Below are 288,358 nucleotides of genomic sequence, written 5' to 3'. Positions count from 1 at the left end.
GCCGCGTGTGTACGGAGCGGAGCCGCGCGTGTACGAGGTGTACGGAGCGGAGCCGCGTGTGTACGGAGCGGAGCCGCGAGTGTACGAGGTGTACGGAGCGGAGCCGCGCGTGTACGAGGTGTACGGAGTGGAGCCGCGCGTGTACGAGGTGTACGGAGCAGAGCCGCGCGTGTACGAGGTGTACGGAGCAGAGCCGCGCGTGTACGAGGCGTACAGAGCGGAGCCGCACATGTACGAGGTGTACGGAGCGGAGCCACACGTGTACGAGGCGTACGGAGCGGAGCCACACGTGTACGAGGCGTACGGAGCGGAGCCGCACGTGTACGAGGTGTACGGAGCGGAGCCGCACGTGTACGAGGTGTACGGAGCGGAGCCGCACGTGTACGAGGTGTACGGAGCGGAGCCGCGTGTGTACGAGGTGTACGGAGCGGAGCCGCGTGTGTACGAGGCGTACGGAGCGGAGCCGTGTGTGTACGAGGTGTACGGAGCGGAGCCGCACGTGTACGAGGTGTACGGAGCGGAGCCGCACGTGTACGAGGCGTACGGAGCGGAGCCGCGTGTGTACGAGACGTACGGAGCGGAGCCGCGTGTGTACGAGACGTACGGAGCGGAGCCGCGTGTGTACGAGACGTACGGAGCGGAGCCGTGTGTGTACGAGGCGTACGGAGCGGAGCCGCCTGTGTACGAGGCGTACGGAGCGGAGCCGCGTGTGTACGAGGCGTACGGAGCGAAGCCGCGTGTGTACGAGGTGTACGGAGCGGAGCCACGTGTGTACGAGGCGTACGGAACAGAGCCGCGCGTGTACGAGGCGTACGGAGCGGAGCCACGTGTGTACGAGGTGTACGGAGCGGAGCCGCGCGTGTACGGAGCAGAGCCGTGTGTACGAGGTGTACGGAGCGGAGCCGCGCGTGTACGAGGTGTACGGAGCAGAGCCGCGTGTGTACGAGGTGTACGGAGCGGAGCCGCGTGTGTACGAGGTGTACGGAGCAGAGCCGTGTGTGCGAGGTGTACGGAGCAGAGCCGCGTGTGTACGGAGCGGAGCCGCGCGTTTACGAGGTGTACGGAGCGGAGCCGCGTGTGTACGAGGTGTACGGAGCGGAGCCGCGTGTGTACGAGGTGTACGGAGCGGAGCCGCGCGTGTACGGAGCAGAGCCGTGTGTACGAGGTGTACGGAGCAGAGCCGTGTATGTACGAGGTGTAAGGAGCAGAGCCGCGCGTGTACGAGGTGTACGGAGCAGAGCCGCGTGTGTACGAGGTGTACGGAGCGGAGCCGTGTGTGTACGAGGTGTACGGAGCGGAGCCGCGCGTGTACGAGGTGTACGGAGCAGAGCCATGTGTACGAGCTGTACGGAGAGGAGCCGCGTGTGTACGAGGTGTACGGAGCGGAGCCGCGCGTGTACGGAGCAGAGCCATGTGTACGAGGTGTACGGAGCAGAGCCGCGTGTGTACGAGGTGTACGGAGCAGAGCCGCGCGTGTACGAGGTGTACGGAGCAGAGCCGCGTGTGTACGAGGTGTACGGAGCGGAGCCGCGTGTGTACGAGGTGTACGGAGCGGAGCCGCGCGTGTACGAGGTGTACGGAGCAGAGCCATGTGTACGAGGTGTACGGAGAGGAGCCGCGCGTGTACGAGGTGTACGGAGCGGAGCCGCGCGTGTACGAGGTGTACGGAGCGGAGCCGCGCGTGTGCGAGGTGTACGGAGCGGAGCCGCGCGTGTACGAGGTGTACGGAGCGGAGCCGCGTGTGTACGAGGTGTACGGAGCGGAGCCGCGCGTGTACGGAGCAGAGCCGTGTGTACGAGGTGTACGGAGCAGAACCGCGCGTGTACGAGGTGTACGGAGCGGAGCCGCGCGTGTACGAGGTGTACGGAGCGGAGCCGCGTGTGTACGAGGTGTACGGAGCGGAGCCGCGTGTGTACGAGGTGTACGGAGCAGAGCCGCGTGTGTACGAGGTGTACGGAGAGGAGCCGCGTGTGTACGAGGTGTACGGAGCGGAGCCGCGTGTGTACGAGGTGTACGGAGCGGAGCCGCGTGTGTACGGGGTGTACGGAGCGGAACCGCGCGTGTACGAGGTGTACGGAGCAGAGCCGTGTGTACGAAGTGTACGGAGCGGAGCCGCGTGTGTACGAGGTGTACGGAGCGGAGCCGCGCGTGTACGGAGCAGAGCCGTGTGTACGAGGTGTACGGAGCAGAGCCGCGCGTGTACGAGGCGTGCGGAGCCGCGCGTGTACGAGGCGTACGGAGCGGAACCGCGTGTGTACGAGGTGTACGGAGCGGAGCCGCGTGTGTACGAGGCGTACGGAGCGGAGCCGCGCGTGTACGAGGCGTACGGAGCGGAGCCGCGTGTGTACGAGGCGTGCGGAGCCGCATGTGTACGAGGTGTACGGAGCAGAGCCGCGTGTGTACGAGGTGTACGGAGCGGAGCCGCGCGTGTACGAGGTGTACGGAGCAGAGCCGTGTGTACGAAGTGTACGGAGCGGAGCCGCGTGTGTACGAGGTGTACGGAGCGGAGCCGCGTGTGTACGAGGTGTACGGAGCGGAGCCGCGCGTGTACGGAGCAGAGCCGTGTGTACGAGGTGTACGGAGCAGAGCCGCGCGTGTACGAGGCGTGCGGAGCCGCGCGTGTACGAGGCGTACGGAGCGGAACCGCGTGTGTACGAGGCGTACGGAGCGGAGCCGCGTGTGTACGAGGTGTACGGAGCGGAGCCGCGTGTGTACGAGGCGTACGGAGCGGAGCCGCGCGTGTACGAGGCGTACGGAGCGGAGCCGCGCGTGTACGAGGCGTACGGAGCGGAGCCGCGTGTGTACGAGGCGTGCGGAGCCGCATGTGTACGAGGTGTACGGAGCAGAGCCGCGTGTGTACGAGGTGTACGGAGCGGAGCCGCGCGTGTACCAGGTGTACGGAGCAGAGCCGCATGTGTAGGAGGTGTACGGAGCGGAGCCGCGTGTGTGCGAGGTGTACGGAGCGGAGCCGCGTGTGTACGAGGTGTACGGAGCGGAGCCGCGTGTGTACGAGGTGTACGGAGCGGAGCCGCGTGTGTACGAGGTGTACGGAGCGGAGCCGCGTGTGTACGAGGTGTACGGAGCGGAGCCGCGTGTGTACGAGGTGTACGGAGCGGAGCCGCGTGTGTACGAAGCGGAGCCGCATGTTTAGGAGGGGTACGGAGCGGAGCCATGTGTACGAGGGGTACGGAGCGGAGCCGCGTGTGTACGAGTTGTACGGAGCGGAGCCGCGTGTTTACCAAGCGGAGCCGCATGTGTAGGAGGGGTACGGAGCGGAGCCATGTGTGTACGAGGGGTACGGAGCGGAGCCGTGTGTGTACGAGGTGTACGAAGCAGAGCCGCGTGTGTACAAGGTGTACGGAGCGGAGCCGCGTGTGTACGAAGCAGAGCCGCGCGTATATGAGGTGTGCGGAGCCGCGTGTGTTCGAAGCGGAGCCGCATGTGTAGGAGGTGTACGGAGTGGATCCATGTGGGTTCGAGGGGTACGGAGCGGAGCCCTGTGTCTACGAGGTGTACGGAGCGGAGCCGCGTGTGTACGAGGTGTGCGGAGCCACATGTGTACGAAGCAGAGCCGCATGTGTAGGAGGTGTACGGAGCGGAGCCGCGTGCGTACGAGGTGTACGGAGCGGAGCCGCCTGCGTACGAGGTCTACGAAGCGGAGCCGCGTGCGTACGAGGTGTACGGAGCGGAGCCGCCTGCGTACGAGGTCTACGAAGCGGAGCCGCGTGCGTACAAGGTGTACGGGGCGGAGCCATGTATGTGCGAGGTGTACGGAGCGGAGCCATGTGTGTACGAGGTCTACGGAGCGCACCTGCGCGTGTACGAGGTGTACGGAGCGGAGCCGCGCGTGTACGAGGTGTACGGAGCAGAGCCGCGTGTGTACGAGGTGTACGAAGGGGAGCCCCGTGTGTACGAAGCAGAGCCGTGTGTGTATGACGTGTTAGATCCTTGATTCCTCCCTCCTGATACTGAAGGACTGTGCCATCTCTCCTGGACATGATGATGTGTTATACAGAGCCTTCTCTGCAATATGCACTGACAGCTTATTGTACCACGCTGTTGTTTTCCACGTGGCATCGTGAGGCCTGATCAAAGATATTATACCCTTTCCCTTCCCCCCCATGTTCTCATTGTACCCAGGATGCAATCTGGTTTGGAAGTCTGTGTAGTAGGCGCTCATTTCTTTCACTATTTCCCTGCACTTGGAATTTTTCCCATTTTATGGTAATATTAGTGATGTCGTTCCGAACTACAAGTTTTCCTGCATAAAACAAGACTTTGTACGGCTGTCTTGACGGAAAATTCCTTTTTCAGTCACACTTCATAGGAAATCTGCCTGAAAAAATTGCTGCAAAAGCGCCTTATAACATGGACATAATGCCCAGGAATGTCAAAATGATGTTGCTGTGCACATGTTCCACCTTATGCAACGTGGTGGGAGGAGATGGGATTTATCCTGCGCTGCCTATTCAGGCAAAAGATGATGGATGGAGCCAACGAAGGATTGGATAAAATGCAGTTTATTTGTCGGCGTGTTTCGAAGTATATACACCTTCCTCAGGACAAAACTACAAGTCTATGTCATTTCTGGTGAAGAGAATGGACAGCACCTCCAAAAACATACATTGATCTAATGCCTCTCGGCAAAAATATATAAAACTGAACATGAGGTTCTTAGTTTAACATTCTGATCTGACTGTATGAAGCTCACTGCCACGTCACAGCAAACCTCTTAGTGGGTCCTAACATTTCCTGCCTGAATGGGAGCGAAGCCGTGCACCTACCACCGCCTCAGCACTCCTCTCATTTGGCACAGGCGTGGTTGGCGCACGGCTCCTCTCCCGTTCAGGCAGGAAATGTTAGGACCCATTAGGAGGTTTGCCGTGATGTGGCAGTGAGCTTTATACAGTCTGATCAGAATGTTAAACTAAGAACCTCATGTTCAGTTCTATATATTTTTGCCGAGAGGCATTAGATCAAATGTATGATTTTTTGGAGGTGCGGTCCATGCTCCTTTTTTTGCTATGTCATTTCTGGGTTACCAAACCCTGAAGCCGTTAATAAGGCAATGCCTAGTAGTGGACAACTCATTACATGAGCAGTAGCCAGTGCACAGTGATAACTGCTATTTTTCTACAGGAAAACCCAGTGCCCAATGTTCTGTCCCACCCAGGCACCTACCATGGGCTGTGCTCTGGTGGATTGACAGGAAAGAGAAGTAGTAGCATTTGGAGCACAGATTTGGCTGATATATTTTTCAGCTGCTATGTTGCTTTAGCAAAGCCCATGAGGTAGCTGTATAGTGGAAACCCCTCAGATGTGACCTCATTTTCCCAATACCAGGACAGTTCACTTAGTGGATATAGTAGCAGGCAGCTGTCATGCTAGGTATGAGAAGGACCCAGCGTACTACTGGGAAAAGTGGGGAAGCCCAGCAACTAGGGAGAGTGAAGACCCCTAGGCAGATCTAACAACACCCTGACTTTCTATCGTCCCTAAATAGGTTCCGAACCTATCGCCCAGCAGGATACCCATGTATGCTGGACCTAGAGCTAGGCCCTAGGTAGGGAGGGGTAAGCACTAGTCAGCCCTACTGCAACTAAAGACAAACAAGGAAAACAGACAAGGGGATACACTTAGCTTTGAGAAGACACCAGAGAGATAATGACTACAATCCACAAAGGAACTCCAAGAATAATCTAGCTGACTGATAGAACGTCAGACCTGAAAAAAGGAATTTACTCTATCACCAGAGATTCTCTGGAGAAACTGAGTGTATTAAAAAAAAAACAGTAAGGGTGTGCTAATTAGCAGCAGAAGGTGGAGATCACTGCTGGGTCCTAGAGCGGGAGGGATGATGAAAGGATCAAAAAGGTGTCTGCAAGGCCAAGCACATTGACCTTCTACAGCCGGATCCAGAATGACTGTTAAACTTGACACACCCGTGACAGTACCCCCCTTCTACGAGTGGCCTCTGGACACTCAGGACCAGGATTTTCTGGATGAGAGGCATGGAAAGAATGAACCAACTTAGGGGCATTCACCTCCAATGCTGAAACCCCCCTGCACACAGAAGAGAGTGACAAAGCAAAATGTTCCTCCTCAGGAACTCCTGAAGCCCCTCCCCCACTAAGGGTACCAAACTGTGGATGAAAACCGTATGCACCAAAGAAAGGTGACCTGCCAGTAGACTCTTGGTGATGATTATTAATAGCAAACTCAGCCAACGGTAAGTAAGATGCCCAATCCTCCAGGTTCTCGGAGACAAAGCACTTGAGGTAAGTGTCCAAATTCTGATTAATGCGCTCGGTCTGTCCATTCGACTGAAGATGGAAGGCACAAGAAAAAGACAACTGCACCTCCAGTCGAGTACAGAAAGCTTTCCAGAATTTAGAAACAAACTGGGTCCCCCGATCTAACACTACATCTCATTAATGAATGCCTGAACAAGAGTCTTGGCATTCGGAAGTGCTGGTAACACAATAAAATGAACCATCTTACTGAACCTATCTACAACCACCAGAACCACAGTCCTCCCTGCAGATACCGGTAGGTTAGTAATAAAATCCATTTTTATTGGCCTATCCGTGGCCTGCTAGGAATAGGCAGTGGCAGAAGAGGACCAGATGGACGGGTGTGCGATACTTTAGAATGTGCCAAGTACTGCAAGCAGACATTTTCAACCACATCCTGATGCTATAAAAAATGACGAGAAAGGAGGTCCGCAGTTGCCTTACCACCTGGGTGACCAGCAAGCACAGAGTTGTGATGTTGCCTAATTATTGTACGGCGCAGATTAAATCGTACAAATAACTTCCCTGAAGTGCAGGAGGCAGGGGCATCCCTCTGAGCCTACAACACCTCTCCCTCCAGGTCAGGGTACAAAGCCGAAATGACTACCCCCTCCTGCAAAATAGGGGCAGAGTTCTCATGGTCACCACCACCAGGGAAGCTCCGGGATAAAGCTTCAGCCTTGATGTTTATAACCCCTGGATGAAAAGTGACAACAAAATTGAACCTAGTAAAAACAAAGACCATCTAGCCTGCCTAGGGTTTAGACGTTTAGCAGACTGAAGATATGACAGGTTCTTATGGTCCATGATAACAGTAATAGGATGGACTCCCTTTTCAAACCAATGTCGCCATTCTTCGAAAGCCAATTTAATCGCCATAAGCGCCCTATTACCCACGTCATAATTTCTCTCAGCCGAAGATAATTTTTTGGAAAAGAAAGCGCATGGATGCCATTTACCAGGGGACAAACCCTGAGACAACGTAGCCCCAGCCCCCACCTCCGACGCATCAACTTCTATGATGAAAGATTGAGAAACATTGAGTTGACTGAGTATAGGTGCTGTGGCAAAACATCTCTTTAAGGAGGAAAAAGCCTGCTGGGCGGCATTCGACCATTTAGAAAGATCAGACCCCTTTCTTGTCATGTCAGTGAGGGGTTTCATAATTACCGGATAATTCTGGATAAATTTCCAGTAAAAATTAGTAAACCCAGAAAGCCCTGTAATGCCTTCAGGTTCTCGGGACGGGCCCAATCAAGTACAGCACAGATCTTCTCCGGATCCATCCGAAAACCTGATGATGACAACAGGTACCTCAAAAACTGCAACACCAGGATGGAAAAACATATTTCTCTACTTTGGCATGTAGTTTGTAATCTCTTAATATCTGTAGTATCTGTTTAACATGACCCTTATGCGTCTCAAAATCAGGTGAGTAAACCAAAATATCATCCAGATAGATCACCACAAACCTGCCCACTAAATAATGGAAAATATCGTTTAGGAAATGCTGAAACACCGCAGGTGCATTGGTCAGACCAAAAGGCATAACCAGACTCTTGAAATGCCCCTCAAGGGTATTAAACTCCATTTTCCATTCATCCCCTTCTCTGATTCTAACCAGATAGTAGGCTGCCCTTATATACAACTTGGAGAACACTTTAGCTCCCACAACCTGGTTGAATAAATCTGGAATCAGAGAAAGAGGATATGGATCTCGGACGGTAATTTGATTCAATTCCCTGAAATCTAAACAGGGAGTGAGACTCCCATCTTTTTTTTAACGAAGAAGAATCCTGCCGCCACAGGAGAAGATGAGGGTCTGATATTTCCCTTCTTCAGATTCTCAGCAATGAAATCCTTAATGGCTTGTCTTTCAGGGCCAGAAAGATAATACAGTCTAGACTTGGGTAGTTTAACTCCGGAAGTCAGGTTAATAGGATAGTCATATGCACGATGAGGAGGCAAATCCTGACACACCTCAGAAAATATGTCCTCAAAACCAGACAAAAACAAAGGTAAGGTCTCCGTAGAGACTGCAGAAAGGGAAATGTTTAAGCAATTCTCATGACAGTAATATCCCCATTCAACAATTTCCCTGGATTGCCAATCCACTATCGGATTATGTTTCACCAACCAGGGTAGACCCAGTACAATCGGAGTGGGAAGGCCCTCCAGGTCATAACAAGGAATTACCTCATGATGAAAAGACACCACCCTCAGTCTTATATTACGTACAATCTGAGTCAGAGATCTCTGTGCAAGTGGGGCTGAGTCGATGGCATACAAACGTGGTCAAGATTGTTGGTACCCCTCGTTTAATGAAAGAAAAACCCACAATGGTCACAGAAATAACTTGAATCTGACAAAAGTAATAATAAATTAAAAATCTATGAAAATGAACAAATGAAAGTCAGATATTGCTTTTCAACCCTGCTTCCACAGAATTTATTAAAAAATGAAACTCATGTAATAGGCTTGGACAGAAATGATGGTACCCCTGAAAATAATGTGACAAAAGGGACATGTTTAATCAAGTTGTGTCCACTAATTAGCATCACAGGTGTCTACAATGTTGTAATCAGTCAGTGGGCCTGTATATAGGGCTACAGATACTCACTGTGCTGTTTGGTGACATGGTGTGTACCACACTCAACATGTACCAGAGGTAGCAAAGGAAAGAGTTTTCTCAGGAGATTAGAAAGAAAATGATAGACAAGCATGTTAAAGATAAAGGTTATAAGACCATCTCCAAGCAGCTTTATGTTCCTGTGACTACAGTTCCCATATTATTCAGAAATTTAAGATCCATGGGACTGTAGCCAACCTCCCTGGACATGGCCACAGGAGGAAAATTGATGGCAAATCAAAGAAGCGGATAATACGAATGGTAACAAAAGAGTCCAGGATAACTTCTAAAGAGATTAAAGGTGAACTTCAAGCTCAAGGAACATCAGCGTCAGATCGCACCATCTGTCGTTGTTTGATCCAAAGTGGACTTCATGGGAGACGACCAAGGGGAACACAATTGTTTAAAAAAATCATAAAAAAGCCAGACTGGAATTTGCCAAACTACATGTTGACAAGCCACAAAGCTTCTGGGAGAATGTCCTGTGGACAGATGAGACAAAAATGGAAGTTTTTGGCAAGGCACATCAGCTCTATATTCACAGATGGAAAAATGAAGCATATCAAGAAAAGAACACTGTCCCTACTGTGAAACATGGAAAAGGCTCTGTTATGTTCTGGGGCTGATTTGCTGCATCTGGCACAGCGTGTCTTGAATCTGTGCAGGGTTCAATGAAATCTCAAAACTATCAAGGGATTCTAGAGAGAAATGTGCTGCCCAGTGTCAGAAAGCTTGGTCTCAGTCACAGGTCATGGGTCTTGCAACAGGATAATGACCCAAAACACACAGCTAAAAACACCCAAGAATGGCTAAGAGGAAAACATTGGACTATTCTGAAGTGGCTTTCTATGAGCCCTGACCTAAATCCTATTGAGCATCTTTGGAAAAAGCTGAAACATGCCGTCTAGAAAAGGCAACCTTCAAACACGAGACAACTGGAGCAGTTTGCTCATGAGGAGTGGGCCAAAATATCTGTCGAGAGGTGCAGAAGTCTTATTGACAGTTACAGGAATCATTTGATTGCAGTGATTGCCTCAAAAGGTTGTTCAACAAATTATTAAGTTAAGAAGAACCATCATTTCTGTCCAGGCCTATTTCATGAGTTTAATTTTTTTTTAAATTCTGTGGAAGCAGGGTCGAAAAGCAATGACTGACTTTCATTTATTAATTTTCATAGATTTTTAATTTATTATTACTTTTGTCAGATTCAAGTTATTTCTGTGACCATTGTGGGTTTTTCTTTCATTAAACGAGGGGTACCAACAATTTTGACCACGTGTGTAAATAGGGATGGGCTTAGTTAATGTGCAGCAAGTAAGCCCAAGAGTTCTCACAAACTCAGTATCAACCATGCTGACTCCAGCTCCACTGTCCACAAACAGACATTTTCTCAGCCCTGCGCTCTAGCACCACCTATGCCGTCAGGACAATCCGAGAACTGCATGTTGAAGATAAACACACTACCAAGGGTTAATCGAGTTTCTTTTTGCTTAGGAATCGAGGGATAGACCCCAATAAAATGTCCCTTTTTACCACAAAAAAACACCCCCTTTCTCTTGCGATTTCAGGGGAAATATTTGACGCAGTAGCTCCACCTAACTGCATGGGTTCCTCCAACTCCATAAGTACAGGCTCACTCCCAGACTGCCACCCACCTCCCCCGGGCAAAGGGGCGTTTCCCCGAAAAGAGGACTCAGGAGAAGGTGGTCTCACCCACCTATCCTGAAGGCGTCTATCCACATGTATAGCCAATGACATGGTAGCCTACAAGTACCCCGAGGTTTCGTAAACTGCCAAGGCATCCTTCAACCTTTCTGAAAGGCCGTGATAAAATTTTTGTTGCAGATAATCAACAGGGTCTCAAAAAAAGGTGTTGAGAAAAAAAGTAACAGACACAAATCTCCACTTCAACTTAGGAGTCAGGAAGATAGATAGGAGATAGGGTACAGCTAAGGGCTGGTGTTATTAAAGATGAGCTAGTTTGACCTTTTCGAGTTGAAAATAGGCTCAAAATCAACTCCTAAACCAATTGCTAGTGTTACGCACGTGTCCTAGATCCGTGCTTTGCTTCCCTCACCCCAGTCTGCTAGACTCTGTTGTGCACCACATCGGGCTTTGCAGATAGCCTGACATGATCCCATGTGATCATCTGCCGTGGGCCTATATAAGGTATTAAGACTTCAGTGTTCCGAAGACTTTGAGTTTCTCTGTGCACCTTGACTTGTTCTCATGCCTGCCAGCGGTTCCAGTATCCCAGCTGTCTGTCTGAGGTATTTAGTATGTCTTTTGTCTACCTGAAGTCTCTAGTCCCTCAGCTTTCCATATCCTGCGTGTCTCTCCAGTTTGCCGTACTGATGCCTTAGGCCTGTGTGTCCACCCGGACCTTGGGCTTGGAGGATCCCCCTCACCTAGAGAGCCTATCAGCCAGTATTTAGAAGCCACTTTACTCAGCTGTGGTGCAAGAAAAAGTCTGCATCTTTCAAGAAAACTATGATTTTTATGCAGGCCAATCCTTCATCAAATTCTCCACTGGTCAGCTGCCACTAAAGGTGTAACATACCTGGCGGCGTCCTTGCATAGTGGTCCATCTCCCACTGTGCAAGAGCGCGCACTTGATCTCCAATCCAGAATGTCTCTCTGGCTTCCCTCCATGCTGTCTGTTTGCTTCTGTTTCTGCTGCTTAAGGGCGGCGCCCGATCACTTCCTGCTTTTTGTACCTGCTGCAGGCACACCCCTTGTGCGTCCTCAGCCTATTGCTGTCTGTCACCTGGTATTTAAACCAGCTGCTCCAATTAACCCATGCCTGAGCATTGTGTTCTGTCAGTTGGCTTCTGTCACTGATATGCCAGGTCCCGTTTATGTTTCCTGCCTTCGGTATCAGTTCCCGTGTCTGAACTGTGTACTGTCTGTATTATCTTCTAGCCTGTTGTCTTCTGCCTATCCTGGAGGCTGTATTTCCAGGCCTGTGTGAACACGCTCCTGCCTGTTCGTTCCGCCTTCTAGGGGCCACATACCTAGACCCGCTCCTGTATCTTGCTGCTGTGTCTGTTCTTGTCTGTATACTCTCCTAGCCTGTTTTGTTTTTCTCTATGTCCGTACCTTCCCTTTTTCTGCAGAGTCTGAACTCGTACCTAACTCCTGCTCGTTGTCACTGTACTTCCGTTTGTGAGTTTGTGGTCCACTCGCTACTTCTCTGCAAGTACCCTGTGGGTATCTGGTTCTGCCTTTCCCTTCCTGTCTGTTCCGTGTGAACTGAGCCCTGTCCCCTCCGCTCTGCCTTGCTTGCCGCTTCGGCGGTTCTTGCTTGCTCAGCCCTGTCCACCGCGTCTGCGGTTTCGCTTTGCTCAGCCCTGTCCACCGCGTCTGCGGTTTCGCTTTGCTCAGCCCTGTCCACCGCGTCTGCGGTTTCGCTTTGCTCAGCCCTGTCCACCGAGTCTGTGGTTTCGCTTTGCTCAGCCCTGTCCACCACGTCTGCTGTTTCCCTTTGCTCAGCCCTGTCCACCGCGTCTGCGGTTTCCCTTTGCTCAGCCCTGTCCACCGCGTCTGCGGTTTCGCTTTGCTCAGCCCTGTCCACCGCGTCTGCGGTTTCGCTTTGCTCAGCCCTGTCCACCGCGTCTGCGGTTTCGCTTTGCTCAGCCCTGTCCACCGCGTCTGCGGTTTCGCTTTGCTCAGCCCTGTCCACCGCGTCTGCGGTTTCGCTTTGCTCAGTCCTGTCCACCGCGTATGCGGTTTCGCTTTGCTCAGCTTTGTCTACCGCGTATGCGGTTTTGCTCTGCTCAGCCTTGTCTACCGCGTCTGCGGTTTTGCTCTGCTCGGCCTTGACTACCGCACCTGCGGTTTCGCTTTACTCTGTTTGTTTACCGCATCTGCGGCTCCGAATTTTTCTCCCAGTCTGTACTGGACCCTACCCAGCCTGCGCTCTAGTCTGCCTGTTCCTGTATTCCCCGGTGTGGGTCAACAGCCGTGTCCGGAGTCTGACCTGGAGTAGACCCTGGTCCCTCTGCTCGGTTCCTCCCTGGTGCACTGGCGTCGTATGCCGTCGTGCGACCTTGGTCGGATCGGGCAGATACTTAGTTACGCCCCTCCAGACACTCTCCGGTTCATGGCACAGTGGAACCACTAAACACGCACACGCCAGTCAGTCCGGGCGTGTGCATTACAAAAGGCCATAAAGATGATGGAATATTGACATGGCCACTTTCTCACAAGACTTAAACCCGATTAAGAACGTCCTTATAGTGAAGGAAAACCGTCACCCCTCTGAACATTGTCTGATAGACTGTGGTTGGTGAGGCCCAAAAAGTTGATCTTCAACACATGAAGAAACTGACAGACTCCATGGATGGAGCTTATGGCTGTTACTGAGAAGAAGGGAGGCTATATTAGTATATTGGTCACTGATATATATATATATATATATTTTTTTTTTTAAATGTCAGAAATATGTATTTGTAAATTGTGAGTTGTTTTGTTCTTATTCTCATTGCATCAGATTAAAACAAACAATTGAGATGGAAAATTTTATGCTTTTCATTTAGTTGCCCAATAATTCTGCACACATAGATATTCTCCTAAGAAAGACAAAGTTTCAGGTTTATTAACTTTTTGCATTGACCGACAACACTGTAGTTGTTCATTATTAAAACTAATAATCAAAACTATAAATTGCCTAATAATTGTGTACATAGTGTATGCACTTAATCAAAATTGCAAAATGGATTTGTACACATTATGGGCAACATGAAAGTTGGAAAAAGTTCTGAAATGATTTGTCTTGATACGATTTTTTGTTACATGACAAAAACCTGGGATTTTAACAGATGTGTAGACTGTGTATAATATAGACTGCATGACATACAGTTAGGTCCAGAAATATTTGGCCAGTGATGAATCTTTGTGATTTCAGCTCTGCAGGCCACTATTTTTGAAATAAAAACAACTGAGATGCGATTGAAGTGGAAACTTTCAATTAAAGTGGTTGAACAAGAATATCATGTGAAACGTTTACCATTTTTCTTCAAAGCCTCTTCATTTCTGGGGCTCAAAAGTAATTGGACAAAAAATAACTTTACCATAAATAAAATGTTAATTTTTAATTTTTTGTAGAGAATCCTTTGCAGCAATGAGTGACTGAAGTCTGGGAGCTATGGATGTCACCAAACACTGGGTTTCCTCCTTTGTGATGCTTTGCCAGGCCTTTACTGCAGCTGACTTCAGTTGTTGCTTATTTTTGGGTCTTTCTGTCTTAAGTTTTGTTTTAAGCCTGTGAAATGCTAGTCGATGGGGTGAGATCTGGTGATGACCCAGCCATTGCAGAATATTCCATTTCTTTGCCTTAAAAAACTCCTGGGTTCCTTTCTGTTTCTCTTCCATTGAGAGCTCCTCTGACCGCATGTTATGGGTTCACAGAAACAGATTCCAAATGCAAATTCCACGCCTGGAATCAGTTCCAGACCTTTTACCTGCTTCAATGATGATGGATTAATGAGGGAATGGCCCATGTAGCCCATTAAAGAGCTTTTGAGATAATTGTTTAATTACTTTTGGTCCCTTGAAAAAGAGGCCGCTCCATATTAAAGAGCTGTAATTCCTAAACCCTTACTGCACTTAGGATGTGAATACCCTCAAATTAGACCTGAGAGTTATCACTTTAATCCCATATTGATTATATAACTGTATCTTGAATATGTTTTGGTAAACAGATCGACACAAGTTTTGGCATTCTCTCTCCATATATTTCTAGACTTAACTGTAGATGTGAGAATAAACTTAAACAGAGACCCTCCAGTATAATAATTCCCTTCACATTCCATTCTTTAAAATTAATGTTTGGAACCAAGTAGTGAAGTCCCTGTAATGGCAATAGATGCCATCTCGTTGGGTGGATGCCTGAAAGGAAGAGAACCTGTAAAGATCTGAGGTTGTGGGTTGTAAGTAATCACCTAGGCAGGTTAACAATGCAACAATATTTTATTGATCACAGCCATGGTAATAAAGCAATTCCAGGTAAATGGCCAAAATACAGATCTCTCAGTCCTCAAATTCCCAATCTGGGTTCAGTAGTTCCACTGGCTTTGTATAAGGCCATACTCACTGTCTCCCAACTTTTGGTTGGCCCACAAATTTCGGATCTCCAGCCAGTATAGTCTGTAGCCACAGTCCATGATCCTCTAGATGGCAGATAAAACCATGAAAGCACAGGTATCCAGTAGCAGCAGTCCTTTTAAGAAAGTGTAAATCCAAGCGACATAATCCATAATGGTAACATTTTCATCCATTCATCCTTCTAAATCCACAGTCTCCATCCTCTTCCTTCAATCCTTCCACACCACTCTCACTAAAACATAACTCTCCTTTCTTTCCCTGGGATCAGTCCCCTCCCAGGTCAGAAGTGATCACCCTCCCCCTCAAGCATTCACTGTAAGCCAAAAAGCAATGAAGAATTTTCTAGAAGCCTTCATCTGAGACTGCCTGTAAGACCCCCTGTGGTGACGGCTCCACTGTGTCTCAATCCACACTCACCTAATGAGACCATTGGCTGTTGAAACAATGGACTCCTGAGATAAAGACGAGATTAGTGTGACGCGCCCCCTGGGCCATGTTGTTAGGGATACCCGGAGCCGGATCAGATGGGGGTTGTAGTCTCCGAGTGGCTGTGACCCGGTCCGTGCCCAGGGTGTCAAACTCAGTGTGTGGCAGTCCTACAGATGTTATTAGAGTTCTTTGTGTCGACTACGCCACCCGTTGATTTGCGGTCAAAAGGCCGCCGCTGCAGCAGGGTCCGCTGAGGCTGTTGGTATGTGTGCAGCTTTGGTAGTATAACCCCCAACGGGAGGGGTATAGCCTCAGGGGGTCAGATGTAGAGGATGGTGGTTGTGAAGGTGCAGGATGAATCAGCAAGAAGACTCAGAGTCGGGCTGTGCAGTTCAGGGGTTTTTACTTACGGGTGTTCTTATGGTCACTCTGGCCTGAAGCGACCACCCGAGCCGTGCTGCGTCCACCAGGTCCTGGACTCGGCTAACCCCCAGGCAGTTCTGGAGCGTGGTCCTGAGCTCCTGTCTGACTTTCCCTCTCTTCTGGCCGTTCTCACCAGGGATCCACCTATGTCCGGCTCCCTCGGGTCTCTTGGTGGGTACACCTCCTCTGGGTTCCCTGACCCTATACTTGGTCTGCCTTCCTGGTGGATTTGGTGAGGGTCGTGGCAGATCCTGCCCACGACCTCCGGTCTCTGGCTAAGGTGTGCTTTTCTCTCTGCCAGCTTGGGATCCGGTACCCTAGGTGCCAACTCTTCACCCTCTGATCTAATTTTGGGTTCTTGGAGTTCCCTCTTGTTTTCTCTGGGTCCTTCAGACTCCTCTCTCTCTCTTGGCCTTGGAGCTGGGCCCAGCCGGAACCACAACTCCCTGTCAGCCCTTCTGGCTGAGCTTCTCTGCTCTGCTCCTCAGGTTACACTTTGACAGACTGACCCTGATCTAAGATGGTTCCCACCTTATATACTCCCTCTATGTGTGAGCTCAGGTGACCAGCACCCAATGAGCTCCTAGCATTACCCAGACTTCTCCCCCTATCTGCCCCTACACTACTGGGATGTTCCACCCCCCTCCCACTCCAGCCAGGAACAGACACTGTCGTACCTGCACATTTCTCTAGTGGGAGTACCATCGGTCTGTCCCTCGGAAATGGGATGTGTGTAGTGCATGCAGCTAACTGAGCTCAGTTCCACACTCCATCCTTACCCGGGAGTGGAATATCACACCTCTGGCTTGAGGTGCAATACCCCTGTAGCAGCCGAATCCTCAGGGTGCTACATTCCCCCCTGGTAAATCACAGCACGTCCCCGGGCTGCAAGATATAAAAAACATCCAAAACATACAATTTTTTTTTTTTTTCATAAACATCAACATATAAAACATCATATATATTATCAGCTATCAAACTTTTCATATAAAACTTTTCATAAATAACATTCTTGTTCCTCCGGCCACGGTGCAACTTGTGACCGGGTAAGGTGCGACAGTCTCTTGAAGAAAAATGGTTTTCCCATAAAACCAGTAGGGGGCGCTTTAGGAAGCGCAACTATATACAAAGGAAATATGGCCGCTCTCAGTCCTCGGCCAGGTATTAGGGAGGAATGACCACTCTCAGTCCTCGGTCAGTGGGAATAGGGACACACGGGATTCAGTTCAATCGGCTGGTCCCAACGGGGACTATATTTCAACTAGAACAGTTCTTATACCCTGACGGGTAACTATGTACAGTCTCTCTCTACCGTACTTCAACGACGGCGTCCTCCTGCTCCTTCTTTAGATTCTTCAGACCCGTCCGGGTCCTCTTGCTCCTCCTCATACCGCAGCTCCTCCTCCGTCAGGCGATGCACATGGAGGGCGTAGGGTCCTTTGGCACACTTGTGCCGGGTGAAGGTGACCTCGTCCCCTACGTACAGGTCACGACCTCTGTGTCCCTCCGGCAGATGGCTTTCTACGTCTCTGCGGGTCACAAAGACGTCGCCGGGGGTATGATGGTCTCTAATGAAGCCCCACCCATGCTGCATGTTGAATTTTATCACAGTCCCGGTGGCACGGGGACCATGAGCTGCACGGGGTTTCCTCCTGGTCCGGCTCTTCTGCTCCGCGCTCCTTATCTGCATTTGCTGTTCCCGGACCCGCCTCTCTCTCCGCTCCCTCTCGAAGACCTCGAGCTGCTGGCGGCAGCACTCTGCACGCTCCGCTGCGGCCGCCCGAGTCTCCTGAGTGAACCCCATGAGGTCTTCTCCAGTGGGGTCCCACTCGAACTGTGCCTCCTCCAGCGGTGGCGAGGTCCTCTTTACGGGCTTCGGAGCCGGAATCAGGGGCTCGCACATGGGCCTTGCTCTTTGGAGTTCCAGCTGAATGTACTCCTGGGGCCATATGAAGGGCTGCCCATCCGGGCACGTATGCTGGGCAAATAGATCTTCACCCAGGTGCGGCACTCTAGATGTTGAGGGCGCGTTGATGGTGGCGGCGCCCGGATTAACCAGGCCTTGCGACCAGGCCTGGGGCACCTTAAAGGCAAAGGGCACCGTAAGAACGGCGGCGCCCTGGGTTATTCGGCCCTGCGACCAGGCCGGTGGCTCCGCGGAGGTAGGGGGCGCTGTTGGAATCGCGGCGCCCGGGTGTACTAGGCCTTGCGACCAGGCCGGTGGTATTTCCTGCTTTGCCGCGCTCAGGGTCGAAGCGCGTGACGTCACAGGGGTCGCGGCCGCGGTTTCCGGTTGAGGCCTAGTCTGCGGCGGTGACGATGCAGCGACGGGCACGGCAGGGGGAATTTCGGGCTCTGCGACGGGGAGCTGGGGCAGGCACGCGGTTTCTCGGCTCGGGGTAGAGACGTCCCCTTTACCTGCCTCCGTCCGTTCAGCTCCCTTCTCGGCGCCGTCTCCTGCCTTCATTCCTCCTGCGCCATCCTCAGAGGCGGTCTGTCTCCTCGTCTCGGGTGGCATGCTCCGCTGACGGGTTTTGGTCTGCTGGGCCATCTCTCGGCTCCACTCCGCCAACGTCTCTCGCTGCACCCGGGCCATCCTCCGTGCGAGGCCCTCCAGCGCGGTCTGTGCACACTCCCGGTCTCGGGGGAGCTGTGCCAGGATCTCCACTAAGCCTAGTGGGGTCGTTGCTTGCAGCAGGCTCCTGACCACTGGGTCGGTGCTGCCTGTCTCTCCCTCCATCTCCGGGTACGCTCTCTCTGGACTCTCCTCCAGACGTCTTGTCTCCGGGTGCGCTCTCTCCAGACTGCTCCAGGCTGCACCCATCTTCGTTCTTTTCTTCTGTCCCCGCCCACATTGAGGGTGGTCCCGGGGCAACTTTGTGATTGTCAGTTCCAGGGGCAGTTCTCTCACGCTGATGGACACTTCCAGCATCACAGTCTCGGTTGGTGGGCGCGGTTTCCGCTTTTGGCGCCATTCTTCGACCTGGCCCACGATGGGAGGTGGCCTCTTGCCACCCTCTGGCACGCCCATAATGGCGTCCGCTCTTCCAAGGCGGGAAATCTTTGGAAATGGCGGGAATCGTCTCCCAGTGGCTGGAAACTCCATGGATGGCGGGAAAAAGCTGCAAATGGCGGACAACCGGTGGGAAACGACCTGTGATGGGGTCCGTTGGCGGGGACCCTCCGGAACCGGCGGGAGACTTCTTTTTGAGGTAACGGTGAACTTTTCTTCAGGCACGCAGTACCCGGTTGTTGCGGGCACGTTATCCTGCCGACTACGCCAAAGTTGACGCGCCCCCTGGGCCATGTTGTTAGGGATACCCGGAGCCGGATCAGATGGGGGTTGTAGTCTCCGAGTGGCTGTGACCCGGTCCGTGCCCAGGGTGTCAAACTCAGTGTGTGGCAGTCCTACAGATGTTATTAGAGTTCTTTGTGTCGACTACGCCACCCGTTGATTTGCGGTCAAAAGGCCGCCGCTGCAGCAGGGTCCGCTGAGGCTGTTGGTATGTGTGCAGCTTTGGTAGTATAACCCCCAACGGGAGGGGTATAGCCTCAGGGGGTCAGATGTAGAGGATGGTGGTTGTGAAGGTGCAGGATGAATCAGCAAGAAGACTCAGAGTCGGGCTGTGCAGTTCAGGGGTTTTTACTTACGGATGTTCTTATGGTCACTCTGGCCTGAAGCAACCACCCGAGCCGTGCTGCGTCCACCAGGTCCTGGACTCGGCTAACCCCCAGGCAGTTCTGGAGCGTGGTCCTGAGCTCCTGTCTGACTTTCCCTCTCTTCTGGCCGTTCTCACCAGGGATCCACCTATGTCCGGCTCCCTCGGGTCTCTTGGTGGGTACACCTCCTCTGGGTTCCCTGACCCTATACTTGGTCTGCCTTCCTGGTGGATTTGGTGAGGGTCGTGGCAGATCCTGCCCACGACCTCCGGTCTCTGGCTAAGGTGTGCTTTTCTCTCTGCCAGCTTGGGATCCGGTACCCTAGGTGCCAACTCTTCACCCTCTGATCTAATTTTGGGTTCTTGGAGTTCCCTCTTGTTTTCTCTGGGTCCTTCAGACTCCTCTCTCTCTCTTGGCCTTGGAGCTGGGCCCAGCCGGAACCACCACTCCCTGTCAGCCCTTCTGGCTGAGCTTCTCTGCTCTGCTCCTCAGGTTACACTCTGACAGACTGACCCTGATCTAAGATGGTTCCCACCTTATATACTCCCTCTATGTGTGAGCTCAGGTGACCAGCACCCAATGAGCTCCTAGCATTACCCAGACTGCTCCCCCTATCTGCCCCTACACTACTGGGATGTTCCACCCCCCTCCCACTCCAGCCAGGAACAGACACTGTCGTACCTGCACATTTCTCTAGTGGGAGTACCATCGGTCTGTCCCTCGGAAATGGGATGTGTGTAGTGCATGCAGCTAACTGAGCTCAGTTCCACACTCCATCCTTACCCGGGAGTGGAATATCACACCTCTGGCTTGAGGTGCAATACCCCTGTAGCAGCCGAATCCTCAGGGTCCTACAAGTGGAATGCTGGACATTTTACAAGTGAATCTTCCATACTGACAAGTAAGCAGTACTATATAAAACATAACTAGTAAATCACTAATAATACACAATAATAATATTGACAAAAATGGTGGTCCGTTGCTGGAAAAGTATCATAGTCTTTAGTAAGTGGGCAGCTCCTCACATACCTCCACCACTTTTTCAGCATGGACACAAATGTAAGAGGTCTCGCCTTTATGAGAACGAAACTTTGTATCATCCAGTTTCCTCAAAGCATATTCCATGTCGTCCTTGCGAATATACTGCACAGTCCCCATTCCACCCTGGTGTACGTCAGTGTAATAGACATCTCCCGCTTCTCTCATATGGTCTTTCAGATCCTGCCAACTTCCCGATGGGGGAAGCCCTGAGACGAGGACTCTGTATTTAGTTAGCTGGATTAGGGGTCTGTTCCTTCCGCGGGGTTTTCCATATCCCCCCCCTGATCCCCGGGTTATCCTGGGAAACTCCCCACGTGCCCAATGAGAACCAAAATTGTGTCCATTGCGACCAACCCCAGAGTGCTGACACCCAGTTAGGGGGATGGTCACTTGGCGGCCTGGTAAAGGGAGCTCTGAGGGGACAGTATCTGGGCTGACCAGGGTGATGGTAGATCCAGTATCCCGAAGTCCCTGGGCCTCCTCCCTGATGTAATTTACCTCCCCCAGATTACATTCCTTCATTGTGACAGTCATTGCATTTTGTGTATCACTCACCGCTGACATGTTGATATTGCTCCTTTCCCTATCGGCTGATGCAGTGTGAACCGGTCCTTGGCTTCTGGTTACGACATTGGCCCAGTGGCACACCAATCCTGCTCCTAGATTGTTTCCCAGCAACACATCTACTGGTAGGTGCCGCACTACTCCTACATCCACCATTCCATGACTGTGACCCCAGTCTAAATGTAGTCGGGCCCTTCGAATGTTCACAGATTCTCCTCCGGCTACATTGACTAACATACGGCTGTGGGGGACAATACATTGGTCAGGTACTAAATGGTCTTTTATTAATCTGAGCCCCACAGCCTCCAGACCCTCTACCCAGACTGGCTGCAGATGCTGGTTAATAGACTCTGAGGTGTCCCATCTAGTCCAAGACACTTTTCTTTGTACAACATATGCCTCTTCTTCTTCCGGTCGGGGTAGTGGAATCCTCTCTCCCACAGCATTCCAGCCCCATTGCAGCACAATGTTCACAGGCTGGGGATGCGGATGATGTGGACTAAAACGTTCCCGGCATTCCCTGGCAAAGTGTCCCATTCGTCCACAGTTATGGCAGTTAAGCCTTCCTCGCCCCAACACGGGCCGTACTTGGGGGGCTTGGGCAACCTTCCCCTCTTTGTGAAGTCCGAACTCCCTGCCGTTCCTCCTCTGGCCAGTCCATGGGTTTCAATGGCCTCCCAGTAAGCTCCTGTTCCCGACTCACTGGGGCTGTACTTCCACGTTGCCCTGGTCGATTAGCAGACCAATCATCAGCCAATCTTGCAGCCTCATCCAGGCTGAGTGGTTTTCTCTCTGCCACCCATTCTTTTAAATTACCTGGGAGCTTTGACATAAATTGTTCCAGCATGACTATATCCATTACATGTTCTGCTTCCCGAGCCCTCAGTCCTTCTATCCACCGAGTGCATGCCGTACTTAGTGTGTTGGCAAACTCCTGATGTATGTGTTGAGCGGGCTTGTCAGTCTCTTGAAACTTCCTCCAGTAGGTTTCCGGCGTGGCGGCATACCTCTCTAGCAATGCACTGCGAATGGTAGAGTAACATCTCTGATCCACCGAAGACAAGTTATTAAAAGCTTCTCTTGCTTTTCCGGTCAGGCCAACACTCAAAAATCTGGGCCAGTCACTGACTGATACCTCATGCAGCAGACAGAGGTTCTCAAATAACCGGAGATGTTCATCAATATCTGAGTTGTCCTCATTGAACTGTTGTATATCCCGGTACCTTAAAGATGCGGGCCCCTCTCTCCTGTTATCCACTGTCCTCTGCAATGGGGTGGGTTGGGGTAGTGCTACATGCACACCCAGATATAAAACACAATAATAATATTGACAAAAATGGTGGTCCGTTGCTGGAAAAGAATCATAGTCTTTAGTAAGTGGGCAGCTCCACACAGAACCTATTTTCTTTCAAAACAAAATCCAATCATTAATAGTTGGTAATTGAGTCTTAGACTATGTGCCCACGTAGCAGATTTGATGCAGAGCATTTTTGCCTCTCTCTGGCAGAAAAAACGCATGCAGCTTTACATGCCTTTTTTTCTGCCAGAGAGAAGCGTTTTTACATGCGTTTTTGCATGCGTTTTTTCAAGCACTTTTCCAAGCGATTTTGACAAGTTGATCACACAATATAAATCCATGCAACCGGCATGGATTTATAATGTGTGAATAACTTAGATGCATTAAATGCAGCATCTATATTAAAAAAAAAGAATTAAAACATTAAAAATAAAAAAAACCGTGTATATTCACCTCTCCGGAGGCCCCCAGTCTGCTCTCCAGTCTCCTCCGGTCTGCTCCCAGCCGCGTCTTCTCTCTTAAGCGTCCCGCAGTGTACTGTCAGGACCTGCGGTGACGACATTTAGTCAGCTGATGGTCACGCGACCATCACCTGACCGCCGAAGTCAGCGGTCGCGTGACCATCAGGTGACTAAATGACGTCACTGCAGTTCCTGACAGTACACTACGGGACGCTTAAGAGAGAAGACGCGGCCGGGAGCAGACCGGGGGCCGCCGGAGAGGTGAGTATACAGGTTTTGTTTATTTTTAACTTTTTTATTTCTTTTTTTCATCGCGTGGTAGCCGGGATGAAGAGGAGTTGTAGTCTCCTCTTCATCCCAGGTACCACACGCACCGCGATTACGCTGCAGCGTAATCTCGGTAGAAGTGGTCATGCTGCATTTTGCAAAGGAATGCGAATTCGGCGCGCAAATTAGCGCATCATGTGCACAGCACATCCGAATTCACATTGCTTTGCATGGCAGACTGTTTTACATGTGTTTTCGCGGCCGTAAATACGCTGCAAAAACACTACAAAAACGCTACGTGGGTACATAGCCTTAAGATTTAGTTAGAAAGATTTAATAACCACAGCAAGGATGACATGTACAGTTGTGCTTTTTCCTTTCTTGGCGTTGTTTCAGAGAATATGAATGATAACAAAAAAACTTTTTCTCCACTCATGGTTATTGGTTGGGTGAAGCCATTTATTGTCAAACTACTATGTTTTCCCTTTTTAAATCTTAAAGGGGTTGTCCAGTACTTTTAAAAATATGCCAATGTGTTTTAATGATAAATAGAAGCTTCTTTCTACTTACCTTCCTCTGCTGTTTCTGCCTGTGAGCGGCACGATTGGTGGCCGCTCACAGGCAGCACGTGACCCCCGGCTGCAGCAGGCTCTGACATCCGATGACGTCACGACAAGTCCAAGCTGCAGCCGAGGGTCCCTCTTCTGTGTTCCACCGGTGGCTGCTGGGTGGTGGGCGGGGTTACCCCGCTCGTCACTCCCGGCATCCACCGCGCGCTCTCCCTGTCCCCATTCATTGGGAAAGTGCGCAGTGGATGCTGGGTGAGACGCGGGGGTCACGTGCTGCCTGTGAGCGGACAACCCTTTAAATGACAACCAAAAACATCCAAATGACCTTGATCAAAAGTTCAAATACCCTGCTGATTTTGGCCTGATAACATGCACAGAATTTGACACAAAAGGGTTTGAATGGCTACTAAAGGTAACATCCTCACCTGTGACCTGTTTGCTTGTAATCAGTGTGTGTGCATAAAAGCTGGGTGAGTTTCTGGGATCCAGACAGACTCTTGCATCTTTCATCCAGCCACTGACGTTTCTGGATTGTGAGTCATGGGGAAAAGAAATTGTCAATGGATCTACGGGAAAAGGTAGTTGAACTGTATAACACAGGAAAGGGATACAAAAAGATATCCAAGGAATTGTTAATGCCAGTCAGCAGCATTCAAACTGTGATTAACAAATGGAAAATCAGGGGCTCTGTTAAAATCATACCATAGTCAGGTAGACCAACAAAAATTTCAGCCACAACTACCAGGAAACTTGTTCGGGATGCAAAGAAAAACCCACAAATAACATCAGCTGAAAGTCAGGACTTTCTGAAAACTAGCAGTGTGGCTGTTTCAAGATGCACAATAAGGAGGCACTTGAAGAATAATGGGCTGCATGGTCGAGTCGCCAGAAGAAAGCCATTACTGCGCAAATGCCACAAAGTATCTCGCCTACAATACACCAAACAGCACAGAGACAAGCCTCAAAACTTTTGGAACAAGGTAATTTGGAGTGGTGAGACCAAAATTGAACTTTTTGGCCACAACCATAAACGTTACATTTGGAGAGAGGTCAACAAGTCCTATGATGAAAGGAACACCATTCCTACTGTAAAGCACGGAGGTGGATCACTGATGTTTTGAGGATGTGTGAGCTACAAAGGCACAGGAAACTTGGTAAAAGTTGAACAAAAGATGAATGCAGCACGTTTATCAGCAAATACTGGAGCCAAATTTGCACTCATCAGCCCGGAAGCTGGGCATGAGACGTACTTGGACGTTCCAACATGACAACGATCTAAAACACAAGGCCAAGTCGACCTGTCATTGGCTACAGCAGAACAAAGTGAAGGTTCTGGAGTGGCCATCTCAGTCTCCTGACTTCAATATCATTGAGCCACTATGGGGAGATCTCAAGCGCGCAGTTCATGCTAGACAGCCCAGGAACTTACAGGAACTGGAGGCTTTTTGCCAAGAAGAATGGGCAGCTTTACCATCTGAGAAAATAAAGAACCTCATCCACAACTACCACAAAAGACTTAAAGCTGTCATTGATGTTAAAGGGGGCAATACACGGTATTAAGAACTGGGGTATGTGAACGTCTGATCAGGGTCATTTGGAAGTTTTGGTTGTCATTAAGATTTAAAAAGAGAAAACACAGTAGTTTGACAATAAATGGCTTCACCCAACCAATAACCATGAGTGGAGAAAAAGTATTTTTGTTATCATTCATATTCTCTGAAACAAGGCCAAGAAAGTAAAAATTCTGCCGGGGTATGTAAACTTTTGAGCACAACTGTATTTGCAATCTGAAAGTGAAGGCTCTATCATTTTATCAACCTTGTTTCACCCCTGACAGACACATCAAGTACACTTAAGCCATATGGCAGCTCAATGACTTTAATGAGAGCTGCAAGCTGAGTATGCATCTTTCCCAGCAGATGATGGCTATGCTATTCAGCCATCATCTGCCTCTAACAGCCACGTGTGGATCGAAGCTCTGTTCGCAGTTGTTATTCTTTTAAATGCCACTGTCAGACTTTGACAGTGGCATTGACAGCACGCCGGCAGGGGAGAGCAGTTCTAACTGTCCATTGGAGATCCCACGATGCGATTGCGGGACTCAAATGGGCTGCCATAAAAGCCTTGTGTCTGCTGAAGTCCTCTGTGCCTGTTATGATAGTACACCTGTGAAAGCCAGCTCATTCTAACTATCTATCGCTGCTCCCACAACGTGATTGCAGGGTTCTAATGGTTCGCAATGACAGCCAGAGGTCTGCTGAAGATCCACGTACCTGTCATGATTGTACTCTTGTGAAAGCCAGTCAGCCAGAAAAATAAAAAAGTTATGGGTCCTGGAAGATGGCAACACAGATCAAATTTATTTATTTATTTATTTTTTTTACAAGCTTTAGATTTTTTTTAATTCTTTAACATAGTAATAAAAAAAAAACTATTGATGTTTGGTATCACCATAATTGTACTGACCCGAACAATCATATTTCCAGTTCATTTTTACAGCACAATTGACGCCGTAAAAACAAAACCCCCAAATAATGGTTGAACTGTGCTTTTTTTTTTCACCTCAGTTGGATTTTTTCCCCCATTTTTCTATATATTATATGGTAAAGTGAATTATGTATTTCAAAACTGAAACGGGTCACCCAAAAACAAGCCACATCATACGTCTATGCTGACGATAAAGTTATGGCTATTTGAAAAGGGGAGGAAAAAGGAAAAAAAAGCAAAAAACTAAAATGTCTGTGTCTTTAAGGGGTTAACACCATTTTTGTCAGAGTCTATTAGTATGGTAATAACCTTAAAGAGCCTAGCTGCCAGAATTTTGGCGAATAATTTCATATCAATGTTCAAGAGTGATAGGCAAATAGGGCTCACTTATACTAGCAAATTATACTTCTGTGTGGTTTCGGTTTGCAAAATGGATAGCATACATGCAGTGCACAGACCAATACAATTCAATAGTTTAGTTCACATGAACGTTTTTATATGCGGAACTACGGACCAAGTGTAAAAATAGCAGTATGCACAAATTTTATCAATTTTTTCTAGATCAGACTCCCTGAATGGGTGTTTAAAAAAAAATTGATGATATACAGACGCTGTAATTTTGTAGGACTGGGAAAGGGTCAATGTAAAAAAAAAAAAATCTGGCCACTTCTCGGATGTCACAGAGTGCAGCGCAACATTTGAAGCCAAGTCCGTGCTGAAAGTCCGATTGCAGAGTGAAAAAGGCCAAAGAGCATATCGGAAAGAAGAGAAAGGCCGAGAGAAAAGGGTGAACTGCGCGGAGCCACAGATGGTGGATGGAACGGTTGAGTGATGAGGTGTTTTTTTTTTTGCTTTGTTTTTTTCTTTTTACAGCATACGGTTGTTAAGCTCAGTAAGGTACATTCAATTTACATCAAACCATTTAATGCAAATTGAATTTGCATGGCAAATTAGAGCAATCTGACAAATACAAATTTTGGCAGATTCACTCATGTCTATTTAATATAAGAAATTCAATTTTGCCAAGGAATTCTTGTAAGTAGTGTACTTTGGGCAAGATCTCAAAGACAAGAGACTGGAATAAAATTTTAAAATAATCTGTCTTATTTCTTTGCTATATGAGCGAAGTGAGCACTCTTCTGTTTTATTAGCCGGTATTTATCTTGGGCTAAATTTAACTAACTAGCCGCTTATTAACTTCACTGGTTTGCAAAATTTTTTTGACCAGCCAGTTGATTAGATGAGACAAACTGGGCCACCGATGTAATCCAGCAAAGCATCATCTCTCCGTGACTGATTGACATTGTCCTTAAGATGAAGTTATAATTGTGGGTACCTTCTGGTAAAGTAAGAGAAACCCACAATGGTAACTGAAATAACTTGAAACTGAGAAAAAAAGTTATTTTCAGTATAAATTTACTGGATATGACCCAATGAAAATCAAACATTGCTTTTGAATTGTGGGTAAAGAAATTGGCCTGGACAAAATGATGGTATTCTAGAAACAAGTGAAAATAATTTGACCATATGGATATTTTAAACTATGGTGTGTTCTGTAATTTGCATCATAGGTGTTTTCAAACTTATAATTAGTCGGTCTGCCTATTTAAAGGGTGAAAAGTAGTCACTGTGCTGTTTGTTATCATGGTGTTTACCACATTGGATATGGCCCAAAAATAGCAAGAGTTGTCAGAGGAGAAAATTATAGACAAACACGTTAAAGGTAAATGCTATAAGACAATCTCCAAAGAGTTGGATGTTCCTCTTACCACAATTGCACATATTTAGAAGTGTAAGATTTATGGGACTGTAGCGAACCTCCCTGGACGTGGCCTCAAGAGGAAACTGAATGACAATTCGAATAGACAGATTATACGAATGTTAACTAAAAAGCCCAGAATAACTTCCAAAGAGATTACAAGTGAACTCCAAGGTCTAGGAGCATCAGTGTCAGATCGCACCATCCGTCACTATCTTGGCCAAAGTGGACTTCATGGAAGACAATCGAGGCGGAAATCACTACAGAAAGAAAATCATATAAAAGCAAGACTGGAGTTTGCCAAAATCAATATTGACAAGCCACAAAGCTTCTGGGAAAATGTCATTTGGATAAATGATACAAAGTGGAGCTTTTTGGCAAGTCACATCAGCTCTATGTTCATAAATGCAAAAATGAAGCCTACAAAGAAGAGAACATTGTACCAACTTTGAAACATGGAGGCTTGATTATGTTTTGGGGCTGTTTTGCTGCATCTGGCACAGAGGGTCATGAATCTGTGCAAGGTACAATGAAATCTTGAGACTATCTAGGCATTCTGGAATGAAATGTGCTCCAGTGTCAGAAAGCTCGGTCTAAGCCACAGGTCCTCCAACAGGGTAATGATCCAAAACACACAGCTAAAAACACCCAGGGAATGGCTAAGAGCAAAGTATCAGACTCATCTGAAGTGGCTTCTATGAGCCCTGATCTAAATCCTATTGAACATCTGTGGATGAAGCTGAAACCTGCAGTCTAGAGAAGGCGCCTCCACACCTGAGACACAAGGAGTAGTCGCTCACGAGAAGTTGGACATAATACTTGTGGACAAAGGGAGAAGTCACAAATCAAAATTCAAAAGCAATGTCTGATTCTCATTAGTTGATATGCAGTAAATTTAAATTGTAAATTACTTTTGTCAGTTTCAATTAATTTCACTGACCATTGTGGGTTTTTTCTTCTTTTAACAGAAGGGTAATTGTCCACGTGTGTAGATGTGAAATATTTTATGACATGATTGATACATACGTTTATTATTTGAATTTTATTTGCTTTTCAATAACTTATCTTTATTGGTAAATTGTATACATTTCCAAATACTCTTATAGTGATTTTAATTGTTCTTTCTTTCTACTGTAGACCTGTGACTTTACCGTGGTTGGAACTTTTGGATTTTTTTTCTTTTTACATTTTGTCAATAAATTAAGTAAAAAAAGTTAATGGCTTGTCCCCTGTGTGATTTCCTTGATGTTTAAGAAGATGTGATTTCTGGGTAAAACATTTTCCACATTCTGGACACGAAAATGGCTTCTCCCCTGTGTGAGTTCTGTGATGTGTAACAAGATGTGATTTCTCTATAAAACCTTTCCCACATTCTGAACATGAAAATGGCTTCTCCCCAGTATGACTTCTCTGATGTCGAACAAGATGAGATTTCTCAATAAAACATTTCCCACATTTGAAGCAAGAATATTGCTTCTCCCCTGTGTGAATTCTCTGATGTTTCAGAAAATATGATTTGTAGGTAAAACACTTCCCACAATCTGAACATGAATATGGCTTCTCCCCTGTATGAGTTACCTGATGGGCAACTAAAACTGATTTCTGGTTGAAACATTTCCCACATTCTGAACATGAATATGGCCTCTCCCCTGTGTGAATTCTCTGATGTATAGCAAGATGTGATTTGTCTATAAAACATTTTCCACATTCTGAACATGAAAATGGCTTCTCCCCTGTGTGACTTCTCTGATGTCTAACAAGATGTGATTTCTCTATAAAACATTTCCCACATATGCCACATGAAAATTGCTTATCCCCTGTGTGAATTCTCTCATGTTTGAGTAAATGTGATTTGTAGGTAAAACTTTTCCCACATTCTGAACATGAATATGGCTTCTCCCCTGTGTGAGAAAATTTTTGTTCAACATTCTTTCTATTATTTTTCTTTTGCTTAACAGTCTGTGATGAATCAGATGGATCCTTTTCAACAGGATCGGATGATAGATGTTCGCTGTAAAGTTCTGGAGATATAGCTGGGATAATGGTATGCTCTTCATATGTATCTTCTGTGATACCATAATCATTTGCTTTAAAATCTGAAGATATTAGATATCCATCTGAGCTCCAGGTGCAGTCATCTGTTAATAATAAAAGTGATTTTATTACTTTTCAATATCAGTGTGTTGAATTTATATGAATAATTAAATTTTAGATTTCATAAAATTTCTATAATACTATTTTTCAGAAAAAACACATTCATTTATATGATAACTTTACATACCAGGTGAATAGAATTGAGAGGGCTCACATTGGCTAAAAACTTTGCTTTCTTTATAGTAAAAACAATAGAAAATGGCATCGCAAAGGATGGAGGCTAGAAGCAACAGCCATTTTGCTTCATATAAGCTTCAACTGGTGTGCACATATGCACATGAAGCAACATCACATACTCAAGTAGGTAAAGCAAACGAGCAGCCTCTGCCTCCATCTACTCCTCATTTTCATTCTAGTGGCCAGACTGCATTACGAGTAGTACCTGGTCATTGTCATCATCAATACTGTCAACATCATCATCATGCCTGTCGTATGCTCAATATTACCTATCTATAACTGAATGTGTGGACAGGAAAAAATAATATGTGCTCAGTCATCCGCTTGTATGCCAAATGAACCCTCGTCTGGCCAAGTATCGTAATTGTGGTTTAGTTGCTGCCTTGTATTTTCACATTTCGAAGAAGGCGGTCTGTTACTTGGCTGTAAGGTGCACTCCACCATCGAACCATAGAGCATTCAGGTGCAGTATATGTTTTTCACAGGCCACTAGGTAAATATTCTGCTTGGCAGCAATGAAAAATGTTAACTGCAACAAGGCTAGATGAGGGGCTAGTAACACCTCTACAGTTGGGCAGGTCAATGCGCGCTCAACCATCTCTTCCTCAATGGACATCTTTCTGTCCCCAACAACAAAGCAGAATGCTGCTTCCAAGCCTCCTTTACTCCTTTCATATGTGTACCTTGAAGCTCTGCATTGCTGTCACAATTGATTAACCAAGGCGATAGAAGTGACAGAGTGGAAGAGTTGCTGATCTGCATCGAGTAGCAGATTTCCTGCTGGATGTCTCCCCACCAACTAATTGATTCAACAAAGGATAGAGGAAGAATGGCTTCCACATATTGATCATTGCCATGGGCTGTTGGGGACTTGCAAAGAGATGGTCACCTGCAAGAGGATGTGGAGGAGGATGAGGAACTAGGAGAAAGAGGAGCTGGACATAGAGGGGGACATAAAGTTTTACCAGTCAGGCAGGGGTGAGACTGATACCATAGTGATGATGACAATGGCGGTGGCTATGACAAACTATGGTGGTGTGCGGTGGAGTATGAAATAAGTGGGTTCTTGGTCGCAAGCTGAATTAAATCAATGCTAGTTATGACCAATGATCGCTGTAAGGGTAGTGAACAAAATACCACAGTTCTTGGTCACACTGACAAGGAAAGTAAGTTATATGCTTTGTTGCCTACTTGCTGACAGGTGTATCATTATAGCATGAAGCATAGGGATTAGTGATGAGCAAGCGTGCTCGTTTAACACTTCAAACGAACATGCTCGGGTACTCACCGAGTAGTGTTGCGTGCTCGGTGTTTCATTCATTGTCGCCGCGCCGGCAAGTGTCACGGCTGTTAGACAGCTGTGACACATGCAGAGATAGCCTGGCGAACAGGGTTAATGAGGCATACTTGATCATCAATAATAGGGATGTCTATTGAATAGACCCTTACTATAAAAGCAAAATGAAGGAAATTTTAGAAATGGTTCTAAAAGGGAGTGAAAATTGCTGTATTACCAAGTTAGCTCTGTACCCAACTTTTCACTAGTTTTGCTGAGTAGATGCAAACTGGTACCAGGTCTAACTGGAAAGCTCCTCTTTGCTCCCCACTGAGTCAGAACACTACCACCTCTGACAGCATCACCGCTACAACAAGTAGCTGAAGCAGTAGTAGTTTATTGCTTTTATTGCTGCACCAACCTGATGCACATAAGCTAACAGAGACACAAAGCCTGAGCAACCAGATTTAGCAGTGTCTGATCTGTACCTCTTCTCCGGAAGAAACCCTTAACTCTTACTCAGTGGACCTCTGGGTCAGCAGACTGGGCCAGTGGAGAGAACTGTCTTAGCTTGCCAGTGGTGCACTGTCTTGTCCAATCTCAAGTTTAATGTCAGAGGGTATACAGATCAGCAGATGGCATTGTCACACCCAAGAAGACAAGACTGTCCTCCACAAGGATGGAAAACATTTGTGAAAATAAGTCAAGCATGGATCCATGAGGATTTTCACATCATAGCTCCCAATTGTCCCCCTTTCCGCGGGACTGTCCTGCTTTGAGGGCTCAGTACCGCGTCCCATCACGGCTCAGCTGTTCTCCCGGCTGTGGAGGGGTGGTTGGGCGGGTTGCGGCGGTGCAGCAGCAGGCACAAGTAGTAGCTGGCAGCTGCAGCTACAACATGGGCCCGCTGCTAAAGAAAATGAATATTCCCTCCTCTCCATGCCCATGGGAGTGGAGAGGGGTGAATATTCATTCTCCTTAATAGCGCACAGTGTCAGTCGCAGCCGCCGGCTTCCTGCTGCGGCTCTGCTATCCTGTTTGCCAGCTGCTAGAGAGAATGAATATTCACTCTTCTCCACTCCCATAGGCGTGGAGAGGAGTGAATATTCATTCCCTTTAGTAGCAGGCACAGAGGATCGTTGAGCTGCAATAGGAGCTGCAGCCGTGATGACAGTGCGCGTTATTAAGGAGAATGACTATTCACTCCTCTCCACTCTCATAGTTCTGGCGTAGAGAGGAGTGAATATCTCTGCAGCTCACCTCGGCATCTGAGGGCACATGGCAGTGACATCATGCGCTGCTCAGATGCTGAGATCAGCTACTGACAGACAGGACGCAGCACTGGAGCAGAGGGGAGGAATGAAGGTGTAGGTGTTTATTTTTTATGTGTGCAGTGATGGGGGGCCATGTATACCAGGATAGGGGGGCCATGCATATCAAGATAGGGGATGAAGGGGCCATGCATAACAGGATTGGGGATGAGAGGGCCATGCATACCAGGATTGGGGATGAGGGGGCCATGCATAACAGGATTGGGGATGAGGGAGCCATGCATACCAGAATTGGGTCTTATGAGGCCATACATACCAGGATTGTGGATAAGGGGTGCCATACATACCAGGATTGGGGATGAGGGGGCCATGCATAACAGGATTGGGGATGAGGGGTCCATGCATACCAGGATTGGGGATGAGGGAGCCATGCATGCCAAGATTGGGTCTGAGGGGGCCATGCATACCAGGATTTGGTCTGAGGGGGCCATGCATACCAGGATTGGGTCTGAGGGGGCCATGCATACCAGGACTGGGGATGAGGGGGCCATGCATACCAGGATTGGGGATGAGGGGGCCATGCATACCAGGAATGGGGATGAGGGCCATCTGCTGAATGCCCCTCATTACCAGCACCCCTCTGACAACTCCTCCTGCCAGGGGAGAAAGAAATGTTAAATTGGCGTGGATTGGGGTGTGGCCAAAATTTGCCGCAGCACGCTATGCCAGTTACTATCCAATTATCCATAGCCATATGTGTTTATGTGACTGACATTACTAAGTCTATGTCTTTGTGTTAAAGGGCTTGAAAGAGATTGGACACAGTCATTGGAGACCTCAGAGGGCAATCCATGTCTTTTCATCCACACCTTTTCAAGGCAAGTAGAGTCTTTGGAGCACTTTTGATTTGTACAGAATCAGGTTTTTCAAAAACACATTTTTTGGTTGACTCAGACTCAAAATGTATCTCTCTAGTTGATACATCGTCTGCTCTGACTCTGCACAGTGTTGCCTAATGGCTCCTGAAGATACCTGAATAGGCGAAACTCGTCAGGACGACATGGCTTTCTGATTTCAAGTGAACTTTTATATACCAACTGACTGCAGCTTCCTCTTTAAACAGTGATGCTGTCACAACAGTCAGAAGCCACAGGCTCCAAAAGGCTACATGGGACAGACTTGGCACAAGGCACTCCGTCTACCAGATTCCAAAGGAACCCCAACTTTCGCCCTTTAACCCCAAAACAGGGATCTGGTCTTACAACGAGGTCCACTGGATTGCTTCTACGGAAGGGCTGATTTGCCAGAGGAGCGAGCCAATGGCAGGGGTCGCCACGCAGATCAATGCCAAGAGGACACGTCAAGGTCAAGAATCATAAAACAAGCTGATCAGAATTCAAGCTGAGGTCAGAAAACGGGACCAATCAGGAAGACAACACAAGAGCAAAGACAAGCGCTGCAAAGCCAGGTAAGCAGGATGTTGCTAAATGATACGCGAGTAATGCACATGTTCAACTAGTTCCTCTGTGCATGCGTCCAATTGTCCAATCTGCTGTGGATGATTGCAGGTGAACTAAGATTTCGTTCTGGCCTATGACCCTCAGTCCAACTTCCATGTTAATCAAGCTCTGGCAGGTGACTGGCTGAAGTGGTCACGTCTGTACGGCCAGAACAGAATTTATGAAGATAGGATCTGACAATGTTACCCACTGAAATTTAGCATTAAAACTGTTTTAATAATAAATCTTGTTTTTCTGACATTGATTACAAAACAGATTTTTTTTTATCAAATACTCTGTAAAATACCATTAAAAATATAACATACTAGATGGAGGCCCGATGCTATCGTATCGGGAGTGCGGTAATGTCACAATGGGGCAGGCTTTGCAGCATTGAGAATCTCTCCCCCCCCATGTGCTCACCCACCTATCCACTCTGTCTTTCCCCCATGTGCTGACTTCTCCCGTCTGTGCTCTCTTCTTTGACCTGTGTACCCCATGTGCTCTCCCCCTTGTCTGCTCTCTCCACCCCTGTGCTGTCTTCTTCCTTCAAGTGTTCTCACGTTTGAGTTGTCTCCCTCCCTGTACGTCGCGCATCTCCAGCCAGGATCAGCCGAATGATTCACTGCGCCTGCGCGGAATTCGCGTAGGCGCAGTAAACCAGACCGCCGCCATCTTTGTGCAGGCAGATAGCGGCGGTCACATTAAAACTGGGCATGCGCTCCTCCTGTACAAAGATGACGGAGGTCAGTGAATCATTCGGCTGATCCCGGCAGCGGCGTGTTCGCGACGGTGTTCCGCTTGTGGTACCGCACAAGAGGCTGGTACCACCAGCGGTCTCCATATTGAGACACCCATCGCTTGGGTGTCCCAATATGGCGGTCGACGAACTTCCGCTGCTTGGAATTCTGGGATTCGGACACATCTTGGCGGAACCGGATGTGAAGACATTACAAGGTAAGTATATATTAGATAATAGCAACAGCCAGTGAATGTATACAACCTAGAGGATATTACTCACCTGGGCGGTTATCTGTTGGAATCTCCTCTTTACACCAATCATCACCTATCACATATGTAACAATATTGTCCAGATCTTCATCCTGAAATAAATATTGTAAGTGACAGAACGCTTAATAATTAGCATGATGTATGACAACCAAAATGCTATGACAGAAATAGCTATTGGAGTCAAATTACAGCAGCTTTTTGGTATAATCCAATTTGTTAGTCCCTTATTCCAACCAGCGGGGTATGTAACCAGACACTTGTGAAATGCTCTAAACATCTAATGTTTGTGATCAGCTGTAACCCTGGCATATCCACCACTCTCATTATACAAGTATAAAACATATAATACTGGTGGATAAAACAAGACTGAGCACAAGACCTTCACAGCAGTCTACACATCATAGGGGAGATCTCATGACACCTTCTCTCCATCTACCTGATGATCCTGAGGAACATCAGGATTTTCTTGTTTACAGTCCTGTGGAAGAAGAGGACGGGGACATCTCTCTGGTGTTGTCCTCTTACTGGATAGAACTAGAGGAAACACATACAAGGACTGAATTCATTCTTTACATACAGATAATTCTAGGCCGTGTGTATTTAGTCCTGTCTATTACCTGGTGATGTGAGGGGCTGGGGGTCCTCCATCATGATGTCCTTGTACAGATCTTTGTGTCCTTCTAAATACTCCCACTCCTCCATGGAGAAATAGATGGTGACATCCTGACACCTTATAGGAACCTAACACATATAACGATAACATCATCTCCTGATCCCTTCATAGCATTACTGTATCATGTCCCAGCATTCCCAGCAGTGTCACCTCTCCAGTCAGCAGCTCAATCATCTTGTAGGTGAGTTCTAGGATCTTCTGGTCATTGATGTCCTCATGCATCAGGGGGTGAGGTGGAGGCCCTGTGATTGGGCTCAGGGGTCTTCCCCATCCCTCAGACACAGGGTCCTGACAGCGCTCACTAGAGGTCTTCTTCACTACTGTGTAATCCTGGTTATGGAGAGACACATTAATAAATCACACTACAGACATTTCCAGAGTCCTCACCTCTCCAGTTCTGTCCATCTGTTATTCCCATAGATAAGAATGATGTAATGTGACGTCATCAGAATCTCTCACCTCTCCAGTAAGCCGGAAGAGGATCTCTAGGGTGAGGTGCAATATCCTCTCTGCCATCTTGTCCCTGTCCTTATCCATCTTTGATGGGTAAATCAGACAATTTTTCTTATATAGAAGCTCTTCACTGAGAAGATCCAAAATTGTAGGAATCTGAATGGGAAGAAGATGAGCGGATGTAACATCATAAAGAATCCTGTGTAATAATAAGTGGAAACATATGAAGAGATAGTAAAGACGTCCCATCTTGGACATTATTGGCATTTTAATACATTGTGCCATAAATAGTTACGATCCACACCTACCATATAGTTTACAGTCCTAATGTTAAAGGAAGGTACGAGTCCATTGGTTTCAACCTATAGCCTAACATTGATCCAGAGGAAGGCAATAATGTCATGAGACAGATGCTAATTGCCCCATATTAGGGGAAAAATTCCTTCCTGACTCCACATATGATCATTAATGGGTTTATCCAGTCTCAGATGCAAAGTCTGCAGTCACTTTATATGACTTCAGGTTTCTGAATCATGACAGTATGTGATGCGCCCACTATTATGATTCCCCATGCAAGTGGTGGACAGTCATGCGATTTTTTTGACTTGAGACCAAGTGTTGACTGGACCCCTGAACTTCTCTCGTTTGTCTTCTCTTGAGAGAACTGAGTGAGACTACTCGGCACTTAACTGCAAGTATGCAAAATGCATACGTGAGGTCACATGAGCACTCATTACTATAGTGTGCACATACTGTCACGATTCAGAATTATTCAGTCATACAGAGTGACTGCAGACCTTTTTCTGAGATTAGTCAACCTCTTTAAACCTTATTTCCTATATACATAGAGGATGCCCCCTTGTCCCCATCGCAGGTGTAAAATGATCATTATACAGATTGTACTGTCCCCTCATATATTTGGACACTGTAAGAAGATCGCCCCTAAGCCTTAGATTTTCTAAACTGAATTACCTCAAGTTTACAAACCTATCTTGGTATTACGGTCCACCCATTCCCTTAATAACCTTGGTTGCTCTTCTTTGCACCTGATCTAGTTCAGCTATGTCCTTCTTATACACCAGACACCAAAACTGTACTCAGTATCTACAGTGGGGAAAATAAGTATTTCATACACTGCCGATATTGCAGGTTTTCCCAACTACAAAGAATGGAGAGGTCTGTAATTTTTATCGTGGGCACACTTCACCTGTGAGAGACAGAACCTAAAAATAATAAACAGAAAATAACATTGAATGATTTTTAAATAATTAAATTGCATTTTATTTCATGAAATAGGCGCTTGATCATCTAGGAACCAGCAAGAATTCTGACTCTCACAGACCTGTTAGTTTTTCTTTAAAAAGCCCTCCTACTCTGCACCCAATACCTGTATGAATTGCACCCATTTGAACTCTTTACCTGTACAAAAGATACCTGTCCACACAATCAAACACACTCCAACCTCTCCACCATGGCCAAGACCAAAGAGCTGTCTAAGGACACCAGGGACAAAATTGTAGACCTGCACAAGGCTGGGATAGGCTACAGGCCAATGGGCAAGCAGCTTGGTGAGAAGGCAACAACTGTTGGCGCAATTATTAGAAAATGGAAGAAACACAAGATGACTGTCAATCTTCCCCGGTCTGGGGCTCAATGCAAGATCTCATTTTGTGGGGTAAGGATGATAACGAGAATGGTCAGGAATCAGCCCAGAACTGCATGGGAGAACATGGTCAATGACCTGAAGTGAGCTGGGACCACAGTCTGAAACATTACCATTAGTAACACACTATGCCGTCATGGATTAAAATCCTGCAGGGCACGCAATGTCTCCCTGCTTACGGCAGCACATGTCCAGGCCTGTTTGAAGTTCACCAATGACCATCTGAATAATTCAGAGGAGGCATGGGAGAAAGTCATGTGGTCAGATGAGGCCAAAATAGAACTTTTTGGTATCAACTCCACTCGCAGTGTTTGGAGGAAGAAGAAGGATGAGGACAAGCCCAAGAACACCATCCCAACTGTGAAGCATGGTGGGGGAATCATACTTTGGGGGTGCTTTTCTGCAAAGGGGACAGGACAACTGCACCATATTGAAGGGAGGATGGATGGAGTCATGCATTGTGAGATTTTGGCCAACAACCTCCTTCCCTCATTAAAAGCATTGAAGATGGATCGTGGCTGGATCTTCCAACATGACAATGACCCGAAACACACAGCCAGGGCAAGGAATGGCTCTGTAAGAAGCATTTCAAGGTCCTGGAGTAAAAAACCAAGCAATGTGAACTGAGGTCTAAGATGGTAGACATGCAAGAAATAGGAGCATGTTCACACTAGCAAAAAGAAGCAAAACCTACAAAAGACAAAAGACAAAAATATATCTCATACCCTACCATCATTATATATAAATGTAAAGCAAAGTTGCATAATAAATATAGGGTACTTAGTGAACTATTTTTGATCAAAAAAAGTATACAAGCCGTCCCACCAGCGGCAAGGTGACCCTAAATTGGGACGGTACCTATACTGCCCATATTAAAAACCTTACTGTATATCAAAGTTGAAGTAATGCATATAAAAGGGTAGACAAATAGGACCGGGTCCCAACTCCAGACCACCCAGGCCCGTGGTAAGCTACATATATACCAGTCAGCTCAACAAAGGGGATGCCACACCCTTAAATTGCACAGAATGCAAACGAGACAAAAAACCAAGCAATGTGAACTGAGGTCTAAGATGGTAGACATGCAAGAAATAGGAGCATGTTCACACTAGCAAAAAGAAGCAAAACCTACAAAAGACAAAAGACAAAAATATATCTCATACCCTACCATCATTATATATAAATGTAAAGCAAAGTTGCATAATAAATATAGGGTACTTATATTAGGGTATGAGATATATTTTTGTCTTTTGTCTTTTGTAGGTTTTGCTTCTTTTTGCTAGTGTGAACATGCTCCTATTTCTTGCATGTCTACCATCTTAGACCTCAGTTCACATTGCTTGGTTTTTTGTCTCGTTTGCATTCTGTGCAATTTAAGGGTGTGGCATCCCCTTTGTTGAGCTGACTGGTATATATGTAGCTTACCACGGGCCTGGGTGGTCTGGAGTTGGGACCCGGTCCTATTTGTCTACCCTTTTATATGCATTACTTCAACTTTGATATACAGTAAGGTTTTTAATATGGGCAGTATAGGTACCGTCCCAATTTAGGGTCACCTTGCCGCTGGTGGGACGGCTTGTATACTTTTTTTGATCAAAAATAGTTCACTAAGTACCCTATATTTATTATGCAACTTTGCTTTACATTTATATATAATGATGGTAGGGTATGAGATATATTTTTGTCTTTTGTAGGTTTTAAGGTCCTGGAGTAGCCTAGCCTAATAACAAAGGTTTCTGTAGCAAATATTAAGTTCTGTTTTTCTATTGTAGCAAATACTTATTTCATGCAAATAAATACAAATGAATTATGCAAAAATCATACAATGCGATTTATGGATTTTTTTTAGATTCCGTCTCTCAAAGTTGAAGTGTACCTACGATAAAGATGACAGACCTCTCCATTCTTTGTAGGTGGGAAAACTTGCAAAATCAGCAGTGTATCAAATACTTATTTTCTCCACTGTTAGTGTGGCCGTACTAGTGACTTGTATAGAGGGAAAACTATATACTTGTCATGAGCATCTATGCCTCTCTAAATGCATCCCATTATTTTATTTGCCTTGGCAGCAGCTGCCTGGCACTGGTCACTAAAGTTGAGTAAAGTTGAAGGAGTATATATGGGAGGGTCAGGCTGGGGCCTGACATATTGTAATGTAGAGCTTACCACTTCCCGTACTTTCATGTAAAATGTACATCATTGTGCTGAGAGTTTACATATAGTGACTAATATTAATCACACTGAACTCACTTAAATATGCAATTAAAGTTTTATTGATAAGTCAGAATATGGAAATAGAAAGGACAGTCAACGCTTTGGTCTGTCTCAGACCATGATCATGACCTATGTTGATGGACACAGGCTGGAATCAAGGCCTGGGATAGACCAAAATGCTGACCATCCTGTCTATTTTCCCATTCTATCTAATTAATAAAACTGTAATTGTTAAAGGGAACCAGAAAGCTGCCGATCCATGGGCAGCATGTATCAAACACTGGCTGTATGTTTTCAGCCATGTATGTTTGCAGCATTTCAGAGAAAAACATACTTTAACAGTATGGGAGAATAGTCAGACAGACTTTTCCCTGCCTGCTCCCCTTGAATTACAGTTCTCTCCCTGCATGCATGTATAGGGAGAGACATGTCAGTCACTAGAAGCTGCTGGGGACCAACCTTTCCGAATAATCTCTTGTGCAACTTTTCAAGTATGTTTTTATCTGAAATCCCACTGTGATTCAGAGTCAAACATATATGGCTGTGACCGTACAACCAATTGTACATACCTTCTACCTGATCCATGGATTGGGCAGAAGGTATTAGTTTTCAGGTTCCCTATAAAGTAGGTGACGTGGTATTTTCCACTATTAGGGTATGCGCACACGACCAGTGTTTGCTGCGGATTGGATGCAGCGCACTTGCGTCTCCGTACACCCGCGAAAACGGACATGCGGCACGTCTTTCCAGATCGCAGCATGTCAATGTCTCCGGCGGGTCCGCATGCGGACTTTCCCCATAGACCTAACCTCTATGAGGAAAGTCCGCATGTGGAAAAAAAAAATGGTGCCGCTCATTAGCATATTGAGCAGAGGCCGCCGGCGGCTTCTCCGCAGCGTCGAGACCGCAGGTGGCTCCGGATGGTGTGCACATACCCTTATTTGTCCCCATACGACAAACCATTCCTATCTTTCTGGCTATATATGCCTAGCAGAGATTTAAATATCGGGAGTACGGAGGTAATTCTGCGCTTTCTGGAGTCACGACAATCCAATAGTAAAAGTGAAATGTAGGTTTATTGTCAACGAGTAACACGGACTCCTTCTTCAGGACACCCATACATATAAGTTCTTATGTATGGTTCTTATTTCATTTTTACTATTGGATTGTCGTGACTCCAAAAAGCGCAGAATTACTTCCATAGTCCAGACATTTCATTATGACATTTGGTGGAAGCTGCAGCATCTGATTTATAGACTTTTTAGGTGTTGTGTCTCACAGAACCATATAAGATGAGTGGTATTACCTTTTCCTTATAATCTATATCCTTCCATAAGACCCTATTGCGCTTTTGCATTTTTATCTAAAGAGATTTGATTGATATTAGTCACACCCAGGTCCAGTTTCTAAGCCTCTATGATTACTTTAATAGTATGTGAAAGTGAGCACCTGGAAATACTATTGATTGACCACTGGGATCAAGTTAAAACAGCCATGATTAGAGGTAACCCCAATCTCAGCTCTTCGACCTCTTAGTGGTGATAAAGCTGCTTCTGTGACCCTATTAAGACCCTACAACGTATTAATAACATGCCATAGCAGCCGAGGTCTAACAAAGTCAGCCATGAATGGTTCTATTAACAAATATGACTCATAAAGCAAAAAAATAAGATAAAGTACAGATAAAGTGACAAAAAATAATGTAATAAGTTGTATATTTTGGACTTATGTGTCCCCAAAATGCTTCTATTACACAGTACAGCTCAGAACACAGATACCGGCCCTTCACACATCTACATCACAGGGAAAGGAAGAAGCTCTGTCTCCCGGAACAGGACGACACAAAATCACGGTGCTGAATGGGTTAATAATATGGATGACAAGCGCCGAGTAATGGGGAATCTCCACATACCTCCACCTGCAGAGCCGCCACCACATATATGGCTGCTCTGTGCGCACAGGACCTGTGATGAGGTCACAGGAGGGGAGGAGTCAGGGGTCACATGATCAGGGGCCTCAGTGGATGCAGGACTCTGCTGTGCTGGTTGTCATGGTGCTGGATGAGGGGAAGCGTTTGGGTTCAGGAGGGATTTACTTCTCGGCATTTTGGCTAAGATCAAGTGTAATATCTTTCAAAAAGGCGGATTTATCGGAGGGCCGCTCCAGTAGATTGATACAATATGAACATGTGGTACTGTGCACTAGTTAGTACGATGGGTGGCTTATATAGTCATATGGTGGAAACCCTGGCCCTCCAGGATCGAGGCTATTAGGTCGGGTAAGTTTGAAAGCCTGAGGTGTGAAGATCTCCTGGAGTGGTTACCCAGGGGTGCCTTAACTCAGGCCTGGGAAACCCACTTGAGTTTTGTCACTTCAAATGTTCACACTTATTTGGACACACACTCTTTTCCGGGTCTTTTGCCAAAGAGGAGGAATTTTTATATTGTAGGTTGAAGGTCCGGATAGTATTACACCAGAACACCTTCATTATGTATTTTAACTGTTTTTCACCATGTGTCACCCTTTCACTATGTGTTTGTGACTCGCCCCCTGGGCCGAGGGGTACCCGGAACCAGGCTTCTGGGGGTTGTAGTCTCCGTGGCGGTGACCCGGTCCCGTGGCTCAGGGTGGTCAGGCTAATGGCGGTATTTTGTGGGGGTTTTAGGTTAATTGTCCAACTACGCCACCCGTGGATTGCGGTCAGTGCGGACCGCCGCTGCAAGGCAGACCGCTGGGGCTGATGGTGTATGCACCTGAGGTAGTCTGACTCCCCATGGGAAGAGTGCAGCCCCAGGGCAGTGTAGTTGATGGTGAGGGTGATAGTGCACGGGAGTCCCAGTACTAGTAGTGCTGGTGCGGCGCTGAAGCAGGAACGACTCAGAGTCTTTGCAGTGCAGTTCAGGGTCTTTACTGGTGATATTAAGGCAGACCCTCCCGGGAGTACTGGCTAGCATAAGGGGCATGGTCAGTCTGCAAGCAAACAGGAGTTCCCCTGGCCAGGTGGAGTTGTAGGCCTCCCCGTCTATCTGCACTCTTTCTGGCTACCTTGCTGTAAGCGGGTAGAAGTAGCCCACGTCCCTGAGTATACCGTGTGGTGCTCACCGGTATGGCTGGTGACTTGGGGCCTTCTGATAGCCTCCGCTCCTCGATGGCGGTGCTGGTCCCTTGCTTGTGACTGAGCCTCCGGGCTTCTATGGCCAGATGACCTGGAATCCCCTGCCGGCTGGTTTCTGCTGCTGGGTGAATATCCGTCCCCACAGCCTCGGACTCCGGTGTCCGGTTATTAGGTTCTTCTGCCAGGGCGAGCTCTGCTCAGCTCCAGCCCCTGGTCTTCAGCTACTGCTCCTACAGAGCTCCTGCTGTAACTTTCCCTCTCCAGGCTCTGACTCTGACTAATCCCGCCCCAGACCCAGTTTATAAGGGCAGATTCCTCCCCTTCCAGGTCTGGGCGGGTGGTGTTGCATGCTTAGGGCTCCTGACCAGAGAAACCTCCCACTTGCTCTCAGACGTAATATTCCTATTACTGTGGCAACCAGACCCCTGGGGTGCCACATTCCCCCCTAGTGAATATTAGTACTCCGGGACTAAACACATTTTTAAGAAAACACAAATACAGGGTATAAACAATAATACAACAACATATATACAAGAAGCTTTAGTCTTTAGAGGTCACGGCGTGTCCGTAACCGGGTGTCCATATCACCCAACAAGGTGAAGTCTTGGCACAGAGTAGGGGACCTGTCCAAAGCAAACCCCAAGCGTTGGCCCTGGGCGTGGCTGCAAGGCTGAGACTAGCTACTTTGGGCCACAAGGAGGCCACGCCAGACAGGTTTTCTCTTCTGCGGCCATCTTCGCAAGAGGCACCAAGGTGCAACTATCTACAATGTAGTTCCGGTTATTCAGCGTCCATAACCTGTCAGTCCAAATAAACCTGAAGGGTAACTAGAGAAACATAATTAGTAACCAGGTAACAAAAACATAAACCTTTTTCAGCATTTACGTATGTACAGGTAGATATATACTTGGCATTAGACTCTCCAGCGAGCGGGCATTTGTCCTCTAGTACTCCTTGTGGACCTACGTAACCCACTATCTGGTTCTGCACTACAGGGTGTAGGAGGTGTTGCGGGTAGGTCTGGCAGCTTTCTGCGTACTCTTTGGCTTACTAGGGGCACGGCAGGCTCACTACTAGCAGAGGGTTGATTCTCCTGGGCTGCTGGTATGGGTTCTTCTGCCTCCTGGGCCGGCTGCTCTTCTGACACTACCTGTTCTTCTGTAGGCTCTTGAGGGGCTGGCTGGAGAAAGGTGAGGACGGGTACCACGACTGCGTTGTTGATCTGAGTCCAGGACCGGGGAAATTCTCCGAGTACGGTATTGATCATTTCTTCCCTCTCCTCTGCGGGTTGAGGGTTTTCTTCATCTTCTTCAGGGCTTTGCAGCTGCTCGGGACACTTCTTCAGGCGGTCTCTGGAGACAATGGCTGTGGTCTCTCCTCCGTCCTTACTGATGATACATACTTTTGGGTTCTCATGACTTGAGGGCAGTACGGTGTACGGGTCCTTCTCCCACTGGTCGTCCAACTTGTGGAGAAGCCTCTTTCTCTTCAAGACCTGCTCTCCAGGCACCAGGGGAACAGCGGGAGCATACTGGTTATAAGCCTTCTCTTGCCTTTCTCTTGCTTGAGACAGACTCCGCTCGACGCTCTCCTGTACTTTCCGATACTGCTGCTGCCGTTCTGTATCCCAGTCTGCCTCTGGCGAGGTGTCCTCAGGTGTCAGGACTCCCATATCCAGGTCAATAGGCAGCTTACCAGGTCTTGCTTTCATTAGGTAAGCCGGGGTACAGTTAGTGGAGCCTACGGGGATGTGATTGTACAAGTCCACCAAATCAGGCAGTTTTTCAGGCCACAGACTGCGTTCTTCCAGGGGCAATGTTTTTAGAAAGTCTATCACCACCTGGTTCATTTTATCACATAGTCCGTTGGTGTGAGGGTGATAGGGCGTTGTTCTTATCTTCTTGCAGCCATACAGGTTGCAGAACTCCTGGAAGACCTCCGCTTCGAAGGCTGGTCCTTGGTCCGTCAACACTTGCTCCGGATACCCGTGTGGACGGCAGAAGTGCTGCTGGAAGGCTCTAGCTGCTGTTTTAGCCGTTAAGTCCTTGACAGGGACCACCACCAGGAACCGGGAGTAGTGATCTACGATGGTGAGGGCGTAGACGTACCCAAATCTGCTTGGAGCCAGTTTCACATGGTCCAGGGCTACCAGTTCCAGTGACTGCCTGGTGATGATGGACTGCAGGGGAGTCTTCTGGCTGGCACCGTCCTTTCTTCTTAGGTTGCACGGGCCACAATCTCTGCACCACCTCTCGATGGCTCCTCTCATGCCTATCCAGTAGAACTGTTCACGCAACAAGAACTCCAGCTTTTTCCATCCGAAGTGTCCTGCTCCGTTGTGGTATGCCTCCAGGACCATAGCCGCGTCTCGTCTTGGGACCACTACCTGCCAGGTTAGCTCATGTGTTCGAGAGTTGACCATTCTCCGGCACAGCTTCTCCCTGTAGAGAAACAGCTTACTTTTCTCCTTCCACAGTTGCTTGGTCTCCTCCGGAGCGTCTGGGTCAAGACGGGCATCAGTCTGTGTCAGCATTTCCTTCACCAGACGGACTGCGGGATCACTGTCTTGTGTCTCCGCCCAGCTGTAGTGGGGTAAGGGATTGAACGTAGCAGAGCGCCTGTCCTTCACACGGTGGGAATACAGGGTAATCCCATGACGGTGGAACGCAGGGAGTTCGACTTCTTCCAGATCTTCTGGATCTTCTCCTACGTCCGGTAAGTTTGGCATTCTGGACAGGGCATCCGCGTTGGCATTTGAGCGTCCCGCCCGGTATTTGATGGTGAATTCGTAGTTGGACAGGCGGGCCATCCATCTCTGCTCCAGGGCACCAAGTCTTGCAGTGTCCAGGTGTGTCAACGGGTTGCTATCCGTGTACACGGTGAACTTGGAAGAGGCAAGGTAATGCTTGAAACGTTCGGTCACTGCCCACACCACTGCCAGGAACTCTAGCTTGAATGAGCTATAATTCTCAGGGTTTCTCTCTGTGGGCCGTAGTTTTCGGCTGGCGTAAGCAATTACCCGTTCTTTCCCCTGCTGGATCTGGGACAGTACGGCTCCTAGCCCGATGTTGCTCGCGTCCGTGTGGAGGATAAAGGGCTGGCTGTAGTCGGGGTACGCCAGGATTTCATCCCCCGTGAGGGCCATCTTCAGCCGGCAGAAGGACTCCTCTTCCAGCTTCTCCCACCTGAAGGGCGGCTTCTGGTTTTTGGCCTTCCTGGATTGACCTATCAGGAGGTCCTGCATAGGGGCTGCCATTTTTGTGAAACCGGGAATGAATCTTCGGTAGTAGCCTACCAACCCGAGGAACTGCCGCACTTCCTTTATGCTGGAGGGTCTTGACCAGTCCTTAATCACGGTGATCTTATCGGGGTCGGGAGCCACTCCGTCAGCACTCACCACGTGTCCCAGGTACTGCACCTTTGGTTTCAGGAGGTGACACTTGGAGGGTTTCACCTTTAGGCCGTACCTTGCCAGGGCGTCAAACACTTCTGCCAGGTGTTTCAGATGGTCCTCGTAGGTTTTGGAATAAACGATGACATCGTCCAGGTATAACAGGACCGTCTCGAAATTCCGGTGTCCCAGACAGCATTCCATCAACCACTGGAAGGTTCCTGGTGCGTTGCAGAGCCCGAATGGCATACAGTTGAATTCGCTGAGGCCCATCGGGGTGGTGAATGCAGTCTTCTCCTTGTCTGCCTCTGCTACAGGAACCTGCCAGTACCCGCTAGTAAGATCCAAAGTGGAGAAGAAGTTAGCAGATTTTAATGCAGGTAAAGATTCTTCTATTCTTGGTAACGGGTACGCATCTTTGTGTGTGACACGGTTGACCTTTCTGTAGTCTACACACATTCTCATTGTGTTGTCCTTCTTTTTCACTAGAACTAGTGGATCTGCCCAGGGGCTACAGCTGTCCCTGATTACCCCAGCCTCCTTCATGTCCCGCAACATCCCCTTTGCATGCTGATAGTGTGCAGGGGGTACAGGTCAGTATCTTTCCTTTATGGGCGGATGGTCTCCTGTGGGGATGTGATGTTCTACCCCCTTTACTCGCCCGAAGTCTAGCGGGTGTTTACTAAAGACTCTCTCATACTCCTGAACCACCCAGTAGACTCCCTGTTTTTGGTGTGAGGGAGTGGAGTCAGTACCCAAATGCAGTTGCTGACACCAGTCCTCCATTTGTTTCTTAGAGCCGTTACCTTCCTCTGGTTGAGATGGAGGCAAGGGTTCTACGGCCTTTACAGAATTTTGGTTTATGGTGAACAATTTGGCTAGCGTGGCATACCGGGGCAGGTATACTTCTCTCTCCCCGATATTTATGATGCGGACGGGCACCCTCCCATGGCGTACATCGACCACCCCCCGTGCTGTCAAAATGGTGGGCCTACTGTCTGAGTAGACAGGTTCTACCATTGCTTGGTAGTCTCTACCTCTCAGACCAATAGCTGCCCGGCACCAGATCATCATCTCACTTTTTGGGGGCATGGCAATAGGGAACGGGTCACACATTCTCACGCTAACTATCTCACCACCAGATAGTTCCACTTGTTGTCGTTTCATCAGTGCCCGGATCTCTTTTTGGAGGACACGCTGCTGGCTGAAACTGGCGTTCTTGGCAACCTGCTGTAAAATGAGAATCACCTCTGCAAGACAATTTTCAATCACGTTAGTTCCCAAGGTTATTCTAGGGTGGCTCTCATGACGGTCAATGTCCACAATAATCAGTCCTTGTGCCGCCAGTTCGACTTTACCGATCTTAATGGTCACCTCCTTGAATCCCACCTGCGGCACGGGCTGACCATTACTGGCGATGATACTCAGGTCGTCATCTGGGTAGCGGGTTATGTCCGAGTCATTCCAGTACCGTTTGAAGAGCACGTACGGGATGGTAGTCACCTGTGACCCAGTGTCTAGTAGGGCACTCATAGGAATGCCATCCAGTACCACAGACAAGACCGGACGTCCCCCTACGTATTTATCACGCCAGTTTGATGGGCCTGTTGATTTTATACCTGGGGGTTGGCCCTCTACCCCAGGTTGTGCCCGTTTAAATGACAGTACCTTGCCATGTGTCCGGGTTGATTGCAGCGGCGGCAGATGGGTCGTCCGTCCTCGTTGTATCTGTCGCTGGGTCTTCCTCTGGACGTTTGGATCCTCCTCTGTCGGTGCCACGGGACGTCCTCCGGTCCGGATGCCAGCTGGATCTTTCCTGGAGGAGAGACCTGTAAAGACTGCACAGTTCTGGTTAGCGCGGCTACGCTTTTGGTTAGCTCTTGGACCTGATGGTGCAGGTCTGTAGCCGGGTTGTTATCCAAAGCCTGCGCATCAGCTCCCACAGGCCCTGCAGACAAGGGCGCCGCCTCCTGGTGATAGGTAATAGTAGGGCGCCGGTGGGTTACAGCGCTACTCGGTGCCGGTTCTTGGAGCACCCGGATGGCCCTGTCTTTGAACTTTGCAAAGTCTAAACCAGGGTTCTGCAAGGCCATTGCACGTAATTGGGTTCGGTGGGCGTTGGACAGCAGACCCTCTATGAATTGCTCAGTCAACAGTTCATCTGCATTCCGCACACTGTCAAGGTCTGCCTGTTTAATAGCTCCGAGGGCCTCTTGCAAATTCAAAGCATAGTCTCTTATACTGTCTTGGGCCCGCTGCTTGCACCCATAAAATTTAATTTTGATCTCTGCTGAGGTGCGGGTGTCAAAGGTGTCCCTCAGACGGGCTAAGATCTCCTTCACGGTCTCCTTGTCTCTGACTGACCAGGACTTCACTTCACGTTGGGCTGCCCTGGTTAGCTGGCCTACCAATATGCTGACTTTTTGTCCCTCTGTCAGGGGGTATACCTTAAACAGGCTGTACAGTCTCTCTTTAAAGTCGCTTAGGGTATGCGACTCCCCTGAGTACTGGGGCAGCCAGGCCGCTCCGGGGATATAGGGCATTGTAAATGGCATTACTGCGGCAGCGGCCGCGCTGGTGGTAGAGGGTCCCTCCGTGTCCGTCATCTTCCTCCCCCCTAGTTAAGTGTGGCTTACCTTCCGTTGCTTTTTCTCTGTAGGCTGCGGCTCCGCAGACGATCGTCAGGGTGGAGGACCTTGCGTCGTGCTCCGATGACGTCAGCGTCGCTCGCTCTCCCTTCCAGGACCTTGCGCAGCATCGGTGCGTAGGGCGGAGCTTCAGATCTCGCGCGCTTTCGGGGTCCACGCCCCTCTTCTCCCCGCGCGGCGTCCTGAAGATGGCGTCCGATGGCGGGAAACTGACTGAAGACAGCGGGAAAACGGCTGAAGATGGCAGGAAACGGCTCCAGATGGCGGGGACCTTCACCACAACAGGTAGGACAGTCTTTTGAAGGCGCGCAGTACCCGGTGGTTGTGGGCACGAAATCCTGCCGACTACGCCAAAGCTGACTCGCCCCCTGGGCCGAGGGGTACTCGGAACCGGGCTTCTGGGGGTTGTAGTTTCCGTGGCGGTGACCCGGTCCCGTGGCTCAGGGTGGTCAGGCCAATGGCGGTATTTTGTGGGGGTTTTAGGTTAATTGTCCGACTACGCCACCCGTGGATTGCGGTCAGTGCGGACCGCAGCTGCAAGGCAGACCGCTGGGGCTGATGGTGTATGCAGCTGAGGTAGTGTGACTCCCCACGGGAAGAGTGCAGCCCCAGGGCAGTGTAGTTGATGGTGAGGGTGATAGTGCACGGGAGTCCCAGTACTAGTAGTGCTGGTGCGGCGCTGAAGCAGGAACGACTCAGAGTCTTTGCAGTGCAGTTCAGGGTCTTTACTGGTGATATTAAGGCAGACCCTCCCGGGAGTACTGGCTAGCATAAGGGGCCTGGTCAGTCTGCAAGCAAACAGGAGTTCCCCTGGCCAGGTGGAGTTGTAGGCCTCCCCGTCTATCTACACTCTTTCTGGCTACCTTGCTGTAAGCGGGTAGAAGTAGCCCACGTCCCTGAGTATACCGTGTGGTGCTCACCCTTATGGCTGGTGACTTGGGGCCTTCTGTTAGCCTCCGCTCCTGGATGGCGGTGCTGGTCCCTTCCTTGTGACTGAGCCTCCGGGCTTCTATGGCCAGAGGACCTGGAATCCCCTGCCGGCTGGTTTCTGCTGCTGGGTGAATATCCGTCCCCACAGCCTCGGACTCCGGTGTCCGGTTATTAGGTTCTTCTGCCAGGGCGAGCTCTGCTCAGCTCCAGCCCCTGGTCTTCAGCTACTGCTCCTACAGAGCTCCTGCTGTAACTTTCCCTCTCCAGGCTCTGACTCTGACTAATCCCGCCCCAGACCCAGTTTATAAGGGCAGATTCCTCCCCTCCCAGGTCTGGGCGGGCGGTCTTGCATGCTTAGGGCTCCTGACCAGAGAAACCTCCCACTTGCTCTCAGACGTAATATTCCTATTACTGTGGCAACCAGACCCCTGGGGTGCCACATTTGTCACTAGGACTTTTCAGGCTGCGGCCCCCTTACAGGTTCTCTCCCAATTAGTCTAGGGACGGAGTGTGTAGCTATCAGGTTCCACTCCCCCCTGACTCTCCTCTCCCGTGAGCGGAGCCGACCATCTATGGCTCCCAGTTCTCTCTTGGGTTGGAGTCCAGGCAGATACTAGGACAGGGATGTTAAACTCAAAACACACAGAGGGCCAAAATGAAAAACTTGGACAAAGCCTCGGCCAACCAGTATACAGTATAATGGGCCCCACACAGCCCTCCATACAAAATAACGGGCCCCACATAGTCCTCCAAACAGTATAATGGCCCCACATAGCTTTCCATAAAGTATAATGGGCCCCACATAGTCCTCTATACAGTATAATGTGCCCCACAAAGTCCTCCATACTGAATAATGGCCCCACATAGGGGTGGTGGTTCTGGTGTCACGGGCCAAATATAATCACCCTGCGGGCCAGATTTGGCCCACAGGCCAGAGTTTGACACGTGTGTGCTAGGAGAAATATTGCTTCTCTCCTGGCTTTGGCAAGAGAAGGCTACTCATTCCTGACCTTCTATTTAGCCTTCAAGCTCAGGGGTATGGGTAACAGATATTGGGGGCCTTTCTCCTGTTGGAGAGGACTACGACTGACCGCATCCTAGCGCATTTTTTGTGGAACCATTTAGTCACTTATTTAGTGCACTCTGATGGAGAACACGATCTTGGGCTTTCAAAAGAAAAAAAATCAGGAGAGATTTACAGAATGCTGAAGAATTGCAGCTCAAGATGAGCACATTTCTCAAAATTAATTTGGGTAATTGGAGAAAAAAATTGGATTTTGACTGAATCGATGAGTTATGAATCAAAAGTTCTCCAAAAGCCCCCAATTGGCCTACCAAGACATGTATGTCACTCTGAGGTCTCCTAGGAATGTATCCAACCCCTTTTGAGCTCTTTAACACAAACACAGCCTTATTAATGTCAATGTGTCTGCAACACAGATGGCTATGGGTAAACAGATGGTAATCAACAGATTGTTTAAAAACACACTGCCCGGATTTTTAGGCTTTTTAAAATAATAAAAAAAAAATGGTTTAAAAATTATCCCTTTTCTATTGCAGCTACATGCGTGATGGTGCTTATACACATGTGGTGTGTACGAAAGAAGCTTTTTAAAGGGACTCTGTCAGCGCTCGGTACACACTTGGCGAGGCCAAACAGTTCAGTGAACCTTCCCATCTAGTTGTTTTCTCTCTATCTCCACCCTTCTCTGGCTTTATAAAAGCCAGAGTTGTCAGTCAAAATAGAGGAAGGGGTTGCGGAGACAGAGGAAAAAAAATAGGTGCGAATGTGCACTGAAATGTTTGGCTATACCAAGGGTACATCTGGGGTCTGCACTTGCTTTGAACAGTCATTCTGTCCCGACAGAGTCCTTCTAATAAGCTGCAATTTAAAAATTATCCTTTTTTTTGGGAGTAGCAGAAGATTTGGTGTTTGTAAACAGAAAACATCACAGAAACAGAAATAGCCTTACCAATACCAGATTAGATTACCAAAACTAGGTTAGATTACCAATGCATTAGCAGGATGCAGTAGACCCACATGATAAAGGCGGGAGCAGCACAGGTGGAGCAACTACTCATAAACTTACAAGTTCATAGAGGGGATGGTTGCCTAATATTAAAAATGCACACAGGTGAGGCTTGTATAGGGCGCTAGTCACACAGATATGTGTGATGCACAATGTCTGGCTTACAACCTATTGGCAAGCTGCCGAGCACTATATACAGTCATGGCCAAAAGTGTTGGCACTAGTGATGAGCGAGCATGCTCATTTAACCCTTTAAACGAGCATGCTCATGTGCGTGCCAAGTATTCGCGGCGTGCTCAGTATCTAGGTTTGATCCGCAGCGGCTGCATGTGTCACAGCTGTCAGACAGCTGTGACACATGCAGGAATTTCCTGATGTGCCTAAACAGTGGAGACCCCTCTCAAGTGAAACCATTTTGGAAACTAGACCCCTCAGGCACCTTGAACCCCCAGGTGCTTGACAGAAGTTTACAATTTTGAGCTATGAAAATAGAAATTTCACATATTTCCCACAAAAATGTTTTTTAGCTACAAAGTTTGGATTTTCATAAGTGTAACAGGAGAAATTGCACCACACAATTTGTTGTGAAATTTCTACTGAGTACGCCGATATCCAATATGTGGAGGAAAACTACTGTTGGGGCGCACAGCAGGGCTCGGAAGGGAAAGAGCGCCATTTGACTTTTTGAATGCAAAATTTGCTGGAATAATTAGCGGACACCATGTTGCGTTTGGAGAGCCCCTGATGTGCCTAAACAGTGGAGACCCCCCACAGGTGACACCATTTTGGAAACTAGACCCCCCCTCAGTGAACTTATCTAGATGCGTGGTGAATCCCCAGGTGCTTGACAGAAGTTTATAACATTTCAGTCATGAAAATAAAAATTTTATATTTTTTTACCCAAAAATTTTCTTTTAGCACCAATTTTTTATTTTCACAAGGGTAACAGGAGAAAATGGACAACAGAATTTGTTGTGCAATTTCTCCTGAGTATGCAGATACCCCATATGTGGGGGTAAACTACTGTTTTGGCACACTTCAGAGCTCAGAAAAGAAGGAGTGGGGATTTGGAACGCAGACTTTGATGGAAAGGTCTGCGTGTGTCATGTCACGTTTGGAGAGCCCATGATGTGTCTAAACAATGGAATCCCCCCATAAGTGACACCAGTTTGGAAACTACACCCCTCAGGGAACTTATTTAGATGTGTTGTCAGCACCTTGACCCCACAGGTGTTTTACAGAATTTTACAACGTTGATCTGTGAAAATGAAAAAATATATATTTTTCCCACAGGTATGTTGTTTTAGCCCCCAATTTTTTCATATTCTCAAGGATAGCAGGAGAAAATGGACCCCAATATTTGTTGTGCAATTTCTCCTAAGTACACAATACCTCATATGTGGTCGGACACATGGGAAAGTTCAGAAGGGAAGGAGCGCCATATTGGAGTTCATCTTTTGATGGACTGGTTTGATGGTGCAATGTCACATTGGCAGAGCCCCTAAGGTGCCAGAACAGCAGAATCCCTCCCACCCATAAGAGCCTCCATCTTACAAACTACACCTCTCAATGAAGTCATCTAGGGGTGCAGTGAGCATGTTGACACCACATGTGTCTCAGAGAATTTTACATCATTGGGCAGTGAAGAAAGAATAACTCAACTTTTAACAAAGTTTTGTTTTAGCCCCAGATTTTACATTTTCAAACTGGGAAATGGGTAAAAATGGCACCAAAATTTGTCACACAATTTCTGCTGAATGTAGAAATACCCCATATGTGGCTGTGCAGTACTGCTTAGCTACACGGTGAGACTCTGGAGGGAATGAGCTCTATTTGCCTCCTGGAGCGCAGATTTTCCTAGAATAGTTTGCGGACTCCGTATACAGAGACCCTAAGTACTAGAAGAGCAGAATCCCCCCCTCAAGTGACCCCACTTTGGAAATCATACCCATTTGGGAATTTATCTACAGGTGTGGTGAGGATTTTTAACTACATGGGTATTTTCCAGAAACAAGCAGCAATGGATGTTGCTGAGTGACAATTGAAACTGCCGTAGTGACCAGTACGTTGTAATGACCAGTACGTTATGCCCAGCTCATGGTTCTGGAGACATGCACCAATAAATTAGGCAGGCTCTCATCGTTACAGAAATGCCAAAGATGTGGACACTAACTGCGGTGTAGGTACACTGTGGGGCTCAGAAGGGAGGGTGAATTTGGATGTGGGAGCACAGAATTTGCTAAAATTCTTTTGGGGGAAAGGGCCATTTTGCTTTTCCAGAACCTTTGTGCTACCAGTAACGTGGAAGCCCCCTATATTTCCATTAATAGATGACGGACCTGAGTGTGGTCTTTTTTTGTGGATTGAGTCAAAGCTTTTATTGTGATCCATATCTAGGAGTAATATTTCTCCTTGCGGAGAGTGACGTGTTAAGCATGTCAGGTGAGGAGAATTTAAAAGCCGCAATGCTCCTCTGGGAAATATGCAAATTGTCTCTTCAGAGAGGAAGAGGACTAGAACTCTAGTGCCACCTATAGGAAGTAGCAAGCCTAAAAGTCAATAGTGACCCTTTAACGAGCCTTATCACATGACTTAGGCTATGTGCCCACGATGCAGAAATGAAGCAGAAAATTTCTGCAGCATTTCTGCATCTCCCTGGCAGAAAAAACGCATGCAGATTGTGCATGCATTTTTCCTGCAGAATACACGCGTATTCACATGCGTTTATGCATGAGTTTATGCATGCGGACTACAAGCACTTTCCAAGCGATAGCATCACTTGGAAAGTGCTTGACAACTAGGTCACACTATATAAATCCATGCAACCGGTATGGATTTATACAGTGTGACCGTAAAAATAAAAAAATAAAGCTATACTTACCCCCGATCCCCCGCCGCGTGTGCTGTCGCGCCCGTCCTGGCTTCTTCCGGGTTGCCGGCATCTCGCGAGACAGCCTGCGGTCACATGACCGCGACGTCATCTCAGGTCCAGGAAGGAGAAGCGCTGCAGCGGCCGCCGGACAGGTGAATATAAACTTTATTTATTATTTTATTCTTTTTTTCACAGGTACAATGGTACCCAGGTCTGGATGAGAGTCTTCTCTCCTCCAGAACTGGGTACCATCCGCACATTGAAACGCATATAATCCGCTTGTACAAATGTACAGACATGGATTCTATGCATCTCAATGCAAGTCAATGGCGGCGCTTCCGCTGCGCTTCCGCAAAATTAATGAACATGATTTATTTGCGCTGCAGAAACGCTACGGAAAAATCCGCAGCATGTGCATTGACATTGCGGAATTGCATTGGGGACCATGGGATGCGGATTACCATGCGTTTTTGATGCGTTTCCGCTACGGAAATTCCGCAGCATAAACGCATGAAAAACGCATCGTGTGCACGCAGCCTTAGGGTAAAAGCCAAGATCAGAAACTCAATTTGCAGACACTGTGTTTCAGGGTACTGCCCCTCATCAGTGCAAAGTGTGAGTTCTGGTTTGGCTGGATGAGAGGCGTCAGACCGGTATGTAGGGGTAATATTTCTCCTAGCGGAGAGTGATGTGTTAAGCACGTCAGGTGAGGAGACTTTTAAAGCCGCAATGCTCCTCTGGGAAATATGCAAATTGTCTCTTCAAAGAGGAAGAGGACTAGAACTCTAGTGCCACCTACAGGAAGTAGCAATCCTAAAAGTCAATAGTGACCCTTTAACGAGCCTTATCACATGACTTAAGATAAAAGCCAAGACCAGAAAATCAATTTGCAGATACTGTGTTTCAATGTAAGAAATGTCTATTTCTTACACATTCCTCACATGTAATAAAGCTGTCAAACAGTTGCAAATCATGCACACGGGAGCGATTCAAACATATCACCGAGCAGCTGTAAATACTCGGAGCTCGGCCGAGCATACTCGAAACAGAACATACTCGCTCAACACTACAGTCATGGCCAAAAGTTTTGAGAATGACACCAAAATTATATTTTCACATGATCTGTTGGCCTCTGGTTTTTATTAGTGTTTGTCTGATGTTTATATCACATACAGAAATATAATTGCAATCATATTATGAGTACCAATAGGTTATATTGACAGTTAGAATGAGTTAATGCAGCAAGTCAATATTTGCAGTGTTGCCCCTTCTTCTTCAAGACCTCTGTAATTCTCCCTGGCATGCTCTCAATCAACTTTTGGACCAAATCCTGACTGATAGCAGTCCATTCTTGCATAATCAATGCTTGCATTTTGCCAGAATTTGTTGGTTTTTGGTTGTCCACCCGTCTCTTGATGATTGACCACAAGTTCTCAATGGGATTAAGATCTGGGGAGTTTCCAGGCCATGGACCCAAAATCTCTATGTTTTGTTCCATGAGCCATTTAGTTATCACCTTTGCTTTATGGCTAGGTGCTCCATCATGCTGGAAAAGGCATTGTTGGGCGCCAAACTGCTCTTGGACGGTTGGGAGAAGTTGCTCTTGGAGGATATTCTGGTACCATTCTTTATTCATGGCTGTGTTTTTAAGCAAGACTGTGAGTGAGCCGATTCCCTTGGCTGAGAAGCAACCTCACACATGAATGGTTTCAGGATGCTTTACAGTTGGCATGAGACAAGACTGGTGGTAGCGCTCACCTCTTCTTCTCTGAATAAGCTGTTTTCCAGATGTCCCAAACAATCGAAAAGGGGATTCATCAGAGAAAATGACTTTGCCCCAGTCCTCAGCAGTCCACTCCCTGTACCTTTTGCAGAATATCAGTCGGTCCCTGATGTTTTTTTCTGGAGAGAAGTGGCTTATTTGCTGCCCTCCTTGAAACCAGCCCTTGCTCAAAGAGTCTCCGCCTCACAGTGCGTGCAGAAGCACTCACACCAGCCTGCTGCCATTCCTGAGCAAGCTCGGCACTGCTGGTAGTCCGATCCCGCAGCTGAAACAGTTTTAAGATACAGTCCTGGCGCTTGCTGGTCTTTCTTGGGCGCCCTGGAGCCTTTTTGACAACAATGGAAGCTCTCTCCTTGAAGTTCTTGATGATGATTGTTGACTGAGGTGCAATCTTTGTAGCTGCGATACTCTTCCCTGTTAGGCCATTTTTGTGCAGTGCAATGATGGCTGCACATGTTTCTTTAGAGATAACCATGGTTAACTGAAGAGAAACAATGATACCAAGAACCAGCCTCCTTTTAAAGTGTCCAGTGATGTCATTCTTACTTAATCATGACTGATTGATCGCCAGCCCTGTCCTCATCAACACCCACACCTGTGTTAATGGATCAATCACTAAAACGATGTTAGCTGCTCCTTTTAAGGCAGTACTGCAATGATGTTGAAATGTGTTTTGGGGGTTAAAGTTCATTTTCTGGGCAAATATTGACTTTGCAAGTACAGTAATTGCTGTTAAGCTGATCACTCTTTGACATTCAGGAGTATATGCAAATTGCCATTACAAAAAATGAAGCAGTAAACTTTGGAAAAATTACTATTTGTCTCATTCTCAATACTTTTGGCCATGACTGTAGTTAAGATCTCTCCACAGGTGTTCTGGGATTTAGATCCAGGCTCACTGCTGGCCACTTCAGAACTCTCCAGCGCTTTTTTTTTCCATCCATTTCTTGGTGCTTTTTGAAGTATGTTTGGGGTCATTGTTCTACTGGAAAACCCATGACCTAGGATGAAAACCCAGCTTTCTGATGGCTGAGCACTACATTGTGACCCAAAATCCTTCATATTTCATGATGCCTTGCACACAGTCAAAACACCCAGTGTCAGAGCCAGAAAAATGGCCCCAAAACATCTTTGAACCTCCATCATATTTGACTGTAGGTAATGTGTTCTTTTCTTTGTAGGCCTCTTTCCATTTTCGGTAAACAAAAGAATAATGTGCTTTACCAAAAAGCTCCATCTTGGTCTCATGTGTCCATAAGATGCTTTCCCACGAGGATTTTGGCTTACTTACGTAGATTTTGGCAAATTGCAGCCTAGCTTCTTTATGTCTCTGTGTCATCAGTGGGGTCTTCCTGGGTCTCCTGCCTTAGCGTGTAATTTCATTCAAATGTCAATGGATAGTTTTCGCTGACACTGATGCACTCTGAACTTGCAGGACTCCTTGAATTTCTTTGCAACTTGATTAGGGCAGCATATGCACCATCCAGACTATCCTGCATTGCAACCTTTCATCAATTTTTCTCTGCCGTTCAGGGAATTTAGCTACAGTGCCATGGGTTGTAAACTTCTTGATTATGTTGCGCACCGTGGACAAAGGAACATCAAGATCTCTGGAGATGGACTTGAAACTGAGATTTTTTATATTTTTCACAATTTGGTTCTCTTCTCTTTCTGTTCTCCATGCTTAGTATGGCACACATAGACACAATACAAAGATTGAGTCAACTTCTCCCCTTTTTATCTGGTTTCAGGTGTGATTTTCATATTGCACACACTTGTTACTTGCCATGGGTGAGTTTGAACGAATATCACATGCTTGAAACAAAGTTGTTTACCCACAATTCTGGAAAGGTGCCAACAAATTTTTCCAGCCCATTTTTGGGGTTTTTGTGTGCAATTATGTCCATTTTGTCTTTATTCTCTGTTTCTGTGTGTGTTGTTCTAATACACACAAAAGAAATAAGCATGTGTATAACAAAACATGTGTAATTGCAAACATTTTCTGTGAGAAATACTTCATTTTCTGGAACAATTTCAAGGGTAACAACACTTTTTAGCCATGACTGTAAGTGCACCGCAGAAGGACAAATACCTCAATTCACTCAACCAACAATAAAGGGCCTGGCTGCATCATGCATAAAAATTACAAAGTGTGCAACAAAAAAAAAAAGAATTAAAAATGATGTATAAAATATATTAGGTATTCCTCAATATTTTGGCCAATATATGCAAGTTATAGTGCTGGGCAGCCTGCCTGATTTAATAGTATGGGTGTCAGCAACAGGCTATAGACAGACACTGTGCATCACACGTACCGGTGTGATTGGCGTCCTATACAAACTTTGCATTTTTAATACTAGGCAACCACCACCTCCATGAATTGGTAAGTTTTTGAGTGGTTGCTCCATCAGTATTTTGCACCTGTGCTGCCACTACCTTTATCATGGGGGTCCACTGCATCCTGCTAATGCATTGGTAATTTGACCTGGTATTGGTAAGGCTGTTTTTTTGTGATGTTTTATCAATTTTTGTCCTTTTGGGAGCCATTTTTGTAAACAGAAATGACATGCACCAGAGAAACTGAGGCTTGGGTTACTTTGAAATCTGCCATTAGCAGCTGATGAGGTATGACTGTGCCTGCTGAAGTCAGTTGAAGAAGCTACTAAATTTTTCAGTAGCGGCAAATGAGGCATAAACTAAGCCATCCCCCTTATATTTATACTAGCTATTGAGCCCGTTCTACACCCGGGTGGCGAGCATTTTTATTGGTATATGGTCTCCCACGCTGGTATGTGCTGCCCCCATCCTGGTATCTGAGCTCCCCAATCCTGTTCCCCCATCCTGTTATGTGCTGCCCTCATCCCTATCCTGGTATGCATGGCACGCCTCATCCCTATCCTGGTATGCATAGCACCCCTCACCGACAATCCTGGTACGCATGGCACCCCTCACCCTCAATCCTGGTATGCATGGCACTCCTCACCCTCAATCCCGGTACGCATGGCACCCCTCACCACTAATGCTGGTACGCATGGCACCCCTCATCCCTATCGTGGTATGCATGGCGCGCCTCATCCCTATCCAGGTATGCATGGCACCCCTCACCTCCAATCCTGGTATGCTTGGCACCCCTCACCCCAAATCCTGTATGCATGGCACCCCTCACCCACAATCCTGGTATGCATGGCACCCCTTATCCCCAAACGTGGTATGCATGGCACCCTTCATCCCCAATCCTGGCATGCATGGCACCCCTCATCCCCAATCCTGGCATGCATGGCGCTCCTCATCCTGGTATGCATGGCTCCCTCATCCCTCATCCTGGTATGCATGGTAGCCCTCATCCAAATCCTGGTATGCATGGCCCCCCCCGATCCCTATCCTGGTATACATGGTACCCCTCAACCGAATCCTGGTATGCATGACCCCCCCAGATCCCTATCCTGGTATGCATGGTACCCCTCATCCCACAATCCTGATATGCATGGTACCCCTCACCCTTCAATCCTGGTATGCATGGTACCCCTCACCCCTCAATCCTGGTATGCATGGTACCCCTCATCCCCCAATCCTGGTATGCATGGCCCCTCATCCCTCAATCCTGGTATGCATAGTCCCCTCATCCCCAATCCTGGTATGCATGGTCCCCTCATCCCCCCAATCCTGGTATGCATGGTCCCCTCATCCCCCAATCCTGGTATGTATGGTCCCCTCATCCCCCAAATCCTGGTATGTGTGGCCCCTTCACCCCTCAATCCTGATATGAATGGTAGCCCTCATCCCCCAATCCTTGTATGTGTGGCCCCCTCATCCTCCAATCCTGGTATGTGTGGCCCCCTCACCCCCCAATCCTGGTATGCATTGTACCCCTCATCCCCCAATCCTGGTATGCATGGTACTCCTCTGCACACATTAAAAAAAAACAAAACACTTATACTCACCTTTCTTCCCTGTGCTCCAGCGCTGCCGTTCTGTTCTGCCGGAGGCCGGGCAAATGTGTCTTCAGTAAAATGGCACCAGATAGCGCTATGCTCATGCGCCGATTCCGATGCCTTCACTCCGTCCCGGTCTCCGGCCAGAAGAGAGGCGCCGCGGCAACGCTCCTCCCGGTCAGGTAAGTATGGTGCCGGAGATCGTGGTATGCGTTCAGTGTCTACGCATACCGTAATCTCCAGCGCCATACACTCCTCTTACCTGTAACGGCTCCATGCGTTCTTCTGTCTGGAGCCAGACTGCGCATCACGCATGCGGAATCTATAGATGCTTCAGCCAGAGGGATGCTTGCCCGGTTATATTATAGATATTGGAAAAAATACTCAAAAGGATACAGTCTGATGGAGGAAAAGAACCAACTTCTACTTTGAGCTATTAGGGACCCTGAGGAACAATGTCACATGCAGCAGAATGTGGAGGAGGAACTGCAGCAGGTGGATGTGAAGGGGCCCACTAAGTTATCACAGGCTATGAGATTGACAGTCAGTGTGAAATTAACAATGGCTTTGATGACCAACTGTTGCAGGATAGAAAGTGAACCAACAGAGACCTTGGTCGTGCTGGTGGGCAAGGCAAGCTGTATTCTGGATGGCTTGTGGGCAGACAGGCATATTGTTAGTTATAATTTTGCTTAATACTTTAATACTATGCGATTGCCGTGATTTTAAACCCTCGCTTTAAAAGCAACATGGATTTTTTTCTGGCTTCCGAAAGAGTAAAAATTGGCAAATTTCCAGGATAAGGTGGGATTCTTGCTCATTAAAAGTTTCGACCTAGTAGACGACTGTCAACTGCATGTCTGACCAGAAGACCCCTAACTAACTAGTCAGCTCTCCACCATTTGTGCCAGTACAACAAGCAGCAGTAATTACTGTATAAGATGCATGATGCGCCACCCTACAAATCGGCAAACTGTGATGCTCCACCTTAACAACCAGGTCGACTATGGACTGTGTTTTTTCTCTGGCTGGTAGCCATGAGCAATTTTTCTTGCCCAACCTCCAAAGTACTGTCAGAGGGGATATTCATTGCGGCAGGTAGCTTTGTCACATTTAAGCTAAACAGATTGTAAGGAAGGAAAACCTTATACAGTATTTGTAAAAATGAATCCTGTATGGAACAGTGAGTATTTTCATTCTCCTATGACTGATGCCAATGATAGGATCAGTTATAATGTTATGTTCTGCTGCTGACAGTATTGATGCCCTTACACAGCAAGGGGTGCCATGAATACCAGGATGGGGGATCAAGGCGTGCCATGCATACCAGGATGAGGGATTAAGGGGTGTCATGCATACCAGGATGAGGGATCAAGGGGTGCCATGCATACCAGGATGGGCATGGGGGCCACGTATACCAGGAAGGAGGAGCCATACATACCAGGATGGAGGATATTAACAGAATTGGGGGACATTACCCCAATACCAGTGTCAGCAGCAGATCCCCTGCCCCATAACAGGGCATCATTTCATTTTTCTTTCCGATTTTCCTCCTCTAAAACCTAGGTGCGCCTTATGGTCTGGTGCGTCTTATAGTCCGAAAAATATGGTAATAGCTATTCTGGTTTGTTGTCAAGCCTGAAATGGCTTTTCTTGTATCCACTGATATTCTTTCATTATTTTTAGTGAAAAAACTTACTGCTGCCAAAAAAAAAGAATATTCAAAATTTTAAAACAGGCCAGCTAAAATCAGCTTTTGCTTCTTTCTGGCTCACACTATCCCCAAAAAATGTTACATTTTTCCTAACAAAAATGTATTGCTCTGCTACACAAACATTTCTCAATGCCGTTATCAAAAGACACTGAAATTACCATTTTTTCACATCTTTTTTTTTTGCCATCATCATTTTTGGTGAAGACAAGAACAAAAAATGTAACAACCCTTTTACAATGCAAAAAAAATAAAATAAAATTAGCCATTGATTTTTCTTGGACTATGCTGTCTAGACCCCGCACTGGAGCTCCCCATTGATTTTCCATTGGCCATCCTGTCTAGGCCCTTGTCCTTCCAATTGCTTATTAACTTTATGAACAAATACACAAGCAACAAACTTTTTGCTACTGTTCAAAAAGGGATATTTTTTGGTTCACCACTTGTTTAAAAGCTAGAGGACGATTGATTAAGCTGTTTACGCCAGAAATCTGACATAAATAGCTTAATAAGTCGCAATATTTTTGTGTAACTTGGCAGTCCGACTAGCTATGCCAATATGGGTGTGGCGTGGGTGGAACGGAGCATGGTCATGCCAGCCCGTCAAATTCATCATGTTATGCCACTAACTTACTCTAGAAGCGTACGCCAGTGCTATGCCAGTCTACGATACGATACTGTAATTTCCCTCGGGATCAATAAAGTGTATCACAGCAGCAGTACATAGACACGAATTACAACATAACAGAAGAATTTTGCAGGTATAATCTCATACATTCCTATTCATGACCGGTCAGTAAGATATACAATTAGAACACCAATAATACACCAGCAAAATAAAAACCGTTTTGGAATCCCACACCTCTTCAGCCCACCAAAACATGTCAGCTTCCATTTTTTGCCCTTATACCACTGGAAGAACCTTTTCCTCCAGCCACGGGGCAGCAGCGGCTTTCCATGCCTTTATAGTAACATAGTTTGTAAAGCCGAATAAAGACTTGCGTCCATCAAGTTCGTCCTGTTAGTTCTGTAATTGCTAAAGTTGATCCAGAGGAGGGCAAAAACCCCAAATGATTTGGCCAATCTTCACCTGAGGAAAAATTCCCTCCCGACTCTGAAACCAGCAGTCAGAATAAATCCCTGTATCAACCTACTATTTTATTCTATTTTTAAGTATACGCTGAAATCTGCCTGGTATCTAGAAATGCATCCAGTCCCCGCTTGAACTGGTGTAGTGAATCTGACATTACCGTCTCCTCACTCAGTGAATTCCATATTCTCACTGCTCTTACCGTAAAGAACCCCTTCCTATGCTGGTGCTGAAACCTTTTCTCTTCCAGTCTTAGTGAGTGCCCTCTTGTTACCGTAATATCCCTCCTTTTGAACAAATCCCGGGCAAGATCTCTATACTGTCCCCTAACATATTTGTACACATTTATTATGTCCCCCCTCAACCTTCTCTTTTCCAGGCTGAATAGTCCTAGTTTTGCCAGCCTCTCTGGGTATTGCAGTCCCTCCATTCCCTTTATTAATTTTGTTGCCCTCCTTTGTACCTTTTCAAGCTCATTTATATCCTTTCTATATATTGGGGCCCATAACTGAGCACAGTATTCCAAGTGTGGTCTGACCAGTGCTTTGTACAGTGGAAGAACAATGTTCTCATCCTTTGCAGCTATACCTCTTCTGATACATCCCATTACCCTGTTTGCCCTTACAGCAGCGGCCTGACTTTGGGCACTCCAATTTAGTTTGCTATCAATCAAGATGCCCAAGTCCTTCTCCATCTCTGAATTCCCCAATGATTTCCCATTCAGTGAGTACTGGTGACTTCCATTTTTCCTTCCCATATGTATGACCTTACATTTCTCCTTGAAATGGTGCCTGCACACAACACCCTTAGGTGAGTGCTGCCATCGATTATACCTATCCTTTACCAAATGGTATTGTGGTCTACAACCACCCAAATCACAGTTTCACTCTCTGAAGTTAGTAAGTCAGCTATGGAGTCATTGAGAGAGGTGTCCAAGGACCCTTAGGGACACATTTTTGGGTAATGAGACCAGCAGGATGGGTATTGGGCATTTTAGCTTATGTACAGACATCACATGTAGGAACATATGCTGTGAGGCAGTGACCAGGATCGTATACGAGGGACGTTATATATATCCCAGAATGTGTACAGAGACCTATTAAATCCATTGGAGTACATTGCAGTCACAGACACAGCTGCGGCTGTAATGCAGGAATGAAGGTGAGCAATGACCTGGTCAGACTACCTGGCTAAGGCAGCTAAAGTAAAACCTGGCAGGCCTTCATTTCTTGGAGGAGGTCACAGGAGGCAGTGGGGCGGCCTCCTCCCTCCAACCCAGGTTTTCCAGTGGCTCTTGCCACGGGTCCTTTAAAATCCCTGCACTAAGGATTAGTGTTGTTCTATGTTGGAACCTGCTAGGAACATAGCAGGAAAGCTCAGCAGGATTGACTGTAGCTGAACCCACTCCTGGGAAGGCTCTGCACCTGTCAGGCTCTGAGCGGCCCGGCGTGGCCGTTGTCCCCGGCAACTGTTGTTTATGGACTCATGTTAACCTGGCTGCGAACCGGAGGACTTTCTGTTTACCCGTGAGTTGCTGAATAAAAGCTGTTTATGTTGGACTTGCTTGGGTCACTGCCTCAGTTACTGCACGGTGTGAACACCGCCGCCTTACAGTTTGGTGGAGAATGTGGGCATAGTGACTGAGCAATACCCCCACGGGCAGCTGCATGACCACAATCTGACCTGCCACCTTTCAGTTCCACCCCATGGACAAAATGGACGAGCTGTTAAAGCAGCTGGTACTTACCCAGCAGCAGCAGCTGCAGTCTCAGCAGCAACAGCAGGAGCAGTACCAGAGTCTCCAACGGCAACAGCAGGAGCGGGAACGGCAACAGCAGGAACGGGAACAGCAGCATAATCAACAGCAGCAGCTACTTTACCAGCAGCAGCAAAAAACAAACGAGCTGTTGCTGCAACAGGTTGCTGCCCTATGGGAGACGCCGACGGCACCAGCCCCTGAACGTCGCGAGGCCCGGGACAAGGTTCGCTCAGCGTTGAGGAAGATGGGACCGGAGGACGATGTGGAAGCTTTCCCGACCGTTTATGAGCGCACAGCGGAGCGGGAAAACCTACCAGCTGGCCAGTGGACAGAAGTGGTGGCTCCGTTTCTGGTCGGCGATGCCTAAAAGGCCTACTTCGACCTCAGTCGGGAGGACGCCCAGGACTACCAGAGGCTCAAAGGTGAGATCCTTGCCCGACTAGGGGTCAATACATGCGTGAGGGCTCAGCGTATATTTTCATGGGCCTATGTGGAGACCCGACCCGCCCGGTCTCAGGCTTATGACCTCTTGCAGCTGGTAAAGAAGTGGCTCCAGCCTGAGACTTTGTCTCCAGCCCAGATGATGGAGAGGGTGGTGGTTGACCGGCTGGTAAGGACTCTGCCGGCCGCTATCCAACGTTGGGTGGGACAAGGGGACCCCGGCACCCTCGACCAGGTGGTCAGTCTGATCGAGCGCTACTTGGCCACTCAGGACTTCATTCGAGACTCTGCCCCCTCTCGGCTGTCACGCCGATCCCTGCTAACCCAGGTGTCGGGAAAGGGGTCGCGTCTCTCTGCTGGGGACAGTCAGTACCGTACCCGTGCTGAATGGGAACCTCGGAGTGAGAGTGGCAGGAGACCGATTCCCTCCCAAACTGTCATAAGGCCTAACAGTACCTCCACCCTTAGGTGCTGGCGGTGTCAGGGGCCGGGACATGTGGTTGCTAATTGTCGTCTGACTACGGAACCCATGGACTGCGGGCATAGCCGCCAGGTCTCAATGTATGCCCAGACCGTCTGCACAGCGAGTGCCGACCCCCGGGACGGTGAACTCCAACTATGCCAGGTACTGGTTAATGGGTACCCCACGGAGGCCCTCCTGGACTCAGGGAGCCTCGTGACTCTGGTACATGTGTCACTGGTGGCAGGATACAACCCCAGTGGACGGCCAGTCGGGGTTGTGTGTATCCATGGGTACCTCCGAGAGTACCCAACTGCGGAGGTAGTTTTTTCCACGCCATGTGGAGATATAAAACATGTGGTGGGGGTGGTAAAAACTCTTCCCTATGGGACTGTGTTGGGAAGAGACTTGCCCCTGTTCCGGTAAAATGTATTACAGGTGCTGTACTCGACGAACCTGCCGTAGGGGTGTCCAACCTAGGGACAGAGTGTGACCCCGATAGGTGCTGGCAGGAGAGGTCGAGGAGACCCCATCGATCCCCGAGCAGGAAGTGTCCCGGGACACGTTTGGGACGGCTCAGCTACAGGATCCCACCCTGACTCAGGTGCGGGAAAGAGTGGTAGAGGTAAACGGCGTAGCCCAACAGCCCGGTGCAGATACTGAATTTCCCCGCATGGTAGTCAACGGTAAGTTGCTCTATAGGATAGATAAGATCAGGGACGAGGTCGTGGAGCAGTTGGTGGTACCTCAGTCGTACCGTCGGGTGGTTCTAGATTTGGCACACACACACTTGCTGGGTGGACACTTAGGGGTAAAAAAGACCCAAGAACGTATCTTGCAGCGGTTCTTTTGGCCTGGGGTTTACGCGGAGGTCAAAAGGTACTGCGAATCCTGCCCCGAATATTAGCTGACCACACCCACCACAAGTTTCCGTAGCCCATTGGTACCCCTGTCAGTGATAGAGGTACCTTTTGAATGGATTGCAATGGACTTGGTAGGACCCATTGTAAAATCTGCCCGTGGCCACCAACATATACTGGTGGTCTTCGACTATGCCACCCGGTACCCGGAGGCTATACCACTACGCCACACCTCGGCAAAAGTGATAGCACGGGAGCTGTTTGCCATGTTCTGTCGCCTTGGACTACCTAAGCAGATCCTGACGGATCAGGGAACCCCTTTTATGTCCAAAGTGACAAGGGAACTGTGCAAAATGCTAAAAATTAAACAATTGCGCACCTCGGTGTACCACCCTCAAACCGACGGGCTAGTAGAACGGTTCAATAAAACCCTCAAGTCCATGTTAAAAAAGGTGGTTTCTAAGGACTGAAGGGATTGGGACATGTTGCTACCCTATTTGATGTTCGCCGTCTGGGAGGTACCCCAGGCTTCCACAGGGTTCTCTCCCTTTTAGTTATTGTACGGCAGACACCCTAGGGGTCTGTTGGACGTAGTCAAAGAGACATGGGAACAAGAGCCAACTCCACATAGGGTTATAATTGAACACGTGGCTAGTATGCAGGACCCGATCGCGGCGGTCATGCCCTACGTGAAAGAACATCTGTTAGATGCTCAGGCAGCCCAGAGGCGCACATATAATAAAAGAGCCAGAGTCAGGTCTTTCAACAAGGGCGATCGGGTGTTAGTACTGGTATCCACAGCCGAGAGTAAGCTCATGGCCAAGTGTCAAGGGCCATATGAGGTTCGAGAAAAAGTGGGGGAGGTAAATTACCGGGTGTATCAGCCCGGAAGGAGGAAACCTGAGTAGCTTTACCATGTAAACCTGATAAAAGCCTTGGAAAGATCGAGAGTGTTTAGTTACAGACGTCACCCCGGGCATATCGCCAGAGAGTTCTCTGCCTTCAGCCAGGGAAGCGTCCGAGGGGGAGGTCAGGATAAGTGATGCCCTCACTAAACAGCAGCGACGGGAGGCTCGCTCGCCGGTGCAGCACAATACCGACGTGTTCTCAGAGATACCGGGTAGGACTACGGTTATCCAACATGACATTGTCACCGAACTTGGGGTAAGGGTGCGAATAAGACCGTACCAGGTACCCGAAGCCCGGAGGCAAGCCATCACGACTGAGGTAAAACAAATGCTTCAGTTAGGCGTCATAGAGGCATCACGGAGTGAGTGGGCTAGCACCATCGTACTGATTCCAAAACCAGACGGATCATTACGCTTCTGTAATGATTTCCGGAAATTGAATGAAATGTCAAAGTTTGACCTCTATCCAATGCCCAGGGTGGACGAGCTGATTGAGAGACTGGGGCAGGCCCAGTACTTTACCACGCTCGATCTCACCAAGGGTTACTGGCAGGTACCTCTCACAGATTCGGCGAAGGAAAAGACCGCCTTCGTAACTCCGAAGGGTCTATACCACTATGTGGTCTTACCTTTTGGGTTACATGGGGCCCCGGCTACATTCCAGAGGTTGATGGACATAGTGCTCAAGCCTCATCAGGAGTACGCGTCCGCTTATCTAGATGATATTATCATCTTTAGCACCGACTGGCATACGCACCTATCACAGGTACAAGCGGTGCTGGATTTTCTCAGAGCCGCGGGGTTAACGGCAAACCTCAAAAAATGTGCGATAGGGCTAGAGGAAGCCCGATATTTGGGGTCTGTGATAGCCCGAGGAGCTATCAAGCCCCAGATCAATAAAGTTGAGGCCATAAAAAACTGGCCTAAACCGTCAAGTACAAAACAGGTGAGGGCGTTCCTTGGCATCCTGGGGTATTACCGCTGGTTTATACCTAATTTTGCTGGGTGAACGGCGGCCCTGACCGATCTCTTGAAAGGGAAAAAAATGGGTAATGGTTCGTTGGAACCCTCAGGCAGAAGAAGCTTTTCAGTCCATGAAGTTGGCTCTTTGTGGACACCCGGTCCTCATCAGCCCCAACTTCAAGGAAACCTTCATTGTACAGACAGATGCCTCGGAGGTAGGCCTAGGGGCGGTATTGTCACAAAAAGTGAATGGTGAAGAGCACCCGGTCACCTACTTGAGTAGAAAACTTGTCCCGGCAGAGAAAAACTATAGCGTGGTAGAGAAAGAGTGTTTGGCTATTAAGTGGGCCTTGGAATCACTACGTTATTATTTACTAGGGCGTCAGTTCCGCTTGGTGACGGACCACTCACCCTTGGTATGGATGTGGAACGCCGAGGAGAGGAATGCGCGAGTCACCAGGTGGTTCCTGTCACTGCAAAATTTCAGTTTCTCTGTAGAACATCGCCCTGGGAAGTTGAAAGCAAACGCGGATGCCCTGTCCCAGGCACCCTGTATGGTGGCAAATGTTCAACCCCACAAGTTTAAACAGAGGGGGGGATATGTGAGGCAGTGACCGGGATCATATACGAGGGACGTGATATATCTCCCAGAATTTGTACAGAGACCTATTAAATCCATTGGAGTGCATTGCAGTCACAGACACAGCTGCGGCTGCAATGCAGGAATGAAGGTGAGCAATGACCTGGTCAGACTACCTGGCTAAGGCAGATTAAGTAAAACACGGCAGGGCCTTCATTTCTTGGAGGAGGTCACAGGAGGCAGTGGGGCGGCTTCCTCCCTCCAACCCGGGCTTTCCAGTGGCTCTTGCCACAGGTCCTTTAAAATCCCTGCACTAAGGATTAGTGTTGTTCTATGTTGGAACCTGCTAAGAGCATAGCAGGAAAGTTCAGCAGGATTGAGTGTGGCTGAACCCACGCCTGGGAAGGCTCTGCACCTGTCAGGCTCTGAGCGGCCCGGCGTGGCCGTTGTCCCCGGCAACCGTTGTTTATGGACTCATGTTAACCTGGCTGCGAACCGGAGGACTTTCTGTTTACCCGTGAGTTGCTGAATAAAAGCTGTTTATGTTGGGCTTGCTTAGGTCACTGCCTCAGTTACTGCACGGTGTAAACACCGCCGCCTTACAGTGCTTACAATCCTACAGGCCAGGAAAGCGAGAGAAGGTGTGGCTTACATTTACCACTGTACTCCCCATGCCATGGATGCAACCATCTTGGAAGCAGGAGCAACCAAACTCCAATCTGAGTGGTGAAGGCACTGTTTATGTTCTGCTGCGACCAGCATTCTGGTAATCCTACATTCAAAATGGCCACCACAGTAGTGGTCTGAACTCCTCCGCTCTGCAGGCATGGTTCAAACTTATCTCTGCGGTGGCAATATTTGATGCAGGTAGACTGGAATGCCAGTTGCAGCATGAGGCAAAAAGAGGGCACCAGGACAGGTGATCATATAATGAGAAATGCACATTCACATTTCAGTGCTGGGGTGCAGGATTGCTGTAAACAAAATGGCATACAGGTGCATCTCACTTAATTAGAATATCATCAAAAAGTTAATTTATTTCAGTTCTTCAATACAAAAAGTGAAACTCCTATATTATATAGAGTCATTACAGAGTGATCTATTTCAAGTGTTTATTTCTGTTAATGTTGATGATTATGGCTTACAGCCAATGAAAACACAAAAGTCATTATCTCAGTAAATTAGAATACTTTATAACAACAGCTTGAAAAATGTTTTTAAAAACCGAAATGTTGGCCTATTGAAATGTACAGTGGGTACGGAAAGTATTCAGACCCCTTTCAATTTTTCACTCTTTGTTTCATTGCAGCCATTTGGTAAATTCTAAAAAGTTCATTTTTTTCTCATTAAAGTACACTCTGCACCCCATATTGACTGAAAAAAACCAGAAATGTAGAAATTTTTGCAAATTTATTAGAAAAGAAAAACTGAAATATCACATGGTCGTAAGTATTCAGACCATTTGCTCAGTATTGAGAAGAAGCACCCTTTTGAACTAGTACAGCTATGAGTCTTCTTGGGAATGATGCAACAATGTTTTCACACCTGGATTTGGGGATCTTCTGCCATTCTTCCTTGCAGATCCTCTCCAGTTCCGTCAAGTTGGATGGTGAACGTTGGTGGACAGCCATTTTCAGGTCTCTCCAGAGATGCTCAATTGGGTTTAGGTAAGGGCTCTGGCTGGGCCAGTCAACAATGGTCACAGAGTTGTTCTGAAGCCACTCTTTTGTTATTTTAGCTGTGTGGGGCCATTGTCTTGTTGGAAGGTGAACCAAGTCTGAGGTCCAGAGCACTCTGGAAGAGGATTTCATCCAGGATATCTCTGTACTTGGCCGTATTCATGTTCCCTTCAATTGCAACCAGTCGTCCTGTCCCTGCAGCTGAAAAACACCCCCATAGCATGATGCTGCCACCACGTTTCACTGTTCGGATTCCTTTTCTTTTCAAAATTCTGTTTATTATTAATATCAAAGAATAAATTCCACATACAAGTTTGAGACTTACTCATGGAAAAAGATTAAGTACAGAATAATAAACGATTATTAAGCAATAAGGAACAAGTAAGGAGAAAATAGAGCTCGCACTATAACATTATTTCAATTCTCGGAAAACCAGACGAGCCAGTTGTAGAGCGGAGTGTAAGTCTAATACAAGGGTAGAGTAGAACATATAAAGTCCACTTATGCGTTCTAAACTTGCCTGAAAAATAAGGTGTTTAGAAACTGCAGAAAGCATAAATTTAAATAGATATTAATAGAGAGTAAGATAAAGGAGAGAAAAGAGATGGAGGGTAGATACAGTAAGGGGGGGGATAGATAGAAAAGGGGAAGAGAGGGATATGGGAAGGAGGTGGTAGGGAAGGGGGGGAGGCAAAATGTGTCATGGAATGTGACAAGATAAAATTAAGTTAATTTATTGGGGGAGGGATCTATAGGTAATCCACGGTTGCCAAATATCTAGGAAGGTAGCCTGAGTGTGGTTCACCAGAGATATTGTTTCCGCAACGTGATAAAGCAAATGAACTTTGTCCTGAAGGTGCAGTAAAGTGGGAAGGGTAGTGGTTTTCCAGTGAATCGGTATTAACAGTTTGGCCGCGGCAATAATATGTTGGGCCAAAATCGATGCCTTTCTATGATCAGGCCAGATCAAAAAATTCAGCAAAACTGTCTCTGGTTTCAGATGCAAGGTTTTCTTTACCACAATGTGGATAAGGTTCTCTACTTGTTGCCAGAAATTGAGGATGATGGGGCATTGCCACCAAATATGAAAATAGCTACCAGAACCAGTTCCGCATCTCCAGCACGAAGCTGATGTGTTTGCACTCCAGCCAGAACTCCGAAGAGGTGTATGAAACCATCTCGTGACTATTTTGAAAGAATTCTCTTGTGCATGTACACACTGGATCGGGCCATGGGAATGCTTATAGATATAGAGAGTTTGGGCCGGTGTGAAATGATAACCTAAGTCTCGTTCCCAATGAAAAATATAGCTCTCTTTGGGCAGGTGTCAGTGGTTAGCAGGGTCTGGTAGATTGTAGAGAATACTTTTTTGGGTCTAGTGGTCCTAGTGCAAAGTATTTCATAGTTGGTTAGAGCTCTGGAAAGATTGGAATGCTTAATATGTTGTTTAATAAATTCTTTAATGGAACCGTATTGGATAAAGTTTAGCGATGCTAGGGAAGGATTAAGCTGTAAATCCAATAGTGGGGCTAGCGAACCATCCTGTAGTAAATGAGAGATAGAGATGTTAGAGTATTTTAGATGGCCTCTAGTTTGCCCTGAGCGTGGCATTGAATGGGTTAGAATGTCTGAGAGTCTAAGTATGGGGGAGAGAGACGGGGTTAAAATGTCACTGGAATCTTGCCAAACCTTGAGCATGACCCTAGTATGAGGGTTTGGTATAGAGTTGCTAGGTCGGATGTGAGATTGTGTTAGAAAAAGGGATCTAAGAGGGAGAGGGGCGAGTGCTTCCTCCACCTCAACCCATTGCTTATCTTCAGAGCCTCTAACGATGTCCACCGTTCTAGTCAGAATTGCGGCTCTATAATAGCGCCTGATGTCTGGTGCACCCATTCCCCCACATGTCCTTGGTAGGGCCAACAAGCGGTAAGAGATGCGGGCCTTTTTACTCCTCCAAATGTATGAAGAGAAAAGAGAATTTACCCTCTGAAGATAAGACAGAGGTATTTTTATGGGCAACGTCTGAAATAAGTAGGTAAATTTAGGCAGAATCAAACTTTTCAATATATTTTTTCTCCCCATCCATGATAGGTGGGTGTCTCTCCATTGCTTAATGAGATTTACTGTGGAGTCTAACAAGGGGGGAAAGTTCAATTTAAATAAATCTCCGTCCGTTCTGCCTACCTTCACCCCAAGGTATGTGATATGGGTCTTAGGCCAAGTGAATGGGCATAAGTTTTTCAATTTTGCTAGGGAGTGTGTGGGGACATGAAAGTCCAGAGCTTCCGATTTGGAGAGATTTATTTTGAAATTAGAGAGACTGCCATATCGCTCCATCAGCGCCATCAAGGCAGGGAGACCCTTTAGAGGATTGGTTAAGAGGACCAGAAGGTCATCAGCAAAAGCTGCCGTTTTAAAATTTGAGTTGTGTATTCTGATGCCTTCTATCCTCTGATTTTCTTGTATTGAGATTAATAAAGGAATCGTTGATTTTGATACGTGCAGTTGGGTTATGGTACATAGCCATGATGGCAGTAACCATTGCAGATGGTAAGCCAAAGCGTAGAAGTGTCTCCTTTAAGAAGATCCAGTCCACCCTGTCGAAGGCTTTCTCAGCATCCGTACCCAGTAGTACCAAAGGGGTCTTGTGGGCTTTGGCATATTGAAGGAGGTGCAAAATTTTGTGAGTATTGTCCTTTCCCTCTCTCTTGCCCACAAATCCAGTTTGATTCAAAGAGATAAGATTTGGCAAGAACTCGGCAATCCTACTTGCAAGCATACTGGCCAGCAGTTTCAGGTCAACATTCAATAGGGATATAGGTCTGTAGCTGCCACAAAGGGTCGGGTCCTTACCTTCTTTATGTATTAATGATATTTTGGCTTCGAGCATTTGTTGTGGAAGAGGTTGACCCTCTAATGTTTCATTACAAATCTTCAGAAGATGGGGCAAGAGGAGAGGGACGAAGGTTTTGTAGTATTGCGCAGGGAATCCATCTGGACCAGGGGCTTTGCCTTTCGGGCACCTCGACAGGGTGGACTGAAGTTCTCCTAGTGTGAAGGGTTTAGATAGTTTGTTTTGTTGAGATGTTGTTAATACCGGGAGATTCAATGTACCCAAAAAGTGAGCAGTATCTGATTTTCTCTGTATAGCATGAGCTTCTGTGTCATTTGGGTGAAGATTATATAACTGAGAATAGTATTCCAGAAAGGCCTTCTCAATATGGGTAGGGTTCTGTGCTGTAACACCTCTGGAGTTCATAATGGAGTGGATGTTGGTGCGGGATTGCCTTTTGCGGAGCCGGGATAAAAGAAATTTGGAGGCCTTATCTCCGTGTACAAACATCCTATTTTTCCACGACGCATACAATTAAGAATATCTTTCAATTTTTGTCTCTTACTAGTGATGGTGGCCAAAGTTATATTGTCATTGGTTTTTTTGTGGTTCAGCTCCAGCTCTGCTATATCGTCGTATAAGTTTTGAACTTCCTGATGTCTCTTTTTATTATAATAAGATGCAATGAAAATAAGTTCGCCTCTTAGCACAGTTTTATGTGCTTCCCAGAGGGTTTGGGGGGAGGTCCCCTCTAATTCATTTTGTTGGAAGTATTGGAGAAGTTTATTACTCAGACGCGATCGGATAACAGGTAAGCCCAGTAGTGCTTCATTTATCTGCCAAGATCTGGGACCCGAGCGCATTCCGGGTGTAAATAATGAAAAATAATACAGTGGCGTGGTCAGAGTAAACGTTCGGGGTTATATTTGCAGTAGAAAGTCTAGTCAGGAGCGACCTTGGTACAAAAATGTAATCTATACGGTAGTAGGATTTATGAGGATTGGAATAGAAGGCGTCATCACGTACGGAGGGATTTAAGTATCTCCATGAGTCAATTAGTTGCATAGAATTAAGAGTGGAGCGCAGTCTCACTAGATCTCTAGAAGAGATAGCGCTTTTTTGTTTGGAAGTGTCCAGCTTAGGTTCCAAAGCAATGTTGAGATCTCCTCCAATCAAGAGAGTACCCTCTCTAAAGCTCTCTATCTTCTTTAGAATCGATATTAACCATTTAACCAATTTTTTGTTGGGTGCGTACAGACTACATAGGGTTACTAATGATCCATTAAGTATCCCCTTAACACATATATAGCGCCCTTGAGGATCTACGAGGGATTCTCTAAACTGGAATGGGACTCCCCGCAGCATAGCAATGGAGACTCCTCTCGAGCCAGATTGAGTTGAGGTGGCATGGTACCATGTATCATAGAGTGAACGTTCAAAATTTGGCAATCTATTGGGTTTAAAATGGGTCTCTTGGATGAATAGCACATCTGCCTTTTGTTTTTTAAGTCTATGTAGTGTGGGGTATCTGGAGCTCGGCGAGTTTAAACCGTGGGCGTTTAGGGATGCAAAAGTAATTATGTTATCGGCGTCTGTCATAGTGGAATAGGATTATCCCAGGTGGTGCTTCTGGTGGAAAGAAGCTAATTGTGCCAATAGGGGTTAGGAGATGGAAGGGAACAGGAAGAAGGGAAGAAGGGAAGGAAAGACTAGAGATCAGAGAGAAATGGAAAAAGAAGAGTATTAGTTTAGATGATTGAAAACAATATGAAACAATTCCAGATTCAAATTCAAACCATAGATATGATGCCTGGCGTTGATAGCCAGTTTAGGGGAGCATGACCAACATACAAATTTATATTCAACGACAACATCTTTAGAGCATTGCATAACAAGAGTTACGTGGGGTAACAAATAGCGAGGCCAAAACCTAAAGGGGGGAATGGTATGATGAGACCAACAATATACTTAGGGATTCAAAAAAGGGAAGAAGTTGAGGCCCGTTTCCGAATTCCTTGTCCGAGACCAACAGAGTCCAGGAGAAAGAATCAAAACAGTTTACCCTTTCACGATTGTCCCGAAAAGGACCAACGAAGAGATAGGACAGCGAAGAGTGTCAAAACCACTCAGGTGATATCATCAGGCCTTTTAGATGTCGGAGACTTAGCTGACTTTCTCCTCGCACGTTATGCTTTCGGGGTAGCTTGTTGCCAAGGGACTGGACTCGGAAAGGGTTGAATCAGCGTCGCAGAATGAAATGTCTCCAAGTCAGGGTAGGATGCAAGAGATATGTCGAGGGTTTTACAGGCAGCTTTAACATCTGCAGATGATCTAGCGATGATCTTCATGTCTCCTGCTGTAACATGGACTTCGAAGGGGAATAACCAACGGAAACGGTGACCTCTCTGCAGTATAGCATCTGTGAAAGGTTTCAACAACCTTCGTTTTTTCAAAGTGATAGCTGACAGATCTTGAAAGAGCTGGATCCGTGTGTCTTCATAAGAGATCTCCTGTTGCTCCCTTGCTCTACGGAGGATCAGATCTTTAACTCGGTAATCCAAAAAGCGGCATAGTACGTTTCGGGGTGCCTCTCCTTGGGGCGGAGGGCCCTATGGACCCGGATTAGTTCAATTTCTCGGGGGTCATCATCAGTAAGTATGCCCCTGAAGATCTCTACTGCAGCTATGCCCAAAGCTTCAAAAGCCACAGATTCGGTAAGGCCTTTAATTCTAATATTGTTGCGACGCTCCCGATTTTCGTGGTCTTCCAGGGTATTATGGATCAGATGTAGTTGTTGTTCATGAGCGTTCAAGTTATCAAGCAGCGCATTGGCTTGGTGTGAGAATGCAGTTTGGGATTGTTCAAGCGACTCCATCCTATGACCCTGTTGAGTAAGATCATTTTTAATGCCAATTCTTGACCAATTGGTTCGAGGGTTTTAGCCAATATTCGCTTTATAAAGGAGCGAGTAACCGTGGAATCCTTAGTTTGGCATTCACCATCTGAGTCACTTTCCACCTCAGAGTCAGAATCGCCTATGTTTGTCATATCTAAGCGTTTGGCGGTCTTTGTTGATTCAGTTGCAGTGCCTTGTTTCCTTAAGAATTGGTCAACATCAGCTTGGGTGACGGATTTCACAGCTTTAGATGTATTTTTAGGGGGTTTAACACTGGACTTCCCCATAGTGTTACTGGAAAGCTTTGTAGAGGAGAATATAGTCAAGTTATGGTGCAATGGCTCCCCCTGCTGGCTTAGGGGTGTTTAATACGACATGTCAGGCAGTGCTATATGGTCAGAATCCGAATATATTACTGGTAGATCCTACTGGTGGGAGTTGTGGTACACCAGAAAAGAGAATTAACTGCTGTATAAGAGAGCTTAGAATAAAAAAATTAGAATTAACTGCTGGATGAGAGCTTAGAATAAAGTGCAAAAAAAGCTCTATGCACAGCTTCTCTATCGCCTCTAAGATGCTCAAGACGTCAGTCCCAGGACAAAGCTTGCAAACTCAATTGGGGCTAGAACAGTGAGCTGGTGATATAATGTCAGAGGGTGTCCAGGTAATGCTGGGACCTGCTGCACCGCTTTATATGTAAAAGCAGCAGCCTCAGCCTCTGTGACCTTAATTATTCTTCAGCCCTGCTCAGATTAGGCCAGAGTCTGTGGTACAAATCTTAATAAAAGAGCAATAGCCACAGATTCAGGAGTCTCCACTTCTCCCCAGCACTGCTTAAGTCCCGCGCACCTAGTCTGGTCTCCCCCGTTCTGGCGATGGGGCTGAAGGGAATCCCAGGCCTCCGTGATCTCCGGAGCTCTCACCGCTCTTCAATGGCGTCGCCCCTCTTGTCTCTCCGTCTCTCTCATGGAGCAAGCTGCGCGGTCAGCCGGGTGAAGGAACCAAAGGCAGATGCGGCTGTGCCGTCCAAGCCGCGCTCCTCTCAGGAAGCAGGACCGCGTGCACGCCGGATCAAAATGGCGATGGGCGGTAGTGGGACAGAGCGCAAACACACCTGGGTCGAGCGGTAGGGCCTCTGCAGCTTTCTTTGTCGGGCTCCTCGGTCCCAGAAACTGTAGGCGACAGGCACCAAAAGCCTAGGGGGTGGATGGCGTCTTTTGCGAGGCCAGATGGCTCGGATGCTGCTGATCTGGAGAGGAGCTCTGTTTCGTCGGCTCTTCCTTAATGTGTACCGGTTACTTGTTTAAAAATGTAAAAAAAAAATGCATAATCCAATGTATCATGTGTTATCTGTGCTATTCTGACATTTTATGCTCCCGCCAGTTGCTTGATCCTCTCACCACTCTTCTTCAAGTTCTCCCAAGAAAAATACTATGCTAGCTGAGCTTGCAAGCAGTGTGTGCATCAACTTATTTTCCCTTACTTCCCACAAAGCACTTGGCAGATGTGTATTGCTGAAGTATTTTGAGGAACAAAAAGGCAAGCGGACTACAGGTGGGAAGAAAGATAGACAAGGCTGGGATGAAGCGAGAAAGGTAGAATAGAAGTGCTAATGTTCTATGAAAATCAAGGAGGCAAGTGGAATACATGCGGAGAGTGAGGCAGCAGTCACAGCAAATGTGTGCGGGAGGTATTTTGAGGAACAAAGAGGCAAGCGGAATACAGGTGGGAAGAGAGATAGACAAGGCTGGGATGAAGAGAGAAAGGTAGAATAGAAGTGCTAATGTTCTATGAAAATCAAGGAGGCAAGTAGAATACATGCAACGAATGAGGCGGCAGTCACAGCAAAAGTATCCAGGAGGACAGCTGGAAGTATAAAAGTATTGATGTTATTTTCATTAGCCTGCTAGTCTGTAAAATCCTAAAACAATCGCTGCTTAAAGGCAAAAACAGGTTTGATAAAAAATCCAGTAGGTCACTACTGTGTTCTACGCTTTGTGCAGCAAGGATATTGTTGCACACTCTATAAGATCTGACAGCGACAGCAGGCACAGAATGACATGCCCCCACTTCCTGTAACTTGTCCTGCTTGTCTGTATCAATAGATGAATCAGTCTTGACAACAAGCAGTGAACAGATATAATTGCAGGAGACATTTAGTACCCATAACTAAAGAACAATTTTACACCCCAAAAAACAACATTGCCCAAAAATTACAGAACGCCTTACACTTGATGTTTAATATTAAACATAATATTTATTAAGTTTTGATCCAGGTATATTTGTTAGTGTGAAATATTCAGTGCACGCATTATGTATTTTATGTTATTTGCTGTTCAGAGAACAGACGTCTATTAGTAATTGCGTACATTTCTTAATTCTAATTTAAGTACTCCATTTCTTAAAGTCATGTTTTCATAAAAACACATGTTCCCATGTGACTTTACTTGTTTTCTGTGCAATGTCTGTGGTAATTTTCATTTACGAGTTTTTCAAAGTTTTAGTCACCTTCTGAGAATGTAAATGAATTCTCCCCTGTGTGAGTTCTTAGATGTTTAATAAGAGTTTTTTTGTGAAAGTAACATTTCCCGCACTCTGGACATGAAAATGGCTTCTCCCCTGTGTGACTTCTCTGATGTGTAACAAGACTTGATTTATGCCTAAAATCTTTCCCACAAACTGAACATGAAAAAGGCTTCTCACCTGTATGAGTTATTTGATGTCTAACATGATCTATTTTCCGATTAAAACATTTTCCACATTCTAGACATGAAAATGGCTTCTCTCCTGTGTGAATTCTCAGATGCGCAAGCAAACAAGCTTTCTGGTTAAAATATTTCCCACATTCAGAACAAGAATATGGCTTCTCCCCTGTGTGAATTCTTTGATGTCTAATAGCAACTGATTTCTGGCTAAAGCATTTCCCACATTCTGAACAAGAATATGGTTTCTCCCCAGTGTGAGTTCTCTGATGTGTAACAAGATATGATTCCTGCTTAAAACATTTCCCACATTCTGAACATGAAAATGGCTTCTCCCCTGTGTGACTTCTTTGATGTCTAATATGTTCTGATATCTGGTTAAAACATTTCCCACATTCTGAACATGAAAATGGCATCTCTCCTGTGTGACTTCTTTGATGTTTAATGTAATCTGATTTTTGGTTATAACACTTCCCACAATATGAACATGAATATGGCTTCTTTCCAGTGTGAATTCTCTCATGTATAACAAGACTTGATTTCTGCTGAAAATATTTCCCGCACTCTGAGCATGAATATGGCTTCTCCCCTGTGTGACTTCTTTGATGTCTAACAAGATCTGATTTCTGTTTAAAACATTTCCCACATTCTGAACATGAATATGGCTTCTCTCCTGTGTGAATTCTCTCATGAATAACAAGACTTGATTTATGCTTAAAATATTTCCCACATTCTGAACAATTAAATGGTTTTTCCCCTGTGTGTGTTCTTTGATGTCGAACAAAAATTGACTTTATGAAAAAATACTTCCCACATTCTGAACATGAATATGCCTTCTTTACTTTGGAATCTCTTTGATTTTTAACACCCCTTCTGTGACTTTCATTTTTCTTAAGTATTTGTGATGAATCAGAAGATAGCACTTGTTTATAAGGGTCAGTTGTTAGATCCTTATTGTGCAGAGCAGAGGGTGGATCTGGTATAGTGGAATGCTCTTCATAAGTATCTTGTGTTATACCAAGATCATCTGTTTTAAAATCTGAAGATGTCAGATGTTCCTCTGATCTCAAGGGATAATCATCTGTCAAGAATGAAACATAATTATTTCTGAACAACATCACCTTGAAAATAATTAATTATTTATATAATTTCTAAAAATCTTCATATAGAAATTGCCGCAAAAATCAATTGTCATTGACCGAGGCAGTCTATGTTAGGCCATTGAGTTATTTTCTAATAATTTTATAATTCTGTGTTGAAGTCAGCATATCCATAGGTCATTCCAGTAATGACTATCTGGTTCTCTCCTCCAGTTTTTGAGTAATTGGCTGCAGTGAAGACTTTCCATATATAACATGTGACCGCTGGATTTTGTGCTGTATACTTTAAGGCCAGTGATGGACTGCAGTGCTCGCAATATGCAAAGACGGTTGGAGAGCTGAAACATCGGACAAATGTGAGATTTGAATAATGTTTCTTTTCTTTTTTTATTATATCACATAAAACCCTCTGCCCCAGGAGGGTATGAGAAGACTGGACAAAGGGAACTCTGAAAACTGTAAGCCCCCCACATTTGCAAAAAAAAAGTCAGACATGTCAGTGAATCCTCTAGATACTGCTAAATAAAGGATCACAGAAGGTAAATAATAGGTGACATTTTGAAGAAATACAGAAAAAAATTGATTCTGTATTCTTTCTTGCAAACTGAAAATGCTGTAAACTTCAGAGAAAGGAAAGGAATTAAGGACATCACAAGTTATTTTTCTCCAATTTCAGGGTCACAAAACACCAAAAAAACAATGAAAAGGAAACTGTCAACTTTCCCAGGCCACCCAACCACCACCATGTGTTTATTGATCCCTTTATACCCTTCCTAACAAGCCCTTTTTAATGTCTTATTGATTTCTGCAATGAATTTTATAACCGCGGTGGCAAGATGTTAATTGGTGGGTGACCAGTCGTGGGGGCATACTAATCGTATAATAACTTTTTTTTCCAGTAATAAACCTGTAAGGTTTTTTTTTTGTGTGTGTCAATCCGTCGCTTTTATTGACACCATGTTTGGATATAAATAACATTTTGATTACTTTTTGTAACCTTTTTCAGAGAGAAGTATAGCTGCCAAACAAACAGCAAGTCTGGCGGTTTTTAGGTTTATTTCTTTATGGTATTTACCATATAGGTTACTTACGTTTACATTTTTATAGATCAGACTTTAATGGGTGCTGTGATGCCAAATATGCTTTTTTAATAAGTTTTGAATTGGGAAAAGGATGGTAATTTAACATATTACATACTGTAATACTACATGCAGGGGCTTCAGTAGCCCTTAAATAAACCAACAGGCAAATGCTTTCAGTATCTGGTATGACCTCCTTGTGCAGTATTAACAGCATCTAAACAATTTGGGAAATTGTTGCTTAGTTCTGCACAGTTGGCTTGGGGGAATTTTATCCCAGTCCTCCCTATAAAACAGCTTCACCTCTTTTATATTGGTGGGATTTCTCACATGACCTACTTGCTGCAGGTCCTTCCACAATATTTCTATAGGATTAAAATCAGAACTTGTTCATTCCAAAAGTTTATTCTTCTTTAACCTTTCTTTTGTAGAATGACTTGTGTGCTTTGGTGTGATTGTGTCTCTTGGGGTTATATTTGACACAGGACTTTCCTTCATTCCCTATATACAATTACTCACTAACGTTACCTGCATCTTAAAAACATCTCCAGAATCCAACCTTTTCCCCCATTTGAAACTGCAAATACTCTTACTGTCGCCCTTATTCATTCTCGTCTGGACTACTGCAACACTCTACTGACAGGTCTCCCTCTAACCAAACTTTCTCCTCTCCAATCCTTTTTGAATGCAGCATCCAGGGTCCAGCCATTTCAACGATGCCTCCACCATCTGCCAGTCAGTGCACTGGTTACCCATATGCTACAGAGTACCTCACAAACATATCTCTCTCGCCCACAAAACTCCCCATAGTTCAGCACTACAATAAAACCTCCACCCTCATTTCTGTCTATCACCCTCCGCAACTGAACTCAGACCAAAATCCTACATAATCTGAACTTCCCTATTCTCCAAGACTTCTCTTCTGCTGCACCAGTTTTCTGGAATGCACTAGCACAGACAATCTGACTTATACCTAGCCCCCACGTTTTTAAACGTGCTTTAAAAACACATCTCATTAGACAAGTCTATCACCTCACTTCACTAACGTAACTCTCCAGTTCCGTCTTTCTAAATTTTCCTCAGAATCTGGTCCCTCCTACTCATCTGTCTCCACATCTTCCATGAGCCCAATAGCACTCGGTAACTGCACTTACACAGATACCGGCTTATGACCGGATCATGCGGCTTTATATCACCTCTATTTATTATACTGATGGTCAGACCGTACATGACAGCACGTTCTACCTATTGTGTCCCCCCATTTCCTTATAGATTACAGATTGTGAGCAGGAACCTCACTTCTCTTGTAACCTTGAACTGTGTTACTTTGTATTGTCCTTATTGTCTGTACATGTCCCTGCTTATTGTACAGTGCTGCGGAATATGTTGGCGCTATAGAAATACAATTATTGTTATTATTGTGTTGCTACATTCTCTTAATATTCAGCTCCTAATTTTTCTTTAGCATTTGCCATTATAACTCAAAATTCATTGTTCCATCAATAATGGCAGGCTGTCCTGGCCCATTTGCAGAAAAACAGGTCGAAACCTTATTACCACAGTGTTTCACAGATGCTATGAGGATTTTATCCTGTAATGCAGTTTTTTTTCCCCAATCATAGCTATTCTCATTTAAAGGGAAGGTGCCGAGATTTTTAATTTTGTAATAATAATTATTGATTACATAATAAATTATTTTTAATACAAAATTAAATGTGCGACTTCATTAGTTTTTTATTTATTCATTTTTACATTAGCTTCTGGGGGCTGCCATTTTCATTTGAGGGGTGTGTAAGAGTCTAAGCAGGACTCTTACACACCTCACTTAATGCAGCCCTGGGCATAAGAGACTGCGGTCGGAGGATGACCACATCTCTAACATTAGAGGCCGCTCCTCCTGCCTTTAGCAGCGACCTGGGCATGCCGCCTGAGCTTGTCCAAGTTGCAACAGTGGGAGGAGATCACGGCCATCTTTGTTGGGCCCACAGTATAAGCTGCAAGCTGCACTTTCCCTCTGTCATCGCACGTAGTGCTCAGTGAGTGCCATGACTGGAGTTGCTGGTGATGAAGTGCCTGGGAGCGGAGGTCCGGGGTGAGTATCTGTGGGGGGAGCCGTGTTCTCAGCCTGTCAGCTGTAGTCACCGCTCACCGCCGACATCTTCAGAGCACACAGAAGACCCAGCGCTGAGTGGGAGCGTGGAAGGTGAGTAGAAGCGTTTATTGTTTTTTTTCTTTGCGATGAATATATAGGGGCCATATACCAGGATGGGGGCCATATACCGTATTTTTCAGATTATAAGACGCACTTTTTTCCCCCAAATTTGGGGGAAAAATGGGGGTGCATCTCCTAATCCTAACTGTATAATCCGAATGCGCCTACTGGGTCGCTGCTGCTGGGAGCTTCTGCCTTCTGGCAGAGGCAGGAGTTGGAAGATGGCTGTGGGCCCCATGCTTGTAGTAGGTGTTCGGGGGCTCCGCCGACATTTTGTCAAAGACGGAGCCCCGCACCTTCCATACTTTCCTATGCGCGGTCTCCGAGAAAATGGCCCCCAGAGGCGGCGCATGCGCAATTGAGATCTCGATGCTGAGATCTCAATCTGAGCATGCGCCACATCCGACGGCCATTTTCCCAGAGAACACCACATGGGAAAGTATGGAAGGTGTGGGGCACCGGCGTTTACAAAATGTCGGCAGAGCCCCTGTACCACCGAACACCTACTACAAGGATGGGGCCCGCAGCCATCTTCCGACTCCTGCCTCTGGAGGAAGGCCGAAGGTCCCGGGACAGCAGTGATCTACCGGTAGGCAGAAGCTCCCAGCAGCAGCGATATCCCGGCAGCAGTGATCTCCCGACCCCTGCCTCCGAACACCCTGTCCTGCCTCGACCCTGCCACCTGGGACCCCGCTCCACCAACGCCTCGGCCCCCCAAGGTAAGCTGATTATAACATGCACTGGTTTATAAAAAAAAACATTTTTTTCCTATTCTCCCCAAAATTTGAGGTGCGTCTTATAAACCGATGCGTTTTATAATCCCAAAATACAGTACCCAGGATGAGGGCCGTATACCCAGGATGAGGGCCATATACCCAGGATGAAGGGCCATATACCCAGAATGGAGGGCCATATACCCAGCATGGGGTGGCCATATACCCAGGATGGCGGGCCACAAACCCAGGATGGCGGGCCATAAACCCAGGATGGAGGGCCATATACCAAAATGGGGGGGCCATATACCAGGATGGGGGGGGGGAGCATATACCAAGATTATATAGGTCTATTATACTGTGGGGCACTATATGGGGCCATTATACTGTGGGGCACTATATGGGGCCATTATACTGTGGGGCACTATATGAGGCCATTATACTGTGGGGCACTATATGTGGCCATTATACAGGGTGGTCCAAAAGTAGGTGGACAGAAAGTGTAATAAGGTTATGAAGGGGGAGATTTATCAAACACTAAATTGCAGCCGCCTGTCTGGATCATCCTCCAATAAACCATGAATTAGATGTGGATGATAAGCTTTCCACCCAATAGATTTCAGGATTCGCATGATAGAAGGTCGTGAAATTCCCAATTCCAAAGAGGCTCTTCTGGTGGACTTTTTTGGACTCTGAACAAATGTTTCAGCAACAAGTTATTATCTTCTGTACAGACTGTTTTGGATCGACCAGTTTTTGGAGCATTATGGATTGAGCCAGTGGCACTGAATTTGTCACGAATGCGGTAAATGGTTTGTCTCTTTGGGGCTTGAGTACCAAATGTTTCAAACCAATTTGCTCTAACGGTTTCATCATTTTGAGATTTCCAATACTCTGTTAAAATCCATTTTCTTTGATCTGTATTTAAATTATTTGCCATTATGTGTTATCTGAATTATCTGAAAAGAAAACAGATTTGGGGGAGATCTATCTGTGAAAACTAGATCTGTGAAACTGGCTCAGTTGCCCTTAGCAACCAATCAGATTCCACCTTTCATTTTCCAAAGAGTCTGTGAGGAATGAAAAGTGGAATCTGATTGGTTGCTAAGGGCAACTGAGCCAGTTTCACTTTACACCATGTTTGATAAATCTCCCCCTTCATAACCTTATTACACTTTCTGTCCACCTACTTTTGGACCACCCTGTACTGTGGGGCACTATATGGGGCCATTATACTATGGTGCATTATGTGGGGCCATTATACTGTGGGGCACTGTGTGTGCCTATTATACTGTGGGGCACTGTGTATGCCCATTACACTGTGGGGCACTATATGGGGCCATTATACAGAGGACTCGACTACTCTGAAGAGAGGTGTAGTTACTGATGTCACTGCTCATCACAGCCACCAGGTCTTGCGGAGCGCAACGGGACCCAGAGTGGCTGCTACAGCCTTTGGAGGGTTGTTCTCTGAACAAGGCTCCAAAGCCTTTGGACGTCAGATTCGGGGAGCGCCATGGACTACGGCGGACATGCATGGGATTTTTTTTTTTTTTCAAAAATAAACTGGTGAACCAGGGACAGTGTCGGGGAGTCTTTATTCAAATAAAATTTATTTTTCTGTGTATTTTTTTTTTCATTATTGGGTTAGTAATGGGGGTGTCTGATAGTTGCCTCTCCACTACTAACCACAGGGCTTGATGCCAGATGGGATTTTTGAAAATTCACAGTTGTCATCAATCCCAACTATCCCCGATTGTCACCACACCAGGGCAATTGCCGTATCTAATGTGATGCGCCAATTCTGGGGCGGTTGTGAGCTGATATTTTTAGGCTAGGAAGGGCCCAATAACCAGAGACCTTTCCAGCCTGATAATATAAGCCTACAGCTGTCTGCTTTACCTTGGCTGGTTACCAAAAATAATGGGGAACCCACATCATTTTTTTTTATTTATTAGGGTAAACACCCTTAAGTGGCACATGAAAGGCACTATAGGGTGCAGGTTTATTGTATGTAGGGGGGCTTGTGAAATTATATATCTACAGGACGTTTATTCTATAGCACCACTTCTCCCATAGAAGTGGACAGAGCAGGGTTACACAGTGGTTTAATGTGTAACTTTGCTCTGTCGACTTCTATGGGAGCAGTGGTGTAATGTGTTACCTCACTCTGTCTACTTCTATGGGAGCAGTGAAATGTGTGACCTCCGCTCCGTTCACTTCTATGGGAGCAGTGGTGTAATAATAATAATAATAATAATAATCTTTATTTTTATATAGCGCTAACATATTCCACAGCGCTTTACATACATTATCATGCTGTCCCCATTGGGGCTCACAATCTAGATTCCCTATCAGTCACAATCTAGATTCCCTATATGTCTTTGGAGTGTGGGAGGAAATCGGAGAACCCGGAGGAAACCCACGCAAACAGGGGAGAACATACAAACTCCTTGCAGATGTTGTCTTTGGTGGGATTTGAACCCAGGACCCCAGCGCTGCAAGGCTGCAGTGCTGACCACTGCGCCACCGTGCCGCCCAGTGTAATATGTTACCTTGCTCTGTCTACTTCTATGGGAGTAGTAATATAGTGGACAGAGCAGGATCACACATTACATACTGCGTATCTAATCCCATCCTGTGTGATACACTCCACTGAGCCCAATATCTAATCCCATCATGTAATACACTACACTTAGCCCTGTATCTAATCTCAGTGTGTTAAGCCCCCGTCTCACATAGCGAGATCGCTAGCGAGATCGCTGCTGTGTCACGGTTTTGGTGACGCAACAGCGACCTCACCAGCGATGTCGCTATGTGTGACACTTTGCAACGATCAGGCCCCAACTGTGAGGTCGCTGATCGCTGCAAAGTGTCCTGGACCATTTTTTAATCGTTGCTCTCCCGCTGGTCAGCACACATCGCTGTGTGTGACCAGTGGGAGCAGCGATCAGGCTGGTAACTATGGTAAACATCGGGATACTAGGGGCACACGCGCACCTAGTAACCCGCTGTTTATCATGGTTACGAGCCTGCTACGGTGAGCGGTAACCTCCCGCTCACTGTAGCAGAGTGGTAACCATGATAAACAACGGGCTACTAGGAGCGCGTGTGCCCCTAGTAACCCAATGTTTACCATAGTTACCAGCCTGCTCCTGCTTCAGCAGGCTCGTAACCAGGAGCAGAACATCGTGGAAAGATTCTTTCCACGATGTCGCTGCTCCCCTGATCGTTGGTGAGCCTGCCTGTTTGACAGCTCACCAGCGACCACATAGCGACACAGCAACGATCCCTGACAGGTCGTATTGTTGTCGGGATCGTTGCAGCGTCGCTAAGTGTGACGGGGCCTTTACTCTAAGCGTATCTAATCGTGAACATGATACACTCCACGTATCTAACCCCAGCTTATGATACAGCGAGCAACACAATCTAACAGAATCGGTGCTTCCGGCCGTCCTCGATGACACTCTACTTGTCAGTATTACTGGCAGTCACCAACAAAATAGCTCCGCACTGTGATCCTAAACTTCATCCTCCTTTATCCTGTTACAAACACCCAGAAGGGGAGGAGGGGAGGACATCACACACGTGTTCAGACCCCACCCACATTTACTGCAGTTGTAATGTGAGCTAGTTGTACACTAGGTTTTCAGGGCAAATTTCAGCAGTTGCTCCTCCTAGTGTTTAAAAATGACAATAACAAACCTTTTAAAATTATTTTTCATATTTTACTTCATTAAAAGTAAATCATAATATTTAAAAAAAAAAAAATTAAAACATTAATACTTTACATTTTTTCAATTGTTGTGAATTTTTTTTGATGGCACCTTCCCTTTAAATCAAAAACATAAGTTAAATCAAAACATTGTTCTAATAGCCTTCTGTCTTGTCCAGGCAAGATTCTTTTGTTGAGCAGTGGCTTTCTACTGGCAACACTTCCATACTAATATTATTGTTCAGCGTCCTCCTAATGGTGAACCATTAGCTAATGTGACATAGGCCTTTAGTTGCTCAGAGGACATCTTGAGTTCCTTTGTGATCTTGCCAACTATTATATGCCTTGCGTAATATGTGTTGGTCAACCATTCCTGGGGACAGTAATAATAGTCTTCAATTCCCATCATTTGTACACAATCTGTCTGACTAAGGGTTGGTGGAGGCGAAACTCTTTAAAGATATTTTTTTAACCTTTTCCAGCCTGATAAGCATCAACAACTTTTCTTCCAAGGTCCTCAGAAATAGTCTTTGTTCATGCCATGATATATACTACCGTTCAAAAGTTTGGGGTCATTTAGAAATTTCATTATTTTTGAAAGAAAAGCACATTTTTTTCAATGAAGCTAACATTAAATGAATCAGAAATACACTCTATACATTGTTAATGTGGTAAATGACTATACTAGCTGCAAACGTCTTGTTTTTATTGAAACATCTACATAGGTGTATAGAGGCCCATTTCCAACAACCACCACTCCAGTGTTTTAATGGTACATAGTGTTTGCTAAATGGGTAAGAAGGCTAATGGATGTTTAGAAAACCCTAGAAAACCCTTGCACAAGTATGTTAGCCCAGCTGAAAACGGTTTGGCTGATTTGAGAAGCTATAAAATTGACCTTCCTTTGAGCTAGTTGAGAATCTGGAGCATTACATTTATTTGTTCTATGAAACTCTCAAAATGGCCAGAAAAAGAGAACTGTCATGTCAAACTCGACAGTCTATTCTTGTTCTTAGAAATTAAGGCTATTCCATGGGAGAAGTTGCCAAGAAACTGCAGATTTCCTACAATGGTGTGTACTAATCCCTTCAGAGGAGAGCACAAACAGGCTCTAACCAGAGTAGAAAGAGAATTGGGAGGCCCCGCTGCACAACTGAGCAACAAGACAAGTACATTAGAGTCTCTAGTTTGAGAAATAGACGCCTCACAGCTCCTCAACTGGCAGCTTCATTAAACAGTACACGCAAAATGCCAGTGTCAACGTCTAGAGTGAAGAGGCGACTCCGGGATGCTGGCCTTCAGGGCAAAGAAAAAGCCATATCTGAGACTGGCTAATAAAAGGAAAAGATTAATATGGGCAAAAGAACACAGACATTGGACAGAGGAAGATTGGAAAAAAGTTTTATGGACAGACGAATCAAAGTTTGAGGTGTTTGGATCACACAGAAGAACATTTGTGAAAAGCAGAACAACTGAAAAGCTGCTGGAAGAGTGCCTGACACCATCTGTCAAGCATGGTGGAGGTAATGTGATGGTCTGGGGTTGCTTTGGTGCTGGTAAAGTGGGAGATTTGTACAAGGTAAATGGGATTTTGAATAAGGAAGGCTATCACTCCATTTTGCAACGCCATGCCATACTCTGTGGACAGCGCTTGATTGGAGCCAATTTCATCCTACAACAGGACAATGACCCAAAGCACACCTCCAAATTATGCATGAACTATTTAGGGAAGAAGCAGGCAGCTGGTATTCTATCGGTAATGGAGTGGCCAGCGCAGTCACCAGATCTCAACCCCATTGAGCTGTTGTGGGAGCAGCTTGACCGTACGGTATGCAAAAAGTGGCCATCAAGCCAATCCAACTTGTGGGAGGGGCTTCAGGAAGCATGGGGTGAAATTTCTCAAGATTACCTCAGCAAATTAACAGCTAGAATGCCAAAGGTCTGCAATGCTGGAATTGCTGCAAAGGGAGCATTCTTTGACGAAAGCAAAAATTGATGGAGAAAATTATTCTTTCAAATAAAAATCATTATTTCTAACCTTGTCAATATCTGGACTATATTTTCTATTCATTTTGCAACTCATTTGATAAATAAAAGTATAAGTTTTCATGGAAAACACAAAATTGTCTGGGTGACCCCAAACTTTTGAATGGTAATGTACATCCATGTGTTGTGAAAATCAGACTTTTATAGTTCCCTGTTATTTATATAAAATATCTTGATTTTGACTGATTTTCACGGCCAAATACAGACCTGTTTCCAATCTTCCCTTTATCTTTAAATTCCTGGAACGCCTGGTCCATTCCCGTCTAATCCGCTATCTCTCAGACAACTCTCTTCTTGACCCTTTACAGTCTGGTTTCCACTCTTTACATTCTACTGAAACTGCCTTCACTAAAGTCTCTAATGATTTACTATCAGCTACAGTACAGACCAAAAGTTAGGACACACCTTCTCATTTAAAGATTTTTCTGTATTTTCATGACTATGAAAATTGTACATTCACACTGAAGGCATCAAAACTATGAATTAACACATGAGGAATTATATACTTAACAAAAAAGTGTAAAACAACTGAAAATATGTCTTATATTCTAGGTTCTTCAAAGTAGCCACCTTTTGCTTTGATGACGGCTTTGCACACTGTTGGCATTCTCTTGATGAGCTTCAAGAGGTAGTCACCGGAAATGGTCTTCCAACAATCTTGAAGGAGTTCCCAGAGATGCTTAGCACTTGTTGGACCTTTTGCCTTCACTCTGGGGTCCAGCTCACCCCAAACCATCTCGATTGGGTTCAGGTCTGGTGACTGTGGAGGCCAGGTCATCTGGCGTAGCACTCCATCACTCTCCCTCTTGGTCAAATAGCCCTTACACAGCCTGGAGGTGTGTTTGGGGTCACTGCCCTGTTGAAAAATAAATGATGGTCCAACTAAACGCAAACCGAATGGAATAGCATGCCGCTGGAAGATGCTGTGGTAGCCATGCTGGTTCAGTATGCCTTCAATTTTGAATAAATCCCCAACAGTGTCACCAGCAAAGCACCCCCACACCATCACACCTCCTCCATGCTTCACGGTGGGAACCAGGCATGTAGAGTCCATCCGTTCACCTTTTCTGCGTCGCACAAAGACACGGTGGTTGGAACCAAAGATCTCAAATTTGGACTCATCAGACCAAAGCACAGATTTCCACTGATCTAATGTCCATTCCTTGTGTTCTTTAGCCCAAACAAGTCTCTACTGCTTGTTGCCTGTCCTTAGCAGCGGTTTCCTAGCAGCTATTTTACCATGAAGGCCTGCTGCACAAAGTCTCCTCTTAACAGTTGTTGTAGAGATGTGTCTGCTGCTAGAACTCTGTGTGGCATTGACCTGGTCTCTAATCTGAGCTGCTATTAACCTGTGATTTCTGAGGCTGGTGACTCGGATAAACTTATCCTCAGAAGCAGAGGTGACTCTTGGTCTTCCTTTCCTGGGGCGGTCCTCATGTGAGCCAGTTTCTTTGTAGCGCTTGATGGTTTTTGCAACTGCACTTGGGGACATTTTCAAAGTTTGCCCAATTTTTCGGACTGACTGACCTTCATTTCTTAAAGTAATGATGGCCACTCTTTTTTCTTTACTTAGAATTTGTATTATGGCAAGAAAAAAAGCAGCTAACAGTCTATTCAGTAGGACTATCAGCTGTGTATCCACCTGACTTCTGCACAACACAACTGATGGTCCCAACCCCATTTATAAGGCAAGAAATCCCACTTATTAGACCTGACAGGGCACACCTGTGAAGTGAAAACCAATTCCGGTGACTACCTCTTGAAGCTCATCAAGAGAATGCCTAGAGTGTGCAAAGCAGTCATCAAAGCAAAAGGTGGCTATTTTGAAGAACCTAGAATATAAGACATATTTTCAGTTGTTTTACACTTTTTTGCTAAGTATGTAATTCCACGTGTTAATTCATAGTTTTGATGCCTTCAGTGTAAATGTACAATTTTCATAGTCATGAAAACACAGAAAAATCTTTAAATGAGAAGGTGTGTCCAAACTTTTGGTCTGTACTGTATACTGTCGGGGTTCCTCAAGGATCAGTCCTAGGCCCCCTTCTTTTCTCCTTATACATTGCTCCCATTGGACAAACAATCAGCAGATTCGGTTTTCAGTACCATCTCTATGCTGATGACACCCAATTATACACCTCTGCTCCAGACATCACCCCTGCATTACTACAAAAGACCAGTGATTGTCTTTCTGCTGTGTCTAACATTATGTCCTCCCTCTGTCTAAAACTGAATCTGTCAAAAGCTGAACTATTCGTATTTCCTCCCTTCACTAACCTACCTGTGCCCGATATTGCCATTTCCGTTTGTGGCTCAACCATTACTCCCCAGCAACAAGCCCGCTGTCTTGGGGTCATTTTTGATTCAGATCTTTCCTTCACTCCTCAAATCAAATCACTCGCTCGTTCAGGTCATCTACACCTCAAAAACATCTCAAGAATCAGGACTTTTCTCACCTTTGACTCGGCAAAAACTCTTACTGTAGCTCTTATTCACTCTCGTCTGGACTACTGCAACTCTCTACTTATCGGGCTCCCTCTTACTAAACTCTCCCCTCTCCAATCCGTCCTTAACGCAGCAGCCAGGATCATATTCCTCACCAACCGCTACACCGATGCCTCTTCCCTGTGCCAGTCATTGCATTGGTTGCTCATCCAATATAGAATTCAATTTAAACTTATCACGCTTACGCACAAAGCGCTCCATGCTTCAGTACCCCCCTACATCTCCTCCCTTGTCTCAGTCTACCACCCTACACGTGCCCCCCGTTCTGCCAATGACTTAAAATTAAAATCCTCCATAATCCGAACTTTCCACTCCCGTCTCCAAGATTTCTCGCGTGCTGCGCCAATTCTTTGGAATGCACTACCCAGGACAGTTCGATTAATTCCCAATACCCACAGTTTCAAGCGGACCCTAAAAACCCATTTCTTTAGACTGGCGTATCGCCTCCAGACACTATCTGTCCGTCCCAGTTTTCCCCCATATTAAAATCTTCTCCAATTTCAGGTTCATACCAACCATGCACTTAATAGCCTCGGTCAGGACTGTACACATACTGGCAGGTGACCAGTCCATGTATTATTATTTATCCTATTTAGTATATCAAGGCTGCATTATACAATATATGTACATTCTACCTTTTGTGTCTCCCCCATTTCCTCAGACTGTAAGCTTGCGAGCAGGGCCCTCACTCCTTTCGATATGAGATATGCTTATTCTGTATTGTCTGTATAAGTCCCCCCTAAAATTTGTAAAGTGCTGCGGAATATGTTGGCGCTATAAAAATAAAAATTATTATTATTATTTTCATCCCATTGATTGAGAACACCAGACCCTAATTTCATCTTCAAATCATATACTTTTGAAAAACTCACAGCCATCTGATATTTGATCATTTTCCACATTTGGCTCTGTTTATATACTTTTAGGGTTTGGCCACAGCCCCACTATCAGTATTCGGTCAGTATTTTTTCTCAGGTGTGGGAGCTAAAACCAGGAGTGGGTGATAAATGCAGAATAGGTGACTTGTTTCTATTATACCTTTTCTCTGATTGTTCCTCACCTGGTTTTGGCTCCCACTCCTGAGAAAAAATACTGACCGAATACTGACCAAATACTGATAGTGGGGCCGTACCCTTTGTGTGAAAATATTAAATAGTTTTAAGTAAAATTTTTGCAGAAATATGGACAATTCTGAAGGGTTCACAAGCACCACTGTGGTGGAAGAAAATACAACTGAAAACCTGACAGACAACAGAACATAAAAAAAAAATGTAGCAGCCAGTGACTAATGAATATCTGTGCATCTAGTGGTTACTACTCACCTGGGCAGTTATCTGTAGGAATCTCCTCTTTACACCGCTCATGGGTCAGATCTTTACCCTGAAACAAATATTGTAAAAGTCACAGACAGATGGAGAAGTCACATCTATGATCAGCTCTAATCCTGCCATCTCCACCGTTCTCATTACACAAGTATAAAACATATATAGGTGAGTCACACAAAGTTAGAATATCCTCTAAAAGTTAATTTATTTCAGTTCTTCAATACAAAAAGTGAAACTCATATATTATATCGAGTCATTACACACAGAGTGATCTATTTCAAGTGTTTAGTTCTGTTAATGTTGATGATTATGGCTTACAGCCAACGAAAACACAAAAGTCATCTCAGTAAATTAGAATACTTAATAACAACAGCTTGAAAAATGTTTTTAAAATCCGAAATGTTGGCCTACTGAAATGTATGTTCAGTAAATGCACTCAATACTTGGTCGGGGCTCCTTTTGCATCAATTACTGCATCAATGCGGCGTGGCATGGTGGCGATCAGCCTGTGGCACTGCTAAGGTGTTATGGAAGCCCAGGTTGCTTTGATAGCAGCCTTCAGCTCATCTGCATTGTTGGGTCTGGTGTCTCATCTTCCTCTTGACAATACCCCAGAGATTCTCTATGGGGTTAAGGTCAGGCGAGTTTGCTGGCCAATCAAGCACAGTGATAGTGTTGTTTTTAAACCAGGTATTGGTACTTTTGGCAGTGTGGACAGGTGCCAAGTCCAGCTGGAGAATGAAATTTCCATCTCCAAAAAGCTTGTCGGCAGAGGGAAGCATGAAGTGCTCTAAAATTTCCTGATAGACGGCTGCGCTGATTTTGGTCTTGATAAAACACAGTGGACCTACACCAGAAGATGACATGGCTCCCCAAACCATCACTGATTGTGGAAACTTCACACTAGACCTCAAGCACCTTGGATTGTGGCCTCTCCACTCTTCCTCCAGACTCTTGGACCTTGATTTCCAAATGAAATGCAAAATTTACGTTAATCTGAAAACAACACCTTGGACCACTGAGCAACAGTCCGGGTCTTTTTCTCCTTGACCCAGGTAAGACGCTTCTGGCGTTGTCTATTGGTCATGAGTGGCGTGACACAAGGAATGTGACACTCGTAGCCCATGTCCTGGATACGTCTGTGTGTGGTGGCTCTTGAAGCAATGACTGCACCAGCAGTCCACTCCTTGTGAATCTCCCCCAAATTTTTGAATGGCCTTTTCTTAACAATCCTTTCAAGGCTGCGGTTATCCCGGTTGCTTGTGCACCTTTTTCTATCACACTTTTTCCTTCCACTCAACTTTCCATTAATAAGCTTGGATACAGCACTCTGTAAACAGCCAGCTTCTTTAGCAATGACCTTTTGTGGCTTACCCTCCTTGTGGAGTGTGTCAATGACTGCCTTCTGGACATCTGTCAAGTCAGCAGTCTTCCCCATGATTGTGGAGCCTACTGAAAACAGACTAAGGGACCTTTTTAAATTCTTAGGAAGCCTTTGCAGGTGTTTTTTTTGTTAATTATTCTAATTTACTGAGATAATAACTTTTATGTTTTCATTGGCTCTAATCCATAATAATCATCAACATTAACTGAAATAAACACTTGAAATAGATCACTCTGTTTGTAATGACTGTATATAATATATGAGTTTCACTTTTTGTATTGAAGAACTGAAATGAATTAAGTTTTTGATGATATTCTAATTTTGTGAGAAGCATCTGTAATACTGGTGGATAACACAAGACTTTCACAGCCGTCTACACATCATAGGGGAGATCTCATGACACCTTCTTTCCATCTACCTGATGATCCTGAGGAATATTGGGACTTTCTTGTTTACAGTCCTGTGGAAGAAGAGGATGGGGACATCTCTCTGGTGTTGTCCTGTTACTGGATAGAACTGGAGGAAACACATACAGGGACTGAATTCATTCTTTACATACAGATAATTATAGGCCATGTGTATTTAGTCCTGTCTATTACCTGGTGATGTGAGGGGCTGGGGATCCTCCACCATAACCACCTTGTACAGATCTTTGTGTTTTTCTAAATACTCCCACTCCTCCATGGAGAAATATATTGTAACCTTCTCTTCTGCAACAAAATACATTGATTCTTTACTTTTTTCACACAAATAATCAAGCAATGAGCGAATCTTTTGAAATTTAAATTTGCCAGCTTTGCCGAATTGCCAAAAGTCAGAGCATCAAAATAAACAGGGCATTGGAACAATGACAATACTGGAGCCAAAATTAATACTTACACATACATAGATAACCAAAAGGGTAACAATGTTTTGAACTTTGAATTTCAGGCTCCATATCTAACCATCCACTACTTCTTCAAGCGTGAGACTACCATAATTTTATAGACAATCATCTTGGCTATCTCACACATAAATTTGACTTGCATATGATTAGTTATGCAGATTCTTGTCATGTTACTTCATTGTTACCGTTTTGCTCCGGGTGGTGGAAAAATCTTTTTCTTCCTGTATACCACAAAATACAACCTGTTCTCACATTCTCTAATAGCTCAATGTGTTATTAGGATGATTCCCAAGTGAAAGGTCACTGGTTCAAATCGAGGAGCGACCATGAAGAAGATTTCCCAAGAAAAGAGAAACAGCATCATCCAGCTCACCGATGGCAATCTTTCGGCCAAGAAAATTGCCAAACTGCATCATGTGAGTGCCATGACAGTTGGAAGAAGTATACGAAATGAAGTCCGTCCATCCTTTCAAAAGCCAAGAGGTGGACATCCAGGCACAATACCAGGAGCAAAACAGTAATAATGCAGTGAGATGACAAGAATCTGCATAAGTAATATGCTAAAGAGTTGCAGGTCAAACTTATGTATGAGATAGCCAAGATGATTATCAAGAAAATGATGGTAGTCTCATGTTTGAAGCCGTAGTGAATGGTGAGATATGGAGCCTGAAAGTCAAAAGTTCAAAACATTGTTACCCTTTTGCTCATCAGTGTACATTTGATGTTCGAAAAAAAAAAAATTGAACAATCGTGAAACCACTTATGATAATGGCATCCTGCTCACTTATACACGGACATTTACTGGGTGACGGGCTTAGCTCTGATCGCTGCTGTTAGAGGCGGATGTCGGCTTTATAGAACATAAGGTCAGGGTTCATACACCCGCACCCTAAATAGACCGTACCAGTACATCCGAGGTCGGGAAGGGGTCAAGATAACATCCAAACCACTGAATTCCAGCACACAGTGATTCTGTACGCACAGAGGGGCGGCCCCTCGGCCTTCTCACCGCTCGTTTCCTCTATCCCCACCGGTATTCCAACTTCTCTGTGGCACGAACCTTCCGCCGTCTTCTCACCGTCCCTTCTCCAGTCACGCGCTCTCCTCAAGACAACAGATCACAGCGGAGCAGCCAACTGCAGCAACCTACAATATATAGCTTTAATGTATTGTTCCCTACTTACAGGACCTGTGATGAGGTCACAGGAGGGGAGGAGTCAGGGGTCACATGATCAGGGGCCTCAGTGGATGCAGGACTCTGCTGTGCTGGTTGTCATGGTGCTGGATGAGGGGAAGTTTGTGTGTGGGGTCAGGAGGGGTTTACAGTGTGAATGTAGCAGAGCCGCGTGTGTACGAGGTGTACGGAGCGGAGCCGCGTGTGTACGAGGTGTACGGAGCGGAGCCGCGCGTCTACGAGGTGTACGGAGCGGAGCCGCGCGTGTACGAGGCGTACGGAGCGGAGCCGCGCGTGTACGAGGCGTACGGAGCAGAGCCCCGCGTGTACGAGGCGTACGGAGCGGAGCCCAGCGTGTACGAGGCGTACGGAGCGGAGCCCAGCGTGTACGAGGCGTACGGAGCCGCGCGTGTACGAGGCGTACGGAGCGGAGCCGCGCGTGTACGAGGCGTACGGAGCGGAGCCGCGCGTGTACGAGGCGTACGGAGCGGAGCCGCGCGTGTATGAGGCGTACGGAGCGGAGCCGCGTGTGTACGAGGTGTACGGAGCGGAGCCGAGCGTGTACGAGGCGTACTGAGCGGAGCCGCGTGTGTACGAGGTGTACGGAGCAGAGCCGCGTGTGTACGAGGTGTACGGAGCGGAGCCGAGCGTGTACGAGGCGTACTGAGCGGAGCCGCGCGTGTACGAGGTGTACAGAGCGGAGCCGCGTGGGTACGAGGTGTACAGAGCGGAGCCGCGTGGGTACGAGGTGTACGGAGCGGAGCCACGTGTGTATGTACAGTGGGTGAAATAAGTATTGAATATGGCCCCATTTTTTTTAAATCTATTTCTAAAGGTGCTATTGACAGGAAATTCTCACCAGATGCTGGTAACAACCCATCCAATCTATACAAGCAAAGAAATCAAACCATAGATGGCTATAAATAAAGTTATGTGTAATACTATGACAGAGGGAAAAAGTATTGAACACGCTTTCTGAAATTTATTTAAACATTTTCTACAATAGCCTTTGTTGGTGATGAAGCTTCAAGACGCTTCCTGAATGGAGAAACTAGTCACATGCATTGCTCAGATGTGATTTTGGCCTATTCTTCCACACTGATGTTACATGATATACTAGTTTCCGTTAGCGACTACATCCATCTTATGTGTAGGAACATTTCCTGTAACATACGTTTCATATTTCAGACCTGAGCTATGATTTGTTTTTTTCATGCAGTAATTGTCGGCGCAGCCTGTGTGAATTGTTATGTGGAACGGCCATTCATCAGACATGATATATTCCAATGGCCGCGTACCCTACAGTAGCCACGTACGCTATGCCGCATGCTCCTATTAACCCTTGCTCTGCTGACACTCCTTTACCTCAGGTGCCATAATTTCAGTGCACGGAGACATGTTCTGCTGACGTGACCTGCTGGGATCATTTTTAGGTCAAAGAAGTATACTACGTAGTACTGGAAAGGAGTGGGCTGGAAATTGCCCAACAGAACAGTAGTGCTTTTCTGTGAATGATCCTGTGTGTAAATCGCCTCATCTAAAATTCCATGTTGGTCACACACAACACTACTGCTCTCTGCAGTGGACCACCCAACCGGCAGGAAGGAGACAATACACCTTAGTTATTTCTTACACTGCTGAGGTAAAATGAAAGCTGAGCTTTGTTTGGCTGCTAAAGGCAACAAAGACATTTACAGTAGGACCATTCTGACAAACATCATCCTGTACAAAACACAGCAGGGGGACAGCGGGCTTGTTATCGATGTTCACCCTGTATCACTTGATACTGTTTATTGCACAGCAGAAATGTTGGATTTTGGCCCTTTTGCCTTTCTTCCAAGATCCAAGTATTTTTTTCTCGTACATGAAATGTGGATAGTTTTTCATTGGTGTGCCAGATGTGCTTTTCTTCCCTTTTGGTCCTTATTTTATCAGGTTTCATTCAATTAAAAAATAAATTGTGGAGGTTTCTCAAGCTTCTCCTATCAACTGATCAGTGTAAAACATCTCACTAAATTAGAATATCATCATTTATTTCAATTCTTCAATACAAAAAGTGAAACTCATATATAGAGTCATTACAAACAGAGTGATCTATTTCAAGTGTTTATTTCTGTTAATGTTGATGATTATGGCTTACAACCAATGAAAACACAAAAGTCATTATCTCAGTAAATTAAAATAATTAACAAAAAACACCTGCAAAGGCTTCCTAAGCATTTAAAAAGGTCCCTTATTCTGTTTCAGTAGGCTCCACAATCATGGGGAAGACTGCTGACTTGACAGATGTCCAGAAGGCAGTCATTGACACACTCCACAAGGTCCCAGAGTTCCAATTTTCATTTGGAAATCAAGGTCCCAGAGTCTGGAGGAAGAGTGGAGAGGCCACAATCCAAGCTGCTTGAGGTCTAGTGTGAAGTTTCCACAATCAGTGATGGTTTGGGGAGCCATGTCATCTGCTAGTGTAGGTCCACTGTGTTTTATCAAGACCAAAGTCAGCGCAGCCATCTACCAGGATGTTTTAGAGCACTTCATGCTTCCCTCTACCAACAAGCTTTTTGGAGATGGAAATCTCATTCTCCAGCAGGACTTGGCACCTGTCCACACTGCCAAAAGTACCAATACCTGGTTTAAAAACAACAGTATCACTGTGCTTGATTGGCCAGCAAACTCGCCTGACCTTAACCCCACAGAGAATCTATGGTGTATTGTCAAGAGACACCAGACCCAACAATGCAGACGAGCTGAAGGCTGCTATCAAAGCAACCTGGGCTTCCATAACACCTCAGCAGTGCCACAGGCTGATCGCCTCCATACCACGCCACAATGATGCAGTAATTGATGCAAAAGGAGCCCTGACCAAGTATTCAGTGTATTTACTGAACATACATTTTAGTAGGCCAACATTTTGGATTTTAAAAACATTTTCAAGCTGTTGTTATAAAGTATTCTAATTTACTGAGATAATGACTTTTGTGTTTTCATTGGCTGTAAGCCATAATCATCAACATTAACAGACATAAACACTTGAAATAGATCCCTGTTTGTAATGACTATATAATATAAGAGTTTCACTTTTTGTATTGAAGAACTGAAATAAATTAACTTTTTGATGATATTCTAATTTAGTGAGATGCACCGGTAGCTATCATTGTTGGTATAACCATTTGGACCAGCAGATCTGTCCCTGTATGCCCCTACTGGCACATAGGTGTTAAATACTGTGGTGTTGATGCTTTCACTTGATGTAGTGGTTCTGTCTGTACTGCATAGACAGGACAAGGTAAAACAGTATTTTAATGTTTTCTTTGCTAATTATAATTCTAGTTAATCTATGCCTATTCGCATCTGTGGGTAAAATTGCTAAAGTTTTGTTAGCTAGAAACCCACAGGAGAACAATATCTCCCTGAATTATGGATATATCATATTCATGTGTGGTATAGATGCATGAAGGATGTTCAGTAAGATGATTACTATATTGTTACTCTAGGAAGTTTCTGGGGAAAATATGACCCAGAGGATAAATGAGGGATAAAATTAGATTAGGATTGAATCTAATCACCTGTCCTCCTCTGACCTCAGTGGAGGGAGAAGTGAGGGGTCTGGTGACACCCTTTATAACTTGTCATCTGGGGAATATCTGTGTCAGACCCCAGAAGAAGCAACAAGTATTACAGATCTGTCCATATTTCACGTGACATTCTCCATCAGAAGCTCTTAGATCCAATTCGTAAGACTTACAGTGGTGGCCAAAAGTATTGGCACCCCTGCAATTCTGTCAGATAATACTCAGTTTCGTCCTGAAAATGATTGCAATCACAAATTCTTTGGTATTATTATCTTCATTTAATTTGCTTGCAAGGAAAAAACACAAAAGAGAATGAAGCAAAAATCAAATCATTGATCATTTCACACAAAATTCCAAAAATGGGCCAGACAAAAGTATTGGCACCCTCAGCCTAATACTTGGTTGCACAACCTTTAGCCAAAATAACTGCGAACAACCGCTTCCGGTAACCATCAATGAGTTTCTTACAATGCTCTGCTGGAATTGTAGACCATTCTTCTTTGGCAAACTGCTCCAGGTCCCTGATATTTGAAGGGTGCCTTCTCCAAACTGCCATTTTGAGATCTCTCCACAGGTGTTCTATGGGATTCAGGTATGGACTCATTGCTGGCCACCTTAGAAGTCTCCAGTGCTTTCTCTCAAACCATTTTATAGTGCTTTTGGAAGTGTGTTTTGGGTCATTGTCCAGCTGGAAGACCCATGACCTCTGAGGGAGACCCAGCTTTCTCACACTGGGCCCTACATTATGCTGCAAAATGTGTTGGTAGTCTTCAGACTTCATAATGCCATGCACACGGTCAAGCAGTCCAGTGCCAGAGGCAGCAAAGCAACCCCAAAACATCAGGGAACCTCCGCCATGTTTGACTGTAGGGACCGTGTTCTTTTCTTTGAATGCCTCTTTTTTTTCCTGTACACTCTATGTTGATACTTTTTCCCAAAAAGCTCTACTTTTGTCTCATCTGACCAGAGAACATTCTTCCAAAACGTTTTAGGCTCTCTCAGGTAAGTTTTGGCAAACTCCAGCCTGGCTTTTTTATGTCTCGGGGTAAGAAGTGGGGTCTTCCCGGGTATCCTACAATACAGTCCCTTTTCATTCAGATGCCGACGGGTTGACACTGTTGTACCCTCGGACTGCAGGGCAGCTTGAACTTGTTTGGATGTTAGTCGAGGTTCTTTATCCACCATCCGCACAATCTTGTGTTGAAATCTCTCGTCAATTTTTCTTTTCCGTCCACATCTAGGGAGGTTAGCCACAGTGCCATGGGCTTTAAACTTCTTGATGGCACTGCGCACGGAAGACACAGGAACATTCAGGTCTTTGGAGATGGACTTGTAGCCTTGAGATTGCTCATGCTTCCTCACAATTTGGTTTCTCAAGTCCTCAGGCAGTTCTTTGGTCTTCTTTCTTTTCTCCATGCTCAATGTGGTACACATAAGGACACAGGACAGAGGTTGAGTCAACTTTAATCCATGTTAACTGGCTGCAAGTGTGATTTAGTTATTGCCAACACCTGTTAGGTGCCACAGGTAAGTTACAGGTGCTGTTAATTACACGAATTAGAGAAGCATCACATGATTTTTCAAACAGTGCCAATACTTTTGTCCACCCCTTTTTTTAGGTTTGGTGTGGAATTGTATCCAATTTGGCTTTAGGACAATTCTTTTTGTGTTTTTTCATTGAAGACAAATTAAATGATACCAAAGAATTTGTGATTGCAATCATTTTCAGGAAGAAACGGAGTATTATCTGACAGAATTTCAGGGGTGCCAATACTTTTGGCCACCACTGTATCTGTATTCCATCTCTTTTGTTTCATACCGTTTTTTTTTCCCTGTATGTCTTTCATTATTCCATCTTTTATAAACTTTAGTTTAGCACTGTACTGTTTTTGTATATTACATCTAAAATTTAATAAGTTTGTCCCTCATTGCTCTAACATACCTAAGATCTCCATAGAGAAAATAGCTTGGTTGTGTTACCCTGTAGCCAGAGTGCAAGTTGTGTACTGTTCAGGAACTTGTGAAAGCTTGGTGTGCATGGCTACCGGCCTGGTAAAACACCAAGTGGTGGCAGCGAAAAGTGTGGTATGGGTGTATGAACTGGCTGTGAGGTGCGATTGTCTCATTGTCAGCCTATTGCGGTAGGTGAGTGGACGAGCGATTGTTGGAAGTGGTGTTCCTCTTTACAGTAGCATCTGAGGAAGGTGTGTCGTGAGCGAGTTATGTTCGGGACAAATTGGTGGCAGCGGTAGTGGTATTCATGACAGCATCCATTAATCCAAATGTATGAATTTGCACATCACCTATCTCTTGCATAACTTATGTGTCATACAAGTAAAATAAAGCAGCTGTGCTTACCAAAACCAGGTCACAATAATGCACCACAGAATGCAGCTGGCATCCATGATAAAAACCTGAGGTAGCACAGGTGCACAATACTGATAAAACAAACATCCTGCAGTGAATTAGTATTGTGACCAGGTATTGGTAAGTACGTGCTTTTTTTCTGTGAGGTGCTTTGGATTTGATGTCCTTTCAGTGAATTTTAGCGCAGGGACTCGCAAGACAATGAGGACCCTTGACGCGGGTTGCAAGCTTCTTTATTTTGGCCAAAACATCAAACAATACCTCATGTATTTTTTCATTTTTTGAAGGGTGCAGCCAAGCCCTGTAGTGGTGGTGTATCTGTCCCTGTGGGGTGCACTCATAAGCTAATAGTATGGGCGTGACCAATAGGCTATAAGCCGAAATCTCCCTTTTCTAAACTTATGAGTCTGCATTTCGATTACTATGCAACCTTCCTATGATTTCAGCCCCCTAAATTATTTATATCCACATGTAGCTCTTAAATATAAAATACAAAGCCCGCAATACCTTTACCTAGACAGTCTGCTCCTCCATTAATGAGAAATCAGTATTGGAATTGATATGCAAAGAAGTCTCAAGTACTTTTTGTTTGTGAAATCTCTTTTCAAGCCTCTGCTCTTGCCAGCTTAATTCCCATCCCAGCGCCACCTGTGTGACTTCAAGCGAAAGAGCTGGCAATCAAGCAAGAGGATTTGCCGCTGGGCAGGAAATAGAGTCGGAGTGACAGGCTTGAGAAGAGCTTCCACATGCCAAAAGCACTTCAGCCTCATTTGCATATCCATTCAAATGCCGATTTCTCAGGAATTGACTGTCTAGGTAAAGTTACGGCTGGTATTGCTAGATTTGTCTTTAAAAGAACTACATGTGCATATAAATAGTTGGAGGGCAGGGGTAAAATCCTGCTGACAGATTCCCTTTAACAGATATTAACAGAAATAATAATATTTTTTATTTATATAGAATAAACATAATCAGAAGCACTTTACAATTCAGAAGGGACAAGTACAAACAATAGCAAGCATTCCAGGGTAACAGATAGTTAATCAATTCATACAAGAGACGTGAGGGCCCCCAAACAGTCTTGGACAACTGAAAAGGTAACAACAAGGGTCCAAATAGCAACAGTCTGAGTTTTTATGAAGATGGTGAACACATTTTTCATCCTTTTTGATTGATCTACTCTGTTTCAGTCACCAATGTCTCTAAGCTTTGTATTCTTGGTTGGAAGGGTGGAGTGTGCATCTATAGTTAAGAGAACTTACTCCTTCAACACAAAGAACATTTTTGTTTTGGTGGCTCCAAGAATCGAACTAATTTATTCGAGTGGAATTGAATTCCACTCTTAATTTTACAAAAATCTGTATTCTTCAGCATATAGATTTTTTATAATTTGCTTCCCACAAATTCAGCTAAATGTGGCTGCAATTTTTCTTAAACGTAGTGAGCCAGGCAAACCGTTAAAAAATAAATCATACACACATCACCTCTCACCTGTCCTGCCGTTTGGTCTTCTGAGACTCCTTTTCCCATTCAGCTGTCATACGCCTTCTTTCCAGTATCTTCACTCCAGGATGTCCTCAAAGTCATCAAACTCTTGGAGGTCACTATGCACCAAGACAGTGCAGCACACGTTGTGATGTAATGATGCTCATTGTCCGGGTGACAGCACAGCGCACTATGACCTCCAAGGCTTAGTTGAACATGACAGCTGAATGGGAAAAACAAGAGGAGCGGAGGATCGAATAGAGGGGATGCAAGGACATCGGAACAAGTGAGTTATTTATTTTTATATCCTAAACTTACTATGCTCTGGGGCCTGGAAAGGAGCATTCAATAAACGGAGAATACATTTTCTGTGAATCAAATTTCCTTGTAAAATCCATGTGATTTGGAGAATTCAAAATTTGTCATCTCTAGTTGCTCCTATTTTCAGAACTTTTTAATATTTTCTTTTTTACTTGATTGTGCTGTTTGATTGAGATAGCACTTGCTGTAGTATGCTCATACCGCTCCGTGAACTTGCCCGTTCACTGTACAAGTCAATTGCACACTGATTTTTTTTAATCAAATTCTTCAAAATGACGCACATAGGTTATTATTTATTATTATAGCGCCATTTATTCCGTGGCGCTTTACATGTGAAAGGGGTATACAAAGCACAAGCAATTACAATAATTTTGAACAATACAAGTCAGCGACTGGTACAGGAGGAGAGAGAAATGTGCCCGCAAGGGCTCACAATCTACTTTTGCGCAAAATCAATGATTCTCTTTTTCTCGTCTTTTAACCTTTTAGAGCAAAAAGTCACATGAGCCAAGTGCCACTACAGGGTAGTCCCCGGACCTGCAGCAGCTGACCTGTGGTTCAAAGCAGAAATATGAGGCACCGAGGGCGAAGACAGAGACATGGTCAGACAGGCCGATGACTGGGCAGGCAGCACAGATTCAAAATAAAAAGCCGAGGATAGAATCGGAGAGCTCAGACAAAATGAGTAAACAAGCCGGGTCAGTAATACGAGTCAAAACAAGAATGCACCTAGACAGGTAAGTAGAGACGTACTGCAACTAGAACCTACATTGAAGCAAGATGTGGAATGAGGAGCTGTCTAATATACCCACTGCTGGCAGGGGATAGACCAGGGAAGCAAATCTCTTCAGGACACAGTGGTTTTAAATTCCTGCACAGTCTGGCCGCGCCTCACTATAGCAGGGTGAAGAGTTTTCAGCAATAGGAAGATGTAGCAGTGCTGGAAGTGCTGCACAAGGCAGCTCAGCGAGATGGTTTGACATAGAGGAGCGGAGCGGTGCACGCATTGAGCAGGACGGCTCTTACAAACCAAGAGAGTCACCGGCTTGACAGGCCACTGTACTGAAAGTGCGACACCTGAATTTTTTTTTCTGTTTCCACTAATTTAGCTGTTCTCTTTATTATATACCATTGCTTATTTATCTATTTTGACCATGACACCTTCTTTGCTATGGCCTATTAAGTTATATAAAGGATGATAATACACCCATTGTGTTTTTGACAACGAAAAGATAAATAAGTTACCTCTATTTGAAAAAACAAACAAAACGAAAAGTGGCTGTGTCCCTAAAGGGAACCAGTTATATAAAGAAAAAAAAAAACACTATTAACCTGCAGATATGTGGTTAATTTGTAGGTTAATGGTTATCTGAGGAAGGTTCTGCCACATTGAAAACACATGATCACGCAAAACCATCAAGATCCACTATGGATATCTCTCTTTGCAACTGCCAAACAATGACGTCACAGATGTGTTTGATGGTAGCATGTTTTGCCACGCAGGCTGCTCACAGTAGCACTAGCAACATGCGGTTTGGCGTCGTTATGAAAAATGTCTTCTGAGATACTTTGGAAAAATGGCAATACAACTGGTTCCACAACCAAATTAATGTAAATCCAAGTTGTTAGTGCACCCTCGATGAAGACTAGATGGGTCCAGCTACTATACATTATGCCACCCCAGTCCATAATTCCAGGAGGACTGTGTGACATTCCTTCTTGAAGGCCTCTTCATGGAGTTGCTCACGTGGTCTCCAGACTAATCACCAACTATCACTGTATTGAAGACAAAAGCGGAACTCATCACTGAAGAGGATAGACCTCCATTCCAGCCTCAATTGCGGATTTGCTCTGAACCATGATAGCCTTTGAGAGTGCTTGTGAGAGGTCACAAAGGTCCTACTTCCGGGATTATGGTGTGGGGTGACATAATTTATGGTAGCTGGACTCCTCTAGTCTTCATTCCAGGTACAAGAACATCTATTTCTCCAAAGTGTCCCAGGAACTGTTTTACAACACAACTCCAGACCGCTGGTTGCTCATGCTACTGTGAGCAGCCTGTGTGGGCTAAATGCACTACCATGTCCTACAGTGTCTCCATCCAGAGCAACTGAGTTCAGTGACCGGCCGCCGCACCGCAGATTATAACAAATGATTGGAGCAGGGGTGGAGACTCAGAACTGAACCAGGGGAGGGCGAGTAAAGAAGTTTCTTTTTATGAAACAAAATAAGCCTGGTGTCAGAGGTTTTCAGAACAAGGAAAAATGTAGGAGTTCCGACATTACAAGGTCATAGATGCCAATAAAAGGATGCAGAGTCTATGCAACTAATATTGTCCTGCCCAAGTATTCATACCTTAACGACTCAAATAACGGACCTTTCTGAAGTGGTCCAATCACCAGTACTAGTTCCTATTATTGGGTCTTAATAATAATAATCTTTTTATTTATATAGTGGCAACATATTCTGCAGCGCTTTACAATTCAGACAATTTACAGACATTATCGGCACTGTCCCCTTTGGGGCTCACAATCTACATTACCTATAAGTATTTCTTTGGAGTGTGGGAGGAAACCAGAGAACCCGGAGGAAACCCACGCAAACAAGGGGAGAACATACAAACTCCTTGCAGATGTCGTCCTTGGTGGGATTTGAACCCAGAACCCCAGCGCTGTAAGGCTGCAGTGCTAACCACTGAGCCACCGTGGTCTTACCAATGATGAGCGGTGGCAACTTTTTCTAACGTGGATGGTTGGATAGAGGATTCTATAACCAGTGGTATAATATGGTTAATATGATTATCCCTATATAAGGATGATTTAAAAAGAACGGAATGTGTGTTGTCAAACCTGAAATCCAGAGTGTAATTCTCATTTCACTATTTACATATGAAACGCCTATCAGCTCTACCTGAACTCCAAAAGTTCTAAGGCAATATCTTATCATATACAAAATAAAAAAAAAAATCTAGATTCAGAAAGATATTACTATTCAAAGCAGATGTTTATTCATCTTTGGTAATGTAATCCCCTAACACTCCATTATGTTCGAGTATGTCATTGGTCATGTCAGGGTGTTTAGGGTGGACACAGAAGCTTTAAGCTAAGCCTGCTCCAAGCAGTGCAGATGCCGCCTGTATTACATTGCTGGCATCTGCCTTTAACAGCAGCGATCAACACTACTGCCGATTTCAGCTATTAACTGTTTAATTGCTGCTATCAATCACTGACAGCTACATTTAAAAGGGTTGTCCAATACTTTAAAAAATATGCCAATGTGTTTTAATGCTAAATAGAAGCTTCTTTCTAATTACCTCCTGGTGCTGTTTCTGCCTGTGAGCGGCGCTATCGGGGCAGCTCACAGGCAGCACGTGACCCCCCGCTGACATCACGTCAAGTGAGGCGTGACTCAGCGCTGAGGTCCCCATGGTGGCTGCTGGGTTGTGGGTGGGGTTATTCCCAGCATCACACCCAGCATCCACTGCAGGCTTTCCCAATGAAAGGGGAGAGAGAGAGCGCGTGGTGGATGCCGGAGGTGACGTGCAGGGTAACCCAGCAGCCACCGGCGGAAAGCGGAAGAGGGACCCTCGGCTGCAGCCTGGACTTGTCGTGACGTCAGCGGATATCAGAGCCGGCTGCAGCCGGGGGTCACGCGCTGCCTGTGAGCAGCCACCGATAACGCAGCTCACAGGCAGAAACAGCACCAGGAGGTAATTAGAAAGAAACTTCTATTTATCATTAAAACACATTGGCATATTTTTAAAAGTACTGGACAACCCCTTTAAAGTTCCGCGACCGAGCAGCCTGGGGATTCCTCCAGCCTGCAAATGACAGCCGATCGCAGGGCGCTGATGGGCTGCTATGACAGCTGTGGGGCAACCCCAGTACCTGTTATGTATTTTCTCCTGAGGCATCCAGCTTGTGGCTAGGCGTCAAAGGAGACTGTCATTTTTACAATTTACTGCAATACTCTGATATTGCTATATATAGTACAAATGATCGCAGTTTCAAGTCCCCTATGGAGACTGAAAAATATAAGTGAAATGTAAAAACAAGCATTATAAATATATTAAAAAATATTAAAATCATCCCCCTTTGCCCCAGATAAATGAAAAGGAAAAAAAAAAGATATACATGGTATCACAGTGTCCATAAAAGTTCGTTCTATCATCATAATGAACCTGATTGGTAAATACTGTAAAGAGGTAAAAAGTAATCGAAATGCCAGAATTATGTTTTTTTGGTCACCACAACATTGCAAAAAAGTGATCAAAGAGTTTTATCTACATGAAAAACAAACCTTCACACAGCTCCGTTGACTGAAAAATAAAAAAAGTTATGGCCATTAAAAAATTGTGACACAAAGAACATATTTATCTAAAATAGTTAAAAAAAAAAAAAAGCTATATGTTTGATATCATCTGAATCGTACTGACATGGAATTGTCAGATCTGACATGTTATACTCACAGAGCAAATGACGCCCAAAAAATAAGACCCAAAAACCAATGGCGGAAATGCTGGGTTCTTTTTTCAACGCACTTGAATTTTTTTGCCATTTAACCTATTGTAAAATGAATGGAGTCATTCAAAACTACAACTTGTCCTGCCAAAAACAAGCCCTCATGTGTTTATCAGCGAAAAAATATAACAAGTTACCTCTATTTAAAAAAGAAGGGGAAAGAACGAGAAAAAAAAAAGTGTCTGTGTGGTTAAAGGCAACACTATTAACCTGCAGATATGGGGTTAATTTGCAGGTTAATAGTGTTCTGAAGTTGTGCATCCACTGCACTGAGATCCCGGCTGCCGGGAAGAAATTAACTTTATTCCTCTCGGCAGCCTCGTACTTTATTAAATGTGACAAGCTTTGTATAGGATGGTTGCTTCAGCTGTCTTGATCGTGGATACCAGTGGTTCTCTGTGAAGAATGTCTGATGCGGTAGAAGAAAGGGTTGTTGGACAACCCCTTTAAGATATAGTTATACTATATGTATGAAGGTAAAATTTTCTATATACATAGCGAAATGAAGGTGTAATATTTAGATTACATTTGCTTATCAATACAGGATTTATATTGCTAAATGACTACTGTCCTGTGTGAGATAACTGATGTCTATCAAAATGTGATTTGTATATAAAACATTTCCCACATTCCAAACATGAATATGGCTTCTCCCCTGTGTGAGCTTTCTGGTGTCTGAAAAAATTTGATCTCTCTCTAAAACATTTCCCACATTCTGAGCAAGAAAATGGCTTCTCCCCTGTGTGAATTCTGTAATGTCTAACAAGATGTGATTTTCCTATAAAACATTTCCCACATTCTGGACATGAAAAAGGCTTCTCCCCTGCGTGATTTCTCTTATGTAGAATAAGATTTGATTTCTCTGTAAAACATTTCCCACATTCAGAACACGAGTATCGCTTTTCCCCTGTGTGAGTCCTCTCATGTGTAACAAGATTTGATTTCTGCTGAAAACATTTCCCACATTCTGAACATGAGAATGGCTTCTCCCCTGTGTGACTTCTCTCATGTCTAACAAAACTGGATTTTTGGTTAAAACACGCTCCACATATTGAGCAGGAAAATGGCTTTTCACTTGCACCAGTTCTTTGATGTTTAATATCACTTCTGGTGCTTAAATTTTGCTCAAGAGTCTGTGATGAATCACAAGATGGGACATGTTGAAAAGTACCAGATGATAATTCTCTGCTATGAAAAGCAGGTGACGTATCTGAGATAATGTCATACTCTTTGTAAGTATCTGCTGTGATACCACGATCATCTGAGCTAAAATCTGAAATTACCATATATCCCTCTGACCTTCTGGTATATTCATCTGCCAAAAGAAAAAAGAAAATATTAAGTTTCTATAGAAATCGTAGTAAAATTCAAATCGTCAACTGAGTGAGACAGTGGTGGCAATAGTGGTTTGAGAAGCAGGTAATAATTGATTGTGAGGTTAGGCCACCAGGTAGTGCTCTTATACAGTGTCCATTTTAGGACATGATCAGATATCAAAATCAAACATCAGAATGATGTTAGTTTCAGGCTAAATACCCTGTCTGAGAACTGATTTTGACAAGTGACTGACATCTGGCTTTTTTTAAAGGGACTTTTAGAATATCACGTATGGAGAGCATCAGGAGCTCTCAATACGTGACATGGCGTCTGCTCTCAAGTCCAGCCAATTTTGCGTTCAAAAAGTCACACTTCCCTTCTGAACCCTGCCGTGCGCCCAAACAGTGTATTTTCCCAACATGTGGGGTATCGATGTACTTAGGAGAAATTGCACAAAAGTTTTTGGGGTCCATTTTCTCCTCTTACCGTTGTGGGGAAAAAAAATTTGGGGCCAATACATCATTTTGTGGAAAAAGTTTGATTTTTTTTATTTTCACGGCTCCATGTTATAAACTTCTTTGAAGCACCTGGGGGTTCAGGGTGCTCACCAAACATCTACATGAGTTCCCTGAGTGGTCTAGTTTCCAAAATGGTGTCACTTGTGGGGGGTTTCCACTATTTAGGCACATCAGGGGCTCTCCAAAGGCAACATGGCGTCCGTTAATTATTCAAGCAAATTTTAAATTCAAGAAGTCAAATGGCGCTCCTTCCCTTCCGAACCCTGCCATGCGCCCAAACAGTGGTTTGCCTCCACATATGGGGTATCGGCTTACTCAGGAGGAATTGCACAACAAATTTTGGGGTCCATTTTTTCCAGATACCCTTGCGAAAATAAAAAAATTGGGGTCTAAAGTAACATTTTTGTGAAAAAAGTTAAATGTTCATTTTTTTTCCCACATTCCAAAAATTCCTATGAAGCACCTGAAGGGTAAATAAACTTCTTGAATGTGGTTTTGAGCATCTTGAGGGTGTCACTTTTGGATATTTTCTGTCATGTAGATCACTCAAAGTCACTTCAAATGTGATGTGGTTCCTAAAAAATGGTTTAGTAAATTTTGTTGGAAAAATGAGAAATCGCTGATCAAAGTTTAACATTTATAACTTCCTAACAAAAAAAAAATTTTGGTTCCAAAATTGTGCTGATGTAAAGTAGACATGTGGGAAATGTTATTTATTAACTATTTTGTGTGACATATCTCTCTGATTTAAGGGCATAAAAATTCAAATTTTGAAAATTGAGAAATTTTCCAAATTTTCACCAAATTTCCGATTTTTTCACAAATAAAAGCAAGTCATATCAAAGAAATTTTACCACTATCATGAAGTACAATATGTCACGAAAAAACAATCTCAGAATCAGGGGGATCCGTTAAAGAGTTCCAGAGTAATTACCTCATAAAGTGACAGTGGTCAGAATTGTAAAAATTTGCCCGGCCATTATCGTGCAAACCACCCTCGGGGGTAAAGGGGTTAATTTTCAGCTTGGACACAAAGGCTCAACTCAAGACACATCAAAGAGATCAATTCAGCCTTTCAGCATCTTTGCGGATTCATACAGTATTAAATACAACACATAATTGTACCAGCCAATGACTGAGTAGAATTTATTGGGTTACTACTCACCTGTGCGGTTATCTGTAGGAATCTCCACTTCACACCGCTCATAACCCCTCACATATGTCTCTGTAGTATTATTATGGGTCAGACCTTCACCCTGAAACAAATATTGTAAAAGTCACAGACAGATGGAGAAGTCACAGCTATGATCTGCTCTAATCCTGCCAGCTCCACCGTTCTCATTACACAAGTATAAAACATATAATACTGGTGGAGGAAACAAGACTGAGCACAAGACCTTCACAGCCATCTACACATCATAGGGGAGATCTCATGACACCTTCTCTCCATCTACCTGATCATCCTGAGGAACACTGGGATTTTCTTGTTTACAGTCCGGTGGAAGAAGAGGACGGTGACATCCCTCTGGTGTTGTCCTGTTACTGGATAGATCTGGAGGAAACACATACAGTGACTGAATTCATTCTTTACATACAGATAATTATAGGCCGTGTGTATTACCTGGTGATGTGAGGGGTTGGGGAACCTCCATCATGACGTCCTTGTACAGATCCTGGTGTCCTTCTAAAAACTCCCACTCCTCCATGGAGAAATAGACGGTGACGTCCTGACACCTTATAGGAACCTGACACATACAATGATACAGTCAACCCCCCGATCCCTTCATAGAAATACTGTATAATGTCCCAGCATTCCCAGCAGTGTCACCTCTCCAGTCAGCAGCTCAATCATCTTGTAGGCGAGTTCTAGGATCTTCTGGTTATTGATGTCCTCATGCATCAGGGGGCGAGGTGTAGGCCCCGTGATTGGGCTCAGAGGTCTTCCCCATCCCTCAGACACAGGCGCCTGACAGCGCTCTCTAGAGGACTTCTTCACTATTGTATAATCCTGATTATGGAGAGACCCATTAATAAATCTCACTACAGACAATTCCAGAGTCCTCACCTCTCCAGTTCTGTCCATCTGTTATTCCCATAGATAAGAATGATGTAATGTGACGTCATCAGAATCTCTCACCTCTCCAGTAAGCCGGAGGAGGATCTCTAGGGTGAGGTGTAATATCCTCTCCATCTTGTCCCTTTCCCTGCTCATCTTTGATGGGTCAAATCAGGAAAATTCTCTAATATAGAAGATTTCCACTGAGGGGATCCAATATTGTAGGGACCTGAATGGGGATGTAACATCATAAAGAATAAAGTACAAAGGATGTCATCTATATGTGGACATCATCTACATACCAGCATGGACACTGTAACCAATGTTGTAGTAGTGGTAATGTAAGTATGCACTGAATGGGAGTCTTAGAAATGAAGAATACTGTTCATTAGATTGGGACTTTCCACATTACTTGCCGATTGTGCACATGTGCCTGAAGGTATCAGAAAATGTGACATCACCTGCCCTGCTCACCTTCGGATATGGAACTCAGCAGAGCAGGATTAACCCTTTAATGAGTTCACAATCCTAGCCCCATGCCATGCTGCACTTCTTTTACCCACCCAACAAGCTTAACATCACATGGAACCATCGAGACTTCTGCATAATGCACCAGAAGATACAACATATATCTGGGTCATATTGTATCTTCATCCTTTACCCTATTTGTACTACACCACATACAGTAACAAGCAGTTTCTTCCTCCTTCCCTTAGAGCCTGCGGTCTGAGTACATGTTCCATAGAATAATCTTTTCCATAAAGCTCATTCATCGACATTGAAATTGGCATTTTAAGCTTCAGACATGGTATAACTACAAATAAATGCTCAGAGCGATAAATCACATACAACTCCCAAATGAATGAATCGGCAGCTATACATATGCAGCTACCTCTAAATTGCAGGCAGTATGTGATGAACTTCCATACTAGAGATAGATGCATGTCCTAGTTATGGGACTAACATATGTCAGACAGTTATAGCATGTCCATTGGATGTGCTATTATTGTTCCAAATGGGACAACCCCTTTAAAGGCAAACATTTGCTACCTTAACAGGCTTGGGTTAGGGCAAGTTAAGAAAGTGATCAGTTTATGGTCATTGGTGACCTTAACCTGGAAAGATGTTTAGTGGGGAGGTCTCACCTATGAAGGGGGTGTGATGATGAGAAAAAGACTGATGTCATGGGAAGGTAGAGCGATAGTGATGAGTATATGAGGGAAGACTGTGCTGGGGTCAGATAGATTGTAACAAAGATTACCACTAGATATGAGCGAGCACTAAAATGCTTGGGTGCTCGTTTTGAGTAACGAGTATAATGGGAGTCAATGGGAAATTCAAGCATTTTTCCGGCAGATCCTACAAGGAGGTCTGGGGGCAGTGAAAATGTTCAAATGAATGGAAAAACTGCTGAATGGAAGGAGAACAGCATGGGGAAGACCCCTGGAAGCATCTCAGACTCCCTGATCACTGCTGCAGACAATGCTGTCACACTTTTACTCCACTTTAAGGACTGACAATAAAACGTTCCAAATCAATGAGAAATTGCAGTGTACAGAAAAAAAAAAGTTAGGAAACATTTTTTCCTGTATAAGAATTTGTATACAAGGTAAAATTCTTAAACTTATAATTTAAGTAAATCAAAATTTATTTTTTATGAAAAAAATAGGAAATTTCAGTGTAATTTATGAAGGAAAAAAGAACTGACAATACTTAGAGACTCAGAAACAACCTGTATTAGACATAAAGGAGAGACTCATACACACTGTTCAAATTGTCATGTAATGGTACTCCTAGACTCATAAAGGCTATGCACTAATTGCAAATCCTGCCAAAAATTACCAACAGGGTCATCCATACACCCTTGAATGCACCAAATGTAGTGCCTCATTCAAATATTATGAACAAAGTGTAGTTCTGGTACTCCTACACTCATAAAGGCTTTGCACAAAGCACAAAGCCAGTAAAAAATTCTTAGGAGGGTAATACAGTAATCCTCTTCACGTATCCGCTTCTTCTTCTCCTTCTTCGTCAGGCTGGGGGGAGTGCCTCCACCTGCTTCCTGGACCCCGATTCCCAGGTGTCTGGGCTGTAAGTGACCCGGCTTCGGGTAGTGCTGAAGCCTCCGACATGTAGAAATGGATGACAGCTCCCTGTGTCACCTGCACCATCGCCTGCTCCAGCATATGAGGTCGGGAACCCCAAGGATAGTACTATATCTCCGGGGTGGTAGTGTCGATTCTCAATTCGCCTGATTCGCCTTGAAGAATCTCTCCCAGGCCCGTTCATTTCTCAAGAAGGGTTCATCCTGCTCCCTTCCTTCTGGCATCACACACCACATACCAGCTATGTTAACCCTCCATTTTGAGGAACGTGACCCTGGTTTCAGCCGTCAGCTATTGCTCCCTTCGTTGAACGAGATGTGATGATGGGTCCCAAACTCTTCAATGCACCACCTTCTCTGCTGCTAGTCATACATTATGACCTTCCCCCAGGATGCAAACTGTTGGTACCTTGTAGCTAGCGTGCCTGCTAGCATTTCTCCAGCCCTGCCTGGTTCTGGCTCGCCTACTTATCGCTTCCGACCAACCTTGGCCTCACAGTCCGCTCACTAGTTGATTGTTCCTTGCTCTCCTGTCTGCAGTCCAAAGCAGTGAAGGCTGCAGCCTGGGTTTATAGGAAAAGAAAATCCCGGCACTCACGTGTTGATAATTAGTTGGTTTATTCCACAACTCACAAAAGACGTTTCAGCCTGTCCAAGGCTTTTTTCAATTGAAAAAAGCCTTGGACAGGCTGAAACGTCTTTTGTGAGTTGTGGAATAAACCAACTAATTATCAACACGTGAGTGCCGGGATTTTCTTTTCCTATAGACATTGTTTTCCACGTGCACCACCCTAGCTATACGGAGTGCCGACTATTCCTTCTTTATGCAGCCTGGGTTTAGGCCTTGGCAGTTGTGGTAAAGCGGCCGCTTCCGGACCACAGGCTCCCGCTGTCGCGCCAGCTTAGTCTGGCTCTGATATTCCTCCAGTTGCTCCCTTGGGAATCTCACGGGATTTAGCCAATTTTGTTGCCATGGATCCCAATAAGTACGTTACACTGTATGGCTTACTAATTCGATGCCGAAAAATTTTGGAATGTTATATACCAATGAAACGTACCACAGAACACGTTATTGTTACAGGTCCAGATGGTGGAACCACTGGTACAAGGAGGGACCAGAGGGGCGTAACTAAGTGCCACTCTGGGACCGACCTCGTGTGAGAGCAGGTGACTGATAGCTGATAGCTGAAGCGGACTGGCAAAACAGATGGGCAGACAGATGTGCACGGCTGGTAGGCAGGCGGACGGAGCTGACGGATGGACAGGCTCGGCTGGCAGATAGGCAGGCTGGTGGACAGCACTGGGACCTGAGGGCTGGAGAGAGTGTTAACACACAAACTACAACACTGCACAGGCATCTCCATTTTGGAGGAGGTGCCTAAAATATCAGCTGTCCTCTGGCCATTGGCCAGGGACATATTAGGACAGCGCATGCGGCCCCCTTAAGAAGCAAGGAGCGCGTGAGCCCTAAGCACAGTGCCCGGGGATCTGTGCGCGGTGCGCGCACCCCAGGCACACACAGACAGGTGAGCAGAGGATGCCGGAACAGAGCCGCGGAAGTAGCTCCGGCCCTGCAGAGACGCCGGCGCTCCAGTTATACTGTATGGATGAGCAATATAATACCGAAAAAATTTTGATCAATTTTTTTGAGGGTTATAGATCACAAAAATGTACCCCAAAACACGGAATAGTGTAAGGGTGAGCAATAGAATAGTGATAAAGTTTTTGAACAAGGTTTTTAGAGGGTTATATATCAACAAAATATACTCCAGACTATGAAGTAGTCTATGAATGAGCAATATATTAATGTTAACATTTTAAACAATTTTTTTGAGGGTTAGATACAGTTATATGAAAAAGTTTGGGCACCCCTATTAATCTTAAGCTTAATGTTTTATAAAAATTGGTGTTTTTGCAACAGCTATTTCAGTTTGATATATGTAATAACTGTTGGACACAGTAATGTTTCTGCCTTGAAATGAGGTTTATTGTACTAACAGAAAATGTTCAATCTGCATTCAAACAAAATTTGACAGGTGCATAAGTATGGGCACCTCACCAGAAAAGTGACATTAATATTTAGTAGATCCTCCTTTTGCAAAAATAACAGCCTCTAGTCGCTTCCTGTAGCTTTTAATGAGTTCCTGGATCCTGGATGAAGGTATTTTTGACCATTCCTCTTTACAAAACAATTCCAGTTCAGTTGAGTTTGATGGTCGCCGAGCATGGACAGCCCTCTTCAAATGATCCCACAGATGTTCAATGATATTCAGGTCTGGGGACTGGGATGGCCATTCCAGAACATTGTAATTGTTCCTCTGCATGAATGCCTGAGTAGATTTGGAGCGGTGTTTTGGATCATTGTCTTGCTGAAAGATCCATCCCCTGCGTAACTTCAACTTTATCACTGATTCTTGAACATTATTGTCAAGAATCTGCTGATACTGAGTGGAATCCATGCATCCCTCAACTTTAACAAGATTCCTGGTGCCGGCATTGGCCACACAGCCCCAAAGCATGATGGAACCTCCACCAAATTTTACTGTGGGTAGCAAGTGTTTTTCTTGGAATGCTGTGTTTTTTTGCCGCCATGCACAACGCCTTTTTGTATGACCAAACAACTCAATCTTGGTTTCATCAGTCCACAGGACCTTCTTCCAAAAAGAAATTGGCTTCTCCAAATGTGCTTTTGCATACCTCAGCCGACTCTGTTTGTGGCGTGCTTGCAGAAATGGCTTCTTTCGCATCACTCTCCCATACAGCTTCTCCTTGTGCAAAGTGCGTTGTATAGTTGACCGATGCACAGTGACACCATCTGCAGCAAGTTGATGCTGCAGCTCTCTGGAGGTGGTCTGAGGATTGTCCTTGACTGATCTCACCATTCTTCTTCTCTGCCTTTCAGATGTTTTTCTTGGCCTGCCACTTCTGGCCTTAACAAGAACTGTCCCTGTGTTCTTCCATTTCCTTACTATGTTCCTCACAGTGGAAACTGACAGGTTAAATCTCTGAGACAGCTTTTTGTATCCTTCCCCTGAACAACTATGTTGAATAATCTTTGTTTTCAGATCATTTGACAGTTGTTTTGAGGAGCCCATGATGCCACTCTTCAGAGGAGATTCAAACAGGAGAACAACTTGCAAGTGGCCACTTTAAGTAGCTTTTCTCATGACTGCATACACCTGGCTATGAAGTTCAAAGCTCAATGAGGTTACAAAACAAAAAAAAGTGCTTTAGTAAGTCAGTAAAAAGTAGGTAGGAGTATTTAAAACAAGAAAATGATAAGGGTGCCCATACTTATGCACCTGTCAAATTTTGTTTGAATGCAGATTGCACATTTTCTGTTAGTACATTAAACATCATTTCAAGGCAGAAACATTACTGTGTCCAAGAGTTATTACATATATCAAACTGAAATAGCTGTTGCAAAAACACCAATTTTAAGAAAACATTAAGCTTAAGATTAATAGGGGTGCCCAAACTTTTTCATATAACTGTACCAGCGAAATGTACTCCAGACCACAGAATAGTCTATAGGTGACCAATATAATAACGATAAAGTTTTGAACACGTTTTTTGTTGGGACATACATACACATACATACACACACACACACACACACACACACACACACACACACACACACACAGACAGACAGACAGACAGACAGACCAAAAGTTTGGACACACCTTCTCATTTAAAGATTTTTCTGTATTTTCCTGACAATGAAAATTGTACATTCACACTGAAGGCATCAAAACTATGAATTAACATATGTCGAATTATATACTTAACAAAAAAGTGTGAAACAACTGAAAATATGTCTTATATTCTAGGTTCTTCAAAGTAGCCACCTTTTGCTTTGATGACTGCTTTGCACACTCTTGGCATTCTCTTGATGAGCTTCAAGAGGCAGTCGCTAGCGTTGTCTGATGGGAATTTTTTCAACACAATTTCAACATTGGCCTTCTGGTATAGTACCATTTTAGAAGACCTCTCCACCTCAGGAAGAAGAGATGCAAAGTTCTCTTTGTAGGGTGTATCTAGCAGGGTGAACAACCAGTACTCTTTTTTGACCAAAATCAATGTAATGCGAGAGTCATCAGAAAAGCAGCGGTACATAAAGTCTGTCATATGTACCTAGGTCCCTACAGACAACATTTCCCTGTTTCCACAATGATGACGACTCTCCATCTCCTCCTCAATGAAGTTTGTGTGAGTAATAGCCTCTGTTGCGATAGCCACCAGCTATTGTTGTTCCTCCTCCTCCACACTGTTACCAAATCCACTCTGTGCAGATGAGATGAGGCTGGGCTGGGTATAATCTCTCTGTCTTATGTCTTCCTCCATCTCCACATGGTCCGCATGCATAGCTTCATGTTTAATTGTGAGCAGTGACTGTCTAAGTAGGCACAGAAGCGGGATTGTTGCGCTGTCTATGGCATCATCGCTGCTCACGATCTTTGTACAGTCCTCAAAGTCTTGGAGAACTACACAAATGTCAGACATCCATCCCCACTCTTCAGTTGTTATGTGCGGAGGCTGACCAGAATACCGACAGGTGTATTGGAGCTCAACAACTGGCCTCTGCTGCTCACAAAGCCTTGCCAGCATGTGCAGTGCAGAGTTCCAGAGCATGGGCATGTCGCATTTTGGCCTGTGCGTAGGTGACTGGGAACTTTCTCTTTTGTTCCAATGCCTGGAATAGGGACAGCTGAACACTGTGCTGGGACAAGGATTTGGAGGTGCCTGATGATGGTGCCTCAGAATATGCAAGGACAGGTGCAGGGCGTGAGGCATCTGTGCCAGTGTCATGGACAGGGGATCGGGAAGCACCTAGCACAGGGGAAGAGGCAGTGGTGTCACCCGCTGGCACCAATCGTGGACCCAGGCGTTCGGCCTTGTCGGGTGCTTAGATAACATGTGCCTGATTCATGCTGGTGGTGGTTAGGCTCTTAGTGGTCAGGCCCTTGCTGAACTTGGCAAGGCACAGGTTTCAAATGGCCATTTTGTTAGTCTCAGAACTCTCTTTAAAAAAGTCCCAGACTGGGGAACACCTTACTCTTTGACAGAGAAATTCACGAGTATCGGTGCTCTGCGTAACAGTTTTCCGACTTCTCCCTCTGGTCACCTCACTGCCTCTTCCTGTCTGTTTTGGTGCTACCGATCTCTCGCCCTCAGCGCTGCTGTCCTCGCTTTGCATGCCAGCTTCCCACGTTGGGTCAGTGACTTGGTCATCTACCACCGCACCCTGATCCTCCTGACTTCATGACTTAACAACAACAAGACTTAGCTGCAGCTGTGTTTCATGACTTATGAGGGCTTGGATTTTGAGGGACCAGTTGTACTTTTGAATGACACCATTCATTTTACCACGTAATGTACTGGAAACCGGGAAAAAAAATTCCAAATGGGGATAAATTGTGAAAAAACGCAATTCTGACATGGTATTTTGGGAATTGCTTTTACGGTGTACATTTTGTGGTAAAAATATCCTTGAAATATGATTCTGTTCATCAGTACTATTACGGCGATACCAAACATGTCCAGTTTTTTATTATTATTTCAGCGGTGAAAAAACTAAATTAGAAGCTTGCAAATAAATTTTTTTTGGCATTGTGTCGTCATTTTCCAACACCCACAATGTTTTCATTTTTTTGTAGATGGAATTGTGTGATGAGTTGTTTTTTCTGGGGCGAGACAACTTTTTATACCATTTTGGGATAGATACGACATTTTGATCGCTTGATACAGCAATTTTGCAGTGGCCAAAAAAAAAGTAATTTTGGAGATCTTGAATTTTTTTTTTTTTTTACAGTGTTTACAGATCGGGTTAATTGTTTTTACATTTTGAGAAATCGGATTTCTCTGAAAGCAGCAATACCACATACAGTGAAGGAAATTATTATTTGATCCCTTGCTGTTTTTGTCAGTTTGCCCACTATATAAATTAGATACATTTATTTGCATTTTGCAATGAGAAATAGGTATTTGATCCCCTACAAACCATTATGCGTTCTGGCTCCTACAGACCAGTTAGACGCTCCTAATCATCTCGTTACCTGCATTAAAGACAGCTGTCTTACATAGTCACCTGTATAAAAGACTCCTGTCCACAGACTCAATTAATCAGTCAGACTCTAACCTCTACAACATGGGCAAGACCAAAGAGTTTTCTAAGGGCGTGTGCAGACGATACAGAGCCGCTGCGGGTTTGAAGCTGCAGACTTATTCAGCGTCAAACCTGCAGCGGCCAGCTGTTACAGCATAGTGGATGGGATTTGTACAAATTCCATGTCCACTATGCGCCTCTGTGCAGACGCGGAAACTGACATGCGCCGCGTCTTTCCAGACCGCAGCATGTCAATTTCTCCTGTTGGTCCGCATGCAGACTTTCCACATAGACCTAATCGCTATGGGGAAAGTCCGTAGGTTTAAAAAAAGAAAGAAAAAACAGCGGAGTTCATTTGCATATCCACGCGCGGCTCCCCCGCAGCGTCGGGGCCGCAGGCTGGTTGACACGTCTGCACATACCCTAAGGTTGTCAGGGACAAAATCATAGACCTGCTCAAAGCTGGAATGGGCTACAAAACCATAAGTAAGACACTGGGTGAGAAGGAGACAACTGTTGGTGCAATAGTAAGAAAATGGAAGAAATACAAAATGACTGTCAATCGACATCGATCTGGGGCACCATGCAAAATCTCACCTTGTGGGGTATCCTTGATCATGAGAAAGGTGAGAGACCAGTCTAAAACTACACGGGGGGAACTTGTTAATGAGCTCAAGGCAGTTGGGACCACAGTCACCAAGAAAATCATTGGTAACACATTATGCAGCAAAGGTTTCAAATCCTGCAGAGCCCGCAAGGTCCCCCTGCTCAAGAAGGCACGTGTGCAGGCCCCTCAGAAGTTTGCCAATGAATACCTGGATGATTCTGTGTTATTGGGAGAAGGTGCTGAGGTCAGATGAGACAAAAATTGAGCTCTTTGGCATTAACTCAACTCGCCGTATTTGGAGGAAGAGAAATGCTGCCTACGAGCCAAAGAACACCGTCCCCACTGTCAAGCATGGAGGCGGAAATATTATGTTTTGGGGGTGTTTCTCTGCTAAGGGCACAGAACTACTTCACCGCATCAATGGGAGAATGGATGGAGCCATGTACCGTAAAATCCTGAGTGACAACCTCCTTTCCTCCGCCAGGACATTGAAAATGGGTCGTGGCTGGGTCTTCCAGCATGACAATGACCCAAAACATACAGCTAATGCAACAAAGGAGTGGCACAAAAAGAAGTGCATTAAGGTCATGGAGTGGCCTAGCCAGTCTCCAGACCTTAAGGCCCCGTCACACTAAGCGAGATCGTTGCAGAGTCACAAGTTCTGTAACAAAACAGCGACCTCAGTAGCAATCTCGCTATGTGTAACACGTAGCAGCAACCAGGCCCCTGCTGTGAGATCGCTGGTTGTGTCGGAATGGCCTGGACCTTTTTTTGATCGTTGAGGTCCCACTGGGTAGCATGCATCAGTGCGTTTGACACCTTACCAATGACACATAGGCGTGCATTTGCGTTGCATCGTTATACAGGTCGCCGTATCGTTGCTGTGTCGTTGGGAACATCTGACTGTTTGACATCTTACCAGCGACCACACAGCGACGCAGCAACGATCCCTGCCAGGTCGTATCGTTGACGGGATCGCTGTAGCGTCGCTTAGTGTGACGGTACCTTTAATCCTATAGAAAACTTATGGAGGAAGTTGAAGCTCCGAGTTGCCAAGCGACAGCCTCAAAATCTTAATGATTTAGAGATGATCTGCAAAAGAGGAGTGGACCAAATACCTCATCATCAACTACAAAAAACGTCTGACTGCTGTGTTTGCCAACAAGGGTTTTGCCAACAAGTTTTAAGTGTTATTTGCCAGAGGGTTCAAATACTTATTTCTCACTGCAAAATGCAAATAAATTTATCTAATTTATACAATGTGATTTTCTTAATTTTTTGGGGGATATTCTATCTCTCAATGTTAAAATTAACCTACCCTTAAAATTATAGACTGCTCATGTCTTTGTCAGTGGGCAAACTTACAAAATCAGCAAGGGATCAAATAATTATTTCCTTCACTGTATGTGTATTTTTTTTAATATCTTTATTTTGTACTTGTTAGTCCCTTAGGGGACTTGAAGCTAAAATCATGTGATCTCTTGTGTTATATACAGCAATGCCACAGTGTTGCAGTATATAGCAAAAATCATGCTCTCCTTTTTAAGCCTCGCCACAGGTAGGGCTTCAAAGGAGCTCTGTAATGACAGGCGGGGAGGTGGCTCCTCAGCAGACCCCCGGCTGCCATAGCAAGTGCACATGGAATGACGCACCCCTCTGTGCCAGCGTGTGTTAAATGTCACTGTCAGAGATTGACAGAGGCCCTTAACCGGTTAATAATCATGGGCGGAGCTCAGCTCCACCAGCTTCTGGCTGTAACACACAGCCATCAGCTGCCAGGTATGGGTTGAGCTCATCCCGTGAACCCGCGCCATACATCCGCTTCTGACTTGCGCCGTACATGTATGGCAGATGTCGTGAAGGAGTTAAATAGTATTAATTGACCACTAGGAGCCCAATGTAACAGCCGGGATCAGAGATAAATCCAATCTCAGCTGATTAACCTCTTAGGAGGCGACACAGAAGGAGGAGCTGCTTCTACCGCCCCATCCGGCAACAACATGGAAGAACGAGAAGACGAGGGCCGAACAAAGCTACGATAGTACAATTCTATTGAAAATATCAGTCATACAGCAAATGACAACATAAAATACAAAAAAACATGATATAATAAGCTCCGTCTCCTGGAATTATTTCACCAAAATGCTTCTATTACATCATACAGCTCACACCACAGATACCGCCGCTCACACATCTCCATCACAGGGAAAGGAAGAGATCTGCCTCCTGGTGTGACAACTCAAAGAAAACCATTCTGAAAGGGTTAATAATACAGATGACATGTCCCAGCTATGGGGTCTCTCCACATACCTCCACCTGCAGAGCCGCCACCACATATATGGCTGCTCTGTGCGCACAGGACCTGTGATGAGGTCACAGGAGGGGAGGAGTCAGGGGTCACATGATCAGGGGCCTCAGTGGATGCAGGACTCTGCTGTGCTGGTTGTCATGGTGCTGGATGAGGGGAAGTTTATGTGTGGGGTCAGGAGGGGTTTACAGTGTGGATGTAGCAGAGCCGCGTGTGTACGGAGCAGAGCCGCGTGTGTACGAGGTGTACGGAGCGGAGCCGCGCGTGTACGAGGTGTACGGAGCGGAGCCGCGTGTGTACGAGGTGTACGGAGCGGAGCCGCGTGTGTACGAGGTGTACGGAGCAGAGCTGTGTGTGTACGAGGTGTACGGAGCAGAGCCGTGTGTGTACGAGGTGTACGGAGCAGAGCCGCGTGTACGAGGTGTACGGAGCAGAGCCGCGTGTGTACGAGGTGTACGGAGCTGAGCCGCGTGTGTACGAGGTGTACGGAGCGGAGCCGTGTGTGTACGAGGTGTACGGAGCGGAGCCGGGTGTGTACGAGGTGTACGGAGCGGAGTCGCGTGTGTACGAGGTGTACGGAGCAGAGCCGCGTGTGTACGAGGTGTACGGAGCGGAGCCGCGTGTGTACGAGGTGTACGGAGCGGAGCCGCGTGTGTACGAGGTGTACGGAGCGGAGCCGCGTGTGTACGAGGCGTACGGAGCGGAGCCGCGCGTGTACGAGGCGTACGGAGCAGAGCCGCGCGTGTACGAGGTGTACGGAGCGGAGCCGGGGGTGTACGAGGCGTGCGGAGCCGCGCGTGTACGAGGCGTACGGAGCCGCGCGTGTACGAGGCGTACGGAGCGGAGCCGCGCGTGTACGAGGTGTACGGAGAGGAGCCGCGCGTGTACGAGGCGTACGGAGCGGAGCCGCGCGTGTACGAGGCGTACGGAGCGGAGCCGCGCGCGTACGGAGCGGAGCCGCTCGTGTACGAGACGTGTGGAGCGGAGCCGCGCGTGTACGAGGCGTGCGGAGCGGAGCCGCGCGTGTACGAGGCGTACGGAGCAGAGCCGCGCGTGTACGAGGCGTACGGAGCAGAGCCGCATGTGTACGAGGTGTACGGAGCAGAGCCGCGCGTGTACGAGGTGTACGGAGCGGAGCCGCTCGTGTACGAGACGTGCGGAGCGGAGCCGTGTGTGTACGAGGTGTACGGAGCGGAGCCGCGCGTGTACGAGGCGTACGGAGCGGAGCCACGTGTGTACGAGGTGTGCGGAGCCGTGGATGTATGACATGTACGGTGGAGTTGTGTGTTTATGAGGTGTACGGAGCGGAGCCGCGTGTGTACGACATGTATGGTGGAGTCATGTGTGAACGAGGTGTATGGAGCGGAGCCGCGTGTGTATGAGGTGTGCGGAGCCGTGTATGTATGACATATATGGTTGAGTCGTGTGTGTATGATGTGTACGGAGCGGAGCTGCATGTGTACGAGGTGTACAGAGCAGAGCCGTGTGTACGAGGTGTACGGTGGAGTCGTGTGTGTATGAGGTGTACGGAGCGGAGCCGCATGTGTACGAGGTGTAAGGAGCCGTGTATGTATGACATGTATGGTGGAGTCGTGTGTGAACGAGGTGTATGGAGCGTAGCCGAGGGTGTATGAGGTGTGCGGAGCCGTGTATGTATGACATGTACGGTGAAGTCGTGTGTGTATGAGGTGTACGGAGCTTAGCCGCGTGTGTACGACATGTATGGAGCAGTCGTGTGTGAACGAGGTGTATGGAGTGGAGCCGTGTATGTATGACATGTACGGTGGAGTCGTGTGTGTATGAGGTGTACGGAGCGGAGCCGCATGTGTACGACCTTTAATTGTATTTTTTTATGAACTCATATAACCTTAGTTCACGCCTGCTCTTCCAGTATGAATCCACCTTTTTTTTTTTCAAAATAGTCACTATTTTTTTCAGCCATAACAAAATCTTTTCCACTAAATAATTTGATCAATTTGCCCTTTTTTTTTCAAAAAAATGTTTTATGGCTTCATAAACATCTTCCTTTGGTTTAATCAGGTTTTGGCTGTAGAAAGAAGCACCACAAAAAAGCAACACGTTAACATAGCCTTACTCTGTTTCCATTACATCTCTGCTCCATTACTTTGTCCTCATTACAGCTCTGCCCAATCACAGCTTTGTCCCATTACTCTGTCCCCATCACAGCTCCGCTCCATTACTGTCCCCATGAGAGGTCTGCTCCAATACTCTGTCCCCATAACAGCTCTGCTCCATTACTCTGTCCCCTTCACAACTCTTCCCCATTCCTCCGTCTTCATCACAGTTCTGCCCCATTCTGTCCTAATATCAGCTCCGCTTCCCATCGAGCTCTGCCCTATTACTCTGATCCCATCACAGCTCTACCTCATGAAAGCTATCATAACTTTGCACCTCGTGTAATTGCTCCCTCAGTCTCATACACCTAAAATAATCACTAAGGCTGCTTGCACACTATGCGTTTTTCAAGCGTTTTTGCAGCGGAATTTCCGCAGCGAAAACGCTTGGTAATACGTGCCCCATGGTCCCCAATGATAATCCGCATGTGCTCTACACATGCTGCGGAGATTTCCACTGTGGATTATCATTGCGGAAAAATACGCACCATGTCCATTAATTTTGCGGAACGCAGCATAATTGCCGCCATTGACTTGCATTGAAACGCATATTATCCGTGTCAGCACATTTGCACATACGGATATTATGTGATTCAATGTGCGGATGGTACCCAGGTTTGGAGAAGAGGAAACTCTCATCCAGACCCAGGTACCGTGGTACCTGTAAAAAAAATAAAATAATAAAAAATAAAGATTATACTTACCTTCCCATGGCCCCCAGTGTTTTCTCCGCTACATCTAGTCTGTTGTATCGGTTGCGGTGGTGTGAGGACCTGCCATAACGTCATTTAGTCATGTGACAGGTCACGCGACCACTGACGTCGGCGGTCACGTGACCTGTCACATGACTCAATGACGTCATCGCAGATCCTTTCACACCACCGCGACCCATACAACAGACCAGACGGAGCGGAGAAAACACCGGGGGCCATCGGAAGGTGAGTATAATCTTTATTTTTTACCATTCTTATTCTTTTTTTTAACTATTACTTGGTCACACTATATAAACCCATGCCGGTTGCATGGATTTATATAGTGTGACCAAGTTGTCAAGCACTTTCCAAGTGATGCTAAAATCGCTTGGAAAAGAGCTTGATAACCCGCATGCGGAAATGCATGCAAAAATGCTTGACAAATGCTTCTACCTGGCAGGGAAAACGCATGTAAAATCTGCATGCGTTTTTCCTGCCAGGGAGAAGCGGAAAAAATATGCAGCATTTCTGCATGGTGGGCACTTAGCCTAACAATTTACATGAGAAACTGAATAAGACTTCTCCACTGGTGGCGCTCCTCCCACTTCTCTGACTGCCTACACTGCTCTGTGATATAGTCCCTCAGAGAGGCATGGCAACAGTTTTAAAGTGAGGAAGACACAGAGGGGTGGGATGGAATATAGGCATGGCTATTTATTATGCATTGCTTATATAATGCCATCATATTCCACAGCGCTTTACAGATATCATCACTGTCCCCATTGGGGCTCACAATCTAAATTCCTTATCAGTATGTCTTTGGAGTGTGGGAGGAAACCGGAGAGCCCAGAGGAAACTCACGCAAACACCGGGAGAACATACAAACTCCTTGCAGATGTTGTACTTGGTGGGATTTGACCTCAGGACCCCATTGCTGTAAGGCTGCTGTGCTAACCACTGAGCCACCGTGCTGCTCATAGGGATCCATGATCACTCTTCATTTACATCTGCAGGACTAGCCAGCACGTGACTGTAATTGACCAGACTAGGTGACGCTGCAGCAAGGAACGCTTATAGCAAGAGAATGAAAAAAGGTACAGTAATAAAATTTATAAAATTTGCATATTCTGAAGCGTTCCTTCAAAGGCCCCATAGTGCAGCCAACATATTGTATGTTACAGGAGACACAGATGATAAGGTATCCTCTGGCCTATTCCCAAGCAGCAGGGGGTTTATTCAGCAGCTCCTTCTAGCACTCCTGGCCTGATCTAGTTCAGTTCTTGTCTAATTTCCTGAAATGTGCTTTCTCTTATTGTCACTCTTGTGTTCTGACCGGGCTTGCTTACCCGTTCATCCAGTTTTCTCCGCTCTTGACCTCTTCTACTTATATTGAACCCGAGCCGCCTGTCCTGACCTCATATTTGTCTTTGTCCACCTGTACCTCGTACCTGTGTCTCTGACCCTCCGGTCAGCTGCTGTAGATCCAGGGACTGCCCTGGAATGGTACCTGGTGCCTACCGGTGGCCAAGCCTATTCTCACCTCAGAGGCTCTAGTGAATAGCCGGTAGTCGCTTAGTTACGTTCCTCCAGGGTAAGCCCGGCCTGTGGCAAAGTGGGTTCACACCCACCAGCGTTACAAGATGTGACAAAATGGGAATAAAACAGTACAGTATATACACTTAGATAAAATAAAAAGAATAAACAGAAGAAATGTACTAAACCTGATGTGATGGAATGGATCTGACTCTTATGAAGGTGAGCTCTTTGTTTTTGGAAATGGTACAGAACTACAGCGAACTGTATCTCCCAGGACTGACAATGATTATAATTATAAAAGAAAGATGAAAGGTGTCAGTAGTTCCGCACTCCTCCACTGCACTGTTCCAGGGGCAGCAGGGTGTGTCTGCTCTGACATTATAGCTAATTTGGTGTCTTCAGCAGCCCTCTCTCACGCTCAATATATGAGTTGTGCATGATACAACCCCGCAAGGTAAGCATATTTCACTTAATTTATTTTGTTTACCTGGATAACAGCACTATTACGCCCCCATTCTCATCTCTCTGTAGAATGATTATAATTAGGCATTTGTTTTTATTAATACAAGTAAAGCTCCCATACCTCCTCTTTGGTAACCTATAACAGGGCTTTTCATGGGATGTGGCTAGGTCTCTAGAAAAGTATGGGATCCCCAACTTTCAGGATATCTTTACCCTTGGAGACGCAGCTCAGCGAGACAGTCTGCGACTGGGGAGAGGAGAGCAGTAACCGCAGTAAGTAGGGTGGCGCTTACCAACTGTGCAAGTCATCAACATGATACGCCCCCTCCTTTTTTGACCAGACCTTCGGAGGAAACTTTAGAGAATGGCAGGAGCGTGAATGTTCCCAGAGGGCTCCCAAGACCTCTCCTCGGGGCCAAAACACCCAGTCAACCAAATAGAAGGTTTTTCCCCTGGACCTTCTTGGAGTGCAAAATGTCCTTAACCTTGTCCAAAGTAACGGATGTAGGCGAAGGAGTATGGGCCTTGGAGGACTGATTTAGGATTACCGATTTCAAGAGCGAGGCATGAAATGCATTTGGGATCCGAAGATTGGGCGCCAGCTGAAGCTTATAGGTCACTGGGTTGGCCGAGGAAAGGCAGGGAGGGATTTTCGAAGACACATTTGGGCAGCTTGTCAAACAAATTGTTCTCCCGTAGACTCTGCAGAACCTGACGGATGTTCCTTCGATGGGTAGGTCAGGAGACAAAATCAGAATGTCGTCCAAATACACAGACACATAGAGGAGATCCTGGAAGATGTTGTTAATGAATTCCTGAAACAAGGCATGTGCGTTGCACCAGGGCTGTGGAGTCGCTAAGCCAAACCTCCGACTCCTCAATTTCCATGACAACGATTCCGACTCCCTCATACATGGCTCATGTTTAAGTGATACATTTACTATAGCACAGATTTATCTCAGCTAAAAGTCTAGACCCTTAGATCAGGAATAGGACAGACATTTATAGGACATTTCATAACTCTCAAATTCTTATGAAAAAAAATATTCGCCATAACCTGCATTGAACTACTGTACCGAATTTATTATATATTTTAGGAGTCAGTCCATATTCTACCGACTCCACCAAAATGGGCTCCGACTCAGACTCCACAGCCCTGCCTTGCACAGATCGAAGGGCATGACCATATACTCGCAGTGCCCATCACAGGTTTTAAAGATTGTTTTCCATTCGTCACACAAATCAAGTTGTAAGCCCCTCCAGATTCAATTTGGTGAAGATCTTAGCTCCACGGATTCTGTCACATAACCCCCTACCTTTGATTTCTGGGTTATTTGTTTTTTATATTGATTTTGTTAAGACCATGATAGTCTATACAGGGGCGTAAGGAACCATCCTTCTTAGTCACGATTTAGACTATGGCATCCGCAGGAGAAGAGGACTTACAAATGAATCCATTGGCTAAGTTCTCTTGGATGTACTCTGACATGGCCCAAGTCTCAGATACAGATAGAGGATACACCTGGCCCCGATATGGTGATTTACCAGGTAAAAGGTCAACGGGACAGTCATAAGATTTGTGGAGTAGTAATAAGGTAACACCAGCTCACCTGAGCAATGACGTCCTGAAGCAAGGTGCGATGAACCATTCGCAGTAGTTCCACAGCATAAAGAGAAAGGATTACCAGCTTCATGAATAGTTCAAAAAATAGGTTTCTTTATTGTGAAAAAAGCTCTTTAAAAACAGATTCCATAGTCACATAGTGTAGCCAGGGCAACGCGTTTCGAACTCTAAAGATGCGTTATTTGTCAAGACTGGCTTGCAAATGGCATACCCATGGTATATAAACCATTGTTCACCAATCACATACAAAATGGAAGTCACATGATGCATAAATTAGCATACAGAAATATAAAACCAATTTACAGAGTATATGCATAGTAAAAACAATCACATGACAAAGAAGAAATCACATATACATAGAAAAGTTACTCGCAGTAATGGAACAGTAGTTCCCTCCGTAAATTTAGTCTATTTGATTGGCCAGTGTTCAGATGATACATCCAAAAACGCTTCTCGATCAAGCAGGCGTCTCCTATTATCCCCGCCCCGAGGATCAAAGGTAAGTTTTTCAATGCCAAAGACCTGAAATGAGGATGTCTCTCTATTATGCTGCTCAATAAAATGTCTGGAGGCACAATAAATGTTGTGATTAGTGACATTAAAAATATCAGAAAGATGTTCTGCCACTCGCTGTTTTAGTTTTCTTATAGTGCATCCCACATATAACTGATCACAACTGGCACATCTTATGATGTAAACCACATAATTACTGTTGCAATTCAGATAGCTTTTTATATTGTGTGTTTCACTAGAATCAGCATTAGTGACGTTTTTAGTGATTTTTACATAGCGACAGATGCCGCATCTGGTGTAACCACACTTGTAAAACCCTTTACAATTAAGCCAGGTATGCCGTTTTTGTCAGTTATTTGGGCGACTAGATGCCAGTAGCCCCCCTATTGTTTGCGCTTTTTTTGCCACCACCAAAACTCCAGAATCAAGAATTTTAGATAATACAGTATCCTCATATAAAATAGGAAGATGTTTCAGTATTATATTTTTAATCAGTTGAAATTGTGAACTATATCTAAAGGAAATAACATTTCGATTTTTATGTGCTGTAATATCATTGCGATTAGTCCTTGCCCTAGACAGATCAATCAGATCCAGTCTATTTTTACTGTCCACAATTTTTTCTGCTCTCTTTAAAGACCAATCCTAGATTTCAATTTATTTTTACACCTGATGAATTCTTCATCCAATTTATTTGCATTGTTACAATTACGTTTGATTCTTGTCAGTTCCCCCACAGGTATAGCTTTTATGGTATGGCGCGGATGTCCGCTTTTGGCATGTAGAATGGTATTCCCAGATATGGGTTTGGAAAATGTGGAAGTAGTGATGGAACCATCAAGAATCTCCAAATTTAGATCAAGAAATGATATACACTTAGAATCAGAGGTGTAAGTGAAAGAAAGATTGAATTCATTGTTATTTAAATACTTGATGAATTCTGGTATGGCAGACACATCCCCACACCAAATAAAGATCAAATCATCGATGTATCTGCCATACCAGAAAACATCACGAGCCCATGGATTAGCGAAGGTGTACAATGCAACATATTCCCAATGGGACATTACCATATTTGCCAACGATGGGGAATAGCTAGATCCCATGGATACTCCTCTACATTGGAGATTAAATTCCTGATTGTACATAAAAAAATTATTAGTCATAAGATATTGTGTACAAGACAAAAGATAATTAAGTCCAAAGTATAATTACTATATTTATTAAGATGGAAATCCAATGCTTGCAGAGCAACATCATATGGTATACTTGTGTACAAAGACACTACATCACAACCCAACCATGTATACCCCTCCAACCATGTGATATTTGTTAATTGATCCAGAACGTCTCTTGAATCTTTGAGAAATCCTGCAGATCTCTGCACTAACGGTTGAAATAATGTATCCATCCAGTTACCAAGATGCTCTGTAACAGAATTAATGTTAGAAATGATTGGCCTCATTGGGGGGGGATTGATGCCCTTGTGTGTCTTGGGTAGACCAAATAAAAGTGGTAGCATGGGATGCTCAACAATGAGAAAGTCTTTTTGTTTAGCTGTAATAACCCCCAAAACAAAACCTTCGTTTATTATAGCATGGGTTGTTATTTTGTAATCTGTGGAGGGATTTGATGGAATTTTTGTGTAAGTAGATGTATAAGACAAAAGCTCCAGCATTTGGTTGTGATACATGTCTGCATCCATAACTACTACTAGTCCGCCTTTATCTGACATCTTAATAATGACATCCTCCATCCGTTTTAATTTCTGTAATGCCTTCATTTGTTTTTTGTTCAAATTACTTTTTGAGCTGTTATTTTCCACCTGCATATGGAGATTTTTTAATTCACGTTGAATAGTTTCCTGAAATTTATTCATTGCTCCCGTTTTCGATTGTATAGGATAAAAAAAAGGATTCCGTCCTGAAAAAAACTCTGCTGAATTGATGCTAGGTTGTGAAGAGCAGTTTTCCTTTTCCAAATCTTGAAGGTGTAGTAATGCTGATTGTTCCTGAAAATTTAAAGTCCGAAATTCATTGGTTATTTTGTCATGATCTATTTTGTTAGATGCAGATTCAGTCTCATCAAAAAAGTGTCTTTTTACCGTCAGGTTTCTTACAAATTTATTGACATCTTTCAAGGTCCCAAAGAGATCAAATTTTTTATCAGGTGCAAAATTCAGTCCATAGGATAAGACTTGTATTTGTTCACTTGTGAGCTGGTGTTTGGATAAATTCAGGACATTCTTTTTAGGGGATAAATCACGTTACTTTTGTAGTGAGTTGTCATTCTTGAGGTGCTTGGAATGTTTCCGTCCACCTCGTTTGCGTTTCTTCTGCGTTTTTTTATATTCTGGTAATAGGAAAAATCCTTAGTTAAGTGACTGAGTCATTGGTGTTATTATCCGATATATCTGGATCAGATGAACTGAAACTGACATGTGATTTCTGTGGAGTTTTTTTATGGAAAGGTGTACGTTTAAGTATTGATCTGGGTGTGTGGACTTTTTCCCACCTTCCCCATTCATACACCTGATCCAGCTGGTAGTCATTATTATCTCTGATGAATTTAGATTTTTTTCTCAAAGTAATAACTTCTTCTAACTTCGAGACATTGACATATATGTTTTGCATTTTGTTCTCAAAAAAAGTTTTATCAAAACGCTCTTTGAGTGAATTTTTAAGGGATTCAATATCAGTATTTAATTTTGACAGTTTTAATTCTTCCTCTGCAATAATCAGTTTAATCAGCATCATAGAACAATCTGAAAGTGCTTGATTCCACTTGTTGACAAAAGCAGTGGAATAAACTGTAGTTGGTACTTTTTTTAAACGAAGTCCTCTAGGTATCATGTTTTTAGAAACATAATTTTCGAGAGTTTTGTGATCCCACCATATTTTTGTTTCACTCATAATTAATTTTTCTATGTCATGAAATTCATCAGATGATTTTGTTGGTAAACTACTGCTGGAATTTGTGTCCAATGAAAATACTTCCACTGCTTTGCGAGCTCTATTTTTATTTATATCAATCATATTTGGACTATTACAAGACGTCTTTGTGAAGAAAAAAAACAAAAAACAAAAAAACTTTCCTTTGAAGTGTCCAAAAAGTAAGCTTAAATAAGCACAATTTCTTCCAACTTAGAATTAGTTATCAGGAGGCCTTTGGCATTGAAAAACTTACCTTTGATCCTCGGGGCGGGGATAATAGGAGACGCCTGCTTGATCGAGAAGCATTTTGGATGTATCATCTGAACACTTACCAACCAAATGGACTAAATTTACGGAGGGAACTACTGTTCCATTACAACGAGTAACTTTTCTATGTATATGTGATTTCTTCGTTGTCATGTGATTGTTTTTACTATGCATATACTCTGTAAATTGGATTTATATTTCTGTATGCTAATTTATGCATCATGTGACTTCCATTTTGTATGTGATTGGTGAACAATGGTTTATATACCATGGGTATGCCATTTTTTCACAATAAAGAAACCTATTTTTTGAACTATTCATGAGGCTGATAAGATTTGTGGGGTGGTAAGACCTCTGCTGTCCTCTGACAGAATATGTCGGCGAAAGCATGATAATGGTCAGGCAAAGAAGCAAGGTTCAAATGCACAAATGCACAAAAGGCGGAGTCTTGGGTGTGACCTTGGCCAGGCAATTGGAAGCACATTATGGTTCACGATTAAGCACCTGACCAGTCAATAACCGGGCCATGTAGATGCAGGAGAACAGAATTCACAGCTCAGGGTAGCACATAGAAGGAATTCTATTCAGCATGCAGGACTCCAATCTGCAGTATGACTGGCAGTGTGATTAATCAAATGGGCTCTGCCAGAAGTTGTCAGTCAATGGATGCAATAGTCAGGGGGTGATCCAGCGGTTGTGAGAGACCTAGATCTTGAGGATTGAAGCTGCCCGCAGAGCCGGAATCCACAGTCGCAGAGAGGGATCTCTTTTGCTAGGCCGGGGTAACTTTGGTCAGTAGCTTTCGGGAACAATTACTCTCACCTAGGGTTGTCTCTCTGGCCAACCCTAGGTGATGGGAGTTTCCTAGTCGCACAGGGCACTGGTGAACTGTCCCTTGTCTCCACAGTACAGGAAAACATTTTCTCTGTACCTCTGCTGTCGTTCCTGCACAGAAACTTTGGCCCACATAACCTGCATCGGCTCAGTGGCTGGTGGTGCAACATGTGGTAGCAAAGGAAACTGGAGGTTTGGAGTCAGTCTGGATGGTCTTCTGGCACAAGTAGCCACCGCAGCTTGTTCCAAAGCTCGTTCATAGAAGCAGAGATCTATCCTAGTGGCCAGATGTATCGGGGCATCCAGTGAGGATGGTAGATCTCTGCCTGCCAACTCATCTTTGATACAACCGAACAAACCCTGCCAGAAGGTTGCCACCAGAACTTCTTTATTCTAAACTGACAAGTACAAAGGCATAAAGCATACTGGTCCAAGGGGTCTGTGCTCTGCCTTTAAGACAAATGGGATGAGCTAGCTGAGGAGGTGCGGCCTGGAACCTTGAATACCGCATGGAACTTCTCCAGGAACCTCCCAACATCTCCGGACGACCAAGCTCCCAAAAGGTGTTTGCACAAGTCAGGGCTTGCCAAAACGCTATCTTGGTCTGGTCCGAAGGAAAGAGGTGACATGGAGTGTGAAGTGGATATGACACAAATTAATGAAGCCACAGCTCTCCTTGGGGTCACTGTCATTTTGAGACAGAAGTGGACGCTGAAGCTCCGCAGTTCCATTAGAAATGAAGCCTCTGGGGTTCCCTTGGGGAGGCTGACAGCCCTGAGAAGGGTTGGCCAGACGTTGTAGAGGGAGAAGGCAGGGTGGACATAGCAAAAAGCAGACCCTGCAGCTGGGTTGCCTCCATATTGATAGCCTGCATTATCTGGCCTTGATACCCAGATTGAGAGCATACCATTTCATACAGTACTTGCACATTTGACCTGGGATGTCTAGGTCCTGATTTGTCATCAGGGTCCAAGGCCTGATCTAACTGTAAGTCTGGTGGGCGTGGATCCACTGCACCACAGGCCCGGCTTACCCTGGAAGGGCGTAACTAAGTGACTACCAGGTATTCACTAGAGCCTATGACGGTGAGGGCTAAAACCTCGTCTATACAGTACAGACCAAAAGTTTGGACACACCTCATTTAAAGATTTTTCTGTATCTTCATGACTATGAAAATTGTACATTCACACTGAAGGCATCAAAACTATGAATTAACACATGTGGAATTATATACTTAACAAAAAAGTGTGAAACAACTGAAAATATGTTATATTCTAGGTTCTTCAAAGTAGCCACCTTTTGCTTTGATGACTGCTTTGCACACTCTTGGCATTCTCTTGATGAACTTCAAGAGGTAGTCACCGGAAATGGTTTTCACTTCACAGGTGTGCCCTGTCAGGTTTAATAAGTGGGATTTCTTGCCTTATAAATGGGGTTGGGACCATCAGTTGTGCTGTGCAGAAATCTGGTGGATACACAGCTGATAGTCCTACTGAATAGACTGTTAGAATTTGTATTATGGCAAGAAAAAAGCAGCTAAGTAAACAAAAACGAGTGGCCATCATTACTTTAAGAAATGAAGGTTTGTCAGTGAGAAAAATTGGGAAAACTTTGAATGTGTCCCCAAGTGCAGTTGCAAAAACCATCAAGCGCTACAAAGAAACTGGCTCACATGAGGACCGCCCCAGGAAAGGAAGACCAAGAGTCACCTCTGCTTCTGAGGATAAGTTTATCCGAGTCACCAGCCTCAGAAATCGCAGGTTAACAGCAGCTCAGATTAGAGACCAGGTCAATGCCACACAGAGTTCTAGCAGCAGACACATCTCTACAACAACTATTAAGAGGAGACTTTGTGCAGCAGGCCTTCATGGTAAAATAGCTGCTAGGAAACCACTGCTAAGGACAGGCAACGAGCAGAAGAGACTTGTTTGGGCCAAAGAACACAAGGAATGGACATTAGACCAGTGGAAATCTGTGCTTTGGTCTGATAAGTCCAAATTTGAGATCTTTGGTTCCAACCACCGTGTCTTTGTACGCAGAAAAGGTGAACGGATGGACTCTACATGCCTGGTACCCACCGTGAAGCATGGAGGAGGAGGTGTGATGGTGTGGAGGTGCTTTGCTGGTGACACAGTTGGGGATTTATTCAATATTGAAGGCATACTGAACCAGCATGGCAGTGGCATGCTATTCCATCCGGTTTGCGTTTAGTTGGACCATCATTTATTTTTCAACAGGACAATGACCCCAAACACACCTCCAGGCTGTGTAAGGGCTATTTGACCAAGAGGGAGAGTGATGGGGTGCTATGCCAGATGACCTGGCCTCCACAGTCACCAGACCTGAACCCAATCAAGATGGTTTGGGGTGAGCTGGACCGCAGAGTGAAGGCAAAAGGACCAACAAGTGCTAAGCATCTCTGGGAAGATGGTGCACAACTCCATAAGGTTAGTAGCCATTCCCACACCCCTCTACAAATTGCATTACTGAGTCACCCATTGCACCCCGTTCTCTCCTTTTTTACATAAGCATCTCTGGGAACTCCTTCAAGATTGTTGGAAGACCATTTCCGGTGACTACCTCTTGAAGCTGATCAAGAGAATGCCAAGAGTGTGCAAAGCAGTCATCAAAGCAAAAAGGTGGCTACTTTGAAGAACCTAGAATATCTAATATATATAATTGTCTTATGCCGTCTGTCTGTCTGTCCAGGAAATCCCGCGTCGCTGATTGGTCCGGCCGCGGCAATCAGCGACGCGGCATTTCAGAAAAAGATGGCGGCCGTTAGCGGCTCATCTGCCACACGGAGGTCAGCGGCGATGCAGCCGGCTGCTCGCAGCATAAGTCCCTCGACCGGAGGCGCCGCTGACCTCCATGCGGCTACCGTCGGGAGATCAGCGGCTACGGCCGCTTATCTCCCGACGGCAAGTGTGACGCCCCTCCTCTCTCCTCCCCCCGCTTGCTCAGGGCCCCGGCACCCGGTGCCATACTTACCCCTCCCCGTGCCTCCGCAGCAGCTCCTGTGTCTTCCGCTGCTGCTCTGTGACATCTCAGGTCAGAGAGCGCTGTGACGTCTTTACACTGCGCTCTCTCCAGAGTGGTCACAGCGCAGAGTGGGAAGATGCCGGCTACGCTGGAGTCCGGAGCAGCAGCTGAGAAATGAGGTGAGTATTGAATTTTTTCTTTTTTATTGTATGGGGGCATAGGGCATTAAATGGTGGGGAGGGGGCTGTGTGACATCGTGGAGGGGCCATTATAAGCGAGGGGGTGTGTGACATCCTGCATGGGGCACTATGGGGGGGGATGTGACATCCTGCATGGGGTATTACAGTTATATGAAAAAGTTTGGGCACCCCTATTAATCTTAAGCTTAATGTTTTATAAAAATTGGTGTTTTTGCAACAGCTATTTCAGTTTGATATATGTAATAACTGTTGGATACAGTAATGTTTCTGCCTTGAAATGAGGTTTATTGTACTAACAGAAAATGTGCAATCTGCATTCAAACAAAATTTGACAGGTGCATAAGTATGGGCACCTCACCAGAAAAGTGACATTAATATTTAGTAGATCCTCCTTTTGCAAAAATAACAGCCTCTAGTCGCTTCCAGTAGCTTTTAGTGAGTTCCTGAATCCTGGATGAAGGTATTTTTGACCATTCCTCTTTACAAAACAATTCCAGTTCAGTTAAGTTTGATGGTCGCCGAGCATGGACAGCCCTCTTCAAATGATCCCACAGATGTTCAATGATATTCAGGTCTGGGGACTGGGATGGCCATTCCAGAACATTGTAATTGTTCCTCTGCATGAATGCCTGAGTAGATTTGGAGCGGTGTTTTGGATCATTGTCTTGCTGAAAGATCCATCCCCTGCGTAACTTCAACTTTATCACTGATTCTTGAACATTATTGTCAAGAATCTGCTGATACTGAGTGGAATTCTCGCGTCCCTCAACTTTAACAAGATTCCCGGTGCCGGCGTTGGCCACACAGCCCCAAAGCATGATGGATCCTCCACCAAATTTTACTGTGGGTAGAGAGTGTTTTTCTTGGAATGCTGTGTTTTTTTGCCGCCATGCATAACGCCTTTTTGTATGACCAAACAACTCAATCTTGGTTTCATCAGTCCACAGGACCTTCTTCCAAAAAGAAATTGACTTCTCCAAATGTGCTTTTGCATACCTCAGCCGACTCTGTTTGTGGCGTGCTTGCAGAAACGGCTTCTTTCGCATCACTCTCCCATACAGCTTCTCCTTGTGCAAAGTGTGTTGTATAGTTGACCGATGCACAGTGACACCATCTGCAGCAAGTTGATGCTGCTGCTCTCTGGAGGTGGTCTGAGGATTGTCCTTGACTGATCTCACCATTCTTCTTCTCTGCCTTTCTGATGTTTTTCTTGGCCTGCCACTTCTGGCCTTAACAAGAACTGTCCCTGTGTTCTTCCATTTCCTTACTATGTTCCTGACAGTGGAAACTGACAGGTTAAATCTCTGAGACAGCTTTTTGTATCCTTCCCCTGAACAACTATGTTGAATAATCTTTGTTTTCAGATCATTTGACAGTTGTTTTGAGGAGCCCATGATGCCACTCTTCAGAGGAGATTCAAACAGGAGAACAACTTGCAAGTGGCCACTTTAAGTAGCTTTTCTCAAGATTGCATACACCTGGCTACCAAGTTCAAAGCTCAAGGAGGTTACAAAACCAAAAAAAGTGCTTTAGTACGTCCGTAAAAAGTAGGTAGGAGTATTTAAAACAAGAAAATGATAAGGGTGCCCATACTTATGCACCTGTCAAATTTTGTTTGAATGCAGATTGCACATTTTCTGTTAGTACAATAAACCTCATTTCAAGGTAGAAACATTACTGTGTCCAACAGTTATTACATATATCAAACTGAAATAGCTGTTGCAAAAACACCAATTTTTATAAAACATTAAGCTTAAGATTAATAGGGGTGCCCAAACTTTTTCATATAACTGTATATAGGGGGGATGTGACTTCCTGCATGGGGCATTATAAGGGAGGGGGGGATGTGACATCCTGCATGGGGCATTATAAGGGAGGGGGGGATGTGACATCCTGCATGGGCCACTATGGGGGGATGTGACATCCTGCATGGGGTATTATATATGGGGGATGTTACTTCCTGCATGGGGCATTATAAGGGAGGGGGGGATGTGACATCCTGCATGGGCCACTATGGGGGGGATGTAACTTCCTGCATTGGGTATTATATAGGGGGGATGTGACTTCCTGCATGGGACATTATAAGGGAGGGGGGATGTGAAATCCTGCATGGGGCATTATAAGGGAGGGGGGGATGTGACATCCTGCATGGGCCACTATGGGGGGATGTAATATCCTGCATGGGGTATTATATAGGGGGGATGTGACTTCCTGCATGGGGCATTATAAGGAAGGGGGGATGTGACATCCTGCATGGGGCATTATAAGGGAGGGGGGATGTGACTTCCTGCATGGGGCATTATAAGGGAGGGGGGGATGTGACATCCTGCATGGAGCATTATATGGTGGGGGGGGGAGAGACATCCTGCATGGGGCATTATAAAGGAAGGGAGGATGTGACATCCTGCATGGGGCACTATGGGGGGGATGTGACTTCCTCCATGGGGCATTATAAGGGAGGGGGGGGATGTGACATCCTGCATGGGGCATTATAACGGAGGGGGGGATGTGACATCCTGCATGAAGCATTATATGGTGGGGGGGAGTGACATCCTGCATGGGGCATTATAAGGGAGGGGGGGATGTGACATCCTGCATGGGGCACTATGGGGGGGGATGTGACTTCCTCCATGGGGAATTATATAGGGGGGGGTGTCACTTACTGCATGGGGTATTATATAGGGGGGATGTGACTTCCTGCATGGGGCATTATAAGGGAGGGGGGATGTGACATCCTGCATGGGGCATTATAAGCGAGGGGGGGATGTGACATCCTGCATGGGCCACTATGGGGGGATGTAAGATCCAGCATGGGGTATTATATAGGGGGGATGTGACTTCCTGCATGGGGCATTATAAGGAAGGGGGGGATGTGACATCCTGCATGGGGCATTATAAGGGAGGGGGGGGGGGAGTGTCATCCTGCATGGGGCATTATAAGGGAGGTGGGGGATGTGACATCCTGCATGGGGCATTATAAGGGAGGGGGGATGTGACATCCTGCATGGAGCATTATATGGTGGGGGGGAGTGACATCCTGCATGGGGCATTATAAAGGAAGGGAGGATGTGACATCCTGCATGGGGCACTATGGGGGAGATGTGACTTCCTCCATGGGGCATTATATAGGGGGGATGTGACTTCCTGCATGGGGCATTATAAGGGAGGGGGGATGTGACATCCTGCATGGGGCATTATAACGTAGGGGGGGATGTGACATCCTGCATGGAGCATTATATGGTGGGGGGGGAGTGACATCCTGCATGGGGCATTATAAGGGAGGGGGGGGTGTGACATCCTGCATGGGGCACTATGGGAGGGATGTGACTTCCTCCATGTGGAATTATATAGGGGGGTATGTCACTTCCTGCATGGGGTATTATATAGGGGGGATGTGACTTCCTGCATGGGGCATTATAAGGGAGGGGGGATGTGACATCCTGCATGGGGCATTATATGGGGGGGGTGACATCCTTCATGGGGCATTATAAGGGAGGGGGGGGATGTGACATCCTGCATGAGGCATTATAAGGGAGGGGGGGATGTGACATCCTGCATGGGGCATTATATGGGGGGGGAGTGACATCCTGCATGGGGCATTATAACGGAGGGGGGATGTGACATACTGCATGGGGCATTATAAGGCAGGTGGATGCTCCCTGGTCCTCACTAACACGGTTTGCTGATTGGTCGCAGCCGCCGGCCGCGACCAATCAGCGATATCGACGCCAAATTTAAACACCGCTCTGCTGATTGCTCGCGGCCGCCCGCCGCGACCAATCTGCGATTGTGGCGCCAAATTTAAACACGGTCTCCGGCCAATTGGCGGCAGATTTAAAATAAGTACGCCACCGTCGGGAGACATATTCTAGAATACCCGATGCGTTAGAATCGGGCCACCATCTAGTAAGACATATTTTCAGTTGTTTCACACTTTTTTGTTAAGTATATAATTCCACATGTGTTAATTCATAGTTTTGATGCCTTCAGTGTGAATGCACAATTTTCAAAGTCACGAAAATACCGAAAAATCTTTAAATGAGAAGGTGTGTCCAAACTTTTGGTCTGTACTGTATGTAGTCGTGTCTTGGACTGTCTCATTTATTCCCAGTTAGCTCAAAAGTATAATAGTGTACAGAATCAGGGTCCGTTGCTTAGAGAATTAATGAGCGTCGAAAGATTGTGTACAAACCTATCTACTAACTCATACTATCTGCAGTGTATGCGATGTTGAGGGATGCACTAAGAGCAGAAGAAACCTGGGGTTATATGAGAAAATGGGAGACAGATTTGGGAAGCACATTTTCAGAAGCGTAGAGATCTAGGATATTCCAAGTGATAAACTATCAACATTAGAAGAATTTTAAAAATTATCTCATGATTGTTTAGATGCCTGAAAAGGTTGCACAGAATTTTTCTTTGAGTCTCTGATATGTGCTGGAGATGCAGAGCTGAAAAATGCCCTTATCTACATATCTAGGTTTGTACTTTGATTCATGACTTCGGGATACCAGCTTTTGTTTTCCACAACCGTGTCGGATCCAATTCTGTGCAGCCTTATCAAGAGATTGCTCTTCTCTCACTAATGCTTTTCTAAAGCGAGCCAATAAACTGACTTCAGAGCCATTTCATTACCGCAGCTCGCTGCCTCCTCTCTTGTCATTAGAAATCCTCTGTGATTCCTTCTAAACTTGAGTTTACCATGGCACCAATTAAGCCCTCGCAATGACGCTGCCTTCTAAATACAGCAATAGATATTGATCGCAGCATTGGGGAGGTTAAACAACTGGGTCAGTTCGAGTACCGCTCCTGGCAGTGAGAGCTGGTTGTCAGCTTAACATCCAGGGGCGATCGAGTGCGCACAGATCCTGTGTGCAAAATTGTCAGGACATATCCCATATGTCCTAGGTCAGGAACTCATTCCCTTCCATGACGTATGGGATAAGTACAAGGTCGTGGAGGGGTTAACTGAAATCTGAGTTTTATTTTCTCATACAATTTGTCAATAAAATTACCTAGTATGAAAAAGAAAAATGGCTACTCCCCTGTATGAGTTCTTTGATGTCTAAGTAAATTTAATTTGACGTGAAAACATTTCCCACTTTCTGGACACGGATATGGTTTCCTCATTTCATGAAAGCTCTGTCTTACAAGTTTATATTTAGCTGTAAAATCTTTCCCACAATCTGGACATAAAAATGGCTTCTCCCCAGTATGCTTTCTCTCATGTATAATAAGAACTGATTTCGATGCATAACATTTCCCACATTCTGGACATGGAAATAGCTTCTTCACTGTGTGAATTCTTTTTTTTTTTTAAATCAGATATTTTTTATTAAAATATTTTTCAACATTACAAATAAACAACAGTGAGACATCACCAAACTGGTAGTGCCTCTCAAAACCCACCCATTCCCCTTCCCCCTACCCATTATAACCCCAAGAACCATATGACAAGAGCAAATTTTGTTATTACAGACCGTGTACTATCATATAGCTTATTTGACCGTTAAGGCATTGCTAAATTGATCCAAGGATATATAGCATAGCATCCGACAATCAGCAATTAGTTATACAGAATATGGGAGACCACAACATTTCAATCTCAAGTGATATTTAAATTAGACATGACATAATGACCATGAAACATGCTCCATTTACCCCAGATTTTGTCAAATTTACGTATAGCCTTCCGTTTTTTGTACACTCCCTCTTCTAATCTTAATAAAAGACGCATTCTATCCAGGAATTCTTGGAACCTGAGAGGGGAGGGATCCAGCCAATGTGCGGCTATAAGCTTTCTGACCTGGTATAGAGTCCTCTTAATGGCTATTATTTCATCCTCTTCACATCCTATTATTTCCACATGGCCTAATACACATACTTTAGGATGTAGGGGTAAATTACACTCAAACACAATATTAATATATTGCACACACTCATTCCAGAATACAGTGACCCTCCTACACATCCACATCATATGCATAAGATCTGCTCCTTCCTCTCCACATTTCGGACACATACTGTCATTCCTTACCCCAATGCGCTGTAGAAATTTGGGGGTTCTATATACTCTATGTAATAAATACAACTGTGAGAGTCTATGTGCTTCACATGTAGATAATGTCGGAACACTCTCCACCACATCTTCCCACTCCTCTGAGGTTATAGTACCAATATCACATTCCCATCTCTCCTTGACATTTAAGGGTCTGTCCCACTGAAATTGCTGCATAAGTATCCCGTAAATTCTGGATATCATTCCCTTCCCACCTCTATGGCATAGTAGCGTATTAAACAGTATATGATGTTGGATTTTACTTTGCATATGTCGTGGCTGTACAAACCATGCGTGCCTCAATTGGAGATAAAAGTAGAAACTGGTTTGTGGGACACAATATTCGTCTTTTATCTGTTGGAACGATTTAAGTATTTCCCCCTCTAATATTTGCGCCACATTAGTTATTCCCAATTTTTCCCATATTCCAAATCCTTTCAATTTATGGATCTCTGGAAGGCCCCCATTATGCCACAACGGAGTAAACGGGGTAAAGCCTTTCATCCTTCCTGCCCGAGGGAAATTAAATTAACAAATATGAGTTAGTAGAACATGGGGCTATTCTCTGTTCTCTTTTTGTGGTTATGTTACTACTCACCTGTGCGGATTTCTGTAGAAATTTCCCCTTCACACCACTCCTCACCTCTCACATTTGTCTCTTTAGCACTAATTTTCTTCCTATACCAACCTTGAAATAAATATAAAAGTCACAACAATTTTGAGAAGTTGCATGAAATGATTTTAAAGACCAGAATAAAGTATTAATTAGAATGATATGATAAAAATTACATGACAGCTGTAGTTAAAATCTATCTTGTAACCTAATTTTATACAGAAGAGTCTATATCCTGAAAATTGTGATACGATCCTGTCAACAGACAATGAATGGCCACTTTGTTAGAGACACCCATCTATTAGCATGATGGACATCAGTTTGCCTTCAGAACATCAGCAATTCGTCATTATGAAGAATATTCAAGATAATCCCATGTCAATCAGTGTGCACTGGTTGGTTTTATAGAGAGCTTCTATGCAGTGTAATCCCACACCTTTTGCAGCAAGCAGAAGAGAGGGGGCTGAGAAGCAGGGTGTGACAAATCCCACAGCAGCTGAAAGCTGCACAGGATGGCCCTTCCCACAAGCCATGTTCTTCCTTTGTGTAGATACTATAATTCAACACCAAGTTATGGGAATACAATATATCACAGTGATACACCAACCAAATATTTGGAAACCTAAGAGAATGGGGAATGTCACCCTAGCTTTCAACACAGTCTAGCGCGTACGGAAAGGGAGATCCCCGACACAGCCTAGCAGGAGGCCTTAGGGCCCCGATGCTTGGTATGCACACGTAGCAGGGGCCTGGCTTGATCCAATGACACCAGAACCGGCTCCCAGGACAACCCATTAAAGAGGTATAGCCCAATTTAATTTTTAGAGTTTGTAGCTGAGAGAGACAAGGGGGAGGAGATTTGAGTCCAGCCAGGAGGCAGCAGTGGGAGTGATCCAGAGTGGTTAAAGCTTTGGCCGACCTGGCTCCATTGTCTTTTTTCCTGGGGAGGCCATGACATGACGTCATGTGGAAGGAGTCCGTTCAACAAGAGAGGGCCCACAGCCTCCCATGTGGCAGCCCTTCCCCACAAGCCAGGCCTATACATCTAACTGGCAATTGACTCTTAAGTTCTGCTTATACATGTTGTACCACTACTATTGTACTTGCAACTCTGATCATTGTGTATGTATAACCCTTATGCATATAGTGTTTGTCTAGCGTGCCCCTACGGCGATTAAATATGGAATTTAACCTTGAGCTGTTCTTTTATCTCGATCCATGAACCCTTATGTCCTTCGTTCGGTCCAACGAACACGCTACCGGGCAGGTTTCTAGCCTGATATAAGTCTGTTATATATAATAGAAACTGGTGACAGCTCTCCCAGGCTCTGCTTCATTGGAGCTAGTGAAGGAGCCTCTCAGCCGGTCAGGGTTGTGGGCGCGTGTGGTGCCACGTCAGTGACTGAGTGGGCCTCCTCTTCTCACTCCCTAGTGCCTTCCTGTACCCGTATGGACAGGGGGTGTCTGTGCATAACTGTACCAATCTGAACTTACGCATCCTCAAGGGGGGTGCGGAACATCACATTGGTGCAAAGGGCAGATCTGTACCACGTGCTTTGTCTGACGTAATTGTGACGTCAGGCGGGTGGATTCTGCGGGGTCTGTCTGCTGCCATTTCTTCACATTGGTGGCAACAGTGGGATTCTGCGGGGTCCTTCTGGTGCCATTTCTTTACAGTCATGGTCTAGATTCCAATGTTAAAATCGATCCATGGGACAGACCAGCCTCTTGCTGTTGCTGCAAATTAAATGATGGTTCTGACAATCTCTGAACAACCCCTTCTACCTGGTCACGGAGATGCTCTATAGGATTAAGATCTGTGAAGGCTGGAGAAGCTAGAAAAGCTTGCAGTAATGTTCCTGCAAGCAATGGATAACAATACCTCCCTTGCGGCAGAGGATATTGTATTTCTTCCGTAGGGTAAACAGCTGCCATGAAGGGATGAACTTGGTCGGCTACAATGCTTTGGTATATTAATACTGGTAGATGAAACAAGTCCAAACACACATCACAGGGGAGATCTCATGACACCTTTTCTCCATCTACCTGATGATCCTGAGGAACATTAGGATTTTCTTGTTCATAGTGCTGTGGAAGAAGAGGATGTGGACATCTCTCTGGTGTTGTCCTCTTACAGGATAGAAATGGAGGAAACACATACCGGGACAGAATTCATTCTTTACATACCGATCATCATAGGCTGTGTGTATTTAGTCCTGTCTATTACCTGGTGATGTGAGGGGATTGGGAACCTCCATCATGACGTCCTTGTACAGATCTTTGTGTCCTTCTAAATACTCCCATTCCTTCATGGAGAAATAGATGGTGACATCCTGACACCTTAAAGGAACCTGACATATACAATGATACCATCATCTCACCAAATCCTTCATAGCATTACTGTATAATGTCCCAGCATGCCCAACCGTGTCACCTCTCCAGTCAGCAGCTCAATCATCTTGTAGGTACGTTCTAGGATCTTTTGGTCATGGATGTCCTCATGTATCGGGGGGTGAGGTGGAGGCTCTGTTATTGGGCTCAGGGTTCTTCCCCATCCCTCAGACACCGGGTCCTGACAGCGCTCACTAGAGGTCTTCTTCACTACTGTGTAATCCTGGTTATGGAGAGACACATTAATAAATCTCACTACAGACATTTCCAGAGTCCTCACCTCTCCAGTTCTGTCCATCTGTTATTCCCATAGATAAGAATGATGTAATGTGACATCATCAGAATCTCTCACCTCTCCAGTAAGCTGGAAGAGGATCTCTATGGTGAGGTGTAATATCCTCTCCATCATTTTGTCCCTGTTCAGGTCTATTCTGGATGGTTCAATCTGGAAAATTCTCTCATACAGAAGATGATTATTGAGAGGATCCGATATTGTAGGGACCTGAATGGAGAGACAATGAGGAAATGTAAAATCATAAGGAATACCATGTAATAATACAATTACTGGAAAAAAGGGGCAATATATGAAAAGATAGAATGTGTAGATGTTGTATTTTCTCTCAGTATGGACAGGAACATGAGATGAATATCTTATGATGGCAACACTTCTATGCCGACAATCATTGGCTATGTGAGTCATTGCTTCAGCCTTTTTATTTTAAAGTTGGGGGAGGGGTGATTAAAAAAAACAATGTAACCATTCACTTTATCTTAAAACTGAACTGAAAACCTTAAAAAAAAAATCTCCAAGTAGAGTTGAATTTCATATACTTTTTTTTTACATTTTACTGTTTAAACAAACTAAAAAACTTTTGTTACCATATTTTGAGATCCATAATTTCATCTTTCAGTCTCTAAAATTGTATGTGAAAATACCCTTATATAATACCCTTATTATGGTCTGTCAGAAAACAGCCAGGAGATCCCGTAGATATCTCCACGCCATTGCCCGATGATCAAAAGCCAGCACTCCGCAGTCTCCAATCGTCAAGACAATTACGCAATTGACTGACGATTGATGGACGAGGCCACAGCTGCTTTAAACTACTAGGCCAGATATTAGGGAGCTCACAGTGAACGTATAATATATACACATGTGATTCCAACATATGTAATATATATATATGATATATACACACAAACATACATACTCACTCACTCTGGTACAGTCACCACAAAGCTTCCCAATAACCCACGAAAAACTAGCCGCCAACACCAATTGTTTATACTGGCCGATAGGACATCCGACATGTATAGTATGGGTTAAAGTTATAGAATAAGAGGAACAAAGCTATAACATTTTTATAAATCAAAAAAAGTCCAATATCACCAAAAATTTGTATAATGGTGTCACTCTCAAATATATTATAATCTGTATATATCCTATACTACCCAGAGTTGGATATACCATGTGACTACATAATCTATTAAAATATAATTTTATTACTTAAATTTAAAATACACAATAAATTCAGGTACCAGACTGTGCAAAAAGTGGCACAGGAATAGTTATAGACACATAGTTAGGACATGATACTCTTGTTCCTGTTGCAATATAGTATCTGGTCAGATATAATCAAAATAATTATAAAGACACAATTCCTATCCTCATTATTATTATTATTATTATTCATTATTATAGCACCATTAATTCCATGGCGCTTTACAAGTGAAAAAGGGGTATACATAGCATAAAACAAGTACAATAGTTTGAACAAAAAAAAGTCACCGACTGGTACAGGAGGAGAGAGGATCCTGCCCGCAAGGGCTCACAATCCTCATACAACTATATGTATCTCAATTAATACTGTTATCATCATGGTTTCAATGAATGTATAAAAAAGGGTCACATATATAGACCTTTCATGATAACCTTCAATCAATCAGAGTTATACCAAATAATCAATTATAATTATACCAAAATAAATCAAATAGAAAGTTCAATTAGGTGAATAATTCATGATATCATTATTATACCTACATGCTCCGTTTGTCAGGTGATATCTAAATGTCCTGCTACTGTGCCGTCCTACGCCTGTAGCCAGAATAAGAGAAACAAAGCTATAACATTTTTATATAGGAATAATGGCATGTATACCATCATCCATCTGATCGCTATCCAATTGAAGGTGATATGGTCAACGCCCAGTGACTTAGCCAATGCATTACACTCGCCACTCCGTCATGACTCCAAAAATATGATTTTCACATCTATCATATCGAGGCTGTTCATAAAACCTCAATTCATAATTTCTAAAAGGGAGGCAAAGGATTTTAAGTACTCAGCTTGTTTTTCTGATCATCAAGGATTGGAGTAAAAACGGGTTAAATCTGTTGCTGCATTCACTGTGGTTTGTCCTGATGAAGAAGTGTGACACTTCAAAACGCGATGACCAATAAACTGCATTCTTGGATTCTTAACTGCTCATCACTTTTCCGCTGGCAGCGCAGATTAAACCTATTTTCACTCCAATCCTTGATGTTCTCATAGCCGTAGGTCTGCAGCAGCCTAAACCTTTTAGCGGTTGTGATCACACAACCCGACCATGTGAGCACCATTGCCCACATTCTATTCATTTTAATCCAGATAAAATCCTATTGCGTTTATTGTCCTTCCAGCTCTGCATTCTGTGTTTCTGTTGAAGCTGATGAGGTGGCAGGCTCTCTCTACCGGTCATATTTCTGTCACCTTCCACATTCTTTGGCAAGCTAAGGATGGGACTCACATCTGCTATGCATAGAGGATTTTCTTTAATTATCAGTTTCCAAAGAAGGGGGTTAGATGTTTCTCAGTCACAGTTAGGATCATCTAAAGTTTAACTAGATTACTAGCCTTGCTTCAGTACTCACTATGATAACTATGAGACATCTTATATAATAATAATTTTTTTTTATTTTTATAGCGCCAACATATTCCACAGCACTTTACAATTTTAGGGGGGACTTATACTGACAATATAAATGTTACAGAAAAAGCATAACTCATATCAAAAGGAGTGAGGGCCCTGCTCGCATGCCAACAGTCTATGAGAAAATAGGGGGGACACAAAGGTAACATGTACATATGTTGTATAATATGGCCATAATATACTAAATCGGGTATATGTACCTAATACTACATGAACTGGTCGCCAGCCAGTATGTGTACAGTCCAGACAGAGGCTATTAAGTGCATGGATGGTGGTGCATGAATTTGAAGAAAATTTTAATATGGGTCAAATTAGGAGTGCTAGATAAGTGTGTTGAGTTGATAGGCCAGTCTGAAGAAATGGGTTTTTAGAGCACACTTAAAACTGTGGGTATTGGGAATTAATCAAACTGTCCTGGGTAGTGTATTCCAAGGCAGAATGGAGGGCACGGGTAGGGTGGTAAACAGACGACGGAGGAAATGTGGGGGGGTGCTGAAGCTTGGAGCGCTTTGTTGGTAAAGGTGATAAGTTTATATTGAACTCTGTATTGGATGGGCAACCAGTGCAATGACTGGCACAGGAAAGAGGCATCGGTTTAGCGGTTGGCGAGGAATATGATCCTGGCTGCTGTGTTCAGGACGGATTGGAGAGGGGAAAGTTTAGTAAGAGGGAGACCCATTAGTAAAGAGTAGTAGCAATAGTCCAGACGAGAATGAATAAGAGCTACAGTAAAAGTTTTTGCCGAGCCAAAGGTAAGAAAAGTTCTGATTCTTGAGATGTTTTTGAGGTGTAGATGACATAAACGAGAGAGTGATTTGATGTGAGGAGTGAAGGAAAGATCTGAATCAAATATGACCCCAAGACAGCGGGCTTGTTGCTGGGGAGTAATGGTAGAACCACAAACGGAAATGGCAATATCGGGCATAGGTAGGTTAGTGGAGGGAGGAAATACGAGTAGTTCAGTTTTTGACAGATTCAGTTTTAGATAGAGGGAGGACATAATGTTAGAAACAGCAGAAAGACAATCACTGGTATTTTGTAATAATGCAGGGGTGATGTTCGGAGAAGAGGTGTATAATTGTGTGTCATCAGCGGTCAGAGAGGTAGGAGGAGAACCAGGAGAGAACAGTGTCCTTGAGGCCAATAGAGCAGAGCATATTGAGGAGGAGCTGGTGATCCACAGTGTCGAATGCTGCAGAGAGATCTAGGAGAATCAGCAGGGAGTAGTGACCATTAGATTTAGCTGTTAGTAGATCATTAGAGACTTTAATGAGGGCAGTTTCAGTAGAGTGTAAGGTTAAGTGCCCACGTAGCGTTTTTGCAGCGTTTTTACGGCTGCGAAAACGCTTGTAAAACAGTCTGCCATGCAAAGCAATGTGAATTCAAATGTGCTGTGCACATGATGCGCTAATTTGCACGCCAAATTCGCATTGCGTAGCAAAACGCAGCATGACCATTTCTACCGCGATTACGCTGCAAATTCGCGGCCATTGAGGAACATTGAAACGCAGCAAACCCGCAGGTATATGTGAATTGGCTGCGTTTCAATTAAATTCAATGGCTGCGAATTTGCAGCGTAATCGCAGTGCGTGTGGTACCCGGGATGAAGAGGAGACTACAACTCCTATCATCCCGGCTACCACGCGGTGAAAAAAAGAAATAAAAAAGTTAAAAATAAACAAAACCTGTATACTCACCTCTCCGGCGGCCCCCGGTCTGCTCCCGGCCACGTCCTCTCTCCTTGGCGTCCCGCGGTGTACTGTCAGGACCTGCGGTGACGTCATTTAGTCACCTGATGGTCACGCGACCGCTGACGTCGGTGGTCAGGTGATGGTCGCGTGACCATCAGCTGACTAAATGACGTCACCGCAGGTCCTGACAGTACACTGCGGGACGCCGAGGAGAGTGGACGTTTTAATTCTCTTTTTTTTTTACTATAGATGCTGCATTTAAAGCATCAGTTGTTCACACATTATAAATCCATGCCGGTTGCATGGATTTATATTGTGTGACCAACTTGTAAAGCACTTTTCCAAGTGATGCTCAAAATCGCTTGGAAAACGGCTTGCGAAAACGCATGCAAAAACGCATGTAAAAACGCTGAAAAAACGCTTCTCTCTGGCAGAAAAAACGCATGTAAATCTGCATGCATTTTTTTCTGCCAGAGAGAGGCAAAAACGCTCTGCATCAAATCTGCTACGTGGGCACATAGCCTTAGGCTGTGTGCCCACGATGCGTTTTTGGTGCGTATTTGCAGCGCGTAAAGGCTCCAGAAACGCATTGCATACCTTATTCCATGACTTCCTATGACATTCTGCAAGTTCCGTGCACATGGTCAGGATTTTTTCTGCGCAGATTTTACTCGCAGAAAAAATACGGACATGACCAATTCTTGTGCGTTTCTGCATGTGTATTTGCATTGGAAAAACGCATGGCAAATACGCATGCAAAAACGCGTCAAATACGTGTCAAAAACGCATGGAAAAACCGCATGCGTTTTTCTGCCAAGGATATGCAGAAATGCTCAGGAAAATTTCTGCTTCATTTCTGCATCGTGGGCACTAAGCTAAAGGCTATGTGCCCACGTTGCATTTATGAAGCAGAAAATTTCTGCTGCATAAATGCAAGTCCTCTCCCGGAAAAACGCATGCGGAATTCCGCACGAGTTTATCGCGCATTTTTCGCGCGTTTATCACGCGTTTTCCACATGCGGAATTGCCTTGCGTTTTTTATGCATTGGACAAAGGCAATTCCGCTTGCGGAAACGCAAAATTAAATGACATGCTGCGGATTTTTGAACGCGGCATAAACGCTGCGGAAAAATCCGCAGCATGTGCATAGAACTTGCGGAATCCTATTGGGGAACATGAGGTGCGGATATACATGCGTTTTTCAAGCGTTTACGCTGCGGAAATTCCGCAGCATATACGCTTGAAAAATGCTACGTGGGCACACAGCCTAAGGCTATGTGCACACGATGCAGAAATGAAGCAGAAAATTTCTGCATCATTTCTGCATCTCCCTGGCAGAAAAAACGCATGCAGATTGTGCATGCGTTTTTCCTGCAGAATACATGCGGGAGTGGACCAAGCGTTCCAGGGGTTTATAGATAAAAGGGAAGATGGGAAACAGGTCTGTAGTTAGCAGCGCAGTTCTGGTCAAGGGATGTTTTTTTTAAGTAATGGAGTAATGATGGAGTGTTTAAAAGAGGAGAGAAAAATACCAGATGAGAGGGAGAGGTTGAATATTTTAGTTAAGTGAGTAGTGACAGTTGGTGATAATTGGCAAATCTTATAGATTTGCAATTATATCTATAACAGTTTTGCATTGCCATATTTTGCGAACTAGAGCTTTTTGATTTTTCTGCTGACATATCTGTTTTATCACTTTCTAATCCGATTTTTAGGAGGCAAAATAAAACCCAAAAAATTGAAAATCACAATTTTTTTTTACACTGTTCACTGTGTGGTATAAGTAATAGGACAGGTTTATTCGTTGGGTCAATTCGATTACTAGATTTATCTAGTTTTTTTTTTTTATGTTTTGTTACTTTTGCATAATATGAACAATAGAAAAAAATGTTTTATGGATTTCCAGATTTTGAGAACTATACATTTTTTATTTTCCACCGGGAAAGCTGAGTGAGGCTATGTGCCCACAATGCAGAAATGAAGCAGAAAATTTCTTCAGCATTTCTGCATCTCCCTGGCAGAAAAAACGCATGCAGATTGTGCATGCATTTTTCCTGCAGAATACATGCGGATCCATATGCGTTTCCGCATGCAGATTGACAAGCGCTTTCCAGGCGATAGCATCACTTGGAAAGTGCTTGACAACTAGGTCACACTGTATAAATCCATGCAAACGGCAAAGTGTGAACCGTAAAAATTAAAACAAATAAAGCTATACTCACCCCCGAGGCCCCGGTATGTGCTGCAGCGCTCGTTCCTGTCTGGTTCCCGGCTGCCGGCATATCGCGAGACAGAGCGGTGAAGGGCCTGCGGTCACATGACTGACGTCACCACAGGTCCTCAAGCGATGCCGGCATTCAGAGAGAAGCCGCCGGACAGGTGAATATAACTTTATTTTTTATTTTATTCTTTTTTTTACAGGTACAATGGTACCCAGGTCTGGATGAGAGTCTCCTCTCCTCCAGAACTGGGTACCACCGCACATAGAGACGCATAGAAGCCGCTTGTACAAATGTACAGTCGCGGTTTCTATGCGTTTCAATGCAAGTCAATGGCGGGAGTTCCGCTGCGCTTCCACAAAATTAAATGACATGCTGCGGATTTTTGTACGCAGCATAAACGCTGCGGAAAAATCCGCAGCGTGTGCATAGAACATGCGGAATCCCCTTGGGGACCATGGGGTGCGGATTACCTAGCGTTTAACAAGCGTTTACGCTGCGGAAATTCCGCAGCATAAACGCTTGAAAAACGCTACGTGGGCACCCAGCCTGAGGGCGTTTTTATTTTGGGGGGTGAGAGGCCTTTTTCACTTTTACATTTTTTTGTCTGCATGACTTTTTGATGGAGTTTTATTCCACTTTTTGTCTGGTAGAATGATAAAAAACAGCGCTTTTGCCGTGTTGATTTTTTTTTACTGTGTTCACTGCAGGGGTGAAATAGTGCAAGAGTTTTATAGATCACAGCGTTCTGTATGCATCAATAGCAAATATGTGTACTTTTTGTTTATTTTTGTTATTTTACATAAAAATGCATCTTTATCGGTGTAATATTTTTTTTTTGATTTTTTTTCTTAATTTTATGTTTTCTTTTTACATTTATATATTTTTTTTACTTTGTTTCTCTATGGGACTTGAAAATTTTAATTTCTCTGATCGTGGTGGAATACCCTGCAACACTTGTGTTCTCTTGCTTAGGGGTCGAAAAGGGAGAAAAGTGAGAAATGTAATTTACAGGAAATGAAATTCCATAATTGAAATGATTAACTTGTCTGGTGGCAGAAGAAGAATGTGCACAATGTACTCAAACTGACAGTATCATTGTCAGAGGTAACATCATCCGGCTGTGTTTTCACCCAAAATTTGCCCTTCCCAAAAAGTAACAACCAAAAAAAACTACAGCAGCAAAGGGCCATGGTATTGGCATCTCATGTCTGTATGTTGGCATCATGTGACATGCGCATTTTTAAGCGCAGACAGAGTTAAAAGCCTGTATTTTTTCATTTATTTTCTATTTATTCAATACAATTCCCTCCTTCCCAAAAAGGATTATCCAAGCAGTGCTTGGCATTCACCTAACACAAAAGCAGTGGCAACAGCTCACATCAACAAGCAAAAAATCAGTACATTGAAATATGCACAAATAGGGGGCAATCACAGAGTTTTTTTTCTTTCAGCTATATTGGTGGCCTGCTTTTGAATGAAGGAAAAAAAATAATTGAAATGCAGCAGCACTATAACCACACTGATCAAGCAAGCAGCAGCTGGTAGCACTTCTATCTCCATCAATTAAATTTGTGTATTATTTTCTTCATACACTAATCTTCACTGATGTGCTATAACACACACTATCTACAGTTATATGAAAAAGTTTGGGCACCCCTATTAATCTTAAGCTTAATGTTTTATAAAAATTGGTGTTTTTGCAACAGCTATTTCAGTTTGATATATGTAATAACTGTTGGACACAGTAATGTTTCTGCCTTGAAATGAGGTTTATTGTACTAACAGAAAATGTGCAATCTGCATTCAAACAAAATTTGACAGGTGCATAAGTATGGGCACCTCACCAGAAAAGTGACATTAATATTTAGTAGATCCTCCTTTTGCAAAAATAACAGCCTCTAGTCGCTTCCTGTAGCTTTTAATGAGTTCCTGGATCCTGGATGAAGGTATTTTTGACCATTCCTCTTTACAAAACAATTCCAGTTCAGTTGAGTTTGATGGTCGCCGAGCATGGACAGCCCTCTTCAAATGATCCCACAGATGTTCAATGATATTCAGGTCTGGGGACTGGGATGGGCATTCCAGAACATTGTAATTGTTCCTCTGCATGAATGCCTGAGTAGGTTTGGAGCGGTGTTTTGGATCATTGTCTTGCTGAAAGATCCATCCCCTGCGTAACTTCAACTTTATCACTGATTCTTGAACATTATTGTCAAGAATCTGCTGATACTGAGTGGAATCCATGCGTCCCTCAACTTTAACAAGATTCCCGGTGCCGGAATTGGCCACACAGCCCCAAAGCATGATGGAACCTCCACGAAATTTTACTGTGGGTAGCAAGTGTTTTTCTTGGAATGCGGTGTTTTTTTGCCGCCATGCATAACGCCTTTTTGTATGACCAAACAACTCAATCTTGGTTTCATCAGTCCACAGGACCTTCTTCCAAAAAGAAATTGGCTTCTCCAAATGTGCTTTTGCATACCTCAGCCGACTCGGTTTGTGGCGTGCTTGCAGAAACGGCTTCTTTCGCATCACTCTCCCATACAGCTTCTCCTTGTGCAAAGTGCGTTGTATAGTTGACCGATGCACAGTGACACCATCTGCAGCAAGTTGATGCTGCAGCTCTCTGGAGGTGGTCTGAGGATTGTCCTTGACTGATCTCACCATTCTTCTTCTCTGCCTTTCTGATGTTTTTCTTGGCCTGCCACTTCTGGCCTTAACAAGAACTGTCCCTGTGTTCTTCCATTTCCTTACTATGTTCCTCACAGTGGAAACTGACAGGTTAAATCTCTGAGACAGCTTTTTGTATCCTTCCCCTGAACAACTATGTTGAATAATCTTTGTTTTCAGATCATTTGACAGTTGTTTTTAGGAGCCCATGATGCCACTCTTCAGAGGAGATTCAAACAGGAGAACAACTTGCAAGTGGCCACTTTAAGTAGCTTTTCTCATGATTGCATACACCTGGCTATGAAGTTCAAAGCTCAATGAGGTTACAAAACCAAAAAAAGTGCTTTAGTACGTCAGTAAAAAGTAGGTAGGAGTATTTAAAACAAGAAAATGATAAGGGTGCCCATACTTATGCACCTGTCAAATTTTGTTTGAATGCAGATTGCACATTTTCTGTTAGTACAATAAACCTAATTTCAAGGCAGAAACATTACTGTGTCCAACAGTTATTAATATATCAAACTGAAATAGCTGTTGCAAAAACACCAATTTTTATAAAACAATAAGCTTAAGATTAATAGGGGTGCCCAAACTTTTTCATATAACTGTATATAATGTGCTTTATGACTTTTTCTCACTGTTTCTATGACTGGGCTTTGACATCTATCTATCCAGATTCATCACAAAATTGATGCTGCATTCCCTGCTTCTGCCTTTGTGCAGGCTACCATTTATTATATATTTTTGTCCTATTAATTGGTCTGTGTGTGCCCAATTAGCTGAGTGAGTTATTTGAAATACTGCTCACTTCTCAGGATTTTTTTTGAATGATTGTTGGAGTCTCATTATGTGGACTTCCACTGATCTGCTTACAATCATAAAGGGAATTTATCACATTATTGCCAGGGACAGTGGGGACCTACCCTGTCCTTCGAACCCTAGGCTATCCTGTCACCCGGATTACTCCTGATGGTGGAGACGCCGGGGTCTCATACCTTGCTACGCTCCTATCACAACACTTATCTGTTCCCTCTCCCACCCAGGGAGGTATGTGACAGAAGTTTATAGGATAACACAAACCAGACAGACAAGGGTAAACAGACGGGTATAAAAGAAAACTACAATCAAACAAATACACTCACCAAACAACCAAGTGAGAAACAAGGAAGGAATAGGTGGAAAAAAAAATCAAATGAGCAGTGGATAAGGAGGAATCACATAAACCAAATCCATGCAGCAACCTCCTGAATACAACTCTGTCAGGGAGATATTAGGAAAATATTAACCATCCCCCCCCCCCTTATCCACCTTTTCACCAGACAAGAGCTGACACTTCACACATCTGTCTGTAAGCAATCAACCATTTGTCCCAAGACTAGAGCTGTCTCAATGCAAATCTCAGCACAAAGACCCAATTAACACATGGCTGAGAAGGGACTGGTAAAACTATAACCTACTTAAAATGCGAGCAGATTTCCCCTGGCAAGGGCAGGGGGCAATTTACAGATAATTGTTGAAATCTTGGTCCCAGAACGTCAAAGGGGGTTTAAATAAAGACTGCAGGATTTTCGACTGTGATAAGAAATATGGAATAACTAAAGTTCCATACATCCGGTAATGATGGGACCCATAGTTTTGGGGGGCAGGATCAGCTAGGGAACGATAGGGATATTTTTTCGTAGCCGAAAAAACCCTCCGTGGAGCTGTAGCGCAAAAGCACCACAATGACCAGTCACAAATACGTTATGCGTGGTCTCTAAATAAAGGTAAAATCATAATAGAAAATTTGGTGTCACTTTTGGGCTTCTGGGATCAACGCATCATAAGTTATCCCAAAAAACAGGTTTTTAATACAAAAATGAAGGGTGGAGTCCAGCCCCTGTGATGTCAGCACAGGGGGTGTGTGGGCAGATGTTCCCCTTCAGCATAAAAGAGACAAGGGAAGATTGATTTATATTCTTTGCTGGGAGTATACATTTAATATAGCAACGGATCCTGTTCAATAACAGTCTAATCAAGCGTAGTGTCTCCTCTCCAACTATATTGAGTTGTCTCTGCGAAGGTATAGTAAGTTTCTCCTTTTATCCTGTTTTATTTGTGTAACTGCTTATGTATTTTAATGTCTCCTTTGTTAAATCGTTGTATATTTTTCCTAAACACTGCCTCCCTTTTGGATTAAATATAAAATGTAATAGTTCTGTTTCTTTTGTCCTGTAATCGTTCCCTCCCCCGAAGCCATACCCTACCAGAACGCAGGCGCAAGCCGAGGCCTGCATTATATTTCAAAGCTGGACGGTGGTGGCAGTGAATAATATTAATAATCGGGCTATCGTGAAGCTGACAGTGACCGTACGGAGGGTGTTAACACATATTCCATGCGTTGGAATCCCAAGGTGTGACGCCATACGCTCACTGGCCGCTTGCCAATACCTAAGTAGTGAGTAGTCTGAATCGCGTGCTCGCGATTCCGGATGAAATCCGTGACACAGTCACAGCACGGTGAAATATTGCATGATCTCCCAGATGTCGACGCTGTGAAATAACCTGACAAACTCCAATTGCCTGCTACGAACTCTGAACACTGCAACAACTTCAAACCAGGAAGTGGTAAAACTATCACTGGCAAAGTCAGAAGCAAGGAGGAGGGTTTTTATACCTGCTGGAAGTAACGAACTCAGAACAGCTGATACAACTCAAGACAGAACTCCAAGAGTCCAACTAAGCAGTTTAACTTTTGCAGCACCTGAGCAAAGAAAGCCAGAACTGCTAATAGGATGGTGAAGCCGGTGTAACTACTGCAGGTGTATGTATTACCAGATGCTGCGATTGTTTGACCCCACTCTATCGTGGTATCCCCGTGACAGAACAGAAGTATAACCAATATTATCAAAGATTTAGTGACTTTTCAAAAATTTCACACAAATTCAATTGCATTGGATTTACTCATCTCTATCCATAGTCAGAAAATTATGAAAAGGTACAATCAACATATAATGTCTGTGATCACATTTAATCAAAGTATGAAATATATACTGAATGGCCATCTAATTAGAGATACCCATCTAGTAGTATCCTCCGGTGCTCTTCAGAACTATAGCAATTAGTCATGGCATAAATTCCATTAGGTACTAAAATTGTTCTGCATGAATGCAAAGCCACAGGAGAGAATTGCTTCTTCCAGTTGCCGCAAATCAACCAGTTCATCCCATAACTTAAACAGCTGCCATGAAATGATGAACTTGGTTGGCCACAAGTAAACCCTAACATCCAAACCACCATCCACAGATATACGAGGACCCATGGTGTGGCAAGAAAACATTCTTCACCGCAGTACTCCACCTTAACTAGTCTTAAAGGTGGCACCTGAAAGGAAGGGTTCATCGATTTGTGTGCTACTTCTGCCAAATTCTGATCCTCTCACCAGTGTGAAGCATCCAGAAATCTGGATTTATCTAAATAGGCAACATTTCCCACAGCTCGGTGAACCAATTTGTGAGCGGTTTTGCCCCCTGAAGTCTTTCCTGTTTGTTTCCCTTAAGCAATGAAACTTGGAACTTATTGTCAGTTGTTAAAGCCCATCTGCACTGAGTAAAGACGAGATGGACTTGGACACATTTGCAAAAAGCCAGCGTTGTATTCAGCTGCCATATTTCATGATTGTGCAGCGCCTGTTCCTCAGAATGAATTTTGACATCCTTCTCGACAAGTTGATTATGTCCACAGGATGCCTTTTCATTGGGTGATTTTTTTGTGATCACACCATTCTTATTATACTCCTGACACTATCGCTCCATAACAAATCTACATGGGGAGTAGTTTTTGAAATACTGGCCCTGTCAAAACTAGCACCAATGATTATGCCTAATGATAAAATCCCCGGGATTGGCTATTTGCAATATGGGAACTGATCCACAGAAAACTGATCACTTGACTTTATGCTGCACTTCAAGGTAACAGGTTCAATCTCCATATAGGGAACCTACAAGAATGAAACAGCAAGTGTCTCTAAGAAAGTGGCCATTCAGTGTATAATCCTGGAGGATAAAATAAGACCGAAATTAAGACCTTCACAGTCGTCTATACATCATAGGGGAGATCTCATGACCCCTTCTCTCCATCTACCTGATGATCCTGAGGAACAATGCGATTTTCTGGTTTACGGTCCTGTGGAAGAATAGGATGGGGACATCTCTCTGGTATTGTCCTCTTACTGGATAGAACTGGAGAAAACACATACAGGGACTGAATTCATTCTTTACATACAGATAATTATAGACCATGTGTGGAACTTATTGTTATTCCAGGATCTATTGATTAAAATGAACTTTCGTTTGTGGGAAAACCTCTTTAATTCTGCAGCTTGACTAATTCATCTCTCTCCTCGCTCCTCCCCTCTTCAAATCCCTTCATTGGCTCCCAATTCCCCAGCATATCCAGTTCAAACTACTAACATTGATCTACAAAGCCATCCATAACCTGTCTCCTCTGTATATCTCCAAACTAATGTTTATTTTTAATTTATTTTACTCACTTATATAGCGCCATTAATTCCACAGTGCTTTGTCCCCATTGGGGCTCACAATCTAAATTCCCTATCAGTAGGTCTTTGGAGTGTGGGAGGAAACCGGATAACCCGGAGGAAAATCACGCAAACACGGGGAGAACATACAAACTCCTTGCAGATGTTCTCCTTGGCAGGATTTGAACCCAGGACCCCAGCGCTGCAAGGCAGCAGTGCTAACCACTAAGCCACCGTGCTGACCACACTAATCTCCCAATATCTTCCCTCACATAATCTCCGGTCCTCCCAAGAACTCCTCCTCTCCTCCACACTTACTGGTTCCTCACCCAATCACCTCCAAGACGTCTCCCGAATATCCTCCATCCTCTGGAATTCTGTGCCCCAGCACGTCCGATTAGCCACCACATTCGGATCCTTCAGACGGACCTTGAAAATCCATCTCTTCAAGAAAGCTTACAGCCTGCACTGACCCTGCTGCCACCTAACCACCACCAGAGCTGTCGCAACCCCCAAGCTACTGTCTCTTTCCCCACTATCCTGTAGAATGTGAGCCCGCAAGCGCAGGGTCCTCTTCCGCCTGTACCAGTCTATCATTGTTAGTTTGTTTCCTGTAAGTGATATCTGTATTTTGTATGTAACCCCCTCACATACAGCATCGTGGAATCAATGGTGCTATATAACTAAAAAATAATAATAATAATGTGTTTTTAGTCCTGCCTATTACCTGGTGATGTGAGGGGGTCGGGAACCTCCATCATGACGTCCTTGAACAGATGTTTATGTCCTTCTAAATACTCCCACTCCTCCATGGAGAAATAGACGGTGACATCCTGACACCTTATAGGAACCTGACACATACAATGATACCGTCATCCCTCCGATCCCTTTATAGCGTTACTGTATAATGTCCCAGCATTCCCAGTAGTGTCACCTCTCTAGTCAGCAGCTCAATCATCTTGTAGGCGAGTTCTAGGATCTTCTGGTCATGGATGTCCTCATGTATCAGGGGGTGATATGGAGGCCCCGTGATTGGGCTCAGGGTTCTTCCCCATCCCTCAGTCACAGTGACCTGACAGCGCTCACTGGAGGTCTTCTTCACTACTGTGTAATCCTGGTTATAGAGAGACACATTAATAAATCACACTACAGACATTTCTAGTGTCCTCACCTCTCCAGTTCTGTCCATCTGTTATTCCCATAGATAAGAATGATGTAATGTGACGTCATCAGAATCTCTCACCTCTCCAGTAAGCCGGAAGAGGATCTCTATGCTGAAGTTTAATATCCTCTCTGCCATCTTGTCCCTGTTCCTTTCCATCCTTTAGAGATCGATCATGAAAATTTTCTTATATAGAAAATATCCACTGAGAGGATCCGATAATGCATGGATCTGAAGGGGAAGAAGATGAGCTGATGTAACACCATAAAGAATCCCATGTAATAATACAATTACTGGAGACAATAAGGGGAAACATTTGAGGAGATATAATGTGTAGATGTTGAATTCTCTCTTGTATGGACTGGAATATGAGTTGCATTGCTGACTAAAACATTTTCTCAATGCTAACAAATGCTGAGAATTACATATTTGTCAGGACTAACCAGGAAATACAGAGACTGGCTGGGGACCCAAGCAGTGGTAGCAAAGGAGTAGTGGAGGATTATTGTATTACTATTTTTATTATTTTATAATATTCAGATTTTTCCATACATAAACTAATCAAACCTATATATTTTAGACCACACACAACAAACAGTTTCTTCCTCAGAGTCTGTAGCTGAATACGTTTCTCATAGACTCATCTTCCATAACGCTAATTCTCGTCTCATTTACCGACACGGGAATCGGCATTATCAATACTGCAGGATATATTCATTACTCGTAACATGAGAAATAACAGTTTCATGAGGACGACATCTTCATTTTCTACTACGGCTTTATAAAGATGTTTGGCCAGAGTCCGTCACTAACTACATCATCACCAGTCGCCTGTATGAATGTTTCCCGTCTTGCTCAGGCTGTAATCTTATCACATTCGATTTCATGTCTGATTCACACACAGAAGAATGAGGCATTTTTAAAAGGAAGGTACCGTGATTTTTAGATTAACAATTATTGATTATATTATCAATTGTTTTTAATACAAAATGAAATGCACTATTGTAACCGTTTTTTATTTTTTCTGCTGTTGCGGAGTGCTGCTATTTCCTGGTGAGTAAGTGTCTGAGCACAACACTTAATCTCTGTTTGCTGCATTTCCTGATTCCCGGCTCCAGCTCCACACAGGTCATCCTTGAAATGAAAGATCTTACATTTTACATTATTGCTCTACTAGATTTCTGCCTACCTGCACCTGAAACGGATGTCTTTGATAAGACGGCTCCTGGTCAAAACGTTGGAAAAGATCTGTTTTTACTCCTTGCCGGATCAAAATAAATTTGCACTGCAGCAAGACCCACAGTCTCATTTCATTTTCTTTTGTGGTGCTGAGCAGGGCTGTGGAGTTGGTAAGCCAAACCACCGACTCAAACTCCATAAATTCCCTGGCTTCCGACTCCGACTCCACAGCACTGGTAGGAGGAGCTTCACTTCTGAGCATGTACATAAAGTACAGCACAGATTCATCTCAACTAAAAGCCTAAATCCTTCGATCAGGAACAGAACAAACATTTATAGGACATTTCATAACTTTACCAAATTCTTATGAAAACATTTACAGTACGAACTACATTGTACTAATGAACCCAATTTGTTATATATTTTAGGAGTCGGTCCATTTTATACAGACTCCAACTCCGACTCTACCAAAATGGACACAGACTTCAACTCCGACTCCACAGCCCTGGTGCTGAGGTTCCAGCACACAATTATTTTAAACGGACAGTGTGCCGGTCTTTCTCCTTCTACACTGACTCACCAGTGACGTCTCTAGTTGAAGTCTTTCATCTTCGCTTTTCTTCTTCATCAAGTGCAGACTGCTATCACTTCTTCAAGCCAGGACTCATCTCTGCAGAAAAAAAACAGTTATCTTGAGCACCACTTCCAGAGCACATTGCCGATTTTTGGAAAACTATGCCAGATGAAGACAAAAGTGACATAGTGCCGCCCTGCACAGTAATGGAACCCCTCCCCCATTGAAAACAGTATGCTCAAAAATAAAATATATCACAACAGTAATAATATCCCTTAATAAGCCCTTACAGGAATAATGTCACACATCCTGGCCCCCCTGTGTCTGACTCCTGACAACCAAGTCCCACTAACAGGAGCTCTATGGAACACTCGCTCCATCTGCAACAAACTCTCCTACATCCATGATCTTTTCATTACTAACAAACTTTCCTTCTTCGCCATCACCGAAACCTGGCTCACCCCCCTCTGACATAGTCTCTCCAGATGCACTTTCGTACGGTGGATTCCACAGATTCAGCAGATGTTGCTGCCGCTTTATATAAACACCACAACAGCAGCAGCTCTCAATTCGGTCGCCCCCTCACACATACCAAAGCTCGCACAATCAACATGCGAGGTTCAGTCTTAGGGCCCCTGCTCTTCTCCATTTACACCTTCGGCCTGGGACAGCTCACAGAGTCTCATGGCTTTCAGTATCACATCTATGCTGATGACACACAGATCTACCTCTCTGGACCTGATATCACCTCAATACTAACCAGAATCCCACAATGTCTGTCCATTATTTCATTCTTCTTCTCTGCTAGATTTCTAAAACTTAACATGGACAAAACTGACTTCATCACCTTTCCACCATCTCACTCAACCCCCCATCTGACCTATCCATCAAAGTCAATGGCTGCCGACTCTCCTCAGTCCCACAAGCTCGTAGCCTCAGGGTAACCCTTAACTCTGATCTCTACTTCAAACCACATATCCAAGCCTTTTCCACTTCCTGGCGACTCCAACTCAAGAATTTTTCTAGGATCTGCACATTCCTCAACCACGAATCTGCAAAAACACTAGTGCATGCCCTGATCATCTCACGCCTCAACTCCTGCTACCTCTTGCTTTGTGGCCTTCCCTCTAACACTCTCGCACCCCTCCAATCTATCCTAAAACTCTGCTGCCCGACTAATCCACCTGTCCCCCTGCTATTCCTCGGCCCCTCCTCTCTGTCAATCCCTTCATTTGCTCCCCATTGCCCAGAGACTCTAGTTCAAAACCTTAACCATGGCATACAAAGCCATCCACAACCTGTCTCGTCCATTAATCTGTGACCTAGTCTCATGGTAATTACCTACACGCAACCTCCGATCCTCACAAGATCTTCTTCTCTACTCCTCTCTTATCTCCTCTTCCCACAATCGCATACAAGATTTCTCCCATGCATCCCCCCTACTCTGGAACTCTCTATCCAAACACATCAGACTCGCCTACCGTGGAAACCTTCAAAAGGAACCTGAAGACCTAACTCTTCTGACAAGCCTACAACTTGCAGTAACCCTCGCTCCACCATACCGCTGCATGACCAGCTCTACCCTCACCTACTGTATCCTCACCCATCCCTTGTAGATTGTGAGCCCTCATGGGCAGGGTCCTATCTCCTCCTGTACCAGTCGCTGACTCGTTTTTGTTCAAGATTATTTTAATTGTTTTTGCTATGTATACCCCCTCTTTCACATGTAAAAGCGCCATGGAATAAATGGCGCTATAATAATAAATAATAATTATTAAGTGTGCGGCTTCCTAACATTAACGCATGTGCACTTCCTATATCTAATACCCTCGCTCTTTCACTATGCTCGGCTATCTCCGGCGCACTCACACATTCGCACTTACTCTCAGCGACCCTCCACATACGCACATCCGAAGGTGATGTCATCTTTACATCCTTCATCAATAAAAACCGGGAAAGAGTGCGGTTCACGATGCAGCCTCTCACAAATGTCAGACAATGCCACATTATCCTTTATTCATCATGGTGTTAGTAACTATGCTTCAATTCGCCACTTCCTCTACCTTTTGGTCTGTGAATCTAGGTCCTAGTTGTGACTCACAGCATAGCGCCATATAAGTACCTTATGTATGCCAGCATACCAGTTTTCCTTCCTTTTTTCCATTTTTGTCTTTTTTCCTTGTCTTTCCTTTTTCCTTTTTTGTTCTTTTCTTTCCTTTTTTCGCTCCATATTTTTTTTTCTGTCTTTCTTCCTTTCTTTCTCTATTTTTTCATGTTTTTCTTCTTTTTTCTTTTTCTCTTCCCTCCACTGGTTTTCTTTTTTTCCTTTCATCATATATCCCTTTAGGATGATTTTGTAAAATGTTATTTTATATACCATTACAATATATATGTCATATTTGATTATTTTTTTATCTTGTATGTAAATGTACAATCTTTGAAGATGCCCAGGTGTAAAAAAAAAGGGGGGAAACATTATAATTACCACAGGAGGCGGGGATTTATTCCAGGCCCCGGGCCTGAAAGCATCAGAAACTTGATTGAATAAAAAGACATTTCACATCAACAGGACCTCTAATATGAGGCATACAGGTATGAATAGATTTACATTTCTATCACCTGTGTGCCCATATTAGAGGTCAGATAAGTGCCAGAGGTTGACAGATTCCCTTTAAATAGTCCACAATTGCTCTTTCAAGCACACATTCACAGGTCAAGGAATGGGGGGGGGGTATTATTACACAGGGCTCAGTTGGTATAGCAAGGGGATCCTGTAAATCAACATCTAGCTGGCTTTAGTACACTATGCAATTAGCATATTCACAAATATTACTGTTTCCAGACTAAGAGAAGTCAACATTCAGGTTTATACACATAATAGTATGTCCTTCTTGACCAGCCACAGAAACACATATACATTCACAAGTAAACACAATAGTGTATTTATCGCGGCTTAACAAATCTAGATGTCTGGATGATTGAGATTAGAAACTGTTTCGTCAAAGCTTCTCTCACTTCCTCCGTCAGCCTCGCTCAATGGTCTTCCACAGCCATTCACAAAGAGGGCCACACACTGGACCTCATCTTCACCCGCCTCGGCTCCCTATCTACCATCTCTAACTGACCTCTCCCTCTGTCTGACCACAACCTACTTACATACAGCTTCTTATCTTAATTAGCCAGACGTCTAGATTTGTTAAGCCAAGAGTAATGCACTATTGTGTTTGTGCTGAATTTGAACCTGTGTGTGTTTCTTTGATGGGTCAAGAAGGACAGAGCAGTATATTTATAACCTTGAATGTTGTCTTCTCTTGGTTCTGAAACAATGATGTTTGTTACTATGCTAATTGCATATTTTACTAAAGCCAGCTAGATGTTTATTTACAAGAGCCCCCTGCTATAACAACTATGTAAATTGATTAAAGGCTCAAACAATGAGACCTGAGCCCTGGGTAATAATACCCTCCCTAACTCTTGTCCTGTGGATGTGTACTTGAAAGAACAAATGTGAACTATTTAAGGAACATATGCCTCTGTAACAGGCAGATTTGAAACAGAGAATTGAAAGAGACTTTACAAGGACAATCAAAGATCAGATTATCTTCAGACAATGTAGCATGGCTTTATCCAAAGAGACACAGATTTGGATTCTACATGATTCCAGCTTAAGGGTATATGGCCCTGACTGATAAGATACGGATCTGCTCCACTGACCATCAGAGAGCCCATGGATACATTTTGGGGAGACCAGGTTGGGACGATGACGTCACCTGGCCCCATGGATATGTTGTTTGGGGTTGCCAGGTAGGACCTTCCGGTTGCCTGGAACCCATGGAGACATTCGGAGGAGCCAGATTGGGACCAGCCGGTCATCTGGCCCCATGGATACTCTTGGCGAGGCCACGGTGGGACCATCGGGTCTCCTGACCTTGTACCTCGATGGACTGTCAGCTTCCTAATATTGCCGCTACCTTCGCTCTGTTGGGGCCAGCAGAAGGGTGAGGCTGAGTAATGTTGTACCATCTTGGGTATTTGCTGGGACTGTTCTATGTGTTTATTGTCCGTTTGGTGGTTCAATAAAGTATTGCAACACTGTTTTACCATCACCCTGTGTCCAGCCCACGGAAGACCCCGTATCTTCACAACACCCTCGCAGAAATCTCAAACACCTTGATTTACATTCACTCTCTGAATACCTTCTCCCTTTTGCAGAAAAAGGTTCCTTAAACAATGAATATGTTGCTGCCACTTACTATGGCAGCTCTCGAATCCCCCTTACACATACCAAAGCTCGAACAATCAATAGGCAACCTTGGCACACCAGCCTGACTAAAGAACTGAGACGGGCTTTCAGAGTTGCTGAGTGGAGTTGGAAAAGATCCCATTGCAACGAGTACTTCAGCACATTCAAATAGTCTCTCACTACTTCCAAGTCCACACTCACTGCAGCAAAACAAATCTATTTCTTATCTCTCATATCCTCCCTGTCTTACAACACTAAACAGCTATTCAACACTTTCAACTCTCTCCTCTGTACCCCAGCACCCGCTCCCTCTCCTCTCAGCTGAAGACTTTGCCTCATTCTTCAAGCACAAGATTGATAACATCAGACAAAGCTTTGGTCTACAATCCCCACAGACTCTCCTCATAGCTACTCAGCCCTCATCCTCCAAAACCGACTTCTGCGCTATTATGGAAAATCAACTTTTCTCTCTACTCTTCAGTTCACATCTTACCACCTGTGCCCTTGACCTGATCCCGTCCCACCTCATCCCTAATGTGACGATACAGCATAAAATCTTAATTACGCCAGACATACTTTCTGATGGCAAGAGCAGTATACCTTTATTTTTATGTTTACTTTTTAACCTGTGATCTTCTTTGGTTGATTAACACAGCCTATTGTTTGAATTATCCTGAATGTTGATTTAAAGAGCCCTTACTATACCAACTATGTAAATAGATTAGCTCAAACAATGAGAGCTGAGCCATGTGAGTAATGCCCTCCTTAACCCCGATCTGTGACTGATGACCTTTATATGTAAATAGAAAAAGGGTTTATCTAACCGGCTGAAAAGAGACTTGGGACAGAGAATCAAGAGGACACTCAGACTCTCCTCACACCATCAGCTTGGAAGGATGGTGTTATCTAAAGAGACACAGATTTGGATTCTATATGATTCTAGCCTAAGGGTATATCAGAGAGACCATGGATACATATTGGGGAAACCAGGTTGGAACGAAGAAGTCACGTGGCCCCATGGATATGTTGTTTGGGGTTGCCAGGAGGGACCCACCGGTCACATGTAACCCATGGAGACATTCGGAGAAGCCAACTTGAGGCGCACCAGTCATCTGGCTCCATGGAAACTGTCGGAGAGGCCAGGGTGGGACTCTCAGGTCTCCTGGCCTTGTATCTCGATGGACTGCTAGCTTCCTAAGCTTGCCGCTACCTTCTCTCTGTTGGGGCCTGCCAGAAGCAGGAGGCCAGTGGTTGAGGTAGCTGGCCCTGGAAGTTCCAAAATTGCAGCTGTTTTATCCCAGGAGGACGGAAGGGTGAGACTGTGTAATGTACCATCTTGGGTATTTGCTGGGACTGTTCTGTGTGTTTTTTGTCCGCTTGGTGGTTCAATAAAGTATTGCCACACTGTTTTACCCTCACCCTGTGTTGTCTGAGTAGCGTTACGCCCACGCAAGACCCCGGGTCTTCACACCTAACCTCACCACGGTCTTCATCCCAACCAGTAACCATCTCTCAACCTGTCGCTAATAACTGGTATCTTTCCCTCTTGCTGCAAACATGCCTCAATCACACCCATCCTCAAAAAGCCCTCCCTTGACTCATCCTCTGTGTCTAGCTATCGCCCCATATCAGTTCTCCCCTATGCCTCAAAACTACTGGAACAACACTTCCAACATGAACTGTCCCCCCACCTCTCCTCATGCTCCCTCTTTGAACGCTTACAATCTGGCTTCTGACCGCATCAGTGAGGAGCTGCCCACTTACTAAAGACTATGAAACTTTTCCATCACGGAGCACCGGTTCCCTCGATGCTATTATTATGATTTATTAGTAATTTACTTGTTAAGTTTTATATAGCTCTTCTTGCGCGTCAGTATGTGCACTAATTTCACTTGAAAAGTGTTCAGCATTCCATTAATCACATTAGTGATTTGTTGGCTCATCAGCTCAGCTTCAGGTATCAATGCTTCCAGGTGACGTAAAACAATGGGTGGCGGATAGGAAACCACTCAGCCTGGATAAGGATGCAAGATTGGCTGATGATTGGACCGGGGCTCTGTGGAAGTAAAGCCCCAGCGAGTCGGGAACAGGAGCTTAAAGGGAGGCCAACGAGACCCATTGACTGGCCAGAGGAGGAACTGTGGGGGATTTCTAACTTCACAAAGAGGGGGAGGTTTTCAAGCCCCAAGTACAGCCTGCATCAGGGCTAAGAGGGTTAAGCTGCCATAACTGTAGATGTATGTGACACTTTGCGAGGGAATGTCGGGAAGGTTATAGTCCACCTCACAAACTAGGAGCAAGATTAGTGTGCCACTCGGCCAATGTCGTAACCCAAAGTTAAGGACCTGTTCACACTGCGTCAGCCGAGAGGGAAAGGAGCCATTTCAACATGCCGACGATTAACCCCCAGCCAGCGATGAGTAATACACAAAATGTACTGACTGATACCATGAAGGAATGTGACCTGGGGGAGGAAAATTACATCAGGGCCCAGGGACTTTGGGACACTGGTTTTAACATCACCCTGGGCAGCCAGATATTGTTCCCCCAGAACGCTATTTACCAGGCTGTCAAGTGACAATCCCCCTAGCTGGGGGTCAGCACTCTGGGGTTGGTCGCAATGGATACAAGTTTGGTTCTCATCGGATACATGTGGAGTTTCCCTTGACAAACCGGGGATCAGGAGGAGTATATGGAGGACCCCGAGGAAGGGACAGATCCCTGCCCAAAGAACTAAATACAGAGTCATCGTCTCAGGGCTTCCCCCATCGGGGAGTTGGCATGATCTGAAAGAACATATGAGAGAAAATGGAGAGGTCTACTATACTGATGTGTACCATCGGGGACTGTGGGGTTTATTTGCAAGTATGACATGAAATATGATGTGAGGAAACTGGATGATACAAAGTTTCGTTCTCATAAAAGGGGAGACCTCTTACATTCGGGTCCATGCTGAAAAAGTGGGGGAGGTATGTGCCCACTTACTAAAGACTATGAGACTTTTCTATCACAGAGCACCGTTTCCGTCAATGCTATTATTATGTTTTATTAGTGATTTACTTCTGCTTGTTCATCAGTATGTGCACCAATTTCACTTGAAAAGTGTCCAGCATTCCATTAATCACATTAGTGATTTGTTTGCTCATCAGCTCAGCTTCAGGTAGCAATGCTTTCATTCAGTGACAGTGAGCATACATAAGGCCAGACTCAAAATTGGTAATCAATGAAAGCAATCATTCCATTATCTCCCAGTCACTAGCCCCATTGTGTGGATGGGGACAATAGACACAGTGGAGCCATCATCACAGGGAGTCTCACATGCAGACCCAGGTGATGGGAAAATATCTCCACTAAAGGCCACGTCACACTTAGCGACGCTGCAAAGATCCCGACAACGATACGACCTGTCAGGGATCGTTGCTGCGTCGCTATGTGGTCGCTGGTGAGCTGTCAAACAGGCAGGTTCACCAACGATCAGGGGAGCAGCGACATCGTGGAAAGAATCTTTCCACGATGTCTTGCTCCTGGTTACAAGCCTGCTGAAGCAGGAGCAGGCTGGTAACTATGGTAAACATCGGGTTACTAGGGGCACACGCGCTCCTAGTAACCCGTTGTTTATCATGGTTACCACTCTGCTACAGTGAGCGGGAGGTTACCGCTCACTTTAGCAGGCTTGTAACCATGATAAACAACGGGTTACTAGGTGCGCGTGTGCCCCTAGTAACCCGATGTTTACCATAGTTACCAGCCTGATCGCTGCAAATCAGATCAGCAACCTCACAGCAGGGGCCTGATCGCTGCAAAGTGTCACACATAGCGACATCGCTGGTGAGGTCGCTGTTGCGTCACCAAAACCGTGACACAGCAGCGATCTCGCTAGCGATCTCCCTATGTGAGACGGGGGCTTAAGACACACTTACAGTTGAAACCAGAAGTTTACATACACTATATAAAAATACACATATGCATGTTTTTCTTAATATCTGACGTGAAATCAGAATAAACCTTTCCCGTTGTATAAATGTCTGCAATCACTCTATGTGCAGTTTGCGCCTGCTGTCTTTAGTCCCCAACATCACTGGTGCGATCCGGCGGTCACGTGAACACATTTTTGGTATTTCTATGTGCCGACTAGAAATATTTGGGATATTTCAATAGAAGAGAATTGAGAGAAGCCAAAAGAGTCTCATGACCGCCTGCTCACATCAGCTATGCTGGGGCCCTTGACATTATTAAATGTTAAGTGGGCACTAAAATAGCATTTCTGTTTACAGGGGCACCACTAGCATAGCTATCGGGTGGTAGAGGGTACTGAGTCACTGCCGGGGCATGGTTACAGCTGCCACTCTCTATACACAGAACAATGACTGAATCCATGCCGGCCCACCCCTGTGACTGAAGAGCAAGCCTGCCGGGAGGGCTAAAGTTAATTTCTTCCTGACAGTGGGGCTCTCAGTGCCGCACTGCACAGTGTCTGAAAGCTATTAACATGCAGATTAACCCCATATCTGCAGGTTACTAGCCTTATTTTACATGACAGCTTCCCTTTAAGCTCTGCAGTAGAGCAGGGAGACACGATCTTCCTACACTACTGCTTTCCGTTTTGTAGACCGCAAGTCTCTTTAAAGAGGTTGTCAACTACTTTAGCATTGATGATGACCTATCCTTAGGATAGGTCATCAATGTCTGATCGGCCGGGGTCCGACACCCGGGCCGATCAGCTGTTATCGGTGGAGGTGGCCACAGGCCGGAAGTACTTACTTGAGGAGCTGGTGGACTACTTGTAGTGGTCGAGGCTTAGTACTTCACATCTGCCTCCTATTCTAATCATTAGGACTAGGAGGCGGATGTGTAGTACCCTGCAGCAGCCATTACAAGTAGACGGCCAGCTCAATTAAGTATTAACCCTCAACTGGTGAGGTGGGGTTTTTGTCATGCAACTGGTGATGTGGGGTTTCCTATACCCCAGTGTTTAGAAAACGCTTATTTTTACAGAAAATGCAAAGATCATGTTTGTTTTAATCGTTTTCTTATTGGCGATTGATTACACATGAGTATAACAGATTTTTGACACCCACAAATGGATGGAAGCTAGTGAGACACGTATCCTCATACCAGCATTTTTCAAAGAATGGCAGCCGAACAAAAATTCCCTGGGGTGTGGTAAACCCCACCTCACCAGTTGAGGGTTAATTAAGTACGGTCCCGGCTGATCAGACATTGATGACTTATCCTGAGGATAGGTCATCAGTGCTAAAGTTGTGGACAACCACCATGATTGTACACGGTTGTTTCGTGCCCTCCCTCACCCTCCCTGAGCAGAACCCCCAGCTACGCCTCTGATTCTTCTGCATCTATCTGTGAATCCATTAGAGGAAAAAACCACAAAAATGTTATTCATTCTTAGAAATCGGTGACACAAAAACACCAAAACAGTTTCAGCACTGAAGGGGTTAATGCAGCCTGAAACCAGTACTGGGGTCTCTCCACATACCTCCACCTGCAGAGCCGCCGCCACCACATATATGGCTGTGTGCACAGGACCTGTGATGAGGTCACAGGAGGGGAGGAGTCAGGGGTCACATGATCAGGGGCCTCAGTGGATGCAGGACTCTGCTGTGCTGGTTGTCATGGTGCTGGATGAGGTGAAGTTTATGTGTGGGGTCAGGAGGGGTTTACAGTGTGGATGTAGCAGAGCCGTGTGTGTACGAGGCGTACGGAGCGGATCCGCGTGTGTACGAGGTGTACGGAGCAGAGCCTGTGTACGAGGTGTACGGAGCAGAGCCGTGTGTGTACGAGGTGTACGGAGCAGAGCCGCGCGTGTACGAGGCGTATGGAGCGGAGCCGTGTGTGTACGAGGTGTACGGAGCAGAGCCGTGTGTGTACGAGGTGTACGGAGCAGAGCCGTGTGTGTACGAGGTGTACGGAGCAGAGCCGCGCGTGTACGAGGTGTACGGAGCGGAGCCGCGTGTGTACGAGGCGTACGGAGCGGAGCCGCGTGTGTACGAGGCGTACGGAGCGGAGCCGCGTGTGTACGAGGCGTACGGAGCAGAGCCGCGCGTGTACGAGGCGTACGGAGCGGAGCCGCGCGTGTACGAGGCGTACGGAGCGGAGCCGCGCGTGTACGAGGCGTACGGAGCGGAGCCGCGCGTGTACGAGGCGTACGGAGCGGAGCCGCGCGTGTACGAGGCGTGCGGAGCCGCACGTGTACGAGGCGTACGGAGCAGAGCCGTGTGTATGATGTGTACGGAGCGGAGCTGTGTGTGTGTATGATGTGTACGGAGCGGAGCTGTGTGTGTGTATGATGTGTACGGAGCGGAGCTGTGTGTGTGTATGATGTGTACGGAGCGGAGCTGTGTGTGTGTATGATGTGTACGGAGCGGAGCTGTGTGTGTGTATGATGTGTACGGAGCGGAGCTGTGTGTGTATGATGTGTATGGAGCGGAGCTGTGTGTGTGTATGATGTGTACGGAGCGGAGCTGTGTGTGTATGATGTGTACGGAGCGGAGCTGTGTGTGTGTATGATGTGTACGGAGCGGAGCTGTGTGTGTATGATGTGTATGGAGCGGAGCTGTGTGTATGATGTGTACGGAGCGGAGCTGTGTGTGTATGATGTGTACGGAGCGGAGCTGTGTGTGTATGATGTGTACGGAGCGGAGCTGTGTGTGTATGATGTGTACGGAGCTGAGCTGTGGGTGTATGATTTGTATGGAGCAGAGCTGTGTGTGTATGATGTGTTTACGGAGCTGTTTGTGTGTGTGTATGATGTGTGCTGAGCTGTGTGTGTATGATGTGTGCAGAGCGGAGTTGTGTGTGTATGATGTGTGCAGAGCAGGGCTGTGTGTGTATGATGTGTACGGAGCGGAGCTGTGTGTGTATGATGTGTACGGAGCGGAGCTGTGTGTGTATGATGTGTACGGAGCGGAGCTGTGTGTGTATGATGTGTACGGAGCGGAGCTGTGTGTGTATGATGTGTACGGAGCGGAGCTGTGTGTGTGATGTGTACGGAGCGGAGTTGTGTGTGTACGATGTGTGCGGAGCAGAGCTGTGTGTGTATGATGTGTACGGAGCGGAGTTGTGTGTGTACGATGTGTGCGGAGCAGAGCTGTGTGTGTATGATGTGTACGGAGCGGAGTTGTGTGTGTACGATGTGTGCGGAGCAGAGCTGTGTGTGTATGGTGTGTACTGTCGTCGCCACATAATATGGGACGTTCTGAGACATTGTTGCCAGTGTCTGATCCCGGCTGATATTAAATCTGAAAATCCCCATTTGAATTTATTGTTTCAAGCTGTTGCTGTATTTTATATTTCTTTCATATTAAACCAGGGTTGGTGAACCTCTGGACCGCGGGCTGTTTACGATCTGCAAAGTCCTTACTTAAGACTCCCGGGCAGATTCCCAGGGAATTTTATTGCTGCTTGCAGCGTGGCACATGCAATAATGGATTATGTCCTCAAGCTGGCTAGTGCCAGCATCTCTTGTAATGCATATGATTCAGGACCAGCCCCTCCTGTGATGTATATTCCCCCATGTCTCCTGTGATGTATATGCCCCCAACCCCTCCTGTGATGTACATGCCTATATGTCTCCTGTGATGTGTATGCCTCCAGCCCCTCCATGTCGCCTTTAATATGTACAGTAGTGTTCAAAATAATAGCAGTCCAATAAGACTAACCAGATTAATCACTGTTTTTGGTATAAATTATATTACCACATATCAACCAATTTACCAGTTGGTGCAGTAGATTCTAAGAAAACCACCAGACTCAGCATTCATGATCTGCATGTTTTTGAGTCTGTGTATTTGAATAATTTATTGAAAGGGGGGGTGTTCAAAAAATAGCAGTGTGGAGTTCAATTAGTGAGGTCAATCATCATGTGAAGAAACAGATGTGAATCAGGTGGCCCTTAGTTAAGGGTGAAGCCAGCACATGTTGTACATTCATTTCTCCTTGAAAGCCTGAGAAATATGGGTCGTTCGAGACAATGTTCAGAAGAACAGCGTACTTTGATTAAAAAGTTGATTCAAGAGGGTAAAGAAGTGCAGACAATGATAGGCTGTTCAGCTAAAGTGATCTCCAATGCTTTAAAATGGAAAGCAAAACAAGAGAGACATGGAAGAAAACGAAAGACTACCATTCGAATGGATTGATGAATAGCCAGAATGGCAAAGCCTCAGCCAATGATCAGCTCCAGGATGATCAAAGACAGTCTCAAGTTACCTGTGAGTACTTTGACAGTTAGTAGATGCCTATGTGAAGCTAATCTCTTAGCAAGAAGTCCCCGTAAAGTTCCACTGTTAAAAAAAAAAAAGACGTACTGAAGCGTATACAATTTGCCCAAGAACACATCAACTGGCCTCGAGAGAAATGGAGAAACATTTTGTGGACTGATGAAAGTATAATTGTTCTTTTTGGGTACAAGGGCCACAGACAGTTCGTCAGATGACCCCCAAATGCTGCATTCAAGCCACAGTACACTCTGAAGACAGTGAAGAATGGTGGTGATAGCATGTTTCTCTTACTATAATGCCAGACCTATTTACCGCATACCAGGGATTATGGAGCAGTCTGCATATATTAAAATACTTCAAGAGATCATATCACCTTACGCTGAAGAGGATATGCCCTTGAAATGGATGTTTTCAAGAAGACAACGACCTTAAACACACCAGTAAACAAGAAAAATCTTGGTTCCAGTCCAACAAAATTGAGGTTATGGAGTGGCCAGCCCAATCCCCGAACCTTAATCCGATAGAACGTGGGATGAAATAACAGTTGATAGGTGCAGTTGGTTGACTCTATGCAACATACGAGATGTGTAGATGTGAAGCAGTTCTAAAAAACTGGGTATACAACTAAATATTAGGTTAGTTATTCACAGGAATACTAAATTCTCAAAAAAAAGCGTACATATTGTGAATTTATAAAGACAAATGCAGACACTGCTATTTATTAGAACAGCACGATCATTTTTTTGTTATTTTCTGTAAAGTAACTAAAATTTCTCTTCATATTTTGATTTAGGAAACAGTGTGAATGTTCCCAATGCATGGAAATAAAAACTAGTATAAAGATTTTGTGCTTTGTTTTTGAACATTACTGTATGCCCCTAGACCCTCCTGTGATATAAATGCCCCCATGTCTTTTGTGATGTTTATGCCCTCAGCCCATCCTATGATGTATACATTCCCCTAGACCTCCCTGTGATGTATATATGCTCCCAGACCATCCTGTTATGTATATGTCCCCAGACCCTACTGTGATGTATGTGCACTCAGTATCTTCTTTTCAAAATTCATCGCAAAAAGTCAACTGTGCTCCTGTCACTCAAGGTGTAGAAAAGACTAAGTACAACACAAAGGGAAAGGGGGAGTGGAGACCTCCTAGGCTGACCTGATATCACCCTGTCTCCCCTAAACGTTCCTATATAATCCTGTTACGTCCATAGTAATAAATAATAATAAATAATGGCTTTTTATTTATTACTATGGACGTAACAGGATTATATTCCAACATTGAACATGAAATTGGTTTATCATGCTTTGAGTTATATGTGGATGAATTGATTATGCCTGTGAGACAGAAAAAAATTCTCATTCGGAGTATGAAATTTATCCTGGAAAATAATTATTTTGAATTTGATGAGGTTATATACCACCAGACGCGGGGGACAGCCATGGGCTCGAGAGTAGCACCTACCTATGCTAATTTATTCATGGGTGTTTTCGAGACCTGGCATGTCCTTCGCGGGCGTTTTAACCATAACATCGTTCTTTTCAGAAGATTTATTGATGATATTTTTATCATTTACAACAATGAGGGTGAGGATGTAGAGAATTTCCTTGAGGATATTGCGAGGAATATATGGGAACTTGAGTTGACACCCACAATAGACGAACAGACTGTCACTTTTCTTGACCTGTGTATATACAAGGAAGAAGCTGGGGAGATTCATACGAAGAATTATTTCAAGAAAGTTGACTCGAATGGGTATGTGCACTTTAACAGTGGTCATTACAAACCGTGGTTAAGGAACATACCCAAGAATCAGTTCGTCAGGATTAGAAAAAATTGTACTTCTGATTTTGATTTTAAGGCACAGAGCAAAGTTCTCCAGGGGAGGTTCTCGGAAAAGGGGTACCCCCGTAAACTAATTAATAGAGCATATAGGAGAGGTGAAAGGGTTCTCACAGCACGAACTAACGGGCAGGACAGAGAGTGTAAGTAAGGGTAAACTAGATGAATTTGGGACCAATTTTATAACAACATATTTGGTTCACAGTAATCAAATAAAGTGGATTCTAGAGAAGCATTGGGGTGTAGTGCGAAACGACCCAACTCTCAGTAGTATAGTCCCCCTAAAACCTAAGGTGACATATAAAAGAGCACCTACTCTAAAGAATATAGTAGCACCCAGTAGAATGAGGAATAGGACCCATAAAAAGGTTTCTAATTCCCCAAATAGGAATGAGCTTTTTGTCTCTTTCCGTTGTAATGGGAGAGGATGTCTGTGTTGTGCTTCTATTACCAACGGAGTGGAGAAATTTCATTCATCAGATAATCCCAATAAAGAATACTACATTAAACATAGGATGACGTGTGCAACTAGCTATGTGATATACTTGATTCAATGTGAGTGCGGCAAGCAGTATGTGGGGAGGACGTCCCAACCTCTCCACAAAAGAATAAATTCACATAGGTACAATATCAGAAAAGGGTATAATAAACATGGACTGTCACGTCATTGTACACAAACACATAATGGAAATGTACGCTTGAAAGTTACACCTATTGATCATATTCCTGAAAATGCTATAAATAGGTGGGAGAGTCTGAAAAAACGCGAGACGTATTGGATTTATAAGCTCAATTCTCTTCAAGCCTATGGCTTGAATGAGATTAGTGATCTATTTTAGGATTCACAATGTTTAGTGACCCCTGATTGTTCTATACAGATGGAATGGGCGATATAAATTGGAGATGTAAAGTCGTTGGTACTGATAATATTTTTAACTATCACACTCGTATATAATAATATTTCTTTTTTAGCTCTACTTCTTTAATGCAATAAGACTTCTTGTATGAGTCTTATATGCAGCTACACCTAAATTCCTCAGATGGAGATATGGCCTAGTGGGTTAAGGCTATGTGCCCACGATGCAGAAATGAAGCAGAAAATTTCTGCAGCATTTCTGCATCTCCCTGGCAGAAAAAACGCATGCAGATTGTACATGCGTTTTTCCTGCAGAATACATGCGGATTCACATGCGTTTCCACATGCGTTTCCGCATGTGGACTGACAAGCACTTTCCAGGCGATAGCATCACTTGCAAAGTGCTTGACAACTAGGTCACACTGTATAAATCCATGCAAACGGCATGGATTTATATAGTGTGACCGTAAAAATAAAAAAATAAAGCTATACTTACCTCCGATGCCGCCGCGTGTGCTGTCGCGCTCGCCCTGGCTTCTTCCGGGTTGCCGGCACATCGCGAGACAGCCTGCGGTCACATGACCGCGACGTCATCCCAGGTCCTGGAAGGAGAAGCGCTGCAGGGGCCGCCGGACAGGAGAATATAAACTTTATTTATTATTTTATTCTTTTTTTCACAGGTACAATGGTACCCAGGTCTGGATGAGAGTCTTCTCTCCTCCAGAACTGGGTACCATCCGCACATTGAACCGCATATTATCCGCGTGTACAAATACGGATATTATGCGTCTCAATGCAAGTCAATGGCGGCCATTCCGCTGCGCTTCCGCAAAATTAATGAACATGCTGCGGATTTATGAGCGCTGCAGAAACGCTGCGGAAAAGTCCGCAGCATGTGCATTGACATTGCGGAATGCCATTGGGGACCATGGGGTGTGGATTACCAAGCGTTTTTGATGCGTTTCCGCTGCGGAAATTCCGCAGCGGAAACGCATGAAAAACGCATCGTGGGCACACAGCCTAATACTGTGAATTGGTTTATATACTTTTGAAGCAGTGCACCTCATAGGTTTGATTCCAGTGAGTACCACTATTTTAATTTGTTATTTTAATATATTTAGAAGATGAAGTGTGTTGCAGAGAAAATGATTCTAGTATTGCTGCTGCTAATATAAATTACTTTAGGTATATAATAAAAGACAACAATTTTTTAGCTAACATTTCCCCTTTTGTTATTAATATGAACTCCCTATAGTGGTCTTACACAGGGCTGCATCTGATAACTTCAGATAGTTATATGGTTGAGTGGTCTGATGCTATGATATGGCTTATATACTTTTGGAGTAATGTTGCCTCACGGGTTCGGTCCCGGTGAACGTCAGAATTTTAATTTTGGAAAGATACTATTTTTTTATGGTTTACTAGAGATTCATCTCATTGAGAAAAATGTCATGCTCTTTATGATTAATTGTCTAATGTGTGAGTTTTTAGGAGTATTTTTAATTTTTAGAGTTTGCTGTGTACAATGTGGGCGTTTTCACACGAAATTTCGTCATGTGTGACACTTGTAATTATATGCTATATATATATGTGGATTGTGACTGACTTGGTAGCCCTGAGGAAGTGGCAGTGTAGCCACGAAACGCGTAGGCCAAGTAATATAGAAGGTTTGGTTTATCATTAACCCTTGTGTGTCTCTGGACCAGCGCGGAGGATCAGCCCGGCTTCTTATCTCCTCTCATCATTTTGTACCACTAGGTGACACCACAATACTGTTATACATTGGTTATTAGCACTAAGCACTTTAATTTTGTATGTAATTTGGTGTTTAACGATTGCAAGAAACTATTTGAATAAACGGTTACGTCACTTAATGCCTACTTCTGCAGTATTTCATGCTTTTTTTATATTGAATTCTGTTTTTTTCATCATGTTTAAACAAACAATTTTTGATTTTATTAATAAGGTCTCCATCATCTGGAATCTGGATGAGAAAAAAAAATGTCAACATGCTGCGAGTGGCCACGTACATCAGACGAGACTCGCCACTGCAAATCCATGGGTGCAAGAAAAAAAAATCAAAACAGCACACTGACCATGCGTGTCCCATCCGATTTGTATGCACAAATCTAAACGGAAACCTGGCATTTCATCAGCCAAGTAAAGTAAATTTGCAGGGTGACCCATCAGAATAGAATAGATATATAGATAGAAATAAGTCAGTGAGATATATAATTAGTGCAGTGCATGTGTAGTTTTCGGTACATGTATTTAGATAAATAATAAATAAATGGCCTTTATTTTTAATAACCAGCTAAGGGAAAGCAGACAGCTGTGAGTTGGTCTTATTAGGCTGGGAAGAGGCCAATAACTATGGAGCTTTTCAGCCTATTAATATCAGCACAAAGCTGTCTACTTAGCCTTTATTGGTTATTAAAAAGGGGGGATCCCATGCCATTTTTTAATGGTAACATTCAGTGTAATAACTTAATGTCCGTTCTCACGCTGCGAGCAATGACGTCAGTAAGGTTACTGTTGTTCAGAGGCTGTGAACTGCAATAATCTTACTGACATCACCAGTCGTCACTGCAGCCAGTTTCTCACGCTACACAGCGTGAGAAGCATCGGTCGCTGCTGCTCCAGTGTATAGAGCGGAGTTCTCTGAACGGGGCTTCATAGACTGGATGTGACCTCCATAAGGACTTTGGAGGACCCTGTGAGTTATTTCTTTTTTTATGGTAATAAATGGGTAAAAGAGAGAATTTGTCTGGAAGTTCTTTTTACAAATAACGGACTTTTGTGTGTGTGTTTCTTTCTCTTGAAAACGGGGTTAGAAGTGGGAGTGTATGATGGCATTCTCTCCAACACTAACCCCTGGGGGCTTGATGTCAGCAGACATCAACCCCTAAACCATTAGCTCAATTGCCACTGCACTAGGGCAATTAGGAAGAGCCAAGGATAAGTGCCATAACTGGTGCATCTAATGGATGGACCAATTCTGGGCGGCTGAGGGCTGGTTTTGTTAGAACTGTCAGCATCAAATGGGGAGTATACATAATAGTTGTTCATACATAGTAATAAAGCTCATGTATCAAGGGCTCCACTGGTGAGAACTACGCTGGGGACAGTAATATAGTCAAGTAATATTTTCTACACTTGGCTGATCTATAGGTATGTTCATTTAGTACATGTTTATTGGTAATTCCATACATTTCCTTAGCATTTAGTGCTCTAAATTGCTTCCCCTTACTTCAGAAGATATAATTTTACTTTGACTGAAATGTGAGATATTTTCTTGCATAATTTGTCAATAAAATTATCTAAATTGAAAAAGAAAAATGGTTACTTGACTGTATGAGTTCTTTGATGTGCAAGAAGATGTGATCTGCAGTGAAAACATTTCTCACATTCTGGACACTGATATGGTTTCCTTATTTCATGAAATCTCGAATGTCTAATAAGTTTATATTTTGCTGTAAAATCTTTCCCACAATCTGGACATAAAAATGGCTTCTCCCCAGTATGCTTTCTCACATGTACAGTAAGAGCTGATTCCGATGCATAACATTTCCCACATTCTGGACATGGAAATAGCTTCTCCCCTGTGTGAGTTCTTAGGTGTTTAAGAAGATTTAATTTGAAGGGAAAAGATTTCTCACATCCTGGACATGAAAATGGTTTCCTTCTTTTGTGAATTTCCTGATGTTTAAGAAGTTTATATTGTGCTATAAAACCTTTCCCACATTCTGGACATAAAAATGGCTTCTCACCAGTATGTATTCTCTCATGTACAACAAGATATGATTTCTGTGCGAAACATTTCCCACATTCTGGACATGGAAATAGATTCCCTGTATGCCTTCTCTCATGTACACGAAGAGCTGATTGATCTGCAAAACATTTCCCACATTCTTGACATGAAAATGGCTTCTCTCCTGTGTGAGCTCTCTGGTGAAGAACAAGATGTTTTTTCACTGTAAAACATTTTTCGCATTCTGAACATGAATACGGCTTCACACCTGTATGAATTCTATGATGAAAACAAAGTCCTGATTTCGTTGCAAAACATTTCCCACATTCTGAACATGAAAATGGCTTCTCCCCTGTGTGAATTCTCTGCTGACTATTAAGTTGAGATTTCTTTGTATAACATTTCTCACATTCTGAGCAAGAGAATGGTTTCTCCCCTTTGTGACTTTTATGATGTGTAATAAGTTCTGATTTCTCTTTAAAACATTTCCTACATTTTGAACATGAAAATTGCTTCTCCTCTGTGTGTTTTTCTTTATGTCTCACAAGATATGATTTAATGCTATAAGCTTTTCTACATTCTGAACATGAATATGGCTTCTCCCTCGTGTGAGCATTTTGATGTACTACATCATTTCTGTTATTTTTATTTTGCTTAACAGTCTGGGAAGATGGGACTTGTTGAAAATGATCGGATGATTGATTTTTGCTGTGTAGAGCTGATATATCTTGGAGAAAGGCATGCTTTTCATATGTACTTGATGTGATGCCACGATCATCTGAAGATAGCTGATGTCCCTCTGAGCTCCCGGTACAGTCATCTGCAAGATTAAACTGAACTTATTTTGTTTCAATAATAGAGCCTTGAAATTATATTAATAATTCAAAGAAAAACTGATTAACGCAGTGGTGGCAACAGGAGACATCAAAACATGGACTAATATATTATGGTATTAGGCCAACAGGTTCTGTTCTCGTATCACTTCTCAGTTAAAGCCAGCTTAAATCATAGTTTCATATTTGAATGCTACTAACTGTAGCATCGGCGTCCCTGCCCTGTCTCTGTCGGCGCAGCGGCGTCCCTGCCCCATGTCAGACAGGGACACCGTCTCTCCCGCCCCCCGGCTCCTAGCGCGGCTTCTCCCAGCGCTCCGTTCCCTGCTGTGGCCGGCGCGCGTTCCTCCTCCAGCGGAGTGCTTAGGGCGCGCACTCCCTCTTAAAGGGACAGCGCGCGTCTTCCTAAAGAGTCCCCGGCCAATGGCCAGAGGACTTCCCACATTTAAGGCACCTCCTCCAAAATGGAGGTGCCCGAGCAAAGTTGTTTGCACTGTGTCTTAACTGTGCTTCAGCCCTCAGGTTCCGCTGCTAGCCTGACTTCTCGTCCTGCCTGCCAGCCTGTTATCCGTCCGTTACCTGCCGTGCCTGCCAGCCTGCTCACCTGGAGCGCTCACCTGTTGCCTGCCTGTTACCTGCCTTGGCTATCTGCCCGCTCACCTGGGAGCGTCCACCAGTTACCTGCCTGTTACCTGTCTCGTCTGTCAGACCGCTCACCTGGGAGCGTCCACCAGTTACCTGCCTGTTACCTGTCTCGTCTGTCAGATCGCTCACCTGGGAGCGTCCACTAGTTACCTGCCTGTTACCTGTCTCGTCTGTCTGCCTGCTCACCTGGGAGCGTCCACCAGTTACCTGCCTGTTACCTGTCTCGTCTGTCTGCCTGCTCACCTGGGAGCGTCCACCAGTTACCTGCCTGTTACCTGCTGTGTCCGTCAGCCCGCTCACCTGGGAGCACCTGCTTGCTTTCTGCCAGCCTGCCTGGAGACCCTGCCGTCACTTGCTGTGACCACCTTCCTGGTAAACCTAAAGACTGCTACTTGCCCTGCTTTCTCGAACTGTGACCTCCTGTCAGCTACCAGAGACTTCCGCCTGCTTGCCGTGTCCATCCATCATACCGGTCAGTCCCAGCCCTCTGACCCGTGGGAGCCACCTGCTCTCTTCCAAGGTCGTCCCCAGAGTAGCACCTGGTCCCTCTGCCCGGATCCTCCCTGGTCACAGTGTCGTTAGCTGCCGTATGACCAGGGTCGGTTCGAGTGGATACTTAGTCACGCCCCTCTGGGTCCCTCCTTGCACCTCTACACAGTGGTTCCACCACCTGGACCCATAACCGTTTGCTCGGGCCATGGAACCCGGTGGCACCCAAGCTCCCTCGCTCTCTGACCTATACCATGAAGTCTCCCGTCAGAGATCTCAGCAGGAGTCCATCATGAACCACCTGCGAAATGTCAACTCCCGCCTGGACACACTGACTGCTCCACCAGCAACCATCGCTAGTGTCACGACTCGCACCCCGGCAGCGCCGCTGCCCACCAATACCATGGCATCCTGTCCCGGACCCCGGCTTTCTGCACCTCCTCGTTTCGGAGGCGACCACGCTCAAGCTCGGGGCTTCATAAACCAGTGCACCCTGCACTTTGAACTCTTGGCTCATCAGTTTATCTCCGACCGGTCCAAAGTGGCATTCATTATGTCCCATCTCACTGGGGAGGCACTGGCTTGGCTAAATCCCCTATGGGAGAGAGGAGACCCCCTGGTGTCCAACCTGCCAGCCTTTCTCACGGCTTTCGGGAAAGTCTTCGACGAACCAGGGCGAAAGACCTCATCTGCCTCCTCTCTGCTACGCCTCCGCCAGGGGAGTCTCACCGTGGGCCAATATGCCATACGGTTCCGTACCCTTGCTTCCGAGCTTGCCTGGGATAATGAGGCCCTAGTGTCCGTCTTCTGGGAAGGCCTATCCGGCCGGATTACAGATGAACTCGCCGGTCGGGACATTCCTACCTCCCTGGATGACTTAGTAACACTTGCCACCCGGATTGACATCCGGTTCCAGGAGCGTACCAAAGAGGTCACCCATAAGAGGAGGTTTCCCCGTCTTGCTCCCACTTTCCAGAGACCCGTCTCTTCCTCTGTAACTCCCCGGGCGCACTCGCCAGAGCCCATGCAGCTCGACCAGACCAAGATAGTCAAAACCCGTCAAGAGTCACGCCGTACCGAGGGGAGCGGTTTCTACTGTGGCAGTAAGGAGCACCGGATCCGTTCTTGCCCGGAGAGGCCGGGAAACGCCAGTGTCTAGGATCGCTCGGAGAGGTCGTCCTAGACAAAAGTAAACCCCCTCCATCTCTAATGCTGTCGGTCTCTATCATCTGCGGGGAGTACCGCTACTTTGAACTAGCTCAACTCGATTCTGGAGCTGCCGGAAACCTCATTTCCCAGTCCCTGGTAGAGAAATACCGCATTCCCACTAAACCTTTGGCTGTACCCTTATCTGTCGTCTCCGTGGATGGAGGGCTCTTACCACTAACCATCCAACTCATCACCGAACCCATGACTCTGCAGGTGGGAATGCTGCACTCTAAGAGGATCTTCTTCCATGTTCTACCTGGACTCTCTCACGCCCTTTTGTTAGGCCTTCTTTGGCTCCAGAGACATGCACCCGTGCTGAATTGGCAGACCGGAGAGGTCGTTCGCTGGGGGCAGAACTGTCATAAGACTTGTTTAGTTCTTGTTCGTCCTGCTCGTCCTTCTCCTACTCCAGCCAATCTACCCGGCCTACCGGCTCCTTATTGGTCTTATGCTGATGTTTTCAACAAGAAGCAGGAGGTACCCCATAGACCATACGATTGCCCAATCGACCTGGTACCCGGCGCTACTCCACCCCATGGGCGTATTTACCCGTTGTCCGCTGCCGAGACCCGGGCCATGTCTGAATATATCGATGAAAATCTGGCCCGGGGATTTATCCGGAAATCTACCTCCCCGGCGGGAGCAGGTTTCTTCTTCGTTAAAAAGAAGGATGGCTCACTCCGTCCCTGTATAGACTATAGAGGTCTTAACCAGATCACAGTGAAGAATAAATACCCCCTTCCGCTCATTCCTGAATTATTTGACCGTCTGAGAGGTGCCAGAATCTTCACCAAGCTGGATCTCCGTGGGGCGTATAACTTGGTCCGTATCCGCCAGGGGGATGAATGGAAGACGGCATTCAACACCCGGGATGGCCACTATGAATATCTCATAATGCCCTTCGGCCTCTGTAATGCTCCCGCCGTCTTTCAAGAGTTGGTCAATGACATCTTCCGTGACCTTCTGTACTCCTGCGTGGTGGTGTACCTGGATGACATCTTGATCTTCTCTCCGGATCTTCCCACACACCGGAGGGACGTTCGTCAGATCCTGCTCAGGCTCAGGCAGAACCACGTCTACGCAAAATTTGAGAAGTGCCTCTTTGAGCAGTCCTCGCTTCCATTTCTGGGCTACGTCATCTCCCAGACCGGCCTACGAATGGATCCTGAGAAACTTTCTGCCATCCTGAAGTGGCCCCGACCGGAGGGGTTGAAGGCTATTCAGCGGTTCCTGGGCTTCGCCAATTACTACCGCCTCTTCATTCCGCACTTCTCTTCCCAGACTGCCCCTATCTCCGCGCTCACCCGTAAGGGCGCTAGTCCCAAAGAATGGCTGCCCGAGGCTGAAGAGGCCTTCCTTTCTTTGAAACAAGCTTTCTCCTCCGCTTCTGTGCGGCACTGTCCAGACTGCAACAAACAATTCTTCTTAGAAGTAGAATGCTTCCTCCTCCAGAGCCGGAGCAGTACTTACCCAACAGTCGCCATCCGGGAGAATGGTAACCTGCGGCTTCTTCTCCAAACTCTTCTCCTCGTCTGAGCGCAATTATTCTATAGGAGACCGAGAATTGTTAGCCGTTAAATTGGCACTGGAGGAGTGGCGTTACCTGCTCGAGGGGGCTCTTCACCCGGTAATAATTTATACGGACCACAAAAACTTGGCTTACCTCCAGAGTGCCCAAAGACTTAACCCGCGCCAGGCCTGGTGGTCCTTGTTCTTCGCCCGCTTTGATTTCATTCTTCATTTCCGCCCAGCAGACAAAAATATCAAAGCCGATGCCTTGTCCGCTTCCTTTTTGTTCTCCGATCTAGAGGAGGAGCATAAGCACATCATCGACCCCGCCAAGGTAATGCAAGTGGCACCCTTGGATCTGAATCATCTTCCACCTGGTAAGACGTTCGTGACAGTACCTGATCGAGAGAAGGTTCTGCACTGGGGACATTCATCTAAGCTAGCCGGCCATGCTGGCCAAAAGAAGACCCTCCAGCTTATTGCCCGGCATTACTGGTGGCCTTCCCTGCGCAAGGAGGTAATAGACTTTGTCTCGGCCTGTGCGTCCTGCGCCCGCAACAAGGTTCCTAGACATCTGCCAGCCGGCCGCCTTCTGCCTCTTCCCGTACCTGCTGCCCCGTGGCAACACATCGCCATGGACTTTATAACGGATCTCCCTGTCTCTGCTGGTGGTACGGTCATTTAGGTGGTCGCTGATCGCTTCTCTAAAATGGCTCACTTCATTCCCCTGCCGGATCTTCCGTCTGCATCTGAGTTGGCTAAGGACTTTATTCATCATATTTTCCGTGTCCATGGTCTTCCTCTCCACATCGTGTCCAATCGAGGGGTTCAGTTCACCTCTCGCTTCTGGAGAGCCACGTGTAAACTGCTGGGGGTCACCTTGGACTTCTCTTCTGCTTATCACCCACAGTCCAATGGTCAAGTAGAGAGGATCAACCAAATCTTAACCAGTTACCTCCGGCACTTTGTTAATGCCCACCATTCCGATTGGGTGGATCTTTTACCGTGGGCCGAATTCTCCTACAATAATCACGAGAGCGAATCCTCTTCCAAATCCCCATTTTTTACAGTCTACGGCCAACATCCCCGGATCCCGTTTCCCGTCTCCGCCTCGGTGGACAACCCGGCCGCGGAATCTCTTGTTAGCGAATTCTCCACCATTTGGGAGAGTACCAGATCCGCGCTTCTTCTGTCCTCCGAGCGGATGAAGAGACAGGCTGACAAGAGACGTCTGGATCTGCATCAATTCCGTCCTGGAGATAAGGTCTGGCTCTCGTCCAAATTTGTCCGGCTCAAGATTCCTTCCTACAAGTTAGGGCCCCGGTTCATCGGCCCACTGGAAGTTATCAAGCAAATCAACCCGGTGGCCTATAAATTGAAACTCCTGGCCAACTTGCGGATCCCCAACTCCTTCCATGTATCTCTCCTCAAACCCGTGGTACTTAACTCTTTTTCCAAGTCTTCAGGTACGGCTCCTGCCCCGGTTTCCGCTGAAGACGAGTTTGAGGTAGAGAGCATTCTGGCCACCAAGAGGGTATGAGGGAAGACCTTTTTTCTAGTGGCTTGGAAGGGGTTTGGTCCTGAGGAGAGAACGTGGGAGCCTCGGGAGAACATCCATGCCCCGCTCATCCTTGATAAATTTCTCTCTGGCCTAAAGAGGAGGGGGCGTAAGGGGGGGGGTACTGTAGCATCGGCGTCCCTGCCCTCTGCTAGGCAGGGACGCCGTCCCTCTCACCTCCGCACTCCTCGCGTGGGTCCCTCCAGCGCTCCTGTCTCTATCGTCGCAGCGGCGTCCCTGCCCCATGTCAGACAGGGACACCGTCTCTCCCGCCCCCCGGCTCCTGGCGTGGCTTCTCCCTGCGCTCCGTTCCCTGCTGTGGCCGGCGCGCGTTCCTCCTCCAGCAGAGTTCTTAGGGCGCGCACTCCCCCCCTCTTAAAGGGACAGCGCGCGTCTTCCTAAAGAGTCCCCGGCCAATGGCCAGAGGACTTCCCACATTTAAGGCACCTCCTCCAAAATGGAGGTGCCCGAGCAAAGTTGTTTGCACGGTGTCTTACCTGTGCTTCAGCCCTCAGGTTCCGCTGCTAGCCTGACTTCTCGTCCTGCCTGCCAGCCTGTTATCCGTCCGTTACCTGCCGAGCCTGCCAGCCTGCTCACCTGGAGCGCTCACCTGTTGCCTGACTGTTACCTGCCTTGGCTATCTGCCCGCTCACCTGGGAGCGTCCACTAGTTACCTGCCTGTTACCTGTCTACTCTGTCAGACGGCTCACCTGGGAGCGTCCACCAGTTACCTGCCTGTTACCTGTCTCGTCTGTCTGCCTGCTCACCTGGGAGCGTCCACCAGTTACCTGCCTGTTACCTGCTGTGTCCGTCAGCCCGCTCACCTGGGAGCACCTGCTTGCTTTCTGCCAGCCTGCCTGGAGACCCTGCCGTCACTTGCTGTGACCACCTTCCTGGTAAACCTAAAGACTGCTACTTGCCCTGCTTTCTCGAACTGTGACCTCCTGTCAGCTACCAGAGACTTCCGCCTGCTTGCCGTGTCCATCCACCATACCGGTCAGTCCCAGCCCTCTGACCCGTGGGAGCCACCTGCTCTCTTACAAGGTCGTCCCCAGAGTAGCACCTGGTCCCTCTGCCCGGATCCTCCCTGGTCACGGTGTCGTTAGCTGCCGTATGACCAGGGTTGGTTTGGGTGGATACTTAGTCACGCCCCTCTGGGTCCCTCCTTGCACCTCTGCACAGTGGTTCCACCATCCGGACCCATAACACTAACACTGACATCAATTTTTTTTCTTTTAGAAAAATACTTAAAATGCGGCTTGAAGTTCAACGCTTTTAGGTGGGGTTTGTCTGAAAAAAAAGTGTCATCTCAAAGAACGGAACTCCTCAGAACAGAGCAGCTTTTCTAGAATTAAAAAATAATTTCTCCTTTGCCTAAATTTTCCATCAGCTTAATCCCTTCCCATCTGTCAGAGAACAATTCTTCAGTTCATGTCTGACTGTTCAGTCTCAAGGAAATATATAACAAAATACAACCTGTGGATTCTTCTCCTAAGCCATTTTCTCCAGAGATAAAAAAAAAATCACTTATGTGACAAAGATCTCCTTGTTATTAAGCTGTCTTAGGAAAAATGGAGACACCAATTGGTGGTGGCTCGTCAACCAAAGTCTATCTACCCAGAACAGATCTGCTTATCATCCTCAGTGAAGTTTCCTAGTCCTTGTTGTTTTCCTACTTTAAATTGTATAATTTCACCATTCAAACAAGAATTTGAAAAGGGATGCCTTATTGTTCTTTTGACCCTACAGACCAAGGCTACAAAATCAAAAACGTAAAACCTCTAGAAAATTAAATAAAGAAATATGAGTTAGTAGAACATGAGGCTATTCTCTGTTTGTGGCTAGGTTACTACTTACCTGTGCGGTTTTCTGTAGAAATATCCCCTTTACACCACTCATCACCTCTAAGATTTGTCTCTTTAGCACTAATTTTCTTCCTATACCAACCCTGAAATAAATATAAAAGTCACAACAGTTTTGAGAAGTTACATGAAATTATTTTGAAGACTAGAAAAAAACATTAATTAGAATGATATGATAAAAATTACATGACAGCTGTAGTTAAATTCCAACCTGTAAACTAATTCTGTAGGGAAGAATCTATATCCTGAAAATTGTGAGAAGATCCTGTCAATAGACACTGAATGGCCAATTTATTAGAGACAACCATCTAGTAGCATGATGGACCTCAGTTTGCCTTCAGCAATTCGTCATGGTCTAGATTCCAATGTTAAAATCGATCCCATGGGATAGAACAGCAACTTTCAGTTTCTGCAAATTAAATGAAGGTTCTGACAATCTATGAACAACCTGGTCACAAGGATGCTCTATGGCAGTGTTCCCCAACTCCAGTCCTCGAGGCCCACCAACAGGTCATGTTTTCGAGATTTCCTTAGTATTGCACAGGTGATGGAATTATTGCCTGTGCAGGTGATGCAATTATCACCTGAGCAATACTAAGGAATCATGCTCTATGGGATCAAGATCTGTGAAGGCTGGAGAAGCTATAAAACTTTCTGTAATGTTCCTGGAAGTGATCCATATCTATACCTCCCTTGAGGCACAGGACATTGTATGTTGTCAGCCACAGCGTAAACAGCTGCCATGATGAACTTGGTCGGCTACAATGCTTTGGTATAATAATACTGGTGGATGAAACAAGTCCGAACACACATCATAGGGGAGCTCTCATGACACCTTCTCTCCATCTACCTGATGATCCTGAGGAACATTGGGATTTTCTTGTTTACAGTTCTGTCTGAGAAGAGAACGGGGACATCTCTCTGGTGTCGTCCTCTTACTAGAGAAGACTGGAGGAAACATACAGGGACTGAATTCATTCTTTACATACAGATAATTATAGGCCGTGTGTATTTAGTCCTTTCTATTACCTGGTGATGTGAGGGGTTGGTGAACCTCCATCATGACATCCTCGTACAGTTCTTTGTGTCCTACTAAATACTCCCACTCCTCCATGGAGAAATAGATGGTGATATCCTGACACCTTATAGAAACCTGACATATACAATGATACCATCATCCCCCTGATCCCTTCATAGAGTTACTGTATAATGTCCCAGAATTCCCAGCAGTGTCACCTCTCCAGTCAGCAACTCAATCATCTTGTAGGTGATGTCTAGGATCTTCGGGTCATGGATGTTCTCATGTATCAGAGGGTGAGCAGGAGGCCCTGTGATTGGGCACAGGGTTCTTCCCCATTCCTCAGACACAGGCTCCTGACAACATTCAGTAGAGGTCTTCTTCACTATTGTGTAATCCTGGTTATGGAGAGACACATTAATAAATCTCACTACAGACATTTCCAGAGTCCTCACCTCTCCAGTTCTGTCCATCTGTTATTCCCATAGATAAGAATGATGTAATGTGACGTCATCCGAATCTCTCACCACTCCAGTAAGCCGGGAGATGATCTCTATGGTGAGGTGTAATGTTCTCTCCACCCTCTTGTCCCTGTTCCTTTCTATCCTGGATGGCTCAATCTTGAAAATTCTCTCATACAGAAGATCCGATATTGCAGGGATCTGAATGGGGAGACGATGAAGAAATGTAAAATCATAAAGAATCCCGTGTAATAATACAATTACTGGAGATAATATGGGGTAATATATGAGGAGATAGAGAGATAATACAAAATCTACACATTCTTAGTATGGACTTGAGCATGTAATTAATAACATATGAGTGTTTGGTAGAATTTGATCAGTATATCAATGTAAATGGACCCCAAAGTGCAAAATAATATATAATGTAATAATAAAAAGGGTGGAAGACCAACCAAAAGAGTAAGTTCGGGGGATAGTGGAAGAGAGGAAAAAGTTAACGGAAAGTAGGAGAAAAAGGAAGAAGGAGGAGGACAGGGGAGAAAAGGAGAAGGAGAGGTAAAAGGGGGAGGAAGGATATATTAAGCAATTGTGTTCTTAGCAATACTTATATTAGAAACCTATCACATATGGGACTCCATTATGCACTTATCATTAAACCTCAAAAATGAGGGTTAGCAAAAGAGTTAGTCTAAGGATTATGACAGAGTCACTTTTATGATATATGGAGGGGAGGTATGTGTCGCACAGGTTGCTAGCCTGTGTGAACTGAAACCAATAAACTTTCAGCCAGCATGTTATATGCTGGGGGTTAACTCACCTAAAGGGTGTGGTTTTATGGGAATGACGTAGAGATGGAAGGGAAGTCATTCCCCATTCCTCCACCTCAGGGTGTGGTTGAACAAAGTTTAGTCCTATTTTTTTTTCTGTGTTGTTGAGTTTGGAGAGGCAAGGACTCCAGACTGGAAGGCCACAGCTCAGAGAGGAGCTGAAAGCTGGGACTACAACCTGTGTGGACGAACCCCACACTGCTAAAGACTGTGCTATCGTTTACCTTTTTGTTTTGTTGTTTTGCCAGTAAGGCTGTGTTTATTTTTGCTGGAGCTGGAGGGCTTTATGCCACATAATAAAGCCTGCAGAGAAAACACGGTTCCTGAGTCTACCTCTGGAAGCAGCCGAGTGAGGCGTCTTACCACAGTTGGTGTGAGTGCATGCAAGATTCCAGGAACATGTGTACCTGCCACCGACAGCGGTGGATGTCCTGGGTAAAGGCCGCCAGCCAGCCAGCGAAGTCCGGCAGCATGGAGGAGCTCATTAAGCACCTGGTCCAGAGCCAGCAGAGCATGCAGCAACAGCATTTGCAGAGCCAGCAGAGCATTTGCAGAGCCAGCAGAGCATTCAGCAGCAGCACCGAGAGCAGCAGCAGCAAGAGACAAAAACTCCTGAAACAGCAAATCCAGCAGCAGCAACGACAGTTGGAGCTCCTGGCAGGGGAGATCCGTGGCAGGACATCCGCTCCACCCCCAGATCCAGGTGATGACTCACACGTCAGGAAGACAGTAAGGAGAACCTTACAGAAGATGACCCCGGGGGATGACGTTGAGGCGTTCCTGATTGTTTTTGAAAGGGTGGCGGAACGGGAGACATTGCCTCCGGAGCAGTGGGCGGAGGTTCTGGCACCATATTTGACCGGGAGCCGCAGAAGGCCTATTATGATCTGACTTTACAAGACGCACAGTAATATGCAAAATTAAAAACAGATACTGGCACGCTCAGGAGTGACTATGTCTGTCAGAGCGCAAAGGGTCCACCACTGGGCATATGCTGGCGACAAACCTCCACGCTCGCAGATGTTCAACTTGTTACATCTAGTCCAGAAGTGGCTGCAGCCAGAGACTTCCACTCCTGCCCAGATGGTTGAGCGTGTGGTGATGGACAGGTTCATCCATTCCCTACCGAGGCCGATGCAGACCTGGGTTGCCCAGGGCGACCCTCAGAACACGGACGACCTCGTGGGCCTGGTAGAGAGGTACCAAGTGGTGGAAAAATTCCTAGGGAAACCCGACATAGTCACCACCCCGTACTGGAGTGCCCAAAAGGGGGCAAGTTCATCACGGAAGGGGTTCAGAGCCACAACTTTCCACTGAAGGTGCCGCAAGGACTGTTGTTAAGGATGTGATCTGTTGGCGGTGTCACAATCCAGGACACGTAGCCGCTTAGTGTCGTACATCTGCTGAGCCCATGGACTGCAGCCTAGGCAGAAGATGTTCATATTATGCTTACCCAGCCTGCAGTGTGGACTGTCAACCCAGCGTGGAGCCGCAGGCATGTGCTGTATCCGTTAATGGAGTGACGGTCCTGGGGCTGTTGGACTCCGGGAGTCTGGTAACCTTAATCAGTGCCACCCTTCCCCACCAGCTGATCCCTACCAAATCTGTGGGTGTCTGCTGCATACATGGGGATGCTAGGAACTACCCGGTGGCCAGAGTGACAGTCAGAACAGACTGTGGCGCCCAATCCCACGAGGTCAGGGTGGTCAGAAACTTGATACATCCCGTAATATTGGGGCGCGATTTCCCCTTTTTCTGGGACTTGTGGAGGAAAAAATCCAGACTGAGTCCCGTGGACAAAAGCCAGGACCCTAGAGAATACCCTGGTCGACATCAGAAGTGGATGAGTTCCCACTGTGTGCCCTTGTCGGCGACGAAGACGAGACTGTGACTGAGGTGGCCGACCTCCCTGCATTAGAGGTGCCCGGAGAGAACTTTGGGTCAGCTCAAGTTTGGGACTTGACCTTGAAAGGGGCATGGGACAATGTTACTGTTTGTAATGGTGTTGCTCAAGAGCCGGGGGCAGATACCAGGACCAGGTACCCACACTTTGCAGTTCAGTGGGAGCTATTATATCGGGTGACCAAACTAAAAGGTGAAGAGGTAGTGGAACAGTGGTTAGTTCCAGGTCCATACCGTCAGGGGGTATTAGACATGGCACACTCACAAATTCTGGGAGGACACCTAGGGGTTGAGAAAACCCAGGAGAGAATAATGAGGAGGTTCTATTGGCCATGATGTTACCATGAGATCTTTAACTATTGTAGATCCTGCCCCACCTGCCAGATAACTGCGCCCACCTCCCACTTCCATAGTCCCTTAGTTCCACTACCTGTGATAGAGGTTCCTTTGAGAGGATTGCCATGGACCTCGTTGGTCCCTTAGTTAAATCGGCCCGGGGCCACCAATACATCCTGGTGGTCATGGACTATTCGACGTGGTACCCCGAAGCGTTACTCCTAAGGAACTCGTCCAGTAAAAGTATAGCCCGAGAGCGAGTTCGTATTTTTGCTAGGACAGGTCTGCCAAAAGAGCTTTTGACAGAACAAGGAACCCCCTTCATGAGCAAGGTGATGAAGGAGCTATGCAGAGTCCTTCAGATTTCCCAGATTCGGACCTCAGTTTATCATCCGCAGACGGATGGCCTAGTGGAACACTTCAACAAGACCTTAAAGGCGATGCTCAGGAAGGTCGCTGAAAAGGACGGGCGGGACTGGGCCTACCTGCTCCCATTTCTACTTTTCTCTGTCAGAGAAGTTCATCAAGCCTCCACTGGCTTCTTTCCGTTTGAACTCCTGTATGGACGGCATCAAAGAGGTCTCCTGGACATTGCCAGGGAAACCTGGGAGGCCGAGGTCACGCCCCACCAGAGCATCATCGAACATGTCGCCCAGTTACAGGAGAGAATGGCGAAGGTGATGCCTACCGTGAAGGAACATCTCCTCCAGGTGCAGGAAGCCCAGGTTAGGGTGTATAACCGGTCGGCAAGGCCGAGACAGTTCAAACCTGGGGATCGCGTCCTGGTTCTCATTTCCACCATTGAAAGTAAATTCCTGGCCAAGTGGCAAGGCCCGTATGAGGTGGTGGAGAAGCTCGGTGAAGTCAACTACAGAGTCCACCAGCCTGGCCAAAGAAAACCACACCAGGTGTACCATGTAAACCTGCTCAAGCCGTGGTGAGATCGGGAAACCGTGGGAACTCCTCGCCTGGGAGCCACTCCCAAAGGCCAGGTGGAAGATGTCACGATAGCAGAGACCCTTTTCGCCAGCCCAGAAGCAACAGTGTCGAGAACTGCTCCATCAGAATAGGGACCTGTTCCCAGAGTTGCAGGGGCATACCCAGGTGGTAAAACATGATGTGCTAACAGAGCCGCATGTAAGGGTGAACCTGAAGCCATACAGGATTCCTGAAGCACACCGGAAAGTGATCTCGGCCGAGGTGAAGAGGATGTTAGACCTCGGTGTGATAGAGGAGTCAAAGAGTGGATGGTCTAGTCCCATCGTCATCGTGCCAAAACCCAACGAAGAGTGGAGGTTTTGTAATTACTACCACCGGCTGAATGAGGTGTCCAAGTGTGAAGCGTAGCCGATGCCCCGTGTCGACAAACTCATCGAGAGGCTTGAACCGGCGAGGTACATCACCACTCTTGACCTGACAAAGGGCTACTGGCAGATCCTTATGTCCCAGACGGCCAAGGAGAAGACGGCTTTCTCGACACCTGACGGGTGCTTTCAGTACACTCGGATGCCGTTCGGACTACAGGAGGCCCCAACCACCTTTCTGAGGGCTATGAATCGGATCCTAGATCCACATAAGAACTATGCCGCAGCCTACCTCGACGACATTGTAGTCTTTAGACTGGGCTAGTCATCTACCTAAATTACAGGCCATTCTGTATGTTCTAAAGAAGGTGGGATTTACAATAAATCCAAAAAAATGCGCCGGTGGAAAAGAGGAGGCCAAGTACTTGGGCTATGTCATTGGGCAAAATAAAGCCGCAAGTCAATAAAGTGGAGGCAATCCAGACCTGGCCGCAACCGCTCTCCAAGAAGCAAGTAAGAGCATTCTTGGGAATGGTGGGATATTACTGGCGGTTTATCTCGAATTTTACCATGATGGCCGCGCCACTGATGGATCTCCTAAAAGGCACCAGAACAACCATGCTGAAGTGGACGGAGGAAACAGAGACCGCGTTTCAACAGTTGAAGCTAGCACTGTGTAAGCAGCCGGCCCTGGTTGCACCAGACTTCAAGAAAGAGTTTGTGGTCCAAACAGACGCTTCAGAGGTTGGATTAGGAGCAGTACTCTCTCAAGAGATAAATGGGGAAGAGCATCCCATTCTCTATCTGAGCCGGAAACTTTCGTCATGCGAAAAAAACTACGCAATAGTGGAAAAAGAGTGTTTAGCCATAAAGTGGGCCGTAGATAACACTAAGATACTACCTACTAGGCCGGAAGTTTATTTGGTGTCAGACCATGCCCCGTTGAGATAGTTGAGGGAACAGAGAGGTAAAAATGCCAGGGTTAGGCTATGTGCCCACGATGCAGAAATGCTGCATATTTTTTATGCTTCTCCCTGGCAGGAAAAACGCATGCGTTTTTTACATGCGTTTTTCCCGCAGGTAGAAGCGTTTGTCATTAGTCTTTGCATGCATTTCTGCATGCGGGTTATCAAGCGCTTTTCCAAGCGATTTTAGCATCACTTGGAAAAGTACTTGACAACTTGTCCGCACTATATAAATCAATGCAACCGGCATAGATTTATAGTAGTGTGACCAAGTTAGTTAAAAAAAAAAAGAATTAGAATGGTAAAAAATAAAGTTTATACTCACCTTCCGGTGTCCTCCCGGTGTTATCTCCGCTGTGTCCGGTGTGTTGGGTGGCTCGCGCTGTTGTGAAGGACTCAAGACTTGGGTACCATCCTCCAGACTCGGGTACCATCCGCACATAGAAACGCATAATATCCGTGTGTACAAATGTACTGACACGGATATTATGCGTTTCAATGCAAGTCAATGGCGGCGATTACGCTGCGTATCCGCAAAATTAATGGACATGCTGCGGATTTTTGAGCGCAGCATAAATGCTGCGGAAAAATAAGCAGCATGGGCATTGACATTGCGGCTTGCCATTGGGGACCATGGGGGGCGGATTACCAAGCATTTCCCAAGCATTTATGCTGTGGAAATTCCGCTTGTAAAACGCTACGTGGGCACATACCCTAACTAGATGGTTCCTAGCTCTTCAGGACTTCAACTTTCACGTAGAGCATAGGCCCGGGAAGTTACACGGGAATGCGGATGCCCTTTCTAGAATTCCCTGTCTGGTATCGGAAAGTGCCAAAACCCCTTTGGGCAGAGGGGGGGAATATGTGACAGAGTCACTGGTATGATATATGAGGGGAGGTATTTGTCACACAGGTTGCTTGCCTGTGTGAACTGAAACCAATAAACTTTCTGCCAGTATGTTATATGCTGGAGTTTAACTCACCTAAAGGGTGTGGTTTTATGGGAATGACAGAGATGGGAGGGAAGTCATTCCCCATACCTCCACCTCAGGATGTGGCTGAACAAGGTTTAAATGTTCAGTCCTGTTTTATTTTCTGTGTTGTTGAGTTTGGAGAGGCAAGGACTCCAGACTGGAAGGCCACAGCTCAGAGGAGCTGAAAGCTGGGACTATGCCACATAATAAAGCCTGCAGAGAAAACATGGTTCCTGAGTCTACTTCCAGAAGCGGCCGAGTGAGGCGTCTTACCACAGTATATAAATGCGGTTTAAGCTTCCATATCTTCAGTGATTCCTGTTGCGCTTTATAAAAGTTCAGCCAGTCATCTGCCGCTGATGTAGTTGAGAAGAATAATGTCTTTTCATCATGTATTATCCGTAGGCGAGCTGGAAAGGCCATAGAATAGGGAATCTGTAGCTCCCTTAGTCTCTTATATTTATAAATGTGGCCCTTGTTTTTTGTAGCGCAGCTGAGAAGTCAAGAAAGAGCACAATAGAAGATTTGTTGTGATTTGACCTTTGCGTCATGTTGCACTCAATATGGTGTCTCTTTCTCTACTGCATAGTAGTCGCGCCAGGAGGGGTCTGGATTGTGCGGAGGTGGGAGGTGGACGGGCTGGAGCTCAACATGCTCTTTCTATAATAAATGTGGAAGAAAGTTTGATATCTGTAAACATAGACTTGAACCAGTTTTCAATAAATGTGCAGGGGTCTTTGCCCTCTGCCCGTTCTGAAAATCCCAAGATACGCAATTTCTTACGGCGGAGAGGATTCTCCAGGTCCTCTGCTTTTTGGGACCACATACTAGCCGCTTTCTCCAGCGATGACAGTTTGTCTGCCACCGGAACTGAACTGTCCTCCAAAGAAGATATTATTGTCTCAGTCTCTTTTACCCTTACCCAGAGATTTTGTAAATCCAATCTCATAAGTCCCACATCAATCTTTACCTTGTCTATTCTCCCAGTAAGAGATATTTTTGTGTCTTGTATAGCAGAGAGGAGTTGTACAGATACCTGCTTCAATGTAGGCTCATGTTTTTCCATGCTATCTCCTCCTTCCCCTGTTGTTGTGCTGGGGTCTCGGCGCCATTTTGCAATGAGGGCCTTGGGAATTCTGGGAGCTTTTCCACCGCTAAGGATTGGCGTCTTCTATTCATCTCACCTCTCCTAGTATGCACGGAAGCAGGAGGTAGCCGTGGATATAATTTATCACCCAATTGCAGCAGGTTAATAGTGAGTAATCTGAGATAGAGAACAGTTCTTTCTATGTGCGTCAGTTCATGTCTGCTTCCAGGCACGCCCCCCTCCTATCACATTTTTAAGTTTATACAGATAGGAAACATGGCATGTATAGCATCATCCATCTGACCACTATCCAATTGAAGGCGATGTGGTCAACAATCAATGAAGACAGACAATGAGTTCTGTTCACCACTTCGTCACGACACAGAAAATATGACTTTCATATCAATCATATCGACGCCATTCATAAAACTTCAATTCATAATTTCTAAAAGGGAGACAAAGTATTTAAAGTGCTCTGCTTGTGTTTTTGTTCACCAAGGATGGGAGTGTTCGCTGTGGTTTGTCTTGATGAAGAAGTGTGACACTTCGAAATGCATTAACCAATAAACAGCATTCCTGGATTCCTAACTCCTCATCACTCTTCAGAATTAACCCATTTTCACTCCAATCCTTGGTGCTCTCATAGCCATGGGTCTGCAGCAGCCCAAGCGTTTTTAGCAGTTGTGATCACACAACCTGACCAGATGAGCAGCACAGCCCACATTCTATCCATTTTAATCCGGATAATATTGCGCTTATTATCCTTCCAGCTCTACATTTTGTTTTTCCTGTTCAAGCTGATGCTCAAGGTGGCAGGCTCTCTCTACCGGCCATAAATTTGTTACCTTTCACATTCTTAGGCAATTGTAAAGATGGGACTCACATCTGCTACCCATTACAGGATTTTCTTTAATTATCAGTTTCCAAAGGCGGGAGTTAGAGGTTTCTCAGCCACAGCTAGGCTCATCTAAAGTTTAACTAGATTGCTAGCCTTACTTCAGTACTCAGTATGATAACTATGAGACATCTTATATATCTGCAGTTATATCTATAACAGTTTTGCATAGCTGTATTTTGGAGCTAGAACTTTTTGATTTTTCTGCTGACATAGCTCTTTTTAATCACCTTCTATTCTGATTTTTAGAAGGCAAAAGAAACATAAAAAATTGCAATTCACAAATTGTTTTTATGTTTTACACTGTTCACTGTGTGGTATAAGTCATAGGACAGCTTTATTCTTAGGGCCAGATCGATTACAGTGATATCAGATTTATCTAGGGTTTTTTAGTTTTTTTTTACTTTAGCATAAAAAAAACAGTAGAAAAATAAATTGTTTATTCATTTCCATATTCTGAAACTATACATATTTTATTTTTCCACCGACAAAGTTGAGTGAGGGCGTTTTTATATTAGGGGCTGAGAGGACGTTTTCAATTTTATATTTTTCTTACTGACTTTTTTATGGAATTTTATTCCACTTTGTCTGTCAGAATGATAAAAAAACAGCGTTTTTGCAGTGTTTATTTCTTTTTTCACTGTATTCACTGGGGGGGGGTTAAATAGTGCAAGAGTTTTATAGATTGCATAGTTCTGGATACATCAATACCAAATATGTCTACTTTTGGTTTACTTTTGTTATTTTACATAAATGCACATTTATTGGTATAATTTTTTTTGATTTTTTTCTTTGTCTTTTCTTTTAATATTTTTATAATTTATTTTTTACTTAGTCTCTCTATGGGACTTGAACATTTTATTTGTCTGATTGCTGATGGAATACCCTGCAATACATGTGTCCTGTTGCTCAGGCTGCATGCCCATGCGTTTTTGCCGCGGAATTTCCGCAGCGAAAACGCTTAAAAAATGCTTGGTAATACGTGCCTCATAATAATAATAATACGTTTTTATTTTTTATAGCGCCAACATATTCCGCAGCACTTTACAAATTTTAGGGGGGACTTATACAGACAATACAGAATAAGCAAATTTCATATCGAAAGGAGTGAGGGCCCTGCTCGCAAGCTTACAGTCTATGAGGAAATGGGGGAGACACAAAAGGTAGAATGTACATATATTGTATAATGCAGCCTTGATATACTAAATAGGATAAATAATACATGGACTGGTCGCCTGCCAGTATGTGTGCAGTCCTGACCGAGGCTATTATGTGCATGGTTGGTATGAACCTGAAAATGAAGAAGATTTTAATATGGGGGAAAACTGGGACGGACAGATAGTGTCTGGAGGCGATACGCCAGTCTAAAGAAATGGGTTTTTAGGGTCCGCTTGAAACTGTGGGTATTGGGAATTAATCGAACTGTCCAGGGTAGTGCATTCCAAAGAATTGGCGTAGCACGCGAGAAATCTTGGAGACGGGAGAGGGAAGTTCGGATTATGGAGGATTTTAGTTTTAAGTCATTGGCAGAACGGAGGGCACGTGTAGGGTGGTAGACTGAGACAAGGGAGAAGATGTAGTGGGGTACTGAAGCATGGCGAGCTTTGTGGGTAAGCGTGATCAGTTTAAATTGAACTCTATATTGGATGGGTAAGCAATGCAATGACTGGCACAGGGAAGAGGCATCGGTGTAGCTGTTGGCGAGGAATATGATCCTGGCTGCTGCGTTAAGGACGGATTGGAGAGGGGAGAGTTTAGTAAGAGGGAGCCCGATAAGTAGAGAGTTGCAGTAGTCCAGACGAGAATGAATAAGAGCAACAGTAAGAGTTTTTGCCGAGTCAAAGGTGAGAAAAGTCCTGATTCTTGAGATGTTTTTGAGGTATAGATGACATGAACGAGCGAGTGATTTGATGTGAGGAGTGAAGGAAATATCTGAGTCAAAAATGATCCCAATACAGCGGGCTTGTTGCTGGGGAGTAATGGTTGAGCCAGGGCTCGACAAACCCAGGCGCCTGGTCGCCAGTGGCGCCTAGAAAATGTTGCCTGGTGCTTGAGGAGTTGAGAAGAAAAAAAAATACTCTCAATCCAATCCCACCTCCTGCACGGAGTCATCCAATCGGAGGAAGCAGGGACAGTATCGCTCAGGCCGCCTTCTCCACTTTGCTCCGCCCCCCTTATGCTCCGGGACTGGACAGGGAGAGTTGGGTTACGGGGGAAGGATCGCTGTGGCCGGGGGCCCTTTCTCATCTCCCGCTACCTGTGTAAGTACATACAAAGGCCGTGCTCCCCGGGGAGACGCCGTGTGTGAGGGGGTCTATATGTACAGTTTGTCAACAAAAAAACGGAACAGGCATTTTTTTAAAAAAATTAGTTTCTTTGATTTTTCTGAGAAAAAAACTGAGAATATAAAAAATTCATAAATGTAATGACATCTATTTATTTTTTTTTAAAAAGCAATTTTTAAAGCATTCGTAAAAATTTAAAAAAAAATGTCAAGAAAAAAACGGAACAACAATTTATCTTTACTTTTCCCTCCAAAAAACATTTAAGGTGAGTATGTTGTTTCATTGATTTAGAAAAGTGTTGTTCCTACAAAAAAGGATTTGAAACTTCTTATGGTTAGAAAATAAAATATATGGATAATAAGGCAGATTGATTTTTAATCTTCTCTAGAAGTGCTGAGAGACCCTATCCTGCTGGACCACCACTGAATGGAGTTTCCTACATTGCTAAATCTTTTTGTAAGTAGGGTATAGCAGTATATACACAGTATATGCTGTAATTATATGGTTACTATATGGCAGTATATTCACAGTGTATCCCATTATTATATGGGTACTATATGGCGGACTGCGGAGTGCTGCTGGAAGAACAAAGTCGGGTGCCGCCGGGAGAACGAAGCCGGAGTACTGCCTCGTCCACTCGGACAAAGAAGGGTAAAGAGATCATGTGTAAGTTATAATTGGCATAGCAGAGCAAAGTGCACATTTTTTTTTCTTTTCTGGGTTCAGGAAAAAAATGAAGCGCAGAGCAACAGAGAGAATACCAGAAAATGAAAAGCAACTGAAAATGACACAGTTCTTTACAAAGACCTCTCTTGAAAGCGCAGTGCAACAGGTAGAAAGTGCCGGGCAACAGGTAACTGAAGAAACAAGAGTTGACCCACCAGCAGAGGAGTCCCCATCAACAAGCCGTTGTCAAACTGCTGGACCCAGGAGATTTAGGCAAGAGTGGTGTAAAGAACTCGCATGGCTTAAATTTGACCATAAAACTGGTATAGCTATATGCGAGATTTGTGCTTCCTTCCCTGGCATTGCTGACCTAGCATCTAGGATCGTAAAAGGATTTTCAGGACCCTTTAAACTTGAAACCTTCAAAAAGCAGCAAAGTCTCTCCAGCATCTAAATTGTGTGGAGGCTAAACATGCAGCGTTGGCTCCAGAAGCTACTCCATTGGCTGCTTGTATAAGGAAAATGGATGAAGACATTTTTAAACATATGACCATTCTATTTAATGTGGCCTATTATATTGCCAAAAACAACAGACCTTTCACAGATTTTGAAGGGTTGCTAGAGTTGACGGAGAAATTAGGGAGTGCTGTGCGACAGGAATATGCAAACGATAAAAGATGCAAAGAATTCATTTCCCATATTGCAGAAATAATCAGGAAAAACCTAATCAGTGAGCTCAAAGAGGCAAAATATGTCAGCTTGATGCTAGATGGCTCAACTGACAAAGCAGGGGTTGAACAACTGATTCTGTATGTCAGGTACATCAAGGACAACAGGGTCAAAGAAGTATTTCTTTCTGTTTCTCCACTTGAAATGGCTACTGCAGATGGATATTTAGAAGCGCTCACAGAAGAACTTAGAACACTTGGTCTTGTAGGCTGGCTTTCTTCAAGTCACTTGATTGCCATTGGTACAGATGGTGCTGCCAGCATGATTGGGACCGAAAATGGCTTGGTGCAGAAAATACGCCAAAACATCAGTCATTTAATTGGCATTCACTGTGTTGCACACCGATTGAACTTAAGTGTATTAAGTTCAGTAAAACAAGCTAAATTAATTGATGATTTTGACTCTATTTTAAAGAAACTCTACCAATTTTATCAATACTCACCTAAGAGAATGCGACAGCTGAAGCAAGTAGCAGAAAACCTGCAGCTTACAATTCTGAAATTCCAATACTTGCATAATGTCAGATGGGTAGCAAGCAAAGTCGGTGCTCTGTCTGCACTTGTCAAAGACTGGAAATGCGTGACAATCCACCTAGAAAGTGTGGCTGCGGAAAAAGACAGTGCCTCTGCAGCTGCCCATGGTTTACTGAGAAAGCTCACAGATTTTAAATTTGTTCACATGCTCCATTTTCTACTGGACTATCTGGAAATTCTTAAAAACTTGTCACTTATATTTCAAAGGGAAGAGCTTTTTTTAAGCACAATTGAGTTGCATGTGAAAAGCACAATTTCAACAATCAATTCACTTAGAGATGCACCAAAACAACATGAGGCCAGATTTGTCTCAGGAACATCTCTTCAAGGACTGTTTCAAAATGTACAGCTACATGGACTGAGCAACACTGTAGCTGCATCAATTCAGCAGGAAAAAGCTAATTTAATTAATCATGCAGTTAAATACTTGACAGTGCGATTTCTAAGTGATATAAATATTGAAAGATCCACCGCAGTGTTTGACACCTTTGCCTGGCCAGCAGGAACAACATTGCAAGACTACGGTGTGGTTGAGATTACTGCATTGGCTCATCATTTTTGTAAACAGCTATCTCCACCTGAAAGTGATGACCAATGCATTCACTCACTCCTCAATAAGTGGTATGAGTTTAAGGTCCTTGGAAAAGGAAAGAAACTGTGTGAGCTTCTGGATTTGGCACTCTCCAACACCGAGAGATTTCCAGTTCTGGGAAACCTGTTGTCGATTGTGGCGGTGCTCCCTGTCTCAACCTCATGTTGTGAAAGAGGATTTAGTTTGATGAACATGGTCAAAAATAAATTCAAATCAAGGATGCAAGAAGAAAGTTTAAGTGACTTGTTTATGATCACCATGAATGGGGCATCTGTGAAGGCGTTTGATCCTGCCAAGGCTGTGGACCACTGGTACTTCAGCTCTAAAATCACAAGGCATGTTCATGGCCACAAAAAGCAAAGTGAAAAACACTAGAATGTTGCCTAAAATCTAAAATATCAAAATATAATATTTATTATCTTTAAAAGTAAAATGTTGTTTATAACGTTTGTAATGTTTTTTTTGTTAAATTAAAAACCAAGTTTGCTTAAAAAAAATTCTGGCTCCTAAATTTTTTGGCTGGCTCCTAGATTCTGAACAACTTTGTCGACCCCTGGGTTGAGCCACAAACGGAAATGGCAATATCGGGCACAGGTAGGTTAGTGGAGGGAGGAAATACGAGTAGTTCAGTTTTTGACAGATTCAGTTTTAGGCAGAGGAAGGACATAATGTTAGACACAGCAGAAAGACAATCACTGGTCTTTTGTAATAATGCAGGGGTGATGTCTGGAGCAGAGGTGTATAATTGGGTGTCATCAGCATAGAGATGGTACTGAAAACCGAATCTGCTGATTGTTTGTTCAATGGGAGCGGTGGATAAGGAGAAAAGAAGGGGGCCTGGGACTGATCCTTGAGGGACCCCGACAGTAAGGGGAAGGAGAGAGGAGGAGGAGGCGGCGAAAGACACAGAGAAGGAGCGATCAGAGAGATAGGAGGAAAACCAGGAGAGAACAGTGTCCTTGAGGCCAATAGTGCGGAGCATAGTGAGGAGGAGCTGGTGAGCCACAGTGTCGAATGCTGCAGAGAGATACAGGAGAATCAGCAGGGAGTAGTGACCATTAGATTTATCTGTTAGTAGATCATTAGAGACTTTAGTGAGGGCAGTTTCAGTAGAATGTAAAGAGCGGAAACCATATTGTAAAGGGTCAAGAAGAGAGTTGTCTGAGAGATAGTGGATTCGACGGTAATGGACCAGGCGTTCCAGGAGTTTCGAGATAAAGGGAAGATTGGAAACAGGTCTGTAGTTGGCCATGCAGTTCTGGTCAAGGGATGGTTTTTTAAGTCATGGATGTATGCTGGCATGTTTAAAAGAAGAGGGAAAGATACCAGATGAGAGGGAGAGGTTGAAAATTTTAGTTAGGTGAATGGTGACAGCTGGAGCAAGGGACTGAAGGAGATGTGAGGGAATAGGGTCACTGGTGCAGGTGGTAGGGCGAGAAGATGCAAGGAGCCTGATCACTTTATCTTCCGTGACTGGCTCGAAGTCAGAAAGTGAGCAAGATACAACGTGGCGGGGGAGAGCATGCATAACATTTGGTGATTGGGAGAAAATTTCCTGTCGGATATGGTCAATTTTTTCTTTGAAATAATTGGCCAGATCGTCAGCGCTGAGGTTGGTGATCGGGGCCTGTGCTGTTTGATTGAGGAGAGAATGAAACATGTCAAAGAGTCGTTTAGGATTATTGGAAAGAGATGATGAGATTGTTAAAGTAGGTTTGTTTGGAGAGGTGAAGCGCAGAGTTATATGTTTTCAGCATAAATTTATAATTGAGGAAATCTTCGGGCAGATTAGATTTTCTCCACAGCCTTTCAGCGCACCTGGAACATCGCTGGAAAAGACGTGTTTGAGGTGTGTGCCAGGGTTGTCGCCGTCTATGCCGAATTGTTCTCTGCGAAGGAGGTGCGGCTTCATCCAGGGCACATTGCAATGTTTCGTTATAAAGCTTCAGTGCAGCGTCAGGACATGAGAGGGAGGAGATTGGAGCCAATGATGATTGCAACTTTTTCATAAATTTCTGTGTGTTAATGGCGCATATATTTCTATAAGTGTGGAAAGTGGGGGGGTCTTGAGTAGACTCACAGTTCTTGACAGAGAATAAAAGAAGATTATGGTCAGACAGTGGAAGGGGAGAGTTAGTAAAGTCATTTACTGAGCAAAGCCGGGAGAAGATCAGGTCCAATGTGTTCCTGTCCTCATGTGTAGGAGAATTAGCAAGCTGTGAAAGGCCGAAGGAGGAGGATAGTGATAAAAGGTGAGCGGCAGATGGGGAAAGAGGTTCGCCAATTGGGATGTTAAAATCTCCCATGATTATCGTGGGGATGTCGCAGGATAGAAAATTTGGAAGCCAGGCAGCAAAGTGATCCAGAAACTGACAGGAGGGACCTGAAGGGCGATAAACAACGGCCACTCGCAGGGAGAAGGGCCGGTAGAGTCTGACTGTGCGGGCCTCAAAAGAAGGGAAGACAAGGGAGGGTACTGGGGGGATAACCTGAAAACTACATTTTGCTGAAAGAAGCAGACCAACACCTTCACCTGATCTGTTCTCAGGTCTCGGAGTATGAGAGAAGTGTAGGCCACCATAGGAGAGAGCTGCAGCGGCGGTGGTGTCCGACTGCTGGATCCAGGTTTCAGTAAGAGCCAGAAGTTTGAGGGAATTAGAGAGGAAAAAGTCATGGATGTAAGAGAGTTTATTACATGCTGAGCGCGCATTCCAAAGGGCACAGTTGAATGAGACAGAAGATATGCAGGGAATATTAATGAGATTAGTAGGGTTACTGAATGTAACAGGGAAAGAGCTGGTGTTATTACTGGAGGGTCCTGGATTAGGATAATCCGCATGTGCTGTGTACATGCTGCAGAAATTTCCGCTGCGGATTATCATTGCATAAAAATACGCAGCATGTCCATCAATTTTGCGGACACGCAGCGTAATTGCTGCCATTGACTTGCATTGAACTGCGTGACATCCGCATCACTGCATCTGCACATGCGGATATTAAGCGATTCAATGTGCGGATGGTAGCCGGGTCTGGAGAAGAGGAGACTCTCCTCCAGACCCGGATACCATGGTACCTGTTAAAAAATTTTTTTAAATAAAACATTATAAAACATTATACTCACCTTCCGATGTCCCCCGGTCTCCTGTATAATGCGTCCTGGCTCCCCGACGGCTCGCGATGGTCTAAAAGGACCTTCCATGACGTAATTTAGTCATGTGACAGGTCACGCGACCGCTGACGTCGCCGGTCGTGTGACCTGTCACATGACTAAATGACGTCATGAATGATCCTTTCACACCACCGCGAGCCGTAGAAGAGACTGGACGCAGCAGAGAAAAGACCGGGGGCCATCAGAAGGTAAGTAATATGTTTTTTTTTTATTATTTTTTACCATTTTTTTTTTTTTTAACTATTACTTGGTCACACTATATAAATCCATGCCGATTGCATGGATTTATATAATGTGACCAAGTTGTCAAGCACTTTTCCAAGTGATGCCAAAATCGCCAGGGAGATGCGGAAAAAATCTGCAGCATTTCTGCATCGTGGGCACTTAGCCTTGTGGGATGAGGGGTGAGAAAAGTCAGAAATGTAACTGACAGGAATAGCAATTTCGCAATCAAAATGATTAACTGTTCTGGTGGCAGAGGAGGAGGAATGTGCAGAACGTACTAAAACTGACCGTGTCACTGTCAGAGGCAACATCCTTCTGCTGTGTTTTCAACCAAAATTCGCCCTTTCTATAAAGAAACAAGCAACAAATGCTAGATACAGCTATATTGGTGGCCTGCTTCTATATTAAAGAAAAAAAATAATTGAAATGCAGCAGCACCACATTAGCAGCATATAGCCACATTGATCAAGCAAGCAGCTGCTGGCAGCCCTTCTATCTTTCTCTATCAACTAACTTTGTGAATTATTTTCTTCACACGCTAATCTTCACTGATGTGCTATAGCACACACTATCTACACAATGTGCTTCTCACTGTTTCTACGGCTGAGGTGTGAGCTTTGATGTTATCTATCTATCCAGATTCATCACAAAACAGATGCTGCATTCACTGCTCCTGCTTTTATACAGGCTACAATTTCTTATATCTTTTTTGTCCTATTAATTGGTCTAAGTCTGTGCTTAGGCAGAAGCTAAGTGATCCTATTTGATAAGCTGCTCACTTCTCAGGGTTTTTTTGAACGATTGTTGGAGGTCTCACTACATGGAACCCTGATTTCAATCAAAAAGGGCACAGAAGTATAAACAATATCAAAGGTTTAGTACATTTTTAAAAATTTCACACAAATTCAATTTGCATCATATCGATTTACTCATCTCTAATTTTCATCTCTAATCAGAAAATTATGAAAAAAAACAGTCAACATCTAATGTCTGTGATCAATCCAAGTATGAAATATACACTGAATGGCCATATTATTAGAGATACCCATCTAGTAGTGCATTGGACCTTCAGTGGTCTTCAGAACTATAGCAATTCGTCATGGTGTAAGGAGAAGGACATGTTGCCTTGTTCCCCCTTGAACACATCAGTGCTGTGTATAATTTCAAGCATTATTGTGATGGTGATGTGTAATGTGATGTGGTGTATTGTAATGTTTTGCACCGTACTTTGAAGAAGCTGAGTTCTGCCCAGCAACAGACAGCCAGTAGGGTATGATAAAGTAAAGTGTTAGGACTAGCCCAGAGAGGGAGGGGCTATATAGCAGGATCAGAGTGGACTTCCTGGCAGTGAGACAGATAGGAACTAGCTTACAACTAGAGCAGACCTCTGATCTGATTACTCAGCAGAACAGCATGCAGTGGTTGTCTCTGTGGCAAGAGAGAAACTACCGGAGCAGACAGTAAAAGCCTGTAAGAGAAGAGATAGAGAAAAGAAGCGAGTAAAGGTCTGGAATCGGGACAGAGAGAGCGAAAAAATATATATATCGTTGCCTGGGGCAGGAAGTCTTGCAGGACAATACAGAGTCTTTATCCAGGGAGGTAACGGAAGGCAATAGTAAAGGGAATCAAGATGAAGTGCTATTGAGGAGTTGTATTGATGAACCCCACTCTGAGGGGTCCTCATTAATCAGCTGGGAGTAGAGAAAAGCTGTGAGGGGTTGTAGCGTTAGACCTCAACCTGTGTGGTCTACACAGAGGAAAACGGAAGCTCCCGTGGGTGGTAGCGCTACACATCGACCCGTGCGGTCCCCACAGAAAAAAATGGAAGCTCCTAAGATAGTGTCCTGGGCTGTGCAAACAGTAGAGGAAGTGAGAAAGATAAAGTATTTCCAGGAAAGAAGGAAATGCTTGTGATGAGGTCGCTTGTTATTAAAGAAACTTCCTTAAAAATGCCTAGTATCTGCTGTATATAGTTCAAACCAAGTTATTCTTCAGTAAAAACAAGTTTATTCTTAAATGGTGGTCTCCCTCACAGAACTGTAAAAAACACCTTGCCCTGGCCAACCTGGAACATCGGTTACATGCGGCTTGCACGGCCATAGCGTCCTCAAAGCACAAGTCACACACCCAGTCAGGACCCCCACTTTCATTTAATGTGCTAGAGAAAAGGAGATGAAAATCTCGCCCACGGCTACTGCCCAGCACCACGTTACAATGGCGTAGATTCCAATGAGTGTTAAAATTGTTCTGCAGGAATACAGATCCATGGGACAGAATTGCTTCTTCCAGTTGCAGCAAATTAAATGTTGGTACTGACATGCTCCAAACAACCAGTTCCTCCTTGTCCCAGAGATGACTATAGGATTAAGATCTGGGCACAGTGAAAATAGAAAAACTTGCAGTCACATTCTTGGACTAACCCATGTGGCACAAGGCATTGTAGTTCTCCCATAGGTTAAACAGCTGCCATGAAATGATGAACTTGGTTGGCTACAAGTAAACCCTAACATCCAAACCTCCATCCACAGGTATCAGAGGAGCCATGGTGTGCCAAGAAAACATTCTTCACCCAAGTACTCCACCTTAACTAGTCTTAAAGGTGGCACCTGAAAGGAAGGGGTCATCGATTTATATACTACTTCCACCAAATTCTGATCCTCTCACCAGTATGAAGCATCCAGAAATCTGGATTCATCTAACTAGGCAACATTTCCCTCTGCTCAGTGAACCAATTTGTGATGTTTTGCCCCCTGAAGTCTTACCTGTTTGTTTCCCTTAGACAACAATGAAACTTGGAACCTATTGTCAGTTGTTATAGCCCATCTGTGCTGAGGAAAGACGAGCTGTGCGTTCAGACACATTTGCGAAGGACCAAAGTTGTATTCAGCTGCAAATTTTCATGACTGTGCACCACCTGTTTCTCAAAATGAATCTTGACATCTCCGTGACTTGTCCTCCGTGACAAGTTATTTATGTCCACTGGATTCCCTTGCATATACTTCTGACACCATCGCCCATAACAACTCCACAAGGGGAGTAGTTCTTGAAATACCGGCCCTGTCAAAACTAGCACCGATGACTATGCCTCAGGACTAAAGTCCACAGGATCGCCCAATTTTCTCATTCTAATAAGGGAAACTGATCCACAGAAAACTGATCACTTGATTTTATGCTGCGCTTCAAGATAACAGGTTCAATCTCCATATAGGGAACCTAAAAGAAACGGTAAGTGTCTCTAAGAAAGTGGCCATTCAGTGTATAATCCGGGTGGATAAAACAAGACCAAATACAAGACCTTCACAGCCATCATAGGGGAGATCTCATGACACCTTCTCTCCATCTACCTGATGATCCTGAGGAACATTGGGATTTTCTGGTTTACAGTCCTGTGGGAGAAGAGGACGGGAACATCTCTCTGGTGTTGTTCTCTTACTGGATAGATCTGAAGGAAACACATACAAGGACTGAATTTATTCTTTACATACAGATAATTATAGACAGTATGCAATTAGTCCTGTCTATTACCTGGTGATGTGAGGGGCTGGGAAACCTCCATCATGACATCCTTGTACTGATCTTCGTGTCCTTCTAAATACTCCCACTCCTCCATGGAGAAATAGACAGTGACATCTTGACACCTTATAGGAACCTGACACATACAATGATACAGTCATCCCCCCGATCCTTTCATAACGTTACTACTGTATAATGTTCCAGAATTCCCAGCAGCGTCACCTCTCCAGTCAGTAGCTCAATCATGCTGTAAGTGAGTTCTAGGATCTTCTGGTCATTGATGTCCTCATGTATCAGGAGGTGAGGTGGAGGCCCTGTGATTGAGCTCAGGGGCCTTTCCCATCCCTCAGACACAGGGTCCTGACAGTGCTCACTAGAGGTCTTCTTCACTACTGTGTAATCCTGGTTATGGAGAGACACATTAATAAATCTCACTACAGACATTTCCAGAGTCCTCACCTCTCCAGTTCTGTCCATCTGTTATTCCCATAGATAAGAATGATGTAATTTGACGTCATCAGAATCTCTCACCTCTCCAGTAAGCCTTAAGAGGATCTCTAGGGTGAGGTGTAATATCCTCTCCACCATGTTGACACTGTCCCTATCCATCCTTGATGGGTTGCTCAAAAAATTATCTTATATAGAAGATCTCCACTGAGAGGTTTTGATATTGTAGGGACCTGAATGTGAAGAAGATGAACCAATGTAACATCATAAAGAATCCAGTGTAGTAATACAATTACTGGAGATAATAAGGGGAAACATATGAGGACATAGAACATGTAGATGTTGAATTCTCTTTTGTATGGACAGGAATATGAGTTGAATTGCTGACTAAAACATCTTCTCAATGCCTCCAAACAACAATTACATATTTGTTAGGACTAACCAGGAAATATTGAGCCTGGCCAGAGATCCAAGCAGTGGTGGCACAGAAATAGTGGGTGATATTACTATTTTTATTATTTTATAATATTTAGTTTTTTATGTACATCAACTAATAAAACATATATTTTAGACCACAAACACAACTAGCAGTTTATTCCTCAGAGTCTGCGGCTGAATACGTTTCTCATAGACTCATTTTCCATAACGCTAATTTTTGTTTCATTTACCGACACTGGAATAAGCATTAGTAATACTACAGGAGATATTCATTACACATGACATGAGAAATGACTGCTTCATGAGGAGGACAACATCTTCTACTACGGCTCTAAAAACATATTTGGCCAGAGTCCGCCACTGACTTCCTCACCATCAGCCGCCTATATGAATGTTTCCCGTCTTCCCCGGGCTGTAATCTTTTATTACGTTAGATCTCATGTCTGATTCAAACACAGAAGATTGAGTCATTTTTTATGGGAAGGTACTGTGATATTTAATATTAACTATTTTTAATACAAAATTAAATGCACTACTCCAAGTGATTTTTATTGTGAGCTTTAGTTTCCTCCTGCCACCACCTACAGTGCTCAGTGCAAGCAGTGACAGGAGGTGTAGGAATGCAGAGGTCCAGTATGAGGAGAGTATCGGCGGCGGCGAACCGTGTTCGCAGCCTGACGTCAGTAGTACAATGCCAAGCTGCTGATCTTCGCTCTCCACCACTGTTATCGCAGTGTGTAGAACACAGCAGAGTAATCATCATGCTGCTGTGCTCTAATAACAGCCATGTATCTAATGCCCATCATGTGTGATACACCCCAGAGCCCGGTCTCCAGAGCTTAAAATATTTGATATGCTCTAGAGCCATATATCTAATTCCCATCATGCGTGATACGCCTCGGAGCAGTGTATCTAATGCCCAACATGCATGACAAGCCTCAGAGTCTTGTATGCAATGCCCATCATGCGTGATTCGCCTTAAAGCAGTGTTTCTAATGCACATCACATTACACTAATGATCCCATAGAAGTGGACAAAGTGGTGTCATCATAGTACTGGGCAGTAGTGCAGTGTGAGTCTGAATCTGTGTCCATTTTGGTGGTGTCGATATAAAATGGACCGACTCCTAAAATATATGATAAATTGGGTACAATAGTTCAATGCAGTAAGTGCTGAATATTTTTTCATAAGAATTTGGGAAAGTTATGAAATTTACTAGAAGTGTCTGTTCTATTCCTGATCTAAGGAACTAGGCTTTTAGTTGAGATGAATCTGTGCTGCACTTTATGTACATGCTCAGTAGTAAGGCCGTGCTGTGGAGTCAGAAGTCAGGAAATGGAGTCAGAGGTTTGGCTTACTGACTCCACAGCCCTGCAACTGGTCCCCTAGAAGTATAGGGAGCTGGGTCACACATTACACTACTACTCACACAGAAGTAAACAGGGCTGTGTCACAAATTACATTACTGCTCCCACAGAAGTGGACAGAGTAGTGTTACACAGTACACCACTACTGCCATAGAAGCATAATGCCTATCTAATCCCACTCCACTGAGACCTATATCTAATCCCATAATGTGATACACTACACGGAGCTCTATATCTAATTCCAGCGTGTTACACTCCACTTAGCTAATCGCAGCACGTGATAAAGCGAGCAGCACCATCTAACAATCGGAGCTGCCATTCATCCTAGGTGACACAATCTCAGTATCACTTTGCAGTCACCAACAAAATGGCTCCACATTGTGATCCTAAACTTCATAATCTCTTATCCTTTTGCAAATGCACAGAAGGGGAGGAGAGGAGTAACATTAAACACATGTGAGCAAATGGCACCCACTTTTACTGCAGTCGTAATGCAAGCTAGGTTTTCATGGCAAATTTCAGCAGATGCTCCCCATAGTGTTTAAAAGTGGAAAGTATGAAAAGTTTTAAAATTCTTTTTCATATTTTAGTCCATTAAACCAAATGATCAGATTTAAAAAAAAATAAAACATTAATACTTTACATATTTCAATTTTTTTTTGTTGCCACCTTTGTTTTAAAAGATTTTCTGTTTGTCATAAAATAATTTCTGTCCGTGGTATTTTTGCAAAGTCTTCAGTGTACAGGGTTCTGTTATGTATTATTCTGCTCTGAATATGATTTTTTTGGGGGCATTTTCCATTTAAAAGGGTTCTTCCAGCACTAAAATGCCCTTTCTAAATATTTATCTTTACATCCTAACCACTTTTGAAATAAGCCATGTTGAAAATACCCTACATTTTTCCATATACTGCTAATCCCTAAATTTTTTTTTACAGCACTTCCTGTTACATTTTGTTTCAGAGAAGTCTTACATAGGATGTCACAGGAGGCTGGGGTTGCGCTCACATCCCTGCAGTGTCTATCATCCCTCCAGGAACAGGACTTCATCAGGGACGGCGCTGCAGTTACTTACTACAGATTCTTGCATAGCCCCCCTCTGAAAATGTCCTGGATCCATGATGATAAATGCTTCGGGAGAGGTGAGTGCAGCATCGGCACTTTGCGCCTATCTCCACCACCTCATTTTCTAATTGCGCGGAAATAGAAGCAGTGAGTGAAACGAACACAGCTTCTCGCACCACTATGAAATTAATTGTCATCAAGGGACGGTGACAGAAGTGGGGAGTGACAAAAGCATCGCCCTTTAGCTTCTATTGCTGTCCTCGAACGAATCGTCATCAGATGGCAGTTATAGAAGCTGTGAGTAACACCAGTGTCGCCCGACAGCTTCTATCATCACCCTCGAATAAATTTTCATCAGGGAGCAGCGCTGGTTTAACTCACTGCTTTTATCTCCACCACCTGACGACATCTTATTTCACAGTAAGAAGCTACGATGGAGATAGAAGCAGAGTGCTGACGCTGCACTCACCTCTCTCAGCGTCTATCATCATGGACCAGGACATCTTCAGTGGGCGGCATTGCAAGAAACTGTAGTAAGGCGATAGAAGATGCAGGGAAGTGAGCGCAGCCCCAGCCTCCTGTGACGTCCTGTGCGAGACTCCTCTCAAATGAAAGGTCACAGAAAGGTCAGAAAAAAAACATTTAGAGATTAGCTAAATAGGGAGAAGTGTAGGGAATTTTATAATATAACTAATAACAAAAGTGGATAGGATGAAAAGATAGATATTTGGAAAGGGCATTCTGGTGCTGGACCACCCTTTTAAGCTTCTGTATAGTACAGTCATGGCCAAAAGTATTGAGAATGAGACAAATAGTAATTTTTCCAAAGTTTACTGCTTCATTTTTTGTAATGGCAATTTGCATATACTCCTGAATGTCAAAGAGTGATCAGTTTAACAGCAATTACTGTACTTGCAAAGTCAATATTTGCCCAGAAAATGAACTTTAACCCCCAAAACACATTTCAACATCATTGCAGTCCTGCCTTAAAAGGAGCAGCTAACATCGTTTTAGTGATTGATCCATTAACACAGGTGTGGGTGTTGATGAGGACAGGGCTGGCGATCAATCAGTCATGATTAAGTAAGAATGACATCACTGGACACTTTAAAAGGAGGCTGGTTCTTGGTATCATTGTTTCTCTTCAGTTAACCATGGTTATCTCTAAAGAAACACGTGCAGCCATCATTGCACTGCACAAAAATGGCCTAACAGGGTAGAGTATCGCAGCTACAAAGATTGCACCTCAGTCAACAATCTATCGCATCATCAAGAACTTCAAGGAGAGAGCTTCCATTGTTGTCAAAAAGGCTCCAGGGCGCCCAAGAAAGACCAGCAAGCGCCAGGACCGTACCTTAAAACTGTTTCAGCTGCGGGATCGGACTACCAGCAGTGCCGAGCTTGCTTAGGAATGGCAGCAGGCTGGTGTGAGTGCTTCTGCACGCACTGTGAGGCGGAGACTCTTTGAGCAAGGGCTGGTTTCAAGGAGGGCAGCAAAGAAGCCACTTCTCTCCAGAAAAAACATCAGGAACCGACTGATATTCTGCAAAAGGTACAGGGAGTGGACTGCTGAGGACTGGGGCAAAGTCATTTTCTCTGATGAATCCCCTTTTCGATTGTTTGGGACATCTGGAAAACAGCTTATTCGGAGAAGAAGAGGTGAGCGCTACCACCAGTCTTGTCTCATGCCAACTGTAAAGCATCCTGAAACCATTCATGTGTGGGGTTGCTTCTCAGCCAAGGGAATCGGCTCACTCACAGTCTTGCCTAAAAACACAGCCATGAATAAAGAATGGTACCAGAATGTCCTCCAAGAGCAACTTCTCCCAACCGTCCAAGAGCAGTTTGGCGCCCAACAATGCCTTTTCCAGCATGATGGAGCACCTTCCCATAAAGCAAAGGTGATAACTAAATGGCTCATGGAACAAAACATAGAGATTTTGGGTCCATGGCCTGGAAACTCCCCAGATCTTAATCCCATTGAGAACTTGTGGTCAATCATCAAGAGACGGGTAGACAAACAAAAAACAACAAATTCTGGCAAAATGCAAGCATTGATTATGCAAGAATGGACTGCTATCAGTCAGGATTTGGTCCAAAAGTTGATTGAGAGCATGCCAGGGAGAATTACAGAGGTCTTGAAGAAGAAGGGGCAACACTGCAAATATTGACTTGCTGCATTAACTCATTCTAACTGTCAATATAACCTATTGGTACTCATAATATGATTGCAATTATATTTCTGTATGTGATATAAACATCAGACAAACACTAATAAAAACCAGAGGCCAGCAGATCATGTGAAAATATAATTTTGGTGTCATTCTCAAAACTTTTGGCCATGACTGTACATGAAAAATTCCAGAAAAAAGGTGTTAAAATGTTACAAAATAAAATTTGCACAAATATTACTTCTAAAACAAAAAGAATGACACATATGGGCCCCGAATAATAAAAAACAGATGTTCACGCTGGCTGTGATGAACGGTGGCGCTGGAGTACGGCGCTATTGATTCATTAAGAGTCTTTCACAAAAATTTCCGGTGTAAGGAACGCCACATCTTGTCATGAATTAGATGAGCTGTGGCATTACGACCCCCTACAGCCCCTGCTCTACCACAGCTCCGCCCATTTTGGGCTGGGTGAAACTTGTGAAACATGCTGTGCAAAAATTTTATGACTTTTCAAAGCAATTTACACCAAAATTCTGGCGTAACTGCTTTATGAATCATGGTGCAATGGTGTTCAGTTTTAGCAAATGTTATATATTTGTTAAAAAAAAAACATTAACTCTTTTGTGCACCACGACGTTCATGTATGTTGCAGGGATGATATGGGCACGGCTGCATTGCTAATTCCGAAAGATAAATTACATGCCATTTTAATTACTCATAATAAGCAATCATGCCATCCAAGAAGGTTGACAGAAGTACAGGGCTCCCTTGCCAATAGGCCAATTTGTGCGCTAAGTATCCTAATTTTTAACGCACAGTCATGTGTGCACAGAGTATGTATGAAGTAGGTGTACAGAGTAGAGTCGTTTTGCTACAATAAGTGTCACACTGTGTCGTGTATCTAGCTAAAAAAACTGACCAACTGTTACACGCACGCCGCTAGGTTCAGATAGGGGTGAGACAGGTTACATGAATTCTTTGGAATGCTGGGGGAACCATTACTCCGGGCGACCATAGACCATGTGCTGCAGCTTCTCTCAGGCACACAGGGGTATTGACCCTCAGGCACAGACACGTAGGTTGTTTCACTTGCTGACCAGACACACTTGACAAGAGTCCTCATAAACGGTAGAACAGTAGCATTTAATAAGATGAATACAGCCAGTGCAAGTTAAGTCTTATGAGCAACAGGCTCCAGTGACAAACAGTACAGTTTCCTTAGCAGCACAGCAGTTCACAGTCTTCCCAGTAGTACAGGACAGCACAGTTCTAATGCAAAGGCACATTAATGAACACAGCATTCTTTACAGCACAGTGAGATGGAGGAGGGGGGAGGGTTTGCTGAGGGAGATGATCCCAGTGACACCATTTCTTCCAGTCCTTATCTTTCTGCCTGACACTACTCTGCACTGTTAGTTCAGGAACTCTTCCTGACTTGAATCCTTTTCACTTGCAGGGGCCTTCTGTGAGACACACACACACACACACACTAAACAACTTCCCCACAATACCCCTGTGACTCTGCTAAAACACTCCCCTTCTCCTGTGACTGTATTAACCCCTCTAGTTGCTGGATGCTCCTGGGGCACAACACCTCCTGCCTCATGTGCTTGTGTTACAGCTAATAGTTGCTAAATGTTTTTAAAACAACAGCACTACATCTGCATGTCACACAACATCTCTGAACACAGTGAAGCAAGTGTGAACAGGTGCAAGCTGCTATGACTGAATAATGTACAGAGAAGAGAACACGGCCACCTCTGTAAGCGCAAAGATGTGTGCAAACATGGAATATATGAAATGTGAACTGCATTAGGTTTAGGGTCCCATCAAAGAAAGGTCACTGCCTTGTTGTGGCTGATGGGCTCTCATGAATTGGCCAATACATGCGCTAAGTACCTTCCATGTAGAAGTAAAGTAGTTCATATTTCATTCATTCAATGTTCATCTTAGCGATTACAGAGGTAGCTGTATTCTTCTGTATCTATCTGTGAATCCAACAGAGGAAAAAGGGACAAAACTGTTTTTGATTCTTAGAAATCTGTGACACAAAAACACCAAAACAGTCTCAGCGCTGGAGAGGTTAATGCCCCCTGTGCCCAGTAATGGGGAATCTCCACATACCTCCACCTGCAGAGCCGCCACCACATATATGGCTGCTCTGTGCGCACAGGACCTGTGATGAGGTCACAGGAGGGGAGGAGTCAGGGGTCACATGATCAGGGGCCTCAGTGGATGCAGGACTCTGCTGTGCTGGTTGTCATGGTGCTGGATGAGGGGAAGGTTATGTGTGGGGTCAGGAGGGGTTTACAGTGTGGATGTAGCAGAGCCGCGTGTGTACGAGGTGTACGGAGCGGAGCCGCGTGTGTACGAGGCGTACGGAGCGCAGCCGCGTGTGTACGAGGCGTACGGAGCAGAGCCGCGTGTGTACGAGGCGTACGGAGCAGAGCCGCGTGTGTACGAGGCGTACGGAGCAGAGCCGCGCGTGTACGAGGCGTACGGAGCAGAGCCGCGCGTGTACGAGGCGTACGGAGCAGAGCCGCGTGTGTACGAGGCGTACGGAGCAGAGCCGCGTGTGTACGAGGCGTACGGAGCAGAGCCGCGTGTGTACGAGGCGTACGGAGCAGAGCCGCGTGTGTACGAGGTGTACGAAGCAGAGCCGTGTGTGTACGGAGCGGAGCCGCGCGTGTACGAGGTGTGCGGAGCCGCGCGTGTGTACGAGGTGGGCGGAGCCGCGCGTGTGTACGAGGTGTGCGGAGCCGCGCGTGTACGAGGTGTGCGGAGCGGAGCCGCGTGTGTGTACGAGGTGTACGGAGCGGAGCCGCGTGTGTGTACGAGGTGTACGGAGCGGAGCCGCGTGTGTACGAGGTGTACGGAGCGGAGCCGCGTGTGTACGAGGCGTACGGAGCAGAGCCGCGTGTGTACGAGGCGTACGGAGCGGAGCCGCGCGTGTACGAGGCGTACGGAGCAGAGCCGCGTATGTACGAGGCGTACGTAGCAGAGCCGCGCGTGTACGAGGCGTACGGAGCAGAGTCGCGTGTGTACGAGGCGTACGGAGCAGAGCCGCGTGTGTACGAGGCGTACGGAGCAGAGCCGCGTGTGTACGAGGCGTACGGAGCAGAGCCGCGTGTGTACGAGGTGTACGAAGCAGAGCCGTGTGTGTACGAGGTGGGCGGAGCCGCGCGTGTGTACGAGGTGTGCGGAGCCGCGCGTGTACGAGGTGTGCGGAGCGGAGCCGCGTGTGTGTACGAGGTGTACGGAGCGGAGCCGCGTGTGTGTACGAGGTGTACGGAGCGGAGCCGCGTGTGTACGAGGTGTACGGAGCGGAGCCGCGTGTGTACGAGGTGTACGGAGCGGAGCCGCGTGTGTACGAGGTGTACGGAGCGGAGCCGCGTGTGTACGAGGTGTACGGAGCGGAGCCGCGTGTGTACGAGGTGTACGGAGCGGAGCCGCGTGTGTACGAGGTGTACGGAGCGGAGCCGCGTGTGTACGAGGTGTACGGAGCGGAGCCGCGTGTGTGCGAGGTGTACGGAGCGGAGCCGCGTGTGTACGAGGTGTACGGAGCGGAGCCGAGTGTGTACGAGGTGTACGGAGCGGAGCCGCGTGTGTACGAGGTGTACGGAGCGGAGCCACGTGTGTACGAGGTGTACGGAGCAGAGGCATGTGTATGGAGCGGAGCCGCATGTGTACGAGATGGACGGAGTGGAGCCGCGTGTGTATGAGGTGAGCGGAGCCGTGTGTATACAAGGTGTACGGAGTGGAGCCGTGTGTACGAGGTGTATGGAGCAGAGCCGCGTGTGTACGAGATGTACGGAGCGGAGCCGCATGTGTACGAGGTATATGGAGCAGAGGCACGTGTACGGAGCAGAGCCACGTGTGTACGAGATGTATGGAGCGGAGACGCGTGTGTATGAGGTGAGCGGAGCCGCGTGTGTACGAGGTGTACGGAGCAAAGCCGCGTGTGTAATGAGCCGAGCAGTGTGTATACGACGTGTACGGAGCGCAGCTGTGTGTGTGCGTCGCATGATGTCCTTTATGTGATGAATCTTCTCTCCTGTACTTTGCACTGTATCAGATGTATTTTGTCGCTGGATGAGATTGTCATCTTTTTAACATTTTTGAGTTATGAATAAATTAATTCTTTCTTAACTGGAGCTGGAAAACCCAGTCATACGTCTGGTCAGGAGTAGTGATGAGCGAGCGTGTTCTGTTCTGTCCCTTTTGGCGAGCATGCTCAGGTGCTCGCCGAGTATTTACGGTGTGCTCGAATGTTATGTTTGAGTCACTGTGTATGCATGATTTGCGACTGACAGCTTTAATACATGTGAGGAATGCCCAACAAAGAGGCGCGTTCCGTTAGTGATGGCGCCGCCCATGACATTTGAATACTGCTCCCTGCAAGCGCGAAGCTTGAGGGGCGCATGCGCATTTGCACACGTCGGGCCGCTGGTCCGGCTCGTGCACACTGAGGCTGTGTGATTACCAGCTTCAGTGCGCACGCGCAGTGACCGCAATATACATGACTGCGAACGCGCCAGCCATAGGTCACAGCGCGTGCGCACTGAAGCTGGTAATCACACAGCCTCAGTGCGCACGCGCCGGAGCACCGGCCCGACGTGTGCAAATGCATCACTAACAAAGCAATGGGGGCAGTTTACATAGCTACTAGGACATGACAGGTTCCATTTAAAAAGGGGTTTCTCAAACAGAGCCTTTCCAAACACATCACTCTTGTGCACAAAAAGCACTTTGACTTGATAAGAGTGACACCTGCAGATGTTCAAATTACCCATGTTGAAGGCGGTGATAAAACTGTACCCCCAATTTGATATATCCTTTACCGAATCTTTTGGGGATTTTTCTAAGCAAACGTTTTGTGTGTCAGTTTTTTTGGTAGGAGGACTGGATTAATTCTTTTGGCTAACCTTTCTCTGCAAATCTGGATAGTAGGATTTTAGATTGTTCCATATAGTCTGTTGTGGAAGTGAAGTGCAGTTACGCCTGATCCGGCAAAATTGACTGGATGGCATGCTATGTTTCAATTTGGGGTAATGAGCACTGAGAAATCTAAAATAACCATTGGTGTCAACTGGTTTAAAATGGATTTTGCTCTGAATGGTTTGATCTTTAGCAAATAATTCCAAGTCCATAAAAATAATTCATCTTCTGGACATATTGCTCGCGAAGGAGATTCCTCAGTTGATCTGATTTAGTTCCTGGACGAAGGAAGACTCTTCCCCTTTTTAGATTTCTCATAGAAACTCCACACAGTAGATAATCACAGATTTTGACAAAATAGTCATTTTCTGAACATAGGATTTTAGCTCACATCTAGGTGATGATTTTTAAAAAATTTGAACAATGGTATCCCACATTGTTTGTAAGGATTATATGTATATAGAAGTCCACCTATATTCATCAAATAGACTCCCAAATAGAGAGAAGGAGTAGATCTGAGTGTTATGTTCTGCAACTTAGAACTAAGGAATAGGAGGGAAAAGCTGTCCCAGCACTGAGACTCAGCTTAACCCTACGCTGGGGTGGGTGCCCTTTTCCTTGTGAATAGCCCCACCGAAACTCCTGAATTGAACTCAAACGAAGACCTGAAGGGAGGGGAAAGGGGCCCTAAAAAATCTAAGGACTGGGAGCAAAAACAGGAAACCTCTTAACAGAAAAGTTAGTTGCAGAAACGAAGATTAAAGGGAACAAAACTGGTGGAACAAGAAGTCCCAGGATATCAATTGTCTAAAGTACAAAGAACTTAACAAGGCAACTTAGCCAGAGCACAGGCATAACAACACTGATGTCCAGCGGGGAATGGGAGACAGGTGCTGAGTAATAAAGAGTGAAGAGATCACGTGACCAAGACACCCAGCACCAGAGGAAAAGACTAGAAGCCAGCAAACCACAACAAAATGGCCGATAGATAAACAACATAGATTCTAACAGTACCTCCCCTTTTACGAGGATCCTCCGGATCCTCTAGGCCGAGTGTTACCTGGGAATCTCCTGTGAAAAGCCTTAATTAGCCTTGAGGCCGAGACGTCCTCAGCCTTCACCCAGGAATAATCCTCGGGGCCGAAACCTCTCCAGGACACAAGATACTGTAATCTCCCTCTATGCCACCTGGAATCCAAAATGCGAGAAATCTCAAATTCACAGTCCTCATCAACAGGAGGAACAGTAGACTTCGCCGGCTTATCAGGCGTGTCAGCCTTCTTAAGTAACGACACATGAAACACAGAATTAATCCTCCAGGACGAGGGAATGCCCAACCTCACCGCTGTCGAGTTGACAATCTGAACCACTTTGAAAGGACCCACAAATTTAGGCCCCAGTTTTTTAGAAGGAATTATCAAACGAAGATTCCTAGAGGACAACCAAACCATATCCCCAACAGCAAACGAGGACTCCTTTCTTTTTTTGTCAAAATACCTTTTTGATCTCCTGTTAGCCTCTTTAAGGTTCAGGCGTACACTGCTCCAAACCCTCTCCAAATCACCAGAAAAATTGTACTCCTCTGGTACAACAGCCCCAACTTTGGAAAATGGACCAAAAGAAGGATACCTGCCAGTACAACAACAAAAAAAAAAAGAGAACAACCAGCCGAGGAAGAAGTATGATTATTAAGGGCAAACTCCCCAAGTGGTAGAAATTCTGACCACATTTCCTGATTATCTGCCACAAAACATCTCAAAAACTGCTCGACATCCTAGTTCTGCCTTTCAGTCTGTCCATTGGACTCTGGATGATACCCCGACGAGAATGACAAATGAATTTTCAATCTGTCGCAAAATGCACGCCAAAAGCGAGCCACAAACTGTGGTCCGCTATCGGAAATAAGGTCCGTGGGAACACCATGGAGCCTGACAATCTTCTTCACAAAGCCTTAGCAAGAGTATTGGCGTAAGATAACTTGTTGAACGGAACCAGATGACACATTTTACTAACCGGTCCACAACAACCTAGATGACAGAAAAACCCTCCGATAAAGGCAGAGCGGTGATAAAATCTATGACAAGGTGCGTCCATGGCAAACCAGGAACTTCCAAGGGGCACAGCAACCCCGCAGCCGGAGAGTGAGAGGCCTTCGACCTAGCGCACACAGAACACTGACGCACCCACTTGATGACTCCCCTTTGCCACCCTGGCCACAAGAAACTCCGACCAATAGACTTCCTAGTTTCCGAAATCCATGGGTGACCCGCCAACCAAGACTCATGACATTCAACAAACAACGCCTTCCTCAAGGCTCTAGGCACAAACAATTTACCACACAGAGTGTTAGTTGGTGCCACACTCTGAGCTCCTAGGATGCTATTCTCCAACTCAGAATCCAATACAGCCACCACTACCCCTCTCTGCAAAATACACTCCTCCCTCTCAGCATTCACCGATGGAGAGAAACTACGAGACAAAGCGTCAGCCTTAACATTCTTTGTCCCCGGGACAAAGGTTACGAAAAAATTGAACCCGGCAAAACACAGTGCCCACCTAGCCTGACGGGCATTCAAGCATTTAGCTGCGTCCGATAAAACAAATTCTTATGATCAGTGAAAACCTGTATAGGATGTTGAGCCCCTTCCAAAAAATGTCGCCAATGCTCGAAGGCGAGTTTAATAGCCAACAACTCACGATTCCCAACATCATAGTTGAGCTCGGTGTCAGAAATTTTTTTTGAAAAGAAAGCACCCCATCCTCACCCTCCTGTGACAGAACTGCCCCTGCGCCTATAGATGAGGCATCCACCTCAACCAAAAGTGGCTTTGTCTCATCCGTCTGGATAAGAACAGGAGCAGAGCTGAACCTCTCCTTGAGATACTTAAAAGCTTCAATAGCCTCAGTGGACCATTGGACAGTATTAGCACCCTTCTTGGTGAGATCAGTAATGGGTTTAGCGATGACAGAGAAATTCTTTATGAATTTCCTGTAATAATTGGCAAGCCCCAAAAACTCGGATTTCAAACCCTCAGGCCTCGGCCACTCCAGCACAGCCTGAACTTTCACTGGGTCCATCTCAAAACCATCACAAGAGACAAAGTAACCCAAAAAACTAATTTTCTGGACAGCAAACTGACACTTCTCCAATTTAGCAAAGAGTGTGTTATTGCTCAGAATCAGAAGAACTTCGCGGACTCTCTGCCAATGAGACTCAAGATCAAGGGTCTCAGAATGTCATTGATGAAATTTTGAAAAAATGCAGGGGCGTTAGTAAGCTCAAAAGGCATCAAACACTCAAACTTTTTTTTTAAACGTGGCTGGACATACTACTATCTTCTGCAACTTAGAACTAAGGAATAGGAGGGAAAAGTTGTCCCTGCACTGAGACTCCGCTTAACCCTACGCTGGGGTGGGTGCCCTTTTCCTTGTGAATAACCCCACCGAAACTCCTGCACTGAACTCAAACTAAGACCTGAAGGGAGGGGAAAGGTGTCCCTAAGAGATGTAAGGACTGGGAGCAAAAACAGGAAACCTCTTAACAGAAAAGTTAGTTGCAGAAACGAAGATTAAAGGGAACAAAACCGGTGGAACAAGAAGTCCCAGGATATCAATTGTCTAAAGTACAAAGAACTTAACAAGGCAACTTAGCCAGAGCACAGGCGTAACAGCACTGATGTCCAGCGGGGAATGGGAGACAGGTGCTGAGTAATAAAGAGTGAAGAGATCACGTGACCAAGACACCCAGCACCAGAGGAAAAGACTAGAAGCCAGCAAACCACAAGAAGATGGCCGATAGATAAACAACATAGATTCTAACACTGAGTTGGGTGTTACCTCTGAGGGTGACCCCACCCACAAGTAAAGATGCTGGGTATAAGAGTTCAGTCAAACCTAAGGTCTCATACTCACCCGATGAAGGCTCTATGAGCAGAAACGCATTGTGTGATCTTTTTTTAAGACCCCCTTGCCCCCTCCCCTCCTTTTTTGTCTATCCATGTCCCATATTTGTATATCCATGTCCCTTATGTGTATTCACGGTTTTATAATTTTATAATAAACCTACGAGTATTAATCTCTTGTGAAATATCCTCCATGTGATTGCACCATATTTGGAAGATTGAACAATTTTTAGGTTATTCTTTCGTCCACGGGAGCGCCTCCAGAATCCATTTGTCTTAATTCCGACAACACAGGGTGAGGGTAAAACAGCGTGGCAATACTTTATTGAACCACAAAGCGAACAATAAACACAGAGAACAGTTCCAGCAAATACCCAAGATGGTACAACATTACACAGTCCTCACCCTTTTGCTGGCCTGCCTGGGATAGAACAGCTGCGACTTTGGGACTTCCAGGGCCAACTACGTCAACCAGTGGCCCCCACTTCTGGCGGGCCCCCACAGAGAGAAGGTAGTGTCAAGCTTAGGAACCTAGCATTCCATCGAGGTACAAGGCCAGGAGACCTGAGGGTCCCACACTGGCCTTTCCGAGAGTTTCCATGGGGCCAGATGACCGGCTGGTCCCAAAATGGCTTCTCTGAACGTCTCCATGGGATCCAGATGACTGGAGGGTCCCACCTGACAACCCCAAACAACATATCCATGGGGCCAGGTGACTTCATCGTCTCAACCTGGTCTCCCTAAATGGGCTCTCTGATGGTCAATGGAGCAGATCCGTATCTTTCCAGTCAGGGCCATATACCCTTAGGCCGGAATCATGTAGAATCCAAATCTGTGTCTCTTTGGTTAAAGCTTAAAGCCATGCTTCCAAGCTGTTGGTCTAAGAGAGTCTGATCTTTGATTCTCCCTGTAAAGTCTCTTTCAAGTCTCACTGCTACAGAATCACATGTCCCTTAAGATAGTTACAGTTGTCCTTTCAAGTACACATTCACAGGGCTCAGGTCTCATTGTTTGTGCATTTAATCAATTTACGTAGTTTGTCCTCGACAAGCCACAGGGTCCACACAATGGTTAATTAACATGTTTAGCAAACATTCATTGTTCCACAGATCAATAGAAGACAACAATCAGGGTTATACAAATAATCGTATGTCCTTCTTGACCAGCCACGGAAATACACCGATTTACAAGCCAACACAAAGATAATAGTGTAATTCTCTTGAATTAACAAATCTAATTGTTTGGCTGATTAAGATTATAAGCTGTATTGTCACAAGAGCTGATTCCGATGCATAACATTTCCCAAAATTCAGGACATAGAAATAGCTTCTCCCCTGTGTGAGTTATTAGGGGCTTAAGAAGATTTAATTTGAAGGGAAAAGATTTGTCACATTCCGGTCACGAAAATAGTTTCTCTCTATTGTGGACTATCTGATGTTCAAGAACTTTATATTTTGTTATAAAACCTTTCCCACATTCTGGGCATAAAAATGGCTTCTCCCCGGTATGTATTCTCTCATGTACAACAAGATATGATTTCTGTGCAAACCATTTCCCACATTCTGGACATGGAAATAGATCCTTCCCTGTATGTCTTCTCTCATGTACACGAAGAGCTGATTTATCTGCAAAACATTTCCCACATTCTTGACATAAAAACGGCTTCTCCCCTGTGTGAGTTCTCTGGTGAGTAACAAGATGTTTTTTCACTATAAAACATTTCTCACATTCTGAGCAAGAGAATCGTCTCTCCCTTTTGTGACTTTTCTTATGTGTAATAAGTTCTGATTTCTCTTTAAAACATTTTCTACATTTAAAACATGAAAATACCTTTTCCCTTGTGTGTATTTTTTTGTGTGTCACAAGCCGTGATTTAACGCTAAAAGCTTTTCCACATTCTGAACATGAATATGTCTTCTCCCTTGTATGAGCTTCTTGATGTACTACATGGTTTCTGTTGTCTTTATTTTGCTTAACAGTCTGTAATAAATCAGAAGATGGGACCTGTTGATAATGATCGGATGACTGACTTTTGCTGTGAAGAGCCGATATCTCTTGGAGAAAGGCATGCTTTTCATATGTACTTGATGTGATACCACGATCATCCGAACATAGCAAATCTTCCTCTGAGTTCCAGGTACAGTCATCTGTAACATAAGATTGAACTTATTATGTTTCAGTAATGAAGCCGTGAAATTATATTATTAAATTCAAATAAAAACTGATTAACGCAGTGATGGCAACAGGAGACATCAAAACATGGAATAATATATTATGGTGTTAGGCCAACAGGTTCTGTTCTTTTATTTTATCACTTCTCAGTTAAAGCCAGCTTAAATCATAGTTTCATGTTTCAATACTACTGCCATCAATTTTTATTTCTTTTAGCAAAATATTCAGTGGAGACTCAAAATACGGCCTGTAGTTCAGTGCTTTTAGGTGGCGTTTGTCTTTAAAAGAAGTGTCAGCTCAAACTACTGAACTACTCAGGATAAAGCAGCTTTTCTGGAATTAAAACATGGATTTCTCCTTTGTTTCAGTTTTACATCGACCAGATGCCTTCCCATCTGTCAGAGAACAACTCTTTTGCTGACGTCAGGCTGTTCTGTCTTAAGGAAACCTACAAAAAAAGAAACCTACAACCTGTGGATTCTTCTCCAAAGTCATTTCCTCCATGAATAAAAATTTTTACTTTTGTGACAAAGATCTCCTTGCTATCAAGCTGGCTTGGGAGAAATGGAGACACCAATTGGTGGTGGCTCGTCTCCCGAAGTCAGATCTGCTCATCACTTGAATCCTCAGTGAAGTTTCCTAGTCCTTGTAGTTCTTCTACTTTGAATTGTATAGTTTCACCATTCAGACAAGAATGTTAAAGGGGATGACTTATTGTTCTTTTAACCCTACAGACCAAGGCTACAAAATCAAAAACGTAAAAAACTTTAGAAAATGTAAAAAAATATGAGTTAGTAGAACATGGGGCTATTCTCTGTTTGTGGTTAGGTTACTACTCACCTGTGCGGGTTTCTGTAGAAATATCCCCTTTACACCACTCATCACCTCTCACATTTGTCTCTTTAGCACTAATTTTCTTCCTATACCTACCCTGAAATAAATATAAAAGTCGCAACAGGTTTGAGAAGTTACATGAAATTATTTTGAAGATCAGAAAAGAGCATGAATCAGAATATGATATGATAAAAATTACATGACAGCTGTAGTTAAAATCCAACCTGTAACCTCATTCTATAAAGAAGAATCTATATCCTGAAAATTGTGAGAAGATCCTGTCAATAGACACTGAATGGCTAGAGACAACCATCTAGCAGCATGATGGATCTCAGTTTGCCTTCAGAAACTCAGCAATTCGTCATGGTCTAAATTACAAGAGGTGTTAAAGGCGATCCCATAGGACAGAACAGTAACCCCAAACTACATGAAGGTTCTGATCATCTCTGAACAACGCCCTCTACCTTGTCACAGAGATACTCTATGGAATGAAGATCTGTGAAGGCTGGAGAAGCGGAAAAAAAGCCTTAGTTACTTACCAGTAACGGGATTTTTCGGAGCCCATGACAGCACCACGAGAGAGAGGATCCGCCCATCAAGGACAGGAAACCTACAGGTTAAAAAGGGCGGCCCTCTCTTCCCGCCTCAGTTTAGTTAACAGAGCATGAGAGTACCGCCAAGGTTAGTTATAACAAAACATAATCACATTAAGTACATTACTTTTCATCAATTTCCCGCAAGGGTGCACAAAAAGAAATCAACTCTACGGGAGTGCACAACACCAGTGAAGGGAGGGAATATAAAGGTGCTATCATGGGCTCCGAAAAATCCCGTTACCGGTAAGTAACTAAGGCTTTATTCGGTCTCCCATGACAGCACCACAAGAGAATTACAGAGACGAAGGAAATTAGGGAGGGACCACAGCTTGAAGCACCCTTCTCCCGAAAGTGAGATCTGCAGAGCCACCCAGATCCAATCTATAGTGCCTATAGAAAGTAGAGGGAGAAGACCAAGTGGCAGCCTTACAAATTTCCTCAATGGAAAGCCCTGTCTTCTCCGCCCAGGAGGTTGATACTGCTCTGGTAGAATGCGCCCTCAACCCCTCTGGTATCTCTTTATCCCCCGAGGAATATGCGAGGGAAATGGCCTCCTTGATCCATCTAGCGATTGTAGCCTTTGAGGCCTTACAACCCTTTCTAGTCCCCCGATAGCATATAAAAAGGGACTTATCCTTTCTAAACCCACGTGATACTTCTAAGTACTTTAGTACGCACCTCCTAACGCCCTCCTTTTGATTTTTGGGCGGAAGCAAAAAGTCGGGAGAACTATCTCCTGGGTTCTATGGAATCGAGTGGCCACTTTAGGAAGAAAGGCTGGATCAGGTTTTAATATAATCCTATCGTCCAGAATTTGCGTAAATGGAGGGCATATTGAAAGGGCCTGTAGGTCACTGACTCTCCTGGCTGAAGTTAGGGCTACTAACAGGACCGTCTTTAGGAAAATAATTTTGGGGGAGACCAAATCTAGTGGCTCAAAAGGAGGACTGGTCAAGGCATCTAAGACAAAATTCAAATCCCAGGGAGACATCTTTACTTTGGTAATGGGTCTACACCTAAAGGAAGCTTTTATAAAACGGGCTATCCAATAGTTATCTGCAATATTGGAAGAAAATAAAGCTCACAACGCCGACACCTGTACTTTCAAGGTACTGGTAGTGAGACCCAATTCTAAGCCCCGCTGCAGAAATTCCAGAATTTTCCCAATAGGGGGCCCCCCCTCCACCTTAACTTCTGCAAAGGACAGAAACTTTCTCCAGGTCCTGGCATAAATACGGGTGGTAACAGGTTTTCTGCTAGCCAGGAGAGTATTCACTACATTTGCGGGGAATCCTTTGTTGGTCAATAACACCCTCTCAAATTCCACGCCGTCAAATGTAGACTCGAGGCTGGAGGATGGGAAAGTGGCCCTTGAGTGAGGAGGTCCGGAATCTCCGGAAGAACCCAGGGATCCGATATGGACATCCTCCGGAGATAAGGGAACCACGGTCTTTTGGGCCAAAAGGGGCATATGAGTATCACTCTGGCCCGGTCTGCCCTGATCTGTCTTATCACTGCTGGGAGCAGGATCATGGGAGGGAAGGCATATGCCAGAGGGAAACTCCAGGGAACCATGAAGGCGTCCACTGCCAGGGGTCCCTCTCTGGGGTCTAAGGAACAAAAAATTACCACTTTCCGATTGGCCCTTGTTGCGATCAAGTCCACAGTCGGAAGGCCCCACATTTCTACGATTCTGGAGAATATTTGCGTATTTAGGGACCACTCTCCCTCTTTTACAGAAGTACGGCTGAGGAAATCCGCTGTGATGTTTTCCTTCCCTTTTAGATGAGTAGCCGAAAGAGAGGAACAATGATCTTCGGCTTTCTGCAGAAGTGTGTTCGCTACCCTCATCAAGTCTCTTGAGCGGGTTCCCCCTTGGTGATTTATGTAAGCTACCGTGACTTGATTGTCCGAGAGTATACGGACATGCTGGCCCTGTAAATATATAAGGAACTAGTTGAACACATACTGCACCGCCAGAAGCTCCTTAGCATTTGATGACAACTGTCGCTCACTGCTTGACCAGGTTCCCTGCACTAATTTCCCTTCAAAGTGAGCTCCCCAACCTGCAGCACTTGCATCAGTGGACAAGACTGCAGTTGGACTACATTCCCAGGGAACCCCTTTAGCAAGATTGTCTTGTCGTAACCACCAACGAAGGGACCGTATGGCACGAGGACCTAGAGTAAACTCACGGTCTAGATGCCCCTCTAAAGCTGCGTTATTGTACAACACATCCCACTGAAAAGCTCTTGAATGTAATTGTGACCAACGAACCGCAGGAAAAGCGGAGGTGAAGGTTCCCAATAGTGACATGGCCTTACGGAGTGACATAGAAGGTTTACGTATACACTGTGCTACCAACCCCCGGATTCTATAAATTTTTGCTTCTGGGAGATAACATAGCTGTTTCCTAGAATCTAATATGACTCCCAGATATTGTTGTACCTTGAGTGGAGATAGTCTAGACTTTTCTAAATTTAGAAACCACCCCAAGCTCTTTAAGACCAACATGGTCTCCCGCAGGTGGGTCTCGCACTGAACAAACGAGTTCCCCACTATCAGGAGATCATTCAGGTAAGGGATAATTAGAATGTCCCTTTCTCTTACATGGGCCATAACTTCCGCCATTACTTTAGTAAAAACTCGCGGGGCTATAGCTAAACCAAAGGGGAGTGCAGTGTATTGAAAGTGTTTAACCACCCTGTCAATTTCAATGGCCAGTCTCAAGTATTTCTGATAGTCACTATGAATTGGGATATGGTAATACGCATCTTTGAGATCAAGCACTACCATATAACAGTGGGGAAAAAGTAACTTTCGTGGTGCTGTCAGAAGAAGAGAAGGGGGAGGAGGAGGCGACCGATAGTTCAGAGTCTGAACCCGGCTGGGTTTCTTGAGGAATATGCCCAGACTCTGAACCCTGCAAGGCTTTGCCTATTTCTTCCTTTATTAAAGTTCTTAGGCCTAGGGAAAAATCTGGGGTTTCCTCCGACATCACCTTGCTAATACAAAGCTGGCATAACTTCTTGGTATATGAATCAGGGAGTGGACAGCTACATAAGGCACATTCTCTGTGTTTGGATTTTGAGGAACATTTCTTGCTCTAAAAGAAAGTTATAGATAGAAAGAAGGAGGAAACATTAGTAGAACTTTCACGAAGATTCCACTCACCCCATAGAACCTTCGGTACCGTAGAAGCAGAAGAATCCAACATGCCTGGCGAGGAATCACGCCGCACCGGACCGTCCTTCCTGCTCTTAGTGGTAGCTTTTCTAGCTGAACGACCAGACCCTAGCCGGGAATGACGCTGCGCCACTAGTTGTGAGGGCTCCCCAGAGGGCTGCTCCTGCAGCAGATGTTGTTGCCTAGGTGACCGCTCTTGTGAATCTCCCATAGCTTACACTGTAATAATGGGCTGGGAAGCACCTCTGTATGAGTGTGTGTGTGTTTCCTTCTTTTTTTACCCAGGAGGGCGTTACCTGCTCCTTGGTCTTCCTCCCCAGGCGGCCTCAACCCGCCAGGTGGGTTCATCGCCCCAGGTGGGCTCCTCGCCGCCAGGTCCTTTACTCACCCGGCGTTCTGCTGCTCACGCGCACTTCCTGGATGCGCACGAGCTCCGGCCCCTTCCGGTGACGTCACAGGGACTTCCTGCCCGGCGCACCGGAAGTCACGTCACTAGGCCGCACCTATCACGTGCCCCGCCGGCGCGACCTGGATCTCCTGCGATTGTAGCGGGGGAAGGAAGCCCGCTAGCGGCCCCACACCTGGCGGACATCTACCTCCCCGTGAGGCGATGTCGCGCCCGCCGCAAAACTCACGGAGGCGCCCCACTGAGCCCTACCGTGGGGTCTCCAGAGGACCGGGACAGACCGGCTCCAACCACATGCTGTGGCCCTCTCTGGGACAGGAGTCCAACTTCTGCAGGTAAACCTGCGAGGTCTCCCATCATGGACAGGAAACCTAAACTGAGGCGGGAAGAGAGGGCCGCCCTTTTTAACCTGTAGGTTTCCTGACCTTGATGGGCGGATCCTCTCTCTCGTGGTGCCGTCATGGGAGACCGAATAAAACTTGCTGTAATGTTCCTGGAAGTCATCCATATCTATACGACACAGGATATTGCATTTCTGCCATTGGGAAGACATCTGCCATAAACTTGGCTGGATACAATTCTTTGGTATAATAATACACAAACACACATCATAGGGGAGATCTCATGACACTTTCTATCCATCTACCTGATGATCCTGAGGAACATTGGGATTTTCTGGTTTACCGTCCTGTGGAAGAGGCGGACGGGGACATCTTTCTGGTGTTGTCCTCTTACTGGATAGAACTGAAGGAAACACATACAGGGACTGAATGCATTATTTACATACAGATAATTATGGGCCGTGTGTATTTAGTCCTGTGTATTACCTGGTGGTGTGAGGGGCTGGGGAACCTCCATCATGATGTTCTTGTACAAATCTTCGTGTCCTTCTAAATACTTCCACTCCTCCATGGAGAAATAGACAGTGACATCCTGACACCTTATAGGAACCTAACACATACAATGATACAGTCATCCCCCCCGATCCCTTCATAGCGTTACTGTATAATGTCCCAGCATTCCCAGCTGTGTCACCTCTCCAGTCAGCAGCTCAATCATCTTGTAGGCGAGTTCTAGGATCTTCTGGTCATGGATGTCCTCATGTATCTGGTGGTGAGGTGGAGGCCCTGTAACAGTGCTCAGGGGTCTTCCCCATTCCTCAGACACAGGGTCCTGACAGTGCTCACTAGAGGTCTTCTTCACTACCGTGTAATCCTGATTATGGAGAGACACATTAATAAATCTCACTACAGACATTTCCAGAGTCCTCACCTCTCCAGTTCTGTCCATCTGTTATTCCCATAGATAAGAATGAAGTAATGTGACGTCATCCGAATCTCTCACCTCTCCAGTAAGCCGGAAGAGAATCTCTATGGTGAGCTTTAATATCCTCTCCACCTTCTTATCCTTATTCCTCTCTATCCTGGATGGCTCAGTCTGAAAAAAAAGATCATTATTGACGGGATGCGATATTGTAAGGACCTGAATAGGGAGACAATTAAGAAATGTAAAATCATAAAGAATCTTGTGAAATAATACAATTACTGAAAATAACATGGGGTAATCCATGAGGAGATAGAATGTGTAGATGTTGTATTTTCTCTCAGTATAGACTGGAACATGAGATGAATATCTTATGATGGCAACACTTCTATGCCGACAATCATTGGCTATGTGGGTCATTGCTTCGGCCTTTTTATTCTAAGGTTGGGGGAAGATTGATTGTTTTTTTGAAGGACACTGTGGGAGAAAAGAATCCATTTTGAGTATGTGGTATCCATATTGTTTTGTAACTTCTGTATAATGGTGATCAAGTAACACTGATGGGCAGGGAGGTTTCACATTTCTATTCACTCCCCTAAGGTTACTATTGGTTCAGAGGGAACTATTCCTTTGTCTCTGACCCTATTTAAAGTGCCACATGTGTTAATAAAGCAGAAGTCTTTTCTAGTACACCATAGAAGGCTGTGCTGTATTGATTTCCTGAGCGCTCGTAAAACAAATCTTATTAATTTGAAGTTAAGAAGGCATAGAAGAGAGCGTATTTCGCTCACAACACCATTCACTTTATCTTAAAAATGAACTGAAAACCTTAAAAAAAATGTAAAATCTCCTATTGGGGTGGAATTTCATATACTTTTTTTTACATTTAACTGTTTAAAAATATAAAAAAAAAACCTTTTGTTCCAATACTTTGAGATCTATAATTTCATTTTTCAGTCTCTGAAATTGTATGCGAAAATATCCTTTCATACTTTTTAAAGGATAAAAAAAATACAAGAATGTTTTGGTCAGAGAACAGACAGGAGATTACGTAGATATCTTCCCGCCGTTGCCAGATGATCAAGACCCAGCACTCCGCCATCTCCAATCGTCAAGACAATTACGCAATTGGCTGACGATTGATGAACGAGGCCACGGCTGCTTTCTCTACTAGGCCAGATATTAGGGAGCTCACAGTGAACGTATAGTATATACACTTCCGTTTCATGGTCACAGCCAAACTTACCCATAACCAACGAAAAACTAGCCGCAACCACAAATCGTTTATACAGGCCGATTGGACACCCGACAGGTAGCGTATGGCTTCAGGGTTACGGTTTATAGAGCAAGAGGAACAAAGTTATTACGCTTTATATATTTAATCCAAAAAATTAGGCAGTGTTTATAAAAATTTACAAACGTGTTCAAAATGGACAAAGTGATACAGTATAAACAAGCAGATAAAATGAAAAGGATAAACAGAAGAAATGTACTAACACCTGATGTCGCAGGGTTGGCTCTGGCCTTAAAGAGTGGGAACTCTTTGTTTTTGGAGGGCAACGGACAGAACTACAGTAACCGCATATTCCCCAGGACTGACAAAGATCATAATATGGCATTTGCTTTTATTAACACAAGTTGCACCCACATACCTCCCCTCTGGTGTCTCATAACAGAGCTGGTCAGTTCTTAATTAGAAAATTAGAAAATTCCCAAATTCTGAGATATCTTCACCCCTGGAGGTCCCAGGTGGGAGATATTACGGTCATGTTTCCTATCATGCTTTTATGTTTATACAGATCGGAAACATGGCATGTATAGCATCATTCATCTTCACGCTATTCAATTGAAGGTGAAATGGTCAATACTCAGTGACGTAAGACAATGCATTACGTTAGTCATATTTTCAGCGTCGTGACGAAGTGGCTTTCATATCTATCAGATCGATGGTGTTCATAAAATCTCAATTCATAATTTCTAAAATGGAGGCAAAGGATTTTAAGTACTCTGCTTGTTTTCCTTTTCATCAAGGATTGAAGTGAAAATGGGTTAAATCTGTTGTTGTGTTCGCTGTGGTCTGTCCTGATGAACAAGCGTGACACATCAAAAACAAGTTGACCAATAAACCGCATTTCTGGATTCCTGACTCGTCATCACTTTTCTGCCAGCAGCGCAGATTTAGCCCATTTTCACTCCAATCCTTGATGTTGTCACAGCCGTGGGTCTGAAGGAGCCTGAGGAATTTTAGCAATTGTGATCACACAACCCAACCAGGTGAGCAACACTGTCCACATTAATTTTAATCCAGATAAAACCCTATTGCGCTTATTGTCCTTCCAGCTCTACATTCTGTTTTTCTGTTCAAGCTGATGAGGTGGCAGGCTCTTTCTACCGGCCATAAATTTGTCACATTCTGCATTCTTAAGCAAGCTAAGGATGGGACTCACATCTGCTACCCATTAGAGGATTCTTTAATTACCTGTTTCCAATGGAGTGGGTTAGATGTTTCTCAGCCACAGTTACAGTCATCTAAAGTTTAACTAGATTGCTAGCCTTGCTTCGGTACTCACTATGATAACTATGAGATGTCTTATAGATTTGCAATTATATCTATAACACCTCCCCTTTTTAGAGGTTGCATGGGAGACCGATTTGCAGATCGTCTCCCAAGCCCATCTTCCCAGCATCCCCCTAGACAACCCTTCCGCATTGCCATGTTCACTACCCTTTTTGTGCTGAATGGTAAAAATGTACTGCTGTAGAGCCAAGCTCCACCGCAGTGGTTTACTATTGTCATCGGCCACCCGGTGCAACCAGCTAAGAGGGCAGTGGTCAGTCACAATGGTGAAGCTGCCCCCATTACAGGATTCTCTTTAATTACCGGTTTCCAAAGGAGTTAGATGTTTCTCAGCCACAACTAGGGTCATCTAAAGTTTAACTAGATTGCTAGCTTTGCTTCAGTACTCACTATGATAACTATGAGATGTCTTATAGATTTGCAATTATAGCCATATTTTGATTTTTCTGCTGACATATCACTTTCTATTCCGATTTTAGGAGGCAAAATAAACGAAAAATTGCAATTCACAAATTGTTTTTACTTTTTACACTGTTCACTGTGTGGTATAAGTGATAGGACAGTTTTATTCTTTGAGTCTGATCGATTACTGTGATACTAGATTTATCTAGAGTTTTACGTTTTGTTACTTTTGCATAGTAAGAACAATAGAAAAAAATTTGGTTTATGCATTTTCATATTCTGAGAACTATAATTTTTTTATTTTTCCACTGACAAAGCTGAGTGATGGGAGTTTTATTCCACTTTTTGACTGTCAGAATGATAAAAAACAGAGTTTTTGCTGTGTTTATTTTTTTTTTTTTACGGTGTTCACTGTGGGGGTTAAATAGTGCAAGTTTTATAGATCACATCGTTCTGGTTACATCATTACCAAATGTGTACTTTGTTTATTTTTGTTAGTTTACAAAAATATGCACATTTATTGGTGTAATTTTTTTTCTCTTAATTTTCTCTTTTCTTTTGACATTTTTGTAATTTTTTTTAAATTTAGTCTCTCTATGGGACTTGGACATTTTTGCCTGATCGCTGTTGGAGTACCCTGCAATACTGTTGCTTAGGGGACGAGGGTGACAAAAGTCAGAAATGTCATTGACAGGAAATGAGATTCTGCAATTGAAATGATTAACTGTTCTGGTGGCAGAGGAGGAGGAATGTGCAGAACGTATTCAAGCTGACAGTGTCACTGTCAGAGGTAAGATCATGCTGCTGTGTTTTCCACCAAAATTCATTCTTTCCAAAAAGAAACGTGAAACAAATGCTAAGTACACACCCAAAAAAAAAACAACAGCAGTATCGTGTGACACGCGCATTTTGTGACAGAGTTAAAAGTCACAGGGTTTAAAGTCTGTTTTTTTCAAATGCTCTTCTATTTACTTAATACAATTCCCTCCTTCCGAAAAAGGACTATCCATGCAATGCTAGGTACATGCCAAACACAAAAGCAGTGGCAACAGCTGACAACATCAACATGCAAAAAAATCAATACATTGCAATATGCACAAATGAGGGGCAATCACAGAGTTTTTTTTTCTTTCAGCTATATTGGTGGCCTGCTTTTGAATGAAGAAGAAAAAATAATTGAAATGCAGCAGCACTATAACCACACTGATCAAGCAAGCAGCAGCTGGTAGCACTTCTATCTCTCTCCATCAATTAAATCTGTGTATTATTTTCTTCACACATTAATTTTTACTGCTGTGCTATAACACACAGTGTTACGCACGCAGGTGGAGCATGCAGTTCATGGACCCACTGTTACACAGGGCCTGGCTTGCTTAGGAGAGGCATAGTTAAGTGGTTACCTGGTGTTCACTGGAGCTCCTGATGGTGGAGATAGGCTTAAGCTGCAGCTAGCCGCCAGGTACCACTCCTAAGAAGTCCCCGTTACTGCACCTGCTGACCCTAGGGGTCAGATACGCAGACATGGATACAGATTGAGGCTTCGCTCAGACTACTGGGTTCTGCATCCTCGGACAGAACGGTTACTGAAAGAGTCAAAGACAGGGCTGGATTCGAAGACGGATATGACAGCCCAGATACACCTTACGCTAGGCTAGATACACATTCAGACCCATGAGTCTAGGGAACTGGTTAAGGTACCACCGGAGCAGCTTCAGAGCTCAAGTACCGCCGGATGAGATTTCATGATTTAGGCCCTGACCACACATGCCTGTTTCAGGCACTGGCCGCACAAGCACCAGGGGTTCGGGTTCAGGCACTGGCCACACAAGGACAAGGGGACCTAACAACTCACTAATAAAACTCCAACACACTAATGAGTTAACTTTGCTTTGGCACTTCCCTATTGGAGAGGGTGCCTTTTCTACAAGATGCCTCCCAGCTATTGGCTGCGGACCATTTTGCAGGTGCGCATGTGCACACTAGGCGCGCTGCCAGGAACTCAGACACAGGAAGCAGGGAGCGCACAGAGGTGCACGCTGCGCGGTTGGGGCAGTAAGTGTGTCAGCTTCCCTGCATGGAGGGAGGAGGAGAGTCATGAGGGAGCGCCGACAGTAGCATTACACACCCGATCTATACAATGTGCTTTATTCTCACTGTTTCTACTTCTGAGGTGTGAGTTTTGATGTCATTCATCTATCCAGATTCATCACAAAATCGATGCTGCATTCCCTGCTTCTGCTTTTATACAGACTACCATTTCTTATATCTTTTTGTGTCCTATTGCTTGGTCTGTGTGTGTGCTCAGGCAGGAGCTGGGTGGTCTGATTTGAAGAGCTGCTCACTTCAGAGGGTTTTCTTAAAAAATGATTGTCGGGGGTCTCACTACGTGGACCTCCATTGATCTTCTTCCAATCAAAAAGGGAATGGAAGTATAAACAATATTATCAAAGGTTTAGTGACTTTTTTAAAATTTCACACAAATTAAATTTGCATCAAATAGATTTACTCATCTGTATCCATAAGCAGGAAATTAAGAAAAGGTCCAGTCAGCATCTAATGTCTGTGATCAGATTTAATCCAAGTGTGAAATATACACTGAATGGTCATCTTGTTAGATACACTCATCTTGTAGTGCATTGGACCTCCGGTGGTCTTCAGAGCCATAGCAATTCATCATGGCATAGATTCCACTAAGTGTTAAAATTGTTCTGCAGGAATACAGATCCATGTGACAAAATTGCTTCTTCCAGTTGCTACAAATTAAATGTTGATACTGACATGCTCAGAACAACCAGTTTCTCCTGGTCTCAGAGAGGACTATAGGATTAAGATCTGGGCACAGTGAAAAATAGAAAAACTTGCTGTCATGTTCTTGGAACAACCCTTGTGGCACGAGATATAGTAGTACTCCCATAGATTAAACAGCTGATATGAAATGATGAACTTGGTCGGCCACAAGTAAACCCCAACATGCAAACCTCCATCCACAGGTATCAGAGGACCTATGGTGTGCCAAGAAAACATTTTTCACCCATTAGTCCACATTAACTAGTCTTAAAGGTGGCACCTGAAAGGAAGGGTTCATCGATTTATGTGCTACTTCAACCAAATTCTGATCCTCCAATCAGTGTGGGATCATCTAGAAATTTGAATTCATCTGACCAGGCAACATTTCCCACTGCTCAGTGAACCAATTTGTGAATTGTTTTGCCCCACGACATCTTTCCTGTTTGTTTTCCTTAGACAACAATAAAACTTGGAACTTATTGTCAGTTGTTATAGCCCATCTGTGCTGAGGAACGACGAGATGTGCATTTGGACACATTTGCAAAGCACTAGAGTTGTATTCAACTGCAATTTTTCATGATTGTGCACCACCGCCTGTTCCTTAGAATGAATCTTGATATCCTCCTCGACAAGTGATTTTCTGTGATCACACCATTCTTTTTATACTCCTGACACTATCGCCCATAACAACTCCACAAGTGGAGTCGTTTTTTTAATGCTGGCCCTGTCGAAAATAGTACAGACATGATTAGAGTCCCCAATTTTCTCATTCTAATATGGGAAACTGCTCCATGGAAAACTGATCACTTCACTTTATGCTGCACTTCAAGGTAACAGGTTGAATGTCCATACGACAAACGACAAGTGTATCTAAGAAGGTGGCCATTCAGTGTATAATTCTGGTAGATAAAACAAGACTGAACATAACATCTTCACAGCCGTCTACACATCATAGGGGAGATCTCATGACACCTTCTCTCCATCTACCTGATGATCTGGAGGAACATTGGGTTCTTCTTGTTTACAGTCCTGTGAGAGAAGAGGACAGGGACATCTCTCTGGTTTTATCCTCTTACTGGATAGAACTGTAGGAAACACATACAGGGACTGAATTCATTCTTTACATACAGATAATTATAGTCCTGTCTATTACCTGGTGATGTGAGGGGCTGCTGAACCTCCATCATGACGTCCTTGTACAGATCTTTGTGTCCTTCTAAATACTCCCACTCCTCCATGGAGAAATAGACGGTGACATCCTGACACCTTATAGGAACCTGACACATACAATAATACCGTCATCCCACGATCCCTTCATAGCGTTACTGTATAATGTCCCAGCATTCCCAGCGGTGTCACCTCTCCAGTCAGCAGCTCAATCATCTTGTAGGCGAGTTCTAGGATCTTCAGCTGATTGAAGTCCCCATGTATCAAGGGATGAGATGGAGGCCTCATGATTGGGCTCAGGGGTCTTCCCCATCCCTCTGACATAGGGGCCTGACAGCGCTCACTAGAGGTCTTCTTCACTACTGTGTAATCCTGGTTATGGAGAGACACATTAATAAATCTCACTACAGACATTTCCAGAGTCCTCACCTCTCCAGTTCTGTCCATCTGTTATTCCCATGGATAAGAATGATGTAATGTGACATCAGAATCTCTCACCTCTCCTGCAAACCGGAAGAGGATCTCTATTATGATGGGTCGATCAGGAAAATTCTCTTATATAGATGATCTCCACTGAGAGGATCCAATATTGTAGGAATCTGAATAAGAAGAAGATGAGCCGATTTAACACCATAAATAATTCTATGTAATAATACAATTACTGGAGACAATAAGGGGAAACATTTGAGGAGATATAATGTGTAGATGTTGAATTCTTTCTTCTTGTATGGACTGGAATATGAGTTGAATTGCTGACTAACATCAATTCTCCCAAATGCTGACAATTACATATTTGTCAGGACTAACCAGGAACGAAAGAGACTGGCTGGGGACCCAAGCAGTGGTGACACAGGTGTAGTGGGGGAGGGGGGGGGGATCATTATTGTGAGTATTGCTATTGTTATTATTTTATAATATTCGGATTTTTGCTGTACATCAACTAATAAAACCTAGAAATTTTAGACCACACACAACAAGCAGTTTCTTCCTCGGAGTCTGCAGCTGAATACGTTTCTCATAGACTCATCTTCCATAATGCTGATTCTCGTCGCATTTATCAACACTGGAATCAGCATTAGCAATACTGCAGGATATATTCATTACATGAGAAATAACTACTTCATGATGAGGACGACATCTTCTACTACGGCTCTAGAAACATATTTGGCCAGAATCCGTCACTAACTACATCACCACCGGCCGCCTATATGAATGTTTCCCATCTTGCTCAGGCTGTAATCTTGTATCACATTAGATCTCATGTCTGATTCACACATACAGAAGGCTGAGGCATTTTTAAAGGGTAGGTACCGTGATTTTTATTTTTGCATTATTAATTATGGATGATACATTCCCCACATTCACAGTATTTTTGCTTCTGAGGGTCACAGGCGCTAAACATTGCTGTCACATTTTTTATCATAATTTTATCTTTACATAGAGACCAAAGTTGACAGGTGTAGCCTCATCAATTAAAGGGATTCTGCTCAGTGCCCAGCGACGTAAAACCATGCTTTGCGTTCGCCACTTCATCTCGTTTCTGAAAAATGATGATTACTTACCACGACAGCAACATGGAGAGAGAATCCGCCCCCAAGGACAGGAAACCCAACAGCGTTAAAAGGCGGAGCTCTCCAGTACATTTGAATGGTTTACAGAGCATGAGAGGAACTCCGTTTGGTTAGTTAAGTAGACACATACAGTACAGTACAGACCAAAAGTTTGGACACACCTTCTCATTTAAAGATTCTTCTGTATTTTCATGACTATGAAAATTGTACATTCACACTGAAGGCATCAAAACTATGAATTAACACATGTGGAATTATATACTTAACAAAAAAGTGTGAAACAACTGAAAATATGTCTTATATTCTAGGTTCTTCAAAGTAGCCACTTTTTGCCTTGATGACTGCTTTGCACACTCTTGGCATTCTCTTGATGAGCTTCAAGAGGTAGTCACCGGAAATGGTCTTCCAACAATCTTGAAGGAGTTCCCAGAGATGCTTAGCACTTGTTGACCCTTTTGCCTTCACTCTGCACTCCAGCTCACCAAACCAAACCATCTCGATTGGGTTCAGGTCTGGTGACTGTGGAGGCCAGTTCATCTGGCGTAGCACCCCATCACTCTCCCTCTTGGTCAAATAGCCCTTACACAGCCTGGAGGTGTGTTTGGGGTCATTGTCCTGTTGAAAAATAAATGATGGTCCAACTAAACGCAAACCGGATGGAATAACATGCCGCTGCAAGATGCTGTGGTAGCCATGCTGGTTCAGTATGCCTTCAATATTGAATAAATCCCCAACAGTGTCACCAGTAAAGCACCCCCACACCATCACACCTCCTCCTCCATGCTTCACGGTGGGAACCAGGCATGTAGAGTCCATCCGTTCACCTTCTCTGCGTCGCACAAAGACACGGTGGTTGGACCCAAAGATCTCAAATTTGAACTCATCAGACCAAAGCACAGATTTCCACTGGTCTAATGTCCATTCCTTGTGTTCTTTAGCCCAAACAAGTCTCTTCTGCTTGTTGCCTGTGCTTAGCAGTGGTTTCCTAGCAGCTATTTTACCATGAAGGCCTGCTGCACAAAGTCTCCTCTTAACAGTTGTTGAAGAGATGTGTCTGCTGCTAGAACTCTGTGTGGCATTGACCTGGTCTCTAATCTGAGCTGCTGTTAACCTGCGATTTCTGAGGCTGGTGACTCGGATAAACTTATCCTCAGAAGCAGAGGTGACTCTTGGTCTTCCTTTCCTCCTGGGACGGTCCTCATGTGAGCCAGTTTCTTTGTAGCGCTTGATGGTTTTTGCAACTGCACTTGGGGACACTTTCAAAGTTTTCCCAATTTTTCGCACTGACTGACCTTCATTTCTTAACCACTTCGCACCAGAGCCTGTTTTTGCCTTCATGACCGGGCCAATTTTTTCAATTCTGACCACTGTCACTTTATGAAGTAATTACTCTGGAACGATTCAACGGATCCCCCTGATTCTGAGACTGGTTTTTCGTGACATATCGTACTTCATGATAGTGGTAAAATTTCTTCAATATCACTTGCGTTTATTTGTGAAAAAAATCGGAAATTTGGCGAAAATTTTTAAAATTTTGCAATTTTCAAACTTTGAATTTTCATGCCCTTAAATCAGAGAGATATGTCACACAAAATAGTTAATAAATAACATTTCCCACATGTCTACTTTACATCAGCACAATTTTGGAACCAAATTTTTTTTGTTAGGGAGCTATAAGGGTTAAAAGTTGACCAGCGATTTCTCATTTTTTCAACAAAATTTACAAAAACATTTTTCTAGGGACCACATCATATTTGAAGTCACTTTGAGGGGTCTTTATGACCGAAAATACCCAAAAGTGACACCATTCTAAAAACTGCACCCCTCAAGGTGCTCAAAACCACATTCAAGAACTTTATTAACCCTTCAGGTGCTTCACAGGAATTTTTGGAATGTGGAAGAAAAAAATTAACATTTAACTTTTTTCACAAAAATGTTACTTTAGACCCAATTTTTTTATTTTCACAGGGGTAACAGGAAAAAATGGACCCCAAAATGTTTTGTGCAATTTCTCTTGAGCGCGCTGATACCCCATATGTGAGGGAAAACCACTGTTTGGGCGCACTGCAGGGTTCGGAAGGGAAGGAGCGCCATTAGACTTTTTGAATGTAAAATTTGTCTGAATAATTAGCAGACGCCATGTTGCGTTTGGAGAGCCCCTGATGTTCCTAAACAGTGGAAACCCCCCACAAGTGACACCATTTTGGAAACTAGACCCCTTAGGGAACTTATCTAGATGTGTGGTGAGCACCTTGAACCCAAAGGTGCTTCACAGAAGTTTATAATAATGAGCTGTAAAAATAAAATTTTCACATTTTTCCCACAAAAACGTTTTTCATCCCTTAATTTTGCATTATCATAAGGGTAACAGGATAAATTGCACCATGAAATTTGTTGTGCAATTTCTCCTGAGTACGCTGATACCCCACTGCTTTGGTGTATGGCAGGGTTCGGAAGAGAAAGGAGCGCTATGTTGGCTGGGATAGGTTGCAGACACCATGTCACATTTGAAGAGTCGCTGACATGCCGAAACAGCAGAAACCCCCACAAGTGACCCCATTTTGTAAACTACACCTCTCAAGGAATTCATCTAAGGAAGTAGTGAGTATTTTTTAATTTTTAAATGAATACCATTGGGCAGTGAAAAAAGCATAATTATATTTTTACCACAAAAATATGTTTTACCCTCAGATTTTACATTTTCACACAGGGCAATGGGTAAAAATGGTGCCGAAATGTGTCACACAATTTCTTCTAAAAGTGTCAATACCCCATATGTGGCTGTATCATACCGCTCAGCCATACGGCGAGATCTGGGGGGGACGGAGCACTATTTGACAATTGGAGAACAAATTATTGTAGAATAGGCATTTGGGAGCACAAAATTTTCTGAATTTCTTTTGGGGGGCAAGGGCCATTTCGCTTTTCCAGAGCCTTTCTGCTACCAGTAACTTGGAAGTCCCTTATATTTTTAACAGATGACGGACCTGAGTGGGGACTAGCTTTTTTTGAGGACTGAGTTGAAGCTTTTATTGGGAACATTTTACGTAACATTTATCCGGCGCTCTAGGCTGAGCACTTACATCGGGGTTTCCATCTACATTTCCAAGTGATGTAATTCAGATGAAACCCCTGCGGGATCCATTCATTGTAATGTGGCAGCAGAGTTACTCTGGACTCCGTCTGGCCTCTGTTTAGCGGTGTCCTTTTTCAGAAGTGCACAAAACTGTGGCCAACTGCACTTTTATGCACGCCTAAAACAAATGACACCGTGGGATCACAGGCCAGATGACATCCACAGTGGCCTATATCTGCCTCATTACAGGGAATCTTCCGTCATGGGTTCCGGCTGAATCACGTATTTCAGAGATTTACACGGAAACTCTGGTGTAAGTGCTCAGCGCAGAGCGCAGGATAAATGTGAGCAGAGCCTTACTGCGATCTTTGGGAGGCATAATAAACAAATCAGTAGCAGGTGAAGAATTGGTTTTATTTATTTTTTACGCCGTTCCCCGTGCAGTATAAGTGATGAGATTACTTTATTCTTCGGGTAGGTGCGATTACAGAGATACCAGATTTATATCGGGTTTTTATGACCAACAGCTGTCACACACTAAGAGACGCTTTTTTTTTGCAAAATCTAGTTTTTGCATCGCCATATTTTGAGAGCTATAATTTTTCCATATTTTAACCGACAGAGTCATGTGACGGCTTGTTTTTTGCGGGACGAGTTGACATTTTTATTGATACGTGACATTTTTTGATCGCTTTCTATTCCGTTTTTTGGGAGGTAAAATTAACAAAAACCAACAATTCAGGAATTGTTTTTTGAGGTTTTTTTTTATGCCGTTCTGCGTGTGGTAAAAGTAATCAGGCAGCGTTATTCTTCGGGTCGGTACGTTTACAGCGATACTACACTTACTGTATATTTTTTTTATGTTTTGGCGCTTTTACACAATAAAATAATTTTATAGAAAAAAATATTTTTTTTGCATTGCTTTATTCTGAGCGCTGTAACTTTTTTATTTCTGTTTTTGTATTTTCATTTTTTACTCTCCTTTTTCATATAGACATAACTTTATTTTTTCACTGATAGATTTATGAGGGTTTGTTTCTTGCAAAATGCGTTGTAGTTTTGAATGACTACATTAATTTTAATATTTACCATATAAAGTAAGGGAAAATGTAAAAAGAAATTCCAAGTGCAGTGATAAAGAACACAATTGCACCATTCATTTTTTTTTTTTTTTGCGGAACAAGATGACGTTTTCAGCGGTATCATTTTTATTTCAATTTTGCTTTTTGATCGCATTTTTTTCCACTTTTTGTTTGGCGATATGATGAAAAAGCATATTTTTTTGCTCCGTTTTTTATTTATTTTTATTACGGCGTGCACAGAAGGAGTTAATTAGTGTGACAGTTTTATAGATCGGGTTGTTTCGGACGCGGCGATACCAAATATGTGTACTTTTTTTGGTTTTGCATAAATATACGGATTTATTGGTTTAATATTTTATTTATTTATTTTTATTTATTTTGTGATTTTTTTTTAACAGTTTAAAAACTTTTTTTTTACATTTTTACTTAGTCCCTGTATGGGACATTAATTTTTATTTTTCTGATCACTGATCTCATGTAATGTAATAGACATGTATTACATTACATGAGATCTTCGCTGACTGTTTCACAGAGTCTCATGCCTGGCTTCAGCTGCAGGCTGAGCCAGGCAGGACACCATATATGGCAGATCTGGAGGCGGTCATGTGACCTCCAGCTGCCATAGCAACGTCAGATCCTGGAAGGTATAAGGGGGCCGTCGGAGAGGTAAGTGGACGACCCCCTCTCCTCCTGCTGTCTTCTGTATGCCGCGATCACTATAGATCGCGGCATATAGAAGACAGCAAAGGGTTAACATCATTGGGACCTGATCCAATCAGGTCCCGATGATGTCCCCTGTCAGAGCTAACGCTCTGCACTGGAATCGCAGCGCTTGCAGGACCCTGGGGGTCCTGTGACCTGCGAGACCACCCACCGTTTTTAAACGTCGGCGCTGCACAGAACCCAGCAAGCGCCGACGTTTATCTACAGTGGGCGGTCGGGAACCGGTTAAAGTAATGATGGGCACTCGTTTTTCTTTACTTAGCTGCTTTTTTCTTGCCATAATACAAATTCTAACAGTCTATTCAGTAGGACTATCAGCTGTGTATCCCCCAGACTTCTGCACAACACAACTGATGGTCCCAACCCCATTTATAAGGCAAGAAATCCCACTTATTAAACCTGACAGGGCACACCTGTGAAGTGAAAACCATTTCCGGTGACTACCTCTTGAAGCTTATCAAGAGAATGCCAAGAGTGTGCAAAGCAGTCATCAAAGCAAAAGGTGGCTACTTTGAAGAACCTAGAATATAAGACATATTTTCAGCTGTTTCACACTTTTTTGTTAGTATATAATTCTACATGTGTTAATTCATAGTTTTGATGCCTTCAGTGTGAATGTACAATTTTCATAGTCATGAAAATACAGAAAAATCTTTAAAGGAGAAGATGCATCCAAACTTTTGGTCTGTACTGTATATATACACAAGTCTGGTAATACATAACACACCCGTTATATACCATCATACGCTGTATACAAGAACATTCGTAGCTATATTTTTTTTGCAACACCCTGTGAGCAAACTGTGCCCCATCCACCAGAGAAGAGCGAGAAGGAAGGGAATAAAGGGTGCTGTCGTAGGTTCTGGAAAATCCGATCACGGGTAAGTAATTATCATTTTTCCTATTTGCCACAACAGCACCATGGAGAGAGATTACAGAGGAATCTCCTAGGGAGGAAGACTGCTTGTAAAACTTTTCTCCCGAAAGTAAGATCCTCAGCACCTAAATACAGTGCTTGAAAAATGTGGAGGATGAAGACCACAGGGCCCAGGATGCAGAAACAGCCCTTGTGAAGTGTGCTTTTATATTATCGGGATGGGAAAGGGGAAGGGGCCTCCGGACATGGAGGTCAGGGCAATCCCTTTGCTAACCCATCTGGCTATGGACCCTTTGAATGCTGCCTGGCCTCTCCTGTGAGCCTGAAAAAGAACAAACAGAGAGGTAGACTTTCTGAACTCTCTGGTTGACTCCAAATATTGTAGGAAGCATCTCCTAACATTTAGGGCAGTGATGGCGAACCAAGTGCCCAAACTGCAACCCAAAACCCACTCATTTATTGCAAACTGCAATTTAACCTGAATACTGAGGTTTTAGTTTAGAAAAAACAACTCATACAGAGAGCAGGCGGGGGTAGCAGAGAGCAGACAGGGGCAGCAAAGTAGAGCCACATACAGGAGCAGGGGTACCAGACTGCAGATATAAAGTTATATGCTCCACCATTCGGGTATATGCTCCCCCATCCTGGTATATATGTGCCCCCATCCTAGCATGTCCCTCCATCCTGGTATATGCTCTCCCGAACCTTCTATATGTTCCCCCATCCTGGTATATGCTCCCCCATCCAGATATATGCTTCACCAATCTGGTATATGTTACCCCACACTGCTGGCGCAGCTGTTGTTAAATACATAGAAAAAAAATAATAATAATAAAGACTCCTACTTTCCTTTCCCCCGCCTCCCTGCAGCGTGTCACCATCTTTTGAAGCCAGCAGCAGACTTCAGCGTCCAAGCGACGGGGGCACATGACGTCACTGCCATGAACCCAGTCACATGCACGGCGATATCAGCTGCTGGCCTCTGACTGACCGGCAGCATGTATTGCAGTGCACGGACCCGGCAAGTTTTGTGTGCTGGAATACACGTCTGCTGGAAGTGCGTCAGAGGACACAGATGCTCTGCGTCCTCCCTCTGGCACGCATGCCATAGATTGGCCACCGCTGATCTAGGGTGTGAAATTCTCTTTGTCCCTCATTTTTAGGGTTATCATAGAATGATGGCAAAACTACCTCCTGGGACCTGTGAAAGGTTGTTACTACCTTGGGGAGGAAGGCTGGGTCAGGACTGAATATGACCCTATCTGGTAAGAATCAGTGTAAAAACCTGATTTACCAACCTGGCGTGTAGTTCACCCACCCTCCTAGCTGATGTATGGGGTACCAGAAGGGCCATTTTCAGATTCAAAATTTTCATTGGCCATTCTAATAGAGGTTCGAATGGAGCTCTGGTTGGGGCTTTAAGGAGAAAATATGACTTTCCTATCTATTAGATCGACGCAGTTCATACAAACCTCCCTTCTTAATTTCTAATAAGCAGACAAATATCACAGATCTTTGCATTTTTCCTAATGCTTATCTCGGTCGTAAATCTGCTTCCCCACATTCTTGTTGCAGGGCCTCACATCTGTTAGTCATTAGTAGTTTCCTTAATTACCTGATTCCAAAGGAGGGAGTCAGCTGCATAAAATGTCCTGTGGAGACAGGAGACAGCTTGTAGAGTGCAAGCTCTGTCTCTCCTCTATGCAAGGATTTAAATTTTTTTGTCTGACATTAAATATTTGTTAAAAAAAAATATTAACTCTTTTGTGCACCACAATGTCCATGTACGTTCCAGGGATAGCATGGGCACGGCTGAATTGCTAATTCCGAATGTTCAATTACTCGTCAGAAGCAATCACAGCATCCAAGAAGTTTGACAAATGTATGGGGCTCCCTTGTACAGCTCATTGCCTCTCCTAAACTACTGTATTGTGTGGGGCTGTTGGGTTGCTTTAGTACGTGCCTAATAATGATACTCTAGGTCTGCAATGCACAAATGTCTATTATGCAGTACTAGAGGGAGCATCCAATAAGTTAATTCTTAAGGCTCCCATATACCTCAGACCAAAGTCGGATAAAACAGCTTATTTTGAGGGAATTCTTAATGAATCTTAAAGAGAATCTGTCACCCCCCTGGGACCTATCAGACCTCTAATATGGGCATACAGGTGATAGAAATGTGAATCTATACTTACCTGTATGTCCCATATTAGAGGCTTGCTTGCTTTGAAATAGCTTTTTATTAAATTAGTTTTGACAAGCTTCGCGTCCAGGGAGCGCGAAGAAATCCCAGCCTATTAACTTAATTTCCATATCTGCCCCCTCCCCTGCACGTCACGGTACCCTGTGACGTGCAGTTCCCAGCTGGATCCCACGCCTGCGCAATTTACCTTGTACAAAAGGCACAGTAATCCCTGCCGTCAGTGTAGCCTTGTGGAGCAGGAAACTTGTGCACAGGCGCCGGGAAGGCAGAGTGACTCACCCGCACCTGCGCACAAGTTTCCTGCTCCACAAGGCTACACTGACGGCAGAGACTGCTGAACCTTCCGTACAAGGTAAATTGGCAGGCGTGGGATCCGGCCGGGAACTGCACGTCACAGGGCAGGGGGGGGGGGGGATATGGAAATTAAGTTAATTGGCGGGGATTTCTTTGCGTCCCCCGGAAAGCAAAGCTTGTCAAAAACTAATTTTATAAAAAGGTACTTCAGAGCAAGCAAACCTCTAATAAGGGACATACAGGTAAGTATAGATTCACATAACCTGTATGCCCATATTAGAGGTCTGATAGGTCCCGGGGGGGGTGACAGATTCCCTTGCTGTCATGAACACCACTCCCGCATCAACCGATTTGTCATGAACACCAGTCGCTCACTACACACGTGCCTAGGATGCTACTGTAAAAAGGAACTCAGCTTCCCACACTCGCTCATCTTCTCACCCATCGCAATAGGCTGACTATTAGTCAAGCACACCCCACAGCCAGTTCTCACATCCACACCAAACTTGTTGCTCCACTAGCTGTTTTGATAGGCTAGCAAGACATCTGCACTAGGTCACACACGCCACCCAGGTTTCTCGAGCACCTGATAGGTACTCTTCTTGCACTCTGTCATATACAACCAATCTATTTTCACCCTCTCCAGGATTTTTGGTATGTTTACAGCAGCAAAGAACAACCTTATTACATTGTAGATTTAATATACAAAAAGAAGTAGAGTGCCTTAAAAATGTTATAACAGTATAAAATAAAAGGTGTAAAATACAGATAAGTCTCACAAATTGGATCCGTGAGAGCTTCTGGCAAAGGAGAACGTTGCAGGAAATATGGACAGATCAACAATATGCCTCGCTTCTCCTTGGGTCTGATCCAGATATTCAGTAGATAAGATGTTATAAAAGGGTCTTACCTACCAGACCCCTCACTCCTACCTCAGCTGAGGTCAGGGGAGGACAGGTGATTAGATTTGATCCTAACTCTGTTTCAGGCTATATTTATGCAGTTGGCAATATGTTGCCCCAGGAACCTTCTAGAGAAACAATATGGCTGTCATCTTACAGAACATTATTCAAGCATTCTATACACAACACATAACACAACACACATGAATATGATCTATCCATAATTCAGGATGATATTGCGCTCCATTTGGTCCCAGCTACCAAAACTTTTGCATTTTTACCCACAGATGCCAATATGTTCCATGAGCATGAATATATCTCTGGATTGTGTCAAACCTGGATTGTACAGATATGGCATGTAAAATAATGTACTTAAATTGTTATGTGAGGCCTCTGATATGGAGCCACTCCGTCTGCCTTCGGGGAATGTATCTTCACTTTGCTTTGATTCGCATCTCTTTAGTAATAGAAACCCCATATCTGCTCTCCATCAAATAACCTGTTTCAATCACTTGTTCACAGGAAGTGGTTGTGGGGAGTCAGCACCCAGCCCCTGGCCCTTAATGATAGGCTTTTAACGGCGCTGAGGAATAAGAGTATAGCAACGTCCCGCGTCTGAAATTCCCACGGGTGTCAGATGTACATGACAGCCAACAACTTTTGGTATCAGCTCTGGCCAGTTTTGAAGCCGATCGGGGCAGATTAACGCCTTAAATACCGCTGTCAATCGCCACAGCGGTATTTAATTGGTTACAAGGGAGTTACAAGACACCCATTGAAACCTTCGGACCCCTGCAATGAGAATCGCGGGTGCCGATGGTTACCATGGTACCCTGAGGTCATGTGATGACCCCAGGGTACAGTGGCCTGTAATATCCAGCTATGAGCTCTGGAGAGTTGCATGTGCTCGATATCAACGTCATATTTTTTAGCATGATTTTATCGTCTATCAGGACCGTATGAAACTGAAAAGATTCTGGTCATCGTTCAGTGACATGAAACCATGCTTTGCATTCACCACTTCATCACGGTTCCGAAAGTATGATTTTCCTATCTATTGGATCGATGCAGTTCATGCAAACCTCCATTCTTCTCCATTTCTTGTAAGCAGACAAAGAGATCCCAGGTTTTTAAAAGTCGATCGTAAATCTGCTCCACATTCCTCCAATGTATTAGCCAGTGGGAGTTTCCTTGGTTACCCAATTCCAAAAGAGGGGGTCAGCCACACAGAGTAGAGTGCAAGCTCTGTCTAACATCTCTGTAAGCATTTGCAGGCTGGGAACTCCCCCCCCCCCCGGCAGGTTGGGTACTCTACTTTCCCACTCCCCCCCCCCCGGCAGGCTGGGGACTCTGCTTTCCCACTCCCCCCCCCCCCCTCGGCAGGCTGGGGACTCTACTTTCCCACTTCCCCCCGCCCGGCAGGCTGGGGACTCTACTTTCCCACTTCCCCCCGCCCGGCAGGCTGGGGACTCTACTTTCCCACTTCCCCCCGCCCGGCAGGCTGGGGACTCTACTTTCCCACTTCCCCCCGCCCGGCAGGCTGGGGACTCTACCTTCCCACTTCCCCCCGCCCGGCAGGCTGGGGACTCTACTTTCCCACTTCCCCCCGCCCGGCAGGCTGGGAATAAGACCTTCCTCGTCTCCTGTTACCTCTGGAGCTGTGTTAATTATGGGGCAGCTCAGTTCAATAAGACACTGGTTGGCTGCACGCGACCACCTTCCTTCTGAACCCTGTGCTTCTTCCCATCCTCCAGTTACCTCAGGAGCCATGCTAATCCTGGGGCAGCTACCACCGGCCGTATCACCGTCTGTCGTGACACTGGTCAGCTGTATAGGAGCAGCCATGTGATTCCTATATATTGGATCAGCACAGTTCATGCAAGCCTCCCTTCTTAATTTCAAGTAAGCTAACAAAAAGAGCCCAGGTTTTTATAAGTCTTATCTCGATTGTAAATCAGCTCCACATTCCTGAAGCAGGGCCTCACAGGTATTAGCCAGCGGGAGTTTCCTTGGTTACCTAATTCCAAAGGAGGGGGGTCAGCCATACAGAGTAGAGAGAAAGCTTTGTCTAACATGTCTCTAAGCATTTTAATTTTCTTTATGACATGGGGTATCAGCGTACTCAGGAGAAATTGTATAACAATATTTGGGGTCCATTTTCTCTTGTTACTCTTGTGAAAATAACAAAATTTGGGGCTAAAAGTACATTTTTGTGGGAAAAATTCGATTTTTTATTTTTCACTGCAATTTTGTGAAGCAGCTGGGTACTCAAGCTGCTCTCCACACATCTAGATACATTCCTTGAGGGTCACCAGTACCAGTGGACAGTATTACTTGTAAATAGATTATACCTTACATGACGACGGGAATGGAGCAGAAGCTTGTGTATAGGATGAGTGCAGAGCGGAGAAATGTGTGCAAAACGTGTATGGAGCAGAGCCGAGTGTGTAGCATGAGTGCAAACATGAGCCTTGTATGTCTAGCGTGTACGGAGCGGAGCTGAGTTTTTACGGCATGTATGGAGCGGTTTGTGAGCGTCGTGGAGCAGGGTGTGTACAGAGCGGAGCCGTGCATACGATGTGCACAGAGCAAAGCAGTGTGTGTAAGGGGAGTACGGAGTGGAACCGCGTGTGTACAGAGCGGAACCGCGCATGTATGGAGCGAAGCTGCGCGTGTACGACGTGTACAGAACGGAACCGAGCGTGTACAATGTGTGCGGAGCAAAGCAGTGTGTGTGGGGAGCGGAGTCATGCATGTATAGAATGTGTATGAATAGAGCTGTGTGTGAAGTAGGTGTACAGAGAAGAGCCATTGGGGGAGGATAGTCCCACTGTGTCGTATATCTAGTTACAAAGACCAAAAAAAACTGACCAGCATCTCTGTACAGAATAAAGTAAATGTGAACAGGTGCAAGCTGCTATGACTGAATAATGTACAGACAAGAGCACACAGCCACCTCTGTAAGCGCAAAGATGTGTGCAAACATGGAATATATGAAATGTGAACTGCATTAGGTTTAGGGTCCCATCAAAGAAAGGTCACTGCCTTGTTGTGGCTGATGGGCTCTCATGAATTGGCCAATACATGCGCTAAGTATCTACATGTTATAAGTACCTTCCATGTAGAAGTAACCACTACCTGTGGTGACGGAGAGAACAATGGCCCAAGGTCTCGGAGATATGGTCACTGAATGGAATATATACCTGAGGTTGAACTGATGAGCAAACAAATCACTAATAAAACACAGCAATCAAATTTCTAACAAAACACAAAATTAAGATTGACGAAAAGAGGTGCTCAGTGCTGGAAAAGTATTTAGAAAGTGGCCAGGTCCTCACAGTGTCCACCAACCTTTGCCGATGGCCCTCGTTTTCCTAGACTGGGGTGCCGGGAGGGATTAAAGAGAAGTGGTGGTGTCCGAGGTGGCTACTTTGAAGAACATAGAATATAAGACATATTTTCAGTTGTTTCACACTTTTTTGTTAAGTATATAATTCCACATGTGTTAATTCATAGTTTGATGCCTTCAGTGTGAATGTACAATTTTCAAAGTCATGAAAATACAGAAAAATCTTTAAATGAGATGGTGTGTCCAAACTTTTGGACTGTACTGTATATTCCCGAATTGCGTTTTTTAGTTCACCGGGGCACCCGAAAATTTTAATTGAAAATTCCCTACGGTTCCTTCACTACCCTAGCCACTTTATTTTTTTTACAACTTCCTCTTTGACTATCCCAAAATAATTCTCAAACAAAGCATCATCAAATGAGTCGAGATCAGGGGACAGATGCTGCGGTCACTACAGCAGCCTCTGCCACCTTCCTGAAATGAAGCATCATCAGTGCCGCCCGTTTGAGGGGCTGGGCTAATTGCTGTTTTACTGAGCACCCATCGTTTATCAATTTCCACATACTGTATGCTCAGTAGATTCTTGTCACTGTGCAATATGCATAGTGAGAGTACAGTTCCTCCCCAGGTCTGATCAGAAGTAACATTCCAGCAAGAGAGCGCTCTGTCAGTGCACATTGAAATAACAATAGCCTGTGTGCAGGAAAGCATAAACCAGTGCCACCCCAGCGACTGACGTCACTTGTGTGGCAGCACTGGTCTTTGCATACCAGGTAATCTTACAATGTGAACTGACTCTTATTTCTGATCAGAGCCAGCGCACTGTCACTGTGCATATTGTATAGTGACAAGTTCCTACTGAGCATATGTCAAAATTGACAATTGAAACATTATCAGTAGAGCAGGGATTAGTCCAGCCCCTGAAACGGATGTCATTGTTGAAAGTTCATTTCAGAGAGGGGGAAGAGACTGCGGTTAAGACCCTAATGACGACTCGTCTGACGAATCGAATCTCTTGCATATTTTTTTTAAAATTCTCTGATATCTTTGCTCTGTTGGAGCAACAAATAGAAAGTTGGCCCATTATGGAATAAACGGATAACGTCTTTTCTTACGAAGGTTGCTACTTCAGATATTATATTTGTTAAGATACAGGGACCATTGATAGCCTGAAGAGTAAAGCTCAATATTGGAAGAGGAATAATTTCACTTGATAAATCTTGGTTAGTCTTGGAATTACTGATGTGCTTGGTGGATGAGTGTATGGTGGTAGGCGTCCTGTATATCTAATTGTATACTAAACCAGTCCAGGTATAACAGATCCACCACAGATCTGGATCTCCATTTTTTTTTTACTTTTTGTACCTTAGAAACTTGTTTAAGCCTTTTAAGTTCATAAAAGTTCTTATCCCATTTGGCTCCCTTATTAAGAAGAGGAGAGTGTAAGCTAAACCTGCATCTTAAGTGGAGCAGAACGCCTCAGGAGTGTTACCGGTACCAGGGATTCCCAGCCAGTCTCCCATGCTGGTATTGCCCAGGCCTCAAACTGCGTGCGTCTGTGATCTGAGAAGGGCCGGCACATTCAGCTTAGAATGGTTTTTGATTTTGAAGAAAAGGAATTCTAGTTTCAACCTGTTTTTCATTATATCTAGGGTCTAAGGGATCTCCCCATTTTGATAAACTGTTTAAATCCTTCTCCTACCTCCATCCAGGGTTGCCACCTATCTAGAGATTCCCAGACAGTCCATAAAAATAGGGCACCTTTTGGCCTGTCTGTACAAAAAAATTGAAGGCATTCCGTTATTTTTTTTTAAAGCTAAAGTAACTTTTAGAAATGATTTCAACTGTAATTATCATTATTTTAGAGTTTTACAGTGAATGCAGCTGATGTCTTCACAGACACCCTTGGTTACAAGGTCAACATGGTTAGGCTTGGCTGCATCCTGTGTAAAAATAAGTATCATGTGCTGAGAAATATACTGTGGAGAAAATACCGTATTTTTCGGACTATAAGACGCACCGGACCATAAGACGCACCTAGGTTTTAGAGGAGGAAAAAAAAAAAAAAATTAAGCCAAAAATGTGCTCATGATGCAATTTTAAGGGGGAGGGGGTCTTCTGCTGACACTGGTATAGAGGTAATGTCCCCCAATTCTGACAATATCCCCCTTCCTTTTATACTTGGTCCCCATCCCCATCCTGGTATGCATGGAACCCCTCCATCCTGGTATGCATGGCACCCCTCATCCTTATCCTGGTATGCATGGCACCCCTCATCCCTATGCTGGTATGCATGGCACCCCTCATCCCTATCCTGGTATGCATGGCACCCCTCATCCCTGTCCTGGTATGCATCGCACCTCTCATCCCTATCCTGGTATGCATGGCACCCCTCATCCCTATCCTGGTATGTATGGCACAGCAATCCCCATCCTGGTATGCATGGCATAGCAATCCCCATCCTGGTATGCATGGCACCCCTCATCCCTATCCTGATATGCATGGCACCCCTCATCCCTGTCCTGGTATGCACGGCACCCCTCATCCCTGTCATGGTATGCATGGCACCCCTAATCCCTATTCTGGTATGCATGGCACCCCTCATCCTTATCCTGGTATGTGTGGCCCCCTCATCTTTATCCTGTTATGTATGCCCCCCTCAGCCTTATCCTGGTATTTATGGCCCCCTCATCTTTATCCTGTTATGTATGCCCCCTTATCCTTATCCTGGTATGCATGGTCCCCCTAATCCCCATAAAGCTGCACATAAAAAAAATAAGCACTCCTACTCACCTTTCTTCTCTCCTCCAGCGCTGCGTCCTGTCTGCCCACACTGATCTCTCCATGTGAGACGCGCATGGCGAGAAGTCACTGCTCCCCATGCCGGGACTGTGTGCGCAGGGAGCAGTGACTTCATGCTCCTTAATAGCCGCCACACAGCGTAGCCGCAGCGCGGCTCCTGCTGCTGCCGAGCTATCTTGTGTGCCCGCTTATTAAAGGGCATGAATATTCACCCCTCCCCACGCTGCGGCTACGCTGTGTGCCGCTATTAAGGAGCATGAATATTCAGTGCTCCCCACGCCCCATGGGAGCAGTGAATATTAATTTTCTTTAGCAGCGGGGACAGTGTAGGCTTCAGCGGGCGGCTGCTGCCTCCTGTGCCCCACTCCGCTACCGCTCCCACCACACCCCACACAGCATATATATATATATATATATATATATATATATATATATATACCCCCCCAACATTCGGACTATAAGATGCACCCCCCATTTTCCTCCAAAATTTTGGAGGAAAAAAGTGCGTCTTATAGTCCAAAAAATACGGTAAGTCTTTGATACTCCCCCAATTTTGCAAGTTTTACCACTTACAAAGAATGGAGAGGTCTGTAATTTTATAGTAGGTACAATTCACCTGTGAGAAACAAAGTCTTAAAAAAAAAATCCAGAAAATTTAATTGTATGATTTTTACTTAACTTGCATTTTATTGCATGAAATAAGTATTTGATACAATAGAAAAACAAAACTTCATATTTGGTACAGAAACCTTTGCTTGCAATTACAGAGGGCAGATGTTTCCTGTAGTTCTTGACCAAGTTTGCACACACTGAAACAGGGATTTTAGCCCACTCCTCCATATAGATCTTCTCCAGATCTTTCAGGTTTCGGGGCTGTCTCTGGGCAAAATTGAGTTTCAGCTCCCTTGAAAGATTTTCTATTGGGTTCAGGTCTGGAGACTGTCTAGGCTACTCTAGGACCTTGAAATGCTTCTTATGGAGCCACTTGTTAGTTGCCCTGGCTGTGTGCTTCAGGTCATTGTCATGCTGGAAGACCCAGCCGCAACTCATCTTTAATGCTCTTACTAAGGGAAGGAGGTTGTAGGCCCATTACCCCATCCATCCTCCCTTCAATACAGTGCAGTCATTCTGTCCCCTTTCCAGAAAAGTACCCCAAAGTATGATGTTTCCTCCACCATGCTTCACAGTTGGGACGGTGTTCTTGGGGTTGTACTCATCCTTCTTCCTCCAAACACGGTGAGTGGAGTTGATACCAAAAAGTTCTATTTTGGTCATCTGACTACATGACCTTCTCCTATGCCTCCTCTGGATCATCCAGATGGTCATTGGCAAACTTCAAATGGGCCTGGACATGTGCTACCATGAGCAGGGGGACCTTGTGTGCCCTGCAGGATTTCTATCCATGACGGCATAGTGTGTTGCTAACCATAATATTTGAGAGTATGGTCCCAGCTCCCTTCAGGTTATTGACCAAGTCCTCCAGTGTAGTTCTGGGCTAATTCATGACCTTTCTCAGAATCATCCTTACCCCATGAGGCTAGATCCTGCATGGAGCCCCAGACCGAGGAAGATTGACAGTCAGCTTGTGTTTCTTCCATTTTCTAATAATTGTGCCAACAGTTATTTCCTTCTCACCAAGCGGCTTGTCCTTTAGCCCATCCCAGCCTTGTGCAGGTCTACAATTTTGTCCCCAGTGTCCTTAGACAGCTCTTTGATCTTGGCCATGGTGGAGAGGTTGGAGTGTGATTGATTGTGTGCACAGGTGTCTTTTATACATGTAACTAGTTCAAATGGGTGCAATTCATACATGTAATGAGTGCAGAGTAGGAGAGCTTCTTAAAGAAAAACTAACAGGTCTGTGAGAGCCAGAATTCTTGCTGGTTGATAGGTGATCAAATACTTATTTCATGCAATAAAAAGCAATTTCATTATTTAAAAATCATACATACAACATGATTTTCTGTTTTTAATTTTTAGATTCTGTCTCTCACAGTTGAAGTGTACCTAAAAATTACAGACCTCTCCATTCTATGTCGGTGCAAAAACTTGCAAAATCGGCAGCGTTTCAAATACTTATTTTCCCCACTGTATGTATATGATTGCTCGATATTTTGGCCAAAATACGCAAGCTTGCAACACACCCATTGTCCTCATTGTCTTGCAAGTCCCTCTACTAAAATTAAAAGCAAAGCCACAGAAAAAGGAATTAAAAGTTCCCTAACAATTTCAAACAGTAACAAAAAAGGGCAACAATATTTACCTCCCAGGTCACCAAATACTCATGTTCTAACAGGATGCAGCAGCCTCCCTAAATAAAGGCGGAGGCAACAGAGGTGTAAAATAATGATGAGATAACCACTCACCTTAATTCATGGAGGGTGTGGTTGCTTAGTATTTAAATTGCACCAAATAGACTTGTATAGGGCACTGGTCACACACAGGTTTTGCACAGTGTTTGGCTAACAGCCTATTAGTGATGCCCATACTATTAGATTAGGCAGGCTGCCCAGCACTATATAAGTGCACCTACCAGGGTATCAGAATTATGGGCTGCAGACATGTATCACTTATAGCCATAATGATTTTTTATGGTTTTCCAATGTGTCCACTTCTTATTTGGCTCTAAGGATGAATCTCCAAACCGAAAATCCCTTATACACTGACAATGAAGTACAAGTACTGGATTGGCCCTCACTGTCCCCAGACCTCAACCCAATTGTACACTTGTGGGTAGGGTCAGGCTTGGACTGGCCCACAGGATAACAGGAGAATCCTCTGGTGTGCCCCTGTTCTAGGGTGGGCTACCACCCTCTCTGATATGAGCAGTACTTGGCACAATATACTTGAATCACTATGTACAGACAAAGGCAGCATTTCATTCATTTAACAATCTACCCAGATCATTGTTCTATAAATTTGTGATTGAGGATAATGTCACATTTGCATGTAGTTTAAAAGTGGGGCTCTGGAGCTGGTTACTGGTGGGCCAGACACTGGGTACAGATGAGGAAAAAACTGTGCAGGCCCAGAAGGATTCAGGCAGTGTTGAAAGCCAAAGATGGATTTACAAAATACTAAGAAAATAATTAAAATTTAGATTTTAAGGAGCAAAACAGTAACAATGCAGTAACATGACAAGAATCTGCATAACAAATTATATAATAAATAGTTGCAGGTCAAATTTATGCATGAGATAGCCAAGATGACGGTCTATAAAATGATGGTAGTTTCACGTTCGAAGCCGTAGTGAATGGTGAGATATGGAGCCTGAAAGTCAAAAGTTCAAAACATTGTTATCTTTTTGCTCATCAGTGGATTTGCCCCTTAAAAATCTACATTTTGATTCTCTCCCCTTTGGCTTCTATCCTTATCGAATCTCCTCCTTCTCCTATGAAAGGATCTAATCAGCAGCCTGAGACAAAACTCCATCCAGAACAGAACAAAAAAATAATATTCCCCCCTTACCGGCAATTGCCAATAACATAGCTTTTGAGACATTATCTCCCTTCGAACTTTTAAGCCACTTTGAATAAGAGGTAAGGAGGCCAAAATTCGTTCTCTGGGCATTCTACTTAAAGGAGATTCGAACTTAGGCAGCACCTGCTGACGGTGGCTGGTGCTGCTGTTACTGTTAAATCTGCTTCTCTTCTTTCTGATCTGGGCTCAATTTATTTTTGATCATGGCAGAAACATTCTAATGGACATAATTCCCTCTATCGGATGTACTGGGAGCTTCCAATCTCTCTGAAGGTTTAAATCTTTTGCTCTTTAGGATATTACAGGTTTCTCCTTTAATCAACTGCCGAATGGGTTAAACCAGATCTGAGTTTCGGCAGAAATAGTCTCCTTAATATCGTTTAGAGATCAGTATAAGAGGTACCCAGTTTAGATTTACAAACTGTACCTTTAACCTTCGTCTATGCTGATGCATTTCATGGTCTATCCCCCAATGATATGAATATAAACATATTGGGGTAAGAAAACAGTTTTATGGCCCGCTGCCACTCACTCATAACATCCCTAATACCAAAGTGGATTGGGTAGCCAAGACAAGGTTCACTTTGCCTGGACTATCCCTCTTTCCGCCAAAGCATCCATGAGAAAAAAAACCTCCTCCAGCCTTCTTTTCCGACCTTAGCAGTTTTTAGGTGATCATCTGCTTGAATTTTCCCTTGTGTCCGGCACTTCTATGTCGCTATAACATCACTTACCAAGACTGAGCCAATGCCTGCCGCTTCACCCCGTCACCGTATGTGGGGAATGGGGTAGGGGAAAGGACACTTACCAAGCACCCCTAATTATCCCGGAGGTTGGGAAAAAGATTCACAAGAAGCACCCAGGGTATGGCATATCAGGGGAACTACCCTCATTCACCACTCCGTTGGAAAGGCAGCTTACAGTGGGCAGGAAACACTATTCCTGCCATATTCCAGTCAGCACCTGGGAATCCACAGGATCCTACGCCTAGGATAGAAGCTGTACCTTTTTATATCCACAGGTTTTCTGTCCTAGGAGATGGACCCACTCATGGTGCTGTCATGGGTGAAGGGGAAAAAATGGACTTCTGAGCCAATTTATTACTGCCCCATCTCTCGTCATTAGAAATTCTCTGTGATTTCTTCTAAACTTGAATTTACAGACTATTTAAATAATGCAAATGGAGAAGGTAATAGCCACAATTTTTATGATCAGTTTTTTAATGCCTGGGTTAGTTGGTCCTTTTTGACAATCCCATAGTGGGTATTATGGAAATGTAGGCAGAGAAGTCTTCAGAGAAAGCAGGATATTCAGACTGCACCGCAAGGGACGATACAGTGACCAGTGATTTAAGGATAAGTATTTATCCCAATGTACAACTCAACGCATTTCTAGGTCAGACTGATCCCTTCATTAGGAAAAAGACATCATATGGAAATACAGCAAATGTTGATTTAAATAGAAAGGGTTCCGACTAAAAGATGTCACCCAGTGGGAGTATCCAAATCAAAACATCACCGCTAGGATCCAACACCAGGTCACAATACTCTTTCTATTTAAATGTTTGTATTTGTCCTGATAAAGAAGTCAATCTGATTACAGTAACGTGGCGAGTCACTGGATTGTTCCTTACCAGAAATGCAGCCTAGAACATCTGTCGCCAACTCTGAATCGGAAGCAGCCAGGATTTAATTACAGGCCTTAGGAGGTGTTGTGTCCTATTCACAACACTCCTATTTTAGAAAGGTGGTATATACCCCACTCTGTACAGACGTTACTATGCTAGGATTTTGTTTAAACCGCAGCACTCCAGACGGAATGGTGTGTTAGCAGGGGCACAGCTCTTGTATACTGTACATCCGAAGAACTAGACATTCATATAGATATCAGATAATGGAAAATATTTTTGAAATCGAAAAGTGAGTTTGCACAACGTGTACAACGTTTCAGTCATTAACTCTGACCTTCATCAGGTACAATGTTTCAGTCATTAACTCTGACCTTCATCAGGTACATGAATGGCTTATACAGAGAGAAGTGGATCATCTCACCACTGCTTGAATACCGCACTACTCCCAAAGCGCTTTATCACTGCTTGATAAAGTGTTTGTCTTTAAACAGACAGATAACCTGCAAATGTACAGCTGCAATCAAAATCATTCAACCTCCATTTCAAATTCGATTTTATTAGCAAAATTTACAAAAATTTAGTAGTATTACTTACATGATTAAAATCAATTTAAAAATACAGAGAATTGTCATGTTACCAGAAATCAAAGGGGGAGTATACAAAATTATTGTTCATACATGGTAATAAAGGTCATATATCAAGGAATCCAGTGGGATAATAATATAGTTAAAGGAGTTTTCCCACAAACAAAAGTTAACTTCAATCAGTAGATCTTGCAATAATAATAAGTTCCACAATTGGAGGTCTTTAAATAAAATGTTCCTGTGCTGAGATAATCTTCTAAATGTGCCCGTGCTGTGTACTGTGTAATGGACATGTCTGACCATACAGGAACATGGTCTGATCATACCACAGCTCCAGGGCAGGGGAGGAAGCAAAAGAGTATACAAACATTACAGCAAGGGATCACAGCTGATTCTTTCTTTGAGATAAAACATTGTTTAAAAACAGGAAAGGAAATGTTTTACTTCATAAAAAGAATCAGCTGCGATCCCGTACTGTAATGTCTGTATATTCTTTTGCTTCCTCCCCTGCCCAGGAGATGTGGTATGATTGGACCATGTTCCTGTACGGTCAGACACAGCCATTACACAGTACAAAGCCGGTACACATTTTTAAGATTATCTCAACACAGGAACATTTTATTTAAACACAACCAATTGTGAAACTTATTATTACTCCAAGATGTATTGATTAAACTGAACTTTTGTTCGTGGGTAAACCCCTTTAAGTAATATTTTATACACTTGTCTGATATTTAGATGTGTTAATTTTAATAGTACATGTTTATTGGTAATTGCATACATTTCCTTATCATGATTTAATACCCTAAATTGCTTTCCCTTCCTCCTGTAGATATAATTTTACTTTAACTGAAATCAGTGTATTATTTTTTTTGTACAATTTGTCTATAAAATTATCTAAAAGAAAAATGTCTACTCCCCTGTATGAGTTATTTGATGTTTAAGAAGATGTGATTTGTAGGGAAAACATTTCTCACATTCTGGACACAAAAATAGTTTCCCTCTTTTGTGAATTTTCTGATGTCTACTAAGATGCGATTGCACAGAAAAACTTCTTCCACATTCTAGACATAAAAATGGCTTCTCCCCTGTGTGAGTTCTCTGATGTCTAACAAGAGCAGATTTCTCTATAAAACTTTTCTCACATTCTGAGCATGAAAATGGCTTCTCCCCTGTGTGACTTCTCTGATGTCTATCAAGTTGTGATTTCTCCATAAAGCATTTCCCACATTCACAACATGTAAATGGCATCTTGTCTTTGTGACTTTTCTGATGTTTAACAAGTTGAGATTTTTCTGTAAAACCTTTTCCACATTCTAGACATAAAAATGGCTTCTCCCCAGTATGTATTCTCTCGTGAACAACAAGAGTTGAATTCTCTGCAAAACATTTCCCACATTCTGGACATGAAAATGGTTTCTCCCCTGTGTGAGTTTTCTGATGTCTAAGAAGATGTGATTTCTCTTTAAAACATTTTTCACATTCTGAACATGAATATGGCTTCTCCCCTGTGTGAGTTTTCTCATGTATTTCAAGAAGTGATTTATCTGTAAAGCATTTTTCACAATCTAAACATGAAAATGGCTTCTCCCCTGTGTGAGTCCTCTGATGAACAATAAAATGGGATTTCCGGGAAAAACATTTGTCACATTCTGAGCAAGAGAATGGTTTCTCACCTTTGTGACTTTTCTGATGTGTAGCAAGTTCTGATTTTTCTTTAAAACATTTACCACATTTTGAACATGAAAACTGTTTCTCCCTTGTGTGAGTCCTCTGATGAACAATAAGATGGGATTTCCGGGAAAAACATTTGTCACATTCTGAGCAAGAGAATGGTTTCTCACCTTTGTGACTTTTCTGATGTGTAGCAAGTTCTGATTTCCCTTTAAAACATTTACCACATTCTGAACATGAAAACTGCTTCTCCCTTGTGTGTCTTATTTTTTTATGTCTAACAAGCCGTGATTTAATGCTATAAGCGTTACCACATTCTGAACATGAATACAGCTTCTTCCTTGTGTGAGCTTTTTGATGTACTACATCCTTTCTGTTATTTCTATTATGCTTAACAGTCTGTAATGAATCAGAAGATGGGACGTGTTGAAAATGATCGGATGATTGATTTTTGCTGTGAAGAGCTTGAGATATCTCTTGGAGAAAGGCATGCTTTTCATTTGTACTTGATGTGATACAACGATCATCTGAACATGGCAGATGTCCCTCTGAGCTCCCGGTACAGTCATCTGTAAGATAAGATTGAACTTATCATGTTTCAACAATAGAGCCTTAAAATTCTATTATTAATTTGAAAGAAAAACTGATTAACGCCGGAGACATCAAAACATGGACTAATATATTATGGTGTTAGGCCAACAGGCTCAGGTCAAGCCAGTTTATTCATAGTTTCATGTTTTAATGCTACTGACATCAATCTTTTTTCTTTTAGCAAAATTTTCAGTGGAGACTATAAAATGTGACCTGTAGTTTGGCACTTCAGGTGGTGTGTATCAAAAACAAAAGTGTCAGCTCAAAGAAGTGAACTCCCCAGGATGAAGCAGATTTTCCAGAATTAAATCATAATTTCGCAGGGTCCCTGTGGGTTCATCTCTAAATTATACTCCTCTCTTATGCTAAGGCATGGAAAAATCCTCTAATAGTCCTGGACAAATGGAAATCTAAAATACCTTCCATAGATGATGAAATCAGGAGCCATATACTAAAGTCTCACTTGTATGTTTCATCTACTATCAACAACAAATTTGCCCAGCTCTATATTATCCATCAGAGTTACATCACCCCAATTAGATTGAGGAAAATGAGTAGAGAAAATTATGCTAAATGTTTGAGATGCAATTTTCCAGAAGTGGATTTCTGGCATTTGATTTGGGACTGCCCAGTCATCAAATCCTTTTGGGGAGAGCCAATTTCCTTCCTGCCTACAGTATTGAATATTGATATAGATTTAGATCCTCTATTATGTTTTTTGGGATATTGGACGAGGAGCAATGGCCACACCATTCACGTATATTTCTAAGAGAATCTCTCCATCGCTAGGAAGGCGATTGCCACCAAATGGATGGACAGTCACCCACTAAGTCGCTCCACGTGGATTAGAATGGCAAATGCGATACTATCCTTTGAATGTTTTATCTATAAAACAGGAACTGTCCGGAGAAATTTGATAAGAGTCTGGGGACTGTGGGTCAATTCCCCTCATACGAGTGGTCTTCCCCAGGCCCTTAGAGCCTCTTTACGAGACCTGGTTGAAAATTGGGGTTAAGGCCTTTGATAATATTTTGATAGTTCATTTTCCTCTTTTACATATTATTGATGAGTCAAAACAAAATGTACAACAAGATGCAAGTGTCTAAAAAAATGATATTTATTGACCTTGAGATAATACTATGATTTGTAACTATAATTTGATTTATGTGATCGTTAAAGTGTAATTCTTATGAGAATTGATGTCACTGCAATGTTGGTTGTATTACACTGTTATTCGGTTCAAATCTTTCAGTAAAAGGAGTTAACAAAAAAAATCATGATTTTGCCTTTCCCTCAGTTTTCCACCTCTCCAACCACTTTCCATCTATCAGAGAACAATTTTTCTGTTGGTGTCGAGCTGCTGTGTCTCAAGGAAATACAAAGAAAAAACTACAACTTGTGGATTCTTCTCCAAAGCCATTTCCTCCACAGATAAAAATTTAAGCTTTTGTGACGAAGATCTCCTGGCTATCAAACTGTCTTGGGAGAAGTGGAGAAACCAATTGGTGGTGGCTCATCACTCAAAGTCTATCTATACAAAACAGATCTGCTCATCTCTTGAATCTTCAATTCAGTTTCCTAGTCCTTGTTGTTCTACTTTGAAATGTATAATTTCATCATGAAGACAAGAATATGAAAGGGGATGCCTTATTGTTATTTTGACCCTACAGACAAAGGCTACAAAATCAAAAACCAAAAAAAGGGAATTAGTCCTACCGGTAATTGGGTTTCCAGGAGTCCAGCCTGACAGCACACTAGGAGGTAGTCCTTCATGTCCGACTAGGGGCAGGAACACACGAGAGGTTAAAGGCCCCTCCCCACCCTCCATCGCCAGTGTTTTTCCACAAGTACCACACCAGGATGGATGCAACACAATTTTATTGAAACTACCGATACATGTTAAATCCTCACATGCTCTGACAACTCAAAAAGGGGGAGGGAATATAAGGGTGCTGTCAGGCTGGACTCCTGGAAACCCAATTACCGGTAGGACTAATTCGCTTTTTCCAGGACGTCCCTCCTGGCACACCAGGAGAAATTCCAACTAAATGGTCCTAGGGAGGGACTACAGCCTGGAGTACTTTCCTCTCAAAGGCTGTCTGCTGATTGGACAACAAATTTAGTCTATAATGCTTACAAAATGTATTCAACCCTGACCAGGTGGCTGCATTACATATCTGCTCTGAGGATGCTCCTGCTCTCTCTGCCCATGAGGTAGATATGGATCTGGTGGAGTGGGCCCTTATGCCTTCTGGCACTAACATCCCCCTAGAAACATAAGCATGGGAAATGGCCTCTTTGATCCATCTGGCCAAAGTCAATTTTGATGCAGTCTTTCCTTTGTTCTTCCCCCCAGAACTGTACAAACAAACTAGAGTCTTTCCTCCATTCTTTTGTGGCGTCTAGATAGTGGAGAACCAATCGCCTGACATTAACCGAGTGGAAGCCCTGTTCTCCTGGGTTTCTTGGCTGATCGCAGAAGGCGGGCAAAATGATCTCCCTATTCAGGTTGGAGTCCGACACCACCTTGGGTAAAAAAGAAGGATCTAGTCTAAGGATTAGGCGATCGTCCAAAATCTGCATATAAGGGAATACTACCGAGAGGGCCTGAATCTCCCCCAGTCGCCTGGCCGAAGTTATGGCCACCAAGAACACGGTTTTAATTGAGAGTGACCTGATACTAATATCCTGCAGGGGTTCAAAGGGGCTTTTACATAGGGCGTTTCGCACTAAATTTAAGTCCCACGGGGCCACCTTTTCCCTTATAAAGGGCCTTAATCTACCCACTGCTTTCGAGAATCTGGACACCCACAGATGTTTAGCCAAGGGATAGTCTAAGTATGAACTTAAGGCCGAAATCTGGACCCTAAGCGTGCTGGGGCTTAGTCCCTTGTCATACCCTGCCTGGAGAAATTCTAATACTTCTGGAACTGGTGGGGCCTGAGTCTCTATTATTGTGTTCCTGTATACCGAACAGAATCTCTTCCATATCTTTGAATAAATGGCTGTTGTCACCGGTTTTCTACTTGCCTGAAGGGTCGTGATGACCCTATCAGAGAGGCCCCTGGAGCTCAAGATCAACCTTTCAGGATCCAGGCCGACAGCTGGAGCCACTCCACCGCCGGATGCTTCAGAGGTCCCTGTGACAGAAGGTCGTGTTGCAGCGGGAGAGGGAAGTGATATTCTGCTGTCATCCGCATCAAGAGGGGGAACCAGCTTCTTTTTGGCCAGAAGGGGACCACTGTGGTCACTGTGGCCCCGTCCTCCCAAATCTTCCGTAGCATCCTTGGTATTAAGGGTGTGGGAGGGAAAGCGTAAGCTAGCGGCATATCCCAGGTCTGGGACAGCGCGTCAACCCCCGCTGGATTGTCCTCTGGGCACCTGGAAAAGAATTTTCGGGTTTTCGCGTTCTTCCTTGAGGCAAAAAGGTCTATTGAAGAGGTCCCCCATTTCTTTATTAACTGAAGAAAGACTGCTTGGTGAAGTTACCACTCTGATGGGTCTATCCTTTCCCTGCTCAGGAAGTCTGCCAATTGATTTTGGGAGCCCCTGAGATGAAGAGCTGAGATGGAGGAAACCGTATTTTCTGCCCAAGCGAAAATTTCCTTTGCTATCGCCTGGAGCCATGTATGTCTTGGTCCTCCCTGATGTTGAAGGAAGGCTACCGTGGCGGAATTGTCCGAGAGAATACTTACGTGTTTGCCTGCTAGTAGCGACTGACACCTCTGTAGGGACTCCCAGACTGCTCTTAGCTCTCTGTAGTTTGAGGACCGGTGTCTGATCTCCTGAGACCAAGCCCCTTGAACGTATCTGCCCTCTACATGGGCCCCCCAACCCCACTGGCTTGCGTCCGTGGTAATGGTAATATAAGGGGATTCTATCCACTCGACTCCCCTTCCCAGATTTAAAGGGGATACCCACCAGGCTAGGGAGCCTTTTAAGTCTGGAGTTAAGGGCATCTTTTTGTCCAGGCCTGACGTCTGTCCCAAGCGGAGCTGATTTCCTTCTGAAGAATTCTGGAATGTCCCTGACACCACTTTACACAGGGGATGCACGATGTCATGGTCCCCAAAACACTCATAGCTTCCCTGACCGTTACTTCCCTCTTTCTGCGAAAGGAGCTGAATTTTTTTACTATGTCCCGAGCTTTCTTTTGAGGGAGTCTGGACAAGCCCCGGTGCGAATCTAATAGCACTCCCAAGAATATCTTCTGGTTGCTTGGAGCTAGGTCTGATTTGCCTAAATTTAGAACCCACCCCAGGTCTGACAATACTCGCATTACCCGACGCTGATGAAGAATTAACTGCGCGTCTGAATCTGCTACTAGAAGAAAGTCATCTAGGTAGGGAATTATGACTATGCCCTCTCTCCTTAGATGGGAGACTACTTGCGTCACTATTTTGGTGAAAATACAGGGTGCCGATGACAGGCCGAAGGAAGACATTGGAACTGATAGTGGCTTACGCCACCTTTCCCTCTTGTTGCAAACCTGAGGTATCTCTGTCTTGAAGGGTGTATGGGAATATGGTAATATGCCTGCTTCAAATCCAAGGTACACATCACCGCGTCTTTGGGTACCAGAGGTATCACCGATTTTATTGACTCCATTTTGAACCTCTTGTACTTTACCCACTGGTTCAGGGGTCTGAGATTTATAATTGTCCTGTACTCTCCCGATATTTTTTTTATGGAGAACAGTCTGGAATAATGGCCCCTGTATCTCTCTGAATGAGGACCGGTGTTATTGCTCCGTCCTGGAGGAGCTGCTTGATGTCTACTTCCAGCCTTCTGAGGGCCGCTGTTGAACTGGCTTCCGTGATCTGAAATCGTCGGGGGGGAAATTGAGAAAACTCGATCTTGTACCCGTGTTCTATAAGTTGTAAAATCCACTGATTTTGGGTTATTCTCTGCCAACTTCCTAGGATATGCTGCAGCCTTCCCCCCACTGGTTCGGCGTCATTGACGCGTCTGTCTCTGAGGCCCGGGCAAGTCCCTGCGGCCTCTACCACCCTTCGGGTAGCTCCATCTACTCTTTTTCCCCTTTCCTCTATAATTCTGGGACTGGGTGGGGTGGCTCCTTCGAAAGGAAAAGGGGCGTCTAGGTCGTCCCTCCGGAAACCCCGCTTTACTATCGGCCGCCTTCTGCAGAATGCTATCCAGTACAGGACAAAAAACCTGTAGGCCGGAAAATGGAATAGCACAAAGTTTGTTTTTGGACTGCATATCGCCTGTCCAAGACCTCAGCCAGAGTGCCCTACGGGCCGAATTTGGCAGCGCATCATTCCTTGCCGCGAACCGGACAGATTCTGCTGACGCATCTGCCATGAAATTTACTGCCATCCTGACCATGTATAAAGCCTCGGCTATATCCTCCCTGGAACCACTCTGTCTCAGTTTGGCTTCCAGGTCCTCCAACCATAAGCCTGCTGATCTGGCCACGGACGTGGCCGCAATATTGGTCTTGATGATTGCAGCTGAAGCCTCCCAGGCTTTCTTAAGTAGACCATCCACTTTTTTGTCCATCGGATCATTTAGACTCGCATCCTCAAAAGGGATTGTTGTCTTCTTGGAAACTCGGGCTACTGGTACGTCGATCTTTGGCACCTCTTTTCAGATTCTGGACTCTTCCGTTTCGAAGGGAAGACGGGACCTAAACTCCCCCGGGATTGATAAACGCTTTTCCGCGTTTTTCCATTCCTCCAGAATCATGGATGTGATGTGCTTATTAACTGGAAAACATCTACTTTTCCTTGCCTGTAGCCCACTAAACATTTGATCCTGGATGGACTGAGCTACCTGCGGCTGTTCAATGTTCATAGTATTGAGTACCGCCTGTAATAGCTCCTCTGTGTCAGCCGAGGAGAAGAGGTATATTTTATACTCCTCCCGCTGACCACAAGATAAATCAAACTCCAGCTCCTGGGACTGGTCTGATCCGTAGAGATCTTCCGAAGAGACTATACAATCCTGCCTGGGTTTTTTGCAGGGAGGTTCGCCTGTAGAGGCCTGTGCTGCTAAAAGGGTGGACACAGAAGACTGCACTTCCTCTTTAATCATAGCCTTTACTTCGGCTCTAAATGTGGCCTGCTCCTCCGCCATAACTTTTGCTATACAGTCCTTGCACAGCCGTTTGTTATATGTGTCCAGAAGCCTGGTATTACAAGTTGGGCATCGTCTAGACCTCTTCTTAGGAACTGATCCCTTTGGGGTCCCTTTATCCTATGGACAGTATCAGACACAGGCAGTTTGTCAGGATAAATCACAATAGCTCAGCGACAAAAAGGGGCCCTATAGATGCTCACTTACGTGACCCAGGGAGATGGCCGTGGAATCCGTGTGCTGCTCGGGTCTACCCTCCATAGCTCACTATAGGTGCAGTGCCTAACCGACAGACACACATGGACAGATTTTACCTGTCTGCCGTCTTCGCCGCCATCTTCCCCAGGTTTCTCCTTCCTGCTGACCTCCTAACCGGAAGTGCGTTCCAGGGTGGAACGCACACCGCAGCCGCGTCACCGAAAGTGTGCCGGCCGGCAGAGGCAGCGCGCCCAGAGCCCTCCGAGGAGGGAAGCGGCGCCATCCAGGAGCTCCGCTCCACAGGGCTGGCTGAGGGACCGGGACGGGTTTCAGCCGGCAGCCTGTCTTGACAGCGGGAGGAGACAGGTATGGCAACCCCTCCGTCCCCTGGGCTACTCCTATGCTTTCAGCGCTGCTGCGCCCTCTCATGTGCCTGTCCGACTAGGGACAGGAAAAACACTGGCGATGGAGGGTGGGCAGGGGCCTTTAACCTCTCGTGTGTTCCTGCCCCTAGTCGGACATGAAGGACTACCTCCTGGTGTGCTGTCAGGAGGGGCGTCCTGGAAAAAAACTCTAGAAAATGAAATATACGAATATGAGTTAGTAGAACATGGGGCTATTCTCTGTTTGTGGTTAGGTTACTACTCACCTGTGCGGTTTTCTGTAGCAGTTTTCCCTTTATACCACTCATCACCTCTCAAATTTGACTCTTTAGCACTAATTTTCTTCTTATGCCTAACCTAAAATAAATATAAAAGTCACAACAGTTTGAGAAGTTAGATGAAATTATTTTGAAGGCCAGAAAAGAGCATGAATCAGAATGATATGATAAAAATTACATGACAGCTGTAGTTAAAATCCAACCTATAACCTAATTCTATAGATAAGAATCTATATCCAAAAACTTGTGAGAAGATCCTATCAATACAATGAATGGCCACTTATTAGAGACTAGCGCACTGGATCTCAGTTTGCCTAAGTTTAAGCCTATCCCGTTCTATAGATGCAGCTAATATAACTTCATTTATCTGCCCTTTTAAGCTACCACACTGATGATGCGCATGCACCCTCATTATACCCCCCAGACTTCGGTAGGTTTTGGCATCAGTGCTAGCTGACACGCACCACTGACTGAACTGGGCATTTCCTTGTCGACGCTGCCTGAAACCAGAAGTCACGTGTTGGGGGCAGATCTGGGGCTTCATGTGTAGTAAACACCATACATGTCTTAGCACTCTATTGTCTCGCCCCCACTTCCATCACATGTCTATACTTACCCTCTCCACTGGCCATCTTAATCTATTTAACAGATCAAAGTCCCTCTTCTTGACATGCCCCTGAGGAAGCGAAAAGCGTATCAGGGTGGAGGGACGCAGGACTTGTTAATGTTATTTTTCATTATTATAGTGCCATGTAACATTTTTCCACTGCTCTCTAAACAAATTTTTGAGCTGTTTCGCCCCTGAAGTCTTGCTTGTTTGTATCCCTTATCAATGGAGTTTGGAAATTATTGTCTGCCTGTTGTTTTAGCCCATTTGTGCTGAGGAAAAAAAATAACCTGTGCGTTCGGACGTATTAGTTGAAGCACCAAAGTTGTATCCAGCTACAATTTGAGTAACTGTCCACCACCTATTCCTCAAAATGAATCTTAACACGCTTCTCTATGAGTTGTGTATGTCCACAGAATGCCCTTTTATCAGATGTTTTTCCATGATCACATCATTCTCATTATACTCATTGCTCGTAAAAAAAAACCTACAAATGAGTAGTTTTTAAAATAGTGGCCCTGTCTAATCTGGCACCTATTAGACAACCATGTCTTGTTCAAAGTCAACTCAGATTGCTCGATTCCAAGTTTAATATGGGTTAACTCTGAAATTGATCCACAGAATACTGATCACTGGATTTTATGCCGCACATCAGGGTCACAGGTCTAATTTCCATATTGTTAACCACTAACCATCAAAAGGCAAGTGCCTCTAATAAAGTGGCCATTAGGTGTATCATACTGGTGGATGAAAAAAGACTGAACACAAGACCTTCACAGCCATCTACACATTATAGGAGAGATTTAATGGTACCTTCTCTCAATCTACCTGATAATCCTGAGGGAAACTGGGATTTTCTTGTTTACAGTCGTGTGGAAGAAAAGGACGGGGACATCTCTCTGGTGTTGTCCTCTTACTGGATAGAACTGGAGGAAGCACATACAGGGACTGAATTCATTCTTTACATACAGATAATTATAGGCAACTGTATTTAGTCCTATTACCTGGTGATGTGAGGGGCTGTGGAACCTCCATCATGACGTCCTTGTACAGATCTTTGTGTCCTTCTAAATACTCCCACTCATCCATGGAGAAATAGACAACGACATCCTGACACCTTATAGGAACCTGACACATTCAACGATATCGTCATCCCCCTGATCCCTTCATAGCGTTACTGTATAATGTCCCAGCATTCCCAGAAGTGTCACCTCTTCAGTCAGCAGCTCAATCATCTTGTAGGTGAGTTCTAAGATCTTCTGGTCATTGATGTCCTTATGTTTCAGTAGATGAGGTGGAGGCCCCATGATTGAACTCAGGGTTCTTCCCCATCCCTCTGACACAGGGTCCTGATAGGACTCAATAGAGGTCTTCTTCACTACTGTGTAATTCTAGTTATGGAGAGACACATTAATAAATCTCACTACAGACATTTCCAGAGTCCTCACCTCTCCAGTTCTGTCCATCTGTTATTCCCATAGATAAGAATGATGTAATGTGACATGATCAGAATCTCTCACCTCTCCAGTAAGCCGGAAGAGGATCTCTAGGGTGAGGTGTAATATCCTCTCCGCCATCTTGTCCCTGCCCCTATCCATCCTTGACGGCTCAATCAGGAAATTTCTCGTATATAGAAAATCTTCAATGAGAGAATCCGATCTTGCAGGAACCTGAATGTGAAGAAGATGAGCCGATGTAACATTATAAAGAATCCCATGTAATAATACAATTACTGCATATAAAAAGGGGAAACATATGTAGAGATAGACTGTGTAGATCTGTTCACTCATTGTATTGATTTTAATATTAGTTGAATATTTTATGATGGCAGATTTTTTATGCAGTCAATCATTGCCTATGTCAGTCAGTGATGTGGCCTCTGGTTGGCTGAAGGGTTGACCACCTTGTTTGAATCCCAAAGGAAGTACTGAAGGTTATGGGTGATCAGAAAAGTGTTGCCATTTGGATTTTTGTTATGTGATAATTTTATTAGTTTTTTGGCAATTTATTATTACATTTTTAGGTGATTTAAGCTTTTAGGTTATTTTTTAATTGCAGTTTTTATTGGTCACCTTATGGTCTTGAGCTGATGATTGCTTGTACAATACACTGCAATACTATCATTTTGCAGTATATTTTAACTTCTTTCTGCCAAAGCTGAAGGCTTCCACAGTCACCAGACCTGAACCCAATCGAGATGGTTTGGGGTGAGCTGGACTGCAGAGTGAAGGCAAAAGGGCCAACAAGTGCTAAGCATCTCTGGGAACTCTTTCAAGATTGTTGGAAGACCATTTCCGGTGACTACCTCTTGAAGCTCATCAAGAGAATGCTAAGAGTGTGCAAAGCAGTCATCAAAGCAAAATGTGGCTACTTTGAAGAACCTAGAATATAAGACATATTTTCAGTTGTTTCACACTTTTTTGTTAAGTATATAATTCCTCATGTGTTAATTCATAGTTTTGATGCCTTCAGTGTGAATGTACAATTTTCATAGTCATGAAAATACAGAAAAATCTTTAAATGAGAACGTGTGTCCAAACTTTTGGTCTGTACTGTATGTCACAGTTATACAAGTCTACTAACCAACAACAGATGCCGAGGAGGAGGACGTTGAACTATTCTATAATCAAGTTCAAGAAGAAATCGATAAGATGCCAAAACAAGACTTACTCATTATCAATGGGACACTTGAATGCCAAAGTGGACCACTGCAAACATGGAACCGTTGTTGGAAACTTTGGACTTGGTGAAGGAAACGACACTAGAGGAAGAGTCATTGAATTTTGTGTGACAAATCAACTTTCCATCATGAAGACCTTCATCCAAAATCACAAATGGAGACTCTACACATAGACATCACCAAATGGGGCCTATAAGAATCAGAATGACTACAGATGTGTTTGCCAAAGATGGAGGTTGTCTATCATTACCGTAAAAACAAGGCCAGTAGTTGACTATGGAACTGATTATGAACATTTAACAGCAAAGATTAGAGTCAAGCTGCGCAAACAGACTAGAAAAGCAAGCCATTTCCAACTTCAATTTGACTAACGTTTCTGAAGTTTTTTGGAAAAGTCAGAACAACCGATATACATCACTGGACACGGATGAAAGTAAGCCTGAGGAATTATGGACACACATAAAGACTATTATTACTGAAGAAGCAAGTAAGACAATAAACAAGAGGCAGAAGAAACCCCCACAGCCATGGTTAACAGAAGAGACCCTAAAAATGAATGGCACAAGCAAAAGGTAACTAGAAGGATGCATACATCAGTAAAAGACTAAAGAGAGCCATTCGTGCAGACAAAAATACTTTGTGTTTAAAATATACAGTACAGACCAAAAGTTTGGACACACCTTCTCATTTAAAGATTTTTCTTTATTTTCATGACTATGAAAATTGTACATTCACACTGAAGGCATCAATACTATGAATTAACACCTGTGGAATTATATCGTTAACAAAAATGTGTGAAACAACTGAAAATATGTCTTATATTCTAGGTTCTTCAAAGTAGCCACCTTTTGCTTTGATGACTGCTTTGCACACTCTTGGCATTCTCTTGATGAGCTTCAAGAGGTTGTCACCGGAAATGGTCTTCCAACAATCTTGAAGGAGTTCCCAGAGATACTTAGCACTTGTTGGCCCTTTTTCCTTCACTCTGCGGTCCAGCTCACCCCAAACCATCTCGATTGGGTTCAGGTCTGGTGACTGTGGAGGCCAGGTCATCTGGCGTAGCACCCCATCACTCTCCTTCTTGGTCAAATAGCCCTTACACAGCCTGGAGGTGTGTTTGGGGTCATTGTCCTGTTGAAAAATAAATGATGGTCCAACTAAACGCAAACCGAATGGAATAGCATGCCGCTGCAAGATGCAGTGGTAGCCATGCTGGTTTAGTATGCCTTCAATTTTGAATAAATCCCCAACAGTGTCACCAGCAAAGCACCCCTACACCATCACACCTCCTCCTCCATGCTTCACGGTGGGAACCAGGCATGTAGAGTCCAACCGTTCACCTTTTCTGCGTCGCACAAAGACACGGTGCTTGGAACCAAAGATCTCAAATTTGGACTCATCAGACCAAAGCACAGATTTCCACTGGTCTAATGTCCATTCCTTGTGTTCTTTAGCCCAAACAAGTCTCTTCTGCTTGTTGCCTGTCCTTAGCAGTGGTTTCCTAGCAGCTATTTTACCATGAAGGCCTGCTGCACAAAGTCTCCTCTTAACAGTTGTTGAAGAGATGTGTCTGCTGCTAGAACTCTGTGTGGCATTGACCTGGTCTCTAATCTAAGCTGCTGTTAACCTGCGATTTCTGAGGCTGGTGAATCGGATAAACTTATCCTCAGAAGCAGAGGTGACTCTTGGTCTTCCTTTCCTTGGGTGGTCCTCATGTGAGCCAGTTTCTTTGTAGCGCTTGATGGTTTTTGCAACTGCACTTGGGGACACTTTCAAAGTTTTCCCAATTTTTCGGGCTGACTGACCTTCATTTCTTAAAGTAGTGATGGCCACTCTTTTTTCTTTACTTAGCTGCTTTTTTCTTGCCATAATACAAATACTAACAGTCTATTCAGTAGGACTATCAGCTGTGTATCCACCTGACTTCCGCACAACACAACTGATGGTCCCAACCCCATTTATAAGGCAAGAAATCCCACTTATTAAACCTGACAGGGCACACTTGTGAAGTGAAAACCATTTCCTATGACTACCTCTTGAAGGTCATCAAGAGAATGCCAAGAGTGGGCAAAGCAGTGATCAAAGCAAAAGGTGGCTACTTTGAAGAACCTAGAATATAAGACATATGTTCAGTTGTTTCACACTTTTTTGTTAACTATATAATTCCACATGTGTTAATTCACAGTTTTGATGCCTTCAGTGTGAATGTACAATTTTCATAGTCATGAAAATACAGAAAAATCTTTAAATGAGAAGGTGTGTCCAAACTTTTGGTCTGTACTGTATGTACAGAGATAGAAAGTGAACATTAGAGGGGCAAGACCAGGAAGGGATACCTAAAGATCAAAGAGATACGATGAAAGATTCAACCAAGAGTGGGCATGTTAAAAGACGCCAACGGGAACAACGTAACTGAGCCAGAACAGATCAATGAAAGATGGAAAGAATACATGGAGCACTTCTACAAGATACAGGAAAAAACGGAGACAGGAAATTATAGAGAACCAAAGATCCTGGAAGACAAACCTTCTGTCAAACAACAAAGCATCTGGATGTGAAAGTATTCCAATAGAACTAATAAAGTCATCACAGCAGTTGATATCATCACACGCCTGTGTCAACAGATATGGAAAACTAGTAAATGGCCAAAGGACTGGACAAAATCAGTGTTTATTCCTATTCCGAAGAAGGGAGATGCTACCAACTCTGTAAACTATTGGGCTCTAACCTCATGCCAGCAAAATACTACTGAAGATCCTACAAAGACGGTTATAGCTCTGGAACGCTTCAACGGATCCCTCTGATTCTGAGACTATTTTTTCGTGACATATTGTACTTCATGATTGTGGCAAAATTTCTTCGCTATCACTTGCGTTTATTTGTGAAAAAAACAGAAATTTGGCGAAAATTGTGCAATTTTCAAAATTTTAATTTTTATGCCCTTAAATCAGAGAGATATGTCACACAAAATAGTTAATAAATAACATTTCCCACATATCTACTTTACATCAGCACAATTTTGGAACCAAATTTTTTTTTATTTTATTAGGGAGCTATAAATGTTAAAAGTTGACCAGCGATTTCTCATTTTTCCAACAAAATTTACAAAACCATTTTTTAGGGACCACATCACATTTGAGGTCAATTTGAAGGGTCTTTATAACAGAAAATACCCAAAAGTGACACCATTCTAAAAACTGCACCCCTCAAGGAGCTCAAAACCACATTCAAGAACTTTATTAACCATTCAGGTGCTTCATGCTGATGGCCCCCGAGACTTGCTGCGCTCCTGTGCTGGCTGCCGGCAGGTCGTGGTACGCTGTACTGAAAGACCTGCCGTCACATGACTGTGATGTCAGCGCAGGTCCTTCAGTCCTGCGCGATCTATCGGCAAGCACAGGGAAGGAGTCCGGGGACCATCCGTCGGAAGGTGAAAATAATCTTTATTTTTTATTTTATTCTTTTTTTACAGCTTTTAATGGTACCTGGGTGTGGAGGAGAGTCTCCTGTCCTCCACACCCGGGTACCATCCGCACATTAGAACGCGCCAATTACGCAAGTACAGATGCAGTCTTGTGGAATTGGCGCGTTCTAATGCAAGTCAATGGCGGCGAAAACGCAGCCCTACTGCAAAATTAATGGACATGCTGCGGATTTTTGAGCGCAGCATAAACACTGCGGAAAAATACGCAGCATGGGCATTGAAAGTGCGGAATTGCATTGGAGACCATGGGGGAAGGTTTACCAAGCGTTTCCCAAGCGTTTACGCTGCGGAAATTCCGCAGCATAAACACTTGAAAAACGCATCATGGGCACACAGCCTTAGACCCAATTTTTTTATTTTCGCAGGGGTAACAGGAAAAAATGGACCCCAAAATTTATTGTGCAATTTCCTCTGAGCACGCAGATACCCCATATGTGGGGAAAAACTACTGTTTGGGCGCACTACATGGGTTCGGAAGGGAAGGAGCGCCATTTGACTTTTTGAATGTAAAATTTGCTTGAATAATTAGCGGACGCCATGTCGAGTTTGGAGAGCCCCTAATGTGCCTAAACAGTGGAAACCCCCCACAAGTGACACCATTTTGGAAACTACACCCTTCAAGGATTTTATGCAAAAGACACCAAGGATATAGCCACATATATATAGGGGTTTTTCAACAAGGACCAGTTGGTCAGTGTAAAATACCCATAGTATCACAAATTGTGTGCTATATGGACATGAAATATGAATGGCAGACCATTCGGTTTAGACACACAGCAACCAAGAGAATCACCGAACGTAGGGTCCAATTATAAGCATGACATATTTGAATCCATGAATAAAAAACCTTTATTAGTGCATCAAATGCAAAATACACTGTGTTCCAAATTATTATGCAAATAATATTTTCTCAGATTTTCCCAAATTACCTATATGAATTGCAGTCATTGTAATTTTCCAGTCAAATAACTATCAGAGTACAATTGAAAGGTTTCTGTACAAACTGCCTATGATAACAGTATATTTTTAAAAAAATAAAAAACTCAAACTGCACTCAAAATGCATGTTCCAAATTATTATGCACAGCAGTTTTCAACCTTTTCATTTTAATAAAGAACAAAAAAATGGTCATTTTTGAAATTCTAAGCATTAGACGGTTATTACAAACTGAAATCAAACAGTTTTCAACTCAAAACTTTATTCTAGGTGATGTTACATTTGCACATAGGACCGCTTGTTCGAAAGGAGCTTCTGAACTCAATCGTCCATTGAATTTGTCAGGTTTTGGATGGTTTCTGCTTCCAATTGTTTTGCATGAGGACAGAATACCCTCCCAGAGCTGTTGCTTAGATATGAACTGCCTCCCGCCATCATAGACACTCCTTTTGATGATGCTCCAGAGGTTCTCAATGGGGTTGAGGTCAGGGGAGCATGGGTGCCACACCATAAGTTTGTCCCCTTTTATGCCCATAGTAGCCAGAGATGCAGATGTGTTATGTGCAGCATAACAAGTAGCGAGCACTTGCGCTCAACACTAGTCCCCATATCGTCATCTTTTTTTTTTTTACTTTAGAAAAAAATCCCAACCCTAACCCTAGCCCAATCCTAACCCTAGCCCAATCCTAACCCTAGCCCAACCCTAAAGTTTATTTTTTACGCTGTTCCTCGTGCGGTATAAGTGATTAGACAACTTTTTTCTTCGGGTCGGTGCGACTACAGAGATACCAGATTTATATCGGGTTTTTATGATTGACAGCAGTCACACACTAAAAGACGCATTTTTTTATAAAATCGAGTTTTTGCATCGCTATATTTTGAGAGCTATAATTTTTCCATATTTTGGCCGACAGTCATGTGACGGCTTGTTTTTTGCGGGATGAGTTGACGTTTTTAATGGTGCCATTTTCAGGCACTTGACATTTTTTGATCGCTTTCTATTCCGATTTTTGGGAGGCAGAATAAACAAAAACCAACAATTCAGGAATTGTTTTTTTTTTTTATTATTCTTTTCCGCGTGTGGTAAAATTGATAATGCAGCTTTATTCTTCGGGTCAGTAAGTTTACAGCGGTACCACATTTATATCATTTTTCTATGTTTTGGCACTTTTACACAATAAAAGCTATTTTATAGAAAAACATTTTTTTTTTCCATTGCTTTATTCTGAGAGCTATAACTTTTTTATTTTTCGGCTGATGGAGCTGTATGGAGGCTTGTTTTTTGCAGGACAAGATGACGTTTTCAGCGGTACCATTTTTACTTATATTCGTCTTTTTATCGCGTGTTATTCCATTTTTTGTTTGATGGTATGATGATAAAGTATTGTTTTTTGCTTGTTTTTTTTTTTTTTACCGTGTTCACTAAAGGGGTTAACGAGTGGGACAGTTTTATAGGTCAGGTCGTTCCGGACAAGGACATACCAAATATGAGTACTTTTATTGTTTTTTTCATAATAATATTTATTGATGGGTAGATTATATTTTTATTTTTGGTGGATTTTTTTTTTTTTGTTGTTGTTTAATATTTTTACAATTTTTTTTTCACTTTTTTTACTTTTATACTTTGTCCCACTATGGGACTTTCACTTTTTTTATTCTGATCGCCTGTATAGCACAGGGATGGAGCACCATCGCTGTGCTATACAGGCTGTCAGCGCTGCAGATACTTTGTTCATGCACTGCGCATGACCAAAGTATCTTCCTGCTGTCTGGTGACCCGGATGTTGTCATTACGACATCGGGTCATCATGGCAACATCCGGGAAGATGCGGCAGACCGCGTTGGACGCCGGCAGGAGAGGTGAGTATCGCAATCACCTCCCCTTGCCACCACAATGCTGCGATCGACTTCAATCGCAGCATTGCGGGGGTTAATGTGCCAGGAGCGGTGCGGGACCGCTCCCGGCACATAGTACTGGGTGTCAGTTGTGACAATCACCTGACACCCGGCGGCGATCGCGCCCGCACAGCCTGTGTGCGGGCGTGATTGCCGTTACGTACTATTAAATACCTGGGTCTTAAGTCCCAGGGCACAGGCACGGAATAGTATGTCATGGGCCAGAAAGGGGTTAAACCAAATAGTGCGAAAAAACTGGGGTCGGCCGCCGTTTTCATGGACACCTCCAGAACAGAGGCCAAATAGAGAACGGAGTGGCTCAATCTTCCTCCTTATAGTAAGTGGTTCCATCTGAGTCTCGTTTTTGGGGTTTTTAGGAGGAAGCCCAGATGTATGTGCTCAGCAGAAAGTGAAGGATAAATGTGACCCAAGCTTTATATTGATTTTTTGGGAGGCAACAAATCAACAGCAGGTCAAGAATTGGTTTTATTTATTTGCTGTTCCTCGTGTGGTAGAAGTGATCAGATGGCTTTGCTCTTCGGATCAGTGCGATTACTGTCATACCAGATTTATATTGTTTATTTTTCGGAATTTGCTATTTTTGCACACTAAAACTAATTTTATAAAAATATATATATTTTTTGCTTTCTATTACTACATCGGGGTCCTAATAGGTTAATGACGGAGTCCTCTCCTCTTATTAACCATCTCGGTGCCACTGTAGAGACTGAAAGCGGAATCTATGGGATTAAATTGCCGCGATCAGCACTAAAACCGATCATTGCTGATACAGCGGGGTCTCAGGTATAATATACAGCTGACACCCACTGCATTGTCGCCCATCGGTGTTCGCAATTTACTTTATCCTCTTCAAGGTTGATTCAAGCAACATAATTTTAGATTGTCAAGGGGAAAAGCAGAAGGGCTTTTCGTATATTTATACCATCCTTCGGGGGCCATACAAATCGCGCGCTAACTCCTTCCACAAAGTACGTCCTGACGCTGGCACTGATGTCGGGACATAATCTTTCACTGCATGCGCCTCAGTGTTCAGTAGTGATTGCTGTGTGCGTGTGCTAACATGACCAAGATGGAATTAAAGGGCTGGTGCCCCTCAAATGCAGCCGCTGGCCCAAGCACTGCGGTCCATGGGAATCTGCCCGAGGGCCGGAGAAAAGGTTATCAAGATCAGTTAATGACCCTGGGGCCTGAAGTTCCCCACCCCGGCTCTAGGGGGCAAATAACATATCAGATGTGTCACTATGGAAGCCAAGGGCCTAATAAAGCTACCGAAGGGGTTAAAGCGGCCTGCGCCCAGTAATGGGGGTCTCCACATACCTCCACATATATGGCTGCTCTGTGCGCACAGGACCTGTGATGAGGTCACAGGAGGGGAGGAGTCAGGGGTCACATGATCAGGGGCCTCAGTGGATACAGGACTCTGCTGTGCTGGTTGTCATGGTGCTGGATGAGGGGAAGGTTATGTGTGGGGTCAGGAGGGGTTTACAGTGTGGATGTAGCAGAGCCGCGTGTGTACGAGGCGTACGGAGCAGAGCCGCGTGTGTACAAGGTGTACGGAGCGGAGCCGCATGTGTACGAGGCGTACGGAGCAGAGCTGTGTGTGTACGAGGTGTACGGAGCAGAGCCGCGTGTGTACAAGGTGTACGGAGCGAAGCCGTGTGTGTACGAGGTGCACGGAGCGGAGCCGTGTGTGTACGAGACGTACGGAGCGGAGCCGCGTGTGTACGAGGTGTACAGAGCAGAGCCGCGTGTGTACGAGGTGTACGGAGCGGAGCCGCGTGTGTACGAGGCGTACGGAGCGGAGCCGTGCGTGTACGAGGTGTACGGAGCGGAGCCGCGTGTGTACAAGGTGTACGGAGCGGAGCCGTGTGTGTACGAGGTGTACGGAGCGGAGCCGTGTGTGTACGAGACGTACGGAGCGGAGCCGCGTGTGTACGAGGTGTACGGAGCGGAGCCGCGCGTGTACGAGGTGTACGGAGCGGAGCCGCGTGTGTACGAGGTGTACGGAGCAGAGCCGCATGTGTACGAGGTGTACGGAGCGGAGCCGCGTGTGTACGAGGTGTACGGAGCGGAGCCGTGTGTGTACGAGGTGTACAGAGCGGAGCCGTGTGTGTACGAGGTGTACAGAGCGGAGCCACGCGTGTACGAGGTGTACGGAGCGGAGCCGTGTGTGTACGAGGTGTACAGAGCGGAGCCACGCGTGTACGAGGTGTACGGAGCGGAGCCGTGTGTGTACGAGGTGTACCGAGCGGAGCCACGCGTGTACGAGGTGTACGGAGCTGAGCCGCGTGTGTACGAGGTGTACGGAGCGGAGCCGGGTGTGTACGAGGTGTACGGAGCGGAGCCGCGCGTGTGCGAGGTGTACCGAGCGGAGCCGCGCATATACGGAACTGAGCCGCGCGTGTACGAGGTGCACGGAGCTGAGCCGCGCGTGTACGAGGTGTACGGAGCAGAGCCGCGCGTGTACGAGGTGTACGGAGCGGAGCCGCGCGTGTATGAGGTGTACGGAGCGGAGCCGCGCGTGTACGAGGTGTACGGAACTGAGCCGCGCGTGTATGAGGTGTACGGAGCGGAGCCGCGCGTGTACGAGGTGTACGAAGCGGAGCCGCGCGTGTACGAGGTGTATGGAGCGGAGCCGCGCGTGTACGGAGCGGAGCCGCGCGTGTACGAGGTGTACGGAGTGGAGCCACGCGTGTACGAGGTGTACGGAGCTGAGCCGCGCGTGTACGAGGTGTACGGAGCAGAGCCGCGCGTGTACGAGGTGTACGGAGCGGAGCCGCGCGTGTACGAGGTGTACGGAGCAGAGCCGCGCGTGTACGAGGTGTACGGAGCGGAGCCGCGCGTGTATGAGGTGTACGGAGCGGAGCCGCGCGTGTACGAGGTGTACGGAACTGAGCCGCGCGTGTATGAGGTGTACGGAGCGGAGCCGCGCGTGTACGAGGTGTACGAAGCGGAGCCGCGCGTGTACGAGGTGTATGGAGCGGAGCCGCGCGTGTACGGAGCGGAGCCGCGCGTGTACGAGGTGTACGGAGTGGAGCCACGCGTGTATGAGGTGTACGGAGCTGAGCCGCGCGTGTACGAGGTGTACGGAGCAGA

The 288,358-nt window shown here is 44.8% G+C and overlaps 6 protein-coding genes across 12 annotated transcripts in view; all 6 read right to left on the bottom strand.

Annotated features, from left to right (window-relative positions):
• The window catches only part of LOC141271392 (uncharacterized), a 115,879-nt gene extending 17,740 nt beyond the window's left edge, over window positions 1–98,139 (bottom strand). Inside the window, exons 1-14 of the mRNA XM_073681483.1 lie at window positions 97,933–98,139; window positions 96,637–96,747; window positions 96,456–96,553; window positions 94,651–94,708; window positions 79,760–81,039; window positions 77,334–77,558; window positions 76,937–77,244; window positions 74,067–74,871; window positions 36,505–36,654; window positions 36,196–36,375; window positions 35,990–36,113; window positions 35,809–35,906; window positions 35,383–35,464; window positions 29,194–30,122 (exon numbers count right to left, since the gene is read on the bottom strand). Coding sequence (XP_073537584.1) covers window positions 29,194–30,122; window positions 35,383–35,464; window positions 35,809–35,906; window positions 35,990–36,113; window positions 36,196–36,375; window positions 36,505–36,654; window positions 74,067–74,871; window positions 76,937–77,244; window positions 77,334–77,558; window positions 79,760–81,039; window positions 94,651–94,708; window positions 96,456–96,553; window positions 96,637–96,721 — 4,422 coding nt within the window. The 5' untranslated portion in view covers window positions 96,722–96,747; window positions 97,933–98,139. The remainder of the gene's footprint in view (window positions 1–29,193; window positions 30,123–35,382; window positions 35,465–35,808; window positions 35,907–35,989; window positions 36,114–36,195; window positions 36,376–36,504; window positions 36,655–74,066; window positions 74,872–76,936; window positions 77,245–77,333; window positions 77,559–79,759; window positions 81,040–94,650; window positions 94,709–96,455; window positions 96,554–96,636; window positions 96,748–97,932) is intronic.
• Window positions 98,140–109,588: 11,449 nt separating this feature from the next.
• On the bottom strand, window positions 109,589–125,465 carry LOC141271807 (gastrula zinc finger protein XlCGF66.1-like). The gene is made up of 7 exons (XM_073681978.1): window positions 125,381–125,465; window positions 114,332–114,479; window positions 114,023–114,202; window positions 113,816–113,939; window positions 113,649–113,746; window positions 113,360–113,450; window positions 109,589–111,674 (listed from the first exon to the last, which is right to left on the bottom strand). The coding sequence occupies exons 2-7, from the start codon at window positions 114,404–114,406 to the stop codon at window positions 110,923–110,925; spliced, it is 1,320 nt and encodes a 439-aa protein (XP_073538079.1). The 5' UTR covers window positions 114,407–114,479; window positions 125,381–125,465; the 3' UTR covers window positions 109,589–110,922.
• Window positions 125,466–144,534: 19,069 nt separating this feature from the next.
• Window positions 144,535–175,406, bottom strand: LOC141271786 (uncharacterized). Of its 2 annotated transcripts, XM_073681933.1 has the most exons (12): window positions 175,342–175,406; window positions 167,727–167,945; window positions 165,611–165,700; window positions 163,933–164,082; window positions 163,624–163,803; window positions 163,417–163,540; window positions 162,293–162,390; window positions 148,971–149,120; window positions 148,662–148,841; window positions 148,455–148,578; window positions 146,213–146,302; window positions 144,535–146,123 (listed from the first exon to the last, which is right to left on the bottom strand). In XM_073681933.1, the coding sequence occupies exons 4-12, from the start codon at window positions 164,008–164,010 to the stop codon at window positions 145,162–145,164; spliced, it is 1,986 nt and encodes a 661-aa protein (XP_073538034.1). In that variant the 5' UTR covers window positions 164,011–164,082; window positions 165,611–165,700; window positions 167,727–167,945; window positions 175,342–175,406; the 3' UTR covers window positions 144,535–145,161. The 2 variants fall into 2 exon arrangements, with proteins under 2 accessions (XP_073538034.1, XP_073538035.1); XM_073681934.1 differs by having other exon boundaries at window positions 145,984–146,302.
• Window positions 175,407–183,772: 8,366 nt separating this feature from the next.
• Window positions 183,773–254,116, bottom strand: LOC141271391 (uncharacterized). The gene is made up of 12 exons (XM_073681482.1): window positions 254,113–254,116; window positions 244,344–244,399; window positions 244,038–244,217; window positions 243,832–243,955; window positions 243,666–243,763; window positions 236,993–237,085; window positions 236,684–236,863; window positions 236,476–236,599; window positions 236,295–236,392; window positions 231,467–231,557; window positions 229,921–230,601; window positions 183,773–185,102 (listed from the first exon to the last, which is right to left on the bottom strand). Exons 1-12 carry the CDS (start codon window positions 254,114–254,116, stop codon window positions 184,126–184,128), a joined length of 2,706 nt encoding a protein of 901 aa, XP_073537583.1. The 3' UTR covers window positions 183,773–184,125.
• On the bottom strand, window positions 185,322–221,797 carry LOC141271811 (gastrula zinc finger protein XlCGF66.1-like). Of its 2 annotated transcripts, XM_073681984.1 has the most exons (8): window positions 221,739–221,797; window positions 214,655–214,803; window positions 214,346–214,525; window positions 214,136–214,259; window positions 213,955–214,052; window positions 194,113–194,319; window positions 192,635–192,725; window positions 185,322–185,354 (listed from the first exon to the last, which is right to left on the bottom strand). In XM_073681984.1, the coding sequence occupies exons 2-6, from the start codon at window positions 214,730–214,732 to the stop codon at window positions 194,134–194,136; spliced, it is 666 nt and encodes a 221-aa protein (XP_073538085.1). In that variant the 5' UTR covers window positions 214,733–214,803; window positions 221,739–221,797; the 3' UTR covers window positions 185,322–185,354; window positions 192,635–192,725; window positions 194,113–194,133. The 2 variants fall into 2 exon arrangements, with proteins under 2 accessions (XP_073538085.1, XP_073538086.1); XM_073681985.1 differs by lacking the exons at window positions 185,322–185,354; window positions 192,635–192,725 and adding an exon at window positions 210,899–210,956 and having other exon boundaries at window positions 194,185–194,319.
• Window positions 254,117–267,067: 12,951 nt separating the features above from the next.
• On the bottom strand, window positions 267,068–286,653 carry LOC141271783 (uncharacterized). Of its 5 annotated transcripts, XM_073681922.1 has the most exons (10): window positions 286,580–286,617; window positions 278,916–279,006; window positions 277,766–277,915; window positions 277,457–277,636; window positions 277,250–277,373; window positions 277,074–277,171; window positions 276,255–276,314; window positions 275,627–275,717; window positions 270,397–270,459; window positions 267,068–268,658 (listed from the first exon to the last, which is right to left on the bottom strand). In XM_073681922.1, exons 3-10 carry the CDS (start codon window positions 277,841–277,843, stop codon window positions 267,328–267,330), a joined length of 2,025 nt encoding a protein of 674 aa, XP_073538023.1. In that variant the 5' UTR covers window positions 277,844–277,915; window positions 278,916–279,006; window positions 286,580–286,617; the 3' UTR covers window positions 267,068–267,327. The 5 variants fall into 5 exon arrangements, with proteins under 5 accessions (XP_073538023.1, XP_073538021.1, XP_073538025.1 ...); XM_073681920.1 differs by lacking the exon at window positions 278,916–279,006 and having other exon boundaries at window positions 286,580–286,653; XM_073681924.1 differs by lacking the exons at window positions 270,397–270,459; window positions 278,916–279,006 and having other exon boundaries at window positions 286,580–286,653.
• Window positions 286,654–288,358: the final 1,705 nt, after the last annotated feature.

The sequence above is a fragment of the Phyllobates terribilis genome, unplaced genomic scaffold, assembly GCF_046119375.1.
Source record: "Phyllobates terribilis strain yellow unplaced genomic scaffold, ASM4611937v1 Scaffold_5__5_contigs__length_657084704, whole genome shotgun sequence".
Taxonomy (NCBI): Eukaryota; Metazoa; Chordata; class Amphibia; order Anura; family Dendrobatidae; genus Phyllobates; species Phyllobates terribilis.
This window is presented reverse-complemented; position numbering and strand designations above follow the sequence as displayed.

What these genes read in the sequence shown, in the direction of transcription:
- LOC141271807 (XM_073681978.1), bottom strand. Translation starts at nt 114,406, where the DNA reads ATGAGCAGGGAAAGGGACAAGATGGAGAGGATATTACACCTCACCCTA. An exon ending in TCCTCCGGCTTACTGGAGAG is followed by an intron (nt 114,203 to 114,331) that starts GTGAGAGATTCT and finishes CTCCATAATCAG; the next exon opens with GATTATACAATAGTGAAGAA. An exon ending in GTGTTCCTCAGGATGATCAG is followed by an intron (nt 113,451 to 113,648) that starts GTAGATGGAGAG and finishes TATTTGTTTCAG; the next exon opens with GGTGAAGGTCTGACCCATAA.
- LOC141271391 (XM_073681482.1), bottom strand. An exon ending in TTGAGCTGCTGACTGGAGAG is followed by an intron (nt 236,600 to 236,683) that starts GTGACACAGCTG and finishes TGTATGTGTTAG; the next exon opens with GTTCCTATAAGGTGTCAGGA. An exon ending in ATGCCCAGAATGTGGGAAAG is followed by an intron (nt 185,103 to 229,920) that starts GTTTTATAACAA and finishes AATGTAGAAAAG; the next exon opens with CTTATAGCATTAAATCATAT.
- LOC141271811 (XM_073681984.1), bottom strand. Translation starts at nt 214,732, where the DNA reads ATGGATAGGGACAGTGTCAACATGGTGGAGAGGATATTACACCTCACC. An exon ending in TCTTAAGGCTTACTGGAGAG is followed by an intron (nt 214,526 to 214,654) that starts GTGAGAGATTCT and finishes CTCCATAACCAG; the next exon opens with GATTACACAGTAGTGAAGAA. An exon ending in ATGTTCCTCAGGATCATCAG is followed by an intron (nt 194,320 to 213,954) that starts GTAGATGGAGAG and finishes CTCCCCATTCAG; the next exon opens with ATCCCTGCAATATCGGATCT.
- LOC141271786 (XM_073681933.1), bottom strand. Translation starts at nt 164,010, where the DNA reads ATGGAAAGGAACAGGGACAAGATGGCAGAGAGGATATTAAACTTCAGC. An exon ending in TTGAGCTGCTGACTAGAGAG is followed by an intron (nt 163,541 to 163,623) that starts GTGACACTACTG and finishes TGTATGTGTCAG; the next exon opens with GTTCCTATAAGGTGTCAGGA. An exon ending in CGACCCCCTCACATCACCAG is followed by an intron (nt 162,391 to 163,416) that starts GTAATAGGCAGG and finishes TGTTTTCTCCAG; the next exon opens with TTCTATCCAGTAAGAGGACA.
- LOC141271783 (XM_073681920.1), bottom strand. Translation starts at nt 277,843, where the DNA reads ATGGATAGGGGCAGGGACAAGATGGCGGAGAGGATATTACACCTCACC. An exon ending in GTTTCCCTCAGGATTATCAG is followed by an intron (nt 276,315 to 277,073) that starts GTAGATTGAGAG and finishes TCGCTTCCTCAG; the next exon opens with GGGCATGTCAAGAAGAGGGA. An exon ending in TAAGATGGCCAGTGGAGAGG is followed by an intron (nt 275,718 to 276,254) that starts GTAAGTATAGAC and finishes TATTTATTTTAG; the next exon opens with GTTAGGCATAAGAAGAAAAT.